Here is a 273,373-nt window from a genome sequence, read left to right as displayed (position 1 = left end):
GAGGTCCTCAAGGGCAAGTGACTGTGTGGCATTTATTATAATGAGTCTCTTTATAGTGTATGTGCAAATAAATGTATGGGGGCTGATTTTGTAGTCTCTGCAAATAATTTACTTTTTGTAATTTCCTAAAATAGGTAAAAGCAGCTAAAGTTTTCAAAAGCAGCCAAAACAATCTAGAAAAAAATACTCCTTCCTTCAATTGTTTGTGATGTTACTCTCTCATTCTTTCTTTATTATAAAGTAGGATTCAAATGACATGATGTCAAACCAAACCATAGCCAGGTGTGACAAGCTGGTGTTTTTCTCTCCCCACTCTCTTCTCAGGCAGGTGACACATATTAACTCTACCCCTTCCCTGCTTCGCCCCTCCCCTCTGGCAACCACCAGTTTGTTCTCTGTATTTGTGAGTCTGTTTTGATTTGTTTTGTTTTTTAGGTTCCACATATAAGTGAAATATTATGGTACTTGTCCTTCTCTGTCTGATTTATGAAATATCTCTTTACTTGGATTCCAGGAAAAAAAAAAAGTACTTTTTTGCAATCTTTCTATGTCATCAGCTATTCTTTCTCAGTTTGTACTGCCAGAACTTCTACTAGCTTTTCCCCAGCTCTGAACATTGGTGTGCCCCAGGACTCAATCCTCAGATCTCTCCTCTTCTCCACTTACACTCATACCCTACATCATCATATCCAGTCCAGTATTTTCAATACTAACTGCTTGCTGACAATTTCTAAATGTATTAACTTTAGTTCTGACTTCCCCTTGGATCTTCAGTTGCATGCCTAAAATTTCTACTTGAAGGTCTAATAGACAACTTATATTAGCATTTCAAAACAGAATTCTTCATATTTCCTGAGTCTTCTACATCTAAAAAAGGGAAAAGGTCCTGGAGTCATCCTGGGTAGGAATATATTTGAAATGCTATCCTTTGTAATTTTCCTTATTGGGTTTCATGTAGAACTTACAATTGGATTAGGAAAGGTCTATCCTTATCTTTGGAAATGCCTGGGTACGTGGTTTTGACTCTTGGCTAAAATAAGGCCAAAGGATTTGTGTGAGATTTACATGAGGTTTAAAATCAGAAACTGTCCTTGCAGACTCTGAGCCAGTTTGTTTCCCAATCCAAGATCCTCTGGATCTTGGTGTTAACAGAGTTTGGTGGTTCGATCTGGAGACAAAATATATATGTATGTGTGAATAAGGACAGTGGGAGTTTACATCTGTATATTTTTTGGTCTTCCAATGCTTGCCTGTATTCTCTCAATGTGCTGTATCCTTTGCTTTTTTTTATGTAAGTATTCCCTATGGAATGTAAGTCTTATGCAAACTTTATGTAAGTGTTCCCTGTGGAATCTTATGCTTTCTTTCAACTATGTAAACTTGTGAAATCTTTTTGAAGTTTAATATTTAAAAGTGCAGCAGTGGTGTGCTGAAACTAGCTTGTACCAATGTATGAGTTTAATGTTAAAATTTCAGGAATTATGTTAGCCAGTTGTGAAACACACTGCAGTTGAAAATTAAGAGTACTAAATACCCAAAACTCATCATGTCCTAATTATGTTACTACATTTTACTAGTACTTTGGGTCTTGAGGTTATTTACATCTATGGTATCTGTATGTTAAAAATAAATATAATAGAGTGTTATTGTTCATCCCTTCCCAAATTCATGTTCAGTGATACAATGTGCGTAGTTCTAAATTGTCCATGTTGTCAGTATTTACACCATAGAAATTGACCAATGTCACAAATTAGTTCCAAACCCCTAACCCTGACACCTGGTTTAAATACTTACCAGGCATCACTGAATGCACCTATTCTTCATTTATGCTTTAAAAAAAACCACCAGATAATGCAACTGGAGCACAATTTCTATATCTTGACATTACAAACTGGGTTTTTGGTCATTGTGCCAGATGTTTTATTGAGTGCCTTAAGTGCTCATCACTGAGGTGAATGAGGCTTGATACTGGTTTTCATTTTTCATAATTTTAATGCAAAAGGAAGTTCTAGAAGAAGCTATCTTTGAAACATGTCATAATGATTTGTCAAGGACATTTCAGATTTGCAGTTTGTAGTGATTAAAGGATTCCAGAAAAGACAATTATTTATTATTACAATATGTTGTATCCTCTACAATTATTACATTTAATTATGGAAATAAAATAATCCTATCTTATTTTCTTATGTTGTTTCTTCAAAAAATTTAATTATCTTCACTTAAAATTTGTCACAGTTGACATGGCTGAGTAAAAAAATTTTATTTACACTAAATATAGGAGTACGTATTATGTGAGAATCCAATTAAATAACCATCTCTGGTTTTAAAAGCCTATGTTTATACTCTTTAAGTCACATTTATCTCTGAAAAAGTGATTCAGCAAGGGAGGAATTACTAGCCAGGGTAATGGGAGATTGTCCTCACATTTTCCTTCTAGCTCACTGATAAAAGAGAATTAGGAGGAATCAAACAAAACCACAATCAGAGGAAGGACAAAGTTTTAGTAATAGGGAGAATTAGTCTAGGAGTATCTCTTTCTCCTCCTTAATTAACATCCTACTCCACCCTAACCTCAACACCCTCAGAGAATAAAACCTAAACTCTGTATTATGACTTGTGAATCCATAAAAGCCTTGACTCACTCTTCCTATTCTTCATTCAAGACACAGTTCAGGTGTTACTTTACCTGGAAGCTTTTCCTGACATCCCCCAGCTGGTGCTCCGGATTGCCCCAGGCGTACATCTGGTCCTCATGCTTTCCACAAGATGCAAAACTTTTATTTATGCATCTGAATATCCTACTAGACCATGAGCTTCTCAAGGGCTCTTTTTCATCTCTGTGTTCCTGGACCTGTGGCTGGTTCAATGGAGGTAGTCATTGTGTCCAAAGGAATGATGCCAAAATGTACTGTTGGGATCTGGCTGTTACATATATTTCTGTTTTATCACCCATTGGGCCCTTGCATTTAACCTGTTCTCCAATCTCCTGTTACTGGAGATTTCTGAAATGTGCTATCCCAGGCCTTTCCAAATGATGTACTCCTTGTCTAGAATGTCTTTCCCTGATTTTTTTTTCTGGTAAACCCCTTCCATCCTTTAAAAATTATCTGACACCTTTGGGAGATTTTTATCCTTTGTGCTCTCATGGATTTTGTGCTTATTGTCATCAAGCCATCATCTCACCCTGGAAAGTCCTACAAAGCCAACAGATACGATTTATTTTTAGTCAGTATTAACTTGACCTGACTCCCTGGGAGCTTGTCTTTTATTGCCAATTTCACTTTTTTCCTCTACTCAGATCATATTAAGGACAAAGTTTTATTTCATTTCAATAAGCATATTTGAAAAAAATAATATTTCATAAATTAATACATCAATTTAAGTACACATATTAGCATCCATTTAAATGTGAAGTATTATTTACTCTTCCTTTGAAGTATTAATGATACATTGAATTATCATTCTGTATTTTCTTTTTTTTAAGTTTATTTATTTAGTTTGGGAGAGAAGAGAGAGCACATGCATGCAAGTGGCAGAGAGAAGGGAGGAAGAGAGAATCCCAAACGGGCTCCACACTGTCTGCATGGAGACATGTTTGAACCCACAAACTGTGAGATCATGACCTTAGCTGAAATCAAGTGTCGGACATTTAACCAATGAGCCACCCAGGTGCGCCTCTGCATTTCATATTTTCACTCAATACTTTTTCTTGAAGTCTTTCTATATTGATCTACAATTGTATCAGTCATAGTTCAGAGCAGAAAAGGCTTGTTAAACAGAAAGGAGTTTGAAGCAGAAAACCATGTTGTCAAAAATTGTCATAACAGCTGGGGATGAAGGCTCTAGGCTAAGCCTCAAGGGTAATTCATAGAATAATGGAAAACTGATGCCAGGGGAAGGGATAGAAACTGGCATTTCTGACTTTAATAGTTAAGATCCAAAGAACAGAAAGCATCGGCAACACTTTGTTTTGTTAATAGTACCCTTCACTGTGCAAAAGCATTTTATTTTGGTGTGGTCTCAGTTTAATGTTGCTTTTGTGTCCCTTGCCTGAGGAGACATATCTAGAAAAATATTTCTATGGCTGATTTCAAAGAAATTACTGCAACATTTTCTTCTAGGAGTTTTATGGTTTCCTGTCGTATATTTAGGTCTATAATCTATTTTGAATTTATTTTGTGTATGGTGTAAGAAAGTGGTCTAGTTTCAATCTTTTGCATGTAGCTTTCCAGTTTTCCCAGCACCACTTGTTGAAGAGAAAACCACTTGTTTTCCCCATTGTATATTCTTACCTCCTTTGTTGTAGATTAATTGATCATATAATCATGGGTTTATTTCTGGGCTCTTTATTCTGTCCTATTGATCTATGTGTCTACTTCTGTATCAGTACCACACTGTCTTGATTGCCACAGCTTTGTAGCATATCTTGAAATATGGGATTGTGGTAACTCCAGCCCCATTCTTTTTTCTCAAGACTGCTTTGGCTATTCAGGGTCTTCTGCACAGCAAAAGAAACCATCAACAGAACTGAAAGGCAACTTCTTCAATGGGAGAAGATATTTGCAAATGATATATCTGACAAGGGTTTAATATACAAAATATATAAAGGGCTTATACAACTCAACACCAAAATAAAATGACCCAATTAAAAATGGGCAGAGGACCCGAACAGACATTTTTCCAAAGAAGACATACAGATGGTCAACAGACATACTAATCATTAGGAAAATGTAAATAAAAACCATAATGAGACATTACCTTACAACTGTCAGAATGGCTAGAATGAAAAACGTAAGAAATAACAAATGTTGATGAGAATGTGGAAAGAAATGAACACTCATGCACTGCTGGTGGGAATGCAAATTGGTGCAGCCATTGTGGAATATCACATGAAAGTTCCTCAAAAAATTAAAAATAGAATTACCATATGACCCAGTAATTCTACTACTGGGCATTTACCCAAAGAATACAAAAACAATAATTCAAAAAGATACATAAACCCTTGTATTTATTGCAGCATTATTTATAATAGACAAGATATGGAAGCAACCCAGTGTCTACCCATAGATGAATGGATAAAGAAGATGTGATGGAGAAGATACATTGGGATATTACTCAACCACAAAAAAGAATGTGCCATTTAAATGTTGCCATTTAAAACAACATGGATGGAGCTAGAGGGTATTATGCTAAGCAAAATACATCAGAGAAAGACATATACTATATACTTTCACTCATATGTAAAATGTAAGGAACAAAACAAATGAACAAAAAAGAGACCAACAAAAAAATACTTCTAAAAAAAGGTTTATTTATTTAATTTAGGGAGGAAGGGAAGAGAGAGAGGGAGAGAGAGAATCCCAAGCAGTCTCTGCACTGATAGCTTGATCCCACAAACTGTGAGATATGATCTGGGCTGAAATCAAGAGTCCGAAGCTTAACCAGCTGAACCACCTGGGTGTCCCCCCAAAAGATTCTTAAATACAGAGAACAACCTAGTGGCTGCCAGAGGGGAAATGGTGGGGTGAGGGGTGAATCAGATAAATGAGATCAATAGCACACTTATTTTTTTTTAAGTTTAATTATTTATTTTGAGAGAGAGAGAGAGCGCACATGAGAATGCGCAGAAGGGTTAGAGAGGGGAAGAGAGAGAATCCTAAGCAGGTTCCATAATGTCAGCACAGAGCCTGATGTGGGGCTCAATCTTAGGAATCATGAAATCATGACTTGAGCCAAAATCAAGAGTTGAATTCTTAACCAACTGAGCCACTCAGATGCCCCAAGAGCACACTTATCTTGATGAGCACTGAGTAATGGATAGAATTGTTGAGTCACTATTTTTGTACACCTGAAACTAATATAACACTGTATGTTAATTATACTTCAAAAGAAAAACAGGATAGAGGTTACTTTTGGGGGAGGGTGAGAGGCTAAGGCTGTGATAGGGTACTGGGGAGCGGTTGAGGTGGCAAAGTTCCTTTTAAGAAAAAATTATTTTGAGAGAGAGAGAGAGAGAGTGAGAGCGAATGGGGAAGAGGGGCAGAGGGGGAGAGAGAGAGAGAATCCCAAGCAGGCTCCACACTTGGTGCAGAGCCCGACTTGGGGCTCATGACCTGAGCCAAAATAGAGATTTGGTGCTTAACCAACTGAGCCACCCAAGTGCCCCCAAAATTCCATTTCTTAACTGTGACAGTGGATACGTGGATATTTTCCTTACACCAACTAACTCATTAAACTTATTAAGTAATACTGAAAGAAAGAAAGAAAGAAAGAAAGAAAGAAAGAAAGAAAGAAAAGAAAGGAAGAGAGAGAACAACAGGGAGGGAGGCAGGGAAAAGAAAAAAGAAAAGAAAAGAAAAGAGAAAAAAGAAAGCACCAGCACTGATGGTATTATCACTGCAGCCTCCTGATACTCACAAGCTGGTCTGGTCTTTTGTCTCTAAAATTATTTCTTGGCCCCCAGAAAGCTGAAGAACAGACAGTGAAATGCTGCTACAGAACACATCATATATCCATGAGCTTTTACCAGCATAAATCCACAAGTGACCTCATTTCTGCCTTAGAAGGCATCTGACATGCTTCTCCCTTTCAAGTTTCATGTGAGTGGATCTAGCTGGCAAAACCCAAATTGTAGCCAGAATCCTAAATGCAAAGGAGTCTGGGAGATGTCATGTTTAGCTTTCCAATCTCTGCAGCAGAAAAAGGGATCTTAGAATGAGGATGAGCACATCAACCCACTATATTTTACTATAACCTCTTTCCTTTTAACACCTAATAACATTCCAGAATATTGATACACCATTGTATGTTTGTTTAATTTTTTTTTTGAGAGAGCGAGACAGAGAGACAGACAGACAGTGGGGAGGGGCAGAGGGAGAGGGAGAGGAAGAGGGGGATGGAGAGAGGGGGAGAGAGAGAGAGAGAGAGAGAGAGAATCTTAAGCAAGCTCCATGCTCAGCACGGAGCCCGACTTGGAGCTCAATCCCATGGTCCTGGGATCATGACCTGAGCTGAAATCAAGAAGCAGAGGCTTAACCGACTGAGCCACCGAGGTGTCTCGATATGTCATAGTTTATTTAACCGTTTTTCTTCCAATTAATAATTAGTTTCCTTTTTTTTTTGCTATTGCAAACTTTTTAATAAATATTTTCATATAATCCTGTTTGATTACCTATGCCAGGATAGAAATCTAGGTGGATACCTAAAAGTGAAACTGCCCGGTTATAGGGGATAAAGGTATAAAATTAAATAGGTTCTCCCTCTAAGGTTGCTGCTTTGATTCTCCTACCGTCAACATATGGGGGCCCATTTCCCCACATGCTTACCAAATCTTAAAATAAAATGTTTGATCTGGGTAGTGCTGTATTATTGTGCTGATGTATATTTACATAATTATTAATGGATGATATTAAGCATTTTTTATATTGTCCATACACATTTCTTCTGTGAATATTCTTTTAAAACCCTATCTACACTTAATGCTGAGTTTTTAAAATATTTTATTAGCTTTTAGGAGATCTACATATATTTTGGTTGTTAATCAGTATTTTAAACATATAGTTTATTTACTGAACATATACTGGATACCAAGCACTCTGATGATCATTATTAAAAATAGAAATACAAGATATAGTCTTTGCCTTTAAGTTCAAGCAGGTTACACTTTCACTGGGGTCATAGGACCATCCACAGGACATACTTAAGTAGAAATCAATACAACATAGATGATTAAATCTAAAATGAGCACTAATGACAGTAAATATTAGAAGCCAGAAAAAAAGAGATCAAAGAGAATAATACTTTACAGGAAAAGCTTCATGAAGGAAGTGGCAATTAGGCTGGACCATGACGCATGAATAAACATTGAATGGGTAGAAATGACAATCCTGAGAGTATTAAACAGCATGAATAAATGCATGGATGTAGGAAAACACTTGCCATTCAAGGAATGGAACTGTCAGAAATGGCTAAAGTCAAGTCAAGTTTTGGGCAAAGTCATTATTAAGGTAATACAATGTCCTGGATATTGTGCCAAGCACTTGGTCTCAGCTGATATAACAAACTTACAGGTATGATATTGTTAGACTGCATTTTTACCTATAAGAAAGCTGAAGCTCGAAAAGATTTATACCAATAGCTAGTTACCAATAGACCTGGCATTGGGATAGAGGTCATGTCCTTTGTTTCACCAAACTACTTTGGAACAACATAAATAAAAAGAAATGATGTTCTAGAGAGCCTTGAATATTAACCAGAGAAATTTATATTTTATCCTGAAAGCAGTTGAAAGTTTTGAAGATTTTAAATAGATAAGTGTCATGAATATGTGTTTTAGGAAGATGATTCATGTTAATATCATCATTCAGGTCTCTGTTCAAAAGCCTCCTCTTCAGAGATGCCTTTCCTGACCACCCTAAAGATAGCTGCTACCCTCCACCCTCCCAACACACACAGCACTCTCTATCCAATTGCCCTGCTTCATTTTCTTTATAACATATATAAATATATTAAATTATGCATTTACTATTTTGAGTGTTTATCTGTTTTTTCTCATTAAAGTGTAAGCTCCATGAAGACAGGGGCTTTATCATATTCCTTGTTGTATTTCCACTACTAGGAACGATATGTAAACCTCAGGAAGTTTTCAACAAGTATTTATTAAATGAATGAATGAAGTGAATAAATGGTGAAATATATGAAAGATAGTGCCAATAGTCTATATATTTATATCCAAAATATCTTAATGACCTCCTGATTTTTTTGTTTTCATAAGAAGTTGGTGTCACCCAAAAGCCTAATCCATATTCATTTAGTAAAACAACTCTTGACTAGATTAGTTCTATTTCCTATAAACAATTACCAAAATAGGACTGATATTTCTTACACCAAAACCTATCTCCACCTGCAAATCCATTTCTACAAAAGTATGTACACAGTTCCAGAGAGAATTTTTAGATTAAGCATGTTTCAAATAGTAATGTTGTAGTAGAATTTTCATATCAAAAAAAAAAACACAACAAAATAATGTATATTTGTCATTTGTCAGAGACTGCTCTGGTGGATACAGCTGGTTTCACTGAGGAGGAGTTTTCCATGAAAGGAATGGATGGGGTTTGAGTCAGAACACTGATTCATCAAACTGTGGTAGTATTTCCTGGGTGGATCTCTCAGAGACCAATCCAAGTTATGTCTATTCTTTTTCTAAGTATCCAACTCAAAGATAATTTTCACGTCTTCCTTTAAACCACAGATCCATAGCTGTCATCAACACTTGCTAAACGAGTTTCCTTTTAATTGCTTTCTGCTATTGCACCCAACCCTTAAAACCCCAAGTATCATTGTGGTTAGCACAGTTACTGAGAACCACCGACCAGGACAAAGGAAGTGCAGAAGTTTCCTTTATCTTCATTAACACCAACAGCCATTATATCAGCACATTATGTACAGGTAAGTAGAGATTTGCTTTCCCAGAATTCTGACATAATTAGAATTAACTGTTTCGCCAATGACTCCCACCCAAGGGTTGCAGTAAAAATAACTCACTTTAGAGGGGGTTTGTAATATTTTTCTACAGCATTTTGGATTTTCTGCATGGAGACACTCCTGTCGCATACGTGCATTTGTGTCTGGAATCTGTAGTTTTATGTCATGTTTTGGAGAATGCTTCAGAAGGGTGACAGGTAGCTTAACATCCTATGAATGAAAAATGACGGTGTGGGGGCGCCTGGGTGGCGCAGTTGGTTAAGCGTCCGACTTCAGCCAGGTCACGATCTCGCAGTCCGTGAGTTCGAGCCCCGCGTCAGGCTCTGGGCTGATGGCTCAGAGCCTGGAGCCTGTTTCCGATTCTGTGTCTCCCTCTCTCTCTGCCCCTCCCCCGTTCATGCTCTGTCTCTCTCTGTCCCAAAAATAAATAAACGTTGAAAAAAAAAAAAAAAAAGAAAAATGACGGTGTGACTGTTGTAGAGAGGAGGAAGCAGAGAGAAAAATTTCACTTATAAACCAAATATTAAATTGTTATTAATGATGATTATGACTCCTCTGATTTGTTTAATATCTTGTGTTTTCTAAACTGCTTTCATAAATATTGCCTTGATACTCACAGTACCATTTCTTTATAGGTACACTCTGTAGAATTGCATATAAACCATGTATTTTTATCTGTAAAATGTTCATGAACTAGAATAGAATCATTATGCATAGACACGTGCTATTTATTTTCAAAGTATATAACTAGATAGTTATTATGTTAAGTGAACAGTGATCATCAATGCCATTTTGAAAATACACTTTTAGCTTACAAGACGTTTTCATCAAAATATATGCAAATAGCAAAATGAAGTGGAACTAATTATAAAATATTTAATGTTCAGATAAGTGTAAAATATAAATGCAGTCCTCACACAAATATTTCTCTTAAAATTTGCATCTTGAGTCAAATTTTTAGCCCTTTAAGTACACATACGCACACACAAACACACACAATTTACAGTATCAGTATTCATGTAAAAATGTGATTAGAAAGAGCATACTCACAGAGACAGAATATACTAAGAACATTTTTTGAACTAAAGTAAATAATTTACTTTTGTGCAATTTCTTTATTAAAAATATCATATTATTCATAACCCTGATGTTTTCTTTTAGCCACATCTCTGATTTATCAGTATAGGAAAGCGTGATCATACACATTTAATAAGTGGAAAGTAAACAGCATAATTATTAAAAAACATAACTTTTATGCTGGATAGATGTGGATTTTTTTTTTTTTTTTGGTTTTGGTTAGGTTTGGTTTTGTGTTTATAGTGTCCCTTCTTCTTTTTGTACACCTTAACACTTTTGTGAAGCCTTCACCTGAAAGATTTCAAAGGATTATTAATGCATTGTTTACAAGCACTCCTAGTTACTTAGAAAAGTTTCAAACCTTAATTTAGTGGTTAGTTTCAGGCTGAGGCATTAATCTGCCCAGAAGAACTTAAAGGGATTTGGAAACATGGTTGTTTCTGCAGGTGCTTTTGAGGAGATCTTAGTCAATTTTGTGGTTGCATTTGGGTGCCTAAATAATGAATAGCCAAGAGGAAGAAAAGAAACACTAGACATGGAAATAAAAACTTCAATGCCATATTATATCAATTTCAATTGTTTTCTTAGGGTTAGTTCTCTAGGACAGAACGGAAAAGGTCTCAGAAGAAAGTGATGTTTTAGATCCTTGCCAAGGTAGCATTGAGAATTCATGGCCAAGAGTTTGTTATTTTTGTATTTTTTAATGGCAAGATATAATTGATATTCTGTATCCTCTTATGTATCCTCTATTCAGTAATTCCCCTTATGTGATTTTTCAGAAGAATTTATAGTATGCAGTACCAGAAATATTGGCTAAATAGCTGAGTGGTTTTTCTGTGTGGGAAGTATTTCATTTTTAAGCGGATATTTAATCTGCATCATGGTTTGTAAGATCTTTAGGTTATCAGTTAAAGGTAGCTACAACTGGGAGAAGCATCTGAGCTCGTGACAAGCAATAATCAAAATGGAAAAAGGGGATAGGCAACATAAATATGAAATTCTACAGCATTTTCAATGAAGGGCAACTGGAAATTAGGAAGTGATTTCAGTCCTCCACTTTCAAGCCATAGCATCTGGATGAATTCTAACATAGCTTATTTGATCACATTTTAATAGATTTATTTATGTTCTTATAAAAATACCAGTTCTAAAACAGATTGCAAAGATAAAAGAGAAAAAAATTGCCCAAATATATATGAAGTCGTGTCCAGAGGTAAAGATCTAAAAACAAAACTAGACAAAACAAGAAATGTACCAGTATATCCCCAGTTAAGACACTCCTAAGAAAAGTAATTCGTGAGACTTTATGGGAGACAGAAAAGTAAGGAAAGGGTGTGGAGCAAAGATTAGAGAATCAAGCAGTGAGCAAAGTAGTCTTGGTGGAGCCAAATGCCTAGGAGATGAGGTAAGTACTTACCCATCTCTGAAAGGTGGACAAGATTTTGAATTGGACAGTTAAGAAACATATGCTGACAATTTAAAGTCTTTTGAGTGATTTCAAACAATGAGACTGTGAAATTAAGGAAAGCCACAAAACATGGAGATAAATTAGTTGTAGTCAGAATGGAAACAAATGTTTGCCTTGGAAAGAGAAGTGTTGATTCTGTACTATGTTTTATATAACAAGCACTGTAATTTACTAATTCAGTTTCACAGCTTTGTTTGTTCCCTGTTTTCAGATGAGTCCTAAATTAACCCCAACTATGGTTCCTCAGTTAACTACTGGTGTGACATCTCCATTTGTGTACTAGAAATTTAAATGTCTCTTAAATTCCAGATACATATCTCTTAGGCTTCATCTGACTCTCTTTTACCTATTCTTTACAAACATAGTTAACTAATTACCAAATTCTGACAAAGATTCCACTGTAAATGTTCTCAAATTCATCACTTTGTTTCTTTTCTTACTACCACAATCCAGAATGCTATCATTCCATTCCCATTGATTATATTAGCCTCTTTGCTCATTGGTCCTCCCCTTTCATTTTTCTCCCTCCTTTAAACTACAGTTATCCAGACTGAAGATTCATCTTCCTAAGCACTGCATGTCCTCATGTTAGTCATTTCTACCAGATAAAATCAAAATCTCTTCTGATTAGCACTGAAGGCCTTCCATAATTTGTAACCCTCTGATCTATTTATCCTTCAGAGTCTCATTGTCCTTGATATCCCTTGGCTTCATTTATATACTATTTCAACAAATATTATCAATAATGTGCTAGACACCACAATATGGCCTGGGTATAAAACAATAACATCATGAATAACAAATAATGACATGGGCCAGATGATAACAAGACCTCGACCAGAGGTGAAAAGACTGCCATGTAAAAATAAAAAATACTCTCAGTGTAGATCCATATTAGGGTGAGCCATGGAAGGCCTCAAGAAAGAGGAGATGACAGAGTTGAGGATAAAGTTTGAGTGGGGGCTCACTGGGTAGGCTTGAGGCAGACATTTTAGGCAGAAGGACCAGAGCGTGCAAGGCCATGGAGGTGTGGAAAAGTCTGGTTGTCTGTGGAACTCTGAGTAGTTTGAAATGGCTGAAACATAGATTAGAAACAGGTTGGGAATGAGATGAGATGGTGGAGGGCTTGTCTTAAGTCAGGGGCACAATTTATATGTGGAAACACGAGGAAAAAGAAGGATGTGGGATACAGATGAAGAGAAGTTCACAAATGTGATGATGGAGTTGTAAAGATTCTCTTCTGATGCTTTTCATTTTCTTAGTGGACTAGGAAGTAAGGTTACCAGCTAAGCTTGAGAATGGGGCAAATGGTGCTGGAGGTTTGAGGTAAAAAGGAGAAGTATGAAGTCATTTTTAAAGAGAGTGGAAAAAACTCCGTAGAGGATGTATTTAAAACAACAACAACAACAACAAACTTGTTCTCCTGGAAGTATCAACCCAATTTATTTTTATCTGAGACCTAATACATCATACATACTCCTCTCCAATGCTGCTTCTAATCTGAAAACTCTAACAATATGTCCAGCTATATTAAAGTTTTCCAGTTTTGCCATGAAGATAGCATACAGTTTAGTAAGAATCTGTATCACTAACAGTGTTAAACTGAAGATTCTCAGACTCTTTTGGGAATTTGAGTTAATTAGATCTGGGGTAGGATACCATAATCTGCATATGTAACAACCACTCTCAGGTGATTTTGATAAAGGCCATCCTCCAACCATACTTGGAGGAGCCCCAATATTTAAGACAAAATCTCAAAATCTTTGTGTGGCAACAAAGTCCTTGTTGTTGCCTCCTTATCAGGATTTTCCAGAGAAACAGAAACAAGAGGATATCTCTTTCTGTCTCTATTTCCTCCTCCTCCTCTCTCTCTTTCTCTCCTTTTCTCTATCAATAGATGATAGATAATAGATCTATACAAATATATAGATACACAAACATAAGATATATCCATGTATCTAAAGTAGCTTCACACAGTTGTAAAGTTAGCAAGGCTGGAAACTCAGGCAGGATTTCTATGTCATACTTCCAAGGCAGACTGTTTTTTTCTTCTGATGAAAACCTCAGTTTTAGCTCTTATGGCCTTCACCTGATTGAACGAGGCCCACCCACTTGCAGAAGTTAATCTCCTTACAGTCAACTGATTATAAATGTTTACTACAGCGACAGAATACTTTCATGGCAACATGTAGCCTCATGTTTGACCAGACAACCTGGCACCATAGCCTAGCTAAAATTGACATTTAAAATTAGACATTATACTGTCCAGCTTTATCTTTGGTCAATCCATGACAGTTTGCAGCAAGAAAATTGAATTCCTGGCTAGTAAGCTAGCAAGAAAGATGGACACTGCTCTCACCCAATATAGCACTTCATATTTGCATGTGTTCTCTGGATATAACAAGGACATAATAAAATAGAATTTTGATCATAATTCAAAAATTATGATAAGATTTGGCATAAAGAACTTATAAGACATTTCTATTTTCCTCTCTTCTTCCTCCCCAACCTGGCAAGGTCTTCACTAGTTGATACTAACTCTGTCACTACTCCATTGGTCATGGGAGACAACTAGATGCTAAGTATAGATAACTTGACATTATCGTATTCCTGAAAAATAATTTCATAGCACAGATCCAAAGAGGTTTAATTGTAAATTTCTTTCCTTCTTTCTCTTCCTCCCTTTCCTCGTTTTTCTTTCTTTCTTTCTTACTTTTGCCCTTCCCTTTCCTTACCTTACCTTTCCTGTCCTTTCTTCATACATCTTTTGCTACCCCTATGCCTAAATTGAGCTAATAAGGGTGAGCAAGAGTAAAGATTTGGAGTGTCTGTGACTTTTTTTTTTTTGATATACATTTTTATATTCATATCCTTTACTTGCAGACCAGTCACAGCTTCCCGTCCATCTTTGCCACTATGGATGATTGCACTGATTGTGTTCGGAGTGTTGGCAATCCTGGGAATAACCATTGGTCTCCTGGTTCATTTTCTGGCAGTAGGTTGGTAAAGAACACATTTTTATTTATTTCAGTTTGTTGTAAACTTTATTTCCATTTCTACCAAAGACAAAGAGATAATTGCAAATAATAAATTATCTGTCTTCCTTTATTTTTTAAAAGTTTATTTTATTTATTTTGAGAGAGAGAACATAAGCAGGGGAAGGGTAGAGAGAGAGAGAGAGAGACAGAATCCCAAGCAGGCTCTGGGCTGTCAGCACAGAGCCCCAAGCCGGGCTCTATCTCACGAGCCATGAGATCATGACCAAGCCAAATTCAAGAGTCAGACACTTAACCAACTGAGCCATCCAGGCACCCCTCTATCTTCCTTTAAAATGGCCATCAGTGACCCAAGATCCCAGAAAGAAGCATTTGCCAAGCTCCCTATTGCAGACATCTTTTGTATATACACAAGTAAAAGAATATATATGATACAGAGACATGAATGCACAGATAGACAATTGATAGGCAGAAAAAGTAATCTACCAAGTTGGTATTAATATGTGTTACCTTATAATTAAAGTACTAAGACAAGAAAGACAAGAAAATCAGCATATGCTTACACTGCTCATTTTTCTCCCAACTTCCCAGTAGTTTGTTAGCAATGTTATTCTTTTTATATTCTCAACCTTTATAATACTTCATTTGCAATTATAATTACTAGATGTTTTCTAAAGAATACTATGGGAAGTGATTCTAGGGGTGGGACATAGGGAGTTTGCAGCTTATATTTTGATTCATCATCTCAAACATTCTCTTATGCAGTCTGTTATTTTAACTCCATGGAACACTTGTCTTCAGTTTTTAACACAAGAATCTGGGGTAGCCTTGAGGAAAGCTCCTTAATATACAGACTCTCTGAACTATAATATAGTGATCCTGACGTCTCTCCTTTGTTCATCCCAACTCACCTCCAAAGGTTGCCTTAACCAGGAGATTAGAGCACATATAATAAAAATGGCACATTAGTATGGATTTGCATTTATTTTCACTGCTGTCATTCTGCAGGGTCAAAATAGGACCTTTGGAAATATTCCTTGTCTTTTTTCCAGGCCCTGAAGTCGCATTACACTAATAATAGAGTCACTGAGAATTTAGAAAAATCCTCAATGAACTCAGCTTGTGAGGAGATGTATCTCTGATATGTATCATTTTTCAGCCTAGTTTATATTTCACATTTGGGGGAATATTTGCTTCATAGTTTTTAGCCTGGAGTTGTGTCTTTCTTTTGTTTCCTTGGAAATGAGCCCTTTACTCTTGTCTTTGGGTGTTTTTATAAGTTAGAGGAAGGAGAACATAAAAGAAATGCCTTAACTCTGTCAGATTTAAATAGAAGTGTTCTCATAATTTATGCTTAAAATATTATCGCACTTCAGAACACTGCACAAAACCAAAACCAAAAATGTGTGTGTGTTTGTATGTGTGTGTTACATGTAAGTTGTAAGTTTTCTTTATAGAAATAAGTTCTAAGTAATCAAGTCATGAAAAAGTCATAAAACAATTTCTTTCTGTCCCTTATCCATCTCAATTCATATTGGCATTTGAACCACTTATAGAAATGGGAATATTAATCACAAGGTGCAGATGTGCCTTATGGATATCTCATCCCTAAGGGTTGTTTTCATTTCACCAGGTACCAACAGATCTCAGTGACTGATTTCACAGTGACCTCAGCATAGTGAGCCATCTCTGTGGCTGAATGCTGTGTGGAATTAAATTAATACTCAATTCCTTGTTTTAGGGTATGGTTTCTTAGTCTTAATGTCTTAGACATTAAATGTTTAGTTTATCCACTGGCTCTTGGAAAAGTGCTCCATGCAGTTGTAATAAAAAGTTTGTATCTTGTCACTTTATTAGTCTACATTGAGGAATATTCATGGCAGCCTAATTATCATAGTAGGTAGAAATATTTAGGAATCTAAATAAAGAACTGAAAGATACACTGTGAACACTGAATTATAAAAAAAGAAAGTTGAATAGTTTAAAGATCTATGTTTTACTACTTATGTCAAAATCTAATAAGCTACCATTGCAAAGTTCGGTCTCTATAGTAAAAGATCCATGATCCCCAGACAAACTAACTATAATTAGCAATGTTGGTTCACAAATTATTATTCATAAACAACCCATTTTCAGCATTTTGTTTAGACATTTCTGACTTCTTTTTTTTCACACTTTTCACTGTAAAATATTTTCACCACTTATAATAGAAAGTCATATTTCATTTTAATTATGGTGCTTTCCTTCTCTGCATTTGTATAGAACCTGCAATTAGATGATTAATGTTTTTAATTATATCCTTATTAGTACCTTGTGTAATGATTTCAACCATATTGAGCCTGTCACTTCCATCACATAGTCTTCAAAAGCAATGATCATATTGCACAATAGTATTAATATTTATTCAGTGCTTACTATATGCTAGGTGTTGTTATATAGCATCTAGAATATTTCTAAGTGCTTAGTATCTATCACATATTAGAGGTAAGATATATCACATGTCTTACCTCTAATAGGTATCTTAGTATCTATGAGAATTTAAGAAGGAAATAAAATGGATTAGGTGTAGTCTTTGTACTCAAATCGAATTTTTGTTGATTCTTGGCTTTTAGCATCCATATGATATTAGTCAAGTTACTGAATATCTCAACACCACATTTTTCCAGAAAAAAAAGGGATATACTTCATATGTTCTTTTATAAAGTATCTTCTCATGGTACATACTTAATAAATGGTAACTATTTTTACTCATAGTTTAATAATTATATGACAGAAATCTCACTTACAGTATATAGTTCTATCTGTCTCAATCAAGATATTACTCTTCTTGCTGACTTTTGTCTATATCTATATATGCTGCATTATTGGTCCCGTAAACACTTTTCACAATGCCCAGGTATCTAACCGGCTGTGCCAGAAAGATTCACAGGCTTTATCAATGTCTAATATGAGCACAATATTTACTAGTTGATATTACTATGTAATCTGTATCTGCATTTGAAATCCATTTCACCTAAATAATTCTTGGATGATGTTTTTATCTCACAGAAAACACGACTTACTATTATCAAGGTAGCTTTGAAGTGCTGGATATCCCATACAACAGAAATTATCAAAGAGAGACATCACCAGAAAATAACTATCTTAGCAAAATTCTTGAGACTAAGGTAAACTGGTATTTTCCTATATTTATTTCATTGTTAGTTCTCTGAAATATAAATATATTATTGGAATATGACGTTTGATTCTGTTCTCTTTAACAGATGGTTGATGCATTTCAAAGTTCTAGCATTTACAGACAATATATCAATTCTCAAGTCATCACACTGGTGTAAGTAACTAATAATAGCAGTTAGAAAAGAGATCAACTCATTCATACATACATATTTCAAGCACCTCTGTGAAATGTCACAGTCATTCGCCAATAAGTTACTAATACAGTATTATCGTAAGTTAAATGCCAGACTAATTGTTCAATATAAAACCAAAGCAAAGATGGGGCTATCTAGTTTTATCCACTAGATCTATTGAGAATGTGTTATTCATATAATGCATTAAATTGTAGTTGCCTCATCACTCAAGCTTCTTAAGTTTTTATGTCTAGCAAATAGTAGGTGATCCCTTAGACCAATGTTTGATAGTCTAAAATTTTTATTTAGTAGTTGTGTAAATACAGACCCTGTTTTCTCATGTCTTTCTTTTTCGTTTTTTGGTCTTATGTAAATCTATTTAATGACTCATTTTCTTCTACTTGCAAATCAGCCAGACACCTTGTGGAACTACCCTAGAGTTCTTACAGGGTAGAAAAGAGCATATCTACATCAGGCTTTGATGTCAAGGAAGTCCTTGTAGTCACCATAACAAGAAGTAAAATAGCTACCGTATGTGGGTTTAGAGTAGCACGGAATAGCAGAGGGAGGCCTAGAACAGAAGTTAGGCAACTTGATCCCAGTCTTTACCACTTAGTAATCCCAGAGTCATTAAATCACTTTGACTCTATTTACCTCTCTGTGAAATACTGTCATAGCACCTTCGCTGCCTCTCTCATGTAAATGCACTTAGGGTCAAAGAAGGTAATGTGTATGGAAAGATATGTAAATAAACACATTTCCAGTGAAGGCAATTACTGCTTTTACCTTCATCAGTGTCACCAGCTATGCCTGCTCCTGGAATTCATGGGACTCCTGGAATTGCAGAACACATCAAGATCTCCACTACAATTAACCTTGAGAGATGATTTTAGTATTGGAAAGAGATGGGAGCTAAAATTGAAGGGCCCAGGTATCTTTCAGAGAAGTCTGCAACCACTGCAATCTCTTCCAAAGGAAGCGATGGAGAGGCTACAGGACAGACGTTTTCATTTTGACACCCCTTTCTATGATAATCAAACCTGCATGAGCTGAGTGCTTCCTAGCACTGATTATTGATTTATATGCCAAAAGGTTAATCATCTGTCAGGGAGAGCCAAAGCATAAAAATGCCACTTTGGACACTATCCTCAAAGCTGTTTGACAATTCCTACATGTCCACCCGTCACCTTCTTGGGTTGCTTACCCCTATCTGAATTCCAAACAAATCTTCCCTGAATGCCATGGTCAGGTTCATCTTCCTCAAGCACAGTTTTATTCAACAACTTCTCTTTACTTCTATCTCTTGGCTCACATTAAAAGTCCTCCTCCATCTGAGCCCAATCTTAGACACTGCTGTCTCTGTGACTTGGCACAGGGAGACAAAACAGTGTAAAGACTCTGGGTTATAGAGTCAGTTGTACTGAATCTGATTTGAGTTTAGTAGCTGTATAATCTTGAGCCTATTAGGTAACCTGTCAGAGCTTCTGTTTTTCCTTGTCTACAAAATGAAGACAATGATACCCATGCTGCAGGCTTGTTGTGAAGTCTAAGTGTGACAATAAATGTGAAAATAAGTACCTAGAACACAGCAGATCCCCAGTAAATGCAAATTAATTATCGCTATCCAGTTATTCTCGAGTGTTACTCTTCTTCTCTACCTGATGAAATTGTCTGCTTGATGTTGAAGTAGTGATAAAAACACTTTAAAGCCCAGTGTGTATGCCACCTCTTTCATGAAAATTTCTCTAATTCTTTAAATAAAAAATAACTTATCCTTCCTCTATTTGCAGATAAGACAAAATAAATATTATCCCTTCTGCCTCATTTATTGTAGTCATTTGTATAGATGTCTAATTTCCTAGAAATCTGGAAATTCTTGGAGGGTAGGAGCCATGTCTTAGTCACGCTTGCATCACCGACTAGCACCCATTCCAGTCACTTGTCTATAGCAGTTGCCCAATAAATGATTGATGAATACATGAATAAGCAGGCCCAGTTCTCACATGATATTTCCACCCTGTGCCGCAGGCCTTTCCTACTTTTCAGATTTGTAGAACTACTTGTCCTCTAAGATGAATGCTGTAGCTGCTTGCATACTGTCACCAGGTAAATGTAGGCAGATGGATGATCCTGTGATTAACCAAAAGTGAAGGTACTGCACAAACCCATAAAAAGACAGAAGATATAAAAATATGAAAGATCAGGGAATGAGGAAGGAAATGCTATTTTCTTAGCAACATAAGAAATATACTTATCTTGTTGAAACATACTTATCTTGCTTCCAGTCCTCATAACAACAGTCTAACTGCACATATATGGCTGATATTCAAGGCTCCCAGATCAATGAAGGAAAACACCAGAAGAAGAATTGAAAGTGTCTTACATCAGATGCTGAGAAACCACGCAGGCTCTCTGACTACAGATCCTAATTCTCTTAGGCTCAAGGGTAAGCTTATGAATTAAATAGGAGCAGTGTTATTTCATCTTTTTATTTCTAACATATATCACAAGTACCAGGAACAAAGCTGATCCTGAATTTTTTAAATGAATAGGCCATTATTTTATTTCAGAGCAATAATTTGTATTCTTCGTTACTAAAAACATTATAATCAAATCATAATAATACCACACTTTAAAGCACTTCTGGGAGAAAAGCTGCTTCTGATTATAAAGCAAATAGTAAGACTTTGAACAGTCCTTATAAGTAACAGTGTGTCTTGTATATATTTTTCATGATCTCCTATAAACTTCAAAAATATCAAACAATCTGCCATTATAAGACAGGTCAGTTTTTAAGTTATTTTTGTCTACTGACAGGAATCAGTTTCACTTGTGGGTCTTTTTGATCTTCTAAGAAAAGATACTGACCGTTTTCCACCTTAGGTGATAAAGATTATATTCCAATTAAATAAAAATGAAGTCTCTCATTTGGAGCTATGGAGGTGGTATTTCCATATCATACATTTGCATATAGTAAAAGAACAATTCAAATAAACCAATATTCTCTCCTTTCTACTAACATTTTCTCCTGAGATTCAAAATTATTTCTGACCTCCTCTCTGCTGAACCTAGCTAGCATCTTACTCCATTGGCTCCAAGGTCAATGGCTTATGCTAGGTATTATATTTACCATGAGCTTTTTGTTCTATTTCAGAAATCAGTAAGGTTGATGCTGAAAAGATTATCAACAACCGTAAGTTCAGATACTTCTTAATTAAATGTGTGAGATGATCTAAGACATAACAGTCAAGATTTGTTACTGTTGGCTAGTTACAATTCTAACTAGGTACCTTACATACAACTCATTTAATCCTCACAACAATCCTAAAGATAGATATTATTTATTATCATTCCATGTTAGAGTTGGGGAAACTGAAGCACAAAGAAGTGAAATAATTTGCCTAAATTCAACCAGCTTGTGAATGGTGTGGTCAGAATTCAAACCAGGGAGTCTGGTAGCAGAGCCCATGGACTTAACTGTGACTTTATCTGCCTCCCAGAGCTCTCATATTCTCCAGGTGCTGAGGTATCTTGGAGATACTGTGCTGGGTATGGAGGTGATCTAGGGGTTGCTAGTGATTCCTTTGCAGATTACATCCTGTTCTCTTCAGTGCAAGATATTGTCAGATAGAACCATACAAGAATAACTCAGCTCAGTTTCTGCTTTATAATCAAACAAGTGTCTTCGTACTCTCAATGGAACAAAACTGACTCTGACAGGCTGTGGGACACGAGCAAGGATGTCAGCTACGTATGATAGAATCAAAGGAGGTTCCAATGCTCAGAAGGGAGAATGGCCTTGGCAAGCAACTCTCAAAAAGAATGGCCGACACTACTGCGGGGCATCTTTGATCAGTGAAAGACACCTGGTGACTGCAGCTCACTGCTTTCAAAAGTAAGTTCATCATGTTGCTCAAGGATAGGGAGACCAAAGACTGGAACTGGGCCAGTTCACACTTGTTATCTCAGTTAATTATCAATAGCTCTCTTCTCAGGTGTCCTGGTTTGGAAAACAAATTATATGGGAAGCCAATCTAAGATTTTCCTGCGTTACCTGTAAGAATGGGAAGAGTCATTCATTCTTGATACGGCATTTTTTTCTCACATGATTCTTATCTCTCATCACTTTATACTGCAGACATCCTTAACTACTCGTAGTTGCTAAAACACATCATCCTGTTTCATAGCTTCCTCGCCTTCTGCACATACCATCCCCTTCTCATTTTTTAGGCAACTCTGACCCAGCTCTATGGTCTCACCCAAAATGCTACTTTCCTTAAGAAATATCTGAATACTACTTGGCAATGAGAAAGAATGACATATGGCCTTTTGTGGCAACACGGATGGAACTGGAGAGTGTTATGCTAAGTGAAATAAGTCATACAGAGAAAGAGAGATACCATATGTTTTCACTCTTATGTGGATCCTGAGAAACTTAACAGTAGACCATGGGGGAGGGGAAGGGGAAAAAAAGATAGGGAGGGAGCCAAACCGTAAGAGACTCTTAAAAACTGAGAATAAACAAGGGTTGATGGGGGGTGGGAGGGAGGGGAAAATGGGTGATGGGCATTGAGGAGGGCACCTGTTGGGATGAGCACTGGGTGTTGTATGGAAACCAATTTGACAATAATTTTCATATAAAAAAAAGAAATATCTGTTCCCTAGAGCATGCAGATTTAAGTCCACCTGTTTTCTTGTCCCACTAATTATACACAAATCACTTAAGCAATTAGAACTGTCTGTGTTTATGCCCATCCTTCATTATATTTAAGTTTCTGGAAGGTATGGCTATTAATTTTTATTTCTATATCCCCACTGCTTTACACAGTATATGGTATAGGGAGGGACTCAAACAGTTTTTTAATTTATGAAGAAAATCAGATTGTATCACTGCTAATGAGCTATGGCACAAGGGAATATTAATGTCATTAAAAAGTACAGTAGATGAAGGCCATGTTTCTACTATTTTGAAATAAATACAAAATATATAATTTTTGCTCTTTCAGGACAAACAATCCAAAAAACTATACTGTCAGCTTTGGCACCAGAGTAAATCCCCCCTATATGCAACATCATATTCAACAAATTATAGTTCATGAAGACTACATCCCGGGTGAACATCATGATGATATTGCAATTATACAGCTCACCGAAAAAGTCTTATTCAAGAATGATGTACATCGAGTTTGTCTTCCTGAAGCCACACAGGTTTTTCCACCAGGTGAAGGAGTTGTTGTTACAGGATGGGGAGCACTTTCATATAATGGTAAGTCCAGTGAAAATTTAACAGTGTGTCAGTACAAAAGCACGAAAAATGGTGGGCTAGGCACAGAGTCAAAGGCATCATTTACTTCAGGATGCCTACTTCTCCCAGGCAATATCTCAGGAAATGATGCGTATGGACTTATGGCTTTGCAAATTGCCTTGGTGTGGAATGTTCTGTGGAGACCAATTGATTGTAGAAATTCCCTAACCTGGAGAAACTAACTGAGAAAGTTCTGGTTCAAAGATATAAGAAGAGAGATAAGGACATAGAAAGGCAGTATTTAAAAGATTTCAAATGATTCTTTGAAGATGTCCTTTTCATTGGTTCGGGTGAGGGAAATGAGTAGGCAAGAGTCAAATACAGGTTTTATGCACAGAGGACAAAGCAAGTTTTCCATCCTGCTCTGTTTTAGAACAGCTCTTTTACTAATTTGTATACTTCCTTTAGGTAAATACCCAGAGGTACTTCAGAAAGCATCTGTGAAGATTATTGACACAAATACCTGTAATGCTCAGGAAGGATATTATGGTATGGTATTAGACACAATGCTATGCGCTGGGTACTTGGAAGGAAATATCGATGCCTGCCAGGTAAGTCTGGACACTAGTCACATTGACCATCAGTTACAAATAACTGCTATTATTTTATGAAAGTCATCAATACAAAGACAATTTCTATGCTTCAGTTAATTTGCATTTTGACAATCCTGTTAAACTCTTCCAGCTAAAGTAATTCTCCACTACATGCAATATATGTTTATAAGTGTTTAACAAACACTTAAGTTGGACTTACTCTGAGCCCAGCACTGATTGCAGTTTTTTACAAATAATTCATTTAATCCTCATACAACATTGTGATGTGGGTACTATCATTATCATTTTATAGATGAGAAAACCGAGGCAGAGGAAGGTAAAGTGATTGGCACAAGATCACACAGGTAGTAACTGGGAGAGCTGGCATATAAACCAAAGTAGTCTAGGATCACAGTCCATAATCTTAATCACATTTCAATAAAAGATCAGTCTCAGAAAATTTTAATCTACTTCCAGCCTATTTCTCTTTCCTTCTTAGCCTCCTCATGGCTAGGGTTCTGGCTACTTTTCTCAGATCTAAAGCCCTGTTTTCCAAGTACATCTATAATATTTGCTTCCCAAAAGCTTTCTCTTAGAACTAGCTAACTAGTTTCTCATAGAACTAGATAACTTATCAGTTCATGCCTGCAAGGTTCAGGTCAACACCAAAGAGTCCCAGAGAATATAATCTGGCCAAAAGTGAGGTTAAGGGTGATGCAGGGATTTACACCATACATTTTCCTATGGTCTGTATGAAGGATGAGTCACAAACTTTATCTGGGCTTATCACTTAGTGTAAGTAAAGTATCTGGAAGTTAATTCTCATAATGATAAATATTATTTGTCTTATTTAGGGTGATTCTGGAGGACCACTAGTTCATCCTAATTCTCGAAATATTTGGTACCTTGTTGGAATAGTGAGCTGGGGAGAAGAATGTGGTAAAATCAATAAGCCAGGTGTCTACATGCGAGTGACTGCCTACCGCAACTGGATCGCCTCCAAGACTGGTATCTAAGAGAAAAGCATCTTGTAGCAACTATCTGAAGTCATTTTCACCTAAGGTTACTCCCAACCTTAGCTAACATGCATTTTAAATTAGTGTGTACAGTGGCTGTTTTGAAAGAACTGTGGTCCTGAGGGAGTATTTATGAACTTTAATTTTAAGCAACTTACAAAACAACAAATCTAATGTTTAGTCCAGAAAGGCCTAAGCAAAGAAAATGCTCCTATCAAAAAAAGGACTATTCCTATTTTACTATTTCATGAACCCACATCATGGCTATCTCACCATAGAATAAAGCTCTTGGTTTTAGTCATTCAGACTTTTTTTCAATTATGAATGTATATCCTCCCAACTCAGTGGCAGCACTGTGAGAAAGTGGAACCAACCCTTTCTGAGGGCTGGGTTGGAACATGCTCTATCTGCGTTCACGTCATAGCTTTTGAGGAAAGGGTATGGTTGTGAATTGACTCAGGTCAGAATTTAGGCACTGACTTAGAGTCTCTCATTTGAACGGGGGTCTTGATCAGCTTTTAAAATCACTGGGAAATAATTTCACTGTCAGTAAAACTAGGCAAAATACATTTTAGACCTATAGAGACCATGTACACTAATTCTTCAGTGTTGATACAGGTTTTTGTGGAAATTCCTCATTTGCAACACATATAAAAATAAGTAGCTATGAACCATGAAATGTACAATGTATTTTAATAAAAACAAATTTAAAAGCAGACTATCTTTGCTCAATGACAAATTTCTTTCTTTCTTTCTTTCTTTCTTTCTTTCTTTCTTTCTCTCTTTCTTTCCTTCTTTCTTTCTCTCTTTCTTTCCTTCTTTCTTTCTTTCTCTCTTTTTCTTTCTTTCTTTCTTTCTTTCTTTCTTTCTTTCTTTCTTTCTTTCTTTCTTTCTTTCTTTCTTTCTTTCTTTTGTGTGTGTGGTTTTCTTTGTTTGGTTTGGTTTTATTCTTTAAAAAATTTTTTTCTTAAGTTTATTTATTGTTGACAGAGACAGAGTGTGAGCACGAGCTGGGGAGGGGCAGAGAGAGAGGGAGACACAGAATCTGAAGTAGGATCCAGGCTCCAAGCTGTCAGCACAGAGCCTGATGTGGGGCTCAAACTCACGAACTGTGAGATCATGACCTGGGCTGAAGTCAGATGCTTAACTGACTGAGCCACCCAGATGCCTCTTGTTTGGTTTTATTCTTAAAAAGGTCTTTTGTAGGTGGCTTTTCTTCTTTCTCTGTTATTATTTTCACTTGGTCCTTGGCTTGGGAAAAAGCTATACAGTAGTTAAAAAGCTACCTCCAGGCTGCAGGGAGAGGCTCAGGCAGGCCAGAGGGGATGCAACAGGTGGGTCCCTCATTACTAGATGCAAGAGGCTCTCAGTCATGCCTGTGGATGAGGCCGGCCAACCCAGGGTTGAGGCCTGCCCGCCTGAGAATTTTGGTCAGGTGGTTGCTCATCTTCTGGGTGAGCTTCAGTTAACTGCCTAGGAAATGGTTCTCTAGGAAGCCACTGAGTTGGGAGTATGTGTAGGAGAGCTCAGGGCTTGCAAATCCACTGGGGACTAGGCCAGACTCTTCTCCAGGTCCAAGACAGGTTCCATGGCCTGCAGGCTGTCCCCTCACCCCCCACTTATCTCTGGATGGCTTCTGGACCTCCAGGAAGAAAGCTTTGTTGCCTCCCTGTTTTTGCATCTTTAAGAGATACTAGGCACCCTCCAACTTCTCTGCCAACTCTTAGAAAAAATGGCACAGTCACCAGGGGCCACGGGCCATGAGAATAGAGGTCCAGAGAGAGGCAGGTGGGTGAGGCTCACAGATGCAGGTTGACCAGGCAGCTGATGGCAGCTCCCACCTTAGAAGAATAATTCTGGATGACCTGGCGGCTCATGGTTCCTCAAGATCAGGAGTCAACCACACACAAAGTATGGTGTTAGTGCATCTCAGAAATGGATGATGGAATGGCCAAGAAGATGGTTCTAGAAGCTGTTGCTGGGGGCTGAGGAGGAAGCTGAGGGTGGCTGAGGCTGGAGTGGCATGGAGACAAAAACAGTTCTGTTCCAGCAAGAGACATACCTACATGCTGTGCCTGTGCCTCTAACAACTGCTCCTGGAAGCTGTCCCAGAAAGAGGAAAAATAGCAAAAGCAATAAATCCACCCTTTGTCCAGAAGGATTAATAAGGATTCAAGTAGAGATTGGATAACTACCTGTCCAGAGGGTAGAGAATGGATTCAAAGATTTGGTTTTCAAAGTGGAGGTAGGATTAGAAATGGAAAAGAGTGATACTAATGACCACTAAGATTTTTGTCTGTCTTTTAATTATATGTTTTTGAGCCTTCCGATGCAGTTTCCATTATAGCTGAACTCATAATGTGAACTCTTGCCAGTACTTCCTCTTGGGCTTAGAATCCTCTTGGCTCTCACCTGCCTATGAGAGCCAGAGTTTATTAATGTGGGGCAGTAAACTTCATATTCTGTTAAAAAAATCAATTTATTACAAATAAATGTGCACCTACCTTTTTATTTATTTTTTTTTAATTTTTTTTTCAACGTTTACTTATTTTTTGGGACAGAGAGAAACAGAGCATGAACGGGGGAGGGGCAGAGAGAGAGGGAGACACAGAATCGGAAACAGGCTCCAGGCTCTGAGCCATCAGCCCAGAGCCTGACGCGGGGCTCGAACTCACGGACCGTGAGATCGTGACCTGAGCTGAAGTCGGACGCTTAACCGACTGCGCCACCCAGGCGCCCCAACACCTACCTTTTTAAAGTCAAAATGTAAAGAGCTTTATTGAGCTTAGTTGGTAAACTGTTTCAACTTTTAAGTATTACTTATATGCTATTCTCTTTTCTATTGAATATGTTTGTTAATCACAAACTTTGCAGTGAGAAGTAGCAATGCAGAAGCAGCTAGTTTATATATAAAATTTTATTGCTTAAAAAAAATCAAGTACTGCCAATTAGCATCATATCCATTCATACGCTATTTAAAACAGATGGAAAATTTTGTGGATTTTTTTTAATGATAGAGTATACCATAAAAAAAAGTTAGTACTTAGAGTGTACTCTGTCCTCTGCTTAAGTATGTAAACCGGTAATTTTAGATAAAGAACTAATTTGGTTCTTTTACTCATAATATGAAAATTTTAAATTTGTTATCTGATAGTCTTGATATTATCATTATGTTAAGAATAGTGCAAAATTTGGCACAGACAGAAACATATTTTTATTAGAAACATATTTATCTTTTTAAAAAAAGTTTATTTTGAGACAGCATTTGCACGTGCATGCACAAATGGGGGAGGGGCAGAGAGAAGGAGAGAGAATTCCAAGCAGGCTCTGGGGCTTGAACTCACAAACTGTGAGATTATGACCTGGACTGAGATCAAGAGTCAGATGCTTAACTGACTGGGCCATGCAGGCACCCCAGAAACATATTTACCTTAAATACTCTACATAAAGTAATTAAATCTGCATAACAACATGCATGCAGTCAATGCACAATAAAACAGATGTTTCAAATATAAATGTTGAACGTTTATGGCAATGAAGATGACGCATTACGAATGTTAAAGTTCTATACTTTAAAATCCCAAGATTAGGAAAAGAAAAACAATGATTAATTGCAAGGGTTATTCTAGATATGCATTCACTTGTATCAGAAGAAATCAAACCTCAGAGAGATCAGTGTCTGTCAAATCTAGCAATTCAATGTCCAGTCAATAATCTTAACATTCCTTTTTTTTTTTCCCTTGGTGTTGGGAAATGCACTGCAGAGTGATATGGGATTATCCCTGGCTTGACGATTTTCTCTTTTGTGATTGGCTTAACCATTTTATATTTGTTCCTCACTCCTTGTTTGTCCTTATACATTCATCAGGTCTTTGACAACGTCCTCAGATGGTGGTAGCAGATGTTGCAGCTGATTTTTCTATGAAACCAGCATCTAGATCCCATTACTTTTCTACTGGACCTTTTATGGAACCTTGTCTTTTCAGGTTTTAGCTATTTTTTGTTTAAAAATCATTCATTCTCAGCCACAGGCTTTCCACATGTCTTCTTAGATCTGCTAGTATGTTGCTGGATTTGTTAGTTTATTCATATATGATCCTTGATACCTTTTGGGTCCTATCGAAAACAAAACTCAGCACCACCCACAAAACAACTTGAATTTGTGGCATGTGTTCCTTTCAGGAAAGGCTATTCTTCTGGGAAAGAAGGAGACTTGGGCTCTCAGTAGCCTCTGAAAAGGGTGTTTATGAAGGATGAACCTGGGTTCCTCCATTCTCATCCATGTTCTGCTGGGCTTCCTTCCTTCCTTCCCTACTTCCTTTCCCTCCTCCCTTCCTTCCCTCTTTCCTTCCTTCCTTCCCTCCTTCTTTCCCTCTTTCATTCCCTCCTACCTTTATCCCTCCCTTCCCTTTCTTTCCTTCCTCCCTTCCTTTCTTCCCTTCCTTCTCTGCTTCATTCTCTCCTTCCTTCCTTTTTTCCTTCCTTTCCTTCTCTTCCCTTCTCTTTCTTCCTTCCCTCCCTTCCTTCCCTTCCTTCCCTCCTTCCTCTCTCCCTTCTTTCCTTTCCCTTCCTTCCTTCCTTTCTCCCTCCCTCCTTTCCTTCTTTTCTTTTCTTTCTTTTTTTTTTTTTTTTTTGCTTTCCTTTCCCCAACTCTCCTACATGAGTAATGAATAGTACCTATTTCATGAGGCTATATAATTTCTGTTATAAATGAGCCTGTTCAGACTGTTAGCTTCACAGTTTCCAAAAGACAGTTGATTTTCACTATGTTAACTAACTGGGGAATTTACAATTTTTTTTTTTTTAGTGTTTATTTTTTAGACAGAGAGGGAAAGACAGAGTGCAAATGGGGAAGGAGCAGAGACAGAGGGAGACACAGAATCTAAAGCAGGCTCCAGGCTCTGAGCTGTCAGCACAGAGCCCGACCGGGGAGGGAGGGGCTCAAACTCACTAACTGTGAGATCATGACCTGAGCCGAAGTCAGCGGCTTAACTGACTGAGCCACCCACTAACTGGGGAATTTAAATAAAAGCTTAAAAAAAAAGAGGGGTGCCTGGGTGGCTCAGTCGGTTAAACGTCCTACTGCGGCTCAGGTCATGAACTCATGGTCTGTGGGTTCGAGCCCCATGTCAGGCTCTGTGCTGACAACTCGGAGCTTGGAGCCTGCTTCAGATTCTGTGTCTCCCTCTCTCTCTGCCCTTACCCTACTCATGCTCTGTCTCTCTCTGTCTCTCAAAAATAAATAAACATTAAAAAAAATAATAAAAAAAGAAACTACACTGTGAAAACAACAACGACAACAACAACCCGAAGATAGTTCTTTTTACAGCACTAAGTAGCCTTTTAATATTTCTCTTCAACTGAAAACTCTATATGCTTTTCTACTCAATTGATGAAACAGGTGGAGGGGTCCTATAGTTTGTGGGGTGGGTATCAGTGTAGGAGCAGAGGGTGGCAGTGGCCTAGCCCAGGGGCTGTGGGCTTAGGAGAGTTCAGTCAGGCTGTTGTGAGGAACTCTTCTGCACCTCGGTTGGAGAATGGTGAGAATGGTGCTGCCAATTTCCCTGGAGGCAGCTTTTATTCTGAAATGAGATCGAAGGATTTATTACAAATGTGTTGTATGAGGCCTGTGAACTTGACGGTACTCGGCACTGCTTTGAACTCTTTCCCTGCACTCACGTAGCTAGCCTACTATGATGGCTTTGCCAAATCCATAGCCTGGATCCCAGATTATAGCAGTGCTTCTCAAACTCTGAGCTCTTAGGGTCCCTTACCTTCTTCAAAATTACTGAGAACCCTAAAGAGCTTCTGTTTTTAAAGGCTTTTTGTTTATATTGGGATTCTCTCTCTCTGCCCCTTTTCTCCCTCAAAATAAATAAACTTAAAAAAATAATCATACTCATTAACATCAGAACTGATCCCATCATAAAGTCATTAAGTATCAAGAGGCACATATAAATTCATCAAAATTTACTTTTCATGCTAGATCTCAAATTTTATCATTAGCAACAAATACTGTCAGTTGTATTCCTTAGCACAAATTTCCTTTATTTATTTTCAAGATAATGTTTGCCAAATACTGATTCTAAATAACCAGAATTTGTCAGTCATTCTTTTCAAATACAATGCTGTTCCATAACAAAAGTGGTGAGTTCACCATGTGAGTCATACAATGGTTCAAGACCTTTATTTAGGACAGCCATTTTAATTCAATATGCAGCAAAAATGCTTATGTATACTTCTCATTTGGTTATTCAGAATATTACAAAGACATACTCAGCCTCAAGATTTTATAGTTTATAATTCTTACTGTTTCATCCAGGGAATTCTTTTTTTAAAAATTTTTTAATGATTATTTATTTTTGAGAGAGAGAGACAGAGTGCGAGTGGGTGAGGGGCAGAGAGAGAGAGAGACAGAACCTGAAGCAGGCTCCAGGTTCTGAGCTGTCAGCACAGGGTCTGATGTGGGACTTGAAATCACAAACTGCCGGATCATGACCTGAGCTGAAATCAAGAATCAGACGCTCAACCGAATGAGCCACCCAGGCACCCCTCATCCAGGGAATTCTTAAATGAAATTAGATTTTTTCCCCTGTGAATGTGTGGCAATGAGGAATACAATGATACAATGACTCTTGGTAGAGTCAGATGCCACTACCTTGATTTACTAAGGTGCCAGCAGTTTTAACGACTATTGCTTTTTCACTACTGGTTGATTTCACAGACCTCTTGAAAGGGTCTCAGAGACCCTCAGGGGTATGCAAACCAAACTTGTAAAACCACTGATCTATTCTGATTTTTCTAAAAGGAAGTGCATATAACAAATAACTACAAAATAATTCTGTCAATGCATAAAATACCAAGAGTCATTCTTCCATATACATGCACAAAGGGAGCATGTTGAAGAGGTAACTAACCCAGGAGGGGGATGGGGGCAATCAAAGCTGAGATAAGCCATTAAGGGGAACAAGAGGAAATCAAGAAAGTCTTCTTGATGAAGGGGTGGACGTGCTTGGGAAGGGCATCCAAAGCAGAGAAAATACATTGTCAAACACCATGACTGAATACAGCCTCATTTATTAGGATAGGCTAGATTATCTTGTTGTAGCACATACCTAAATCTGCACAGCTTAATGCATCACAATTTATTTCTCACTCATAGACTATTGCCAGTAAGATGACTCTTCAAGGCAGCTGGATCAGCAATTTGGGTTGCTTTTATCTGTGGCTATGGAATGTGAACATGTAGCCTCCACAATCTCCATGGCAAAGAGAGAGCTGCTAATAGATCTGCTAACAGAACTGAAAATATATCCACTAATGGTCCTAGACTATTAGAACTCCTCAAATAGCCCCTTAAAATTTAAGGGGGGTGAGAAATGTGAGAGAGTACTTGCATGTTTGGAGAGTCATGAATTTAATTGGCCGACCTTAGGTCCTTAAAACAGACCTCTGGCACTAATTTCTACTAATGCAAAGAATAGATAGTTTCTAGAGATAAACAGTAAAGTGCTCTGTTAGTCAACCAGAATGATGATGAGTAGGCAGATTCACACTGAAGTTTCAGAACAAAAAGGATTAAAAGTAGAGCTGGAGGGCTTAGATAATTGGCAAGAGATTCTTCATGGTATAATGATAAAAAGCTCAGTATTGAAGAGCTAATTTTTTTCCTTAAGTGGGTAGAAGAGGGAAAAGAAAACAGGTATATATGTATTTGTTTTCCATGGATGTGTTAATAAAATTTGTGTTAATCTAATTTTTATAAATTGAATTATACTTTAATTCCCTAAAATAGCCTTGTATTTAAATAAATATATTACTTTGAATTATTTTCTATATAGGATATCTATACATACACACATATATTTGCTTAAAGGATAATAGGCTTTTAATTTTTACCTCTGAAATCTGGGCTTATTATTTTTTGTTTGCGAACAGAAGAAAACACCTATGTTTTGTCATTTCTTCCAGCAGAGGGCACTACAACCCAAGTATCAAGTTTCACATAGTTTTCATAACTCAACATAGTTACTTGACAACTCATAAATGTGCCAAGTATAGCCCCATGAGGAGGCAGGGGAAGACAAAGTAAAGACTTCCCTTCCAGACCTTTTTTCTGGTAAACAAAGAATATAAACCAAGGTGATTTGCGCATGTTCTTATCAATTTGTACCAAGTGTCAAATAAATGGAGACAGCTAACAGCCCAGAGGGCACAGTTATAAAGGTGCCATCACATCTAGGAGGGGTTAAAAATGGTTTTGGGAAGAGCATAGATGAAGTTCCATTTTAAAGGAAAGTATCAAGAACATTCTTGTAAAGGACAATATCAAGTTTTGTGATAAATAAGGACATACATATTGACTAATGGATTGTGCCCTAAAAACCACATGATCTAGTGGAGGGAACATATAAATACACAACAAACTCAGATGCATGACAACAGCAATAACTGCCAAGTTTAGACCTCAAAACTGTTTCAAATTTCCAGTTGCGTCCTTGACCACACCAAACAATTCAAGTTCCCATAAACTTAACATCACCACAACATTTCATCATCTGACTCACATGTGGTCCTCTTTCTCTGTCCATTCATTATTTAATGTCATTACTGATCTTGTACATTACACCATATTCACCAAATTTAAAGCCAAACAGTACATTGAGCATGGTGTAATTAATATACTGAATCAAATGGAACACTGGTAGTACAAGTTAGGGTATCTTTATACTTGTATCCTTGTTCATTTGTGCTATCCATTGCTTATATTCACTTCCTTATGGGAGCTGCACCAGAAAAGTATAAATTTATATTTAAAATTTAAAGATCTGTATAAATCTTGTGATTGTCCAGTGAAGGGCTATAGAGAGGGTAGTGTTTTTTTTTTTAATTTTTTTTAACGCTTTTATTTATTTTTGAGACAGAGAGAGACAGAGCATGAATGGGGGAGGGGCAGAGAGAGAAGGAGACACAGAATGGGAAGCAGGCTCCAGGCTCTGAGCCATCAGCCCAGAGCCCAACGCGGGGCTCGAACTCATGGACTGTGAGATCGTGACCTGAGCCGAAGTCGGATGCTTAACCGACTGAGCCACCCAGGCGCCCCAAAAGGGTAGTGTTTTTAACAGTACTTTCAATCAAGGTTTGAACAGTAACACACCTGAAGGAGTAAATTTAGTAAACTGTAGTAAAAAGCACTTTTCAAAGTTTGCATAGTTTCTTTACAGAGGTTTTCTGGATTTTTCAAAATAGGATTTTCAGATTAGCCCTTGTAAAAGAGCAAAATTAAAAGAAAAAAACAACCCTGCCTCTCCAAAAGTAGCTTTTTCTATTTGGTTCTGCTGTATTTTCTTTGACTAAATATTGGCTATGAACTAGCATAGTGTTTCTCTGAGTCACCTTCTATGAAAAGCTGCCAAGCATTGGCAGCTTTTCACAAAGGAGCAGGTGGGGGCCAACCAAAACTTCTGGTACATCAAGAAATCCTTCTGAGAGGAGATTACTTTAGCTGAATTTTAAAGCTAAAGCTTTTCAGGGTGTCAAAAATATTTTCTACCCTAAATGGGTATAGGGCATACCAAGCAAAGGGAAAAATATTCACAAAGAATCAGAAGTACACCTGAGCATACAGCCTGTTTGCAGGTCTGCAGGTAGTTAGGCCTTTAAAAAAATGCTTATTCATTTTTGAGAGAGAGAGAGAGAGAGAGAGAGAGAGAGTCCTTATGAGTACATGCATGCACGAGCAGGGGAGGGGCAGAGACAGAAGAGGGATAGAGGATCCAAAGAAGCGGCCTCTGCTGATAGCAGAAAGCCCCATGCAGAGTTTGAGGTCAGGAACCATGAGATTATGACCTGAGCTAAAGTTGTGCACTTGACCAACTGAGCCACCCAGGCGCCCCTAATTAGGCCTTTCTTAAGCAGAGAACGTTGAAGAAGTTGTGGACAATGAGGCAGAAAAGTTAGATGAGGCCTTTGTCAAACTTACTGAGAAAAGAAATCCTGAGCAGAGAAAAATATAATACAATTAGATGTGTATTTAGCAGTTAATCACCAAATATTTTCGAATTTACACATGTCTAGAACAGTAAACATTGTTATGGAGTCTGGTCAAGAAATACAAAATATTGTCCTTACCTACCAACTTGTGAATTATAAGCTAAAATATGTGAAATACTAGGGGATGAAGCAAGGTAGGACCAAGATGGGAAGTGTACTTATATCAAGATGCAATAGTTGTCCTGGAATGGTCTGGGAAGGCACACTAGAGTAGTGGTTTAAAGCATGGACATTGGAATCATTAGACCTGTACTGGAATTCTGTCCCTGCCGTCCCTGCCGTCATCCAGTATGAACTTAGGCGAGTGTCTTAAATCTCCCAAGCCCCCCGTGTCTTTGTCTACAAAGTATAAATGATAACAGTACCAAGGCTTGTACATAATGTAACAAACATAAAGCATTTAACACAGTGCCTAGTGCATAGTAAACCACTCTCCCCCCACAAAGAATGGTGACCTATCATTACAGAAGCGAGGCCTTGACAGGAGGGGAGAATTTGGACAGGTACAGAGTGTGGGAAAAGGCTGGCATTTCAGGTGAGGGGGATATTGAACCTGAGCAAAGCAATGAACATGGCACATTTGAGGACGCTAGGAAAGAAATGAACATTAAAGGGAAGAGGAATAAGTCTGGGCATATGGGATTGATATGGAGGGTGGTTCCCATATTTAGAGCCCTAAGTGAAAGAGTAAGATGTGTAGTTATCATATGGAGTCCTCAAATCTGTTGGTGCTCCAAATAGTGTTCTTAAACTAACTTTGTATTGCTTACCACTTTTAAATATGTATGGATGCTGTCGAAATTTATAAAGCACAAATTAGTTTAAAGGGGCCCCTGAATTAATAAATATTTAAAAATTTATCCAAGCATACCATTCTTCAGGTCTCAACTTAAATCTTATATCCTCAGACAAACTTTTCCTTATTCAAATACTTAAAGTAGTGCCCATGCCTTCTTTCCTTTATAGTCTTTATTCTGCTTTAATTTGCTTCATAGCACCAAAAGCTAAGCTTGGAATTATATTATGCATTTATTTGACTATAAGCTTCCATAAAGGAGCTCACTCTTTGACTGTAAGCTCCCATGGAGGCAAGAACTGTTGTATTCACTGCGATCACTCCAGCATCTAGAACAGTGTCTCTACACGGTGGGCCTTAGGTATATATTTGCTGAATAAATAAACCTACAAAGCAGTAGTTTCAAGTGCATACTACAAGGCAAATTAATTGATTATGTTATACGTAGTCAGTCATTTTCAGTGAATAATTCCAATTAAAATTGCTTCAGAAGACTCTTTGCTTCCTCTTAATAGTTATCATTGGCTCTTTGCCTGAAAGAGAATTTATTAATATAAGAGGTGACACAGAAGAATTGTCCCAATTATGAAACACATAAGAGGGAAATAAGTCTTTGTTCTACAGGGATGCAGCTTAAACATGTGAAAGAACACTGCTTCTGAGATTAGGTATATGGGATAGCCATTTATTTCAGTGCTCAAATGATAAAGACATTAATCAGAGCCTCCTATAACCCAAGACAGGTTAAACCTCTAACATGTTATTTAAAATTGGGTAATGTGTGTTGTCACTTGGATGACAAAGCATCCAGGTGATAATAAATTTTGAACTCCTGCAACCTCAGTCATCATAAGACAATGAACCTGTGTCATAAGATTGCTTAAAGTATAATAGAAACAAGATCCGTGTTTATGTATTAAGCAAGCATGTCATCAGAGGATATACTGACCATTTGATGAGAAATTTGGTATGACCCAAAGTACTTATGTCAGGAGACATCTGATATTCTAACATAAATGTTACATTATTTGATCCCTTGTCATGTTTTTTGGATTCCCTGACCTTTATTCTGACATATACAGACACATATCATTTAGATCGCCACTAATTATAGGGCAAAAGTTAATAGCTTCACTAAAAGTATTTTATGTGTCTGAACTTCCCTCTCCTAAGAGTTTGATAGGGTTCACTTCATTTTCTTCCTATAACAGGAATGGAAATAGTGGTCGTGTGATGCTCCTTTCTTCTCTCAAGACTGGCTGTTATTCTTTAAACTGTATATTAGCAAATTTGCTCTGGATATTTGACCGTGAATGAATAGTATGTTTTAATAGAAATCACAATAGTAAGCAAACAATTACATGTGCGATAACCTGTTTATCCATATACTCCCCTATTGCTACATCAGAATTATTTCTGACATGTCTGTCCCTAAAAAATCCTAAACTCCACCTCTTGCAAATCAAGTAAGATATTTTCAGTGATAATGACTTGGATATTTGCATGTGTAACTCCCTTCCACCCACCATACCTGTGAGGCACAGAGTTAGAATCGGGAAATTTGTCCTGGTTCTCCTAGTGGCAACCTCCTTTACTTTTTTGGAGCCCAGTAAATATGATTCTCTTTTCTGAACAGAAAAGTTCTGAACAGAACTATAAGCAAGTCCATAAAGACTCTGTTTTTACAGTTTAAAGTTGTTGATGATCTTTTTAAATAAGATGCTTAATTTAACTCCAGGAAAAGAGGCTAATGGTAGGGGATGTTAGGATCACCATTCAGTGAGAAAAACATTATTCCAATCCCAGTTCTATTAGTCATATTGTGGCTTGAGAAATTTACTCAACCTTCCTGATCTTAGTTTGCTTTCCAGAATAATGGGAATAATAGTGTACACTTCACAGCATTGTTGGGATTAAGGAAACAAAGTACTGAAAATACTCAGTGCAGCAATAGGAAATCAACAAATCTTGGTGAAATCAGAAAACTGCTCCAGAACTATATTTTGTCACCTCCTTTTGTCCTTAAATATTTGTTTCATATGCAAATGTGCATGCCACTATATTTTATTAGTTACATAACTCAAATTAACTGGATCTTTGTTTTTTAAATTTTTGTTTTAATTTCAGTTAGTTAATGGACAGTATTATATTAGTTTCAGATGTATAGTATAGTGATTCAACAATTCCATACATTACTTGGTGCTTATTACAAGTGTACTTCTTAATCCCCATCACTCCCAACTCCTCTCTGGTAACCATCAGTTCTGTATAATTAAGAGTTTGTTTCTTGATTTGTCTCTATCATATTTCCCTCTATCTCATTTGTTTCTTAAATTCCACATATGAGTGATATCATATGGTATTTGTCTTTTCCTGACTGACTTATTTCACTTAGTATTATATTCTCCAGCTTCATCCATGTCATTGCAAATAGCAAGACTTCATTCTTTTCTATGGCTGAATAATATTCCATTGTATATATACCACATGTTTTTTTTTTTTTTTAATTTAAATTTTAGTTAACATACAGTGCAATATTGGTTCCAGGAGTAGAATTTAGTGATTCATCACCTACATACAACACCCAATGTTCATCACAATAACTGCCCTCCCTAATACCAATCACCTATCTAGCCCATTTCCCACCCACCTCCCTCCATCAGTCCTCAGTTTGTTCTCTATAGTTAAGAGTCTCTTCTGGCTTATTTCCCTCTCTCCTCTTCCTCCCTCCCTTATGTTCATATGTTTTGTTTCTTAAATTCCACATTTGAGTGAAATCATATGGTATTTGTCTCTGATTGACTTATTTTGCTTAGCATAATACATTCTAGCTCCACCCACATTATTACAAATGGCAAGATTTCATTCTTTTTGATGACTGAGTAATATTCCATCATGTATGTACATACCACATCTTCTTTATCAGTTCATCAGTCAATGGACATTTGGGCTTTCTCCATAGTTTGGCTATTGTTGATAATGCTGATATATACCTTGGGGTGCATGTACCCCTTCAGATCTGTATTTTTGTATCCCTTAGGTAAATACCTAATAGTACAATTACTGGATTACAGGGTAGTTCCAGTTTTAATTTTTCAAAGAACCTCCATACTGCTTCAGAGTGGCCTCCAGAGCAGCTGCACCAGTTCGCATTCCCACCAACAGTGCAAGAGTGTTCCCCTTTCTACACATCCTCCCCAATACCTGTTGTTTCTTGTATTGTTCATTTTAGCCATTCTGACAAATGTGAGGTGGTATCTTATCATGGTTTTGATTTGTATTTCCATGTTGATGAGTGATGATGAAAATCTTTTCATGTGTCTGTTAGCCATCCAGATGTCTTCTTTGGAAGTGTCTATTATATCTTCTGCCCATTTCTTAACTGGGTTGTTTGTTTTCTGGGTGTTGAGTTTGATAAGTTCTTTATAGATTTTGGATACTAACCCTTTATCAGATATTCCATTTAATACAGAAGCTTGGCTTGTAGTAGGTACAATGGATCTTCAATAACGATCAATGGGCCATGTACATAATGTTTGCTTTGTGAGTGCCAGCAGAAGGTGGTAAGCAAGAATTAAAATAACTTTTTAAAAAATAATGTTTCATTGTGTGGGTTTTTTGACAATTGCTTCACCTGTTTTTCATTCTTATTAAAAACAACTCTTAAAAATAATTTGTTAATCAATTATCAATAAGAAAATTGTTAGATATTCAACATGAAAATTTCAACTTCTAGCAATTTCATTCTTTTATCTGCTGAATATTAGTTAGATGTAGTATAGTTTATTTAACCACTCCTATATTGATGGACACTTTAGTTCTTTCTGGTTTCCTATAATTAAGAGAATCCTGCAAAGAACATACTTGTATTTGTTAGGTAACACAAAACTGTTATAACATGCCAGAGCAAGAATGCATAATGGGGATTCTCTGTGCCTTTTGGTTCTGGATATGTGTTTCCTTCCCTAGACTGGGGAAGTTTTCAGCTATTATCTCTTCAAATAAATTTTCTCCTCACTTTTCTCTCTCTTCCTCTTCTGGTACTCCTATGATAGGAATGCTATTACATTTGATAGAGTCACTGAGTTCCCTATTTTAATTTTGCATAATTCTTTTTCTCTGTTTTGTTCAGCTTGATTACTTTCCATTGCTCTGTCTTCTAGGTCATTAATTCATTCCTCTGCTTCTTCCAGCTGGCTGTCATTCCATCAAGCATGTTTCTCATTTTGTTTATTGATCCATTTTTCTCTGCTATATTATTACTTTTCGCTGTGTTAAGGGTCTCACTCATGTCTTCTCTTTTATTAAATCTAGTGAGTATCCTTATAATCATTACTTTAAATTCTCAGTTAGGTATGTTACTTATGTCTGTTTCACTTAGATTTCTCTCCATGGGCTTTTCCTGCTCTTTCATTTGGGATACATTTCTCTGGTTTCTCATTTTGTCTAAGTTTCTATACTTGTTTCTGTGTGTTAGGAAAGTCAGTTACATCTCCTGTTCTTGAGGGTAATGGTCTTATGAAGAAGCCCTATATTTCCCTGCCAGGTGTGTCCCCTGTTCCCTAGGGCCTGGCACTTCTAGGAGAGTCTCTAATGTGTGCTGCATCTGCTCTGCTATTTTGTTCTGGCTACTTTATCCTTTAGGTCAGTTGACTGTGGAAGCTATCTTTGCCCATTGTGGGCAGAGGCTGGTCCCTGGCCTGAATGTGGTGCACTTTAACTAGGTGAGCGCTGGTGTGCTTGTGAAATGAGATCTGTCACCACTGCTGCCAGAACCAAGGCTCTGCAAAACTCCTGAGTTGAGAGACAAAGTGTGTGCAGGGATTTGGCTGGGGGAGGGGGCCTGCTGTGCTGGGACTGAGGCAAGCAAGACTGGGAATGGACCTGTGAGAGTGTGAGAGCATGGGGTTTGATGAAAACAAGTTAGGTAGCAAGTGTGGGCACTGTGTTGGTTCTCCCACGTGTCCCTGTGTTTATGTTAAGGGGCAGGGGAGGGGAATGGCACCTGACAGTTCCTTTGTTCTTAGAGGGGTCTCTCCATGAAAGCTGCTTCTCTAGGACACATTCTGAGATGAGCAAATAGCGTCCCCCCTGTGTGTGCCAGACACTATTCAGATCACTGTTTGGGGGCTAATGTCCATGGACTGTTTGCCTGCCTTTGCTCCAAGAGCAGCACAATGCTCTCCAGGATCTATCTCAGCCAAACTCACTGACCTTTAAAGGTTTAGGCTTTAAGCTCCACTTGTTGCCCGAAGTCACAAAATTCAGCCACTCTTGCTTTCCAAGCTGATTGCTATGGGGAATTATTTCTTCCATGGGCTCCCCTGCATGCTAGTCTGTCCCTTGTCCTTCCCTAAGACCTTGGCTCCCTCTCCACCATGGTGGCCTTGATCTTTTTCTCTCCCAAACAGTGTGTGCCTGTACTTCCTACTTTCAAAATGTGACCTCTTCTCTACCTTTAGTTGTGGGGTTTGTGTGCCAGTCTTTAGTTGATTTCTGGAATACTTAGGATGATTTGATAGTTATCTAGTTGTGTTCATGGGACGAAGCAAGCCTAGGGTGCTCCTACTCCTCCATCATCTTCCCTCTCCTCTCCTCTTATATAGGATTTTTAAATATATTTAGAAAAGGCACACTTAATATCTGTTTTAGTAAAATTATCAAGCATTTTAGAATCTGTTCTACATGTCATAGAATGTAAATTACTAAACATACACAGTAAAACATTAATCTAAGAAGAGGTAAGCAATACTAAAATAAGATTTTCAGACTTGCAGCTACAAGTTCTAGAAATCTGATACAGTTACATAATTCAATGATAAAATAGGTATTTATCTGTAGGTTTTAGCATGAGTTATTCAAGAATATTTATTGAGCCAACTGCTATTGAGAGTTAATTTAAAAAGATACAATTTCTATAAACCCAGCCAAATGGATGGGTAAAACCACCAAAACCTGCAAGTTAGTATAAATGCATTATTACCTCCCAATGCAAAGACCCCAGTCAAGTTTCAGTAGTTATCCCCACCACATGTGTTACAGCAAGGGACTCAGAATCACTTGATGCATTTGGTTGTTTAGACTCCTTCAATCTGGAAGAGTACTTCAGTCTTTCTTTGACTTTGATGACATTGACATTTTTTAAAAGTATAGGACATCTATTTTGCAGGCTTTCTTCCATTGGAATTTTTGTGTTTTTTTGCAGAAACTTCATAGGAATGGTGCTGCAGTGTGCTTGTTATATCCTATCAAGTAGAACACAATTTTGATTTGCCCCATTCCTGGTCATATTAATTTTGATACTTAATTAAGCAGTTGTCTGCCAGTTTTCTCTACTGTAATATGTTTTTAATTAGGAATTTTTAAAATATTTATTCATTTTTCAGAGAGCAAGAGTCAGAGCAGGAACAGGGGAGGGACAGAGAGAGAGGGAGACACAGAATCCGAAGCAGGCTGCAGGCTCTGAACTGTCAGCACAACACAGGGCTTGAACTCACGAACCAGGAGATCACGACCTGAGCCAAAGGTGGATGCTTAACTCACTGAGCCACCCAGCCACCCCTTCACTGTAGTATTTTTTGTAACTAATAAGCAATTTGTGGAAGATGTATTGACTCTATGCAAATATTTTGTTCTTCATCAGCCTTTCCCTTACTAAATTTAACATCCACTGATTTTTTGGCTTAATCAATCATTGTTATGATGTTTGCTAAGAGGTAATGTTCCCAATTCCATCATTCTACTTACATTCGTTGATGGGCATTCCATTGTAAAGAAAGACTATTTCTTTTCTCTGCTTCTTTATTCATTTAATTATTTATAAAAATATTGCTTTGTAACCTCCTATTTTATTCAGATTATAATGCTACTATTAGTATTTATTTTGATTCCAAAATTGTCTTGGATTTGGCCTGTATGAACCCCTTCATGCTGGCTTCCGTGCCTTTTTGGCATGTTCCTATAATTCTTTGAATACTTCCATACGTTCTGGCTTTGTGTGAGTCAGCCTTGAAATCAATCATTTCTCCAAATCCCTGTTTAATAAAGAATGGTATTTAGAAGCCAAGACCTGACTGCTAGGTGTGATCATTACTATTGGGGTATTGCTTCTCCCAAGCCCTCTTGGTGGACAGAACTAAAGAATATATGCATACGTATATCCACATCTATATACAGTTATTGAACTATAACTATATATATGTATGTACATATTTGCATCTATATTTCTTTATCAATGTATTGAAAACTATGGATTCATACCAATATGCCCAATGTCAAAGAAAAATCACAAGGTTCACTCAACCTTTATCCCTTTTAATATTTGTAATTTCCTTCTATTGTGAGAAGCTTGGCTCTTACTATCCTCAAAATATTTACTTATTTACTCAAGTTACCACTGAGTAATCTGACTCCTTGACAGGCTGCTGCTTCTGCCTTCTACTTCCCAATCCTGGGCCCCCACATGAACACACTCTGTGAGGTCCCACCCTGAGTTAGGCTGCTCCCACTGCCACCTCCTTTTTAAAAATTTCATTCATTCATTCATTCATTCATTCATTCATTTTTTTTTAATTTAAACCTAAGTTAGTTAACATATGGTATAATAATTATTTCAGGAATAGAATTTAGTGACTCATCACTTACATATAACACCCAGTGCTCGTCCCAACAAGTGTCCTCCTTAATGCCCTTTGCCCCATAAGCCCATTCCCCCACCCAACACCCCTTCAGTAACCCTCAGTTTGTTCTCTGTATTTAAGAATCTCTTATGGTTTGTCTCCCTCTCTGTTTTTATATTATTTTTGCTTCCCTTCCCTTTTGCTTATTTGTTTTCTATCTTAAGTTCCACATATGAGTGAAATCACATGAGATTTGTCTTTCTCTGACTGACTTACTTCGCTTAGCATAATATACTCTAGTTCCACCCATGTTGTTGCAAATGGCAAGATTTCATTCTTTTGATTGCTGAATAATATTACATTGTGTATATATAATATATAGATGTACCACATCTTCTTTATCCATTCATCTGTCAATGGACATTTGGGTTCTTTTCATACTTTCCCACTGCCACTTCCTTGGATGGATATGTGTCATTCCACTTAGGCTCTCTTTAAGCTGCAACATTTGAACACCTATTTCACTCACCCCTGTTTAATGGATTTTCAAGTGAATTATGAAAGAAGGGAGGAAACAATTAAGGAAAGAAGGAGGAATACAGGGAAGCAAGTAAGGAAGAGGCTTAATTGATTTTTATATCAAGATCATGTTAACATTTAGAAAGACTTTAGGAAAAGTTTATGCTTCCCTCAGCAGTATATGAGACCGCCTTTTTCTCCATGGCCTGTGTTAAGGTCTAGTATTACAAAATATTTAAATGCTTATTTAATGGGTGCAAATGATACATCTCTATTTAGAGTTCCTTGATTCCTACTGAGATTGCATATTTTCTCCCATGTTTATTTGATCATTTGTTTCCTTTTTTGGTATTATTTATTTGATAGGAAGTAATAGTTGCTTAGAGAAATTTTGCTGTAAAGCAAAATAGAGAAATGACAATGGCTTAACCTATCAAGGATTTTCTTTCTTTCTTAAAAATGGGTGTATTCACCTTTTGGTATACTAAAAGGAACAATCCAGTACAAAGTAGAAAAATTATTGATGCAGGAGAGAAAGGCTATCAGTTGCTAGAATGACATCTTAATAGACTAGTGGAGGTCAGCATTAGGGCCCAAAAGGAAGAGTCTCAGATAAGAACGATTGATGCATGCATCCATGGGTCAGAGAAAGAAAATGTGTGGATTCAGATGAAGGCAGGCCACTAGATGAGTGTGGGACTTGACTCCTATTTCTTCAAGAAATAAGTAATAAGACCATCAGTTGGGTGAGAATGAGGAGGAATTATTTGAAAAGAACAGAAGTTCTGAAATAATTGTCTAGGAGAGTGTAAGAATTGAATGGAGATGTATAGTAGGATTATTAAATAGCATTTGGGGGCTACTTGAGGTTAGCATCATGAATGTAAAGACAGAAGAGAGTTGAAAGCTTATTCAGGAAATTGCTTATAGAGAAGGACCATGTAATCTAAACTGGTGCCTGGGTAGCTCAGTTGGTTAAACATCTCACTCTAGATTTCTGCTCAGGTCATGACCTCATGGTTCATGAGTTTAAGCCCTGCATCAGGCTCTGCACTGGCAGTGTGGAGCCTGCTTGGGATTCTCTCTCTCTCTCTCTCTCTCTCTCTCAAAGTAAATAAATAAACTTAAAAAAATAAACTGCATAAGCAAAAGAAATCAGATTTGATTTGGATGAAAGACCATGTAAAGGGGTTCAGTGGACTGAAGGTCTGAGTGGGGTCCAAGAATTGTTGGAGTCAGGTTACTAGAGGAAGTGAACTGGAGAGATAGGCAGTGAATGCATGACAATATCTTAATTTCTTCCTCCCCTTAAATAATTATGTATCTGAAAAATGGAGTTCTAGCTTATACATTATTTTCTTATATTTTTAAAATTATTGCTCTTTTTTCTTCTTTTTGCATCCTGTGTTTGTAAAAGAGTAAGCTGTATTTTTATATGTTTGATTTCATTTTTTTCCTGGTTATTGATATTCTTAAATTTTATTGAAATATTTTATAGATGAGAACTTTTAAAAGCACTTTATCCTACTTTCAAATTGTTAGGTTCTCTATTATTAAGATTTATGTTTTTAGTTCTTAGAAATTCTTGGCTATTATTTCTTATAATGTTGTCTCACTCTATAATATCCTTATGAGATCCTATGGAATATGTTTTCATCTTATTTTTACCTTTATAGGTATTTTAGGTAATCCTCTTTGCCATTTTTAAATAAGAAATTCTTGGGCTCAGCATTTTAACTACCATTGCTAAATGAACCTTATTTGTTCTAGATGTTTATCAACAGCAATACTTAGAGGTGTTCTTTATAGACTTTTAGAACATGATGCAAATATTAAATGAGACTATTTAAAAATGTTATTATAAAATATTTTAAAAATACATAATGAATTATATGTAGCTTATTAAAAGTTACCTGGTTATAGGCTGAATATACAAATAGGCAATAGGCAGATTATATATAAAAATGTAAAACTCTGACCCATTACCTTCAGCAATCAGCCCAGAAAACCAACTCACTATCTGTGACAATCAATCCAAGAGGCTCAACAAGAAATTGGTCCCAGATGACTAGAATTTGATTAGTAATTTAATTAATAGCTGACAACTTCCTTAATATTTTCCTCTGCTTCCAACTTAGGACCAATCACAGGAAGCTAAATATGCACCTTTATCCAATCAAGTAGGATGCCTTACTTTTATTTAACCCTTCTACAGTTTTCCTCTGCTCTGCCTATCTTTGAGTCTGCCAGACACAAATGACAATGGCTGACTCCCTTCCTACAGAAACTCTGAATAAATGCACTTTACCTGTTCTCATTTGGTTAGTCTTTGTTTATTACTGTGTGTGTGTGTGTGTGTGTGTGTGTGTGTGTGTGTGTGTGTGTGTGTGGAGAGAGAGAGAGAAAGAGAAGAGAGAGAGAGAGAGGGAATTTATAATGTATTATGTAGTGTGGTTCCAACATTAATTTCTAGCACTTTATTATTAAAGAATTGGCCATTAGGTATAGCTAGTGAAGATATCTCAAAAATTAGATATTATGGGGGCACCTGGGTGGCTCAGTTGGTTAAGCATCTGACTTTCAGCTTCGGCTCAGGTCATGATCTCACAGTTTGGTGACTTTGACCACTGCATTGGTCTCTGTGCTGACAGTGCAGAGCCTGCTTGGGATTCTTTCATTCTCTCCCTCTCTCTGCCCCTTCCCTTCTCACAGTGTCTCTGTATTTCTCAAAATAAATTAATTAATTTAAAAAATTAAAAATAAAAAATAGATATGTATACTGTTTATGTACAAAGTCCTTATGCATGTGTACTTGATTAATTTGTTACTTCAATAATATTTACAACTATGTGCCAATTACTGTTGTAAGCACTAAAGAGGCAACAATCCCTGTTTTCAATCTACTAATAAATTGATGAATTAATATATGCATATAGGTATATATATATATATATACATATATATGTATACAGAGACAGAGATAACAAGCTATAAATGCTAAGACAAACAAGTAAGCAAAGGTTGAGGATGGAGAGTGAAGGATTCACTATTTTAGAGAACATGGTCAGAGAACTACCTTTGATGAGGTGACATTTGAGCAGAGATGTGAAAGAAATAAAGGATCAAGACTTGTAAGTATCTCTAGGAAGAGTTTCAAAGGAGAGAGAGAACATAAATTACAAACCCGGGGGGCCCCTGGGTGGCTCAGTGGTTAAGCGGTCGACTTCCGCTCAGGTCATGATCTCACCGGTTGGGAGTTCGAGCCCCGCATCGGCCTCTGTGCTGACAGCTCAGAGCCTGGAGCCTGCTTCGGATTCTGTGTCTCTCTCTCTGCGCCTCCCCTGCTCATGCTCTCTCTTTCTCCCTCTCTCTCTCAATAATAAATAAATGCTAAAAAAAAAATTAAAAAAAAAAAAAAGAAATTACAAACCCGGAGGACAACATGGCTGGAACTGAGTGAAAATGAAGTTAGAAAGAACAGAGAATTAGTAGGGCAAGATTATATATGGCTTTGTATGCTAAGATAAAACAGTAGTATTCTAACTGTGCTGAAAAGGCATTTGAGCAATATAATCTAATATTTCAATGAGATCACTCTAATTGTTGTATACAGGATAGATTAGATGGAGCCAATTATGGAAGCAGTGATGTCAGTTAGGAGGTCATACAGTATTTCAGACGACTGATGATGAAGTTATTGATTAGGGTGGTATTGGTGAAGATGGTGACAAGCAGTCAGATCTGAATATATAGTTTGAAGGTTGAAACTCTAGGATTTTCTAACGGATTGGATGTGGAGAGCAGTCTAGGATCACTTCAAGGTTTTGTCACAACCAACTGGGTGAGTAATGGTGCAATTTACTGAGATTGAGATTGAGTGGGAAGAAGCAGTCAGGAGGTTTAGGGAGAACTAACTGTTAAGGTTGGGACATGTTACGTATAAGATGCCTGCAATTTACTGAGATTGAGATTGAGTGGGAAGAAGCAGTCAGGAGGTTTAGGGAGAACTAACTGTTAAGGTTGGGACATGTTACGTATAAGATGCCTGCATGAAATACAAGTGAGTATGTTCAGCAGAGATTTAGAGATGCAAGTTTGGGGTTCAGAGAATGTATAAGAACTGGAAATATAAGTTTGGGAATCATGAACAGAGAGTATATTTGAAACAAAAAAAGACCATAAAAGTCAGAGAGTAAATGTGATAGAGAAGATATTTGAAGGCTGAGCCCTGAGAATGTGCAAGATTTACAGTTTGAACAGAATGGAGGATTTTGCAAGAAGTTTCTCAGTCATTGCCCTGTAATTAGCCGTTGTTGAGAAGTCATCTCTTAGCTGATTCATGTTTCAAGTATTAGATACAATCTACTACTGCCACAGGTGCACTTAAGAGCATGGCGTGTGGTAGTTTGAACACATTTTCATTATTAATTAGCAACAATTTAAAGCCAAAAGGTATCTACAAATTATTTTCTTGCGTAATTGTTCAATAACCTTTCGAATTAGATGTTTCAATCAAACACTGAAAGTACTGTAATTTAATTTATGTAATAATAATGTCTGCCAAACCACTCAAATCTTTAGTGCCTAAAAGCATGCCTTATAGTAGTAGGAGCCAAATAAATATTAGTTTCATACTGTAATGTTTTGTTGGCAGATATTTAATAGTCACAAAACCATTTTATGTACTAGCAAAGAACACTCTAAAAATTATTACTGTAGAGGATATTTCCTATTCATTTGCTTTGGCAGCAAAAAGGGAATATGAATAAGAAATGTATTCCTTGAAATAAAGATCCCATATCCAAGTTATTTCATCAATATTTTCACTTCTGACTTACTGTGAGGCTTAGGTCAAACTGCGTAACTCTTATATAGAGTGAGCATAATTTTTTCTTGCTACATGTTGGAAGCTATAAGTCTTGCTAGGATGGTGTGCTGTCCTCAGAAGTCTCTGGTACAGAGTCAGCGTTAATGATAGTGGTGATTATATAGATGTGTTAGAATGATGTCTCAATTAACCAGCTGTTGTTTTTAGCATGGCCCTATGATTGGCTGAAGAAAGATGGCATGTGACTAGCTTCAAATTGGCAAGAACCCTTTTGAAATTGGGCCCATGTCTGACTCAGATTTAAAGGGTTAAGTCCTGGGAGAAGGAGGTTAACTCTGCATTGTCTTTAATATATTTCGGATGTCAGAGAAAAGATTCCAGATTGTATCCTAGGACCATTTCCAACAGCTGCCAGCCAAAGAAGTAGAAACTCTCTAATGATGAAACCAGTTCAGACTATAAACTACAAGGTATGGAAGCAATGGTTAAAAGGATTAAACACATATGTAAAAATCCATTTGCTTTCTTCCTTATGCCCTATTATAGTTTCCTATGACATGCTTTTTTTTTTAATTTACTCCTTATGCTTATATTTTAAATCTATCTTGTTCAAATTTTATTCTCTGTACTTGAACCTTGAATACGCATTTCAATTTATTGTGTAAAAATGTACTTATAGTCGTTTAAAAATATCTTGGGAGGTTTAAAATGGCATTTATTTTGTTTGAAAACTTTAATTCAGTATGTACTGAAGACTTCTGGGAATTCCTGAAACTTTCATGGACTGCTAATATCAAAATTAAAGTACTACTAGTTTTGCTGTGTTGACATTTGTACTGATTGAAGCAAAAGCAATGGCGTTTAAAACTGCTGGCACCTTAGTGTGAATCAAGACAATGGCACCAAACTGCCATCATATTTTTGCTTTCAAGAATTCCAGAAAAAAAGAATTCCATTTTCACTTAAGAATGTTATTGATGAAGCAATAAAAAGTATTAATTTTATTAAGTCTTGACCATTGGGTACAGAGCTTTATTAATATGCTGGGTGACAAAATGAAAACCATGCATAAACACTTCTGGTGCAATACTGAAGTGCAGTTATCTTGAGAAGAGTTCTTGGATATTTGAAAAAAACTGAAAAAGCTACTATTTAACATATTGTACCATTTTTACTTTAAAGAGCGACTGATGACAAATCAGCGTTACTTAGACTTAGTTTTTTGGCAGGTGAAATTAATAAAGTAAGCCTGCCACTTCAAAGAAAACACTAATTTGTTGTTTGTGATAAAATTCAGACTCACAAGTGTTAATTAGAATTTTAAAAAACTTGTATAATCCTCTAAATTTTACAGCTTTCCAATATACTTACTTTTTATAATGAGGTTGGCGTTATATTAAGAAATATGGCTTTTTTGATATTACATAATGAAATGTGTCAACACTTGAGAGATGTGCATGATTATGTGAATTAAGTGAATCAGAACTTTATAAATAGCAAGTTATTACAAAATCATACACATTAAGAGATCCACTCAAGTGTGACAGAGACTGATGGATTTTAACATAACAAAGTATAAAAATTTCATTGATGTGGTCTCAGATTCTACACGGCAACAACTAATCTCTAAAAAGCGACCATTTTTCAAGTTTTATCATAAAATCAGAATATCCACAATTATTCAAAAGGCTATCAAAATGTTCCTTCTTTCTAATTACATCTCTGTGTGAGATAGACTTTTCCTAAAATACTTCAATCAGAACAACACATGGCAATACAGTGAGCTTACAAGCAAATAAACATTAAAAAATTCACATTTTTTGAAAATATAGTTTTTTAAAAAATAAAAATGTCATTTAAATGGCTTATTATTTTTATTTTAAACAATGTTTCAAGTTTCTTAGTTTTAATATATAATACATTAAATATTGATAGATAGTCCACATAAGCCATAGTGCTTAAGGTCCTCAGTAATTTTTAAGGGTATGGGGTGGTCCTGAGACCAAAATGTCTGAGTACCACTGATTTAATTTCTTGCAAGGGAGAAGCCAGCCATAACAGATTTATGTAATGGTAGGGTGCTAATTCATTAGCCTTGAAGCTAGATTTTAAAAATATATAAGCCCACAAAAAAATGTTATCTCTTCTTTTTTCATTCAGTGACTCAGTCCATGACATATTTAACGTAGTGATTATACATATGCAGATCAGAAGCTGTGCAGATCAGAAGCTTTAAAATGTATAATTCTAGTGCTCTGGGTGATATATATATATATTTTTTTTGCTTGTTTAATTAATACTTATCTCCTGGCTCCCAGCATTTAACATAATCATTTCCACAGTCACACTGAGGCTCTTTAACAAGATATATTTTTGATGATCAGAGCTTTGTGTGACCCTACTATAAATAGTCTTAGGTTTGTTATAGGACACGTGATTAAAATCATGGAGATATAATTATTTTAGAATAGAAAAAGACATGGGATGAGGTAGTCCAAACGTTCTTTTGGCAGAAACAGAAACAGAGGCCCAGACAAGGATAAATAACATACAAGGTCAGCATGTGACTAATTCTGGAACTGGAATCTGGTTTCCCAGTTGAATATTCTTTTCACTGTACTGCTATTTATTCCCTACTTTCTGATATGTGAAATATTTGATCTTGAGTGCAAAATATTGAATTATGATGTTACCATAATTCCATAAATTGCTGATCTTTGAAACTTTCACCCACTCCTTCAGTCCACTAAAAGGGCCCAATTTTACTAAGTTAATGTTTTGAGGTATTAAATTAGAGGTGGAAAAATCCAATGATGAAAATCAAATTTGGAACTTTAGCTTAACTTTCCAGGTAGTATTACTCTAGTTGTTACCATACCTGCTTTGTAAAAAACATGTATTTTTTACTATAATTATTTGGGTAACATAACTAAACTGAAGCCTCTGAGAAACTATAGATAAAAAGCATTTGAAGAGCCACAAGCTGAAAACATTCCGAAGTTTATACCTATAGGAATATTTGAGCATTAAAATCTACTAATTTTCTGTTTTTTTCTCTCATTTTCATTATTTTTTTATTGTTTTCTGCCCATTCTCTTCTTTCTCTTCTCTACTTCTCTCCTTCCTCATCATCAAATCTAATATGAATTTTCACATTAAAAAATATTCCATTTATTCAATAATTGGGTGCTATCAGTTTTCACATATAAAATCATCCATTGAGGGGTGCCTGGGTGACTCTGTCAGTTAAGCATCTGAATTCAGCTCAGGTCACCATCTCATGGTTTGTGAATTCAAGCTTCGCATCGGGTTCTGACAACTCAGAGCCTGGAGCCTGTTTCAGATTCTATGTCTCCCTTTCTCTCTGCCCCTCTCCCACTCAGGCTGTCTCTCTCTCTCAAAAATAAATAATAAACACTAAAAAAAATTTAAAAAATCATCCATTTAGCTTTTCTTTTGTAGTATTTTTCTGTATATCTTTGTAGTATTTTTTTTCTTTAAAATGTGTATAGCTTTCTTTATGTGGGTATTGCACATTTCTTAAGGCTATTACTAGTTACATTTAATTCGTTTTGCTTTTGTGAAAAGATTTTATTATTTACAACTGGCTAATACTGATAAAGTTATTGTTTGCTATATTTACTTTTCAAATCAAGTCACTTTGAAAGCTTTTATTAGATTAGCTAATTAATCCTTAACTAACTTCGATATTCTATCTAGAAAATAACATTGTATGCAAATATTAATTTACCTAGCAACCTTTTAATAGTTAAATGTCATTCTATAATTGTGGTCATATCATATTATCATGAGCATTACAGAAAACTGTTAAATAGCATTTAAATCCCTCATTTTAACAATGGGAAAAACCATGGCTCAGAAGAAATGGTAACCTATATTTATACTAGCTAGAAAAAAGTATGCATATTAATCTGTAATCAATCCCTACAATCCCTACTGAAACAGATTTAAAATCATTTTCTCACATGGTGTAAAATAACTGAATGGTTATTTATGTAGAACTCAGAATAAATCATCCCCTTTAAAATCTTTATCTAAATATATTTCATAAATTTTAGCTGTTTAGAATACATTTTTGAAAATTTTATACTAATGATTAAATCCCTGTTTATCATAAACCAAAGAGTATATAAGGGAGAATAATTTGTAATATTTGAAATGTATCATTAAATATAAACTTCTCATCTTGCTGTTAATTAGGCATCTAACCATAGTTTTCATGAAGTAATCCTGGCCAGCCAACATTGCATCATGACTGGTTTCATTAATGAATTATGGGCATATAACAACTCCTCCGGTGAGAAGTACTTGAATTATGCATAGATAATGATAGAGATACCTAAGGAATTAGTACACTCACTGGAGATGAATAAAACAGGACACATGGTATAAAGAGGGATGGAGATTAATGAACTTCAGTGTTATGTGAATTTGGAATGGAACTAGAAACTGGCCAGAGTTCAATGAGAATAAGTATGTTTTGAGATGGGGAATAGGGTTGAGGAAGAGATTGAGAGAAGTTACTCAGGTCAGGGCCAGATTTAGAAATGGAAACTCCAAAGAACAAGGGTGTGTGTGTGGGGGGGTGGATTTTGGGGTGACACCCACCTCCCAGCCTGGACCTATGGTGGGGCTCGAACTTACAAACCGTGAGATCATGACCTGAGCCGATGTTGGACGCTTAACCAACTAAGCCACCCAGAAGCCACAGGAATTGCACTTTAAACTGCTACCCTAAACTGTCAGAGATTTCGTTAAGGAGGTGGTAATTGGGTTGAGCTTTTACAAAGTGTCATACTTAAGTGACAGAAAATAACGAATATTACACATTTTAAGAATGACAAAGCTTAATTAGGCTTAAAATTCATGATGCAATGTAGCATGGGAATTAAAGGTGGGATGAATTTGATTCTTGGAGGATTTAGAATTTCATTGAGCATATTTTTGATGAGGTAGAAAATAAGGAAGCTATTAAAAGGTTTTTTTAATAGTGACATGATGAAAGTCATGTTTATAAACAATTAGTTTTTAATGAGCATGAAGGTGAAATGAAAGAAGAAAAGAGTAAAAGTCATAAAATTCAGCTGGAAAGCTATTATAATAGTCATGAGAAAGGAATATATGGACCAAAGAAATAATTTGAGGGAATAATTACCAAAATCATTGGCTTGACACAGAGAATTAAAGTGAGCACTGAGTCAAAGATACCTTTCAAATTTTGAGTGTAGCTGATTGAGACATTTGGTGGTGCCATTGACAATGACAGAGAAATTTGGAGGCACAAAGATTTGAGTTGGAGATAACTGACTAGACTGTAAAATTATCTGAGAGCAGGGTGGTATCATATTTACCATTTTAGCCTTAGCAAGTTGACAGGCTCAATGCCTGGCACATAGTAGTTGCTAAAGAAAATATTTCTTAAAATATATGATTGAATATAGTTATGGTAAGACAATGAAACAAAACATCAATAGGCATCTATAGGACTACAACTTTAATGAGGGAGTAATTGGGGATACAGATTAAGGAATGGTCTGAATAGAGGAGAGTCCTATAGAGTCATGAGAATTAATTAATTCATGAAAGAAATTGTTTTGAAAAAAAAAATCTAGAGGACCTGGTATAGAAACCTCCTACTTGAGGTCTTAAGGGAATTCTTTCAATTTAGAAATTATGAAGAAAAATAAATGCTTATTTAGTGCATGTGTCACTAAACAGTCTTTTCGCATGTAACCCTACTGGGGGATCTTATGGTGTGTTGATTAGTTTGACGTATTTTTTCATTCAGTCAAAGACACTGACATGTAACTAATACACAAGAATGTAAAAAATACATTAGTCTGTCTTACTCAGATCCAGTATCATTTGATGACAGTGGGAATATCTCAGTCTGCTTAATTACAAATGAGAAACATGTAATGATTTTTAATTTTTTAAATTTTATTTAAATCCAAGCTAGTTAACATATAGTGTAGTAATAGTTAACATATAGTGTAGTAATGGTTGCAGGAGTGGAATTCAGTGATTCATCACTTACATATCACACCCAGTGCTCATCCTAATGAGTGCACTCCTTAGGGCCTGTCACCTATTTAGCCCATCCCCCCACCCAACACCCTGTCAGCTATCCTCAGTTTGTTCTCCGTATTTAAGAGTCTCTTATGGTTTGTCTCCCTCTCTGTTTTTTACTTTATCTTTGCTTCCTTTCCCCTATGTTTATCTGTTTTGTTGCTTAAAATCCCCATGTGACTGAAATCATATGGTATTTGTCTTTCTTTGACATATCACTTAGCATGGAACATTCTAGTTCCATGCACATTGTTGCAAATGGCAATATTTCATTCTCTTTGATCGCTGAGTAACACTCCATTGTGTATATACACCACTTTTTTATCCATTCATCAGTTGACGGACGTTTGGGCTCTTTCCATACTTTGGCTACTGTCGATAGTGCTGCTATAAACATTGGAGTACTTGTGCCCCGTTGAATCAGCATTTTTGTATTCTTTGGATAAATACCTAGTAGTGAAATTGTTGGGCTGTAGGGTAGTTCTATTTTTAATTTTCTGAGGAACCTCCATTCTGTTTTGCAGAGTGTCTGCACCAGTTTGCATTCCCACCAGCAGTGCAAAAGGGTTCCTCTTTCTTCACATCCTTGCCAACATCTGTTGTTGCCTGAGTTGTTAATTTTAGTGATTCTGACAAGTGTGAGGTGATATCTCATTGTGGTTTTGATTTGTATTTCCCTGATGATGAGTGATGTTGAGCATTTTTTCATGTGTCTGTTAGCCATCTGGATGTCTTCTTTGGAAAATTGTCTATTCATGTCTTTTGCCCATTTCTTCTCTGGATTATTTGTTTTTTGGGTGTTGAGTTTGGTAAGTTCTTTATAGCTTTTGGATACAAACCGTTTATCTGATATGTCATTTGTAAATATCTTCTCCCATTCTGTTGGTTGACTTTTATTTTTGCTGATTGTTTCCTTCACTGTACAGAAGTTTTTATATTGATGAGGTCCCAATAGTTCATTTTTTCTTTCGTTTTCCTTGCTGTTGGAGACATGGCCAGTAAGAAGCTGCTGCGGCTAAGGTCAAAGAGATTGTTGCCTGTTTTCTCCTCTATAATTTGATGACTTCCTGTCTTAATGCTTAGGTCTTTCATCCATTTTGAGTTTACTTTTGTGTATGATGTAAGAAAGTGGTCCAGGTTCATTTTTCTGCATGTCGCTGTCCAGTTTTCCCAACACCATTTGCTGAAGAGACTGTCTTTTTTCCATTGGATAGTCTATCCTGCCTTGTCAAAGATTAGTTGACCATACATTTGTAGGTCCATTTCTGGGTTCTCTATTCTGTTCTATTGATCTATGTGTCTGTTTTGGTGTCAGTACTATACTGTCTTGATTACAGCTTTGTAATACAGCTTGAAGTCTGGGATTGTGATGCCTTCAGGTTTGGTTTTCTTTTTCAACATTACTTTGGCTATTAGGGGGTCATTTCTGATTCCATACAAATTTTAGAATAGTTTGTTCTAGCTCTCTGAAGAATGCTGGTGTTATTTTGATAGGGATTGCATTGAATATGTAGATTGATTTGGGTAGTATCAACTTTTTAACAATACTTGTTCTTCCAATCCATGAGCATGGAACCTTTTTCCATTTTTTTGTGTCTTCTTCAGTTTCTTTCTTAAGTTTTATATAGTTTTCAGTGTATAGATTTTTCACCTCTTTGGTTATGTTTATTCCTAGGTATTTTATGGTTTTTGGTGCAACTGTAAATGGGATCAATTCTTCGATTTCTCTTTCTGCTGCTTCATTGTTGGTATATAGAAATGCAACAGATTTTTGTACATTAATTTTATATCCTGTGACTTTGCTAAATTCATGTATCAGTTCTAGCAGTTTTCTGGTGAAGTCTTTCAGATTTCCCATGTATAGTATCATGTTGCCTGTGAAGGGTGAAAGTTTGAATTCCTCCTTGTCTATTTGGATGATTTTTATTTCTTTTTGTTGTGTTATTGCTTAGGGTAGGACTTCCAACACTACATTGAACAACAGTGGTGGGAGTGGACATCCCAGTCATGCTCCTGAACTTAGTGTTTTCCCCACTGAGGATGATATTAGCTGTGGGTCTTTTGTATATGGCCTTTATGATCTTGAGATACGTTCCTACTATTCCTACTTTCTTGATGGTTTTGATAAAAAAGGATGCTATATTTTATCAAATGCTTTTTCTGCATCTATGAAGTTCATGTGGTTCTTATGCTCTTTTATTCATGTGATGTGTCACATTGATTGATTTGTGGATATTGAACCATCCCTGTGCACACCTTGCACTTCTGGTCTGACACTGTGCCATCGGGCACCTCGTCCTCGTGACTGGGCTTTTTCTCCTACTGGTTCTCCTCCCCAGCCCTGTTCTGCTTGGACACCAGCTGCGGCTCCTTCAGCTTGTGCATGATGAAGAGGTGCTTGGACAGCGACGGGTGCGATGTGTAGCTGGCACTGGTAGGAGGAGTCATCTGACTTGTGCTGAGGGTGAATACTTGTTCATGGTGAATAATTCTCTTTTTTTCTACCTTGTCTCTTTCTTCTTTCTTTCTTTCTTTCTTTCTTTCTTTCTTTCTTTCTTTCTTTCTCCTTCCTTCCTTCCTTCCTTCCTTTAAGACAGGCAGGGAGGGGAAGAGAGGGAGGGAGGGAGAGATAGAGAGAGAGAGAGAGAGAGAGAGAGAGAGAGAGAGAGAGAATCCCAAGCAGGCTCCTCACTGGCAGTGCAGAGCCTGACAGGGGCTCAAACCCATGAACCGTGAGATCATGACCTGAGCTGAAATCAAGAACTGGAAGCTTAACTGAATGATTCACTCAGGTACCCATGAATAGATCTTTTAATGTATTGTTGGATCCAATTTGTTGGAATCTTTTTGAGAATTTTTGCATCCATGTTAAATAGGGAAATTGGTGTGTAGTTCTCCTTTATAGTGGAGTCTTTGGTTTTGGAATCAAGGTAATGCTGGCCTCATAGAGTGAGTTTGGAAGTTTTCCTTCCATTTCTATTTTTTGGAAGAGCTTCAAAAGAATAGGTGTTAACTCTTAAATGTTTGGTAGAATTCCCCTGAAAAGCCATCTGGCCCTGGACTCTTGTTTCCTGGGAGACTTTTGGTTACTGAATCACTTTCTTTTTTGGTTATGGGTCTGTTCAAATTTACTGTTTCTTCCTATTTCAGTTTTGGTAGTGATATGTTTCTAGGAATTTTTTCATTTCTTTCAATTGCCCAATTTATTGGCATATAATTTCTCATAAAATTCTCTTATTATTGTTTGTATTTCTGTGGTATTGGTTGTGATCTCTCCTCTTTCATTCTTGATTTTACTTATTTGGGTCCTTTCCTGTTTGTTTTGTTTTGTTTTGTTTTATTTTGTTTTATCAGTCTGGCTAGGGGTTTATCGATTTTGTTAATTCTTTCAAAGAATTCAAAGAACCAGCTCCTGGTTTTTTTGATCTGGTGTTTTGTTTTTTTGTTTTTTATTTTTTGTTTTTTTTTTATAGTATTGATTTCTGCTCTAACCTTTATCATTCCCTTCTGCTGGTTTTGGGCTTTATTTGCTGTTCTTTTTCCAGCTCCTTTAGGTGTAAGTTTAGGTTGCATATTTGGGACCTTTCTTCCTTCTTTAGGAAGGCCTGGATTGCTATATACTTCCCTCTTATGACTGCCTTTGCTGCATCTCAGAGGTTTTGGCTACCATGTTTTCATTTTCATTGGCTTCCATGTACTTTCCAATTTCCTCTTTAATTTCTTGGTTAACCCATTCATTCTTTAGTAGGATGTTCTTTAATCTCCTAGTATTCATGGTCTTTCCAAATTTTTTCTTGTGATTGATCTCAAATTTCATGGCATTGTGGTCTGAAATATGCATGGTATGTTATTGATCTTTTTGTACTTGATGAGAGCTGATTTGTGACCCAGTATGTGATCTATTCTGGAGAATGGTCCACTGTATTCTACTGCTTTAGGATGAAATATTCTGAATACATCTGTTAAGTCCATCCAGTCCAGTGTGTCATTCAAAGCGATTGTTTTCTTGCTGATATTCTGTTTAGATGACATGTCCATTGGTGTAAGGGGGGTGGGTATTAAAGTCCCCTGCTATTATGGTATTATTATCAATGAGTTTCTTTATGTTTGTGATTAGTTGATTTACATATTTGGGTGCTTTCGAGTTGGGGGCATAAATATTTAAATTGTTAGCTCCTCTTGGTGGTTAGACCCCTTAATTATTATATAGTGCCCTTCTTTATCTCTTAGTACATTCTTTGTTTTAAAGTCTAGTTTGTCTGATATAAGTATGTCTACTGAGGCTTTCTTTTGACATCCATTAGTATGATAGATGGTTTTCCATCCTCTTACTTTCAATCTGCAAGTGTCTTTAGGTCTAAAATGAGTCTGTTGTAGGCAGAATATATATATGGGTCTTTTTTTTTTAAATCCATTCTGTTACCCTATGTCTTTTGATTGGAGCATTTAGTCCATTGACTTTAGAGTGGTTATTGAAAGATATGAATTTAGTATCATTGTGTTGCCTGTAGAGTTAGTTGGTGTTCCTCATGATGTTCTCTGGTTCTTTCTAGTCTTTGTTTCTTTTGGTCTTTTTTGTTTTGTTTTGCTTTTTCAACATTCAAAGAGTCCCCCTTAAAATTTCAGGGCTGGTTTAGTGGTCACAATCTCCTTTAGTTTTTGTTTGGGAAACTCTTTATCTCTCTAATGAATTTTTGGAAGTGTATACTGGGGGATGCCTGGATGGCTCAGTCAATTAAGCATCCAACTCTTGATTCAGCTCAGGTCATGATTTCATGGTTCATGAGACTGAACCCCAAGAAAGACTGTGCTGACAGTGTGGAGCTTGTTTGGGATTCTCTCTCTTCCTCTCTCTCTGCCCCTCCCTTCCTCTCTCTCTCAAAATAAATAAATAAACTTAAAAAAAGTGGCATATACTGTAAAATGTTAGATCATATTCTAAGCTCATGTTTTATCATCTGAGAATGGTATACATCAAAACAATGGCAGTGGTTAACTCTGAGTGGTATGAGGAGATAAAAGAGACTAGAAGAGTAGGTATTAATCCAAAGAGACTTTAGTCATATCTTTAATATTTAAGAGGCTGGATATATTATTTAAAAGTATTAGAAACAAGAGCATGACTTCCTCCCATGCTTCTCTGAAAGAGTTAACTTTCCCAATAGGTCAAACTTCATACTTCTTTATTATTTATACTCAACCTTTCCCATTTTTTGAGGAATGTTTATAAAACCAGATATATTTACTCATAAAAAGTTCACCTAATCAAATACATGAAATTTCAATACATCAAAATATGATAAAAGCCAAACAACAAATACCAGTGTCACTGTTAACTGAACCCTTGGCCTAGGATGCCATCTAATGACCTGACATCCAAGGCTGAGTGAAGATGCCAATCTCAATCAAGGAATTAAACACGAGTAATGTGTTGCTTCTTTCTTAATATTCTGTAGATTTAAAAATACATGTAAAATAAGTTCTAGCAGTTTCCTTCCATACCTCTTCTAATGACCTTGTGCCTCACCCACCTTATAGAGTGTGAGCCCTTCTCTTTGAAGACTAAACTATATCAGACTAGCCTATATATACTCTACATGTCAATAACTCAATAACACAATGGGTGTAACTGCTTAAAAACAACTATGAGAATGCCAGAGAAGGCAAGGAGAACTATGAGAATGCAAAAAAGAAGAAAAAAAGACAAGAAATAAACAACAACTGCCCCCTACCACTCATCTGTCTATGTAATCTTTCCAGGATAAGGAATAGAAAAAAAAAAAAACTTGATCAGGAAGCTAAGTGTCCTGATGACAGAACTGACTGCCATCTCAGAGTTATGTGTCTGAACAATGCAGATAACATCTCTAGATCTCATTTGATATATACTTGATGGATAAATGTATAGGTAGGCAGGTAAATGATAGATGACAGATGATAGATAGATAGATAGATAGATAGATAGATAGATAGATAATTTCAGTGTTTGGACTAGGTCCAAGGCCCATAGATATATATTTTTTTTAATGTTTTTTAATGTTGGGAAATCCATGGAAGAAATGCAATCTCACCCATAGCCACAAGCTATACTCTTCATAGCATTGCATGATGACATCAAACATATCATCCAGAAAGCTTTTCAACATGGCTTTGTTCTTGTTGTTGCTGTTTTTTGTTTTGTTTTGTTTTGTTTTGTTTTTCTGTTTTCAAGAGTTTGGTCATTCCTTGTTCTTTGGCCATTCCAATGACCCAGGGCACTAATTATCTGATCATTTGATGACAGAGAAGCATACACACTCCCTGTTGGGACACATGGAAATCCTTCCTTGTATAGCTTTGGCATCATATTATTGGCCATTTGGCTATTTGACTTTAATGCTATACCTATGCCCAAAGAATTTTTAAAGAAAGACTCTTTTGGTGGAAAGATCTTTGGCTTTAAGAAGTTCATATTTTTTCAATTTTTCTATTATAGACTACCCTTTCATCTAGCATTCAAACTCCTTATATCAGGTTGGAGATCAAGGTCAAGTTTTTTTTTCTTTCTAAAGATCACAGGTTTTAGTTAATCAGTAGTTACGGACTATTACCACACCACCCCAGGAACATACATTTTTAGACTTCCTATCATGTGAAAAAGTTCATATAGATGTTATTAAGCCATTTATGTACATAGAAGACCTATTCAGTTTAGAAAGCCAGAGTTAAAAGTATCATGAAAGAAGATATGTGTGAACTATAGATATACTGAAAGTGTAACAAAAGAATTTCCAAAATTTGAGTTGAAGTTGGTGAAGTGTTCTATCTCAACAGAACCTATTAATTTTTTCCCAAGAGTTAAACAGCTTGTACATAAACTATTTTCCAGTAATGTCACCCAAAGAATGAAAATAAATTACTTTTTGATTATTAGAAACAATCGCAGTGCTATTGATATTAGACAATTCCCCTTCCATATAAACACTTAAATATCTTCTATTCCCCAACATTTATCTAAATGATAAATGGATCACAAAGCACAAAAAAGTGAACTCTATATAAAAGAACTCTATATAAAATGCAGAAATATATCTTATAATTACTTGTAAAATAATTTGAATAGCAGTATTTTTAAATATAGAGACTAATAAATTATTTTAGATTTATAGATTTAGATAAATACAAATATTTAAATAAATACAGCAGGAAATAATTTAATATTTTATATTTGAATGAAGATAGAATATTCTACAACTTTGAAGATGGTTATAATGAAGTAATTAAGTTATTTGTATTGAAATAAAATAATTTCTCTTATATGTAAAATATATATTTTGCCTACAAATAAACGTTTTCTAGGGGCGTCTGGGTAGCTTAGTCTGTTGAATGTCCGACTGTTGATTTCAGCTCAGGTCAGGATCCCAGGGTTGTGGGATCAAGTCCCAGACAGGGATCTGCACTGAGCATGGAGCTTCCATGAGATTCTCTCTCTCTCTCTCTCTCTCTCTCTCTCTCTCTCGCTCGCTGTCTCTCACTCTCTCTCTGTCCCTTTCCCCAACTCACGTGCTCTCTCTCTCCAAAATAGAGAAGAAAAAAACTATTGACTTGAACATTGGCTCAAAAACTCCAAGACCTATTCTTTGAGATGAAAAAAAAAAAAAAAAGCTCATATATTATCCTTTGATCTCAGTTCCATGATTTAATGAACACATGGAAGTGATACATGGAAATGAGTTGATCTTAGAGTGAGTGTCTCCAATTTTTGTCACCCCAGTTGTCTGGGCAAATGATATCTGTTAGTTTTTATATATATTAAAGAGGGGCCATTCAATTTGGTGTTCTTTTCCTTAGGTCAGTGATACATTCATTCTAGTCCAAAGAACTCATTGTCTCCTTTGAGGGTGGCCTCTTCCGTGTTATCACCCTTTGGCAGTGCTCATACATTAACTCCCTTACGTTCTTTCTTCAGTGGTAAAATTGAATTAAAATTGTCTTAATAAGTGTAAGATAAAACTTAAGGCCACTTCTCAAACCTTAAGCTGTTAGCAAGTATGAGGCTAATTTATTTGTATGTGATAATTCTATTAAGTTCATAAATTTAATTTATTACAAAATCTGCAACTACAGGGAAATGTATAAAAACCTTTTATAGATTCTACTCCAAAAGTTCTCTTTTTTCTATTCCTTTCTTTTATTTTGGACACTGAAGAAACATGATCAGTTTGGGAGTATCTTAACTTTCCCCTTGATGTCATGATGTAATGTCATCTTATTGCTGACTTTCCCCATTGACATTTTGCAACATACACTCATTGTGTTTTGACCAATAATAAATCAATCAACAATGCAGTAATAGAAACCAGTATTGTGCCTGCACACATGTAGCAAGGTGTGCTGAGGGTGCTGAGAACCAATTAAATAAAACTCACATGTAGTAATTTCACTTCTACAGTACAAACTGTTAATGCCTGCCAATCTTCAGAATTAGCTGATAGTTATTCAGCCTTATAAGGAACATTTATTTAAAAAAATGCATATGTGGGGTGCATGGATGGTTCATTCCATTAAGCATCTGACTTTGGCTCAGGTCATGATCTCATGTGAGTTCAAGCCCTGTCTTGGGCTCTCTGCTGTCAGCGCAGAGCCCACTTCAGATCCTCTGTCTGTCTGTCTGTCTGTCTCTTTCTCTCTGCACCTCCTGAACTTACGCTGTCTCTCAAAAATAAATTTAAAAACTCTGCATATGCTACATTAATTAGAATCCAATACATCAATATCTTTAATTATGCATTACAATTAAAACTAATTTAATTAAAATTAAAAAAATTGTGTAGACACAATATATATTGCTGAGAAGAGAACCATATAAACAGAAGAGTTTGGAAATAGCACTTTTGAAGTCCGTTGAAAACAATTAGCAATATAGGACTAATCTTAGAAAAAAATGAGAGTTGGAGAGAAGAGTGTACCTAATATTTTTGTGAGCTTTATTATGAACCAGGCATTACTTTAAGTCCTTTACATTTATTATTTCATTTAAACTATGTACAAGTATTATCCTCACTCCACAGAGGGAGAAACTGGGATGTAGAAAGTTTAAGACTTTTCCTAAAGTTTATACAGTTAGTTGATGACAGCAGCAGGAAATGAACCCAGCCATCTTACTTGGAAGCTTAGGGTACTGCAACCGCACCATGGCAAAGACATTACCTCAGAGAGTAAATGGAGTTATTTTACCTACTCACTGAAAGTAGAAGGAGGGGGAAAAAACGAAAACAATTAAAGAAATAGAACATTTAAAATCAGAAGATAATTTGAGAGATTGGAATAGGAAGAAAGATTCCTGAGCGTAACAATTGAACCTCTAGTTTTGCATATATATGAATGTAAGAAATACATGCTTACCACATGTCTCATTCCAGAAACCTCAAAGCGGATTCTTGTACTTACAAGGTTCTTGTATAGAAAAATTTCCTCCATTTAAGCCAGACTTTGTGTTCTCTGTATTATCTACTAACATAAAGAACTGAGGGGAGCCTGGGTGACTCAGTCGGTTGAGCATCTGACTGCGGCTCAGGTCATGATCTCACAGTCTGTGAGTTCGAGCTCCTCATCAGGCTCTGTGCTGACAGCTCGGAGCCTGGAGCCTGCTTTAGATTCTGTGTCTCTCTCTCTCTCTCTCTCTCTCTCTCTCTGTCCCTTGCCTGCTCATTCTCTGTCTCTCTCTGCCTCAAAAATAAACACATTAAGAAAAAAATTTTAAAAAGAACTGAGAATATTTTAATATTATAATATTAATTTATGCAAATATATTAATTTATTAATGAGAACTATTTTAATGTAAACATTAAAACAATTTTAAAAGCATATGTGTATGATGTTAATTTCAAGTTAAAACTATTTTTTAAATGTTTATTTATTCTTGAGAGAGAGAGACAGACAGAGCATAAGCAGGAGAGGGGCAGAGAGAGAAGAAGACACAGATCTGGAGCAGGCTCCAGGCTCTGAGCTGTCAGCACAGAGCCCAAAGCGGGGCTCAAACTCATGATCCATGAGACCATAACCCAAACCAAAGTCGGACACTTAACTGACCGAGCCACTCAGATGCCCCACTAATTTCAAGTTAGCATGGTACTATAATACAGAAACAATAATGGGTCTTTATTGTATATTAAAATTAGTATAATTTTTCTAGTACTTTTTTTGGTTATAATTTTATGATTTTTTTCACTCTTGAAAAAAGTCAAATCTCCAAAGAACAAAATTACTTTCTGCCAAGTTAAGTTATAATTTTCAAAATAGGTAAAGTGATTCAGTAACTTTTCTGAATTATTTATTCAGAAATTTTTATTCCTTTTCAAAATTCTATTGTCACATGTCTTTTTTTTGTTGATAATTGATTACACAAACTGACAATTTGGCCAGTTTTTCCATTCATAATATGTCTTGAGAAATATATTTCATATTCATGACTATGTGGATATTATAATAAAAACGTTGGAATTAGATTGATATTGTTTGTAGCATTTTAGATAAAGGTATTCTGTATGAACAACAAAAATGCATGTTTAATTTTTTTTCCTTTAATATTTCCTGGCTCTAAGCCTTTAAAAGCAGCTCTTAAAATTGTCATATCCATTCTGAAACTTTACTGATCTTCATTAGAAGTTCATATATTGAGACCAGAATCTCTGTGAATGAATGCAATTATCTAAAGTGACAATAGGGGTGCCTGGGTGGCTCAACTGGTTACGTGTCTGACTCTTGATTTCAGTTCAGGTCATGATCTCATGGTTTGTGAGTTCAAGCCCCGCATCAGGCTCTGTGTTGATAGCGTGGAGCCGGCCTGGGATTCTCTCTCTCCCTCTCTCTCTGCCCTTCCCCTGCTTGTACTCTCTCTCTTTCAAAATAAATAAATAAAAATTAAAAAAATAAAGTGAGTATAAACACTGAGGAATTCATACCCAGTTAAGATGAACTAAGCTGTTCTTAATGATGAGAAAGAAGAAAAAAGTTTTGTTTTGTTGGGTTTTTTTTTTTAATGTTCCTCTTTTGCCTTTTGGGGGCTAATTAAATTCTTTCGATAAAATATATAATCTTTAGAGCTAAAATGCACAAAAAAGCTAACACAAGTATTGCCAGTTTACTTATGATCAAAATAGTTCCAATGAGTTAAGTACCATGCCTATGGTCATACTACCAAGGTGGTGGAGATAAGCACCCTGGCCCATAGCCCAGGTCCTCACCACAACACCATAAAGTTTCTCTTAAAGGGAAGAGACACAACAATTCTCATGAAGAAGGAAAAAGTACCATTGAGGTGCTCTAATGTTTTGTTGTTGTTGTTGTTTAAACAAATTGGAACCACACCTCAATCCTGATCATACCTCCCCAACCGGAAAAGTATGGTCTTCTGAATCATCAGCAGTTGCACGTTGTGCTGTCCACTGCTTGGAGCTTCTCTATGCTATGAAGTATTAATAATTACTTCACTGTGTTGAACTGGCTGGCACAAAATTGATCATGTTCTTATCAGGCTACATCAGGACAGCAGATCTCAGTCAGTAAACCTGTAGGACTCGTTTCCTTTCTTGTTGCCAGTGACTCTTATTATTTTCCAGCCTCCCAGCCTTGACCTGGCTGATAGAGATCAGATGGTGACTGAATAGAAGCTGCCCCAGTCCTGGGTCCATGATGTACGCGTAAGTACGCAGCTTTTCTCAGTCAGAGTTATCAACAGGGACAGAGGTTCACAACTCCTGAGATGGGCAGGACAAACGGCTAGTGGATGGTGCTTTAAAACTAAGAGGTTTTTTAAAAAAAATGTGTTACTATATTTTCTGTTAAAGTTTTATTTTGTTGCTATGTTTAAATATAAGATTTTTTTAAAACAAAAGGAGCCAATATGATCCTTTCTTTCTAAATAACAGAAATAGAAATGATATGCAGTAATATATTAACTATATTATATTTAAACATTTAGAAAAACCTATGCTTCAAAAAGTAATCTATAATACAGTTTAGTTAATTTCTTTGGTATGATCAGTAGCTTGGAATAAATTTTTGTCTTATGTTGCTTTGTGAAGTATATTCTGGGAAGATTTGAAATATAAGAGGAGAGTTTATTGGAATTTCAATTTTTAATTCTAAATAATAGAAAGTATGGTAGCAGTAAGATTTATATATATATGTGTATATATATATATATATATGAAGGATGAAAATTAAAATTCATATATAAATAATTATTGAATTAACAAAATCTAGACTATGTGACATTTGTCATGATATATATATATATACATATATATATATGTATGTATATATATACACATTTAGGTAATTTCAGGCTATTGTTTAACAGACTCAGAAATAAATAACCAATATTTTATGTGAGTGATTTCATTCAAACACCTGTTTAGTCTAACCTTGCTTCTCAAAGAGATTCTTGACCCCTCTACAGACACCAATTTCCCACAAGGTTTGCATTGACTGATGTTTCAGACTTAATCATGATTCTTTGATAATTATAATTGTGCAGTCATTTGATTTTGTCTTCAATGAAACATAGTACTTTAAGCCTGTAGGCTCTGGTGCTCTTAGATAATGAGTGTTCTTGCCCTTCCTAAATTACTCTGAAATAAAAGCCTTAGCCTGAGGAAGACTGTCTATTTCATGCATAAAGCTTCTCCCCACAGGCCTTTTAAGGACAGCCTGATACAGCATATTATCTGTACTTTTTATTAAATATGAGAGGTGAACTTCTTATTAAATATGAGAAAGTATTATTTCTAATTCACCACGATAAGGACAGAGTAAGACAAAATGTGCAGTAGGAAAAATTAGTTTTGTATTTAATAAACATTCACAAATACATGCTATGCTCACAATTTCAGTTGTAAACAATTAACAAAGAACTTGAAGTTCTCCCGTTCTCATTTTGCTCAGAATTCTGTAGTATGGCTTTTCTGTCAGCCTGGTTCCTCTCTTCCCAACTTCTGGTATCATCTCTGTCCACTCCTTTTCCCACTCTAAAAGTATCATTACGGACACATCAAATTTCTATATTGAAACCTCATCAACTCTGACCCAGAGATTATAATTCTGAGGATTTTAAGTATCTTTTCTAATTGGATTCTATATCAGTATTATTTTTAACATGGATATTCTTTCAACAATGTGGGCTGTGCCACAAAAGTAAGAAGGGTAGGTAGCAGGCTTATTGACTTCCTTAGTACAGGTATTTTGCCCATGGGCAAAGAGTCTGTCTCAAAGAATGAATGACTTAGATGCTATAGCTTCTTCACAGCAGCTCCGTCTTTCTCACTGTGGTGTAGTGGAAAGAACACTAGCCTGACATTTAGACGTGTCCTAGATCCAGCTTTGGACTCATTGTCTGGACAAGTCACTTATCTCTCAAGACTTCACTCCCTTTATGTGTAAAATGTGAGGAGAGTTTACACTAACAGAAATGGGGGAGTAGTTGTCACTATTAATGGGACTAGAAATCATTCTTTGGTGGGTAAGCACAAAGCTATTTTATTTATTATTTGGCTTATTTTGATATTATTTATCTTGGGTTTTTTTCTTGGTTAAATTAAATAATTGTGAAGTATTATCTGATATTGGGGTTTTTGTTATATTTTTACCATATCATACTTAGTAAGTCTAGATATTGAATTGTGGAACTGTTGTTTTAGATACATGATTATGTGTGTGTTCCATGCTATGATGCAGAACATTTCTTACTGTGGGTCATGGCAAAAAATATTTTAAAAAACTGCATTAGTCTTAAAGTCTTTTGATTCCATGATTTCAAAAGTGTTAATAGCTAGTTAATATGGAGGACATTAACTTTCTTAAGGCACTAGAGAACCACTTAAATTACCCCAGAGTAGAGCTTTTCTTTCACTAGTCCCTATATCTGGTGCCTCCCACAGGTGAGGCAGCGATGAGATATGGCTACCTGCAATATAGGTACTTTAGTGGCAGGATGCCACACCCTGAGGGCACAATCTGACAAGTGTGGAAAAAAAAGTATAAACAGAATGCTATAGGGATACCCACTCTATCTCATAAAGGCCTCTCTGAACATATAATGATTGAGTTTAGTCTAAAAAAAACCTTCAGAATCAGCTGGAGGAGAAGGAAGTCAGGATTCTGGAGTGGTCGAACACAGCTCTTGCAAAGGTCATGAGACTTGACATACACTGGTGAATGGATGTTGGAAATTATCAGATGAAATGAGCAATTGGTCAGACGATGAAGGACATTTTGTACCAGATGAAAATCACTGAGCTGTATTATGAGAGTTGAGTAAAACTTTAGGCATAAGGAAGGAATGACAAAACTTGCTATTGAGAACCATTCAGGTAGACAGAGCAGTCTAGGGGGGCTCTACTGGTGCAGTTGCAGAACTGCACATATACACATATACACATGCACATAGACACATATATACATGTGCATGAAGGGAACGGCAGGGAGACTGCCATGTACAGGTTGTTTCTTCTGTCTAAGAATGTTCCTTCTCACAGTTGATGAGATTCCATATCTTCCTTGAAGATTCTAATCAAAATCGCTGTGAATTTTTTCTTACTTTACATTTTATGTGTTAATTATTCCTGAAGCACAGCCATCCTATTAAAAACTCGCATAAACATTGTATATGCTACTGTTGTCACTTCTCTGTATGGTCAAGTATTTTACAATTATGGCCCCCAGTCAAACAGACAGCTCTCCATATTCCCAATGCCAAACACATTGCCTGGCCCACTGGAGACCCTCAACATTAGTCTGGTGACCTATGATAATGTATGCCTAAAGCCAAAGAACAGAGACTGAGAAAGGAGGAACGGTTGGAGTCAATGAAAATTTCAAGTTTACTTTTCATTACATATCTATTCAAGAAGGCCTAGGAGATATTTGAGGTAGAGTAATTCAGAAGGTAAACAAAAAGCCAAACAGTGGAGAGAAGAAAACTTGTGTTGTGGTGCTGATGGGGATTTATTATAAAAGAGATGAAAGCATCACATAATGCCTACAGACTAGATTTTAAAGTTTCATTTATTCATTAATTCAACAAATGCCTATTATTCTAGCTTATACTGTACCAGTAGCACATTATATACACACATAATATAGACACATATATACATGTACTATATATGCATTGTGAGTATATATCATGTTTGCATATATACACGTATCATATGCACATAAACGTACACATAGACACATACAGGAATATAAAAACATTCTCTACTTTTCTGGTGTTTATAACCTGAGGAGACACCATATTAAACTAAACAAACAAATGGTTATGAAAGACAAATACAATAAGTATGAGCTAATTTTTTTCCAAAAGTTTTTTATACTTCACTTTATTTCTTTCAATTATTTCTGGAATCAGTGATAATGTTGGCAGTGATAACTGCTGGCTTTTTTAAAAAATAGACTTTCAGTTTATATGATAACACTCTACAGCCTACTTTTATCTGCAAATAAATGAAAGCTAAATTTGTGAAATGCATTTGAAAATATTAAATATTTTCCTATATACTTAAAAAAGCCTTGTGAAGATCTAAATAGGGCCTCTTAACATTCTTCAACAAGTATAGAAAGACAGCATGGAAACCAGTATCTTGACCAAGAAGATAGTGCTGTGTGCAGTTGTTTGCAGTAGTCTTTAAAAAGGGTATTGTAGGTATTTACCCAAAGGATACAAAAATACAGATTTGAAAGGGTATATGTACCCCAGTGACTATGGAGAGAGGCCAACTGTCCATCAACTGATGAATGGATAAAGAAAATGTGGTGTGTATGTGTGTGTGTGTGTGTGTGTGTGTGTATTGGAATATTAGTCCGTCATCAAAAAGAATGAAATTTTGCCATTTACAATGATGTGGGTGGAACTAGAATGTATTATACTAAGTGAAATCAGTCAATCAGAGAAAGACAAACACCATATGATTTAACTCAAATGTGGAATTTAAGAAACAAAACATATGAACATATGGGAATGGGGGGAAATAGAGAAGAGAGGAAAACAAACCACAAGAGACTCTTAGTGATAGAGAACAAACAATGAGTTGATGGAGGGAGGAGGGTGGGGGATAGACTAGATGGGTGATGGATACTAAGGGGCGAATTTGTTATGATGAGTACTGGGTGTTGTATGTAAGTGATGAATCACTGACTTCTATTCTTGAAATCAATATTGCACTGTATGTTAACTGAAACTTAAATTTAAAAACAGGATGAAAAGGAAAATAAATAAAATTAACAAAAGGATGGAGTTTAAAAAAAAGGATATTGTGTCTTTGGAGTACTGTGGGGTTAGATGTAGTAGGGTAATGGATGGATTTTTGGGAAAAATAGCAAGATGGTTTTCATGCTATTGAATCATATATTCATTATATGGTTTCATTATTTATGAAGCATTCGAACCCTTAGCATTTCAAGAATATTCACATCAAAATCCAAGTTGAGATGTCAATTCAAAGAGATATGAGAGAAGTTTTCATTTGCTGTTTTAGACTCTGTACATTAAATTTTCTTCCAATAATGTATACAACTAAACTTTGACTTTTAACTGATTCCTTGTAGTTGCCAGTATTAAAATGTATTTGTCTTTGAATTATTTTACAAAGTTTTTAAGATTTTATAATTAATTGTTTATTACTGCTCACTATTTGAAAACAGACTACTTTGAGGCATTTAGTAATTTACGTAACATTATCATTGGGTGAAAAGAGCAGCCCACAACTTTGGCATTTTATATAAAATGAAAATGAATTAATCTAAAATATAACTGTAGAACATATACAGTAGTGTGATCTTTTAGTGGGAACCATATGAAGTTGTCCTTTTATAGGTTAAAAATGACTGAGCCAGAAATTTCACATGGTTCAAACTACTCAAATCTCTTCCAAGTCTTATTTTGTTTATAAATACACACATATAAACACACATATAGAATGACTGACACAACTTTAAAATTCCATGATTTTAAAAAACTATGAAGACAACATTTGAAAAATCCTCCATACTATCTAAAAACCACAGACTTGGATACTAGAATGTAAAACAAACTTGAATACACATCCCAAAAGGTGAAATAAGGTAGAGCGAGCTGACAAAAATTAACTCCTGGAAAAAAAAAATCCAGTGCAAAACAGAGTGTAGGGTGTATCTATACACTATTGTAAGCAAACGGGGGGGGGGGGGAATCCAGTTATTTATTTAATCTACAAGGTGTCAACAACTCTTGCATGTCCCCCTTTTACACCTGTTGACAGATTTTTGCATATGCTCTGCACTGCTTCTTTTCATAATCAACCAGATAAACCGAAATAAATAAAAGGACCTGAAATGAATGAGACGTTTAGTACAACCTGGCAGTGTCAAGTCATAAGAGAAGCTATATAAAGCAAGAATCTACAGCTTTATCTTGATAAAAGTTTTTAAAGATAGATTAAAAATCAGGTCAGTTATGTTACTCCCATCTTACACACTCAACTCCTGATTTTGGTCATACGTGCAGACGTGAACAAGTTGTCTGTTAAAGATAGTGTTGGGCATATTAGCCCAGACACCGCCTCGAAACTACGTCAGTGTTTTCGTTTTATCTCTCCTCTCTACTATGTCAATGAGGCATTTCCTGCCCAATTATGTCCTAACTTCTCCTCCCTCTTATCATTCATCCTTCCATAATCATTTTTCTCCTTGACGGTTACTTGCCTCTGATTATACCTTTACTTTCAATCTCAAACTTCAGTTGCTTTGGTGGTACTGGCCACCATTTCTGCTACTGGCAAGAGAGAGGAAAGATCAATGTATTATTCTATTCCGTATATATCATGTCACTTTTAAGAACATATTAACTCACGGGATATTGTGATTGGGTACTTGGGTTATCATCAGGTAAAATGGTTCAGACAAGTACCATCACCTGTTCACATTTTTGATAAGGTTAAGTGAAGAAATATGCCCTCTTTAGAGGAAAACATAAACTTAGAATCCTCGCTTTTCATGATTCATCTTTTTTGGACCAACTACTTCTTGTTTAGGACCGCTCCTGTGTCCTTCACCCTTTGGTCCAACAAGAGCAGGAAAAATTTAGTCAGTATTTACTACTTCTTTAAAATTGGTAAAACCATTCATTTTGCTTTGTTGCTATTTATTTAACTGGTCAGCTGCCATCTTTCTCTTGCTGACAACAGCTTTTAAAAGAATATTAAACATTGCTTATAACAACCCTGTGGCAACAGGGAAGGATATAGCTTATTAGCTGAGAAAGACTTCGTTCACAAACTTCTGGATTTTGAATCAAATTTTTAGTAGTGTTGTGTACATCTATTTGTATTGTGTGATTTGTCCTGAGTCTTTCAAGGCTCTCTATTAGTTGGAAATTTGCGTGGCTGAGGTAGAGTTGCAGTTTATTATCAAGGAACATAGCAAAGGCAACTGACTGTATTCTTACTACACAATTCTAATAAGCTAAGCTATGTACCCCTTTTATTAGTAAACTGGAATTCAGGTTCAAGGATCAACCTACATTCCCTCAGAAAAAAGTTTTTTAAGTGGATCAGGCACTCAGGGAGCACACTGCATATCTCTAAACTAATGAGGATAAAGGGTGCTAGATTCATGATTGTCTTTCTGGAAATGATTTAATGTATTTTAAATAAAATGTAGTTTGATTCAAGACTGATGTATTAGTTGTTCTAGGTGCCTGAAATGGGATTTTCTGCTTCAATTATGTGTTACATATTCATTAGAGTAAATGAAATAAGCATTATTTAGAGTGGAATCTACCTACCAGAATTGCATTTTCTTTGATTCATAAATTAATGTTGTATTTATAATAATTGTTTAATAGCATAGGAGAAGATATACAGAAGCTGAATTCCAAATTCTGCAATATTTATAATGAAATATGGCTATTATTATTCACATAGCTATGAAATAAGCTTTTTTTCTGACTCTAATTCCTTTTCAGAGTTTTATCTGTGGCCAGATGTAATACCATGATAAGTCAATTAATGGACTTTCATGGAAATATAGAAGTAAATTCCTGTTGATTCATTTATAAAAATAGAAGTAGAATCTATCAGAATATGAAATTCAATAATGGAGTCCTACAAAAATGGAGTCCAAACAAAATTTAATATTTACACTGTTTAAACTTTATACATAGTTTGTAGGATCTCTCTAAAAGTTCAGAAGTTCAAGTCCAATTATTTTCTGTGATTCCATAGCTACATAGTGTTTCTTTAAACCACTGGGACTTAGATTATTTTACTATAGCAATTAGTTCATTATCAGTGGAGGCACCTGGGTGGCTCATTTGGTTAGGCCTCCTCTGACTCTTGATTTCAGCTCAGATCATGATCTCATGGTTTGTGAGTTCAAGCCCTGCTTGAGATTCTCTGTCTCCCTCTCTCTCTGTCTCCCCCTCTCAAAATAAATAAATATTTTAAAAATTTATCAATGAGCCATTTAATGTATACTCAGACCTTCAAAAAATAAAAAATAGCTGTTTGAAAAAAATACAAATCTAATGAAATAGCATTTGGGTTGTATGGCATTTTAGTAAATTCATCAATGATAAGGCAATTGAGCATTTGAGGGGAAAATTCTAAGAATGAGAAGCTCTTAAACTCTGTATCCAGTCTAGCACTCTTAACTACTCATTACCTCTTTCACACATGACACCTCAGAAATGTGACAGAAAGATTCTGGGACATGTTAATTTTGTTTATTTAATATGCAGATTATATTAATTGCAAATGAGAACACTGTTGATGTCCTTTATCTAGGACATTTATATCTTAATCATACATCCTCCCACTGAACTGGATTGCAAAATACCATTGAAATACAAACCTTTATATCAATCATACAGGAAGCTAAGCAAAGAACATTGGCTGCTTACTGAAAGTAACTGCATTTTAAAAGTACATATACATGCATATATGCATTTATTTATTTTGCCAAAAACTGCAAATCAATAGCACATTCTGTTTGGTATCTGTGATATATATATATATATATATATATATATATATATATATATATATATATAACATTGCAAGTCCAAATTTATTGTAACTAACAGCACTCTGTAACTATTTAGTCTTTGAATGGTAGACAACAGGGGCACCTGGGTGGCTCGGTCGGTTAAGCGTCTGACTTCGGCTCAGGTCATGATCTCAAGGTCCGTGAGTTTGAGCCCCGCGTCAGGCTCTGTGCTGACAGCTCAGAGCCTGGAGCCTGTTTCAGATTCTGTGTCTCCCTCTCTCTCTGCCCCTCCCCTGTTCATGCTCTGTCTCTCTCTGTCTCAAAAATAAATAAACGTTAAAAAAAAATTTTTTTTGAATGGTAGACAACATACTGAAGGCTTTTTAAGGTTGGCATCCAAAAATGTTTCACATCAACAAATACACAAAATATTTGTCAGGAGAGTGTATGCTTAGCAGTTTATTAAATTATTCAGTCACTATGACCATTTTAATTCTGTCCTCTGAGATATTCTCTCCCAAATTCAGTCACAAGTAGCAGAATGTGATTTCAATGGAAGCATATTATGCTGTGTTAAGTGAAGATGAGTAAAATTATTTTCGTTGAAACAAATGGAATTGAGTTAAAAAGAAAATTTGTTGAGAGTTCATAGGGCTATTTCGTAAAACTTAAAAAGGAATTGACACAGGAGGTATGGCTCCAGTATGGATCCAGTCAGCTGGATGTGCTATATAGAAGGGGAGGTGAGGGGCGCCTGGGTGGCGCAGTCCGTTAAGCGTCCGACTTCAGCCAGGTCACGATCTCACGGTCCGTGAGTTCGAGCCCCGCATCGGGCTCTGGGCTGACGGCTCAGAGCCTGGAGCCTGTTTCTGATTCTGTGTCTCCCTCTCTCTCTGCCCCTCCCCCGTTCATGCTCTGTCTCTCTCTGTCCCAAAAATAAATAAAAAACGTTGAAAAAAAAATTAAAAAAAAAAAAAAAAGAAGGGGAGGTGAGGCTGATATGCACTTTCTTATAATTTTTTTCACTTTCTTGTAATTTAGGAATTTTCTTTTCAATTTCTCGTATGTCATATTTTAAAAGAGAATTCCAGGATCATACCTGAGGAAAAAAGTAAACACCTTGCCTATTACCTGACCTGAAGTTCAAAACCTTAATGGAAAACCTTGTTGTTCTTACTATTAGATAACATGTGTTATTATTTTTCTGAAGCTTCAGGGGAGAAAATAAAAACCTCAGACCAGGGATTCTTGATTTGATTCTGGGAAGTTATTATGGTTGTTCTCAATTGTTTTGTGTCAAATATTGATTTATGTCTTCCTTGTCTTCAGGAAATACTGGCAAGTTTGTGGATTGGGTTCCTTGTGACTTATTCATATTTGAAATTTTTCAAGTCAACCAGACTTCCTAAATAATTGCCATGCAGGGGCCTTTTGGAAATATGAAAGCAGAAGACAAACATTGATGCTTTAGGAGTTTATAATCTTAGAGAAGTAAACTTTATACACATAAGCAAAAAATAAATCAGCATGTAACTGGTGGCTGAATAGAGCAGTACACTGTAAAATATAGGTAGAAAAAAACAGAAGAATGTTAATATACTAGGATGTTTATATTAATGATCACAGGTAGTATTTCTGTAATTCGTTTACCTTTTGCCTATAAGGTATCCATGTTAATACTGGTTTTCTAACATTTTTACATGACTAAATTTTACAAATATTCAGAGTACTATGATGAGCTCTGTATATTTTTATTTTTATTCATTAATGAACTTTTTATGATAAAAATATTGTCCAGATTTGTGGAACTAATTTTGTTCACTCATACACAAAAACATCTGTGGAATTATTTTGTTTATCTTTTGCAGTGACTTTAGGCTGTTCTCTTTCACACTCACTGTGTTTCATCCACACTGGTCTTATTTTAGTATTTGAATTTGCCAAACTTCAACTCACCCACGTGTGTTGCTTCCTCTGCCTGTGCTGCTCTTCCTTCTAAGCTTCACTTAATTAGATAATGCTTCAGGTTTTAGTTTAAATGTTCTTGGGGGGATCTTCCCTGATCCCCTACACTAGATCAAATTTTTGTATTATACACATAGATGAGCACCTTGCATTTCTCTTAGCTTTTTCATTATGGTAATTATATACATATTCTTATAATATTTTTTAAGTCTGCATTTCCCCCTGGGCTATAAACTCTATGAAAATGTCTGCTTAACCATTCTACCCCAAACAGTAAAAATTTTCAAGAACTATTTTTTCAATGAATATATAAATATCAGAACTCCTTACCAAGGAAAATCCTGAAGACCCGATTTCAAAGAATTGCTAGAAATATTTGTAATTAGTATACCAAGGATTCGTAATTGGGTGCTTCCAAATTGCATAAAATACAGACAAAGCAGTGGGTTAAAAAGAATTTTCTTTTTAAATATTTCTGTAGGCATGTAATACGAGAGCCCGTGTCTGAACTATCCAAAATAGAGTTACAATAGAGCCTGAATCAAATCTTTAAGCTTGGGAAAAAACAAAACAAAAAACAAAAAACATCTTTTCCATATTCTTGGAAGATACTGAGGCTGAAGAATTAACATTTAAATATGTGTATTAGTTTCGATGTTTTCAATTGCAATCAATTAAAAACCCAGCCTCTGGGGATATCTGGGTGTCTCAGTAGGTTAAGCATCCAACTTAGGCTCAGGTCACTGTTCGTGAGTTCAAGTCCTGCCTTGGGCTCTATGTTGACAGAGCAGAGCCTGCTTCAGATCCTCTGTTTCCTTCTCTCTCTCTGCCCCTCTCCGGTTTGTACTCTCTCTCTCTCTCTCAAAAAGTAAGTAAACATTAATAAAATAAAATAAAATAAAATAAAATAAAATAAAATAAAATAAAATAAAATAAAATAATAAAGTAAAATAAAACAAAATAAAATAAATAAAAATCCAGCCTCAAACTGGCTTACACAATAAGAAAAATTACTTAACATAACAGGATTTCTAAAAGCAGAGGTGGTCTTAGTCCTTCCTGTTTGATATAGCAGCTCAAATGTGTTAGGTAAGATCCAGATTCCTTCTGTCTCCCCTAGGCTGTTTTTAGTGACTCAACTTTGCCCTCAGGTTGGCTTCTCTCAGAGTTGCAATATGGCTATAGCAGTCCCATGTGTCAGATTGATACAGGATGTGCAGAGGAAAAGAAAAGAAATGATCTCTTAGTTTGACTTATTTTATTTATTTATTTTTAAAATTTTGTTAGCATTTATCTATTTTTGAGACAGAGAGAGACAGAGCACTAGTGGGGGAGGGACAGAGAGAGAGGGAGACACAGAATCCAAAGCAGGCTTCAGGCTCTGAGCTGTTAGCACAGAGCCTGATATGGGGCTCGAATTCAAAGACTGTGAGATCATGACCTGAGCCAAAGTCAGACGCCCAACTGACTGAGCCACTCAGGCACCCCTAGTTTGACTTATCTTAAAAGAAAGGAAGCCTTTGCTAGCAGTCCTCCAGCCAACTTCCCCTCCCATATACTTGGCCAGAACTGAATTGACATGTCCACTCTTGAACAACCATTGGTCAGGGGGGTAGAACCATCTAGTTTAGCTAACACTAATTACATGGGAGTGAAATAAATGTAGGGATGTTCTTTAAGAGAACTTTTGCCCAAGGATCAATGGTAATTAGTAGTTCTTTTTATAGTTCAGTGAATTGAATATTGAGAATTCTAAGAGGCAAAAACATGAACTAGAAAGGTTTTTCAGTGAGGATGCCCAACTTTCTACTCAAGATAACATTAAATAATCATTGGATATTACTTGTATTAGTACTCAGATTCCTTTTTTGGTGAGACATTTATCCTTTATTATGACAAATATTTGTTCAAAATTTCAAGAAGTCACCTTTCTTTACCAACATGTTAACAGAATAACACGAAGATTCTACTGTTCAGTCTGTGAACGTTATGTGAATACTGCTTCTTTCCTCTTGAGAGTAATGTCAAGGGATCTTCAAGGGACACCCTTTGATACTCAAGATAATTGAAAAATAAAAATTCCTAAGTACAAAATTCCATTCTCCATTTGGGAAAGTGATAGGTTTCCTCTACTCTCTAAAATAGACATTTCAAAGTAATAAACACTGAAAAGTTCTTAGGTCATAGTGTAAGATTTAAGTGAAGTGATTTTTTTTATGATTTCTCTCTCTCCCCTTGTTATAGTTTAGCATGTGGATGTGGAATGGCCTAAGCCTTGCTGAACCTTTCACCCAGTGATAATCTTACTAAGAAGGGGAGTCCTAGTTGAAGAGAGTCTTAACAGAAACAAATAGCAAGCAAAATATTCCAAGAATACGTGCCACAGTAACATGGACCCCACCAAGATATTTGTTACAGAAAAAATTAACTCTTATTCTTTTCTTACATTTAAATAAATAATTTTTGTTGAAGGTTTGTCTGGCCATGAAATTCACTCAGAGGAGCCCATCCAGCCTAGTAATATGTTGCCAATCCAACCTCAGGAAGTGTAACATGTAATAATCTGCACTGCCTTTCTGTTATCAACACTAAAGATGAAATATACTGCAACTTTTAGTTGCCATTATCATTTCAGTATTTATAAACATGTACAAATTCTCTTTTTCTCCACCATGTTTCCTATCAGCACAACCTCTTGGAATAAGTTTCATAAATTTATTATCTATTTTCAGACATCCCAGTTTCCATTTGGCTTAATTCTAGTTTAAAAGGATGCTCACTCTTTTTAACACTTTGGGATTTGTTAAATGAGTTTTTGATAATGACACTGCTCACTCTTACTCTTTCCAGATTAGAGTTTAATATTTCTACTCTAGGATCATATGGCAACTCTAGGAACCCCTTGGTCATTTTAGTTTCCTTTCTTTGGGCCTGTTCTGTGTCCATTAGCATTTTCCTTCAGTGCAGTCACTGTAATTATTATACATGGTGTTACAGAAGATTGATTAGCCTTTTATATTCATGAGATTTTCCTTCCTAACTTTCCTTTACAGTAAATTTACTCTTTTAGTTTTGCAGTTCTATGAGTTTTGAGAAATGTATACAATCAAGACTATATCTATTACCTTAAAAAGTTACCTGTGCTCATCGATAGTCAATCTTCTATTCCTGCTCCAGTCTCCGATAGTCACTGGGCTGTTTTTTGTTCCTATAATTTTATCTTTTTCAAATGTCATATAAATGGAATCAAATAGTACTTAGTCTTTTGTACCCAGCTTCTTTCTTAGTTGTGTGTGTGTGTGTGTGTGTGTGTGTGTGTGTGTGTGAAATCATTGGGAGATTTATCTATGTTATTGCATATATAAGTGTGTTCATTTTTATTGCTGAGAAAGAATACATTGCATGGCTATATCACGATTTCTTTATCCATTTAGTAGCTGATGGATATTTGGAATGTTTCAAGTTTTTGGTGATTTATTTTTTTTCTACTGGTTTTCTATTTTGCTCTTTGCTATTCCTTTCTTTGACTTTTTCTTGGTTTACTTTGCTTTTCTTTTTTCTAGTGTCTTAAGGTAGAGGCTAAATTATTGTCTTATTTTCTAATAAAAGAACTTAAAGCTATAAAATTTTCTTTTAAGCACTGTGTTAAGAGTATCCCACAAATTTTTATATGGTAGATATTTTTTCTTTCAATGCAAAGTATTTCTAATTGTGAATTCTTTTTAATATGTAAGTCATTAGAAGGTGGTTATTTAATTTCTCAATACTTGGTGGATTTTCTAGACATCCTCCTGTTATCAATTTGTAGGTTAATCCTCCTGTTAAGATTTATTTTTAATTTGTTGAGGTGTAACCAGATTGTGGTTTTTCTTGGTAAATGTTCCATATGCAGTGGAAAAGAATATATATTGTGCTGTTTTTGGGTGGAGTGTTCTAGAAATGTCAACTAAGGCAAGATGGTTGATAATGTTCCTAAGGTATTTTCCTTCCTTACTGATTTTCAGTCTACCTATTCTATAAATAGGATATACTACTAAGGAGTATATAAGTATACTACTAAGGATATACTACTAAGGAATGTTGATGTTTCAAACTATAAATGTGGATTTCTCCTCTGATTTTAATAGTATCTGCTTCAGGTATTTTGAAGCTCTGTTATTAGTTGCAATGATTGTTAAATCATAGTTATGTTGGTGAAATGACCTCTTTATTATTATTCATTATCTTCTTTAGTTCTTGATAAATTCCTTAAATTTGTAGTCTAATTTTGTCAAATGTTACTAGAGTCACTACAGCTTTCTTTTGATTGGTGTTTGCATAATAGAAAGTTTTTCTATCCTTTTACTTGTAGCTTATGTCTTTATATGTATAATAGGTTTTTTATAGACAGAATATAGTTGGGTTTTGTTTCTATAACCAATCTGATAATCTCTGCCTTTTAATTTGGGTTTTTAAAATAATTTACATTTAATGTCATTTTGATATGGTTGTATGTATGCATGCATGCATGCATGTATTTTCAAGTTTTTATTTGAATTCTAGTTAGTTAACATATGGTGTAATACTAGTTTAGAAGTAGAATTTAGTGATTCATCATCTACACACAACATGCAATGTTCATCACAATGTATTCAAATCTAACCATTTTGCTAATTGTTCTATTTTTGTTTCATCTGTTCTTTTTCCCCTTTTACTCTTTCCTGCCTTCTTTTGGATTAATCAATTATTTATTTTTTCCCACTTTATCTCTACTATTGGATTTTATTTATAACCCTTTCTTAAAAGTTTTAAGTATCTTTCTATGATTTACATCTTTAAATTATTATAATTTACTTTCAAATAATATTATACCACTTCATATAGTATAAGACGTTAATGCTGTATTCTTCCAGTTTCTTTCTCCCATCCTTTGAGCTATTCCTGGAAAACATTTCACTTTTTGTATGTTATAAATCCCATAATGTATAAAAATCCCACAATATGTGGTTACTAATTTTGCTTTATACAATTATCTTTTGAAGCAATTAAAAATAATGAAGTTGTCTTATATCTACCACTCACTACTTCTTAAACACATGGGGCATTTTCCTGATTTAGACTCATTGCACAAGATGTTGCCTCTACCTAAGGTTATCTTTCCCTGCCATGTGTATGTATCATTTTTTTTTTTTTTTACTTATTATGGTCTTGCTTCACAGTGAGAGTTTCCTTGGCTACTCTATTAAATGTTTTACTCCTGCAACCTAGTTCACTGTTATGCTTAAACTGCTTTATTTTCCTCCTATAAGAATTAGTACCATCCAATATGCTATATATTTTTTACTCATTTTTCTGTCTGACTCTTCTAGAACATTCATTGTAAGCTTCATGAGGATAGGGTTATCTGTTTTGATGACTGACATATTGTTAGGCCTATAGCACACAGTAGGTGACTACTCAATAAAAAAGATGGTGAATGATACTAATGGAACATTATTTGCATGACTCTGTTTTTAATAATGAAATGGAGGCATATCTAAAAAGACCAAAATGACATTACTTTAATTGTTATTACAAGTCTATGGGATAGATTTTGAAAGAATAAATTTCCAATGTTAATATTACCATGACTAACCTATTTCCATCTGTAGTTCCATCAAGTGAAACTGAAACTATTATTTTATAACAAAAATTTTACTAAAATGCTCATTGATGGAATGAATAGTTTTATTACTAATCTTTTCTACCCTTTATGCTAGATTTTAAGATATTTAAATACAAATTAATGGTGATAAAACTATGTTGGGAAATTCTCTCTGTGAAGAAAAGTCTTTTATGTGTCATGACTATCTCTCCTTGGGATTGTTCTAATACCAGCTAAAGGCTGTGATGCAGATAATCCATAAGCTGCTTCCATGTAAATTTTTAAAATTAGAATCTATCTGTCTGGGTGAATTTATAAGGGCTTTTATTTCCCTAGATGCTGATTCACTGAAGTGAATAAGAAAAAAATGGAATGTTATGTTAAATCAATATGAGACCTGATTTCTTCCCTTGAGAAATGTACACTATGTGGGTGTGTCTCTTGTTTAGCTGTGTGCATATTTGAAAAATAATGAAAACAGCTGAATACACCTTTGACACAAGCTTGTAGTTCAACTTGATAGAGGTTTCTGTTATTAAATACCAAAAGAGCAATAACAGTAATAATGATCATTTATGGGAAGATGACTGTTAAGTTAAATGTTAAGCTCATTTATTCATCAAGTGGTTAATTGATAGCTACCATGTGTCAGGAATTAAGTTAAAATATTCTACCGGAAGAGGTAGAAAATAAGTAAATATATAACATAATTTGGATAGTTATAAGTACAACAAAAATAACAAAACAAAGCAGAATAAAAGGGTTGCTTGGAAAGTGATATGGGCTATTTTAAGTTAATCAGAGAAGTCCTCTCTGAAATGGTTTTTGAGCGGTCACCTGAATGAAATAAAGGCATGAGACATACAGATGTCTGGTGGAGTAATATTTTAAGCAAAAGGACTTTTCAATGCAAAGATGCAGACTTAATTTTTTTAATGACTCAGAGTAAAATATTACTCTGAATAACTGGCAAGAATAACTGGGAGATATGACAGATTGAATTATAAAATATTTGAAAATGTAATTATACACATATCATTTTCTATCCCTTTGTTCTTGATTCAGTAGACAGTAGGCATCTGGAGATGTTTAAGCAGAAGAAACACTATCAGAAAAGTACCTTATAAATATCTCTATTCACAGGGTGTTAGATAGATTATCAGGAAGAAAAAGTGAAAACAAAGAGAACAGCTTAGACTCTATTATGATTGTTCAGTAAGGACATAGGGACGCAGAACTTAACCCAAATCTTTGGGTTTAATTGTTTGTGGGTTCAATTATCAAAAGTAGGTGTGTAAAATACAGAAACAATTTGAAATTTGGAATCATAGTCCTGAATTCAAATCCTAATCCCAAATTTTGCCAATTTTACTTTGCCCAAATTAATCTAAATCTTAGCTAATTCATCGTTAAATGAGGCTATTAGTAACTACATGGTAAATTGCTGGAAAATTTGAGATAAGATGTATCAACTGCCCAACACCATGACTGACAGAGAGGAGATGTCGCAAAGTAGAAAATACACAAATCTGCCTCCCTCAAGATGACATCTGGGGGATACCATCCTTTCATTGACTACTCATTATATGTCAGACACTGTGCCTCAGCATTTAATTTATATTATCTTTTAATATAGTCCATAAAATTAAAGCCATTATCCCCATTTTATCAAAAAGTTATCTGCCAGCTGGAAGTATTAGGCAATCTGTTTCATGTTCTCTTAATATAGCAGGCAAGAATGTCTCAGCTGTCATAAGAATATTCCTAAAATTTTTGGAAGGAGAATGGGTTTATTAGAGATTCAAAGTGACAGAATAATTTCAGAAATATTAAAATTGTGATAGATGTGTAAACTTCAACTGTAAAATGTGGACTTAGGCAATGAAGGTAAAGAAAGGGAAAATAGCTGTGTTCTGGAATTACAGTGCTGAGGTTTAGTTATATTATAGTATCACACCTAATATAACACAGAATTCATATAGAAACCTCCTCTACTTGTTGACCTTTAACCTAAATGAGGCATAAAAGAAACATGGCATGGGATCAAAATGCATGATGGTCTTAGTTTTTTTTTTTTTGAGGTGACTTAATAGTCTCTTTGAAAAATGATTGAAGAATTATTACTCTTCATTCCTGTCCTTGGACCCCTACTAGAGCTATTTTTCTTTTTTGAGGCAAGAAAGTCTGACAAGAATACAGAAAAATATTCTACTGGAGTGAGAACCAAAATTAAATTAACATACTGTAAGGGAGGAAAGACATTGGATTCAATTATACCTGACAAAACACTGTGTTCTTTTTTAAATAAAAATTAGCAAGCTAATGGCAGTTTAATAATAGCAAGCTCATTTATAGCATTCACGGCACTTTACATATAGAATTTCATTTTATTTCCATAAAACTTATGAAGTAGATACTCTCACATCCATTTTGCTAATAAAAACAAAACAAAACAAAACCGAAGCACAAAAAAGTTAAGTATCTTCTGTAACGTCACACAGCTGATAAGCATTAATGTGGGATATAAAGCAAATAGCTGGACTCCAGAGGGTGCTTCTGAACACTATACTATATCTCAACTCAAATCACTCAAAACAAACTTTATGCCTTTTAAGTAACCATAGAGCAGACCATAATGAAAGCCCATTGTTGGGGATTTAATTTCACTGTACCTTATATCCATGGCTAAACACTAGAGAGAAAGGGTCTAAGTCTATGGATATTTGTTTCACAGGTATCTTTGTGCATTCAAAACTGCATTTATTTATTTATTTATTTTTGTGTGTGTAAAGTAATTCTATCTATTTATTTAGATTGTATTTTTTTAAGTATTGTATTTTTTTATTTTTTGTCATCTCCTTAACATAACCACTTCCGTTATTGCTTTTAGTGTTTTTAATATAATTTATTGTCAAGTTGGCTAACATACAGTGTATAAAGTGTGCTCTTGGTTTTGGGGGTAGATTCCTATGGTTCATCACTTACGTACCACACCCATTGCTCATCCCAACAAGTTCCTTCCTCAATGCCCATCACCTATTTCCCATCTCTCCCGTGCTCCCATCAACCCTAAGTTTGTTCTCTGTATTTAAGAGTTTCTTATGGTTTGCCTCCCTCTCTCTTTGTTTGTAACTTTTTTTTCCCCTTCCCTTCCCCCAATGGTCTTCTGTTAAGTTTCTCAACTTCCACATATGAGTGAAAACATATGATATCTATCTTTCTCTGACTGATTGATTTCACTCAGCATAATACCTTCCAGTTCTATCCATGTTGCTGCAAATGGCAGGATTTCATTCTTTCTCATTGCCAAGTAGTATTCCATTGTATATATAAACCACATCTTCTTTATCCATTCATCAGTTGATGGATATTTAGGCTCTTTCCATAATTTGGCTATCGTTGAAAGCGCTGCTATAAATATTGGTGTCCATGTACTCCTATGATTCACTCCTGTATCCCTTGGATAAATTCCTAGCACTGCTATTGCTGGGTCATAAGGTAATTCTATTTTTAAGTTTTTGAGGAACCTCCACACTGTTTTCCAGAGTGGCTGCACCAGTTTGTATTCCCACCAACAGTGCAAGAGTGTTCCCGTTTCTCCACATCCTCGCCAGCATCTGTTGTTTCCTGAGCTATTAATTTTAGCAACTCTGACTGGTGTGAGGTGGTACCTCACTGTGGTTTTGATTTGTATTTCCCTGATGATGAGTGATGTTGAGTATCTTTTCATGTGTCTGTTGGCCATCTGGATGTGGATGGAATGCAGACTTGAAATGCATTTAAAATGAATATTGTGTCAAGTAAAAATTGCTGCGGCTGAGGTAAGAGAGAGGTTTTTTCTTGCTTTCTCCTCTAGGGTTTTGATGGTTTCCTGTCCAAAGGCAAGGGAATTAAAAGCAAAAATGAACTATTGGGACCTCATGAAGATAAAAAGCTTCTGCACTGCAAAGGAAACAATCAACAAAACTAAAAGGCAACCAACGGAATGGGAAAAGATATTTGCAAATGACATGTCAGACAAAGGGCTAGTATCCAAAATCTATAAATAACTCACCAAACTCCACACCAAAAAACAAATAACCCAGTGAAGAAGTGGGCAGAAGACATGAATAGACACTTTCCCAAAGGAGACATCCAGATGGCCAATAGGCACATGAAAAGATGCTCAATGTCACTCCTCATCAGGGAAATACAGATCAAAATCACACTCAGATACCACCTCACGCCAGTCAGAGTGGCTAAAATGAACAAATCAGGAGACTATAGATGGTGGAGAGGATGTGGAGAAATGGGAACCCTCTTGCACTGTTGGTGGGAATGCAAACTGGTGCAGCCGCTCTGCAAAACAGTGTGGAGGTTCCTCAAAAGATTAAAAATAGATCTACCCTATGACCCAGCAATAGCACTGCTAGGAATTTACCCAAGGGATACAGGAGTGCTGATGCATAGGGGCACTTGTACCCCAATGTTTATAGCAGTGCTTTCAATGATAGCCAAATTATGGAAAGAGCCTAAATGTCCATCAACTGATGAATGGATAAAGAACTTGTGGTCTATATACACAACAGAATACTACTTGGCAATGAGAATGACATCTGGCCTTTTGTAGCAACGTGGATGGAACTGGAGAGTGTTATGCTAAGTGAAATAAGTCATACAGAGAAAGACAGATGCCATATATTTTCACTCTTATGTGGATCCTGAGAAACTTAATAGAAGACCATGGGGGAGGGGAAGGAAAAAAAATTAGAGAGGGAGGGAGCCAAATCATAAGAGACTTAAAAACTGAGAATAAACTGAGGGTTGATGGGAGATGGGAGGGAGGGGAAAGTGGGTGATGGGCATTGAGGAGGGCACCTGTTGGGATGAGCACTGGGTGTTGTATGGAAACCAATTGGACAATAAATTTCATAAAAAAAACTTGACCCCCCCAAAAAAATGAATATTGTATTTGTTTTCTGTTGCTGTTTCTCTCCATTAACATGTGTGCATCACTACGTGTGTGTTTTAGGGGAGGTTGTTAACCTCAGTTAACCCATGTTATTAAAGAGGTATTACTAATCACAGGCATTACCAGAAATGAAGGCTTTTTGGCAAGAAGTAGAGAGAATTGTTTCCAAACAGAATATCTAATGTGTATCTGTGCTTCAGGTTGAATACAAATACGTTAAGACATGTGTAAGACATAAAAAGAATTTTCCCTTGGGGCTGCTGCTGTGAGAACACCTGATTAGCAAATAAATTATGCTGCACATTGAGGAGTGTACATCATTTATCTTAAGCTGGTTTATTCACATTTTTTTAGTACCAAGGATAATCAGATATTTAAATTCTCATTCTGATGGCACCGGCTATCTGATGGATTCACTTCATCCGCTTCAAATTAATTGTACAGAGTCTCTTTATAACATCTTAATGGCATTAAGAACAAACACAGAAATATGCCCAATGAGGAAGTTATGTGAGAGTGATCAAAAAGTTTTGAATAATATTGGTCATACTCTGTTAAAGGATGTTTATATAATCATTACAAAGTAACTTCTCTTTTGTGCATAAACCCTTAGCCAACTCATTCTCATTCCCTTGTGTTACTAAGTCAAACTAACCTTATTCAACATAAACTCTTGGCTCTCTTTCTAATTTTGAAAGGCATCATTTAGTTGGTTGATTTGAAATCAAAGGCAAAGCCTTAAATTCTTAATGAAAAAAAAAAGCATACTTACAAAGTTCTCTGGGACCTGTGCTTTCATCATTTATATTCACCTAATATATAGTTCCTGTTGATATTTTTATAATTCTTTTTTTTAATGTTTATTTATTTATTTTTTTTTTTTTTAAATTTTTTTTTTCAACGTTTATTTATTTTTGGGACAGAGAGAGACAGAGCATGAACGGGGGAGGGGCAGAGAGAGAGGGAGACACAGAATCGGAAACAGGCTCCAGGCTCTGAGCCATCAGCCCAGAGCCCGACGCGGGGCTCGAACTCACGGACCGTGAGATCGTGACCTGGCTGAAGTCGGACGCTTAACCGACTGCGCCACCCAGGCGCCCCGATGTTTATTTATTTTTGAGAGAGAGACAGAGACAGAGTGCAGGCAAGGGAGAGACAGAGAGAAATGGAGACACAGATTCTGAAGCAGGCTCCAGGCTCTGAGCTGTTAGCACACAGCCTGATGCGAGGCTTGAACCCATGAGCTGTGAGATCAGGACCTGAGCTGAAGTGGGCAGACGCTTAACTGACTGAGCCACCCAGGCACCCCAATATTTTCTTTAATTCTTTCAACATTTATTTATTTTTGGGACAGAGAGAGACAGAGCATGAACGGGGGAGGGGCAGAGAGAGAGGGAGACACAGAATCGGAAACAGACTCCAGGCTCTGAGCCATCAGCCCAGAGCCCGACGCGGGGCTCGAACTCCCGGACCGCGAGATCGTGACCTGGCTGAAGTCGGACGCTTAACCGACTGCGCCACCCAGGCGCCCCTATTTTCTTTAATTCTTGAAAGTTGTTTGGGAAATGTTTTCTCAACATGTCTTTCCCAGGCAGTAAAGAGCTTTAACCCTTTGGTTTGGCCCACAGGTGGAAGAAATTGACATGCTCACCTGATTTTAATTTATGTGACACTATGGGGATAGGTTTGTTAGTCAGCAAATACCCAGTGCTTATAATGGTGCTGGACAAACAGTAGGTGCTCAATAAGAAACTGTTGAATAAATTACATGTGGCAGAAGGATTAGATCCATTTTATATGAACCTAAGGAAAGATAACTAGTGTAATAGATGTAAACTTTAGGAATGCATTCCTTAAAACCATTGTAAGGTTATTTAAAGGTAAAAGGAGCTTCCTCAAAGAATTAGGAAGGAAGGGTTTTAAGAATGGGTTGGAAAACATTATAGTGGTGACATAATAAAAGAGAGTTTAGCATTGGTGATTCAAGTGGATTAATAATGTTATATTTAACCATGAATTTTGAGAAACTATATGTGTTCTTTGGTAAAATCAAGAAAGAGGTCTTCATATCCCTACCCCCATACTTGCAGATACATTTGTATCTGCAACCAGTTTCATAGGAAGCAGTTCCCTTTATCAAGACTCTCTCTCGAGATCCCAGCTTTTCCTACCTCTTCTGAGGCCCTACGACATAGAGGGAATAAAGGACTCACGTCTGTGTCTACCACCTGCCTGCTGATTGCTTGAAGGTCAAAGCCGGCTCCAGTTCAGGAGTTTCCTATGATGAAAAGACTTTATAGAGGTGCCCCTTGAAAAGGTTCTCCTTGGGTGTACAACAGGCAAAGGCTGCGAATTGAATGTGAGGAAGGTGATTAGGGGCTGTGTGACAGATCAGGCTACAGTGGGCTCCATCTTGGGGCATCTTCAGGATTATGCTAAAGAGTTTGTACATCAGTGTGAAAGTCAGCAGTTCATTCTTGTGAATGTGTCTCTCAGTGAGGAGATTACATACTAGTAGAGTTCTATATATCCTCTCCGTTCCAGAACAGCTCTGTTTTAAATCAGTGTTCTACGGTAGAGTTCCATGTAAGCATTAAATTTGAGAAAAGCGTTCTCACCCCCTTGGACATGTTTCTTTTCCCTGCTTAGGGTAAATACCTTGGAATCCTCCTTAACTCTTTCTCTCACATTCTGCATCAATTCATCAACAAAGTCTGTCAGCAAGGCCTGCAAAATATATTCTGAATCCAATAATATATTCTGATCTTCTCACTGCTCACATTCTAGTCCAAGCCACCATCGTCTCCAGCCTGAACTTCTGCAGTGGTCCCCTAACCAGTTTTCCTGCTTTTACCCTTCACGCTACCCCCTCCCTCCACCACAATGTGTTCTCTACAGAGTGATCCTTTTGAAAAGACCCTTACATTCCACCAATCAAAACTCCATAATGCTTTCCTTTCTCACTCAGAATAACATATAGGAGTCCTTATGGTGGCTTGCTAGGTTATGATCTGCTGTGTGACTCTCTCTGACCTCGTCTTCTCTTCTGCTTGCTCACTGCACACTGGCCACATTGACCTTCTCGCTCTTCGGCCAACACACCACATCTGCCCCCACTTCAGGACACTCATACTTCTCTGTTCCCTTTGCTTGTAGTACTTTCCCCTCAGACAGCTGCACGACTCCATCCTTCACTTTGTTCATGTCTGCTTGGATGTCATCTTTGCAGAGAAGTCTCCTCTGATCGCCTTAATCCCACCCACCTCCATTCATTCTCTATTCTCTTACCTGACATTTTATATATAGATTATGTGTTGTTCACTGCCTTTCTTCCTCACCAGGAGACATGAGGGCAAAGAATATACCTTCAGTCCTACTATATCCCTACTACTAAAATAGTGCCTGAAACAAGTGGACAATGAACATATGTTGACAGGATGAAGTCAAAGCATATTAATGGTATGCTTGGCAATCATAATAACCGTAAGATCTTTTCCATGCAGGAATTGTGATCATTCTAATGCAAATTTTGTAGTTATCCAGAAAATAAAAGATTTTGAAGAGCCTGATATATTTTTGAGGGACACATGAAAACTATAGCTATGTTACCCATATGTGTAAGAATTAAATTAAATTACTAAATATTGTTGTTCTTGTAGCTGCTTTCACAGAGATGGAGCTGATCTTGATAATATTATAGCAAGGGAGAAGGTGGCCTTTGAGTGCTTAGAAGATGGCAATCATGATTTTGAAAATAAGCTATAAGGGGGACAGATCTCATGTTGGATCTAAAAATCATAGGTCTAAAAGAATTTTTTTAAAAGCATTTTTGGAAAGCACATGAAATTCTTATCAGCAATATCCTAGGATGTCCTATATGCTTTTATGTTACATTGCATTATGTAAATAGGATTTAATAGGATTAACATACCTGTCTCCCTGCAATGTACAGAACTATTCCACACTACAATAAAGGAACAGTTTGCTATCCATTTTCTGCCCAGTCTGCAACTTTGCCCTTTTCCATTACCTGCCAAACCAGTCAATTTTATGACTAACTCATACTTGAAATCCCCCCAGGTTCTCATCACTTTGCTAGCTCTTTATGCTACTGTAGTCACTTATTATCATCACATTTTTAGAATATGCTTTCATGTGCCTTTTGAAAAAAACCAGGGGCATTTCTTGCTAGAGTCCCTTGATTTGTGTTCCTAGTCTTTAAAATTCTTATCAAGTCTGAAGCAAATTTTGCCTCATCATGAATATATCAGTGTCGTTACTACTTAGATGACTGAATTTATTTATCTATTTATTTATTTATTGTAATTTTTTTACTCAAGTATAATTGACATACGATGTTACAGTAATTTAAGGTGTGTAATACAGTGATTCAACTTCTCTATACATCATGCTATGCTCACCACAAGTGTAGCTACCATCTGTCACATACAGCACTATTACAACAGTATAATTGACTGTATTCCCTATATTCCTTTTATTCCCATGACTTTTTCATTCCATAACTGGAAGACTGTATTTCCCACTCCCCTCACCCATTTTGCCCCCACCCTTCTCCCCTGTGGTAACCATCAGCTTATTCTCTGTATTTATAGGCCTGATTCTGCTTGTAGTTTCTTTGTTTATTCATTTGTTTTGTTCTTTAGATTCTACATATGAGTGAAATAATATGGTATTTGTCTTCCTCAGTCTGATGTATTCCATTCAGCATAATACCCATTAGTTCCATTCATGCTGTCACAAATGGCACGACCTCATTCTTTTTTATGGCTGCATAATATTCCATTTTACACACATACACACACACACACACACACCCCGTATCTTCCTTATCTACTAATTATATATTTTATAAGAGTTTAATATGCAAGATAGACAAAGAATTTCTACAACTCAACACCACAAAACCCAAAATTTGATTAAAAAATGGGCAGAGAACCTGAATAGACATTCTTCCAAAGACATACAGATTGCCAAAGACACACGAAAGATGCTAAACATCACTAATTATCAGGGAAATGCAAATCAAAACTACAATGAAATATCACCTTATGTCTGTTTTCTTTTGTTGATTTTATCAATTTTCATTTGAGTGATATCATTTATTGGTGAGTTTTCTTTGACTTCCAAATAAAGTCTGTAGTCATATTCCTGTTTAAAAAGGTGCTTTTATAATAATGAGAAGTTGTTCTGCTTGCAAGCAAGGAGTAAACAGGAGCAGGATGTATTTAACCCATATCACATGCTGGAGAGCTCCTTTGATCCATCAAGGTCCTGCTCAATTGTCATGTCTGAGATGTCTTTCCTGTATGCCTCTCTATCCCTTTCCCAAACACCTTTATTATTCAATCTTCCATGTTTACTTATCACTGTACTTGGTAAATCTATTATTTTTCCTATGACACTATATTCATTTTATTATTTTATATCTTTCTACTCTACCATAAGCCTCTTGAATATATGCTGGAATATATTAGGCACATAATAAGTTTCTTAAATAGAATTGAATTAAGTATAACAAAAGGACATATAGCAGTTCCACTGGCCAGATCATGAATCATATATCTGGGTTCCAAATTCAGTAGTAGCAGAACTTTGTCTAGAGATAAACACTTGACATATTTCACATCAATAAACTAATTGTCATATTATTATGGTAATGTGATAATATAGTGTTGGGATCTTTTACCATGAACTCAATAATCGCATAGTAAGACTATAGGAGAAAAAAAAAGTATTGAAAAAACTTCTAGTCTATGTGGAGTTCAGAGAAAGTAGATAATACCCACATTTACAAAGCACAAACCAAGCTTTGCCTCAGCATCTACAAATAAAATACTATAGTATAAATAATACAGATATTTTAATTATATCTCTATTAGTTATTATTAAATGCTTATTATTTATATATGACCTGAAAAGATTATAATTAGTAATTAGTTCAGAGAAGCTGAGAATTAGTCTATCAATGCTAACACTAATACCAACACCAATGCTAAACCAAGAAATAATTATTCAATAATAGCATAAATGTTTTCCAGTGATATAAACTTAGAAAATCAAACACACACACACACACACACACACGCACATACACGCGCACACACGCACACACACACAACTATAATAGGAAGTCTAGAAATGGGAAAAGCAATGCCAGTATATTTCAGTAATGAAATATGGTGAATTAACTAAAATCCCAATTTTATAACTGAATTAACTAAAACAGATTAAAGTTTAAAAAGAGGCAGGGTACTGTACCAAAACACATGCTATTGAGGGTCTCAAATTAGTGGTTTAAGTCCTATCAAGCAAAATGACAGGCAGAAGATAAATCCTAGATATGAATTTAAAAATTAACCTTTTTGCCACCCGACTATTCCATCTAGATAATATCTAGTAGTTATGTTTGCTGAGTAAGAAAGTTTTACTCTAGCTTGGGAATGTCTATCATGTGAGTATCCTCTGTGACTGGTATAATCCCCCTGAACCATATAGGCTTACATATATTTCAATTAACTCTTTATTTTTCTTTTTATTTATTTATTTATTTATTTATTTATTTATTTATTTATTTAATTTTTTTTGAGATAGAGAGAGTGTGTGTGAGTGGGGGGAGGCAGAGGAAGAAAGAGAGAGAGAGAGAGAGAGAGAGAGAGAATGAGAGAGAGAGAGAGACAGAGACAGAGAGAGAATCTTAAGTAGGCTCCATGCCAGTGTGGAGCCTTATACGGGACCCAATCTCATGACTGTGAGATCATGACCTGAGCCAAAATCAAGAATCAGACCAACTCTGAACCGACTGAGCCACCCAGCTGCCCCTAACTCTGTAAAAGGGTACAAATGTATTAACTTTGAGAATTCTGGAATAAGAGTAATTTAGGCACTAATAGGCTATTTTCATTTTCATGACTTATTTCTAATTCATTATTCCTGAATCTGGTAAAAAATACTATAATTTTTCCATATTTCATGGATTTTGAACAGCTTTGTTCCAATGATTCTCATATTAAGATCTATAACCTAAAGATATATGGGACTGAGATCTGAAGGACTGAGAGATATCTTAATCATACAATAATCTCCCCCATTGTGCCTAACATAGAAGAAAAATACACATGCTATTTAATGCACAAAGATATGCTTCTTTCTGCATACTTCTACTTACACTACACTAGTTAGAATCTGAATTATTTTGCTATAAATGCCTCCATTTTAAGAAAAGTTCTGTAAAAGAAACTGGGGAAAAGCAACTCAATTTCAATTGCTTAAATAAATTTTCTAAAAGTGCATGACTGAACTCTGGTAAGCATCATATGTCCAACAGTCAGCCATCTTTGATACAGTAATCATAGAGCTTATTACAACTAGTTTTTGAGAGAGGCAAGCTTTCTCATTTATTTAGGTATGATTACAGCACTTGTCACCAAAGAACCTGCCTCTAAAAAAGGACATAACTCTGAACTTAATTGCTAATCTAAACAAATGGCATTTTGAGGAGAGGTTATGTTTGCTCTTTTCATCAGAGCATTTGTGAGGCTGTCTGCAGAGAAAGGCATAGACTGAACTTTCTTACAGACATCTTTTGGGTCTGGGATACTGTAGTTAGTCAGCTATATCTACCTGAGTTAAATCATAAGAATGAAATAGCTAGGCGCTGGGGCAGGTGAGTTCCTGGGAACCTTTAAGAGCTATTCTCAGTTTGCTACAAATCTGTGAGTCTGGTGGAGGCGAACCTTGCTGGTTTTCAAAGCTTGATCTTTTTGTACTGTTTTCAATCCTAGCAAAGCCATAAAATGCTTCCTCATTTTACAGGTGAGAAGACTGAGCTTCAGAATTTAACTAACTTGCTATTATGAGCAAAACCAGGATTAAATCCAGTTTATCTGGGTTTATGTCCATCATAAAAAAAGTAGTTACCCCTTTGGAGCATGTACCAACATTTTCCATTTAACTTTAAAAAATTTGCTTCAATGGAGGAATATATTTGAGTTGTATTTTCCTTCTCCACTTAGGTATTTCCCAATTTTAATTTTAATTTTATTTTAACATGAAGAAAATAAAACAAGGCAAAACAAACAACCCTCCTCCTCAAAAATGAAGGGAACAAAGGCTTAATTCTCTTTGAAATAAATACAATACAAAGTCCCATAAAAAGGTTAAAAGGTTCCATTTAGCATCAGACTCATATTCCGATTTAAAGAAATAATTGTCATGTACAAATCAGAATAAACATATAGGAAAATACAAAGGGATTTGAAATGTCATCAAAATAAAACAATCTTTTTCAAAGTTTGAACCTGTTACATATTTTAAAATATCTTTCTAACTTTTCATAGCCAAATTCTAGTTATTGCATACTTAAGACTTGAATGTGTTTTGTTTTGCTTATTATGCCCAGCACAAACGTTTTACAACAGACTAGCCAACAAATTTACAATTTTTTTTAATGCTTTGTTGGGTTTTATAACCTTATTTTCCCAATTAGGCTAAAGACCACTTCCTTTGTACGTAGCTGATATCTGCATAATGTTTCTGCCAGCTCTACCTCAAAACATGGAAATGAGTATTTGGTAAAACTTACTTCAACTTCTGTGAGACAAAAGTCAACATCTCAGTTACATCAGACTGAGAATAACTGATCAATAGACTAAATTCGTTTTAAAATTAAATACGGCCATGATTCAAAAAATCTTCTTTACCATGATGCAATGTTATCATGGCTTAGTATATGGCTATAATCCCCACAAATTTGACAGAATTTGTTTTTGGCCATTTCTTGCATCTTGAAGGGGTCAGGTACAACAAAGCAAATTGATAAAACTTAGGAAAAAAGAAAGTGAGAAAAACCGCAGCAACCAAAATATCCACAAAATAAATAATCAAGAATTTTTAATGTCAAAGATCTTGTATATGGAAACTTCAATTATGGGTGAGGAAGAAGGTATTGCACATGGGGATATTAATCATTTTTTTTTCTGGGTCTGTGGTGCCAACTTTAACATTGGCTTTTATTAGAGGCATGCAAACAGGTATCAGTGACACAACTAAAATAAAATGAGTCAAAGAGAAAAGGGCATAAAATAAGGACTTTCCATTTGGCTCAGAACCAAGTGTAAGGACAGCACATTGTTCGTTACTAACAACATTGATGTCTCAATTGAAATCGCTGTCTCTTCCTTTAATCTTTCTCATCTTGCCAGGAGACACGGTCATTTACCTAAACACTAAAACAAGAGAGCCATTAATTAATGGCTTATCCCACAGCTAAGCAATCAGTCAGCAAAAGTCAAGAATTGACTAAATCCATCTCCTCCTCTCCATCCCACTGCTCCAGCCTTGGCTCAGGTCCTCACCATCTTTCTCTGGGACCTTCAAAATAACCTTTAAACTAGTCTTTCTCTCTGCACTCTTGCTCTAATCCCCATCCTGTGATTATCTTAAATTCTCAGTCTGATTAAAACTTTTTTTGGCTCCCCATCTTCAGCAGAGTCAATTTCAAACTTTTTACTTTGGGTTACGGGACTCCTCATGAGCTGATCAGCCCACCAGCCTTAGCATATCCTCTTTCTAGTACAGCAGTGCTGAGAAAACATGCAACCATGAACATACTTTGGAGACCATAATAAGTTCTTTGAGGACAAAAGCACGTATATATTTTCAATCCCAGTACTAATTACATCAGTACCATCACTCCCCACCCCTTGCTTATTTGAGACTTCACTTTCTGTGATTTCAGTTACCTGTGGTCAACCTAAAGCAGATAATCCTCCTTCTGACTTGTTAGAAAGTCAGTAGCCTAATGCTAGTCCCAATGCTTATGTCATTCATCTCACATCATCACAAGAAGGGTGAGCACAGTACAGTAAGATACTTTGAAAGAGAGACCACATTTGCATAACTTTTATTACAACAGCTTGTTACAATCACTCTATTTTATTATCAGAGATTGCTGTCAATCTCCTACTATGCCTTATTTATAAATTAAACTTTATCATACTTATGTATGTATAGGGAAAAACATAGGGTTTGATACTATTTACAATTCCAGTCATCCACTGGGCGTTTCAGAACATATCCCTATTCACACTCAAGATTTAATCGTGTCACCTTCTTGATAAAATCTCCTGACACAGTCCTCCAAAAAGTTAATTGTTTTCTCTTCTTGCACAAAGTTTTATTTTGGTACATTTCATGCTATATATTAATTACTTGTTTCCACATTGGTATCCTCTTTTAAAGAGTGAACGTCCTAAAGGCAAAGAGTGTATCTTAAAATCTTCATATCTCTAGGGATCTAGAACTGTTTCTGAAACATTTTTGTAATGTAGTAGGTACTATTCTAAGAACTTTCTATATCTCATTTAATGAATAAAGTTTGTAATAAATATTGTTAAAGTTAAAAATATAAAAACTTGGGGCACCTGGGTGCCTCAGCTGGTTAAGTGTCTGACTTCAGCTCAGGTCATGATATCAGGGTCTGTGGTTTTGAGCCCCACGTCAGGCTCTGTGCTGACAGCACTCTCAAAAACAAACATTAAAAAAATTTAAAAATACATAAAAACTTATAAAAATATCTCACTTGCAAGATATTAAACTTTGAATGCTATTCAGGGATTTGGAAAATAAATAAATGCCAACTTTCAAGTTAGAGAAAGATAATTTCAATGGCTTAAGATATTTTGAGTGGGGAAATAGTGCATGAGTAGAGACAGGTAAAAGTCAAGTGGAAATAAACATTCTTCCTGGGAACTGGAGTCTTATCAAGAAGAAGTCACAATTGGTGATTTCATTGGGAGGTGCTAATGATATTCAAAGAACCATGATCAGGTCTTTTAAAGCAGTGTTGCCACTTTTAAAACAAATCATTAAAAAGTATTAATATTATTTTTTTACTTTTAATCAAGCAGAACTGATGAGATTATTATATAACTTGCTAGAAACTTCTTATTAAAATGTTGAAATGTTATTTATAAATTATCTTTTTATTAAGTGAGTCTTTGCACTTCCCCATTCAAATTTCAAATTGCCAATATGTCAGACAAAATGCAGTGAGAAAATATTCTCACTTGAATGACAACATTGGTAGAACTTTAACCAAAATTTATGCTGTGATTCGGGTGTTGGGAGAGGGTATGCAAATTAAAGCCTTGTGTTCTTTTCAAGATCCAAGCATCCTATTATTTAGCAGAATAAAGGATTTTCTTAGAGGAATATAACAAATGGACATAAAGTAGAACCATAATGACTTTTTAAATTGTTTTACTGTTTCTTTCTGTTTTCACAGACCAGTTGAGCTTTCAGAAGTTGATTACCCACAAGTTGAATATCAAAGAAGACAACAATTTTGGGATCCTATACGTCTAGCTCTTTTCACATTGGCAATTGTAGCAATCATAGGAATTGCAATTGGTATCGTTACTCATTTTGTTGTTGAGGGTAAGTATCCAGGTCACATTTTTATTGCCTAAGTGCTCTATGACTTAATATCTTGAAATTATCTGTTGTATAAAAAATGCTATTTGCATGATATTAAAATTTTAATTACTAATTTCTTATTGATGTTAAGTTATTGTTTGTTCCATTATTGAGTTCAGGGTTACATATTTCCAGCCAGTGAAGCTTGCAATATACCTTATCACATGGATAGACATCTAAAAGCAATAGTTTTAAAATGAGAAAGAAGAATGAAAGCTTAATCTTTAGAATAGATACAAATCACATCATGTGCTGAGTTTAATATGTTTTTGCTTTTCAAAAACAATATATTAATGAGTTCCCCAAGCAAAGATGATAAGAGAAAAGTTACCTAAAAAAGAATCTTTAATGGGCTAAAAATCAAACATTATCTTTGAAGGAAAAAGAGATTGTTTCATGACTGGAGGAAGAAAGGAAAACTCAATTTTGCATGATGTGCAAAAATGGATAATACTAATTAAACCAGATGACAGTCAACCAATATTCATTTACCTTTACTTTGGCATGTGTATTTATAAACTCATATGACTGAGTCACTGACTAAAATTCTCCAGAATCATATGACTCACAACAATAAAGTCACACTTGAAAGATCAGGAAGCGATGAAATATTGTCAAACATGCTAAGTTTACCTTCCTACCCACTTTATTGGGGGATTGAAAATATCCATTTTTTTTACTTTCATGAAATAAAAAGGATAAACAAAATTGTCCTCTGTAATTATGTCTTTCTTGTTAATATATCCCCAGGTCAAAAAGGAGTAAAGTAGTTCTGTGTGTAAAATGTCCTCCATCCCCAATACTGCAGGTGTTCAAAAAAGAAAAAAAAATGAAGGGATAATAAAAATAATGGCATGATAGTGTTTTTAAAATGTCATAGAGGTTGTGCTAGGCTGAATAATGCCTCCCTTCCCACTTTGGTTACCCATGTCTTAATTTTTGGAACCTGGGATGTTATCTTATACGGCAAAAAATACTTTACAGATGTGATTAAGTTAAGGTTTCTGAGAAAGGAAAGTTATGCTGGATTTTCTAGATGGGTCCTAAATGTAACTCCAAGGTTTTTATAAAAGGGAGGCAAGCAAGTCAAAGAAGGAAGAAGGCTATGTGATGACAGAAGCAGGGGCAAAAAGGAATAATGTGATATGGAACCATAAGCCAAGGAATGAGGATAGCCTCTGGAAGCTGAAAAAGGCAGCTGAAAAAGATTCTCCCCTTACAGCCTCCAGAAGGAACCAGCCCTGAAAACAGGACTTGACTGTAGTCCTATAAAACTCACTTCAGACTTTTAACCTCCAGAACAGTAAAATAATAAATTTGTGTTGTTTTAAGCCTCCGAATTTGTGGTTATTTGTGACAGCAGCAACAGGAAACTAATACAGGGGTTAATACTCAAGAATTTCAGAAATCTATTACATGGAACTTCCCTGCAGTTAATTGAAAGCTGCATCATTATAGATGGAAATTTAGTAAAACAAAAGAGAAGATAGTCTGTGACAAAGGATTAATGAATCCAAGGAATAAGATAGAGGTAATAACGTATACATTTCAAAAGATAAGATGATAGACACATTTCAAAAAAGTAATATACATATTTTTATAGCATAGAGAAACGAAAATGAAATGAAATCACAGTATAGTGACCAGGATAACACCAAGAAGAAAAAGTATCTAAAAAATAATAATTTTAAAGAGTGAAAACAAATGGATCTAAAAGGCAGGAAAATAAAAATGAAATATATGAAGTAATCAAAACAGAAGTAAGGATTTTAGTATACTTGATAAAATTTACATCACTAGGATAGAAGTATATTTGAGGAAGCTATTTTTATCCTAGCGATCTCAATAATAATGAATTATTAGCTTTCACTGTATTATCATTCTGATGAATTATCTACTCCCTAACATATGGGAAATTTTCAAATAAGGATTATAAAATAATCCAGTGACTTGTAGAATATGAATGGTTTGTCAGTGCCCTCCAACTAAATATCGCCAAAATTACAGGTGCATTTGAACAAGGTGGGTTTATTCTTGTAGCAGAGGAGAACATACACCATGGGGGACCATGAGGCGGTCAGAGATTGTTGGAAAAGGTGTATTATATGATTTGGGGAGGGTTCAAGGAAGTAGGATGCATCCTTCATTGGATGCTGTCAGAGAGCTGGAATAATGCTGTGATTTGGTATCTTAATAAATCTTACCTGAACGACAACAGCAATGAAGTGGGGCTAACGCTGTTAACTGTTGGAGAAAGAGCACTCATTTATAATAGCCAGAATAAGGGAATGTTCTGCCTTGTTTGATTATTTGTTTGAACAGTGTTTTTGTCTGAGCTCAGATATATCTATAGATGATCTCATTTTTGTCATCACCTATATTGTCACAGAGTGGCCTTGTCTAATGTTGATGTTCTACAAAATTGTAACAGAATACCAGGGCCTAGGCGATAGTATCAGGCCAGTTCATAGATGTCAGGAGCCATTTTTTCTCTTTCTCAGGTTTTATATTTACAACTCCATAAATTCTTGGGTATCCCTCTAAAAGAAAATTTCTGTGTTATTAATTAAATATTAAGTGCCTAACAGAATTAATGTAGCTAACTCTTTGTTACTCATCATGATAAAAAGACTGATGAAGTGTTGGATTCTTATTTTTCCTTGAGATTTCCATTTAGATCCTCCCTTTTTATTTAAATGAAGGTAAATTAAATATTTAAAAGTGAAGTCATAATTGAATAGTAAATTATACATACTTTTGAGCCTTGTTGCTACTCAATATTGTTATGTGTCATCCACTTTGTAGTTAGCTTTAGTCTATTTATTTTCAATATTGACTAATATTCTGTTGCCTTACACATGCCATACTCATCTATTCTAATGTTCATGGACATTTGGGTAGTTCCAGGTTTTAGACATTAAAACAATACAGCTATGAACCTTCTTATGCATATGTATTGGTACACATATGTGAAGTTTATCTAGGGAGCATAAACAGATGTAGAGTTGCTGCATCACTGGGCATATGCTTTTTGAACTTTATGGATAAAACCAAGCTGTTTTCTATCAGTCCTGTATGGGAGTTCCCACTGCATTCCATATTTTCACCAGCATTTGCTATTGCCATACTTTATATATTTGCTAATTTGGTATAGATTGTAGTGTTATTGTAATTTAAATTTTTTTAAATTTTATACATTTATTTATTTTTGATCGAGAGAGACAGAGCACAAGTGGGGGAGGGGCAGAGAGAGAAGGAGACACAGAATCCAAAGCAGGCTCCAGGCTCCGAGCTGTCAGCACAGAGCCTGACGCAGGGCTCAAACTCACAAACCTCGAGATCATGACCTGAGCCAAAGTCGGATGCTTAACTGACTGAGCCACCCAGGTGCCTCCGTAATTTTAATTTGTATCTGACTTATTACATACTGCAATTTTAATTTGTATCTGCCTGATGACTGCCAATAACACCGGGCACTTATCCATGTATTAACTTATAATTTAGATTTCTGTTTTTGTAAAATGCCTGTTCAAATCTTTTTCCCATTTTTTATTGAAGTCCTTAATTGATTTGTGTAGTTCTTTCTATATTCTGGGTATATATATCCATGATCTGTTGAATATGTTGCAAATATCTTCAACCAATGAAAAACATCAAATATCAATGAAAAATACCAAAAATATAATGATAGCTTCATAATTGTGTGAGGATAATTTAATATTAATAAATAAAATCATCACCACCACCATTCACATGAAATATTAACAAGAAAAATTCAAACACTGAGTTTTCAAGTTGTCTTTTTTTTAGGTACCTAGAATTATATAGTAAATTATATTTTTCAACAAATAGTTTCATTATCCAGATTAATTTTTTCAGAATTATTTAGAATTACTTATATCTTTTCTTATAGGGTAAAAACATATCTTTTATAAAGAATCCATGAAATATTTTGAAGAATTGCCTTTAGAATTATATTTTCACAAAATCCGAAACTCAATTTTCTAAAGTTTTTTTGTTTGTTTTTAAGAGAGAGGGGGGAAAGAGAGACTGCTTGCATGTGCACATGCACAAGCAGGGGAGGGGCAGAGAGAAAGGGAGGTTCCACATCCAGTGAGGAGCCTGATATAGGGCTCAATCTTACAACCGTGAGATCATGACCTGAACCCAAATCAAGAGTCAGATGTTTAATGGACTGAACTACGCAGGCACTCCTCTAAAGCTACTTTTGACTTCTTGAAAACCTAAGTGTTCTTAGTTAAGTCTGGATTGAAACAGCATCATTTGTCTTCCCATTCTACAAGACTGGCTCCAGTTCCAGGAATGTGGGGAGTATATGCTCCCATGGGATTTAAAGTCAAATTAAAACCCTGGTTTTAATCTCAGGCCCATCATATACTAGCTGGGTCATTTTGGCAGGGTACTTTCCTAATTCACTGAGTTGCAGTCAATGAAAACAATATTTTTAGAAAAAGAAACATGAGTCAAAATAATAATATTAGTTCCTTCTAGATGTTAGGGTTATAGATTACTTTTATTCTTTTTTATATATTTCTGTTCATTTCAGAGTTTCTAATATAGCACTTATAGTCTGAAAATTTAAAAAAATAAATTAAATTAAAAGTTAGAATGCTTAGCACAGAGTCTGATCTATTATATACTTAAGAAATATTGACTATTGAAATAATTATTTTTCCTTGACTTGTAAAAAGCTTAAGGTATTGTTCTTTTTACTCATATTACCTAAAATGGTACTTCCTCTTCAAATGCAAAAATGGTACAATACTTTGCTCAAAGACTTGACATTACAGTGGACTAAAATCTATAGGTTATTATGATATTGTGGCAAGTACCAAATAGAACTCTTCACAGGATGGTTATAGTGGCACAATTGTGAAGTCCTTATCTAACTAAGGCTGAATGTTCCAGATATTTTCCCCATTTGGAAGTAATGTCATGAGTAGAATTTATGCATGGAAATGCCTTTGGAATGGCATTTCAAGCAAAGGGTTTACAGAAGCAAAATCTTAGGGGGAAACAAATACCCAGCATGGTGAATGTAGACAAATGCAAACAGTTTGCTGTAGTCTCAACATAAATCCTAAGGGGAATGTTGCAAAGAATATGCTCAAAGGCACAGGTAGGATCCAGGTCAAGGAAAACTTTTGGAGATCATAGTAGAGTTAAGACACCTTACCATAAGAAACGGAGAAAAGTGGAAACATTTTAATTGGGGAAGTCATCTTGTCAAATTTGCAATTTTAAGATTACTATGTGGGGAATAGATTTGAGAAAAACAGGACTTGAGGCAGGGTATTAGTTAGTATGCTATTACATTTTATTTATTTTTCTTTTTTTTTTTACATTTTTATTCATTTTTTGAGAGACAGAGGGAAACAGAGCATGAGCAGGGGAGGGGCAGAGAGAGAGAGGGAGTCACAGAATCCAAAGCAGGCTCCAGGCTCTGAGCTGTCAGCACAGAGCCTGACATGGGGCTCAAACCCACAAACCAGGAGATCATGATCTGAACCAAAGTCAGAAGCTTAACTGACCAAGCCACCCAGGTGTCCCAGCTGTTACATTTTCTAGACAATAAATAATAAGGGAATAAACTACAGCACTAGTAGCAGTACAACATGTGAATAGAAGATAGATTTTTAAAATTTAGATAACATAGTCAGAACTTGCTGATTAATTAGAAAGAGATCAAGATTTCTAATGTCTAAGATTTCTAGTCTGGTTGTAATGATATCATTGTAATGATAGCATTTAAGATAGAGAATCTAGATGGGCAACTTCTTTTTTAATAAAAAAGTCATTTTGTTTTGGATAGATACTAGCTAGGTGGTTGATGAGGACCTGAATTAAGGATGTAGCTTCTCTGGGTGGGAGAAAAGATTTGAGATATATTAATAGATTCAATAAATAAAACTTAAAGATGGAAAGGCTGGATGTTGGAAATGAGGATGAAGCTAAGTTTGGGGTGACTGTGGATGATGGAGCTGTTAATGAAGATAGAAAATGTAGGAGGTGGGGCAGGCTTGGGTACAGGAAGAAGTAAATGATTATTTCCATTTGGAAATATTATTTTTAAGGTGCCTATTTGATGTCCAACAAATAGTCTCCTTATTTGATACAGAATTGAAATTCATGACAAAGATCTAGCCTGAAGATAAAATTTAGGGGTCATCAATTGTTAAAATAATTAAACAGGGAAGTCATTGTACTAAGGTGGCTCTAGTGCCTTGGTAGCCTACGTAAGGAAACCTAAACCTAAACCAGAGTAAGTGCACTCAAATCTCAGAAAATGAAACTTAAGAACAACTATCACAAACAGCTCAGTAGGCTTTCCTTTATAAGGCAACTGCTTAAGCTACAGGCAATCAAATGATTTCCTTGCTTTTCTTTTACATCCTGTCTATACAAATTTCCCTTCACTTCTGTCAGTGGAGGGATCTTAATCACTTGGTTTGATGCTGCCCAATTGGAATCGCCCTTTGCTCAAAAAAACCCTTGCAAATGTAAATGTGCCCCAGTTGATCTTTCAACATCAACAAATACTTAATGTTTGAGGCCATCACCATTAGGATCACCCAGAAGGAGTTAACATTAACATGACCGGGACAAGATAAAATGCTAAGTGGCTAAGGATAGAAGTAAAAATAAAGAGCTCTCCAAGGTAACTGAGAAGGAGTGGCCAGGTAGAAAGAAAGTTAGAAGATGTCTCCATAAAGTCTAGGATGGGGTTTCAAGGAATATTATTAAGGCGGCAAAGAAATCAAGATTAAAAAGAAGAAAGACCCCCAAAAAGGTGGCTCTTAGATATTATGACTGTTGTCCTTGACAATGGCAGTTACACTGGTGTGTCAAGGGTAGAGTACAGAGAATTGAGAGTTAAATGGGCAAAAAGAAAGTGAAAACAATAAATACTAGTTCCTATTAGTAGCATGGAAAAAACTGATAGCCTGTTCAATGTATCTTCATAATACAGCTCAGCTAAGATATACTTATATTACAATTCTTTGAGGAAATTGATAATTTTTACATGACTTTTAGCAGTCACTTTCAATATTTACTTTCCATGTTACATGTCCAATTGTATGAAAATTTTGATATGCATAAACACTGTAAATGAGGTATTCTGAAAGTATACTTGGAGGCCTGAATTTTCTATTTTAGATGGGTACAATGATAAAATTATAAAATATTTGAAAAATGTCCACAATAATTTTTGCACCAAGAAGAAATAAACTGCACTATGGTAAATCTATTTCCTGGGGTTGGGGAACACAAAACTGATTATATTTAAGCATGGACCTTTTATTTATTTTTACCTTTCAGATGATAAGTCATTCTATTACCTTGCCTCTTTTAAAGTAACAAATATAAAATACAAAGAAAATTATGGAATGAAAAGCTCAAGAGAGTTTATAGAAAGGAGTCATCAGATTGAGAGAATGGTAAGTTCAATAGAAGTTCCAAAAGTTTATGTATTTTCTGTTTCACTTTCAATATGGTTGCTATAAGAACTTAGCTTCTTCCTGCCTTAACTTCTTCTGTGCACTGTAGATAATATATAGATCATATAGTTGTGAGGATTAAACAACTTAATATATGTAAAATATTTAGAATAATGTTATGTACCATTAAACGTATGTAGATTACAGTAGGCCACCAATTAGCAACAACAAAAAAACCTGATGAGTCAAATAGATGTTCTTCCTATTTTTAACTCTTGATTTTCTTTCCTGGTTCATTTTCCATAATCTTTTTCAACATAAGAATATAGGATTGCCATTTTGCCTTATCATTTTGTTTATTTTGCTTTTAAAATTATGTAAAGCATGGGGCGCCTGGGTGGCGCAGTCGGTTAAGCGTCCGACTTCAGCCAGGTCACGATCTCGCGGTCCGTGAGTTCGAGCCCCACTTCAGGCTCTGGGCTGATGGCTCAGAGCCTGGAGCCTGTTTCCGATTCTGTGTCTCCCTCTCTCTCTGCCCCTCCCCCATTCATGCTCTGTCTCTCTCTGTCCCAAAAATAAATGTTGAAAAAAAAAAATTAAAAAAAAAATTATGTAAAGCATCACATACGAGGATGTATGTTGGCAATTTTTGATGCCAATCTCAAATCTAGTTCTGCCCCTCAAATATTTTGGTTTCCCTTGAAAATGTACACATTTATCAAGGCATGTCTAATTTTGAAAGTATATAAGACAAGCTAGATCTTTACCTATCCTAGTAGAAAGTCAAATAGAATAGTCTTCTATTTTTTGTCCCATGAGAAGCTTGTCCACGGAGACCACAGATTTGTTTAGCAAAACCCAGTATATTAGCTTAAAGTGTACTCCTTAATGCTTAGGAGAGTTATTCTGGAACAACAGAGCAATAGCTCTGTAGAAAGGAGATTGAATTACTATGATTATTTATGATTACCCGTAAATACTAGCTCAATTAAAAGATGACCTTAGCACTCCAACCCTTCACTCATTGTACTTTCCTTTCTCTGAATTATTAACAATGTGGGAAAGTATTTGCATTTTATTTAGTTATGTATCTATATGTAGGTTGATTCTAACTATTGAAAACCAATGAAAGTATTTTTCATTTCCATAGTTGTTTAAATAGTGTTTGTCATTTAACAAGTGTTTATAATAATCATGTTGCAGCAATTCTTATGCTATTCAAAGAAGAATGCTCCCAGAAGCAATTTTAAATACAACTCACTTATTTTTTTAAAGTTCTCCACCATTTTGCTATATCTTCAGATATGTCCAAAGTCTCAATATTTCTTTATTTCTTTCATTCTTCTCAAAACTTTGTGCTTTCTGCTTCAATTTGAACTGGTTGCTTTCTAGGTCCACTTCAGAGAGGTAACCTGGGTCAAAACAGGACTGCTCTAGCATGTGAGATCCATTGCTTCTTGAATCCCATATTTTCCTTGATATGGTGGGTTATGTCCTCAAGCACCTTCCTTAAGAAAAAAGTGCATGGGAGGTAACATTTATGAATTACTTTATGTTGGAAAAAAGTCCTATGTTCCACTCAAGCAACAGTTCGAATATAAAACTTTAAATTGAAAATCACTTCTCTTCAGACCATCTGAAACCTTGCTTCATTTTTTTTACTCTATCACATGCAGCTGATGAGAGATGGTGTTTCTTTTAAGGAAATGTCTTCTTTCTCTAGAAGATTTTGTACTCTATTTTTTGTTTTCTAAAATTTCATAATGATGTGTCTTGGTATTTGATATTTGATATTTCATTCATTTTTGTTGGGATATCATCATACTTTAAAAAGTGTGTAAAACATTTCAAAGAATATCCAAGAACCCACCACCAATTTTCAGAACTTTACCAGTACTTCTGAAACCTCTATATGTTCTTCTCTCTCTCTCTTCTTCATAGTTAAACATTTCTATTTTGAATTTGGATTTAATCATTCTGTGGTTTTATCACCTATTTATGCATACTCAAATAGCATAGTATGCAATTTTACCTCTCTTGAACTTTATGTAAATGTAATTATATTATATCCTTCTGTGATTTCATTCTTTCACTCAACATTATATTTTTGAGATTTTTCCCATTTTGATGCATGTAGCTATAGCTCATTTATTTTCACTTCAGTGTAGAATGCCCTAAAAAGAATATACTACTAATTATTAATTCATTCTGCAATTGACAAACATTTGAGCTACTTTGTAATTCTGAATAATGCAGCTAATTAACATCCTTTCAGTTTAGCGCACGTACTCCTAGTGCATGTGCAAGAGCCTCCCGTAGGTCATGAACCAAGCAGATGGTTTGCTGGGTTACAGGTTATGCTAATACTTAGCTTTAGCAGATTTTTATCAATGGTTTTCCAGGGGGTTTGTAGACATTTACACCACCACCAGCAGGGCATGAGAGTTCATCTTGCCCTTCCTACTCACCAAAATTTTCTACAAAATTGACTTTTGCCAAACTGGTATCTGTATAAAATGGTAACTCATTGTGGATTCAATTTGCATTTTCCTGATTATTAATAAGGTTCACCAGTGGTTAGCAACCATTTGTATTTTGTCCTTTATAAATATCTACTCATGATTTTTTTCCCATTACTTTTCTTTTTCTTTCTTTTTTCTTTAGTTAACATACAGTGTAATATGACCATGTCTTCTTGTATTTTTGGTTTTTAATTTTTTCTAGAAACATTTTTGGAAAATGAATACTTTGTTCATTATATTATTGAAAAATTCTTTCAATTCAATCCTTTTTTCCATTTTGTGGCTTGCCTTTTCATTTTCTTTATAACATATTTTAATGAACAGTATTCTCAGTTTTAATATAGTTACGTACATCATTCTTTTGTTATTAGTGCCCTTTGTGTTTGTAAAAGAAATCCTTTCTGATACTGATGTCACTGTCAAAAAAATCCTTTTTCCTTTTTGCATTTAAGCATTCATTCTACATGGAGTTGATATTTGCATATGTGTTTGATTTAGAGATTTAATTTCATTTTTTGCCCCCCCCCCCATATGAGTAAGCAGTTCTCTTAGCACCACTGATTGAGCAGTCTTTTCTTTTTGGCTGATATGCCATGCCATTTCTGCCACAAATCAAGTTTCCATATGTGAATCTGGATGTTGCTGGGCTCTCTAATCTGTTCCATTGATCAGCTTGTTTTGCATTGTGTCAGTACCACAATGTTTTAACCTCTGCGGTTTGACAGTAAGTGTTGATACTGGTTATATTAGTTTCTTAGTGTTGCTGTACCAAATTACCAAAAACTAGTGGATTAAAATAACAGAAATTTATTCTCTCACAGTTATGGAGGCTAGAAATCTGAAATCAAGGTATTAACAGGGCTGGGCTCCTTGAAATGTTCTAGGGAAGAATCTTTATTTGCCTCTTTCAGCTTCTGGTAGGTTCAGTCATTCCCTGACATAGCTACATAACTGCAATCTGTGTTTCCATCTTCACCTGACCTTTTGCTCTGTGCTTCTCCACTCCAATAAAGGCATTGGATTATTAAATTAAAATCATTAGATTCAGGATTTTCCTGGATAAAACCACATTGGTTTTATCTTGAAATCCTTAACATAGGATCTGCAAAGATTCTACCAAATAAGATCACATTCACATGTTCCCAGACTTAGACATATCTTTTTAGGGGGCCATCATTCAACCCAGTACACCTGAATTTATCACCATCTTCTTCAGGTATGTCTTAGTTATTCTTAACCCTTTTCTTTTCATATCAAATAATACACACATATGCACACATACAAACATTTATATTGGGATTTTTATTCAGATTGCTTCAAATAGAGAGATTTAGAGAAATAATTGATATCTTCATTTATTTACCCATATTTACTATATTTCAATAAAGCTTTAATGTGTTTTTCTTAAAGGTCTTATTCATCTTTGGTTAGATTTAATAGTAAAAGCTCTTTTTTTGTCATTGCTTATAGTTTGGATATTAACCGTTTATCGACTATATGATTTGCAAATATTTTCTCTCATCCCATAGGTTGCTTTTTCATTTTGTTGATGGTTTCCTTTGCCATGCAGAAGCTATTAATTTAATGTAATCCCACTTGTTTATTTTTGGCTTGCTTATTTATTTATTTATTTATTTATCTGATTTTGTTGTCATATACAAAAAATCATTGCCAGGACCAGTGTCAAGGGCCTTTTTCTCCATGTTTTTTTTCTAGGAGTTTCATGGCTTCAGGTCTTAAATGTAAGACTTTAATCCATTTTGTATATGGAGTAGGATAAGGATCTAATTTCATTCTTCTGCATGTGAAAAACCAATTTTCCTAAGACCATTTATTGAAGAGATTATACTTTCCCCATTTTGTATTCTAGGTGACCTTGCCAAGGATTAGTTGACCATATATGCATGGTTTTATTTTTGGGTAGTCTATTCTTTTCTATTAGCCTACATATTGGGTTTTGTGCCAGTATCACACTGTTTTGATTACTATAATTTTGTAATATAATTTGAATTCAAGAAGTGTGATGCCCTCAGCTTTGTTCTTATTCAAGATTGCTTTGGCTATTCAGGGTCTTTTGTGGTTCAATATGAATTTTATGATTGTTTTTCTATCTGTGGAAAATTGCCATTGTAATTTTGATAGGTATTATATTGAATCTGTAGATTGCTTTGGGTAGAATGGACATTTTAACAATACTAATTTTTCTAATCCATGAACACAAGATATCTTTCCATTTATTTGTGTCTTCTTCAATTTCTTTTATCAATGTTTTATCATTTTCAGTGTACAAATCTTTCACCTCCTTGGTTAAGTTTACTAGTTTACTAGTACATATTTTACTGTTTTTGATGCTATTGAAAATTATATTATTTTCTTAATTTCTTTTTTAGATACTTCATTATTAGTGTATAGAAATGTGACTGACTTTTGTATTTTGATTGTGTATCTTCCAACTTCAATGAATTCATTGATTAGTTCTAACAGGTTTGTGAGGTGTGTGGGGAGGAAACATGTGTAATCTTTAGGGTTTTCTACTGTAAGATCATGTCATTTGTTAAGAGAATTTTACTTCTTCAATTCTGATTTGGATGGCTTTTATTTGTTTCTCTTACCTGGGATTTTTGTTTTCTTCAATAGCTGGGATTTTCAGCACTGGGTTGAACAGAAGTGGTGAGAATGGACATCCTTGTCTTGTGTCTGATTAAAGGAAAAGCTTTCAGCTTTTCAGCACTGAATATGATGTTAGCCATGGGCTTGTCATATATGACCTTTACTATGTTAAGGTACATGCCTAATTTGTTAAGAGTTTTTACTCATGAAAGGATGTTGAATTTTATCAAATGCTTCTTCTGTCTCCATTAAGATGATCATATGATTTTTATTTTTCATTCCGTTAATGTGGTGTGTTACATTTATCAATGTACTTACGTTGAACCATTCTTGTATTTCAGGGATAAATCCTACTTGATCATGGTGTATGATCCTTTTATGTGTTGTTGAATTTGGTTTGCTAGCATTTTGTTTAGGGTTTTTGCATCTATGTTTCATCAGGAATATTAGCCTGTACTTTTCCTATAGTCTTCTCTGGTTCTGGTATCAGGTAATGCTGGCCTCATAGAATTAGTTTAGAAGTATTTCTTCCTGTTCAATTTTTTGGAAGAGTTTGAGGTGATTGGTATTCTTTAAATGTTTGGTAGAGTTCACCAGTAAAGTCATCTAGTCCTGTACTTTTCTTTGTTGCAAGATTATTGTTTACTGATTCAGTCTCCTTTCTGTTATTGGTCTTTAAAGATTTCCTGTATCTTCATGACTTAGTTTTGATAGGTTGCATGTTTCCAGGAATATACCTATTTCTTCCATGTTATCCAATTTTTGGCTTGTAATTGTTCATAGCAGTCTCCTACTATCCTTTTTATTTCTGTGTATCAGTTGTAATGTCTCCTCTTCCATTCTTGATTTTATTTATTTGAGTCTTCTCTCTTTTTTTCTTAGTTTAACTAAAGGTTTGTCAATTTTGTTTAACTTCTCCAAAAGCCAATTCTTGGTTTCATTAATCTTCTCTATTATTTTTATGGTCTCTATTTCACTTATTTCTGCTCTGATCTATTTCCTTCCTTCTGCTAACTTTGGGCTTAGTTTTTATTTGTTTATTTTTTCTAGTTCCTTGAGGTATAAAGTTAGGTTTTTTATTGTAGATTCTTCTTTCTTGATGTAGGTGTTTATCACTATAAACTTCCCTCTTATAATTGCTTTTTATGTATCACTTAAGTTTTGGTATGTTGTGTATCAATATTGAATTTGTCTCAAGATTTTTTTTTTGCTTTTTTAAAGATGTTTTTGCTTTTGATTTCTTCTTTGATTTATTGCTTACTCAGGAATGTGTTGTTTTATCTCCACATATTTGTGAATTTTCTTATTTTCCTATTGTTATTGATTTCTAGTTGTATACCATTGTGATCAGAAAAGATAACTGATATTTCAATCTTCTTAAATTTATTGAAATTTGATTATAGCCTAACATATGATCTATCCTAGAGAATGTTCCATGCATACTTGAGAAAAATGTGTATTCTGCTGTTATTGGAGGGCATGTTCTGTATATGTCTTTTAGTCATTTAATTTATTGTGTTCAACTCTACTGTTTCTGCATTGATTTTCTGACTGAATGATCTAGTCAGTGTGTCAAGTGGGTTATTGAAATTCTCTATTATTGTATTGCTGCTAATTTCTCCCTACATTTCTGTTAATATTTATTTTATATATTTAGGTGCTCCAATATTAGGTTCAGCAAAAAAAAATTTAAGATAGTTATTTTCTCTAGTGTCATTCTCTGCCCCAAGGCCCATCTGAAATGCCAGAGCGAGATGTGTGGTAGGGTTTGCCACAAAACTGTTTTGTTTAGAAAACAGATTTATATTTTGACGTGTGCTCCATTGTTTTTGGCAGAGTTTAAAAAATAACTAATATAGTAATTAAAACAAGATAATAATTGTTTTCATTCTAAGAATTGCTAGTTTAATTATGTTAAAAAGTCACTGAAGAGTGACTATTTAATTCAATGCAATGCAGCAAGGAATTACTGTGTACCTTTTCTAAGACTAGCACTCAGCTAGATATTCTAACACAGACTGATCTTCACTTTCCCCTTGGAGATGTTAGGTAATTAATCAGTGCACTCTTGGAAAGATTCCACACCTTAGGGCCAGTGCTCTGAAAACTTTTTTTTTTAATTGAAAAATAAATATAAATAGAAGTTCTAATATTTTTCACATCCTCTATGAATCATTAGCTTCACTTTGAAAATCAATGCTCAGAATAATCCAAAAGATTATTACTAAATTACTTCACAGGTGATTGCACCCAGAGGTAAGAGGGTTGGGCTATTTATGTTATACCAATTAGAGCTGTCCAGGTAAGGTGGAGCATAAGCTCCCAGACATCAATAAGTGAGGTGCTCAGGCTAGACAAGGCAGGCCTCCGGAGAAGTACAGGTGTAAGCTGTTACCAATCAATATTTCTAGAAGCTGGATTATGAGTACACCTTCCCAGTAAATGCAGTTTAGATAGGGAACAAGTATGCTACATTTCATCTTTTACCATATTTCATCATCTGTAAGTGATTTCAGCTTCTTAAGAAACTCCTTAAGAAAGAGAAAAAAAAATATTTGCTTGTAAGTGATTATAGACATATAATTCCCATTGGCTAGGCCTCCAGATCATCTGAGACATGATCCTGACTTTGCTTCTTCTTCTTCTGTTGCTCTGTTGCTCTGTAAATTCCTATTCCCATAATAAATGGAACACTTTGGGTAGAAAGTACCAGAAACCCAATTAACAAGTCAAACAGAAGGAAGGAAGGAAGGAAGGAAGGAAGGAAGGAAGGAAGAAGGAAGGAAGGAAAGGAGGGAGGGAGGGAGGGAGGGAGGGAGAGAAGACTGTGGGAAAACCTAGAGATTCATTTGACTTCAGATATGGTGGGATTCAGAGGCTCAAACAATGTCTTCAAGCTATTATTATTATTCTCCATGTGGCACACAAAATAGCTTACATTAATTCTATATTCACATGTTACCAGGTTATTAACTGAAGCAAGAAAAGAAATTTTTCCGTAATAGTCCTTGAAGGAAATTTTGAAGAATCAATATAGTTGGCTAAAGTTGGAATACCTCCTCAACCCTTCACTAATCACTGTGACCAAGAGAGTAAACCTGTGCTACCTTGTGTTAGGTGGGAGAAGGGGCAAGTTTAATTTCAACTGGATCATATGGAATGATTTCTCTGTAGGCAAGCAGGGATCTCTTAGCAGAAAAAAAAGGGGAAGTACCAATGGGTATACAATAACTCTAATTCTAAAAATTTTTATCTCTAACCCAGATATCTCTGAACCCTAGACTTGTACGTTCAATGGTCTACTTGACATTTCCACATGGATTTCTCACAGGCATCTTGAAGTTATAACTAAATCCAGTTTTTGAAAGTTGTTGCCTTCTCACTCTCTCTTTCCTACATTTTTCCACTCAACAAATGGCATCACTGTCCATCTAGTTGCTAGAATACTATTTTTCCTTATCCTCATGTCTAATCCATTCACATTTGATGTTTCTACTTCTAATTCACTATCTCTATCCTGGACCTAGATAATCATTCATATAGCCAGCTCACCATAATCATTGCTTCCACTCAGGCTCCCTCTAATATCTGTCTACATAGCAACCTCTAATATCTGTCTACATAGCAACCAGATGTTAGGAGCACCTGGGTGGCTCAGTTGGTTAAGTGTTCGACTCTTGGTTTAGGGTCAGGTCATGATCTCATGGTTTCATGAGTTTGAGCCCCCCATCAGGCTCTGTGCTGACAGTGCGGAGCCTGCAGAGGATGTCTCCCTCTCTCTCTGCCTCTCCCCCACTCACACTGTCTCTGTCTCTCTCAAAATAAATAAAATTAAAAAACTAAAAACCCCATACAATAGGTTTTATTTTGGTTAAAATTTCGTAAGTGGCTTAGAATAAGTCATTTTATGTACTTATAATAAAATCCAAGCTTTTTACAAAGTCGTCTAAGGAGCTTAATGCTCTGCCCCTGACTATTCCTCCAATTTCTACACTCCTCCTTTCTCACTGTTCTCTATCATATTGACTTTTTTTTTTTTTTGAGGGGTGGGGGATGCTCTGCACATTCTATTTCTTCTACCTGGAAGATTGTCCCATGATCTTGCTCTTGCTTACTCTTTCTGATTTTTTAGATTTCACTTAAATGTCCCTCCTTGGAAAACCCTTACATATTATAGACCCTCCAACCATAAAACTATCTTATTTAACTATATGAGTTGCCTCTTGTAATTAATTTATTTTTGCTTATTGCTGTCCCTCTATTCTATGAGTTCAGGGACCACAACTTTTTATTTACTAATTTTTAATGTTTATTTATTGTGAGAGAGAGAGAGCGAGCACAAGGGGGAGGTGCAGAGAGAGAGGGAGAGAAACAATCCCAAGCAGGCTCCGCATTGTCAGCACAGAGCCTGATGCGGGGTTTGAACTCATGAACTGTGAGATCATGACCTGAGCCAAAAACAAGAGTTGAACCCTAGTCAACTGAACCACCCAGGTACCTCATTTACTAATTTTTATCCAGTGTTGTCACAGTGCCTTAAACATAGAAAACTCTTGATCCATTGTGTTGAATGAATAAGTAAATGAGAAAAAAAAGGAAGGGGACAGAATATAGTGAAAAAGACATGAAGAGATGCAAAAGCCAGCATTTTTTTTTTCTTCACACTGTTGTTTATGATTAACCACAGCTGGAGAATCAGTTAATGAAAATGTTATTGTGTACCTATTTTGTGTAAGACTATGAAGAATGCCAAGATTTGAATAGCACAGTCTCTTGCTTATTGTAGTTTATAATATAGTTTATGTATAAAATTCTGTGCGTGTAAAAGAATACAAACTGAAAAATTAGACAAGAAGATGATTTGGTAATATGAAAGCTTCCACAGTACAGAATGTAATTGTCAAATATATATGATGTGAATGAAAGGTATTCTAGGAGTTCAGAGGAAGGAAAAATTCTTTTGAGCTAAGAGGAAGTTTTCTTGGAGAGGAAAGGGACAAAGGATTTGTTTTATTGGTGTATTCACCCTCTGTTATTATATATTCCCCTGACAGTAGCAGAAAATCTTTAAACTTGCCTGACTTATTTTCGTGGGTGGACCTGGAAAGGGATTCCCTAGGTGGCATCCAGTAACTACTGATCTTTATGAGGACTTAATCTGAATGCAGTTCCCAGCCAGAGGGAAGGTGCAAGCTCAAGCTTGTGAAAGATAGTAACTGGATGTCCTATTAGTCAGAGTCACACGTATTGTTTCAAACACGTCATTTTGTTTTTTGATGCTGGAGTTCAAGCCAAGGACTACAAGTGGGATCTGATTTTAAGGTGAACTTTCCCTCCATTTTAGCTTAACCTCTATCTTGTTTTAAACAGAATAATCTCTAAAAAACAACGACAACAACAACAACTATTCTTTGATTTGGACATGAAAAGGGAAAGATACAATTTGTTTTTGTAATTTGGACTAAATGTAGTATTACTGAGTTCTCAGTAGAAAAATATAAACATAAGTTAATTTTCTCTAGAATTTGCTTACAATAATGATTAGGTGTCTGAAAAGGAACCATTTTTCAGAAGCAGAAAAAAAAAGCAACCTCCCAAGAGATGATCTTTTATAAGGTTTAGATTCAGGACATAAAAGATGTATTTGAGGTCTTCTTTAAAAGTTTCTTGCCCCAGGACCTCTCTACTTCCACCAACCTGAACATCTGTCATCAGCTATATAAATTGCTCAGAGTTGTCAGTGTTACTTAATATACTTGAGAACACCAGATCTAGGGCCAGATTCCCTGAGTTCAAATGCCAGAATCAGCATTTCCTATGCCACCTCAGATCAGTGTACTTAAGTGTCCTCATCCAGTTTTTTTTTTTATCTTCAAAATGAGGGTGATGAGAATTTTAAAAATACTTTACTCCTAAGATGGTGTGAGGTTTAAACAAAGGAATTGGGTCAATGTATACTGTGTAGTATGGACTTTAGTACATGTAAACTATTATTTGTGGTCACATCAATCCTGTACTGTACCCATTTTTAAACAGAGGTCAACTCCTCAGGAGATGATAGGCTTGTTAACAATAACATTCTAGTTTGAACAGATTCTTAGTACTTTCTTATATCTGTCTGATATGACAGAATCCCGATCCTTTCCCCTACTGCCATTATGTGCACAGGTCAAAATTTCAGGGGACATTTATGTAAATTGTTGCAGACCTTAAAATCATATTTTTCTCCAGGTTACTTGATATAGGAAAATAAAATGAATTCAGAGAAGCTTAGTGAAATCATAAGTGACATACCTCAAAACTGATCCAAACCCTTAGAATGACAATACAAAAGGGGGGTCACCACTAGAGTCTCCTGCCTCCCACCTTGCTTTATATTCCCATAGATTTCTACTTTTTGGAAAAAATTTTAATTTTTTTAATGTTCATTTATTCTTGAGAGCGATAGACAGAGTTGAGTGGTGGAGGGGCAGAGAGCTAGAGACACAGACTCCAAAGCAGGCTCCAGGCTCTGAGCTGTCAGCACAGAGCCCGACATGGGGTTCCAACTCACGGGTCACAAGATCATGACCTGAGCCAAAGTCGGACATTTAACCAACTGAGCCACCAAGGTGCCTCAAAGGATTTCTACTTCTACTTTGCAATAAGATTTGCAGATAAAACAAAACAATGTGCTATTCTCTTCTTCTCTTTACCATATTGCTGATTTTTAATTCATTTATTCATTCATGGATTTTCACCATAATTCATCAAACATGCATTGAGTGTTTACTGTGGGCCAGGCAGTGTCCCAAACACTGGAAATACAAAGATGAATCAGACACACTCCCTACCATCATATAGCTCACAGTCTACAGTGAGAAAGCCACAATTGTAAACGGGTGTGATAATTGCTATAACAGCCTCATGTGCAAGTTGCTGGGGTGGCCCAAATAATGGAGTATTAAACTTTGAGGAGGGCAAGTCAAAGATAACTTATTTGTCACTGGAGAGTCTGAATAGTATCAGAACTGTAATTAAAGGAATTGCAGAGGGAAAAAGTGCATTGTAGAAAGAGGGAAATGAAATGTGCAAAGCCATAGAGGTGTGAATCAGTCTAGTGGGATTAGGACAGAGCAGGTAACTCAGTAGATGAAAAAATAGGCTTTGAAGGTAGGGATGGCTCAAGGGCCACTGAAGGGATAAGATTGCAGAGCTCATGCTGAGGGAGACAGAGGGCTTGAAGTGGGAGGATCACATCCTCAAATTTGTACTTTGGGGATATCACTCCGGTTGGTACTATTGTGGGGGAACAACTGAGGGGAGAAAAGACAGAGTAGAACCACATAAACGTGCCAGTGAGGGGATGCTGCAGAGACCCAGGCACAAGTTTCAAAGGAGCTGATTTTAGACTACAGCCGTGGAGTTGGAGGAAAGGAGAGAGATTCAATATTGAGTAGGTAAAATCTATTGAGCATTGTTATTAGTTTAAAGGCGTCAAGGAGAGGGAGAAATCTTGTGGAGAGGGAGACAATATCCCCTCTTCCCAGTGGATGTAGTATTTGAGGGGAAAGATTTACCATGGTGGTGGGCCTTCTGTAAACTTATGTGGACCTGGAATTTCTGATTTCTGACGCTCAGTCCAGTGCTTTTTACTGTGAGGCAGTGCCTCAACAGTCTTTTGGGAATTAGGTCCCAGGAAATCAGCTCACTGAACATTCAAATCCTTCAATGGCTCAGGCTGGAGAAGCTGAGTAATAAAATGCTGATGGTATGGAGTGTGGTGAAACTGCCTGCCACGGAAAGATGACTAACAAGTGAGGGTGTCAGAGTCAAATGACACGTCCTTACTTATTATGTCAAATGCTTTAGTAATGGGATAATTATTTAAGAAAGCAAAGAGTTGAGGGGTGCCTGGGTGGCTCAGTCGGTTGGGCATCCAACTTGGGCTGAGGTCATGATCTCATGGTCCATGGGTTAGAGCCCCGCGTCGGGCCCTGTACTGTCATAACAGCTTGGAACCTAGATTCTGCTTTGGATTCTGTGTCTCCCTCTCTCTCTGCCCCTCCCCAGCTCAGGCTCTGTCTCTTTCTCTCTCTCTCAAAAAGTAAATAAACATTAAAAAAAATCTTAAGAGAAAGCAAAGAGTTGAAACAAACAATGGACTGGATGCCATATTTGGAAATACCACAAACTTAGGATGGGCTTTCTTAAAAGTGAGGATGCTTCCTTTAAAAATAGCACAGGTACTTAAATTCATTTGACAATGATCAAATGAACATTATCAATAGTTTGCTATATGACGGGCAAGGTGTGAAATGTGTGAAACATTATTTCATTTAATCTTCAAAACAACTCTGAGGTAGATATTGTTGTTATCCTGTTTTACAGAAGCTGAACAAAAGTATACAGTTTTGTTAAAGTTATTCAGTTCTGCAAAAATTAGAACCTCTTTTAGTCTTACCACTGTGATAAACCAGTTCCCGTCTGGGAAAAAAACAAAATTCTTATTTTTGCCTCAACTCTCTAGAAAAGACAAAGGAGTAACATTTTTCTTATGACTAATACTTCTATTGTTTAATTATTCTAATCAGATGTCTAGGATATTTCGACGTTCTTCTGGAGGAGGTCGGTTTATCAAATCTCATGTTATCAGACTGAGGTATGTATACGTAGTTTGCAACTTCAAGCCAGTATCCTTAAGAAGTACTTGATCAACATGACTGCCCAGCTCCCTTGGGAAAATCTTTACAGGAACACAAAGATTTCATAAACCCTGAGTAGTCAGCTTATGGTGCACAGACATTTCCCAGTCATGACAGGAATATGTCTGGAGGCAATGCCAGTCATTAGACGCTGGAAGGGGAAGAATGGCACTGGTACTGGGCTAAGTAGAATTTAGATGAGCTCTTTTTGGTTATCCTCTTTGTAGGGCTATCCAATAATCAGACTATGACTCTCTCTGCAGTAAGATTTTTCTTTAACGCCATTGCATTTTTATTATTATCTCTAATACCTTTTCATTTTTATTTTTGGATGAGAGGCAGTATGCATAAATTAAACATACATATGTTATGAGTCTCAAACAAATTATTAGAATCCATCTAATAATTAGTATATACTTTTTTATATGACGTCCAAAAGGCTTAGCATTTACTGAAATAATGTATCTTGTTTTCTACCCATTTTGGTGAAAAATTTTAAAATTTTTCGGTGGCTATAAATCAATATACAAATATAAATACACGTAATACTTAGTAGTCTGCTTCATTTCTTGACGATAAAAATACCTGTGGTTAAGGAGAACCTGCCTTTTCTTCTCCTCTCTTCCACTTTTGTTCCTTTCTTACTTTACTTTCTCTCTCCTTCCTTCCTACTTTGATTCTTTATATGTTTCAAGGTGAAATTCATTCTCAAAAGGTAACTAGAGGCTTTCTAGACCTATACATGGTATAAATGCATATCTTTGAACCTCTTATCAAAACATTTATTTTAATAAGTGCTTTCTCTAATTATCCACTTACCAAACATACGTAAACTATCAAATTCCAAAACATAAATAACTTAACACAATAAAGGTTTACTTCATTTCCATGACATAGTCCAAAGAGTCAGAAGTGGCCACAGGGGACATGGGTACTGGGAGGGACTGCAGAATGGAATTGCCCACTAGATCTTTGGTATCTGGTTGGCAAATCCAGGAAGAGTGAAAGCAGGGAGGGTGGTATGGGAAGTTTTCAGGGGCCAGGCTGGAAGTGGGATACATCATTTCTGCCCACAGAATTCACTAGAGTTACAATAAACTGCAAAGGAGGCTAGGGAATGAAATTTAGCCCTGTGGTCAGGAGGCAAAGGTAACTGGGTTTCGTGGGCACAAAGCATTGTCTCTGCCACACCACTACTGAAAAATGGTGTTGGTTACCGTGGCTTATAATGTCTTCAAAAGCAAATTCTTTAAGTGCATATAAAGCATGATTTCATGAACATGTCTTCCTTTCACTACCGCCTGCAGACTGTGACCTAATTAAGGAGAAAGAACAATTTTTTCCAGCTCTGTATCCTACTCAGCGTTTCTGGAGATAATTTAGAAATCTGATACACACATATTTCATCCATTTTTAAAAATTTAGTGGGAATCTTAATAGGTAAAAATAGTTAATAATTAGAGAGGTGGCTTTGTTGTTATTATTTCTATTTATCTGCTTTTTTCTCTTTAGTCCAGATGAACAAGGTATGAACATCCTTATGGTGCTTATGTTTCGATACCCATCTACTGATAGTGCTGAGCAAATCAAGAAAAAAATTGAGAGGATTTTATATCAAAGTCTGAAGACAAAACAGTTGCCTCTGACTATAAACAAATCATCATTCACGCTCACATGTAAGTCCTTTTATCATCTTTGTGGTTCCTTGGCAATCCTCTTTATTTTTCATAAGGATTTAGATCAATGTCTTCTCCCATTTTAAGACTTCACCACTGATATAGCAATGTAAATCTAAAATATAAATTCACTATAAGGCAAATTTTAATTTTGGAAATTATTTTCATATTTGATTAGGTGTTTTGCTAAGGTTTCTAAAATTTTTCCCATGTATCATGTTGGATCTTTGCAAAAGCATGAGAGGGAAAGTATTATTTTCACCACTGTAAGGAATCTGAGCCTCAAGGAAGATATAAGACAGGGCATTAGCAAGCCTTGGGGGCCAAAATTAAAGCACAGGTGTTCTGACTCCCAGAGATCTTTACAGGTCAGTTCTGGGGATGAGCACCTATAGTATCAAGAAAACCAACATCTTTAGAAAGGTTTACCACTGTAGGAAGAACCATTGCCATGATCTATGAAGAAGTTCTCTGGATCATTTCCAACTTAAAACAATGTTTTGTTCATTTCCTCCTTTATTCCTCACAAAATAAAATCAAAAAAGTTATTTTGTTTTCCCCCAAAAGTAGACAAAAATAAAGATGTTAAGAAATTAAAACTACCTTTAGCTAGTTGGAATCTAAACTGAGATGCATAACCATGGGGTTCCAATGATAAGTTTCATGGTCGAGTACTGTGGCTTTTTAGTTCCTTACCCCTTCCCCACAAACACTAGCAGATGTCTCACATGCGGTAGGTGCTCTGGTTCTGTTCATTGTTTTGATTAAGTACACCAAGGGCAGAGATTCCTGATTTGCCCTTTGGACCAGAAAGTCTGTTCCCGTCAAAGTATCCATGAATTTAAGAAAAAGATTATTTAAAGTTAATTTCTCTGTTTTTAGAAATCAGGAAACCCCCTTAAAATCCATTTTGAGATAGAATCCTCACACACAGTAATGACAACTTTCATGAATTAGAAATAATGAAGAGTGTACTATCTACCTTAAGTGTTAATCAATTATATTCCAAAGTAAAAGATGATATTTTTCAGCATTCCATAAAGGGCAATCTCAAATTAAATTTCAATTCCTGATAATATAATTTCTCCTAATGCATGATCATGTATGCTAAAATAAAATATCCATCATAAAAGACATGTCAAAGGGATTTTTTTTTACAATTAAAAAATAATTTTTCCAATATTTTTAAAAATAATTTTTCAGACTTCTTGGTCATGCACACTGACTTTTTACCCTACAGGTTATTGTTTTAATATCAAATAATTATATTCTATAACCATACTCCATAACCAAAATTCTGCTACAAACATTTTCTTCTGCCACATATATATCTCCTGTTACATAAAGAGAAGTGAAACGCCCAGGAAACCTCTAGCACAGTTTGGGGTTCATATCCCTTCTTGTGGAGAAGTCAGTGTTCCTGAGGAAATCGTTATATACCTCTCAATTTTCTCTGACAAATAAACAAAACAAACAAACATCAAACCAAAAAAAATGCAATGAAATTGAACTTAAAAGAACGTGAAGAAAAGTTTGAAGGGAAAAAGATGTCACAGAAGGGAGGCATAAAGTGGTATGGGGAGAGTGTCCCTGGACAGGCTGTATATCAGAGCTTCTTCATGCCTCTAGTTCCTGCTGCCTGAGCAGGAACCTTCTACAATATTCACCAGGAGGAAGAATCCCCAGTGAGAGAAGACCATCAACTCATATTGACTGAATTCCTATTGTTTATAGACCAGGGCCGGAAATGGGGCTGTGAAGAGTCTGTGATGCCCTTGGCTCCCTGGAGCTGCCCCTTTACACTGGCCACCAGGCATGTGCCTGACACGCATGGTCTGGTGCACCTAATACAGAGAGCACCAGCTGCATGGGAATCAGAGATTGCCTCTTCCAGTTATGCTAGGGCTCTCAAAGAAGGCAATTAGGGATATTTATCCTTACCATTCTTTCCCAATGTCCTTTGCAGATTTCATAGCAAAAATCAGAAAATAACAAAAATGCTCTCTTTTCATTTCTAAGTAAAATTATACATTTTGGACCAAATCAGATCTGAGTTATGTATATATTCCTTGACTGAAAAATCTAATGCCCTCTTGAAAGATGGATAATAAGCATTTCTTCTAGTGATAATTTGAACAAAATCACATATAAACAAGAACATATTCTTTGACCAACTAATTCAATTTTTGGTTATTGCAGCTATCGACAGCAAAAGGATGAGGAATCTTCTCAACAGCCGTAAGTTCCAAAACCCACCACTGTCTATTTCATAACAAAGATAATGAATCAAAGTCACAGAAAAGTTAGAAGAAGAATTCATCAAGTCTTTTTTGCTCATCTTACGTTTTTGTAAACCACCTAGTGTTTTATTAATGGTTATTATTTTTTAATGCTTATTTATTTTTGAGAGAGAAAGAGAAAGACAGAGCGTGAGTGTGGGAGGGACAGAGAGAGAGAGGGAGACACAGAATCCAAAGCAGGCTCTAGACACTGAGCTGTCAGCACAGAGCCTGATGTGGGGCTTAAACTCATGGACTGCAAGATCATGACCTGAGCTGAAGTTGGACGTTTAACTGACTGAGCAGCCCAAGCACCCTTATTGCTGGTTATTTTTAATATTTAAAACATTTAAGTTTATAAATTTACACCAAATACAGTTTTAAGTTTTATGACTTGCAGAATGTAGTAAAAGAAAATTCATAGCTTCTTGATATTATGCTTTTTGTGACTATATTTCTAACATTGTATTTTGAACATTTTAAGGTGTATTTCTTTATTTTGAGAGAAAGTGTGCATGCAGGGGAGGGGCGGAGAGAGAAAGAGGAAAGAGAATCCCAAGCGGACTCCACGCCATCAGTGCAGAGCCCCATGTGGGCATCTAACCCACAAACTGTGAGATCAGGACCTGAGCTGAGACCTAGTTGGACACGTAACCAACTGAGCCACCCAGACGCCACCTAACATTGTATTTTCATATTCTCTTTAAATATTTCTATTTTAATATTCTCTCAAATTCAAGAGAATGTTTTAAAGTGGTAACTAGTTAGGGTTTTTCCTGTTAAATTTCTGTTTTCTTTCATTTTTGTTAAAATATCTGCTGTGTATACTTTCTGCCTTCTCTCAATTTCCTTTATCTCAATTTCTTATAGGATTATTGGGTCATACACTTTCCCCTATAAATTCTATACACATTATTCCGTTTTCTTCTAGTGTTTTGTTGTAGAGGAAGAGTCTAAGGCTGCTGCATTTTTTATTTTTACATAGGTTAACTTTTTTGTTCTTGGATGAATGTAGGAAATCTTTATCCTAAATTTTTTGTCAAGAAATCTAGACAATTATATTTTGCACTGAATTTTGACTAGGACATTATGAATGTTTTCAATCTGTACACTGTTTTTTTTTTCTTATTCTGGAAAAATGTTCCATTGTACATTTGATGATTGATTTCCATTCCAATTTTTCTTTTTCTTCTCCCTCAGGAACACCAATGATTTATTTGAATTCCATTTTCTGCTCCCCATATCCATCATTAGTTCTAGTTACAGTTCAGGTCACTTTCCTCCACATTCCGAAAGATCTTATCAATTCTGTACTCCCCCAAACCACTTATCTCAGTTGTCTGGTGTTACTTTTCCTCTTCCATGTGGATTTCATATCTGCTATGATATGCCTGTGATATCTAGAATTTTATTTGATTACCGACAGCTCTTTTGTTATGTGTACTCTTCTCACAGCATATTTTTCCTCTTATGTTTGGCTGCTTTTGTTACATTAAGATCATGTTTACTTGCACAACTTGGCTGGTAACAAACATGTTTCCTAAAATTTTTTGTGGAAGATAACTTTCAGAAATATGTCTGTCTTCTGAGTTTTTATATCATCTGATTTGGGGGTCCCTAACCATACTATACAGTAAGATGCAGGGTTAAGGTTTGATCTTACAAGCAGAGTTTATGAAAACTACATCAGTCTCCCCCTTTGCACCACCAAATGTAGCATTCGCTGATGCCAGTGCTCTTCCTTTCACTGCTTAAATACTTTTTATGAGGCATCTCAGCCCGTTCTTGGTGCTGTAACTAAATATCATAGACTGGATAGTTAATAAACAGCAGAAATTTGTTGCTCACAATTCTGGAGGCTAGAAGTGTGAGACCAGGGTACCAGAGTGGTCCAGTGGGGATCCTCTTCCAACTCATAGATTTAAAGAATCATCATGCCATGAATAGAGGGGCTAGAGATCTCTCTGGAGACTTCCAAAGCACTAATCCCATTCATGAGGGCTCTGCCCTCCTGACTTAGCACCTTCCAAAGGCCCTACCTTGTAATACCATCACCTCTAAGAGTTAGGATTTTGACATAAATTTGACAGGTTCACATTCAGACCACTGCATGAGGTTAACTACATTTTCATAGAATTTCTCATCTTTCCTATATCTCTCTACAGGACGGTGTGCCAGAAATGTGGCTTCTGCATACATACATACATAGGAAGAAAAGAGTTTATGAGTCACAGTGGGATGGCTTAACCTATAGTATCTGCTTGGCTGGGAACAAGTGCAGTGTAGCTTAATTTCCTGGACTGGGGAATCCCCATAGCAGTAAGACAATGGCTTTGTCATCTTACCAGGATTCTCCACACCATTCTGGTTCACAAGCTAGAGCTTATATAGTCCAAGAAGTTGCTCTCAAACCCCACTGGCTATTGGAGTTTCTACCAGAATTTATATATTTTTTTTTCTTATTTTTCCTTATGTTGTGGTGATTTTGCTCTGTTGCCTTTGAAAAAATACCAGACTCAGATTTTTCATCTGCAATATGAGGATGACACCTAGCATAGGAATTGAGAAAATTAGAGAAAATATATGTAACAGTACATAAAGGGCCTGGCTCACAACTACTACATAGTATTTATATTAGCATTACTTTCATGCATATTTTAAGAGGAATTTGGGAGAGGAAGTATCTATTAGGTACTACCAATATATTAGCCTAGAAATCCCATCTGTTTAATTTCATGGTCACCTTAAACTGGAGCTATTTAACTCAGAGGGAATTATGATGAATCTATAAACATGATTACAGGTGTCTATTTTTAACCTGTTTCTGAAAAAATATTCCTTTTTGAAAAAAACCTAGTATTTTTAATAAAAATATAAATAATTGAAAAGTACATTCATTAATAGTGGTACCTGGCTGCCTAAGTTGGTAAAGCATGTGACTCTTGGAGCCATGAGTTTGTGCCCCAACTTGGGTGAAAACTTATTAAAATTAAAAAAGAAAGACACATTAATAAAATATATCAATATGCTTTCTAGTCTTATTTAAAGTTGATTTGAACTCTAACAAATTGAGGGTTTCTTGTCAGGGAATCTGATTTAAAAAAATTTTTTTAATGTTTATTTATTTTTGAGAGAGAGAGAGAGAGAGAGAGAGTGAGACGGCACAAGTGAGGAAGGGGCAGAGAAAGAGGGAGACACAGAGTCAGAAGCAGGCTCCAGGCTCTGAGCTATCAGCACAGAGCCCAGCATGGGGCTCAAATTCACGAACGTGAGATCGTGACCTGAGCCAAACTTGGATGCTCAACCGACTGAGCCACCTAGGCATTCCTGTATTTTTTTTAAAACTAGCCTTTCAAATTTTAGAAAACCAAAAAAGGTCATTATTGTTTAAGACTGTTTAAATTCAGGACTTGCAAAGACTGTGTATAAATTCATGTCAAGGGAGAATCATGACCTGCATTTGGTACTAGGCTCTCTCTCAGGAGCAAGAACACAAGCTTTGATGTAGATCCTCCTAATTTTATGTCCAACTCGTTCACTTACCAGCTGGATGACCTCTAGCACTTTATGATCTGTTTCCAAGGCTCAGTTTCCTCATCTGAAAAGTGGCTTGCTATAAATAAATCTAAAACACTTAGCAGAGGATCTCTCTCTATATATATTTTTTCATGGTGTAAAATCCTTTTTATTTTTTATTTTTTTAAATATATGAAATTTATTGTCAACTTGGTTTCCATACAACACCCAGTGCTCAACCCAAAAGATGCCCTCTTCAATACCCATCAGCCCTCAGTTTGTTCTCAGTTTTTAAGAGTCTCTTATGCTTTGGCTCTCTCCCACTCTAACCTCTCTCTCTTTTTTTCTTTTTTTTGATGCTCAATAAAATTTTTATCTACCTCTCTATGTATCCATCCATATATGCTTAATATAGAGAGACAGAAGTTAATTCCTAGACTGGATGCCTCGACATGTTAGTAAATACTTCTTCTGAACCTCAACAGGATCAGGAAGATCCCTATAGATTAACCTCAGACACTGAGTACTGGGAAAGGGTTAAAGAACAGCAGGCACATGCACCCAATGTTTATAGCAGCACTATTGACAATAGCCAACCAAAGTATGGAAAGAGCCCAAATGTCCATCAACTGATGAATGGATAAAGAAGATGTAGTATATGGAATATGGAATATGGAATATTACTTGGTGATCAAAAAGAATCAAATCTTGCCATTTGCAACAACGTGGATGGAACTAGAGTGTATTACACTAAGTGAAATAAGTCAGTCAGAGAAAGACAAATCTCATGATTTCACTCATATGTGGAATTTAAGATACAAAACAGATGAACATAAGGGAAGGGAAGTAAAACTAATATAAAAACAGAGAGGGACACAAACCATAAGAGACTGTTAAATACAGAGAACGAAATGAGGGTTACTGAAGGGGTGTTGGGTGGAGGGATGGGCTAAATGGGCAAAGGGCATTAAGTAGGGCACTTGTTGGGATGAGCACTGGGTATTATATGTAAGTGATGAATCACTAAATTCTGTTTCTGAAATCATTATTATACCATATGTTAACTAACTAACTTGGATTTAAATTAAAGAAAAAAAAGAGCAGGCACAATGGACTACCAAAGCATCTGCACCCTATGCAAATCAGGGTATGCTTCTTTTCTCTCCCTTTTCATGAAAACAAGCTAACATACATTTCTGTGACAGGCTGCGGAATAAGGATGACATCTTCAAACATGCCTTTACCAGCATCCTCCTCTACTGAGAGGATTGTCCAAGGGAGGGAAACAGCCATGGAAGGCGAGTGGCCATGGCAGGCCAGCCTCCAGCTCATAGGTTCTGGCCATCAGTGCGGAGCCACCCTCATCAGTAACACGTGGCTGCTCACAGCAGCTCACTGCTTCCGCAAGTAAGTTCTCGAGGCTGCTGGGAGTCTTTCCCTAGTGCAATTTCATGTAATTGCACAATGCCTTATATTGTTGTGAACAAAAAATACAGTGTACTTTGAAGACGATATTACAATTATCCAAATAGCTTTTAAAATTTTATAAGTGTATTTTTTCTACAGAAATAATGTAATCTTAAAAATTGTGTTTAAGACAAATCTTTGTACTTTGGTGTTCATGAAAAACTATCCCAACCTTTGTGAACCAGTGTGGATGTCCTTGACATCATGAAAATGTTCTTGACAGCATGTCAGGAGCCCCAGGCCATCTCTCTCTGACACTAACCAGCTGGATCTATCACATACCTGGGCAAGCCATTTAACTTCTGAGTTTCAGTGTCCTTATCCATAAAGTATGGATTGAGCTGGGCCTTTTAAATGAGGTCTCCTTTCTGGCACATAATGCATGGAGTGATAGGGTATTCCTATAATTTATTTTTTTAATGTTCATTAATTTATTTTGAGAGAAGGAGATAGAGATATCAGGTGGGAAAGGGACAGAGAGAGAAAGAGAGAGAGAATCCCAAGCAGGTTCTGTGAAGGCAGCATGGAGCCCAACGTGGGGTTCGAACTCACAAACCATGGGATGATGATCTGAGCTGAAATCAAGAATCAGTCACTTAACCAACTGAGCCACTCAGGCCTCCCGGGATAGGGTATCTCTATTTGATCTACTCAATTGGTTTATGAGTTCCTTAAGGACTGAAATCACATATGTCTTCTTATCTACCAGAATTCTAGTTTTCAAAAGAAATCTTCAGCCCTAAGATTTCTGCATCAAATAAAATATTCCTTTAAAGTATAAATAAGTAAAACAGCCTTCCCCATCTCCAGCTCCCCACCATGTCCCTTTCCTCCCCCTCCCCACTCCCACACCCACCAGTCCTGCTCATCCTGAAGCAGTGCAGAGTACTTTGAAAATCACTGATCTTTCTGGTTTTTCACTAAGAAGTTTATGATTCACCAGCATTGTAATCCTGTATGAATGAGAAAATCCCCTTTATGAATTCTCCTCTGTGTGATTTCCTTCTACATAGTTTCCTTTACATAGAGAATTTCAAGTTTATATGTACAGTATTTCTAGTCATTCCTCACAGGAATAATTAGAAAAAGAGGGAACTGGACTTTGAGGACAAATAGGGAGGTAAAGAGATAATAGGACTAGACAGAATTTCCTTGTAATACAAGCTCGTGAGAGAGAAAAACTTCTGTGTGAAGGGAGAGCCTGAAAAATACTAAGAGGGACTGAGAAAGCCAGATCAAAGGGATTGGGGGGTAGGAAAGAACCTCTAACAGCCTGACATGGAGTTAAATCTGCTTAGCCCTTGAATATTGGGGTTGTGTATGGGCAGAGGGCAAAAAAAACAAACCTGTATACACATGAGGGTTTGTGAAGCAGGCCAGATTATACTTTGTCCCAAAGATCATGGTAAGACCCAGAAACAAGAACCAACAAGTGAGTCATAAAGTTAGAATGGATGAAGTATCTGATACACAGGGAAAATGCCTCCTACTATCCATATTACCCAAAACAAAATGATTTTCTACACATTTCATTGAAATTATAGAAGAAGAAAGAGAATCTGAAGAGTTTTTAATGAACAAGGAATTAGAAGATTGACAATTAATTATAAAATACCCATTACTATTATTAATCTAAACAAAGCATGGAAATTCCAAAATATCTTTAAGAGCTTTTGTACTCGCATTTGTCTCATTAATATTTTAAACTCTCTGCCTTAAGGCCAACTGCAAATTCTCTCACCAGAGAGATTTTTCAGGAGCATAATCCCAATAGTTGCGAGAAATACAGTCTCAATCTTTTTTAGATGACACAGGTAAGCATCACAAATCTTACCCTGTGATTTTCTTTGCAGAAATAAAGACCCAAGTCAATGGATTGCTACTTTTGGTACAACTATTACACCACCTGCAGTGCAACGAAGCCTGGGGAAAATTATCCTTCATGAAAATTACCATAGGGAAACAAATGAAAATGACATTGCCTTGGCTCAGCTTACCAACCGAGTTGAGTTTTCAAATATAGTCCAGAGAGTTTGCCTCCCAGATTCATCTATAAAGTTGCCACCTAAAACAAGTGTATTTGTCACAGGTTTTGGATCCATTGTAGATGATGGTGAGTGGTTCAACCTAATATACTTAGTACACAATTGTCTTGAGCTCTAACAAGCTGTCCTAGAGAATCTCTCTTTAGACTTTTCATAAAAATAATGATGGTTCCAATGTGTACAGCCCAGAGCAGAACAGGAATTTGTAGGTTAAAAAGGAATCAAGTCCCATTCCTTGAGTTCACAATTAATTGGAGCAATGATGAAAAAGGGGTGAGGCTAACTGAGAACAGCATATCAGACTACTTTAGGTGCTACAAGAAGGGACAAAATACTATGGGACTATAAGGGAGTAAATGATTCTGAATTGTATATTTCCCAATGTAGAAGCTCCTAGTTAGCATATACTTCAGATCACAGTCTTACTGATAACTTTTTCTTTCCCTTTTCTTTCTTTCTTTCTTTCTTTCTTTCTTTCTTTCTTTCTTTCTTTCTTTCTTCCTTCCTTCCTTCCTTCCTTCCTTCCTTCCTTAAGTACTTCCTCATTTAATGGGGATTTATGATGACCATAAACATAAAAGTGTTTTGTGAATGTTTTGAGAATTTTCATTTTGATTGTTTAATTTAACATACATTTCTTTTCACCTGTCACCTCCTGGTTGGTTCAAAGACATCAGTTCTAAAATTTTATAAATTGAAGACCAGAATTTAATATTTATAGGTACCAGTTCATTTCACTCTAAATAGAGAGATTAATTGAATATTTTAAAATGGGAAATAAGGGGTGCCCGGGTGGCTCAGTCAGCTGAGTGTCCAACCCCTGATTTTAGCTCAGGTCATGATGTCCTGGTTACTGGGTTTGAGCCCTGTGTTGAGCTCTGTGCTGACAACATGGAGCCTGCTCAGGATTCTCTCTCCCTCTCTCTTTCCCTACTCACATACTCTCTCTCTCAAAATAAACTTAAAAAAAAAAACCAGATAAAATAAAATGGGAAATAAATGTTTAAGGTTCTGTCAAAGATATCCTGAAAAAAGTAAGAGACAAATGTTAATATATATTTACATTTTTTATAATGTTTATTTATTTTGAGAGAGAGAGAGACAGAGCATGAGTGGGGAAGGGGCAGAGAAAGAGGGAGACACAGAATCTGAAGCAGGCTCCAGGCTCTGAGCTGTCAGCACAGAGCCCGATGCAGGGTTCAAACACATGAACTGTGAAATCATGACCTGAGCCGAAGTCGGACACTCAACCGACTAAGCCACCCAGGCACCCCTGCTAATATTTAAATCTGGATTTTTTTTCTTGACAGAACTCTATTATATGTGAAATTTCCCAAATGCCCCATGCATCTCTAGCGTGACTTTGTGAGATGTTGTTATAAGTCTCTTTTTGTGTTCTCTTCTCTTATCACTAGTCTAAGACTATTCACCAGCAGCTTCAATCTGGAACCATATGCTATTTACCTTCTTCTAAAATCCAGTCTTGCTTTGTACTGGCATCACATTTATGGCATATTGTGGGCATTGGTTCTTTTTCCCATGCTTCAAGGCACCTCTAAATAATTTGCCACAGCACAGAGTAGGGAACATAGCTCTGTGCAGCTCATGTACTGGTTTTTACTTGAATATCTTTCAGAAAATCAATGTACTTCCCTAAGCGTTGATTTCCTTATACATAAAAGGCTACTGGTTAGTCAAGATCAATGTGATGAACCCTCTCCTCAGGAAAAAAAAAGTGTAGACACACACACACACACACACACACACACACACACACTATTACATGTAGTTGTAAGGATTTCTCCTTTTTTTTATGTTTATTTATTTCTGAGACACAGACAGAGTATGAGTGGGGGAGGGGCAGAGAGAGATAGAGGGACACAGAATCCGAAGCAGGCTCCTGGCTCTGAGCTGTCAACATAGAGCCTGACGAGGGGCTCAAACTCACAGACCGCAAGATCATGACCTGAACTGAAGCTGGACGCTCAACCAACTGAGCCACCCAGGCGCCCCAGTTGTAAGGATTTCTAATGGCTTGAAGATTCACAGATATGATATAATATTGGGGTATGCATATGCATGGTTCCTTGAATTTAGACATTTATGATACAGAACATAAATAAGGCAATAATTAATTATAATTAATGTTAATAAAATAATCTTTTGATTTTGTGCTTTTGTTCCTAGAAATATACAACACATACTTATTCCATGTCTTAGATACAGTTATATTCAAAGAACATATTTTTTGCTTGTGTGTGTGTGTGTTTGTATGTGTGTGTTTATATAATAGGACCCACGCAAAACAAACTTCGGCAAGCCAGGGTGGAAACCATAAGCACGGATGTGTGTAACAGAAAGGATGTGTATGATGGCCTGATAACTTCAGGAATGCTATGTGCTGGATTCATGGAAGGAAAAGTAGATGCGTGTAAGGTAAGTCCAAAGTCAAGTTCAAAACTTTGAAAAGAAAATTCCCATTAGCTATTTATAAATTTGGCATACATTTCCCCTAGCAGAAAAAAGTCATCTATTTCACCAAGAATTCAGCTTATTTAATAATCATAATTTAAAAAGTTCTTGTATTAAGTATTTACTGTATGTCAAGCCAAGTGCTTATTTCATTTAAAATAGTGAAATCAAAGAGGTACGATTTTTACAAATTGGGAGATTAAAGTCTATTGCTCCCTATTTTTGGTTCAAACAATTACTCTTCTGTTCTATTGTTATTTTCTTAAACAGAACTGGAAACAAAAGACAGAGAAACCTCTCCTCTGAAGATCACCTTATTCAGCTCTGGCATCATATCTCATGTATCTTACTTTCATCTCCTGGCCTCCAAGTGTCTGTGTCCCTCCCACTATTAATGACGTTAACACCTGAAACAGGTTTCTTGTCCATCCCAAGCCTGCATTATTAACACTGGCTCATTTAAATGCTGGATTCTTAGTTCCTAGACCTCCTACTCCCATTGATCTCCACTTCTGAGCCACATTTCTAGGGCCACATTTTGAGCCTTTCATCTCCAAGAACACTGATTCCCCAATCTTCCTATTTAACTTCCTGCCTGCATGTCAAGCTATTCCTGCTCCCTTGGCCATACCCTTTATATTATACCCCTGTCTACCCATCCTCACTCCCCAACTTACACAGTCTACAGAAATGTACATTATGTCCCTTCTTTGTTTTATCTTTACCTTCACCTTCTATTGCCATCCAACAGACAATTTATTTAGATGGTTTATTGTCTGTCTCTCCCACTAAACTAGAATATAAACTTCAAGAAGGCATGGATTTGGGGGGGGGGTCTATTTAATTCACTATTGTATTAACAACACCTAAATCAGTGCCTGGCACAGATATTTGTTGGCCAAATAAAATACCACTTTTCTTCAACTTCATAAAGACCTATAGACCATCGCTTCTCTGCTTTATCACATTCCATTAATCCTTTCTTCCATTGTCCACTTGTCCAATTTAGATTTCACTATTAATAATTTTTTGAACACTTTTGCTAATATCCTAAGTTCTCTTGTTGATCTGTCTTTTCAGTGTTTCTATCTGACAAAGTCCCAAAACCAGAAGAACTTCACAATCTACTCTCTCTCTCTGCCTGCACCAAGGATATCAAATGCTCCTGGAAAAAATACAACACAACACATTGGTTCCACTTTAGGTTTCAGATAACAAAAGTGACAATCCTACTATTTTTTTTCCAAATCTACCTTTCTCTGAACTTACTCAACATTTTCCACTTTCCTTAACTTCTGGTTTTTTTCAACCTCTTTATTTTCAACTGATAATTTTGCTTCCCAGTTTTCAAAGAAAAGTAGAAATCGTAAGTGAAGAATTGCCTCATCTTCCAACACCATGAATGCAGACGTGCCTTCATCTGAACCCATAGTTAACATAGTTAACATTTCTCTTATACCTAGCTCCTTCTCTACTCATATCTCTCAAGTTAGGGGGGAAAAACCTCTAACTTTTTCTTGACTTATAATGCCTCCAGCTAGCACTGCATCTTATCTCTTTACCGTGAAATATTTGGGAAAATGTCTATATCCATTGTCTCAATTTTCTCACCTCTCACTAACTCTTCAAACCATTTCAGTATGATTTCTGCCCTTTCACTTCAAAATAACTCTTCCTGAGGTTTTCACTAACCCACCAATGCCCTTCAGTAAATGTATTTTTGTCCTATTCCTTTTTTTTCCCCTCCTAGCACCATTTAATAATGCCTACCACTCCCTCTTTCTTGTCTTCCTTGGCTTATAATGATTTTCAACTTACACCTCTGTCTACTTCTTCTCTGTTTCCTTTTCAGGTTCATTCTCTTAATCTCAGCCATTAAATTTTGATCTATTCTATGTCTGCTCCTCTTTTTACTCTATACTTTCTCCCTAGAGGATCTGATTTTCCTCTTTAGCTTCAAATGCCATCCTTTGACAGATGATTCATGAATTTATACGTTTAGCCCCAACCTCCCCTTTTATCTCCAGATTTATATATTCAACTCCTACTTGACAGCTCCCCTTGGATATTTCAAAGATATCTCAAATTCAAAATGTTGCACCTGATTCTGTTCTTTTTCCCTCCCCACTGACCCTCTTCCTTTATTTTGTCTCTGTGAATGGCATCCCTTTTCACTCTGTTAAAGCAGAAAACTAGAAGACATTCTAGCTTTCTTTCCCTCCCCCATACCCAACAGATTACCTAATCCCATGGATGTTACCTCCTTTTCCCTACTTTTTCCTCACACTCCCCGATCTAAAGGAATTATTCATCTAGCTCATTTCCTTATATTCACACTTATGCTCCTATAGTCCATTAGTCAAATGAAAGCCAGGATGATTTACAAGATGTTAATCTGATCTTGTAAGCCTCCTTCTTAAAACACTCCAGTGGTTTACCTTCAGTCTTAAGATAGAAAATATAACTTCTAAGCAAGACCCTCAGGGTTTCTCCAGGACTAGTTTCTTGACCTTTACAGACTCCACGCTGCCCCAGGCTTTTGCATATGCCAGGTTTCTTCATGTCACAGAGCATTTGCAGTACTGTTCCCTTTGCCTAGAACATGTTATATAGCCACCTCCCTTTTCATAAAGGTTAAATTCTTTAGATATCAGCTCAATTACATCTCATCAAGGAAAACTTTCCTGACCTCCCTGACCAGTCCTATTCCCCTATGTATGTTTCCATAGCATTTACCATAGTAGTCACCTTGCATTTATTTGTGGGCTTGTTTAATTTAATTTGAGAGACAGAGACAGAACATGAGTGGGGAGGGGCAGAGAGCAAGAGAGACACAGAATCTGAAGCAGGTTCCAGGCCTGAGCCTGGGACACATAGCTGGAACTTATTAAGTACTTCACAAAAGAATAAATGAATGAGGTAGAACAGGCACAGAGAGCTTACATATTTTACCCTAAGTCACATAGACAGTAATCGATAGAGCTAATCCTAAAACATAAGCGGTTCAAATACCAAGACCACACTTTTAAACTCTACATGTATATCTGTTTATGTACTTAACTGTCCTTATTCCAAAACAGATTTAGGAGTGTTTATATAAAATTCAGCAAGCAAGCATAATTATAATTAGGTGCATGAAAGCCAAGGAGACCAAGAATCAGTCTATAACATTGAGTCTAGCTAAGAATATTTGGAGATCATCAAAACTTTCCACCTATTCCCATATATACTAACTTCATATTTAATATTTTGTATATATACTTACTAACCCATGAAAAAGCGTCTAATGAAACTAGCAAGGGGGCACCTGGGTGGCTTAGTTGGTTAAGCGTACAACTCTTGATTTCAGCTCAGGTCATGATCTCATGGTTCCTGAATTTGAGCCCTGCATCAGACTCCATGCTGACGGTGTGGAGCCTGCTTGGGATTGTCTCTCTCCCTCTCTCTCTGCCCCTCCCCAACTTGTGCTAGCGCCCTCTCTCTTTCTCTTTCTCTCTCTCTTTCTCTCAAAATAAATAAACTTAAAAAAAAAAACTAGGACTTAAAAAAAAACAACGATGCTGAACCAGAAATAATGTAACCATTGCACTTTAAAGTTTAGAATAAAATTTTAACTCAATTCAGAGAAACATTATATAATCTATCTCTAGTCTGGCTGCATGTTCTGCATGCCAGTTTCCTTTTTGTCTGTGGAAGGGAGATGATTGCAGTGACCTACCTCCCGAGTAAGAGTTTATAATTCTAAATATATTTTTGTTTTTTCTCAAGGGCGATTCTGGTGGTCCTCTGGTTTATGATAATCATGACATCTGGTACTTAGTTGGTATAGTAAGTTGGGGACAATCATGTGCTCTTCCCAAGAAACCTGGGGTCTATACAAGAGTGACTCAGTATCGAGGATGGATTGCCTCAAAGACTGGTATCTAGTGTGAATTGTCTATGAATTATATGCATGGCATATGAAGCTGAAATTCCTGCATATTGTATATTATTTATATTCATGCGGTTTGGATCAGTGCTTTTTCTGGATGTCAAGAAATCCTCTGACTCAGACCTATGTAATATCATGAAGTAGTCTTTGCACGCAAGTGACCGAACTCTTTCTCTACCCTGTGGGAGGAAGACAGAGCAAATGGCAATAGCACCAGCTCCTCACAAGGGAAACTGTGGTACTTATAATAAGAGGACTATTTATAATGGTTTCCCCCAGTGGAAGACAAGGAACATCATTTTTCACAGGATATGATGAGCTGCCAGGGCTGCCAAAAACTTACTCAGAGTATATCCTGGAGCACCTGTGACTCTTGTATCAAACAGCTGTCTTCCTGAGAATTCAGAGCTTCAACATTCAAAGACTGATGGCTGGACGTTCACTGGCTAGAATGGAGAAGCATGGAATTACAATATAACTTGAACTCTAACATGTGTTTCTAAATAATAATACAAAGCATTATCATTAATAAGACTTGTGATTTAGAAGATGTTTGGGTGTACCTGAACTTGCTGTTAACACTTACATACACAAAGACTAGCTTCAGGATAAAAGCTGTATTGTGAAGGAGTGTTTCTGATTTATTCTTTAACAGCATCTTGCCATCCATATATCAATTGAAGTCAGGCCAGAAAGAAGAAAAAAAAGAATCTTGGGAGCATTTTTCCATGTGTACGAGGAGGATAAAAAGAACTGATGGGACATAGGCTAGTTGAGTTGCTTTCAAATGATTAAGAGCAAGAAAAACACACCTTAGATTTTTGGTGGAATGAGCTATCCAATTATCTATTTAGAAATATGTACAGCAGCATACAGTAACTGGTGCTTTTGTAAGCATAGAATTGTAAAGTCTTCGGCTCTCTGCCAGGTCAGATATCTATCAGGTTGGGAGAATTGATTTGCGTAAGCACTTCGGACAGTGCCTCACATATATTAGGCACTATGTGGATATTTCCTGTATGTGGAGGAAAGGAATGCCTACATGAGTTTTAAGATAAATTAACTTTGTCAAATGAGTGAATGGCTTTGGGACTTAAATACAGCTCAGAGTCTAATGGCAGAGAGCACAGCCTTTGGAACCAGACTGCCCAGGCTAAATGTTGGCTTTGCCACGTATGAACTGTGTGTCCTGATGCAGGTTTCTTGACATCTCTGTGCATTAGCACTTTTATCTCTACAATTAGAATAAAAATAATACCTACCTCACATGGTTGTTATGAGGATTAAATGCATTAGTAAAAGTAAAGCACTTGGAACAGTGTCTGCACACAGTAGTCTCTCAATATGAACTAGCTACTGTCAATTATTATTAATGTGCTTTGGACTCAATAAAACAGTATATTTTTTAAAAGCAGTCCCTTCTTTAAAATCATGTAATTGATTTAAGAATGCTTAAATTACACTGTAAAAAAAAACCCTAAGTGATCTACTGGATTTTCAAAATCATGTTTTGATATCTCAATATGTTTAGGACTATGTCTGGTTATAGACATAGTTGTAGGGTGTGTGGCCATCAGTCACCGGGGTTGTGACTACAGAGATGCAGCAGTATTCATCTTCAGGGTTCACATGTACGACCAAAGTGCTTGATTTCTTGTTCTGATGTATCAGAGAAAAATCTAGCCTTTCTATTTCTTTAATGACAAAGTTTTGTTAATTTACATGTATGTATGTTTATCTGTAATATATGTAAACAAGATAAATATAACTTAAAAACTTTCCTAGTTATCATTTACATCTTAATATTGAGATACAATAAACACAAAAGGGTCATCCACTCACACTCTCCTTTAAAAGGAAAATGTCACCACATTTCTGAGTTGATGACTGCTAATAACTAAATATCAATAGAAGCAGAGTAAAAACTTGAATGTTTATACTTCCTTCTATGCAGAGAAACAAAAGCTTCCTAGAGAATATTTAGCATATTTAAGATGTATTTGATTCATAATAGACCTTTTTATATTAAAGCTAAACATAGTCTTTTGTAGAAAGAGGAAAACAAATCTGTCTACAAAATCAATAAATTTCTACTGTGTAAGTTCTCTAACAATGAATATATGCTTTTGTGTAACTATATTTACATTTCATAAGACTGATAGCTTTTTTGCATAGAAGTGCCTGTGAAACTGCACACTGATTTAAATGATTCAATGCTCAGTTCAAATTCAGTTCAGTGACATTTTAACACAAATGAGAGCAATAAATACAAAAGGCCATAAGTAAATCTGAGAAATGGAAAAGTGGATTTTTAAAACAGGATTCATATGTCCTATTTTTAGTTTGATACCTGATCTGTTGAGTGGTATTATAGGAGTCATGCAATGTATTTTACCTCATGTTTTCCATCTACCAAATGGGACATTAACTATCTACCTCATGGGATTGTTGTGAGGCTTTCCTGTTGAATAATAAGTTGAAAAGTCAAAGAATGTTTAAAGCCTGCTAAACAAATGTGAAGTGTGTTATTGTAAACTGATATCAGTACAGATGATGGTGCAAATACATTAAGATTGTAAAAAAAGGTTGTATTTTTTAAAATAGTGTTCACATTTTTACTGATAAATAGTATTGCCTTGTGAATTTTGCAAAAATATTGTGGTTAAAAAAAAACAAATAACAAACAAACCTGGGTTTTGCCTCCTGTGTTGTAAATGTTATAGTAATACTCTCATCTTAAAAAAACAAACAAACAAAAACCACTAAAATTTGCTTGACATATTGTTTTGAAAGACAGGTCAAATCCATTAAACTGACAGTAAACAATACAGCACATAATCCCTGTGGAATCCTGATGGCATTTGGGGTGCCATGAGAACTAAAGGGTTCGTTTTTTTTTTTTTTTTTTTTTCAACGTTTATTTATTTTTGGGACAGAGAGAGACAGAGCATGGACGGGGGAGGGGCAGAGAGAGAGGGAGACACAGAATCGGAAACAGGCTCCAGGCTCCGAGCCATCAGCCCAGAGCCTGACGCGGGGCTCGAACTCACGGACCGCAAGATCGTGACCTGGCTGAAGTCGGACGCTTAACCGACTGCGCCACCCAGGCGCCCCAAAGGGTTCGTTTTTAATGCTAGAACAACAATGGACCAAAATTTTTGCAATGTTTAACCATCTCTCAATGAAATTCACAATTCAACAGTAAGAGTAAAAGTACATCAATGGGAATCTACCCTCTTCAACTGAATAAATCTGTCACTTTGTTAATATGTTTGTTTGAGGGTGAGGGGATGTATTTAAGGCATTCCTTCATGCGCTCATGAGAGTGAAAAATAACCTTGTTACAAATGACTGGAACCCTTGTGGCCAGTCTAGTCTTCCCCCACTACTCTCATCTGTTATGTGGCTGTCACTAGCCAGGAACATTACAGTTCTAGAAGTCGCAGGAATTAGATTGTTGCCAGCTAATGTTTCTCTGTGCAAAAAAAAAAAAAAAAAAAAAAAAAAAAAAAAAGTGAGGAAAATTAAATTCACTTAGTATTCAGCAAAGTTTCATTGGACCAAAACAGTTTTACTGTTAAGACAAACAACAAAAGTATATCCAACTATACCTAAGGAAAGGAGGATAAATTTAATGAGGCAAAGCTGCAGAGCTAGGTAAATTGACAGCAAATTTAAAACCTTAATATGGTATAAATTAAAAATCTAGATTATATTTTTAAATAACGAGCAGCAAAAGATTTTGAACTCTACTAAAACAACCAATGTCTTTCTCTTTGCTCTTTTCACTGCCTCATTAGAAAATCTGTTTTATGAATAGATAAAACACAGAAAGCCCACTAAAATTCAGCAAATTAAAATTTTTGATTGAGTTGGGTTTTTTTTAATGTTTATTAATTTACTTTTGAGAGAGAGAGAGGGAGCGCATGAGCAGAGGAGGGGCAGAGAGAGGAGAGAGAGAATCCCAAGCAGGCTCCACACTCAGCACAGAGACAAACCACCGACTGAGCCACTCAGGTGCCCTAAGCTGTTTCTGTAAATACTTCCAATAAACATTCTTCTACAGATTTCAATATTTTCCTTGCCTTAAAGTTTTAACATGGCTAATAAGAAATGCAATCATGTCATAAAATTAAAAATCATGTCATAAAAATTAAAAACTTTGCTTCCAACTGCTTCAATCTGTGAAATGCAACATTAATCTACCTACCTCATGATGTTTATGAAACTTTCCTGTTGAATAATACCATCTAAAAATCAGAGAATATTTAAAACCTGTTTGAAAAGTGCAAAGTTTATTGCTGGACACCAATACCAGCATGGTTGATGCCAAACTTGCACTAAGATTGTCATAAATTTTTATACAGTGTTACCATTTTCATTTATCAATACTAGTTGCTTTGTGTATTTTGCAAATGCCAGTGTTTTGTTGAATTATATTTAGTATTTTTTTTTGTTAATGTTTTATTTATTTTTGAGAGAGAAAGAGACAGAATGTGAGTGAGAGAGAGGCAGAGAGAGAGAGAGGGAGAAACAGAATCTGAAGCAGGCTCCAGGCTCTGAGCTATCAGCACAGAGCCCAAGGCAGGGCTCAAACTCCAAACTCAGAGATCATGACCTGAGCCAAAGTCAGATGCTTAATCAACTGAGCCACCCAGATGCCCCTTTAGCGTTTTCTTGAAAAGAAATAATATATAATCCAACTCATGTGTATTATTATTGTTAATTTATTGCAAAAAGAAAAATAGGCAAATTAAATTGTTGTTCACTTGATAGCTTTAAGAATGATTATAATCCAAATTCATTTCATTTAAAGCATATTTTACTATAACATGTTAGAGAACTCTATAATCAATCTAGTGGCAACATTTTATTTTATTTTGATTTTAAATGTTTATTTATTTTATTTTTGAGAGAGAGAGAGAGAAAGAGCAGGGGAGGGGAAGAGGGGCAGAGAGGCAGAGAGAATCCCAAGCAAGCTCTGCGCTGTCAGCTTGGAGCCTGAAAGGGGCTCAGACTCACAAACCTCAAGATCATGACTTGAGCCAAAATCAAGAGTCGGACACTTGACCAACTGAGTCACCCAGGCACCCCTCTGCTGGGAACATTTTAAAAGCTATTGTGTAGTTGACAGTGGAAAATATCAAAGGCACTCCAAAATTAGAATTTAACAAAGTATACTTTAAAGAGTCTGCTTTGTAATATGTTAGTCTATATTTGGATTATTAAAAATTCTTTAACAAAGGTATGCAATAAAGAGTAAGCTAACCAGTTGTCATAGCTTTCCTTGAAGTTCTATTTTTATATATTTTGGTCCATTGTCAGAATCTATATCCCTACTTTTATTTAAAAAATGTAGTTTCATAAATAAGGAGATCATCCCATTGGATCTTTCTTCTCTTTCTACCCCAAACCTAGGTATTGTCTGTAAGAGATGCTCAGATGTCCCCCTTTTAAATATTTCCAGGAAGAGAAATTTCATAAATGCATGGGATTGCCTTCCTAATGGTTTTAATAACCCCCTTCGTCTCTATCGTCAACCAAGGAAAAGCGGCTGTAAAGCAACCAGAAGTGTTGACTTGGGGTCTTAAGGATTGCAATCCAGGAGACAGAGTGGACAGAAATTAAAAAGTGTGCTCTGGAGATGCAAGCGGGGAGTGCAGAGTTACCAAGGCAAAAACCACAAGGTGACACAACTTGTTTCAATGGAATTATGATTGGTGCTGACAGAGTTAAACTATCTAACACACTTATTGGCTACTTAGCTAATAGATGGGACCTTATCTCTATTTTAGTCCGAAGTATACAGGATGTGTTCCAGAAGGCGGTCCACGTGTAATGGACAAGTTGCCGCTGACAAAAGTAAAAAATCCGTGGCGCTCCAAAAATGGAAAGAGGCATGCATAAACTGCTTCCTCAGGGTCTTCCCAACCCTATTTTGAATGACTCTCTTAGCAATGCTTACTTTACCTTTGAAATCTTTCACAGTATTCAAAACAAGCACTTTTTGCCGAACCTCAAACCTGTATCCTCTTGTTTAGATGTAAGTGGAGATTACTGAACTCCTGGGATTCACTCCACTAGTGTTTGTCCTACAAGTGATAATCCTCAGGGAAAGAGAATTAGAAAACCAAATGAACTTAGGCTGAAGTGCACTACGGAGAAAAGAATTTAAAAATGGAGAGGAGAGATCAAAAGAATCTGAAAGTAAAAAGGAAGCCATTGGAAAGACAAATATTAAGTACCAGCTACTTAATAAAAGTTTCAGAGAAAATAAAATAGTTGGACTACTGAATAAAATATTTTTTTAAAGTAAAGGGATGATTGATTTATCTCTTGAAAAAATACTATAGGAACATTATAACTATACTTTTTGAGAGAGTGCACACAATTGTATTGGCTTACCTATTTCTGTTTTTATCTTCTAATCCTTATGTATATTTTACAAAGTTGACGTTAAAGCATATATAAAATTATGGGTTTTTTTCTGAGATCACATTATATATTTTTCAATGACTACGTGTTTGGTATAATTATTTTTTCAGGGCTACCTTTGAGTTGCTACATCAAATTGTTACATTACACAGACCTTGCCCAGAATGACAGGTTAGTCTACTGTCAACCAAATTTTATACTAGGGTCATGAGCTATAACCTAGGCATCCTTCTCTTCCTCACTCCATGAATCCCCTAGCCCTGCACCAAATGAAGAGCCCTGTAATCACCTACCCTTTCCACCTTTGCTTCTTTCCCATTATGCTTATGGTTTCTTTTCCTCCTCATACTGTTCTTTTTCTTCCCTCCTTGGTTTAAAACCTCTTTACTACCCTCTTTCTCAGCTGATTCCACTGAGTCTTCCTTGCTTCTTTTTATTAAAATATTCCTAGACCCTCAACCTTTTCACAGAATGCTCCCCCACCAGCTTACCAAAATCTGGATGCCCCTATCTAACATATCCCTTCATTTTAGGCTTCCCAAGTGATTGTCCTTTTTCTCTGGCTGTAGTATTCAGTCAGAATTCCTCCAACTCTTAATTACAAGCTTCTAAATACTTGTGTAGTCTTCCAACAATTACTGCCACACACTAGTATAAAACATGTAGTATTTTTAACGTTTATTTATTTTTGGGACAGAGAGAGACAGAGCATGAACGGGGGAGGGGCAGAGAGAGAGGGAGACACAGAATCGGAAACAGGCTCCAGGCTCTGAGCCATCAGCCCAGAGCCCGAGGCGGGGCTCGAACTCTCGGACCGCGAGATCGTGACCTGGCTGAAGTCGGACGCTTAACCGACTGCGCCACCCAGGTGCCCCAAACATGTAGTATTTTTAGTATATAGGCTCATACCTCTATCTATTCCACACATTGTGCCTCCTAATTACTGCCAACCTCTTGATCACTCCTCACAATTATTGACTTAATAGGTGTCTGCTCAAAATAGATCTCTCTCCCTAACTTCTGTCTTCATTGTAGTCAATTTCAACAGCCAAGTGGATAATCCACACTTAGTTTCAATTCTTTGAACTCATAAATCCAAATGACTCTAACTTCCAAATGACCCCGCCTCCATAATCCCCTGCCTAGATTTTTGGAAGAACTCCAAAATGATCTTCCTTCTCCAACTTCATGTCCTCTAGTCCATTCTCCTGCACTTCTGTTTCAATTACCTCTAATTTCTCCATCTCCTACAGAAGAGATACTTACTTAATTTAGAGCCCAACAACTTGGATAGAAAAAAAAATCTTAACTTTATTTTCACTAACTTTTAACAGAAATTTGCTATTTATTTCTTTCTATTATAAAATAGGCATAAAAAACCCAAAAAAACAAAAATAAAAATAGTAACATAAGTTATATCAGTGACTTTGTCACCAAGAGAGATTATAGATATTTTTACTACATTTAACGTTGTTACATACTTATCAAAATATGTTATGCTCATCACAGCTTTGAAACTATGTTATTCAACATTGCTAAATCCTGTGATTTAATATGTTAATGGAAAAACATATTTATTACTCTGTCACAAATTTAAAAATTTTCCCATAACTATACTACTGTATATTGGTTTCCCTCTAATTCTGTGTATTCTATTTTATGCATCTAAAAAAAACACACATTTTTAGGAGAAGGGATCCACAGCCAAAGATAGACATGGAATTAAAATAAATTAAGAGACCTTCACCTATAGAGTAAAAAACAAAATCCATTTTCTTGATGTTAAAAAATTTCATGATTATACTCTTCCTATTTTCCATTTTAATCTCCCATCTTGGCTTCTTCCTTTTGCCATTCTTCACTTCAGTTTTTAAAAATGTACCGCTAGTCCTTTAAATACACTGTAATGTTGCATCGCAAATGAACCCTTTTGCATAGAAGCTTCCCCACCCCCATCATTTTTAGCAAGTGTGCTTTCTGAAACTGTTATACCAACTGACCATATTCCCAGAGTATATGATGTTAAATTTTCACTAAAATCTACTAACATTATTAAACATATAGGTTAAAGGATAGAAAATAATATTTTCTTTTAATGTTGTGGTAGGTAGGCAGAATTCTGAAATGGTCCTCCAAGATCTTCTGTCCTAATCTCATTGTAAATAAAATGAGATACACATGTCCATGATAATGTTACATTACATGGCAAAAGGAACTTTGTAGATATGATTAAGATTACTGATCAGTTGACTTTGAATTAATAAAAAAGGAGGTTTTCCAGGTAGGTTTAATCTAATCTTTTAGAAGTAGAGAATTTCTCTTTCTGGTAGAAGAAAAGTCAGAGATTCTAAGTATGAGAAGACACACTATTTCTTGCTTGAAGATGGAAAGAACTGTGTATCAATTGCAGATAGCATTTAGGAGCAGAGCAGTCTTAGCTGACAGGCAGCAAAGGAACAGGGAACTTAGCCTTTCTGCAAGGAACTTAATTCTGCCAATGACTGGAATGAGCCGGAACATGATTTACCTCCATAGCTTCCACAAAAGAACCTAGCTGAGCTCATACCTTGCTTTCCACCCATGAGACAGAAAGCAGAGAACAAAGTTGAACTTGCCCAGACTTCTGATCAGCAGAATAAAAACAGATAACAAATGGCTGTTGTTTTAAGTGGTTAAGTTTATAGGAATTTGTTACTCATTAATATAAAAATTGGCAAAGATATAGAATTTTTATTTATTAGCTAATTTGAACATTTTGTCCATATATCACTTATCAATTGTAATTATTGTGTGTTCCTGTCTTGCCAAAAACTTTTTTTCAAAACAAAAGAGGGATGGAAATGTGAGTGAATGTGGATTGTCAAATCAATGTTATAAAAGAAAGACAGTACCACATGTCCAAGTGTTTGCAGAGGTGCTGATAAGTGCATTTTCATTCAAAGACATCAAAGTTTCTAGCCTCAAATGTTTCACTCTTTAACAGGAGAGATGGATCCATAGACCTGAAAATAAGAAAAAGTAAAACTAGATGCCAGCTTGAAGGGAAAGCATGGGTGAGGGGTTGCTCAGATAGTGTGAGAACCAGGGAAATCTGGAGGAGTCATCCGAGAATGTAGGCTTTCAAAGTCTCGGGACTCTGTGTAGACGGATTCTAATTAAATTACTTGAATCTTACAGTGAGGTGGATTTTGAATTGAGAGCAAGAAAGAAGGGAAAGGATATTTTAGGCACGTGGGCAAAGACACAATAGGAAAAAAAAAAAGGACTTGATAAACAGAAACGAAAACTCAAAGTCAAAGAAGGCAGATGCAGCCGTAGCTACAAAGAGCATATGAAAGAGAGTATGATCAGCTGGTGAAGCCTTTTAAAATGGCAGTCGGCACAAATATATTTTCATTTTTCTACCTTGAAGCTGGATTCCCCTTTAGAATACACACAAATGAACCACTGGGCCAGGCATAATGAGTACAGGTACCATTGCACTGAGAAAAAAAAAAGTCAAGGGCTATCAAATGTTTTACAAAAACCTTTGGTCTTGTTTCACGATTGCTTCTGAAAGAGAGGAAGAGCAGGGCCTGAGGACTAGACCTGTAGTGACTCAGAAGGAAGAGTGACACCTCTTGAAAGACAAATACAAAACTTCTCCAAGTTTTCAAGGGTGTTGCTTAGGTTTTGTAGGCGATACTGTTTCTCATTTATTTTCATTAGCCAAAGCCAGGAAATTCTTACTTCCTGCAACAAAGACTTATCAAGTGATTCTTCACTTCAAACCCTACTATTGGCTAAAATGTACCCATCCCAACTTGTTAAACTAGTTTATTCTAAATCCTTAAGCATTCTTTCTTTAGTTAGCTTACAAGTCTGAAAGAATGCCCAGGATGCTACTCATTTGACAAGAAATCTTAAACACGGAGGTGGAGAAGTTTGCGTTCTCAGCAGAGTATGATGTATCAGTAAGTTTAACTTTATTTCATGTTTGACAGATTTGTTTCAGGTTGTGGTTTCTACTTCTGAAAATTATCGCGAACTGGAAATTGAATAGGTTTTTCTTTTCCTTGGCTGTTGTTGAAGACAATACGGTCGTGTTAGTGTTTTTCATTTCAGGAAACCATGCTAACAATTTCATATTTAGGATTTGAAAGGTTTAACAAGTTGGATTTTTATTGGAAATTTTAATGTGAAAATGAGATAGTCACAGAGACAGGAAGGAGAAACAGAGTCTGGGGTAACATTGTGTAAATTTGTATGAGTGAAAGGATGGGGCAATTCTTGCATGTATCCAGATTCTAGAATATCTAATGCTGTTTGTGATCTTTCCAAATCATGCATTCAGTTGACACATTGAAGATACAGGAAATATACAAGTTGTAGAGCAAGTATTGTATTTTACCCCCATTCTGAAATTGATCAACATCATTGAAACTCAAAAAAAAAAAAAGGGAACAATGTCCTTTGAGACTTTTTTTTTGCTTTTTAAAATAAAAAGTTAAAGAACAATATAAGAATAATGTATACACAAGAATATAAAATAAGAGCAAAAAAATAATCCTAATATTTTTGTATTTAATAGATTTGAAAGGAAGTCTATGGAAAATAAATCTTAGACGTTTTTTAGTTCCCACTCCCCTGTCTAATCCATTCGGCATTTTTCTATATTTTTAACATTAATTATTTATTTGCAAATATGAGTCAATTAGTACAAATTACTCAAAATAATGAGGGAATTACAAATATCTTTCCTAATACTGTTTTTCTAGAGTTGCACTATTTCCTTTGTTGGTGATAATTGAATATTGTGTATAAAACTCAATTAAGCACACATGGACTTCTGGATCACAGTCTCCCAACAGATTTAATTCTCAATAGTCATTCAAAATGTTCATCTTTCTGCCTGCTCCCCATAGAGCTACACATTAATAACTTTAGGTTGTTAAAAGACAACATGAAATTAACAAAAACAACTTTTCACACTTAATTGATCTTATTTCTAGAACTGGCACACATTAGGATTCACTTTTTAAATGGAATGTAATAGAAGTGGGATGATGATCATTATTAATATTATTTTTATTTTTACTTAAAATTTTCTCCATTCTGTAGGGGGAAAAGTGGTGACTCCATATGATAAAGATAATCCAATTAATTAATTAATTTATTATTATTATTATTATTTGCTCTTCAATATGCTATTCAATTAACAGTCCTCAATTTATTCAAGAATTACTATGTACTAGTCACCATTTGGGACATCAGAGGCATAGGGATGAATAAACACACAGTTTTATTGCTTCTTTTAAGGGTTATGTAAATGTCAATTGTGTATTATGGCTGGTTAAAGAAACCTACCATAAAGAAATGAAAGTGACATAAAGGGATAGAGACAGGAACAACAAACTGAAGTAAAAATCTAGGAAAAGCAGAAGACCTACCTCTGATCAACTGACCAGGAAACCATTTAGACCTCTCCATTCCTATTATTTTATATTCTTAAGATTTTCAAAATTTTCCCCTCCAAGTCCAAAATCCTTACAAATTCTATTGCCCCTATCCATATTCAGATAACTGATTATATCTACTGTATAGATTTTTGCCATATTTGTTTTGGTTTTTCTTAGTTTTGTGGCTCCCAGAAGTAATAAGGGGTACGGGTGTTTGGATGGGTGGGGGAGGTATTGAAAAACTATCTCTGTTCTTCCCTTTGGAAATCCATGCCTCAGTGTAGTTAAATCTCAGAAGATTTTCTCCATTTGAAATATACAGGTAAATGTTTATTAGTTTTTGTCACCTGTGGGTAATGTGAAGAAAATATATCTATTCTTTGTTGTACATGTTAGCACCTAGTAGAATTCTTGGCATGTAATATGTTAATTGAGCTGTTTGATTGTTCTTCAAATTTATATGGGACTAACAACTTATCAGGTTTGGTTATTTGGAACTTCTCCATTTGACTTAGCTGGATTTCATGTCACTTTCAAAGACTCTTTCACACAGAAAATTTTGTTTACTTTTCTAGTAAGCCACTCTGTATTTAGATATAGTGGCATAAACAGGTGTAAATAGATTTATAATTTTTAGTCCTTATTTTCTTTCCTAAAACTGAGTAACTATGAAATAGATTCCTTGGATTATCACATTCCTACAATGAGGTTCTGAATAATTTTACATTTCTCTTTGCCTCACAGACATATAAGAGTCTCTTTTCTTTTTTTTAAATTAAGACATAATTAACATACAATATTACATTAGTTTCAGGTGTATAACATAATGATTTGATATTTGTCTATATTGTGAAATGATCACAATAAGTCTAGTAAACATCCATCACCATACAGTTACAATTTTTTTTCTTGTGATAAGAACTTTTAAGATCTACTCTCTTAGCACCTTCCAAATAGGCAGTATAGTCTCCTTGCTATACATTACATCTCCATGACTTATTTATTTTATAACTGGAAGTCTGACCACTTTTGACCAACTTCATTCATTTCTTCTGCCCTCCCTTACTGCCTCTGGCAACCACCTAGAGTCTCTTTTCATGTAGTAACACCCACCAATGGATTTTAAGTTCTCTCCCACATTGATTGTAAAAATCAAGTTTGGGTTTTATAACAATAGGCATAAAAAGACTCTGTCAAGGTTTGTTGTTGTTTTTTAAATATTTTTCAGAGACAGAGACAGATAGACAGACAGACAGAGACAGAGTGTAAGCAGGGGACGAGCAGAGAGAGAGGGAGACACAGAATCCGAAGCAGGCTCCAGGCTCTGAGCTGTCAGCACAGAGCCCAATGCAGGGCTTGAATTCACAAACTGCGAGATCATGACCTGAGCTGAAGTCTGATGCTTAACCAACTGAGCCACCCAGGCTCCCCTCAGGTGATTTTTAATTTGGAAACCAAGCTTGTCATTTAAACAACATATTTCCCTTATCTTCTGTAATTTCCCTCATCTTTTGGGCTCTAGGAATTCAGGACTGTCAATGTAGGGCTAGGACAAGATACCAAAAAAAAAAAAAAAAAAAAGAGAGAGAGAGAGAGAGAGAGAGAGAGAAGACAGATGGCCCCTAAACTGAGTAAGAGTAATTAGTATATCTGAAGTAGCAAAATTCCAAGTTTAAATTAGGTTTACCAGAACACACTCACATTATACATCGATATACATTTGTATTTTCTTTTTTATCAACACTTTTAAAAAATAAGACTTAATGAGATACAAACATCTGTTTTTCTATAGCTAAGTATTTTTACAGGATGATGTCATGATACATTATCTCTAATTTAAACCTCTATTTGTTTTTGTTTTTTAATTTTTCAATCATAGTAAAATGGATACACATATCGTAAACAACACTGTAATAATGAACATCCTTCTGGATAATTTTTGCACAATTTGAAATTATTTCCTTAGGATAAGTTATCTTGTGCATTTTCACAATTTTTGGAATGCCATCCCTTCATTAACAAACTGCTCTACATCCTAACCTTCTTTTTTCTCTGCGTATTCTCTATATCCCTATAAAACTGAAATATAATTCTTTCCTCAAGACACGTTATTTTTTTACAACCATCTCAACTAAGGGTTTATTACTGAAGATTTAGTCTTGGTCCTCCTCACTCTTTACTGCCACCTCAGACCATAGTTCTCCACACCCTTGTAAACACCCTTGAAAACTGCCTTTTTCCTCTGAGGCTCACACAGTTTGCTCTCTGCCCTCTTTCTTTTCTCATCATGGTCCTTATGGACCCATGAGTACGCCCCCTCTTTACTGAAGACTGGCACTTGCTTCCCCCTTTTTTTTTTTTTGTAAAGTGTATTTATTTTGAGAGAGAGAAAGAGACAGCACAAGCAGGGGAGGCGCAGAGAGAGGGGAGAGAGAATCCCAAGCAGGCTCTGTGCTGTCAGCATGGAGCCTGACGCTGGGTTTGAACCCACAAACCATGAGATTATGACCAGAGCTGAAATCAAGAGTCAGGCACTTAACTGACTGAGCCACCCAGGCTCCCCGGCACTTGCTTCCCCATCTCTTCCTCTACTTCAAGTCCTACATTTACTCTAGGTAACATCACTACCTTTGTGCTTCATCTGCAACATCCTGGTCATTTATTTCCTCGATCTTCTCATCTCTAGAATATTGTCTTCAAATACTACTCTCATGTCCACACCCTAGACTTGGTCATGACTTGGAATTACCTTTCTGAATCATAACTTTGGACAACTATTTGTATTCTAACCTTCCTTCTTAAAGTCTTAGTTATTTCTAGTGCATAAGGGTTTTTTTTTATTCATTGGCTCTTCTAATCTGTGAATTCTTCATACCTATTAGTTGCCATCCCCAACACACACACATGCGTGCGCACACACACACAGGTTTTTGTTTTGCTTGTGATCCTTGTATTCATCATTTCAATAAATTTTTAAAATTTTTTTTTTCAACGTTTATTTATTTTTGGGACAGAGAGAGACACAGCATGAACGGGGGAGGGGCAGAGAGAGAGGGAGACACAGAATCGGAAACAGGCTCCAGGCTCTGAGCCATCAGCCCAGAGCCTGACGCGGGGCTCGAACTCCCGGACCGCGAGATCGTGACCTGGCTGAAGTCGGACGCTTAACCGACTGCGCCACCCAGGCGCCCCAATAAATTTTTTAATGATGGCAAACTCCACTAAATTCTATTGTCCTTTTTTTCTTTCATCATTCACACCTGGATAAATTCTAGAGAGAATATAATTGTCTGAACAGTGGCTCACCCCTGCCCACACCAGAAAATTCACAAATGTACAAGAGGTGCCAATTCATCTAGGATTCAGCTCTCTCCAGCACTCCTACTACATCCCCTTAGTCTGTACTCCCATTTTCCACTGCTATTTCTACCTCCTCCAGCCTCTCCAAATTTCCAATTCTCACCACCTGTCCTTTCATGTGTCTACTACTTCAAACAGAGAATGTGATTTATCAATTAGAAAAGAATTCCTTCAACTTCCTGACATTGAACCAACAAACCTACCTACATCCATTCATACTCTAACTGGATGCCTACAGTGTGTCCAAATTCTTCATTCTAGGTTAAGCCATATGAAAACGTCAATACATGAACACTTTTGGCCTCCACAAATAGCAATTTTATATGTAGGAACCTAAGAGTTTAGAATCCAGGATCCTTCAAATATCCACCCAACCTCAGGATCTCTGCTGGCTTGTTAACACCATTGTAAGCATAGTCAAAACTGTCCCATTCACAAGGGGGAAAAAATCCTCCATCAACCCATATGCCTTGATGACTTACTATCTCCCCATCCATAGTCAAATTCATGGGGGGAAAACGTTTACATCTGCCTTTCTGTCTCCTCACTCCCAATTTATCCTCAAGTCCACTGACATTTTGTTTATAATGCCACTACTCTGTTCCTTTTCCTGTCATAGTCACCAGTGATTCACTACTGCTTAACCCAATGGGTTTCTACATTTTTATCATATTTGATTTCTCAACAGTGTATTGCACTGTGGATCAATCCTTCCTTGAATATCCTCTTTCATCATCATATCACACTTTACTTTCCTCTTTATTTTCCTCTGTGGTTTTCAGACTTCATTCTTTGCCCATATATTAAATGTTAGTCAGTCTTTGTTAAGATTCCTCTTTGAGTCTTCCTTTCTTCCTATTATTTCAATTAAGAAAATTATTGACCACCTACCATATTCCATGTGCTAAAAGTACAGTAATGAATTTGACACAGTACGTGGATTGTTCACTGCCATAATCTCAGTTACCAGAAGTACCTGGTATAAGTATAAACTTAATAATCATTTTTTTGTTTGTTTTTTTTGTTTTGTTTTTTCAATATATGAAATTTATTGTCAAATTGTTTTCCATACAATTTCCATACAACACCCAGTGCTCATCCCAAAAGCCCTCCTCAATACCCATCACCCACCCTCCCCTCCCTCCCACCCCCCATCAACCCTCAGTTTGTTCTCAGTTTTTAAGAGTCTCTTATGCTTTGGCTCTCTCCCACTCTAACCTCTTTTTTTTTTTTTTCTTTCCCCTCCCCCATGGGTTTCTGTCAAGTTTCTCAAGATCCACATAAGAGTGAAACCATATGGTATCTGTCTTTCTCTGTATGGCTTATTTCACTTAGCATCACACTCTCCAGTTCCATCCACGTTGCTACAAAAGGCCATATTTCATTTTTTCTCATTGCCATGTAGTATTCCATTGTGTATATAAATCACAATTTCTTTATCCATTCATCAGTTGATGGACATTTAGGCTCTTTCCACAATTTGGAATAATCATTTTTAAATGGTAAAGTAAAACTGCTAATGCATATTGAATGTTTTAAATTCATGTTTGTAAGCCAACCTACCTATTCCTTTCATATTTGGAACATATAACTTAAAATTTGCCATTTGACTTTCCTTTTATTTATGAAAAATTGATAAATAGAAGATTTGATCTATTATTTTTCACTTTCCTCTCCTTTAAAAAAAAGTAGTCAAATTATTTAGTGTTTCCTGTGATGATGTCTACATGCCATTTTTAGGAAGTGAATATCTCATGCAAAAATGCAAAAGCAAAACATGAAAATAAACTAAGATCATGTGATACTGATTTATCTAATCTGTTAGCTCCAAGAACTTTGCAAGCAAAGGTATCAGCTTTTTATCAATGCTTGGTATCAAATAACTTAAAACAGTGAAAAAGACACAATTTATACAAACAAGGCAGTTTTTAAAAGAAGAGTTCTCCTCCTGGTGTGCAATTTAAGTAAAACACAAAGTGGGTTTTTTTTATTTTGGGGGGTTTTTATTTATTATTTTTTACAGTGTTGGCATAGTACAATATTTTAAATGTCCCTATAGGAATAAGTAGTGTGCAATAATTATTTTATTTTATAGACTTATGGAAGGGAAGTTTGTAGTCTGAAAGTACTATTGCCCAGTCCATCCGCAATTAATCTTATTTCACAGATTCACGGCAAAGTTTTTCTGTCTCCCAGTTCACTAGCCATCTAAGAAAAAACTCCTTCCAATTTTCCTAGATATTGGCATATTACTGAGTTAAAATGCAAACTTAATCCTCAGTTCTGGTAAATAAACCACATAGAATTTCAGACTCATACACAGGGGTTATAGTAAGTGGATACTGAGAAAATTTCTTATGCAAACAAAAGATCTAAGTAATAATAAGATGAGCTCAATGTTAGTTTATTTCAACAATAACAATGAACGTATTCAATTCCTACCAAGGACAAGACTTGTAACTGGGTACATGGTAGGGGAATAAAGGAAACCTGATTTCTGGTAAGGGGATGATTGGAAGAACAATAAGTAGTAATGAATATAATACAATTTAAAATTGAATAAATGTTAAGTACAAGTATAATCAATGCACTTCAGCAAAATTACCTGAAAGACCAGTACCCATACTGCTGGTGACAAATGAAATGACTTTAGGTAGGATTTATTTTAATGTATGATAGAGAAGATAAAGCTACTATGTCATACTCAGCATTTGGTGGATATTATTGCTTAGGGATTGGCTATATTAAAAATGAGTTCATTTAGGGGCGCCTGGGTGGCGCAGTCGGTTAAGCGTCCGACTTCAGCCAGGTCACGATCTCGCGGTCCGGGAGTTCGAGCCCCGCGTCGGGCTCTGGGCTGATGGCTCAGAGCCTGGAGCCTGTTTCCGGTTCTGTGTCTCCCTCTCTCTCTGCCCCTCCCCCATTCGTGCTCCGTCTCTCTCTGTCCCAAAAATAAATAAAAGTTGAAAAAAAAAATGAAAAAAAAATGAGTTCATTTAAAAATGTAAGGAAATTACCTTGAGATATTAGTGCTTATGGCAAAAAAAAAATTGTGATGATTGCAACTAAAATTTGAAAATCATTCGAAAAAAGAACAATGAATTTTAAGCAGGACAGAATATGAACACTTCAAACACAGCACTTGAGTGAGTTCTTGAAGATGAGTACATTTTATGTACATAGGGAAGTGGCAATTGTAGACTGGGGTCGTTAGAGTCACAATACAGAAAGCCTCCTTATTTAGTTAATGTAATAGGTGTTAAGTTTTAGCTTTGACCACATTGAAATCCTCAAGAAAATGCAAATTAGAAGCCCTACTTTTTAAAACACATGCTCATTATGGGTTTATTATAGAGGGTACTTACATACTTCAGCATACATAAAAATAAAATCATAAACACAGCAGGGGAAATTTTGATTTTTAAGTTTCATGGTTGATGCTTTTTTATAATTACTAGGGCTAAATATTGCTTTGATTGTAACTACCTGAATTTTCCAGTCCTTTCAAGTTTATCAAATGGAATCTTCTATAATTTTTGCAATTCAAGCTCAAATATCAACTCTCTGGCAAAATATTCTTATGCCCTCTAAATAATCTCTATTTTATGAAGAACTAATAAATTAAAATCCAGATTACTGAAATGTTCCCCTTACAAAATAAATAGCAGCTTAGAGCAAATAGCAGGGAAGAAACACTGGGTTTGGAGTCAGAACACCTAAATGAAAATTCCTCTAGTTAATAGCAATGTGTCCTTGGACCATACACAAGACCTGTTTTTATTGCTGTACCAATATTTCAGATAAACACCATGAAAACTACAAAAGATTACAAATGTGAAAGGTTATCATTGCTAATGGACCCCAGTGAAGGTGCCAATTAGAAGACAGTTTAGTGTGTTAGGATTTATTTGATCATGACCCTTATGCCAGACACACACGTGTAACAAATGACTAGGTGATTTTCTAGGGGGTTGTTATACTTCTTTGACTTAGATTCTTACTTAGGTTTCTGAGAATAGACTCCATAGAATGGCTTATAAATGTCCCACTTATAAGCGAATTAAGTCTCTTCCACAAAGGATTTTAGTTCCCTCCAACAGGAAAAATCATTTTCTGTCCTCTACTGCTTTTTTGGGTTCCCTGAAGGTCATAGCCCAGATAGTCGGTGACCTCACTGTCGTAAGACATGTGACTAAGGCATGCCTCTCCCACATGGTCTGCTGAACAGCTCCACTGTAAGGCTTTGGTTGCCCTGGTTACTACGCAAAATACTAGAAGCTCTTAAGTGCTGCCATGTACTATTTTTCTGAGTCTTGGTGTTCTTCCAGATCCTTGGATTTGGGCTGAAAATGAAATTGCTTTTTTTTTTCATACAGTTCTGCTCAACAAAATTTCCCTTCCTTTTCCCAGGTTTCTATTTTTCTCACATACCCCACTGGTCATTGCTGTCGTAATTTTGGATTAGAACCTGTGTTCCACAGAGAAAAATGTTCATAGGTAGAAGACGAGGAACCTAGGTGGGCTCCAATAGTTAGTACTTTTATGTTCTTGGGTAAATCTTTATAGCCTCAATTGAAAAATAGGCAAATCATACCATGTGAACTTTACAAAGTTATGGGATGGGGGTGCAGATCAAGTGTTACGGGGTATGATAAAGCTTTTTAAAAACTATAAAGTGCTATATAAATTAAAGCTATTATCATTATTATTATTGTTAGGGTGACCTGTGCTTCACCCTTCCACCCTCTACCTCACCCTCCGCTCTCCCAAACCTGTTTGAAATAAGGTGGGGCATCCTTGACTAAAGGACCACTCCCTATCTTCTCAGGGGCCCTAAGACTCTCTAGAACCACCTCCACGAGGCTCTGATTACACTGTGCAAATTTATCAAACACAGACAGAAAGAACTCCCAACAATTAAGATAGCTTATCATATATATACAAATGCCATTTATATTTAACTGAAGTAATACAGTCACCCTGTGGCAGGTATTTTGCCACTGAAATGTGAGGATGAGTCATAGGAAACTGGGGACAAGAGAACTGTCTGTACACTCAGTTATCACATAGACAGGAATCTCCCAAATGAGTGTGATTTCTATGCAGTGGCTGGACTGCCTTGGTCAGAACAGAGTGTTTATATTTTTCTCTTCTTTCATTCTTTCTTTTTTCTTTTCTTTTCTTTTCTTTTCTTTTCTTTTCTTTTCTTTTCTTTTCTTTTTTTATACTTTTTAAGCCATCCCATTTTGTTCAGCAGGGTCAACCAGTCTTCCTCATCCAAGTCTGATAGCAAGAGCTAATATCAAGTGAGAATTTACTAGCTCTTCATTCTTATATCTCTGTAGGGGTCATCTGCATTTTCCAGATTAATAAACTCAGGCTGTAATAAATGAGGCAAGGTCATGTGACTAGTGAGAGCAAAGGCATTTTGTCTGAAAACGACCTGGGCTCTTTCCACCCCATACATGCAACCTCTCTTCAGAAAGCTGGTAAGGCTGCTGTGACCAAAGCAATCTCTTTAAAAAAAAAAAAAAAAAGTAATGTGAGAAATATTGCTTGTTTTCTGTTGAAGACTGTGTGATACATGCAGAATTATCTAGAAGAGATGGAATATCATGTAAAAATGTGTAAAATATTGTAACACGGTATTGTCTTCAAACATCTTATTAAAAGCCTGACCCATAATAGTGCACAATACATGCATTAAGATACAATCCAATAAATACGCTACTGTCAGCTTCTTTCTTCCTCATGAGGCCACAGCAACCCAGAGAACTTTCAAATATGTGACAGATCACATCCAGACCAGATTATACAGCTGAGTGGGATATTGAGAAAACTCTCTGGGCAATTAGGAGAAATTATCTAGACAATTGTCTTAATTCCTGACTTCATCTTTTCAAAGTGATTCTCTCAGATTGTAGGGGGATAAGACTAGAACCCAATGTTTTCACTCCTTATCCCATATGCCCTTCAGTTAAATTTCATTGTCTCTGCAGAAAACAGAACAATGTTTTGAACAGAACAGTTCAATGAATAAACCAGAATTTATTGCCCACTTTGGGCCAAACACTGTGTTAAACAGTATTGTTATAACAAGAAGAAAGGCAGAGAACACAGATGGGCACAGAAATAAGAGATAAAAAAGCACAATAGGGGTGGCAGATGTGTTGGTGGATGCTTTCTTCTGATTATTTCTATTTCCTCAGTGAAATTGTTTTAAGGCCACTAGCTGAGGGTGAGGATGAAGGAGGAGGTATTGAAGATTTGAAAAGACAAGGTATGAATAACTATCTATTTCTCACACTGGGAGAAAGAAAGAATAACTAAATGAGTATTATGGCAAGGAAGCACTGAGGCCAACTTGAGGTTAGTGCTCCTGCATTTACAATGAGACTCATCAGCAAAATTGGGTATTTTTTTCCCAGCCATATTTGTATAAACACAGAGTAGGTATAAAGTTGTATTTAAACAGGGTTGGAGTTTTGTTAGATGATTATGACAGAGAGAAGATTACAGGATGAAAGATGTATGCCAGGAATGAGTATAATTAGAGACCATGGGATTTATGCCAAGTAAGAGAGCAATGTCACCATGAGGGTGATGGGAGACAGTGAAAAGATAGTAGGATCCATGTATTGTCAGTACCAGTGGGGGTGAAGTCAGGGTACTAAGGTAATGAGCTGGAAAAAAAAGAGTGGTGGTAGTTGCAGAGCTGGTTGATTAAAATTTAGATTGTGGAGAAATTGAAGTTATTGGTAATAACAAGATATAGAACATAACCTTGCTGGACAGCTGAGGTAGGGTGAAGGACAAAGTGACACAAACAACCAGAACATGAAATAGAACACAACCAACCCAACAAAATAGCAACAACGCAGTAGAGGAAACTTCAAGGTGGCTGCTAACTGGAGTAGGATCGCAGTGAAAGGAACTGGCCCTTAGAGGAGGGAGAAGGCATTGGAGTAGCACATCGAAAGGTTTCCAGAAATGGAAATACCAGCAGCTGTGAAAAGAGGAGGTTAGAAATACAGGGGAAGAGAGGATATTTTAGGCAGAGGAAGTGTTGTGAGCAAAACAGGAATGGGTGAATGTAAGAAACAGAATAACACATATGAAGAGAAGTACTATCCACTAAAAACCCAGAATTAAGCTAGACACACCAAATGAAAGACTCTTAAAAATCTAAATTATATCATGTTCTTCCTATATTTAAAGTTGTCCAGTGGGTTTCTATGACACTTTGAATTATCAGTGTTTGGCATTGCCTTCAAGGGGTCCCATGACTTGATACTTGTTTGTCCCTCTGGCTGAACCTCTTCTACTCTTTCTGGGACCGATCATGATCCAGCACCCTGGCCTGATTTCTTTAAAGAACTCAACAAGCTCACACTCTTTTTCTAGCTTTAGGAACTTGCTGGCACCTAGTTGTTCTTTACTCAGAAGTAAAGTTTCTAGAAGCTGTTTCTTCACAATTCACCTCTCAGCTGAAATGGCATCTCTGCAGGGACAACTCCTTACTACTCAGTTAGGCATCCACTCTCTATTCATTAATATGCTTTATTTTCATGAGATGAAACTTATTCTTTGGCTTATTTTCAGCCTCTTTCCACTAGCTTGTGAGCTCCATAAAAGGAGATAACTTATCGGTCTTTGCCACAGTTTTTCCAGCAGCAGAATCAGTTTTAGCACATAGTGGGATCTCTATAAATATATCCTCAATGAATGATTGAACGAATGAATGAATACTAACCCAAAGAGCTTACAGCATACACAATGAGAAATATTCAAGGGTTTTTGAATGACAGAATCACATTATTACAAGTGTATAATTGGAAGACAATTCTGGCAGCAACACTGTAGAATGTATTTGAGGGGAAATTATCTGGGCATGAAGAGATCTATTAATAGCTACTGTGTTTGTCCAGGTGAGACACATTGAATGCCTGAAGTATGATGATGTTAAGGACATGCAAAGAATGGGACAAATGGGAAGGAAAATTCAGAGGTAGACTGACTATGTGAAGCAGTTGTGCAGAGGGAGATGTCCTATGATTTCAAGGTTCACAGAGTGGGTAATCTAGAAAACTGTGAATAATCTTATTAACACATATATTTGTCTTTTAAAAATGTTATTTAAAAAAGTAAAGGGAAGTAAAGGAAGAGTGTAATAATAAATGTACAGACTTAGCTAAAAAGAGGGTGGTGATACAATAAGAACAAAGCAAAAGAAATGAGTAGAAGGAAGAAAACGGAAAGAAAAACCACTATGGAGAAGCAAAAGGAAAAAGAAAAGATTAGTGAAGGTGTGAAGAAATTATAACATTTTTACACTGTTGATAGGAATGTAAAATGGTGTGGGCACTTTGGGGAAGTTTAGCAGTTCCTCTAAATGTTAAGCATAGAGTTATCATAAGACCAAGAAATTCCACTCTTAGCTATGCATGCAAAAGAGATGAAAACACATTTCCAGACAAAAATGTGAACATGAATGCTCAGAGAAGCATGATTCATAATAGCCAAAAAGTAGGGACAATCCAAATGTCCATCACCTGATGAATATACAAATAAAATATAGCATACCCATAAAATAGAATATTATTTGGCAAAAGAAAACAAATGAAGTCTTACCTCCCACTATGGAAAACAGTATGGAAATGATACATACCATCACATTGATAGCTTTTGAAAATATTATGCTAAGCAAAAGAAGACAAATACAAAAGACATTTGTTATATGATTGATTCTGTTTATATGAAATGTCCGGGATAAACAAAACAATAGAGACAGAAAGTAGATTAGTCATTGCCTAAAGTCAGGGAGTTAGGAAAAAATAGAGAGGGACTGCTAATGGGTACAGAGTCTCTGTTTGGGGTAATACAAGGTTTGAAAATTGTGGTGATAGTTAATTTTGTGAATATAATGAAAACCATTGAATTCTACACTTTACATGAGTAAACTGTATGGTATGTGAATTATATCTCAATAAAGTTGTTAAAGAAATAAAGGAAGGAAGGAAGACATCAAAAGGCTCTGGCAGCTCAAAGTGTGTTTTGATTAAATGTAAAAACTCCTGACAGTTATTCACTAAGGCTGTCAAAGTTACCTACCTATCATTACTCTCCCCTTTTGGCACTCATGTGACTTCTCTAGCAGTAACAAACCTTTCTTTCAATAGTTCTTTCTGACTCAAGAAAGGCTTTGCCTCATTTTCTTTTCACATTTCAAATTTAATTTTTAGAAATAAATATTTCCCTGTGGTTAGATACAGTGACAGTAGAACTTGTTCATTAGAAAATATTTGTAGCTAATACATCTGTGCATGCTTCAATGTTCAAAACAATCCCTGCCTTCTTGTGGAGGTCAAAATTTGTCATTAAACAGCAGTAGGAAGAGAGATGATTAAGGATAAATGATGCTTACTTGAAAATATTAATAAGAGCAAGAAAATGTACCAACAAAACTGAACCAGTGTTGGCCAAAGTAGTGTGGTACTTCTCTGGCCGATCACCTTCTCTTCAATAACGCAATAAGCCAATGGCCTATGCAACTTTTTGGTCCTCATCAGGTTTTAATTGCCTCAATACTCTAAATTTTCTTTCAAGGGGTACACCTGGGTGTCTCAGCCTGATAAGCATCTTACTCTTGATTTCAGCTCAGGTCATGGTCTCATGGTTTGTGAGTTTGTCTTCCACGTTGGGCTCTGCACTCTGTCAGTGTGGAGCCTGCTTGGAAGTGTCTCTCCCTGCCTCTCTGCCCCTACCCGACTCGCGCGTGTATGCACACATGTACACACACACTCACTTTTACACACACACTCTCTCAATTCAAATAAACTTAAAAAAATTAAAATTTCCTTCAAGAAACAGCTTCTTATAGAACTTCATGCAAATTTGCATTCATGAACAGAACTTAATTATCCCCTTCTGAACTCTTATCAGCTAAAATACCAGTTAATTATGACATTAGTCAACTTTTCACTTATGAGACATTATGTCTACCTTATTTGCATAATGTGGAGTTATAGAAACAAGACACACAGCTTGTCAGAACACGAAAGATAAAAGAAAGCTCAAATCTTTCCATTTAATCTTTTTCACAACTTGTAGTATTTCTACTCACATCACAGATTTTATGCAAGTCTCATCATATCTGGTGGTACAATTAAAATCATCATCATCACTGCTAAGCCACTGTTACTATGATAATAACACCATCACCTCCTGATACTTACACAACAACAACTTTCTTCCAGAACTGTTCTGTCTTCCCTAGGCAATGGGTTAAAACCCCAGCCAGGTGATTCAATTATCTTGTCTGAAATTTTCTCATATCCATTATTGTAATTCTTCCCCTTATGGATTCTCCAAAATGTGTTCATTTGATAATGCCCACTTCTGAAACTAGGGATTACTCTTGAAGGCTCTGGTAGCCCCCCTTATCTCAAGCTTAGACTCTTATCTGCTGGAACTCTCCCTGGAGATCATCAGGGCTTTTCTAGGCTCCTAAGGGGCTTCCCAGTCTCTGCATAGTTTCTGGCCAGTGTTGTCACTCAGATTGCAAGGTCCTGGGCACCAATTCTCACCTCTTTCCTTCATGAGGGGCACATCTACCATCCAGCACATATTTTCTACCAGTTCACCCCATCTCATCTATGTACAAGGATATCTGCTTGATATCCTTTGTCTGCTGCTTTTGATAATAAAAATAATAAAATAATCAAAACTCCTAAGTCTTCACTAGGTTTTAGTTACTATCCTAAGTGCTTTAGGTATATTAACTCACTTAATCCTTGCAATAATCTCACAAGATAGGTATCATTACCCGCATTTGGTAAAGGGAACCTGAGGCACAAAGAGGTTGAAGGACTGCCCAAGGTCCCACAGAGGAGGAGCCAGGATAAGAAATCAGGTAGGCCGGCTGCAGAGCCCACATCCTTAACTACAATGAATAACCTCTTTCAGAGACCATGAACCCTTCAAGTCATGTGGCCATGGCTGTGGCAGAAAGAAAACCCTTTATCTCTCATCTTTGAATCACTGAGCGACAATATTATGGTTATATAAAATGTTTAAAAGCTCCAGGAAAACAGTAGATGGTAGGAGAGCTATATAAAGGGAAGGACCTGAATATGTACCTTGGTAAAAAATTGTTACATTGAAAGAAAATGGCTGACACTGATAAGAGCAAGGAGAGTTCATTCCCTTCTGCTGAGCTTTGGTTAAGAAATACCTCCCCATGAGACAGTCTGGATAATGAGCCACTCAGAATGTAACCAAAGGGAGGGGAGGGATCAAAAATGCTTTGACTTTTTGTGATTGACCTGTTGAATGAGTAACTTTTGTCACTGCTCATCTTTGCTTTGGCATAAACATTTCAAAGGTGAGGTCACTTTAAGTGTTTTTGTTTGTTTGAATGTCAAAGGTTTCTCTAAGGCTGGATTTTCCTACACTACACTGAATCTGTTTAGTCATCTGGCTAGGATAGTCTGACCAAAATTCAATTCTTTGAATTGGAAGGATTAGGGGGAAGGAGAAGCCAGGAAAGCAAGAGAAGGAAAGCATTGTCCTTTAGAGATTTTTAAGTGCAAAATTTATAATTGTATCTCTATCCCACATAAATGCTTAAGATCATTTCTCCTCCTACCATATTTGAAGAAATTAATCTCTTGCAAGACTTTGCTGAAAAGTGTTTTCTTGTTTTTTGGGGTTTTTTTGGTCACAAATAGTTTAGGGCTGCCTGCTTTTTTATGACACATAATTTTGTTTAGTAGACGAATATTTGCCAAGTACCTATGAGATACAAACTCCACCAATCTAGAACAGCCAGTGATATTTCATCAATTTTTAAGTTAAAATTAGATTAGTGCTGAAAAAAATCAGGAAGAAAAATTATTTTATTTTTTAAAAAAACATTTAAGAATACATTTTAGGGCATGTCTGCATAATTAACAAAATGTACTCAGAGTGCCTGAGTGGCTCAGTCAGTTAAGCGTCTGACTTCCACTCAGATCATGATCTCACAGTTTATTGGTTCAAGCCCTGTGTCGGGCTCTGTGCTGACAGCTTGGAGCCTGCTTTGGATTCTGTGTCTCCTTCTCTCTGCACCCACCCCCCCACTCCACTCATGCTCTGTCTCTGTCTCTCAAAAATGAATAAATGTTAAAAAAAATTCTAAATAAAAAAACAAAGAAAATGTACTCACACAATTTTTCAATATGACCCGTATGTAAGACTATAATTCATTCTTAGTGATGTTTCTGGTGTTAGAAGTAAAACAGTTCAAGGAGAATTTTGTTTTGAAACTAAATTGCCTCCTTATGAATATGGTTTTCCATATCTGACTCAGGGGAGAGGAAAGATGGGTCCAGCATTTTCAAGCTTTAAAAAATTATCATGGTTAAAATAAATAAATAAATAAAAATTATTATTTTTCAACCACTGTTTCCTCCAAAGAGAAATCATTAGTCCTTCTCTGAAATTGTCTTAGAAATACTCTACAGCTCTAGGAGCAATTTGGTACAATGCCATCCTTCTCTATAAGACTATAAGTTCCTTGAGAGGAAGATCTATTGAATATTCTTCATTATATTCCCCTGTTTTGTACATAGCAATGCTCAATAAATATTCACTGAGTTAACTAATGAATACATGCATTAATACATGCATTAATTAGGTATATCTATATTCTCATTCATAAATTCTACTTTCTCATGTATATCCTTGAGAAATCCTTGTCTTTGTTTATGTTGTTCCCTCTGCCTGTGGTAGACATCATTCTCACCAGTTCCTCCTCCTCAGCCTCCAAGACCCTGTTCAAAGGATAAGTTCTCTAAGGCAAAACCATTTGTATACACTCATCTCTCATTGCTTATTGGACATAATTCCATTATGGTATTTATCTCTTGTATTTTAGTAGTTACTTAATGTGTTGCTATAAGATGAGACCATGTCTTATTCACTTTTGAATCCCAAGCAGAAAGTGGCACACAAAGAAACTTGGTAAATGTTAACTGAATGAGTTCATGATTGCCCATGGTCTTCTATTAATAAAGGCAGTGAATATTTTCATCAGCTCTTTCCTTGCCCAGCTCTTCTAAAGATACCTCAGATGTTTGTAGATTTTAATACTCTTGTCTTGCTACCAACCAAAGTAAGAGTGGCAAGCCAGAGTAACTTTAGCTCCTTCCAGAAACACAACAACACTCAGAACCAGTGCTACCTGAGATACTTATTAGAGCTCAAGTTGATGGTTCTTGGGTGAGGAAACTGCCTCTAACTTCTTTGTGAAGATACAAGGATACAGAAATATCCCCACTTTTTCCAGATTGTTGATGCCAAAAGGTACCCCAAGGTGATATCTTCAATTATTTAGTGCTGATCTACTTTCCACTTTACCACAACCATCCACCGATCCAGGGAAGGTAATTCTTTCTTCTGCTTTTACATGTGTAATTTTAACAGAACAAGAACCGGTACCTTTAACTTTCAGAGACATATTCCTGCCTAGTTCTCCCATGAATCAGATGCTCCTGGACAAGCCATGCCAGTTTTATTCTAGACTGTCTCAATTCTGTAATTATCCAGATTTAGCCTTTAGATTTTGGGCCCTGACTCTGGAATAGGGACAGAACTTTGTCACATCCCCCTGCCTCCACACTGTTTTTCCGAAATATCAGTCATTTACATACCACTTTCATGCTTTTTGCCATATTTGCATACTACTGGTACTATTATTGTCTTAACATTTTTGTTTAAATTGATTATTTACTCAGGTAAATATGGCCTGTTTTATCTAATATCATCTATTAAAAATCACAGGTCTGAAATCTTATAGCCCTATGAAATAGATATTCATCAAACCAGTGGTTCTCACACCACGAAGTTCCTGGGTCCAAAGTCCTGAGCTATAATTATTTATTTGTTCATTATATTGATGATCTCTTTTTGATCTACCTATTATTTCTTCCTTATAGCTCTATTGTTTTTCTTCAACCTGTCCTATTCTAGATATTCTTCATATGCATTACGGGTTACTTGTCATATAAATCAGGATTATGGGATTAAGTACAGAGGTCTGAAAAAAGCCCCAAAAGCCAAAGTCCTAATTCCAGTTCCCCTAACACCCAACTTTAAGGTTTTATTATTATTATTATTATTATTATTATTTATTTGAGTATTATTGACACACAGTGCTATATTAGTTTCAGGTATATGACTTAGTAATTTGACAAGTTTATGCATTTTGCTATGTTCACCACAAGTATAGCTACCATCTGTCCCATTACATTGCTATTACCATATCATTTATTGTATCCAACTTTGAGCCTTTAGTAATCACTTTGAGCCTCTGTTGGGTTTATGCTAGAATGAGAAGAGTGACCCAGATGCTCTCATTATTTGAGGCTTTTTGGATGTGAACCACATGAGTAAAATATGTTTTTAGTTCATGTAACAAAGAAAAACATATTTCAGAAAATCTAGCGTGATGGGCCAGGAAGTATATGAAACAGTAGTCAATTGCAGTAAAATTCTGACTTTCTAAAATCAAAATACAAAGTCAAATGTCAATCAGTTATATTTTTAGTATTTTTTTAGTATTTTAGTATTTTAGTATTTTAGTATTTTTTAGTATTCAGTATTTTAGTATTTTTTTCGATTTTTTTATAGAACAATATATTTAATGTACTAAATGTAATATGAGCAAACCATGAATTCTAGAGAAAAAAAATTCTATATCAAAACTATGAAAAACTAAGATTTTAGTACTTAAGTTCTATTTGACTTTAATATACAACTCTCTCTCAAAAGGCCAGCAACACTGGGTAGAAGGACAAGTTCACTGAAACCATGGATGACTGCCCTTATTGTCACAGCTGTTGTGTTGGTTCTATCAATAATCATCGGTCTCCTTGTGTATTTTTTGGCATTTGGTAAGAATATACCTCATTGTATTATTTTGAAAATTTCAAGAGCCACTCAATTTATTTCAAAGCCTAATATTTTCTAATATTATAGAGTGCAATTTTAATTGCAACAATAATTTTCATAAATCTATGCATACTTCATATGAAGCAGTATTAATTTGCATAAACTTATCTACATTTGGGAAATGATTATCCTTTATGTATAAAAATTATTTCTAGCATTTAAAATTTGAACTGGTTCATATAATATTATCTCTTGAACAATGCAATACATATTATTATATTGCTTAATATTTAATGTACTGAGGGTAAAATTTATTTTAGTAGCAATTCTGACTTCAAGGTTAACTTATGAGGATATATTATATTCTGTCATTATCTAATTAACAGCTTAAATGTATGAATTATTGTTAACAGGTAATAATTTTATTATGAAACAACTGACAACCACATAACTCTGAGAACGTGTGATCTTAAAAATAGGTTAGAAATACTTGCAACTCATATGTACAATAAGGGGTAATATCCAAAATATATAAAGAACTCAAATAACTCGAAAACAGAAACCCAAACAATCCAATTTAAGAAAGGGCAGAAGACCTGAATAGACATTTTTCCAAAGAAGATATACACATAGCTAACAGGCACATGAAAAGGTACTCAACATCACTAATCATCAGGGAAATGCAATCAAAACCATGATATCACCTCACACCTCTAGCATGACTATTATAAAAATGACAAAAAATAGGGATAACCAGGGGGCTCAGTCAGTTAAGCATCTGACTCTTGATTCTGGCTCAGGTCATGATCTCACGGTCGTGAGATGAGCCCTGTGTCTGGCTCCGTGCTGGGCACTGAACCTGCTTAAGATTCTCTCTCCCTCTCCTTCTGCCCCTCCCTGTTTGCACCCTCTCTCAAAAATTAATAAAATAAATTAAAAAAAATAAAAAGACATAAAATAACAAGTATTGGCAAAGATGTGGAAAAAGGGAAACCACATACACTGATAGAGTATAAATCGGTATAGCCACTATGGAAGACAGTATGAAAGTTCCTCAAAAAATTAAGAATAGATTTACCATATGAATCAGCTAATCTGCTTCTGGGAATTTATCTGAAAAAAAACAAAAACATTAATTCAAAAAGACATATGCACCCCCAAGTTCACTGCTGAATTATTTACAGTAGCCAAAATCCACAAAAAACTTTAGTGTCTATTTATGGATGAATAAAGAAGATGTGATTATATAGATACAGATACACACACACACACACACACACACACACACACACACACACACACACACTATGGATTACTACTCAGCCATAAAAAAGGAGGAATTCTTGCTATTTGAGACAATATGGATGGACCTTGAGGGCATTATACTAAGTGAAATAAGTCAAACAAAGAAAGATAAATACTATATGATTTCACTTTTATGGGCAGTCTATAAAAGCAAGCCAAATACACAAAACAAACTCATAAATACATAATACAGATTAGTGGTTACTAGAGAGGAAGAAGTTATCAGAGGGGAAGTTGGGGATGGGCCAAAAGGGTGAAGGGGGTCAATTTTATGGTGACAGACAATAACAAGACATTGTGGTGATCACTTTGGAGTTTATACAAATATCAAATTATCATCTTGTACACCTGAAACTAATATAATATTATATGCCAATTTTACTTCAAAAAAAAAAAAGAAAGAAAAGAAAAGGTTAGAGAGAGGTTTTGGCCACAGCTATTGAATTTTTAATTCCCAATAGTTCATCAATTATAGGATTTTTTTCTATGTTATCCCCCCTACTTCTGATATTTATACAACTCAATGAACTAAAGCAAAAATGTCCATTTTTGTTCTCCCTTCCAGATCAGAAATATTACTATTACCAAACCTCCTTCCAGATCCCCAGTATTGAATATAATCCTGAATTTTCACTTGAGCACTCAAAAATTAGAACAGACCTGAAACAAAAAGTCAATAATGAGGTAAGTCTGGCATCATTTCTACCAATAATACTATTGTGAAAAGGTTAAAATAAAGTTAAGAGATGATTGAACCTATACTGGGATTGCCAGATAAAATACAGAATGCTCAGTTAAATTTTAATTTCATATCCTCCTGAAAATATATTTCATTCAATATTTTAAACATGCCTATTCCTTAAATTGAAATGTAACCACATTTTAGTTTGCTGACTCTGGCAACTCTAACCGACATTTTCACAGGAAAATTGGAAAAATACCCTGGACAAAGAATAATTGCATCAAAGACTAAATAATAGAAGCCCAACAGAAAAATTAAATAGCTCAAACATAAAAAATGAAATTATTAGAGTTATCTGGAAACATAACTCAATCATTCAGACACAAACATTACCATGTATCAATTTTTAACCACCTAATGTATTTATGAGCCTCGTACATTTCCCACCAGGCAAGTTATACTAAACATTTATTCCTGAAAATACACCACAGAAACATACAGACCAGTTCTTCCACTGAAGACTTCAGTTGTGTACACAGCTTCTATTGTGCCTAGCATTGACCAAAGATGATAGATCATTTTGCCAGCTTTAGACATATTTCTTTCTTCATTTCCTCAACCAAAAGTAAAAACTGATGAAATGAGTTGAAGGTTACAACTGAGTGGGATTGACATGTCTTTCCAAAAACACATCATAAGGAAATTTTGATTAAGAAAAAATAATCAGGGCAGGGTATATTTTGTTATAGGAAGCAAAATATTAAATTACAGTCTAAGCATTGAAGTCAGGACATCCATATTCATATCCAAATTTTAATTTTTGACAGCCTATCAGCTTTGATAAAGCTCCTTGACCCGTCAAAGTTTTAACTACAAAACAGGTATAATTTCACCTACCTCCCTCAGTTATTCTGAAGACTGGTTTATGTTGTGAATAAAAAGTATGAAAAGTTATGTCCAAATAAATGTTAGCATCTGTTTCCTGTGCTCTCACAGAACTTTTTATACACCTCTGCTAAAGCGCTTACCACCTTGTTACAACCTTATTATTTTGTATGGCTTTGTCCTTCTGAATTTGTGAGGGGCTAAGTCTACTAATTCTTATATTTCTGGTGCCTAGAACAGTGCCTGTCATGTGGTAGGACTATAAAAATACACTTCAAGGAGATGACTAGTAAATAACGCACTAGAATTGGCCCTCTCCTCTAGAATATGAATGGAGACAACATAATTAAGGGAAGTACAGTAATTTAGACCAGAAGTTGGCAATTTTTTTCTGTAAGTTACCAGATAGTAAATATTTTCAATTTTGCAGGCTACGTGGTCTCTTGGCAACTATTCAAATCTGTCACTGGAGTGCAAAAGCAGCCATAAGATAATACAACAAATAAGTATGGCTATGGTCCAGTAATACTTCTTTATGGACACTTAAAGTGGAATTTTGTTAAATTGTTAGATGTCACAAAATATTCTTCTTCTGATTTTTTTCAACTATTCAAAAAATGGGAAGACCATTCTTAGATGGTTGTCTAGATTTTTCCTACAGGCTGTAATTTGCTGACCCCTGATTTAGACTATGAGTTACAGTTCTAGGAAATATTTTCCTAAAAGAAATTATTAAAAACAGTGCCTAAAATGAATTTTAGAAACTTTTTGTGGAGTTCAATAATCTAAATTGTTTATATGTTCAATTACCATGGGTAATACATGGTTCACAAAGCAGTGATTTCAAAAGAAACAAGAAAAAATAATGAAATTGGAAAGAGAATGGAAGGAGGCAAGCAGAAAATTTATGATTATATATAAGATATGTAAGTATCATATATAAAGACATATTAATGTATGTAGAAAATCTGGAAGTACATAACCAAAAATATGAATAGCAGGTTCTCTATATGGTGACTTAGAAATTATTTTAATGCTTTTTGCTGTATTGCTTGCTTTTTATAACTTTTTACAATGAATATGTATTTGTTTTCTCAAATAATGTATGTATGCTATAAAGATATTTCCTTAAAATCCAAATGTATGTATGCTATAAATGTATGTATGCTATAAAAATATTTCCTTAAAAACCAATTTTCCCTTTATAATCAGTTAGAAGGAAGACACATGGTCATTCATTTTTTTGCTATTGATTTCTCAATAAACATGCTCACTAAATCATCCAATATGATATGGCATGGCACTTCGCCAGAAAAGAACTGATAAATCAAATTAACTGCATGAAAAGCATTTGTTCAACACAGACCCAGTTTCAATATTTGCAGCTCTTCACCTTTGATTTGGGAAACTGATTATTGAGACTCAAGTTCACTTAAGGTTTGGCATATGATCAGTCTTTTTTTCAAGAAGCCAACTTGACAAGTTAATGATAATAAACAGGTTTGTAAAAGCATAGATTCTTTAACAAGCTGTGGTTTTAGTAAGAAATAATTTATTCTAGGAATTTATAGTACAGAGAAATTATCCCACAGAGAAAAGTCTAAAATGACATACAAATGGCATATATAGTCTTGTCTTTTCTAAGTAATTATTTCATGCATTTTTTCTTGATGAATATATTTTTTTAGGAAGTACCTGATAAATACACATCCTGCACCTCTCCTCCATTTGCCACAGGATCAAAACATGGCCTAAAAATTTCACCAAAGCCTACAAAACTGATTCTTCAATCAATGATGATAGCTGAGCTTTAATGATAATGACTATACACATCAAATTTTCAAAGAAATTCAGTCTCAGCACCTCCATCCCTATGTATATTTTATATTGGCTACTGAAATATCTAGCTTAATTCAACTCTTTATATCAGCCATCCTGGATCATGTGACAAATTGTTCAAAAATCAGCATCCACTTATAAGGATGACCTTTATGACACCAGGATTGTGCCCAAATGAGCTTTCTGAGGATAGTTGCAAACTTAGAAGTAAATGCTATAACTGCAGATTTTACACAGGCATTTTTGTGATATATTGAAATGTGTGAATTCATATTTTAAAAGTTCTTTACTGTTGTTTTTTTTTTCTTTTTTCAGATAGATCAGATATTTCGAAGATCCAGTTTAAATCATTATTACATCAAGTCTCATGTTGTCACTCTCAGGTAATCACAACTAATTAATTTTTATAATGAAAAGACAATTTGTATTATTTAGTTATTTTTCAATTGTTCCATTTGTGGACAGGATCTAAAAATCTCAGATTTAACAAGAGCACAAATTTTTTAATATTATTACATTTAATTGTTATTCTTTCTGTATAGAGTACCTATAGGGAGAGAATTTCTTAGTTTGGGTATTGATACAATATATTCTACTGGTTGTCCTCTTAAAGACTTGCATTTTAGTTAAAGATTCTTATAATCCTTAAATACTCTTCTCAGTTTTGCTTGCTTTATTTTTTAACAATAAATAGATATTGTGAATTTTTAAAAATCAAGAAAACATACACAAAGTTGATGGATTTAACAAGTGTTTTTTGATGTATTTTTCCAGAAAAAAAAAATGTAGAACTCTCAGATACTCAGCTTTCTCTGAATATGATCAAGTTACACAAGGAGGGAATAATTCAGGTATTAACACCTATATGACACAGGAAGGAGGAAAAATCCATGACAATAAAATACATAAAATATTTATGTTGATTTTCTTGAAGATGTAACTAATATTTAAATACTAAGGTATAAAATAATCACAACTATGGCTATGACTTTACTCATTGTGGTGTTTTTCTTTTTCAGGTCAAGTAATGATGGTTTGAAAACAGATGTATTGCTTAAATTTCAGTTTGTTTCTAACAATGCAGACACAATAAAAAGGCAAGCTGACAACATTTTGCATCAGAAGCTGATATTAAATGACAGCTTCTTGAAGACCGATACTTCATTACCTCATCTTAGAGGCAAGAAATATCATTTTCCTTCCCTTGTTAGAGTTTATCATTTTAGCAATATTCTCAACTACAGAGAAAAGTTTATTTCACCATAAAATGAAACCACTTTTCATTTTTAAATCTCTCCTTTACTTAATAATAAACAAATCCCCACACAATCGACACCAAATATTATCTTCCTTTGGTTAGTATAGAAATAATTATGAAACAAATTATACTTTAACCCAAATATAATTTTTTTAAAGTTCTTGGTGGAATTGTTTGAATTAATTAAGCATGTATGAGATAAAAACCTGCATTCTGCTACTGATACAGTAATCTATAGTGCCTGGCTCTTTCTGTTGTAATATTTTCTTCAATCTGAATCCAGAATGTAAGAGTGGTATGAAGACAGAAATCATGATATGTGGAACACAAACATAATTTGGGCTCCTGTGAAAGGAGACCTGGCTCTTTTTCTGACACTACAATAAGCCTTCCTACAGCATGCAGGATAGGACTGGTCTAGGGCCATAGAGGAAACAGAATAAGAAAAATGTCAGACCCTGATGATACCTGCCTCTGGCATAAAGGCACCGTATCATTTGCAACACAGGCATAAGGAACTAGGTGATAAATGTTTGGGGTATGAGACTAAACAAAGCTCATTATAATTCCAAGGCTATTGTTAGCCTCATATATATTAACTTTGAAGTTGTCATATTTACAAGAACTTATGTAAGCTATGATATGAGACTCTAAGGCTGACAGATAATTAAGTTACTAATAAGTATTCCCTTGGTTACCCCCCCCCCCAAACTCTGGACCAAACTGTCCAGAGCACTAGAGCAGATACATTGTAATAAACTAACAGAAGAGAAACTTGCATTTGGTTTCCCAAAAGCCAGAAAGAAAAAAAATAGCTTGAAGAACTCTGAGTCTCTGTGAGTAATGGCCAACATTCAGTTCTGTGTATCTATCATGCACATAGAACAGAGTAGACTGAATCCAATGTGCTGGGCTTTAGACAGCAGAGACAAGACTTCCTGCAGAAAACATTTTATTAAGGATATAGGTACATGTGAAATTTTGACTTTTTAAAAAATGTGATTTAATCTTGAGCTCCCATGAAGCCAAATGTTAGAAATTTAAATTCCATCATTTCTGGATCTATCTGCCCACCCCGACTCCCACTTTGTGGTGTTAGGGCACTTAGGCCCTTCACAGTGTTGCTGGATCAGGATGGGGATTGGTCTATTCAGGGATCTCCTGGTGAACCATCCATCACCAGATCTTCAGTTGCCTATCAAAGCAAGTTACTTTTAAGACAATCTTCATTCCCATGCAAAACTCTTCTCAGATTCATCATTCATCCTGAGACTTCTGTGTTTACCGAGGGTGCTTAGAAATTAATTTGCACATATTTTATTTCATCTATCTTTGCAAAAGACTGACATTCTTGAATATTAGAAATGTGTCTTCTGTAGTTACAACCACATACCCAAGATTAGCACAGAACTCAGCACAGGGCAGGACGTTGGGATTTGTAAAATGTTCTATCTTTAACTGTGTAAACGAACTCAATCTCCTGAAAGTGAGCATGAAACATAAGCAGTCTTAAAATCAACAATCACCACAGAACACTGAGGAAACTGGAATCATTCCTTGTTCCATATAGACTTTTAGCACTGCATGAAAATACAGAAAAATTTTAAAAACAAAAGCTGAGTTTCATAGGGTGAGAGAAATCATTTCAGTATATATAGTAAAAAGAAAAATGCATGGAATGTATTCTAGGAGACACTGCAGGTGGTAGTGGGAAGAACCTTAGACTAGAAGTCAGGAGACCTGTGTCCCAGCGATAACCATGGTAGTGCAGCCTTGGGTAAGTTGCTAAAATGGTCTCAGTTCCTATTTTGCAAAATGAAAATAGTAGCAACTGTGAAATTTATCCTTTGGAAAAACTTTAAAATGCTTTGAAAAGTATAAACATATTAATGTAATGTATTATTTTATGGACTTTCTCAGGTATCTTTAGCAACACTGATCCTAGGAAGTTGGGGAATTAACTTATCTCTTGAAAAGGGTACCTGGAAAGCTAAAACACACACATAGGCCCCAAACACAAATATTAGAAGAGTTAGTTGGCTAATATCTTGAGTCCAACAAAGAAAAAACAATGCAGAAATATATTAGGTTTAATTTTATAAAAGTAATTTATACAGGATCACAATAAAGCTCAAGGGGAAGCTTTGAGTGTAGCTTTCAGAGTTAATAAAGTACAAGTTTGATAAATAGTTATCTATGTATATCTCATTTTTAAAAATTGCAGAATTTAAAGTGTTCATGCATAATTTGGTGAATTTTTTTCTAAAATTTATAGCTTTATGAAAATTTCTTCTCATTTTATACAAGTCAGAATACTCTCCAGTGATTCTAGTGACTAGATTTTGGGGGAAAAAGGAAAGAAGAAAGAAAAGGAAAGGAAAGAAACGGAAAGGAAAGGAAAGGAAAGGAAAGGAAAGGAAAGGAAAGGAAAGGAAAGGAAGGGAAAGGAAGGGAAGAAAGGAAGAAAGGAAGGAAGGAATGAAGGGAGGGAGGGAGGAAGGGGAAAACAATTAGTTGGAAGACAGAATTAGCTAATATTGCCAGTGTCTCAAGAAAGTGTACTTTTAGTCACTGATTTTACTCTAAACCTTTCATGAAATTATTAGTTCTTTTATGATCCCTAATTATGCCTCTATTTCTGTTTCTTTTCATCATATAAATATATACAATATAAAGAAAAATTCATGGAATTTACTTGTAGGGAGGAAAAATAATTTTCCGTTCATACTTCTGAGTTCTTGATTATAATAAAAGACTACTGTAATAAAAGATGATTAACAAGAAAAAAGAAACAAAAGTTTATTAGCATGATGTATACATGGAAGATAAGTAGGGGAAAATGAGTAACTCAAAGAGGTGGCTTAGAATTTGGCTTTTATAGCATCTTCATCAAGGAACAAATTTGTGAAGAAATGAGAGAACAAAGGAGAGTAGTTTTAGGCTTTCAAGGACAGAGATAAGGGCTAGTTAGTAAAAGTGTTATAAAGATTCTTCTGGTGCCTTCTCCAGGCTGATAGGGTCTAAAATTATCTCTAGGAATTAACCTTTCTCCTTCCTGGTAGAGAGAAGAAGAGGGACATCTTTGTAAATTTACGTCCTGCCTTTAGGCAAATAGAGGAAGGGCAAGAGGAATTTCTTGTATCTGCTTTTTCTCACTTACCTTTGATTCAAAATTACTCATATACCAAAGTGACATATTTTGGACTAGCATAATCTGATGCTCCTCACACTCTAGGAGAGGATGTAAGTGGTAGTCTTTTTTTTTTTTTTTTTTTAATCATTTAGGTCAGTTATGGGTTTTTTTTGCTTGCTTTTAAAATGCATAAACTTTGCCTCTGTGAATTATCTCAGATCAAAGCCAAATAGCATGTGATATCACTTTTATTCATTCATACTAGTGTAATTTAAAATTTTTTAACATTTTAAAATCGTTTTCTGGTCTTAGTTTTTTCAGCCAGTAGGGCTTTTCCCTTCTAAATTTAGTATTTATTTCATAGCAGTTTTATTTAGCATAATAATAAGTTAACCAGAAGATTTATCAGTAATATTTCATTTAACCCCTTTCATGCCTTGTTTCTAATCAAACACTATATTATTTTTTTTAACCAGATCCAATATCTCACCCACTATTGAAATAAATTTTATTTTAGGTAGGAAAGTGAATATTTAGTTAGAATAAGAAAGAAATCAGGGGCGCCTGGGTGGCGCAGTCAGTTAAGCGTCCGACTTCAGCCAGGTCACGATCTCGCAGTCCGTGAGTTCGAGCCCCGCGTCGGGCTCTGGGCTGATGGCTCAGAGCCTGGAGCCTGTTTCCCATTCTGTGTCTCCCTCTCTCTCTGGCCCTCCCCTGTTCATGCTCTGTCTCTCTCTGTCCCAAAAATAAATAAACGTTGAAAAAAAAATTAAAAAAAAAAAAGAAATCACAAATCACAAGTTTTAAAAAGCTAATATACTACATATAGAATCCAGAAAAAAAGGACATTATTTTTATTAATTAGTTTCTTGGTATGCCTCTGTAATACCTCACTGTTATCCCTTTACATTTTTTTGACTGCATATTTATTCTCTGATTACTTCTTCAAATGACAATGTTTTTAATATTCTATAAGAAGAATAGAAAAGTAATTCAGACTTTCCACTGGGATGCTTGACTTTTAAAAATATTTTGAAATAAGTATAGATTCACAGGAGGTTGCAAAGCAATTTATAGGGAAATCTCATGCTCTTGTGCCCTTCCCCCAGCCTTTGGTAAAGTTAACATCTTATACAACTATAGCACAACATCAAAGGCAAGAAATTGGCATAGATAAAACCCATAGAGCTTATTCAGGTATCATAGTTATATATGGACTCATTTGTGTGTGTATGTGTGTGTGTGTGTATGTGTAGGTGCAGCTCTATGCCATTTTATCACATATGTAGCCTTGCATAACCACTACCACCATCAATATATTCAACTGTACCTTATTGCGTTGTCCTTGTGTTATCTGGACACAGATATAACTATACCCATCTCTTCCACCCATCCCTAGCCTCTGGCAACCACTAATCTATTCTCCATCTCTATAATTATTTCATGAATGTCACATAAACCATACATTTTGTATCATTTTGAACCTGACCTTTTCTACTCAGTGTAATTTTCTTGAGGTTCATCCATGTTGATGTGTGTATCAATCATTTGTTCCTTCATTGTTGAGTAGTATTCCATTGTATTCCACAGTTTGTTTAACCACTCATCCATTGACTAACATTCGGGTAGTTTCAAGATTTTGGCTATTACAATGAAACTGCTATGAACATTGGTATATATGTTCCTATAAGAATAAGTCTCCATTTTTCTGGGATACATCCAAGAGTATATTTTTTTGGTTTATAAAAACATTTTGAGTTTTGAAAGGAACTACAAAACTACTTTCCAGAGTGGCTGTACATTTTGCATTCCCATTGGCAATGTATAAGTGACCCAGTTTCTCTGAATCTTTGCCAGAATTTGGTGTTATCACTATTTTTCATGTTGGCCTTTCTGATAGGTGTATAGTGATATCTTATTATGGCTTTAATTTTATTTTCTCCAATAGCTAATAATAGCAAAAATCCTTTTAATTGCTTGTCATCTATACATCCTCTTTGGCAAAATGTGCAAGTTTTTTCTAATTGAGTTGATTTGTATTTTTTAAATATCAAATTTTGCAAGGTTTTAATGTATTCTAGATGCAAGGTCTTTGCCAGATATGTAATTTGTAAATAATTCCTACTACTCTGACATTTGCTTTTTCATCCCATAAACAGATAGGAAATGTTTTACATTTGATGAGATTCAACCAACCAAACTTTCATTTTATGGATTATGTTGTTGGTAAGAAATCTTCCCCTAGTCCTGGGTCTCTGACAATTATTTCCTATGTTCTTTTCTATAAATTTTGTAATTTTACACTTATACTTTTTAACATTTTATACATATCTCTATAAAATTTGAAGGCTTCACATTACATTATATCTTATATTAAAGTCTATGATCCATTTTGAGCTCATTTTTGTGTAAGCTGTGAGGTTTTTTTTGCTGCCCACCTTTCACTGAATTACATTGACTCCTTTATCAAAAATTAATTGGGCATTTTTGTGGGGATCTATTTTTGGGTTCTCGTTCTATTCCATTGATTTATCCTTCCACTAGGATCATACTCTCTTGAATGCTGCAGCTCTATAGCAAGCTTAGCATTGGGAAGGATGATTCTCCCACTTTATTATTCTTTATCAATATTATTTTAAATACTTTAGGTCTTAAGTAAATTTTAGAATAATCTTATATATATCTACAAAAAAAAAAAAAAACCCTAACAGATTTTGATAGAAATTTTGCTAGACCTATAGATCTATTAGGGGCAAATCGACCTCTTTTACTATGTTGAGTATCAGCATTTTCTTTTTAAATTTTTTTTTTCAACGTTTATTTATTTTTGGGACAGAGAGAGACAGAGCATGAACGGGGGAGGGGCAGAGAGAGAGGGAGACACAGAATCAGAAACAGGCTCCAGGCTCTGAGCCATCAGCCCAGAGCCTGACGCGGGGCTCGAACTCCCGGACCGCGAGATCGTGACCTGGCTGAAGTCGGACGCTTAACCGACTGCGCCACCCAGGCGCCCCGAGTATCAGCATTTTCTAACTTTCAGCATACAAATCCTGTACATTTTTGTTACATTTATAACTGAATATTTCATTTTCTTTGGAGAAACTGTAAACATGTTTTTATATTTTGATTTCTACTTGCTTATTGTCAGCATATAAAAATACAATTGATTTTTGAGTATTGATATTGTACTTTGCAACATTACTAAATTCACTTGTTAATTCTAGGCTGTTGTGGGTGTTTTTTTTTTTTTTTTTTTGGTAGATTCCTTGGAGTCTTCTATGTACACAATTATGTCATCTTTAAATAGAGTTTTCTTTTTTTCTATCCAATGCGTATGCCTTTTATTTGTTTTTCTTATCTTATTCAGTGGCTAGACCTTCCAGTACTATGTTACATAAGAGTGATGATAGTGGCTATTCTTGCCTTATTTCCTATCATAGAGGGAAAATATTCAATCTTTCACCTTTAAGTATGATGTTAGAAATAGGTTTTTTGTAAATGTTCATCAAAGAAGTTGAGAAAATACCTCTTAATGGACCAAGAGTTTTTATCATAAATGGGTGTGGTTTTTTGAGATAAAATTTATGTAACATAAAATTAACCATTAGCCATTTTAAAGTGTACAATTTAGTAGCATTAAGTTGATAATATCGTGCAACCATTATCTCTACCTAGTTTCAAGACATTTTCCTGACCTCAAAGGAAATCCTAAACCAATTAAGCACTCATTTTCCCTTCCCCCAGCCCCTGACAACCACTAGTTAATTTTCTGTATTTATGGATTTACTTATTCAGGATTTTTCATATAGATGAGTCCATATAATATGTTACTTTTGTGTCTGGCTTATTTCACTTAGCATAATATTTTCAGAGTTCATCCATGTTTTAGGATGTATCAATACTTCATTTCTTTTTATGGCTGAATAATATTTTACTTTATAGATATATTATATTTTGTTTACCTATTCATCAGTTGATGGACATTTGTGCTGTTTCCATTGTTTGGCTATTGTGAATAGTACTGCTATAAATATTGGTGTATAGTATTTGAATATCAGTTTTCAATACTGTTGGATATATACCTAGGAGTGGAATTTCTGGGCAATATGGTAACTCTATGTTTGACTTGTTAGGGAACTGTAAACTGTTTTCCACAGTGGCTGCATCATTTTACATTCTCACCACAATGTATAAAGGTTCTAATATTTCCCAATCTTCATCAACACTTGTTATTTTCAAATGTTTTTATTGTGACTATGATAGATGGGTGTGGTGGTGTGACAGGTGCCAAATTTTGTTGAATATATCTTCTAGATCAATTGACATAATCATATAATTTTGTTCTGTAGTCTGTTGGTATGGAAGATTGCATTAATTGATTTACAAATATTGAACTATCCTTACGTACCTGGAATAAACCCACTTCATCACTCCATATTATTCTTTACATACATTGCTGGATTCAATTGGTTAAAATTTTGCTGAGAATTTTGCATCTAAATTCATGACAGATATTAGTGTGCTTTCTTTTCTTATCTAGTTCCAGTATTAGGATAATACTGGCTATATCAAATAAATTAGGAAATGTTCTCATTTCTTATAGTTTCTAGAAGGAATTGTGTAAAAGTGGTGTTAATTCTTTGAATGTTTTGCCAAAATCTCCAGTGAAGCCATCTGGGCCTAAGGATTCTTTTCTAATCTTTTATTACAAATTCAGTTTCTTTAACAGTAGGACTGTTCAGGTTATCCATACCATCTTTGATGAATTTTAGTAGTTTATGGTTTTCAAGGAATTCATCCTTTTCTTTTAAATTATCAAACTTATGAATGTAAGGTTGTTCAAAGTATTCCTTAATTAACTTATAAGGGCTGCAGGCTCTTTTGTGATATCCCCTCATTTAATTGCTGATATTGGTGATTTTTGTCTTCTTTATTTTTATCTTTATCAATCTTCTAGAAGCTTATCAATTCGATTGATTTTTTTTCTTACAACCAGTGTTTTCTGTTTCAATGATTTTTTTATATTATTCTTCTGTTTTAACTCTTGATTGAAATTCTGATCTTGATTGATTTTTTTTCTTCACTATTTCCTTCTTCTACCTTACTTTAGGCCTACTTTGCTCTTCTTTTTCTATTTTTTTTGAGTTAGGAACTCAGAGTGTTGATTTGAGATTATTTCTCTTTTCTAACATAAGCATTTAGTACTATAACTTTCCTCTCTGTAATGCTTTATCTGCATCCCACGATACTTGGTATGTTGTATTTTCATATTCCCTCAGTTCTATGTAATGTTTTTATTTTCTTTGGGACTTCTTGGACCATATTACTTAGTAGTCTGCTGTTTAATCCCGTGTTTGGAGATTTTCTCATTGCCTTTCTGTTATTGGTTTCTAATTTGACCCCACCATGAACAGAGAACATAATCTGATCTCAATTCTTTTAATATGCAGAAGATTATGATACTGGATATGGTCCAGTTTAATGAACATCCCATGGCTGCTTGCAAGGAATGTGCCTTCTGTTATTGCTGAATGGAGTTTTTTATAAATGTCAATTAGGTCTTGTTGTTGATGTTGTTTAATTCCATACCCTTGCTGATTTTCTGGCTAGTAATCCTGTCAATTGTTGATATTAGAGGATGGTGAAGTCCCAACTATAATTGTGAATTTGTCTATTCCTTCTTCCAGCTCTTTCGGTTATTGCTTGATGTATTTTGAAGCTCTGCTATTTGTAAACACACAAAGTTGCTACATATTCTTCGTAAACTGATCCTTTTATCATTATGTAATGTCCCTCTATGTTCCCAGTAATTTTTCTCTTCTCTGAAGTCCACTTTATCTGAAATTAATAAAGCCACTACTGTTTTTTTTGGATTCATATTTGTGTGATATATCTTTTTCAACCTTTTATTTTCAATTTAGATATTTCAGTGTAAAAAGAAAATAGTTGAGCCATTTCTTAATTATACTCTGCCATTCTCTTTTAATTGATGTATTTAAACTATTTACACATTAAAGTAATTATTGATATGTTAGAGCTTAAGTCTCTCATTTTATTACAAATGCTTTCTATTTGTGCTGTGCCTTATGTCTCTGTTGCTTGTTTTCTCCCTCCCTGTGGGTAACATCAATATTTTTTTAGAGTTCCATTTTGATTATTTGTAATGTTTTTAAGTTTATCACTATGTATAATTGTCCTAGTGGTTGCTTTATGTATTAATATGCACACATGTAACTAGCCACAACCTACTGATGTCAACATTTCAAATGAAGTATAAAAACTTTACCTCCATGTGGCCTGTGCCCTCCCCATTTTTTAGATATATTTTTCTTAAGTATTTCTTCTGTATACATTCAGCACATGAGATGGTGTCACATCTTTTCCTTTGGCCATAAAATATGTTTAAAGAAACTCATGAAGTGAAAAATAGTGTATTATGTTTATTTCTGTGTTTACACATTCTGTCTCTTCCTTTCCTTTCTGAAGGTGCTAGCCTTCTATTATCAGTTGCTTTTTGTTTGGAAAGCTTCCTTTAGCCCTTTTCCAAGAGTAGGTCTGTTAGAAACAAATTCTTTTAATTTCTCTTCATCCTAGAATACTCATCTCCTCTTCATTTCTAAATACAGTTTCAGCGGATATAGGATTCGTGGTTAATAGTTTTTTCTTTCAGAGCTTGAAAAATGCTATGCCACTTTCTTTTGTCTTCCACGGTTTCAAATGAGAAAACTGCTGTTATTTGAATTGGTGTTACTTTATAGGTAATATATCATTTTTCCATTTTTAAGAATTTTTCATTGTCTTTAGTTTTTATTAACTTAATTATAATGGATCTTGGTGTGGACTTGAGTCTTTCCTATTTGAGATTTTCTCACCTTCTTGAATCTGCGGATCTCTGTCTTTAGCCAAATTTGAGAAGTCTTCAACCATTGTTTCCTTCAATCCTTTTTCAGTCTCACACTCTTTTTCTTCTCCTTCTGGAACTCTGATAATATGAATGTTAAATCTTTTGTTATCATCCCACAGATCTCAGATGTTTTCTTAATTTTTTTTCAGTCTCTTTTCTCTCTGTTCTTCTGAGTAAACACTATTTAATTTAATTCAAGTTTACTGACTCTATCCCCCATGTCCACTCTCCATTATTAAGACCACCCAGCAGGGTTAATAACAATAATAATTAATAATAAATATAATAATATGAATATTATTGTAAATAATATTTACATATTATATAATATTATATATAAATATAATAGTATAAATATAATAATAATTATTACTTATACTTTTCAGTCCTATAATTTTGCAATTGGTTTTTGTAATTTCTATTTCTTCGCTCAGATTTTCCATTTCTTCACTTGTTTCAAAAGAATTTGTAATTGACTGCTGAATTACTTTTCTGGCATCTGCTTTAAAATCCGTATCAGATACTTCCAACTTCTTATTCATCTCAGTATTAGTATTTGTTGATATTCTTTTCTCATGCAGAGTGTGGTTTTCCTGGGTTTCAGTATGGCAAGTAACTTGTTTGTATTCTGAACATTTCAGTTTATGTTAGGAGACTCTTGATCCTATTTAATTCTTTTATTTTGGCAGATAGCCAACTTGTTTAGGTTTGGAGTATAGATTCTCACCAACTTTTGTGGTTTCAATAACAACTTAGTTTGCAGAGTCCTTGCAGTGTTTATTCTAGTCTTCTGGAACATCCTCTCAATTCCTGCTGCCAGCAACATATATGGGAATAAAACAGGCTTCTCTCAGCTGCCTTGTATCCCTTGGCCATCCTCTCCGTGTAGGGGTGTGGTGGGCTTGAACCTACTTATGTCACAGGGGAGATAAAGGTTGATGCTGTCCCTGTGGGTGTCAGTCTGCAAGCTGGTGCCCTGATTGGGAAGTGGGGTTTGGGATGGTCAAGGGCTTATTACTGTCACTGCTGCTAGTAAAATAGATAGCCAGCCCTGTGTTGTGAAACAGGAGATTTGGGCTCCTCACTAGGCCTCTGTTGTGCTTCTTCTTTCCCAGTATTTGGACGGAGAGAGCAGACTTTTCTTAGGATTTTTTTGTCTATGCCTATGGATGGTTTCAGATTGCAGGCCTTTCTTGGTCCCCAGTCCAAATGTAGGTGAGATGAAAACAAAACTAGGAAGCTCATCACACTGTCCTTCAAATACTGTAGTCTCTAGCCATTTTGCCTTCCTCCTTCCAGCTTTAAGAGTTATTTTACTGTTATCTGCTAGGTGATTTTCAGGATATTTAGTTGTATTTAGTTATAGGAGAAGGGCTGAGAAAAGGGAGTCTACAGTCTTGTTCCAAAATTGGAGCTATTCAACTTTTGTCCTGCAGGTGGAGCACATCTGCTGGGTAACGTTCACCTAGGAGATTTCATGTCTTCTCTGAAGTCCCTCAGTAGTTGCCGCAGATAGAAATAAGCCCAGACTAGTTACTCATGAATTGACCATAATTCCACTCCTCTCATTGTTCCATTCCTACAGAAGGTGACACTAGACTATAATTGACCTTACAGTGAAATGGTTGTAGAACAAGCTTTATACCTGAAGAAGTATTTAAATTATATCCTTAATACTTTTGCCTCGTACTGCTATTGGGAGGATATAAGCAATGTTTGTCATACTCCCTAGTAGATAGGACTCAGTAAATTACTAGTTATCATAACTGCTCATTATTCATTTAGCAAGTATTTATTAAGAACCTATTTGTGTCAGGAAATTACCTCTCCTCATAGAACATCGTAATTGGAATAAGAAAGACAATGGCCCACTAAAAAATAAGTAAACAAAAGTTATATCAAATAATTTGAATTTTCATATTCAATAAAGAGAATAGAGAATGGGAGGTTGCTTTGATTTGTCATGGAAAGCCTGTCTGAGGAGAAGACTTTAATTTCTGAATGACAATAGGGAACCAACCATAAAAATGGCCAAGGGAAGAGCATTTCTGGCAGGGGAAAACTAGAATAAAGACTGTATGAACACCTTGGCACAGCCAAGAAACAGAACGGCCAGGGTGACCACTGAGTCATGGCTAAAAGCAAGAACAGTTCAACATGACAACAAAGACGTAAATAGGGACCATGTCATGCAGATCCAGGTAGGAAGTTTCAGTTATAAAGATCAGGGAAGCCACTAGAGAATTATTAGCAAAACTAATTCAAAGGGATTCATTCTAATAAACAGTAATAAACATAAGCTTAGTTCCCTGCTGATGAACTCAATCTGAGTTTAGAGTCTGAAAGATGCATTAATTTTTCAGGCTTACCAGAACTCCACACTAGTTTTCAACTTAACAAAACTGTGGATCTGGATTATTCATTATATTATCTGGCATGAGGAACAATTCATATAATTTCGGGGAGCAGTCACTGATCATGATTTCTTCTATTTTACTTTATGATAAAATGACTAACATATTTTGAAGATTCATTAGTACACTGGTGGACCTTTATTCTACTGGGAGACTCTGTGGAGATGTCAGGCATCTAAGATGCTTTGAGTGCCTTTACCATATCACTAATGTGTGAATGAGGACAGAAGGAAATGGTGCCCACCATATAACAGTACACATGTAAAAGTAGTCCTAGACCCTCTTCTGTTTGACTTGCATTTTAATAAATTACTATGGCTAAATTAATTAGATGTAGCCTTCCTTCAAGAAAAATAATATCCTTCTCTATGCAGATGATTTTAAAATCATAACCCAGGATTTTCCCAGAGTCCATAAAGAGTTAGAAGAAGGGTTTAATTTATACCCAGGTCTCTTCTTCTGGTGGGATTTCATTTTATTGCCTTAAAATTAAAGAATGTCCTGACTAACTCAGCTCATCCCAACCAGAAATATTCATGTCATGTAGGCATAGTGTTTCCAAATTATAATTGTTCTACTGCTGAGAAATCATCTTGCTTTTTCCAGATATGAATGAAGCACAAGCAGAGCACATTCTGAACAGCTGTAAGTTCGAGACTACCCCTGTGATGTTTGTAAATCAAATGCTAAAATTCAAAATACCGCTAGAGTTTCTCTATCCCCAGGTTTACTATTTCCCAAAAGTATGAAATATCTCTGAATAGATACATGATTTAACACTCTGTAAGAGGAAAAATTATTATTAATAATAATTGGCCATGCCTATATGGGCTCCTTGGAAATAACTTACTATTCCTCACAGAATGTTTCCCTGATAACTTATTTTAACAATTCCCTATCATTTTATTGTATTTATTCTTATTTGGCTCACTTTGTTAAAGTAGAAAATTTTGCTTAGAATTAAATAACACCCATTAATTTTAATATGTGAATTTTGATACATTTGGGTAATGGCTATAATATTAGGTATTTTAAATGTACCAGAGGTACTTTTCTGCAATAAGTAGCATACATTGTGCACTCAAAATTGTCAACGATCATGAAGTAAACTGTTGCACATAAGAAAATGACCTAGTAAGATATGAAAAAACAAACTTTAAACTGAAATTGCTTTAAATGCACTAGGGAGGATATTAAATAGTTTATTTTTTAAGTTAATCCTTTTTCAATTTGAATGATCATTATTCTATTACATAATTTTGATTAATTTTTTGAAGGCAAGACAAACTTATAACTGTTTCCATCTTTATGTGCTAAACATGCCTTGACATGTTTAAAACACTGTTTATAAATAACCATCTTATAGCTACACTTGTTGCGAGCGCAGCATAATGATAGAGAAGTTGAATCTCTATAATGTACAGCTAATGCTAATGTAACATTGTGTGTCAACTAAAATGAAACAATAAAATAAAATAAAATAAAAATAAAACAAAACAAAACTATCTTATTTCCTTCTGACAGGTTGTGGTAGAGGGAGAGAGTTTCCATCCATGGAACGAATTGCTGAAGGTTATCCTGCAAAAAGAGCTGATTGGCCATGGCAAGCCAGCCTGCAAATGGACGGCATCCATTTCTGTGGCGCGTCTTTGATCAGTGAGGAGTGGCTCCTGACTGCTGCTCACTGCTTTGACATGTAAGTCCTCAGTCTATACCAGCAGGATGACCAATTTCACCTTCTTTTCTTACCTTCATCTCTCATAATTCTCAAAAATTTTTCATTCTTTTATGAGCACCTTAGGCCTCCCACGGGAACTCAACATTGTGAAGCAGGCTTAGGAAGAAATGACAGTAACTAAAGAATAGTAGAAAAATTAGAGAATCTTCAGCTGCAACTGGAAATATATTCCCCAGCAATCCTAATGTAACTAAGAACAAGACAACACTTCAAAAGTTAAGCACACTCACCAGTTTTCCTAAGATATATTGTGGATTTTTTAACTCTGCTAATAGTACCCTGATGCACAAATTTACATCAGATTATCCTACATGAATGTGTTTAGTCCTGCACTTTAATTATATCTTTTTTGAAGATGTAACATATGGGATACATGGAGATAATAATGAGATACAGTAAATCTAGTGAAATTCATATCAAGTGGGAAAATATTCTGAGTAAAATGTTAACTAAAAATAAAGGATGACAAAACAATCAACATATAAAGTGTGCCTCCAAGTTGACACCTCTCCCTCTCCTTCTCCCTCCCTTCTCCCTTTCTTTCTCTCTCAATAGCTATACATACATTTATATTACTGCATGCATATGGGGGTATATATGTGCATGGATGTGTACATATATGGGCACATAAGTCTAATTTTTTATTTATTTATAGGCTTTTCAACTACTTTGTATTTCTTTCATAATCAAAACTAGCAATAATATTTTGTTTCCTTTAGAAAATACAAACTCCCCCTCAAGGGGAGTAAGCCACCTTAGAATGGGGAGGCGGGGTGGATTTGTATCACCTAAATGAAGCAGAGCAATCCTGGGGGAGATACCTCAAGTAGAGTGGGAAGACCCCGATCAACTATCACCTTAAACAATTTTCTTTTCACTTTTTTCTTTTTTTTAATTTATTTTTTAAATTTGCATCCAAGTTAGTTAGTATATAGTGCAACAATGATTTCAGCAGTAGATTCCTTCACCTTAAACAATTTTCCCTTCTACCACCTCTATGTCCTATGCTTATTCGGAGTCCTGGGCAACTTTAGATCAGAAATGAACCAACTGTAATACTTTTAATCTGTGATCAGTTACAAAAACCCCAAACTCTGGATGGCTAGTTTTGGAACAACTCTCAGCCCTCCTCTGATGAGAAGAAAGATACAATCAATTATCATTCACAACAACTATGCTACCCATAAGCATGATGACGACATTGCTGTGGTGAAGCTTTCCACCCCCGTCCTCTTTTCCAATGATGTGGGCAGAGTCTGTCTCCCAGATGATACTTTTGAAGTCTTGCCTCAGAGTCCAGTGTTTGTCACTGGATGGGGAGCATTAAAAGCTAATGGTGAGTATCTCAGTAAAAAGAACTAAGCAAAAAATGCAAAGCTGTCTTCCATTTGAATGCAGATATAAAATAAGATACAATTTCAAAATATTGAATGTAAGAGATGAAATCAAGATGTCCCATGAAAAATATCACAAAACAACAAACAAAAAAACCAGATATGGTGACTTATGGCAACTTTGGCTATTACTATTAGACAGTATCTATGTTTAATGCTTTCTTTATGGGCTATTTTAGTTATAATTTTACAGCTAGTTATAACTTCCTTTTCAAAAATTATTAAGGCATATTTTTTCATATCATTTACTTCTTTGTTTCTGTCTCTTTTTTGTATTAAAAAAATTTTAATGTTTATTTATTTTCGAAAGAGAGAGACAGAGACAGAGAGATAGAGCATGAGCAGGGAAGGGCCAGAGAGAGAGGGAGATGCAGAATCCAAAGCAGACGCCAGGCTTGCAGCTGACAGCACAGAGCCCAACACAGGGCTTGAACCCACAAACTGTAAGATCATGGCCTGAACCAAAGTTAGACGCTTAACCAACTGAGCCACCCAGGAGCCCCGTGTTGCTGTCTTTTACATGTAGAGATTCTGCCATGGCTGCATGAATCTTAAAGTATGTGATTTGTGAGCAGTAATAACGATAAATTTCTGTAATGTGTCATACAACTAAACAAAAACAGACTTAAGCAATTTTTTTAAGTAAACAATTTAAATGTCATGCCTGATGCTAACTATTAAATGGGACCTTTCTGATCCATGTATCTATGGAGCAGGTTTTAAGCCTCAGGATTTATACAGTTCAAAAGTACAACATTTTACTACATTTAATAACACACAATACACTGCAAAGATAGATCTTCAGATCTTGATAGGAGTCTCTGTTTCTACCTTTCTTAGGTGAGCAATTTACATATAGTTTAAGCAGCCTTTGAATTTCTGATTCTTGTTCCAGTCTCTTGTTAAAAAGTTATAGTCTTATTTATGTACTTGCTCCAAAGATAGCTTTTATGTACTAAGTCTCTGTCACTTCATTTTTATAGAAATCTGCTTCCCTTCAATATGAACTCCAAAATTCTGATGTTGGGTCCAGGTTGTTATACTGTCATTATAATCTGAGAGTTCTTTTCCTCATCTTGGGGGATCTGCCTTGTTCTATAGGCAATGGTGATGAGAACAAAGAGGAATCAAATCCTTTGGGATTAGAAGGCCACTATACTGACTAGAGTAGAAATGGAAAGCATCTAGCACTAGGGCAATACCACTACACTTCCTCTAGACCCTAATTAAACTTAACACCACCCCCTCCCAGAGTAGTAGTTTGGGAGTGATTTGGGACTTCATCATGAATCGTTCAATGCCCAATAGTGTGTAGATTACTAAACTTTGATCTACTCTAACAAGTTGTATACTTTCCAGAAATAATGTTATAAATTTGTAAGACGTCAGTCTAAAGTTAAGCATTAAATATTTGATTATGGTTTTCTCTGTATTTTGAAACTGAGACAAGGACTAAGGTTTTCTTCTCTTACTTCCCCAAATTTTTCCAATTATATCTAATTAGAAATCTTGTTACCAGACAGCTTGTAAAATAGAAACTTTCTATTCTGGATGGTTTCTTCCTTGAATAGTTGATAATGTAAAATAGCTTGTTATATTGTTAAGCACTTGAATTGACTTTTTAAAAGTTGAGATTAAGGAATTATAAGCACTTGAAGTTTAAAACTAGGCATCCTAGGCCAATTAACATAACACATAAAAGTAGGCACACAGAAATTATAAATAGTTTAAATACAGTTGATTAAAACCTAGGAATACCTATAAATTTTAAATGTCAATTAGAGAGGACAAAAGAGATAGTATTGAATATTGCTGAAGCATCTACACAAATAGTTTAGCCTGTTCTAAAAATCTGTATAAAGAATAGATAGTGAGCAGATTCTTTCACTAGGACCATTTCAAAGAGAATCAGAAATGAAGAGAAAATGGTCATATAATGACCCTCCAGTGCTTAAAAATGGTGAAGAAATGCACCAGATCCTAGATAATCTTTAATGACTATAAAAGATTTAGGCTTAGTTTTTCAGCAAGATAGTTAACGCTAGGTAAGTGAATTTACTAGGCTTAATACAGAGAATTAGATTTATTTACAGTTAGTGACAAAATCCCTAGAAACCTATATCTTCTCTTATAAAAGCTCTAGCACTCACTAGCCATCTTTGACATTGAAGTGCAGCTTAGTACCATGAGGGTTTTAAATACATAATTTCATACTCTACAATCCACTCCAATAGCTTCCATTGGCTGAAATCTAAATGTGGGACAAAGCACTATCATAATTGGTTACATTAATTATTTTTTTAAGTTTACTTATTTATTTTAAGAGAGAGAGAGAGAGAGAGAGAGAGATGGAGCACAAGTGGGAGAGGGACAGATAGAGAAGAAGAGAGAGAATCCCAAGCAGGCTCCTCACTGACAGTGTTAGCCAGATGCAGGGTTCGAACTCATGAACCATGAGATCATGCCCTGAGCTGAGATCAAGAGTCAAACACTTAACCAACTGAGCAACCCAGCACCCTAACATTAATTATTTTTTAACCCTTACAACAGACATGTGAGATAGGTATCATTTACTCCTTTTAGCGAGTAAACTGATGCTTAGTGAGATTAAATAACTTGCCCAAGGCTAAATAGCACATAAATTGTGCAGTATTCAAACTCACACGTGCTACTGCTAAGCCTAGAGTCTTTAGCACAGAATTACCCTGATTCGTTGGTCAGATTGACAGCACTGCCCTCCTTCCTCCTTTTAATTGTCTTTGAACCTTTTGTAAACAGTGCATCCATCTTTATATGAAGGACTAATACAGTCTTTAAAATTAAAGCTGCTCAGGGGTAATGAGAAGAATACAATGACTAAAACGGTACAATACACAATTAAAAGCACTTTTCATATAACAACAAATCAATGAATGTGTGGATTATTAGTAAAACAAGATTTAAATCTTATCTTGGTATTGGTTACTTACCTTGGAATTAGTTGTGGACAGCCATTTGAGCTATTATCAAAGTAGATATGGTCTTTCTGATGAAGCAGTAGGGTTCCATTTATTCAGTATTAAAATTACTTTCTGATCATACAACCTCACTCTATACTGCTCTTCCTGAAGGATTTTCAATTCCCATTATAGCTGTGTTTTTTAAAGTGATGTGGCAGATTTCCAGGTAAGGTAAGGTAAACTATCACAGATTTTCCCAGGTGGTGAAAAATGCCCTGGGTTTAAATATGATGTTATCCTCCATTTAGCTATGTGATCAGAGAAAGACTCATAACCAGGTAAGCTTTGGTTTTCTCATCTGAAAAAGAGAATATTCATATCTACTTTTGTTGGTTGTTGCAAGGATTAAATAAGATAGTGGAAGTAAATGTGCCAAGAATGGTACCTAGCACCTAGAAGGCACGCAAGAAATAGAACTTGAACCTGAGCACTGTCATCGAGCTCAGAGTCCTACAACTTTAAGACATATATCTTATCACCAGTACATCCTTTATAAAACACAACAATTAACTATCATAAGCAACAATGTGAAAATTCTTCATCTATTAATTATTTTCTTCTTTAGGCCCTTTTCCCAATACTCTGCGACAAGTTGAAGTAGAGATCATAAGTAATGATGTATGTAATCAAGTTCATGTATATGGTGGTGCTGTATCATCAGGAATGATATGTGCTGGATTCTTGACAGGAAAGCGAGATGCCTGTGAGGTAAGAATAGACTCAAATCCACAAAAATGAGTGTGTTGAATGGAGGTGGCCTCACTGACTATAGACCGATGTCACTTCATACAACTATAAAATTAAGTTGACGAGGAGGGAAGAGAGTGTAAAAAGAGGGAATGGGAGAACCTTAAAAAATACTCCTCATTTAACACCCTCGTATTGTCCAGAACCATATGTAAAAAAGGACCATCAGTTGCAAATTAGTACTTTGATTAGAGAAAAAGACTGGAAGCAGATAGTAGAAACCAAGCCAGGGAGCCACACAATCATTGCTTCAAGTCTCAATGATAACCAATTAGGTATCTGACCCCTACTACTTGTAAGGCACTATGGAATGGAGTCTGAAGATCCCTCCATGGCCAGAGCCATCATCCCACCAGTGCTTAACCCTTTTGACCATTAGCAGTCCACATTCATATAGAATCACACCATTTAGGAAGAGAATACATTTATCAACACTTATTCATATGAAAGTGTTGCCTCACAAATTATATCTAAAAAGTAAATAAATAGCATTTCACTAAACCATACAAAATCTTAGGATTAAGCATTTAAGGAAAATATCAGTTTTAAAGTCAGGCTACTTAAAAGACTAAAAATAAGTAACTAAAATAATGAAGATTTTAACTTGGGTCCAATAGTTTAGCAATTCTTAAAAGATTAGGAAATGTTTTGAGAATTTGACACATATGAGTGCTTTACTTAAATGCAAAGGGCCCACTATTGATCTGCCACTACCTGGCTGTAATGTGATATAATAAATATTCATTCACTTATTCATTCCATTTGTTTTGTATATTGCAAGGTAATGTGGCAATTACTGAAGGAAACATAAACATTTAAAAAAAAAGCCTACACTGAACCCACAATGAATTTACAATCTAATAATATAGCAAACAAGTAACGAAAAGAACAAAAACCTAGGATTTGGCTACATATTCTGAATACAAGATCTCCTTCCACTCACTTTCCTTCCTGAGGAGAAGCAAAAACAAGGCTGTCCACAACACAACCGGATAACATGACTTTTGAGCAGAAACATAAATCTATGTAAAAGATGTTCTCTTTCCATTGGTCCATGTTCCCATGCTTCCTTCGCTAGCAGCAAAGTAAAATACTAAGGACCTAAATTAGGATGTGGTCTTACAGGAAAAGAGCTGAGAAGCATTGCTTTTAGTAACCAGAGTTTTCACACTCTGTCCACTGAGCCCTAAAGGCTACATGGGAAGAGAACGGAAGGGAGCTAAGAGCCAAAACTCTAGGATCCCAGGCCTGCTTCAAACAGGATCATTTGTCTTAATCAATAAGTCTATAATGGGCTTCCATATAGGTTTATTGCTAAAAGATAAATTTAAAAATCATCTGTCTAAACCTTCGGTTAAAGATATCAGGGAAGTCCTCAGGATTCACACACTTCAAACCAGTTCACTTGGGCTAGGGATTAAACATTAGTTTGGAAACAAAAGCCTGTCAGTGATAAATAGTGCATATTTGCCTGGAGTGCCCTTTGCATACCCTTCTCTTCACACACCTATTCCAGGACACCTTCCTATCAATTGGTATGAGTGGAACAAGGTGCAATTCAAATATGGGGTGCCTGGGTGGCTGCTCAGTCAGTTAAGCCTCTGACTTTGGCTCATATCATGATCTCACGGTTTGTGAGTTCGAGCCCTGCATCAGGCTCTGTGCTGACAGCTTAGAGCCTGGAGACTGCTTCAGATTCTGTGTCTTCTTCTTTCTCTGTCTTTCCACTGCTCGCTCTCTCTCTCTCTCTCTCAAAAAGAAATATTTTAAAAAGTAAAAAAAAAAAACACAAATTCATAGCAAGTGACTATATCTAGCTACCAGAAGAGGCTTCATGGAGGTGACATATAGTTGAGCCTTGAGTTCATCAGTTATGTAACTATTATTGTATGCCTGGACTCAGGTTCAGCTTGTGCTCCCTGTTTAGATAGAGCAAAACTAAAAACTATACAAGGGTAAAACTGAAATATTAGCTTTATTCACACTATTCCAGATGAAGATATTAACACAGGTAAGTAGAAGTAGTAAGATAAAAACAGGTAATAAGCAATAAATTCAATTGTATTAATAACAATGGTAAGTAAAAACAGAATTCATTTTATATGCTTTTGTTTATTTTATTTTTTTTATTTTTTAATGTTTTTATTTTATACGTGAGAGAGAGGGAGAGCATGAGCAGAGGAGGGGCAGAGAGAGAGGGAGACACGGAATCCAAAAGAAGCTCCAGGCTCTGAGCTGTCAGCACAGAGCCTGACATGGGGTTCGAACCCACAAACCATGAGATCATTACCTGAGCTGAAGCCAGACACTTAACCTACTGAGCCACCCAGGCACCCCTACATACTTTTATTTAAAATAGTAATTTAGTAGTCATTCACAGGCTCATAAACTTTCATTTTTTACTCCCCTTTATTTATTGCATTGACAATGTACATTTCTTCTTCTCCTACAGGGTGATTCTGGAGGACCTCTGGTTATAGCACATGATAGAAACTGGTATCTTATTGGGATAGTAAGCTGGGGAATAGACTGTGGAAAAGAAAACAAGCCTGGACTTTACACCAAAGTGACTTGTTATCGGGACTGGATTAAATCTAAAACCAACATCTAATGCAACAATCACCTGTACATCCAAAATGTTAATGTGGTCGCTAGCAAATTGCGTTGCTAGAATGTGTTGCTATGTATATTGTCATCGAGTTCAAGATGCAAATAAGCATGAACGGACAACATTCCCCTTAAACATGAGGAAAGCAGACTTTCTTTTACATCATCTGAAATGTTTTGCTAATCTGAATATACAAGATATCATCAACTCCACAATGATCTGCCATTGCTGCTAAGTGTCTCCCATGATCTCCTTGCTCATTTTTCTGTTCCTACTCATTTAAAATGAGAACAATCCAGTTTAATCAGACAAGTACCAATTGGCTAAGCATGCTTTATTTTTTCTTCCCCGACAGGGCACACTGCCCTTCCCTGACTCCACAGTTTTCATGTTCCTCACCAAATAATCTTCATTAAGAATCTGTAGGTTCACTGTACTCAACAAATCAAGGTAATTACTTCTGGCCAATGTGAACACAAATGATGGAGGGGCACTAGGAATGAAACTGGGACTTAAGAGATGGCCCTCCTATCAGCCCTTTCCCATTTGTCCTCACATGCACATTCACCTCTCTCTGAGACTTGAAAAACATTGACATGACAGTGTAGATTTTAAACTCTAAACAACTACCTAATATTTGCTTTGGAACAATAAATAAATCTGTGTACCAGACAGGAAAACTGAAAACACTGCCTAGCACAGATTCTGTGATACACTACCTAAAAATGCCTTTTTTTTTTTTTTTTTGTATTTAGAAAATAAAGAGAAAGTTTCTTGGTCTTTTTGTTAGATGGAAATGAGAAGATAAAAGGACTCTGTGAGAAGGATTTCCTTTCCATCTCTAAAAATGAGAGATGTTCCAAACCTGGTATAAATTAACTTTTCACTTATGTTTTATTATATCTTACTGCATTTTCTTTTCTAAATAGCTTTATTTTCAATCAACTTCAGAACAAGTAAAGGACCCACAGAATAAAAAGCCAATATAAATTAGATATTCATAAATCATTTACATGAGAAGACAATATAAAATTAGATATTCATAACCAATTTGATATAAGATTTTGGAAAAGATCTGATTGTCTAATATTAAATTTACTGTTAAAAATGGCTGGCATTCTTTATAGTATTTTTGGAGAATACTCAAATAATCCAGAAAGCATCTTTGGAGAGATTTAACTTCTATGACAAAATAGTCATTTTCATATGTATTTAAATGTATATTTCCTGACACTATATATGACTATGGACTAGTATTCAACAAAACTCAAACTTTTTCTGTGCTTCTAAACCTTTGCTCCCCCTGTTATGATTAATTTGGCTAATGAAATAACTGCTGTGCTAAGATTTTCTTCTGAGTTTTATATCAGCTGAGAGTCTTTCTTGGTCCACATACATAATGTTATATTGTATACATTAAAATATATTTATAATAATAAACTCAACCTCATTTCCTTTGAATCATCAGTATATTGCATTACACATCTCAACTTTTGCCCTGCTGACATTAGTCAGAGACAATTCTTTGTTGTGGGGGGAAGGTGGCAGCTATCCTGTGAACTGTAGAATGTTTGTAACATTTCCTACCTCTATACACTAGATGCCAGTGGTAACCCCCACCAAGTTATAATAACAGCAAATGTATCCAGATATTGCCAAACATTGTCTGTGGGGCTAAATCACCCCCATCTGAGAACCACTGCCATGGAATCAACAGTCAGAGGAAAAAAGTCACTTGTTAAAAATCTTACAACCACAATTTTCTTACATGGGTCTGAGCATATCTTTCTTCTCCCTTTTCTTACAATGCAAATGTGTTGAGAATGCTAAAAAGACCGTCTATGATGATTACTCTAATATCCAAAAAATCCTAACCAAATTAAGATCATTTGGAAAGTGAACCTGTTCGGGCAAAGGAGGCTGTTTATATAGATCTATTGAGATAGAAGTCTATCTATAGATAGATGTCAACTGGTCTATATAGATTAGAGAAATCTACATAAGTTTCTCTCTAGAAAGAGAGATATTTGTCATATACCTAAATCCTGCATAATCATACCACATATATATTCTATTTAATATTCTCTGAATGAATAAATAAATACTGCCTGAAAAAAGATTTACATATTCGGCTGAGGCAGAATGGCTCAGTCCATCATTCACTAGCATTGTAGAGTGGAGAATAGGAAGTTGCATAGAGCATCACTATGCACTAAAAGCTGCATTATCTGAAATAGTAGCCACTAGTCAGACGGGACTATTTAGATTTAAATTAATTAAAATTAAGTAAATTAAAGTTCATTTAATTGAACTTTATAATAGTATCAGTTATACTAATATCTTTTCTAATATAAAAGAGTCAAATAAGGCTAATGGTACCATATTGGGTAGCACAGATATACATCATTTCCAAAATCATGAAGTTTTATGGACATCACTGGCCTACAGCATTGTATGCAACTGCTTGCATAAATCACTTATTCATCTAACAAACATTTCTTGAAACACTATGTGTCAGACACTGGATATTCTAGATATTGGGTATATAATTGTATATAAAACCAAGTCCTGTTCTCAAGACAACATAGAGGTAAAAGTATTTTTGATAATTATTGTTAAAAGTAACAGAGCCTTTGGGTAGTGTGTTTGGCCTTGTATATCATGGTGACTTCCAGACTCTTCCTCTAGTGTCATTGGCCCACTAGTACAGAATGTTCTTTGTATAAGCTATATCAGGCCCAGAGACCCATAAGGAAATTGAAGTGGTCACAAGTGGAATTTTCAACCTTGGACAAAGATCCCAGAACTTCTTCAATAAATAGTATATTAAAGAATAAAAAAGTTTAAAATATATATTTTTATTATTTTATTTAAGAATAAAAATATTTCGGTAGCTTTTTAAATCAGATAATTTCTTATAACCCAGAAAGATATATTAATGGCAACAAAAGAGTAGCAAGTAATAGAGGAGCATCAGAGTGACTTAGTCACAAAATTTAAAAATATCAAGTAATATTTTAAGCAAGAAGCCAACCCAGGTATATAACAGGGACTGGATTGTGCAATATGTTAATATTGTTTTATTATAGATGAATCCAAGAAATGTAGAAACAACAGATCACTATAATCCAAACCTATGTTCATCAAAAACCCAGTAAGAAACAGACCAAATGTGTTACTATGCTGCCATCTCCTGGTCTATATAATTTATTTAAATATACTTTTATTGTAATTGCATTTCAAGCTCTAAAGTTGCATAAGCTATTTTCCAACACGATTAGTAGAAAGAAAAATCAGACAATCTCTCCCCAGTTATCTCCTGAGGTAATCAAAGTTTAAACCCGTATATCCTTAGGGCGCCTCGGTAGCTCAGTTGGTTGAACAATCGACTCTTGATTTCAGCTCAGGTCATGATCTCATGGTTCGTGGGGTCGAGCCCCACATCAGGCTTTGTTCTGAGAACCTGTGGAGTCTGCTTGGTATTCTCCATTTATCCCTCTCTCTCTATCCCTCACCCACTAGCACTCCCTCTCTTTCTCAAAATAAATAAACCTTTAAAAAATGCATATATCCTTTCAAATTGTTCTGTTTATACAAATATAAACAAATGTATTCATTCACTTATAAAGAGCTTACCCACTTTTTTAAAAAATAGCAACATTTTATATGCATTCATATATATGCAATGTGTGTGTGTGTGTGTGTGTGTGTAGTATCTGGGCTTTTGTTTCTGCTAAAATAATGTACTAGCGTAAGATATTCCCTCCAAATCAAAAAAAATCAGATAAACTATAGATGAAAGAAGCAAACACGGGTTCTAGGCCAGCAAATGAAAATAAAAATGAAAGGCTACGAGACTAGGCTCTCGTGAAGTGAATTATGTAGGGAGGGTAGGTGGCTGACACCCTGAGTGGAATAAAAGAACAGGTCAAAGAAACACTATTTATGTTTTACTCTTGCAGTCCCCAACACCCTGCCTGCCCTATATTGCCTTAACAATACATTCACCTGCCCTTCAGACCAGAAACTAATCACAGCAATCCAGACAACTACTTTTGGGAGTATCAGGGCAAACACCTACTAAGGGGAGGAGGCTCTAGAAAAAGTGACCACTAATCAGATGCTTTCAGGTATTCCTCACCCTCACTCCTCCAAACCCCAGGATGGATGCATTAAAACTTAAGTAGCTGGTTTCCTCCAGTACCGCTTCCCTCTGAGGCCAGCTCTATAGCTGCTCCTCGTGTGGTCAGCCTGCATATGCAGGGGTGAGCCACCACTGAACTTCTTAGCTGCGCAGGAGCCCCTCTCACCAGCTCATTTCTAGGGCTTTGGTAAATGGTGTGTCATCTTGGCCTTCCCATAAAGCACATCTCCCGCAGGGTCTTCTGGCTTCACATGGCAGATCCATTCCAGCATGGCCACTTCCCTCAGCTTCTTAATTTCTTCTGCCACTGCCTGCCAGGACAACTGGGACGTTTCTGTTTCCCTCAGCTTTGGCTATTTCTTTCCACAAGATGTTAAGAGCCACTCCAGAAGCAAGACTTCCCCAGTCTCCTTGGGTCCTTGGCAGGGTGTTAATTCTATATTTTGAGAACATCAATGAATTCTTTTCCAGTCTTCCATTCAGCCCTCCTTCATCAAGCACACTCAAAACCCAATGTCAGGAACAGGAGTACTCTTCTCACTAATTCTCATAATCCCTCAAGTGCACAGTCTCCTTCCTCCCTTATCAGACCCAGCACATTCTAGTGGAGTTACCGACAGGTTTTCAGTTGAGGAAGGGGAAAGGGCTTGTGGGGAAAGCGCTCGCCAGTATCTTGCTGCATGGGAGAAGGGCTGGCTTTTACTAAGGAGTGAGGGACTACTTCTGCAAATTCTCAGGATTCAGAGGATCTGTAGAACAATATCCTCAAGGACATCCATACACTTGACTCCAAATTGCATTTCAAGGTCCTAGGTATTCCAAACCAGGGACCTGACCTAAAGAAGCATATCAGATCTGCTTTGACCAAGCATTCAAATTCTGAGAAACTAACTATTAGGTCTTCATCCTGATGCTGAGCCACGTCTACTATTTCTCTGTAGAAGATTAGGGCCTCTTTGTAACCTATCTCACATAGCTTTTAACTGATACCAAAGGACTCTCAGCTTCTCCTTATCCTTCTGCAGGGCAACATGCAATTTAGCAGTAACCAGCCAACTCCACTATCTTTGTAGCACTCCTCCTTCTCAGCTTGCCTCACCAATTGCCTGAACCATAATGGCTGCAATCATGCCCCTACCAGGAAGTTTTCCCAGGTCATCACTGGTGATATCTTCAGTAATTCAGGTCTCACCTTATTCAAGGGATTATCTGTGCTCTGCATGTTTCTCAGGGTGGTGTTCTCTTTACCCAACAGGCAATGTAGTGAGTTAGTCAGTCCTAAATTTTCTCAGACTATTCAATCAAACCTCAAGGTGGGATTTGAGAGATTGGGGAAATTTCTGTGAAGAAAATGGAATAATTCCTGGAAGAGTCAAAGAGACCCTAGAGAATACAGTTCAGGTTGTCCCCTTATGCAGCAAAGAAGGAAGGAAGAAGAGTTAGATAGGAAGAATCTCGTCAGATGGCTGTGCAGTCCCAAGAAAATTTGACCAAGCCTATGGGGAGTCCTCAAATCAAAGCTGTCCATCAGAAAAGTTCCACATCTCTCAGGAGTGAGCTTGCCTTAACAACTCTGCTGTGCACGGTTACAGGCTGGGAGAGGCTTAAAGGAAGCATGGCCTCCATTAGTGCAATGGATGGTTCTGAGCACAGCATCTGTCAGTTCTATCCTGCAAATCAGGGGATCTGAGAGGCACATTTCGATTATCATCACCATCCTAGATCTTTGCCTGAAAATATGCACAGGGGCACTTGGGTGGCTCAGTCGGTTAAGCATCTGACTTTGGGTCAGGTCATGATCTTGCAGTTCGTGAGTTCAAGCCCCATGTCAGTCTCTGCACTGACAGTGCAGAGCCTACTTGGGATTCTCTCTTTACCTCTCTCTCTGCCCCTCCCCTGCTCTTTCTCTCTCTCTCTCTCTCTCTCTCTCTCTCTGCCCCTCCCCTGCTCTTTCTCTCTAAATAAATAAATAAATAAACTTTTAAATACATAAATAAGTAATAAATAAACTTAAAAAATATGCACAAAGGTTGACCCCCAAAATGGATTAGAGATGTAAGTGAGAAGGGAAAAAAATGATAATGTTAAGACAAAAAAGGAGATTGTCTTTGTGACCCAGGATAGGTAATAGATTATTAAAGCAAAGTATAGAGAGTATTAACTATAAGGCAAATAATAATAATACAATGGACTATTCACTGCTTTTTTTAAGTAAATGATACAACGGATAGAATGGGAAAAATATTTAAAATGCATAAACTGAAAAGATACTAGAATATACAAAATAGTCCTGCAAATCAACAAAAAAGAACAGTCTCAGAAGAAATATGAGGAAGGATATGAAAAAGCAATTTATAGAAAAGAAAACCAAAAAGTTAATAAGCATGTAAGACAAATGTTCAAATAACTAGTATTGAGAAAAACACAATTAAAATAAAAGTAAATCATTACTGTACACCACACAGACAAGTGAAATAATAGCAAGTATAGGCAAGGATGTGAACTTGGATTGCTGGTATTCACAGCCAATTTTAATTAAATTACACATACATGTCCGATGACTCCCAAATTCTGATATTTCACATCATGCATAAATTCACTTTTAAATTGTATCCCAGTACATTTTCTTCAGATTAGATCAGATGGAAAAGTTTTAATTTTTCATATAATTTCAAGTGCAAACCAAAAATCACGAACACAGAAATTTTTCATTTGACAAGAGTTTAGCTATGAGAATTATGGCAGAAGGAAAAGAAAATAAAAACATGTTATTAAGTAATTCTGCCAATCCCCACAGTCTGCAGAATCAATGACCCATCTCTATTTAATTGCCGAAGGGAGAAGAGTTTTTCTCCATTTGAATAAATTGCCAGAGGTTGTTAGATAAGCAGTCAAGGATTACTCTAGCATCTATGCAAAATAACCAACATAAATTTCATCTCTCAGAGTAATAGGCAATAGGAAGAGAAAGGTTTTATGTATTAATCTTCCAATTTAAACAGATTCTCATATTTATAACTAATACTTGCACCTAACTGCACTAACTGGTAACTTTGATTAAAATGTTAGCACATTCTGTTTGGTCTACTTAATTAATTGTGGACATTATTATAGCTATGCCTATAATATTCCTAGGTCACTATCCAATCCATGCCCTTTCTTTAGCATAGAGCAGGACAAATACTCTCCTCTTGAAACCTCTAGGACAAGAGATTTCCAAGGACTATCTCTCAGGAGATACAGAGATGCTGAGTAATTGGAGTTCAGGTATGCCCTGCTCACATCAACCAGAACTGCTCACTGTGATTTGTTTCTCGAATTAGCTTCAGCATAAAATTCAGTTAAAATAAATGGTTCTACTGCTTTATCTCCACCCACCCAAAATAACTGTTGGAATTCATTGTCATAGGAAGATATTTGTTAGATTTTGTGACCCAGTTCAATAGGAACAGAAAGAGAGGTGGGGTGTAGATTCTTGTGTGAGAGGAAGATTTCATAAAGAATAAGTACAGGTCATGACAATTCAATTGATGTGGGACACTCAGGAATGGATGCAGAGAAATCAGAGTACAATAAATTGTTTGGTTATATCGAGTTTGAGATTTCAGAAACAGATTCACACTATTCCAGGAGACAGAACTTTAATGCAGAAGAATAATAACAAATGTTTAGAGATTTGTGGGTCAAATGCATACAGGTGCTATTTGAATCTGTGGCAGTGGATTAAAAAAGATAGGTGACAAGCTTCATGATATTTAATTTGGCAATGATTTTTTAAATGTGACAGTAAAAAAATAAGCAACAAAAGAAAAAACCGACAAACTGGACATCACAATTTTAAACTTTTGTGCATCAGAAGATGCTATCAACAGAGTGAAAAGGCAACCAATGAAATGAAATATTTCTAATATTTGCAAAATATTTTCAAATCATATATCTGGTAAGGGATTAATAGCCAGAATATACACAGACCTTCTACAACTCAACAACTAAAAAATAACCAACCAAATTTTAAAAGGGGCAAAATACTTGAATAGATATTTCCCCAAAGAATATATACAAATGGTAATATGTATATGATAAAACTCTCAGCATCACTAATTATAGATAAATACAAATGAAAACCACAATTAGATACCACTTCACATGATAATGGGTATTAGGATACAAAAAAAAAGTGTTGGTAAAGATGTGCACTAATTGTGCGTTATTGGTACAAATGTAAAACAATACAACTGCTATGGAAAATGCTATGGCAATATCTTAGTCCATTCTGACTGCTATAACAAAAGTACCATGAACTAGTTGGCTTAAACAACAAACATGTATTTCTCACAGTTTCAGAGTCTGAGAAATCCAAAGTCAACGTGCTAGAAGATTCACGTCTGGTGAAAGCATGCTTCCTGGCTTAACTTTTCATTGTGTTCTCTCACCTGGTAGAAAAGGCAAGAGAGCTCTCTGGAGTCCCTTTTATTAGGGCATGAATCCCATCCATGAGGGTTCTATTCTAATGACCTAACCATCTCCCAAAGGCTCTATCTCCTAATACCATCACATTTAGGATTAGGATTTCAGCATAGAAATTTTAAGGAGACGCATTCAGTCTCCTTAAATCACTTATCGCTTAAATCACTCATCTAACAGGTGATTTCTCAAAAAATTAAACACAGAGTTACCATATGAAACAACAATTCTACCTCTGGGTATCTTTCCAAAAGAGTTGAAAGCAGAAACAAACAGATATTTGTACACCCATATTCATAGCAGCATTATTCTCAACAGCCAAAAGGTGGAAGTAACTCAAGAGTCCATTGACAGATGAATGGATAAACAAAATGTGGTATATACATACAATGGAATAATATTCTATGCTAAAACAAAGAAAATTCTGACACATGCTACAACAAAGATGAACTTTCAGGACGTTATGCTAAGTGAAATAATCCAGTCAGACAGAAAAAGGCATACTGAATGAGTACTCATATGAAGTTTATAAAGTACGTACAGTAGTCAAATTAATAGAAACAAAAAGTAGAATGGTGGTTGCCAGGGACTAGAGGAAGGGGGAAATCGGAAGTTAGTATGCAAGAGGTACAGTGTTTCAGTTTTAGAAGACGAAAAATTCTGAGGATGGGTAATGCTGGTTGTTGCAAACAATGTGAATGTACTTAATGCCAAAGAACTGAACACTTAAAAAATGGCTAAAATGACTTGTTTTAGTTTTGTGAAATATGCTGTTAATATTTTTATAGGGATTGACTTAAACCTGTAGATTGCTTTGTGTAGCATAGACATTTTAACAATATTTGTTCTTCCAATCCATGAGCATGGAATGTCTTTCCATTTCTTTGCATCATCTTCATCTTCAATTTCTTTCATCAATGTTTTAAAGCTTTCAGAATACAGGTCTTTTACCTCTTTAAGTTTATTCCTAGGTATGTTGTGATTTTTGTTTCAATTGTAAATGGGATTGATTTCTTAATTTCTCTTTCTGCTGCTTCATTAATAGTGTATAGAAATGCATCAGATTTCTGTACATTAATTTTGTATCCTACAACCTTACTGAATTCTTTTTCCAGTTCTAGCAGTTTTTTGTGGAGTCTTTAGGGTTTTCTATATATAATACCATGTCATCTACAAATAGTGAAAATTTTACTTCTTCCCTACTAATGTGGATGCATTTTATTCCTTTCTCTTATCTGATTGCTGTGGCTAGGACTTCCAGTACTATGTTGAATAAAAATGGGGAGAGTGGACATCTTTGTCTTGTTCCTGACCGTAAGGAAAAAGTTCTCAGTTTTTCCCCATTGAGGAAGGTGTTAGCTGTGGGTTTTTCATATAAGGACTTTATTATATTGAGGTAAGTTCCCTCTAAACCTACTTTGTTGAGAATTTTTATTACGGATAGATGTTTTGCTTTGTCAAATGCTTTTTCTTCATCTATTGAAATGATCCTACGGCTTTTATGCTTTCTCTTATTGATGTGATGTATCACGTTCATTGATTTAGGAATATTGAACCTACTCTTGCATCCCAGAAATAAATCCCACTTGATTACAATGAAGGAATTTTTTAAATGTATTGTTGGATTCAGTTTGCTAATATTTAGTTGAGGATTTTTGCATCTATGGTCATTCAGATATTCTGGCCTGTACTTCTCTTTTTTTATTGTGTCTTTATCTGGTTTTGGAATCTGGGTAATGCTAGCCTCATAGAATGAATTTGGAAGTTTTCCTTCCTCTTCTATTTTTTGTGATATGCATATTTTATCACAAAAAAGAACAGGAGAGAGACAGCAAAGGAGGGAACACAGAACAGAAAAGACAACATGTTGAGACTGAGGCAGAAACTGGAGTTTGCAGATACAAGTCAAGGAACTCCTGGAGCCACCAGAACTAGAAGAAACAAGGAATGATTATTCCTAGAGCCTTTGGAGGGAGTATAGTCATACTGACACCTTCATTTCTGACTTCTGGTCTCCGGAACTGTGAAAAAATAAATTTCTGTATTTTAAGCCACCAGGTTTGCGGTAATTCGTTACAGCAGCCTCAAGAACCCAATACAGTGATGCAGGGATCAAGGCCATCAGCTAAAATTGAGAATGGAAGAGTAAGTGAAGTGGTTTGAAGAAAAAAAAGAGAGGTGAGAGACTTCCCAGAAGTGTGGGGAAGTGAATGGCCTAGGGACATGTAAAATGACTACCTCCAGCATCAGGAGCACACTTTAGGATCATGCACAGGAATTTAACTATAGATCAGTTTGTGTTTTTCTACTTGGCCTGTTTATCTGCACAAGAGTACAGCTAAAGAATCATGGAAACGGGTTTATCCAAAATTATCTTTTCATTGAGACAGCACAAAGTGAAAACAAAGTGAAGGAGTTGATGATATATACAAAGAAGTGACTTTAATGATTATCTTTTTTTTTAACTTCCCTAATATCCAAGTACCTGAAATATATTCTGGTGCATCATAGGAACTGAGCGAAGATCTACTTAATGAGTTACTGAATGCCATGATTTTTAACATAGTAGGCTTCTCTGAAATAACCACAACACACAGAGGCGGAGCTCCTATGTGCAAACACTCCTAGACTAAGGGATGTTTAACACCTGTTCATTCTCAACATGACAACACTTATTTGTCATTTGGCATCAGTTAAATTTCCTCTTATCAGACAGAGGACAAAAATATCAGTTGAAGGAAAATATTCAATCACAGAAGTTATATTGCTATTGTCTCATGATATAATCCTTATGCACTATAAGAGTTTTTATCATTTAATAGCACAATAGGAGACAAAAGCAAAGCAGTAGCATGCCAATTTAAGTTACACTGACAAACCTTCTTTAGTACTTATTTTCTGTGAAAAATTCCAACTTAAAAATTTTTTAATGTTTATTTATTTATTTTGAGAGAGAGAGCACAAGTGGGGGAGGGGCAGAGAGAGAGGAGGGAGAGAATCCTAAGCAGACTCTGCACTGACAGCATAGAGCCCAATGTAGGGCTCGAATTCACGGAACTGTGAGATCATGACCCGACCTGAGGTCAAGAGTCAAACTCTTAATCAACTGAGCCAGCCAGGCACCCCTCCAACTTTAAAAGTATAGGTTTGGACATGACAACTATATACAATCTTTTGAAACAGTGAATTATTGAGATCTACTTATGCAGATGCCTAAAATGAAAATATATACAATTTTATCCATATAAAAATGTGATTATTGACCATCATAACTCTTTACATCTTTACATCTTACCTTGTCACATTAGGTTAATTAGGTTGGGACATAAAATATAGACCAGAATAGTGGCCAAGGACTGCTACCTCTTACTACAGCCTCTGTAATCAGCTAGTGATAAGAAAAAATAAAATTATTTTTAAGGGTCACCTTTGTATCAAGTGCCATTCATAAAGTAGATCTAAGTGATAAAGATAAGGGCCTTTTAGAGTCAGAGACACCTGAGGGGGAAAATGCCATCTTTACCACTTTCAGATGTGAGATTAGGCAAACTATTTAACATCTATGAGTTCCAGTTTCTATTTCTGTAAAATGGGGTTAATTTGTATCCCAAAGAGCTGTTGCAAAGTGTTGATTGTATTGCTTGGCCTTTGATAAGTACTGTTTACTTGCAATTTTTATAGTCTCATTAAACTGTTTTTCTATATTGATTATATATTTGTATTGAGGTGTAAATTACATTCAGTAAAATTCACCTTTTTTTAGTGACTAGTTCTATGAACTTTGACAAATAAGTTCTTTGAACTTACAACCATCACCACAAAATATAAAACATTTTCCCCCAACTCCTAAACTCCCTTCTTGTGAATGCTTGCCTGTCACCACCAGATGCTGGAAACTCTGATTTTTGTCCTTAGAAGCTGGGCATTTTCTAGAACAGCCTATTAATGGAATCACACAATGTGTTGTCTTTTGAGTCTGGATTCTTTTACTCAATACAATGCCTTTGAGGTAATCTCATTTAATTTGCACATATATTACTATTCTCAGAGAAGGAAAATTACATTCAGAAAGTTAAATAACTAACTCAAAGCTGTAGTTAGACAGAAATTTCGTCCTCACTTTATTTGTTTCAAGCTGTGTGCTTCTTGTTTACTACACCATATTGCCTTCTGTTAGCCTACAGCTTACTGAACTTCCACTACCAATTCTGGAATTTATCTTCGTATTCAGCCATTATTCCTCTACCTTCCCATAAACAGAGACCTGGAAAACTGAGGACCCAGAGGACATCAAGGCCAAAAGAGGAGTCCTGAGCAAATGGCTTGCCAGGTTCTGCTGTGCTGACATTCAGAGATGTCGCCATTTTATCTTAATACAGTTTACCATTCAGTTCTTGAATGTATACAACACACAGTATGGGGAGCATGTTACATGTACTCTCTCATTTAATTCCTACAATAGTCTGCAAAGCTATCGTTAATTCTGTGCACAGATGAGGAAGCTAAGAAAGGTCAAGCAGCAGCTATGTTAGGGGAGCCTGGATTTACAGGCAGGTTCATCTCCCTTCAACATCTGGGCTTTGTTTACCAGGCCTTCTGCCACACACTATGGAAGCTGCCGTTTATTACTAGACACTGTGCTGGGCAGTGTTATACACACCATGTCACTTAATTCTGACGAAAGCCCTGAACATAAATGGTATCAGCTCATTTCATATAGGAGGAAATTGATGCTCAAAGGGTTTAAGTGGTCTGTTCAAGGTCACATAACTACCAAGGAGTCAAAATCCCATTTTAGGGGTGCCTGGGTGGCTTCTTCATTCAAGTGTCCAACTTCAGCTCAGGTCTTGATCTCACCATTCATAAATTTGAGCCCCACATCAGGCTCTGCACTGATAGCTTCAGAACCTCTGTCTCCCTCTCTCTATGCCCCCCACTCAAAAATAAATAAACACTCATTTAAAAAGTTAAAAAAAAAAACTATTCCATTCTAAGTCCATGCCACTGTTGACTATTCCATGGAACCCTGTGTCAGAGAAACAGCAGGGAAAAGATGGAAAGGAAGAATGTAACTACGTGTGCTCCTTGTATAGCTCAACATAATGAGCTTCACTAAGTGTTTCTCTGTTAAATAGGAAGAAAATATATGCAAATAAACTAAGATCTTAATATTAAAAGTTAATAATATCGCTTCTTGGCCTTTTGGCTAAGATCAAGTGTAATATTGAGTTAATATTTCTGTAGTGCTTCCATTGCACAAGGTACTATTCTAAGTATTTTACATATATTGACACATTTACATTTCTAAAAACCTTAAAAGGTAGTCACTAGTATTATTCCTATTTTACAGATAGAAACTTCTAACATTTGAACCCCACATCTAATTCTAGAGTCTATGCACTTAAAGCATTCTACAGTACTAAGATTCTTTTGAATGGTACTTTCCCTAAGTGCTAGAAGCAATGAACATTAAATTTTCATTTAAAGTAGGGTTTCCTTTTAAATGGCTATCATTTGGTTGTGAGATTATAATCAAGGCTAAACACTAAGTATATTCATACTGCATGTAGCTGTTAAAAAAGATAAGGTAAATGCATTTCTCTCAACATAAAATAGAGTATCAAGGGAAGAAAAACCAAACTGCACAAGGAAGTATATAATACTGTTCAATCAATACTCATATATGTTTTTCTATGGGTATACATGCATGTGTCTGTTTGTGTGTAAATGCTTAGTATATTCTGTAAGAAAATGGACCTTAATAACATTAGTTGCTTCTAAGGAGAAGGAAAGGCACCATGACCACAACATGGTGAAACAGCTTCAGCCTCATTTCTAATGTTTCAGTATACACAAAAAGCAGGTATTCATGTCTGATTGAAAATTTATTGAAAATATTGTTTACTTATATTCTTTGTTTTCTTCACATTGATAAATGTCTCTCTCTTGCGCTCTCTCTATATATGTATGTATATATATATATATATACATGTATAGAAAATATATTTGTAATTCATATTACATAAATATAAATTATAGCATGTGTACGTATCACATTAAGCCATTTTAGGAAAAAATCTGGTTTGATATGAATTTATTTGCACATACTCTCAGAAGTATGTATTTTTTAAAGAAAAATAATTATACATTAATAAATTCACTCTACCCCTGTCATACATGGAGATAGCTGCTATTCAACTAAAAATTAAACACTATTTCTTGAATTATATTATGAATCTAGGTTTTAAGGATACTTGATTGTTTTTATTAAGAGCTTTTATATAAAGGTTTCTTTAAGGTATTTGTATACCTACCAATAATCTTCTTTAAATTCTTAATCCTAGTGCATTCCTAAGGTATTTCTCATTCAAATCCTCTCAACCAGTTTATCTCCCTTTAACAAAATTAGTCAATACCAAAAGAAACTATGTTGCTTTCTTATTGGGACTATGCTATCTCTGGCTGTTTTCTTCAAGCTATCCTGCGGGTTGAGGCTCTCTGTTCAGACTTGTCTAACTAGTTTCATTTCAACTATTTGTAATTTGTTTTAATTTCTTTCAGCCATAGACCTCTAATACATCTAGAGGTGACATGCAGTTGATTAGAAAGTCAAGTTCAGTAGGTGCAGACCTGCAAGACCAAATTCTTCCTCTTACAGATGATGTATCGGTAAGTTCAGTTTTGTTTAGCAAATGGCTTATTTGCTCTACCGTCTGTCAGTGTCTAGATTCCCTATTATGTCAGGGCACTGCCTGTAAGATGTCCTCAGTGCGTTCAATCTGTATGGATCTTGTGAGATTTCTGGAATTATTATAACAGCTGGATTAATTAATCTCTGTAATTGAAATCAATATCTTTGTATTAAAAATCATTCTTAGCATTATTTCATGTTGCCAGGTTCAATAGTTGGGATTTTAGAAGAAGTTAATGAAGAACTATATTATATTATGTTCTGATTGAGTCTGGTTTGGGGACCTGTGGAAGGTGTTCCTTTGTTTTACAGAAAGCCTTCTTTAAGTAACCTGACTAAATTTATCTTCTACAGCATTTTCTGTTTTGTTGCTTTTTCTTATACCTTATAGTCAGTCCTGGGAACTAATAGGATTGGGAGGTCCATAGCTACAGAGATACCTGCCTTCTCACAGAAATCCTAGGATTCCTGTGGGAAGAATGGAAACAAGAGACCCAAACCTGTCTATTCCCTAAAACTCTCCCATTAAATACTAAAGAAAAAAAACTGAATTCTTTCATTTTATTTCCCAAAAGGGCATTTGCCACATGCAAAGGAGAGGAAAAAATAAGATTCCTTGGAATAACTTTATATGGAATTAAAACCATGATTTTAAACATCCATGATGACAATAATACTTCACGATTGCTTTGATTTATGCCACTTTCAAAGTATTTTTACATATGCCATTCATTTAATAGGACACCCTTGTGAGATCAGAATAGGTATTGTTAACTCCCTTTTTGAAATGAGGAATTTGAGGGAAACAGAAATTAAGGGGCTTCTTTGGATCTATGGAGCTGTATGATGACAGAGTCCAAGAGCTGCCATCTACAACTTCCAAGTCCAGTATTCCCAGACTCCCGCAGCCTGTCTGGGTGGCAAGGATTCTACCTGGGAAATTTGAGAGAGATCAGCCACTAAGGAAATCAGGAAATTCAGAGATCAGCTGCTGAGTTAGTGAACTCCACTGGGCTTCCTTCCCCACTAAAAAAATACACATTTGGATCAGTCCTATAGTGAATTGCTAAAGGGTCTCTGAGATCCTTGGGCAGCGTCTACAAGGTTTCACACATAAGCAGCACTCCATAAATATTTGTTGAACAAATGAATGAGTACACAAATGGAAATGTCTAGCATAATATTTTGCTTATTCATTAAAATTCATTGACTTTGAAAATGCCTATTTCATGTTTATGGAAGTCATGATATTGTAAAGCAGTAAGTAGTTCCAACCTTTCATATTGCACATCCCCAAAATTATTCTCTTTAAAATATCACGATTATAGACACCAAAAGTCCTCTTTTCTAATGAATATTTGTGGGTTTACAGAAAGTTTTTGGCTTCAGGGAAAAAAATTAGGAGTAATATTGGGGGTCAGTGATATTGTTCGAGATAGCCATCACATTTGGTAAAGAAAGGAGAAGGTGGGAAACTGAATGTGTATGGTTTCTTTGAGATAACTTCATGGAACACTCATCCAGGATTTGGAAGATTTTCAGGAGATGGCAGGTCACATTAATAGGCAGGCTTAAGGATTAAAGAAAAGCAAATGCTTAATTACTACTATGACACCCTACATTCCACATATAGTACTTCTACAATATGTTTTATAGCCATGCTCACCATTCTTCTCTATTAACAAGAAATATAATGTGGACACCTTCTCAAAATATATTTGATCCATATCTTTGCTGTTTCTGCTACATTGAACTTTGGCTACTTCTCTATGTTTCATGACCATCTTCACTGTATTTCAGAGATAGTCCTTAGTGCTCAGCTTTGCTGTGAATACCCATCTTCATTTGCCTTTAGCAATATCCATACCCCTACTCCTTCCTATACATGTATTAATTGGGTGATTCATTCACTTAAAAATCTCAATTATTTTTCATATAAAAGATAAAATATCAAATGACTCATCATATCAACAAACAGGTTACTGTCTTGTTCCCAGAAGTCTGGCATCGTTCTCTTCTTACAGCTCATTATTTTCAATATTTCTTATTAATAAATGTAAAAAATAGGTTCTTTCTCTTCATTATCATCCTTAAAAATTTTTTTAATGTTTATTTAATTTTGAGAGAGAGAGAGAGAGAGAGGGAGAAAGAGACAGAGTGCAAGCAGGGGAGGTGCAGAGAGAGAGGGGGAGACACAGAATCTAAAGCAGGCTCCAGGCTCTGAGCTGTCAGCACAGAGCCCAACACGAGGCTCAAACTCTCATGAACCATAAGATTATGACCTGAGCTGAAGTCAGATGTTTAACTGACTGAGCCACCCAGGCGCCCCTTCATTATCATCTTTTAGATAAAAAGGTAGTTCTGGGCAAATCTTATAAATATTGATGATTTAAAGTTTAATTTCATTTTGAATACTCATGCCAATCAACTTGTTAATTTGCCAAATTCATTCTCTAATTTATTCAAAAACTATATCTTCAGGGTTAAAACCAAAATGACAAAACCTTCATGTTACTTACTGATTACTAAATTGTGTGTAAATTAGTAACTAAATTTTACTGTTTTGTTAGTTTTCAACAACTCATAGTGCCATATGCATGCTATATTATATTAGTTCATTCATTCTCACAATCCTACAATTAGATGCCATTATTATCTCCACTGTATAGATAAAAGTTAACTGGCCCTACATTACAGGCTAAGAGAGCCAGAATCTGAACTTAACTATTAGGATATCCTGCTTTTCTTTCTTTGATAACTTTCTTTTTTTATTTTTTTTTCAACGTTTTTTATTTATTTTTGGGACAGAGAGAGACAGAGCATGAACGGGGGAGGGGCAGAGAGAGAGGGAGACACAGAATCGGAAACAGGCTCCAGGCTCCGAGCCATCAGCCCAGAGCCTGACGCGGGGCTCGAACTCCCGGACCGCGAGATCGTGACCTGGCTGAAGTCGGACGCTTAACCGACTGCGCCACCCAGGCGCCTCGATAACTTTCAAGAGAAAACAACTTTTTGTTTTTTCATACAAAAACTGAGTAAGAGGGGTACCTGGGTGGCTCAGTTGGTTAAATGTCCGACTTCAGCTCAGGCCATGATCTCACAGTTCATGAGTTTGAGCCCCGCATTGGGCTCTGTGCTGACAGCTCAGAGTCTGGAGCCTGCTTCAATTTCCCTGTGTGTGTGTGTGTGTGTGTGTGTGTGTGTGTGTGTGTCTATCTCTGCCTCTCCCCCACTTGCTCTCTGTGTCTCTCTCAAAAAGAAACATTAAAAAAAATTTTTTTAAACTGAGTATGAAATTCATAGTGCTAAAAATGATTCACTGAGTTGGGTTTTTTCTGTAGTCAATAAATTGAAATATGTGTTCATATCATCAAGATTAAAGGCTAGTATCTTCTTTGTTTTGCTTTCCTACTTTTCCACTTGTGTGGCATATAGGGAATAATATACTTATGGATAAAAATAGGCATTCTGGCAGATATGTATATAAAGTACTTGGAAACGAAGATGTTAAGAATTTATGATCAGGTAAGTGTAGGAATCCTTACTGGGTGGTAGTTTATTTGTAATTATTATAATAACATCTGCCATTTATTATCTATTTACAAAATGTGAATCATTTTGCATACATTGTCTCATTCATTATTTACAGTCCTCATACAAGTTAGCCTATTTTAAAGATCAGAGTTAGTGACTTTAACTCAAGCTGTACATGCCATCCTATATTCCCAATTCATTAACAGCTGGGGCTGTGAAACATCTTGGGCAATGACAAGAAACTGACCTACTGGGGATATAGAAATAAGATAGGCAACATTTGAATAATATACTATGAAAGGCTTCACGTTCATTATCACAGTGGTCTGGTTACAAATGGGACAGACAGCCTTAAAGTCAGACAGTTAAGGACTTCCTTTCCCTTATCTCTGGTACCTGTGTTGTTTGCCTCTCTGATTCTTAGTTTCCTCACTAGTGAGTCAGTGATAAGGTAACAAGGCCTACTCCACAAAGCTGTGTCAACAATTACATGAGATAAGTCACATGAAAACTCCTGAGCCAGAGTAGGAATTTGATATGTGCTAGAGCCTTTCATTTACTCACTTTATTGCCTCACGTCTCTGGGTACTATTTATTACCACCACTTTACAAGTGCAAAAACTGAAATTCAGAGAGGTTTCAAAAACATCTCAAGATATATGTCAAAAATTAAATGCAAGGACTGAGGCCAAAGTCTTCTGATCCTAAAAGGCAGAGGATGCCTGGAGAGGATTTGTCTGGGCAGGTAAAGACTTAAAGGAAATTTTTTAAATATTTTTCTCAGAAAAACTCCCTGTGTTTTCCTTTACTAAACCACTAAACTCCTTTCCTATGTCACTACTCATACTTATGATACCAGCTGTGTCGGTTTTTGTCAAAGCAATTCTCCAACATCAGCTGGGTATCAATTCAATTTTGACATTAACTGGAGTTAGCACAGACCCCATAGGTTAAGGGCTTGGTCCATAAGACTTCCCCTGCCCCCATTTCAGACAGAAATCCCAAGTCCAGGTTGTTGTTACCTGTGTTCTTAATGACTGGCTATAAATTGGAGCTTCCCACAACTCCCTCCTTTATTTTAATATGCTAGGGTGGCTCACAGAATGCAAGAAAACAGTTTACCTAGTAGATTATCAATTTATTCCAAATGATATTAAAGGATATGAATGAACAGCCAAATGAAGAGATACATATGATGAGGTTCAGAAGGGTCCCCAGTACAGGAGATTTTGTCCTTGTAGAGTTGGTGGTATACCACCCTCCCAGGACAGAGATGCCCAGCACCAACTCAGAAGCTCTCCGAACCCCATACTATTGGGATTTTCATGGAGGCTTCATCGCATAGACATGATAAATTCTGAATGCAATCTTCAGCTTCTCTCCCATTCCCAGAGGTTTATATGGAGGGGTTGGTTGGGGGGAAGAAGGGGAATGAAGCTGAAATTCCAAGCTTGTAACTATAGCTTGGTCTTTCTGGTGACTAGTCCCTTTCCTGAAGCTATGTAGGAGCCCACCCAGAGTTACCCCATTGGAACAAAAGACATTGCTATCACCCAGGAAATTCCAAGGGATCTAAGAGCTTTGTGTCAGGAACCAAGGTTAAAGACCAAACAGAACAAATGATGTTCCTGGTGCTCTTATCACTTAGGAAATTATAAGGGATTTAGGAACTCTGTGCCAAGAACTGGGACCAGAGATCAATATATACTTTTTCTATTATATCAAAATTTTTAATGCTCATTTTTGTTACCTTAATGGAAATTTATTATTTGTGTAATTTTAAATATTTATAGAAAAGAAGTTTATAATACTTCATTATTTTCAATCACATGGCACAGACTGAGACAAAAACACTATGGGTTGGTTGTACCATGAATTACATAAGGGTAGAATCCATGTTTTATTCATCCACGCCTTTCTAAGCCTTGAATGATGCCTTAAAACAAAATAGAGGCTCAATAAAATATTGTGAAAAAAGAAAGATGGGTGGATAGGTGGACAGATGGACGGATAGTTGAATAGACAGACAAACAAAAGGACAAAGGAGGAATAACACTGTAATAGCTAATCAATTCTTAGAAGTAGTTTGTTAGGGCATATTTATGGTATACAAGGCTCTGACCAAGGCATTTGAATACAATTTATTTTTCACACATGCATAGCATCCCAGTGTGGACCTTTGCCTCTTATCTGATACACATTTTACAAACTTTAATAGGTGGGACTGCATCTTATGCCAAAACATGTCAGGACTATACCAAACACACACATATAACACACACAAACACACGTGCACATATACCACATAATGTTTGGTGCTATCTTTTCTATAAAGTATAACATTCCATAATAAGTTTCTGTTTTGTTACTCAATCCCTTATTCCCACATTAATATTGTACTTATAAAACAGCATCTGCATTTTATTGTCACTCTGGGCCAGCCACAGTGGAACATATTTTTTGTGGATTAATACTGCATTAAAAATATTTGGGGTATTTACTAATACCCCTCCTATATAAGCTCTTTCCTGTAGGGCCACTCCAAGATGATCCTAACATCTAAAATACTACTGGTCTCAATTACCTACCATAAAATTCTCATAGTAAAATGCCCATTGTCTCAGCATGGCTGATTTCTATCAAGTGTGTAATAATAATAACAAAAATCGTGATACTAATTCACATTTATATAGTATTTACTATGGGCTGGTCACTTTACATGAATTAATGTACTTAGTGCTTATATAAATCCAATGAGGTAGGTATTAATTTCATTTCCATTTTCCAAATGGGAAGACTAAAACACAAAAGGGCCAAATACCTTGCTTCATATTGCAGAGCCACCAAATGACAGAGCTAGGACTTGAGCTCAGGTAGTCCGGCTCCAGAGACTCGTTTCTTATCATTTAATGCTATACCACTCTCAATTAGAAGTTAGCTCCATGATGGTGCATTAATTTAAACTAACATGTGACTGTGCTCTACCCCTAATCCAAAGTCTAAGTTCAAAACTATTTAAGAAAGGCTTTGCAGCTATAAGCTAGCACCATGAACCTTCATTTTGCTGTGATCTGAAGATGGAAGAGAGTTAAATGCCTAACCTCTCAGAATACAGCCAAGAAATCCCTCTTACTAAATCAAGACAGAACGATCTAGAAGGGACAAGAATCTGAAATTGATTTCACTCATTAGGGTTGGGTAGTTGCTAAAGACAGAGCTACAAGGCTTTAGAGTAAATCCAGCTTAGCAAGCCAGACATGACTAAGCAGTGAGTAACTGTGCAGGGAAGTGGCAGGAGGTGGGAGTTTCCCTCCATGGGGATGAAGTATCCATGGGGAATCTAGGAAAGGTGTTCTCAATCCCTTTAGCTTATGCTTTCCTCTTACAGCCTTAAAATTCTCATTCATGCTCCTTTTTTGCCCGTGTGCCCAATTTCCATCCCTGGCACCAGAGTAAAGACATTTCCTTAGATAGGTGAAGAAATAGCCTTCTCTTCTCTGGGTCCTAATTTTCCTTCCCTGAGACCTCTGAATTCAGCTCAGCTTGAATAATTTCAACATTTTCCACAGAAACTTTTCTTTGCTCTGGACTCACAATGGTATTTTATTCAATTCTGCCCCTCGCCCCATTGTCCCTCCCATATCTGGGAGTTAAACACTGAAGGAATATAAAAAGTTTTCTTCGTTTCTTCTTTTGTAACCTCCTGACAAGCATTCCATGGAGCATCACAGTGGCATAAATATATCTAGAGCTATGTTTTCAAAGATGTGTTCTGTAGAACATCAGAATCCCACAGGATATGAGTAGATAGGGTGTTTTTTTAAAAAACGTATATTTGAGGGGCACCTGGGTGACTCAGTCAGTTGAGTGGCCGACTTCGACTCAGGTCATGATATCCTGGTTTGTGAGTTTGAGCTCCACAACAGGCTCACTGCTCTCAGCCTGTCAGCTCATAGCCTGCTTAGGATCCTCTGTCCTCCTCTCTCTGTCCCTCCCCCACTTGCACTCTCCCAAAAATAAATATTGAAAAGTAAAGAAAGAAAGAAAGAAAGAAAGAAAGAAAGAAAGAAAGAAAGGAAATGTAATTTAAAAAACCTTTATTTCAGTCCAATTCAATAAATAGTATTCAAGATTCTGCTAAGAATCAGATAATGTATGAGGCACTGGGGTTGTATCAGTGAAAAGAATATATACAAAACCAAGACAGAAATATTGTTCACATTTACTTCCACTTAAAACCAGATTCTGAGACTTCTAGAAGTGAGGGTCCTCTCTAATTTTATTTAACCCATTTTTTTCAAACCTGTTTGAATATGGAAAACCTCCTTTCCCCCACCACCTGGGAACATTTTTGGAGAAATGTCTCAATGCTATATATGATGTTTTCACTATCTTCAAGATCTTGCCCACTTTAGGGTAAAAGGATATTTATACACATTTCAAGAAATAAAATATATAGAGAACTTGTAGGAGTATGAAAAAAAGTGTCAAATTAGATAAAAGCCTTCAAAGTTTACAGACAACCCCCAATACGGTTATCATTCTATCAGCCCTACCTCCCCTCTGCCCACTCCAGGTGACCTCTGCCACTGTTATAGGAGATTCTACGGGGAGGGAGAGAAGGGAATCCTAACTTTTTCAGAGTTCATCAAAGTGTAAAGCCAATAGAAAGGAAGATGTGAAAGCAAAATAAATTTCAGACTTAACCACAATGAGGGTGGGTGGCCTCTCTGATCAAACAACCTCTACTTTCACTTCCTAAAACTCTTCACTTGCCTTTCATGCTGCTTGAAATACCACCCATTATTCATCTGAGTTCATAGGAAACCTGTTCTAAAAAAACGTAAAAATCACTCTCAGAAAGAAGTTTGATATCACAGAGAAAAATGGGCTTTTGAGTCACAGAAGCCCAAGTTAGGTTCTAGTTCTGCATACTGGCTTCATGAATGGAGCAAGTTAGTCACCTGTGAAGCAAAGATACATAATTCTACTGACAAGCATGTTTGGAGGATGAGATGCGATGATATACCAACAACTCCTACAAAGTCAGCATTTACTCCCTAGTAGCTCTTGTTGTCACTCTTAGTATTAAATGGTCACCCTAAAATAGCCACTGTGGAAGACAGTATGGAGGTTCCTTAAATACAAGCTTCCTATGATCCAATAATTCCACTATAGGATATTTACCCAAAACATACAAAAACACTAAATTCAAAGGGATACATGCACCTCTATGTTTACTGCAGCATTATTTACAATAGACAAATTATGTAAGTGGCCCAAGTGTCCTTTGATAAATGAAAAGATAAAGAAGAGGTGGGGGTGCCTGGGTGGCTCTGTCAGTTAAGTGTCCAACTATTGATTTTGGCTCAGGTCATGATCTCACAGTTGGTGAGATTGAGCTCCATTGTCAGGTTCCACACTGACAGCCTGGAGCCTGTTTGGGATTCTGTCTCCCTCTCTCTATACCCCTCCCTTGCTCTCTCTCTTTCTCTCTCTCTCTCTTTCTCTTTCTTTCAAAATAAATAAATAAACTTTAAAAATAAAAAAAAGAGGTGGTATACACACACACACACACACACACACACACACACACACACACACACATATACATACAATGGTATATTATTCCACTATAGTAAAGAATGAAAACTTGCCATTTGCAACAAGGATGGAGCTAGAAAGAATCACGCTAAGCAAAATAAGTCAGAGAAGGACAAATACCGTACAATTTCATTCATATGTGGAATTTAAGAAACAAAAGAGGAAAAAAAGAGAGACAGATAAACCAAGAAACAGACTTTTAACTATAGAGAACAAACTGCTGGTTACCAGAGAGGAGGTGGGTGGGGGATGGGTGAACAGGTGAAGGGGATTGAGCGCATTTACCATGATAAGCACTTAGTAATGTGGAAGTGCTGAATTACTATATTCTATGCCTGAAACTAATATACCACTATATGTTAATTATACTGGAACTATAATAAAACACTTAATTAAAAAATTAAATTAAATTAAATTAAATTAAATTAAATAATTAAACAAAATAGTCCCAGAGTACCCAAACAGATATTCACATGTCAGAGTATATTAGGTTACCACAAAATGTTGCTCTTCTGTAGCAAACATCTGACTTGAGTGACTCAAAGGAAATGACGATTTTCATTGGTAGAAAGAGAATTTGGCACTTTGGTTCTAAAACAACTTTCCTCCAGGGATGGGCACCATGCTAGGGAAAGAAGAGCAAAGTTTTTTGCACCAAATGCCTTCTAGGAATTTGATGCACTTAACACCTTTGTTCAGTTACATTAGAAGTTCAGTAAACTTGTAGGTGGCCTGGGAAGCTAACCAATAATTTATTTTTAAATAAGATTGCATGTTTTAAACTTCAAGAAACTATCTTTATGAAGATTTATGGGAACATAATCTGTCTGCAAATTGGCATTTGAATACTATTCACATGCATTTACATTTGTATAATGATAACATGCATCTACAAGAAAACAGAAGACTGATCCTGAAAATAGAAAAATTTAGAGTTTATAGATAAAACGATAATGGGCATGTGGTTGACTGTAGAGCAAGCCTAAGTTGCTGCCTTCAGGGAAGGCCTTTCTAGAAAAAGGAAAATCCATGTGGATAAAGAGGTCTATGATGTCTTTTGCTGACTCAAACCTCTTTGAACTCACACATATAAAAGTCCTCAGCTTAGAGTCTGGTTACTGAAGAATATCCCAACTCAGATCATTAACAGTTCAGACTGCCCTATATATTCCTCAAGATGTGTATTTTTCAGTCTGAAAAACTGCAGAAAGCAAAGTCACAAAATTATTCAAATTATCACCATGTTTTCATTGACATCTTTGGAAAAATGATGCCATGCATATGCCCTTTTAAACACTGAATACTCAAACTTAATGAAAGTAAATGAATATGATAAATTGGATTTCATACAGATTATAAATTGTGTTACTCTGAATTAAGTATCATCTGTACTTGCCCTTTCCTTTAAGGAATGCAGAATGCCAAATAGGTCTTAAACAGGGATTACTTTTATCTGCCTTCCCATTTCAAGTTCCAAGAGTTTATTTTGTATTCCCCCAAATTTTTAGTTGAATAAAATATACCTTAGTCTTCTTCTAATTGTACATTCAACATAGAAATTTCCTTTTAATGAAATAGTTTTCTACAACCCCCACAAAAATTAGAAATTTTAAATATCACATGCTTTCTCTGAAGGCTATAGAGATTTCTGTCCATTTTCTGTTTCATGAAAGTTATATTTCCAGCTATGATAAAAAAAATTTTAAATGACCTCTAAGATTCCCATCCCTCAGTGTACACACTCCTGGACACTCAAACACTAATTTAGGTGCTGCTGTGAGGGAATTTTGCAGATATAATTAAGGTCTCAAATCAGTTGGCTTTAAGATAGGGAAATTGTCCTTGGTGGACCTACTCTAATCAGGTGACACCTTTGAAAAGGACTAGGCTCTACCTGGCGAGATATTCAGGATGTAAGAGATTTGTTGGGAGGGTGATTCTCCATTGCTGGCTGTAGAGATGGAATGGGCCACATGCAAAGAATGTGGTGGAATCTATGAGCTGAGAGAGAGAGGCCTGTGACAGCCAGCAAGAGAACAGGGACCCCAGTTCAACTTCAAAGAACTGAGCTATGCCTAGAACCTAAGTGAGCTTAGAAAATGATCACAAATGTCAGATGAGATAGCTGTCTCAATCAACACCTTGATTTCAACCTTGTGAGATCCTGAGCAGAAAACTCAGCCATGACATGTACAGAACCGTGAGCTAATAAGTTGGTATTGCTTTAAGCTGCTAACTTTGTGGTAATTTGTTGCACAGCAATAGAAAATTAATAGATCAGTGTTTGTTTTCTGATGCAAGTAAAGCAGGAAAAAAAATGCATGGGCACAATGGTGCAGTGCATCTCTACTTACAATCAGGCTAGATTCCCAAGGCTTTACTGAGCCTATTTTTCTCCAAATCTGAAGTGATATTATGCAAATCACTAGCAGGACCTCTCCAGAATGGAAAGTCAATGATGCATATTGGCTTTCATGCATCTCTTCATATTATCATATTATTCATAAAAGTTGATACTGAGTTGACAGTTTATTCATACAGGATTAAATAGCTGCAGATTTAGACTATGGCTCCTGAAGCTTTTGTAATATGGCATTGTACACCTGTTATTCCCCAGAGGTTCTCACAAAAGGAGAACCTAACACACCTATTTGTTGGTCGTCATTCCCCCTGCCCAGATGTTCACAGCTCCTTGTATGGGATTTGTAGATATGACTGCCACGGCACTTGAAGCATGGGCTATTGGTTGTTGAACAACTCCTCTGCTAAGAGTCCTACCATTCAGTCTATACAGTGATGTGATCTTCCTGTCATCTGCTTTCTCCATTTGCCCTATTCAGAGAAACTCTGATGAGAAGACAGATTTGAAAGCCCTTAAGTCTCCTTATGTTCTAGCCTTCCTTCTTTGGTTCTCTTATTGATTTTGAATGTCTTGGAAACATACTAAGATTCTCTGAGAAAATGAATGGTCAAATAAATGAAGAATGAATGAATGAGTGAATAGATGAATATATAAATAATAAATCAATTTAAGAGAATGCACTCAATGGAGTGGAAGTGTGGCACTGCGGGAAAAACGATGGTGCCCTAGGAGTTAGAAGGGGTGAGTCTGAGATGACCACTAGTTCTGTTACATCAGAGGTCATTTAATCATCTCTGGGCGTCAGTTTTCTCACCTGGAAAATGTGTTACATTCTACCAAATAGTTTCCAAGTTATCCTTAACTTTTGAATTTAGGTTTTATTTAAAAAAAATTTTTTTTAATGTTTATTTGTTATTGAGAGACAGAGAGAAACGGAGCGTGAACAGGGGAAGGACAGAGAGAGAGGGAGACACAGAATCCAATGGAGGCTCCAGGCTCGGAGCTGTCAGCACAGAGCTTGAACACGGGGCTTGAACTCTCGAACCACGAGATCGTGACCTGAGCTGAAGTTGGTCGCCTAACCCACTGAGCCACTCAGGCACCCCTGAATTTAGGTTTTAAATCATTCAGGAGGCTAAATAATGTTACACTCCACAGAGCTTCTGTTTGTTGTTATATTCTGGCACCTTGATTCTTGTCCATTGGAAGACACACTGCCTCTCCACAGCCAGCTGTCTAGATTCTTTTTAATCAGCCAATGCATACATTGTCAATATTTTCTATACCCAACAGAATTCAAGCCTCTCAAGCTCCACTAGGTTTATTGGGTAAATGTATTGCTTATGCCAAAGCTATTATCTTCTTAATTATTTAGGTCCATATGACTTGTATCTTTTATGCTTTCATTTACATATAAAATATGTCTATATTCAAAAGAAAAATTTCTTGTAAATCAACCAATATTGATTAAAATTACACTCAGTGCAGGGGCGCCTGGGTGACTCTGTCAGTTAAGCATCTGACTTTTAATTTCAGTTCAGGCCATGACTCATTGTTTGTGAAATTGAGCTTCACATCAGGCTCTATGCTGATAGTGTGGAGCCTGCTTGGGATTTGCTCTTTCTCTCTCTCACTCACACTCTCTGTATATCTCAAAATAAATAAATGAACTTAAAAAAATTAATGAAATAAATAATATAAAAAATAAAATTACACTCAGTGCAAAGCATTGTACTAAATCTTGTAAAGGAAAAATACCTTCTGTCCCCAAAGAGGTTGGTTTAGCAACACACACCCACCCAAAGCTAACTTCTAATGAAAGAGGTAAATAAAGTTGATCTTAATGGCAAGTTGTAGAGAAGGAGACTACAAAACGAGTTAGAAGACCAGGACCTTTTTAAACCATTTGACTCTAATCAAGTGTCCTCTCTCTCAGCCTCTGTTATTTCATATATAAAGCTGGCATAATATCTTCCTCTTACGGATTTGTAAAATTCCTACTCTTTACCAGGCACCTTATTAAATCTTAATGATAAAAAGATGAACAATACCAGTCCAGCTCATTGAGGAGTTCACAATTAAATTTAGATTAATATACATGCAAACAAATACTTGACACAATGTCATTAGCACTATTGTTGATAAGAGATGTTAGGACTGACAGCACAGACAGCCAGTGCCTCTAGAAATAGAAACCACGAGTAATATTGTACATTCCCAGATCCTGATCTTCTTAATACATCCCTTCACCCCAAGATAACCTTGATGCATATCCAAGACAAATGTATTCTTGCTGGAAAAGGTAGACCAAAAAAACTTGCTGTTATCCAAAGGAGAACCAGAAAGCTTGTAACTGTTACAGTGTAAGAGTAACCTGCTGAGTTTTGCTTTTTACAGGACAGTAGGATTTGGCACCCAGAGCAGAAGTTTGAAACCATGGATGATTGCCCTTCTCATTGTGTTATTACTGACAGTGGTGGCAGTGACCATTGGTATTCTGGCCCACTTGTTAGTCTCTGGTAGGTAAAAATTGTGAATTTCACTCAGCTTGATTTCATTTTTCTGCAAACTTTCATTTGTATATATGTAAATGTAATTTTATCTAAAAGTATTTTTGTGCTTTTACCAGCATTTAGAATTTAATTTTTTTCAGTCATTTTATAAAAATAATGATTGAATGCCTATTGTATATGAGTACTTTTCTGGATGACTCAAGGTACAACATTATGTAAAGCAGACCAGTTTCCTATCTCCTTGGAGCTCACAAGCTAATATTCTTTTAAGACTACACAAAAGATCAAAAATGGTAACTGAAAGAGGTGTCTGGGTGGCTCAGTAGGTTGAGCAGCTGACTCCTGATTTCCCAGGGTCATGGGATCAAACCCCACGTTGAGCTCTGTGCTGAGCGTGGAGCATGCTTAAGATTCTCCCCTCTTGGGGCAGCTGGGTGACTCAGTCGGTTATGTGTCTGACTTTAGCTCAAGTCATGATCTCACAGTTCATGGATTAGAGCCCTGCATCAGGCTCTGTGCTGACAGCTCACAGAGCCTGGAGCCTGTTTTGGATTCTGTGTCTCCCTCTCTCTCTGCCACTCCCCTGTTTATGCTCCGTCTCTCTCTCTCTCTCTCTCTCAAAAACAAATACTTAAAAAAATTTTTAAAAAAGATTCTCCCTCTCTCTCTGCCCCATCCCCCACTCACACACTTTCTCTCACTCTAAAAAGATTTAAAAACTAAAAAAAAGTAGCAACTTAAATCTACTGGTAATCATAATAAACAACTCTAACCATTCAAGTGAAAAACTATGATAAATTAGTTATTATATTAGCTATTAAAACTGACTCATTTACTCATCATTATGTCCACCAACATTTCAAGGGCCAAAGAAAAACACATGTCCAACAAAATAATGAATTTTGAAATAATTGGTAAACTATAAATATGACAAATATTGTTACTTATTTTTAGAGAAAATTTTATCCTTTCCTAAATGATATTCACATATTTTTTAATTGCCTGATATATTTATAATCACACAAATAATGCATTTCAGAATTCTTTTAAATTACATCTTTCTCTGCACAGACTGCAAAGCATTAACATTTGTTGACAAATCTCCACAGGGTCACTCACACAGATGTGTTTGATAAAACAACTACCTCAGGCTTCTTACTTGAATGGCCTCACCTATTGTCATCTTCCTCAGACTTGGGGCGGGTGAAGACTCTATCATGATCATTAAAGGTTTTAAGAACACACTTCTGGGCTTTTTGTAACAACCCCGCCTGTAGTTTATGCTAATGGCAAAAGATTCTCAGGTCATTTCATTTGACTGCCTACGAGCCCCTTTACTAGGAGTATAATGTTTGATAATGATATGGATTGTGCAGATGAGTATCAGGGGGACCAAAAAAAAGCACTACAGAGCCCAGAAACGTACCACCTAGAAGATGTACCATTCTGAGATCCCTCTCTCTTTCCTAGGTCCATAGCTGGGAAACCCATTGTGCCCACTGTGTCCTTCCTAGGCCAGGCTCCCTAAGGAGAGATGCTATTCTGTGGCTGGTCTGTTTTTCTATTTTCAACTCTTTGTAGGGGCACCTGGGTGGCTTAGTCAGTTAAGCATCGACTTCAGCTCAGGTCGCAATCTCATGGTTCATGGGTTTGAGCCCTGCCTTGGGCTGTGTGCTAACAGCTCAGAGCCTGGAGCCTGCTTCAGATTCTGTCTCCTTCTCCCTCTGCCCCTCCCTTGCTCACGCTCAGTCTCTGTCTCTCAAAAATAAATAAATGTAAAAAAAAAAATTAACTCTTCGTAAATTTCTTGCCCCCCCCCCCCGGAAGGCCAGACTCCTAAGATTACTAGATTTCTTAGGAGCCCCACTGCTCTGTTTTCTTATCTTTCCCAGCAGCCAAGCAGAGATCTGACTGATTCACCCCACTTACACACTGTTCTTATCTCCCACCTCTGACAGTTTGTTCCCTTTCTTTTCCTGTCTTTCTTTGCCTGGCTCTCCCATTATAAATCAAAATTCACAAGGATATTGATATACATCTACTTCTAGCAGAGTATAAGGTGGTATACATTTTTACCTCAGCAAGACCTAATATAGGAATTAAATGTTTCAGCTTTAGAGCTAGTGTCTCTAGGTTTAAACTCAGGCCAACTCACTAGTTAGATCGCATAGAGCAAGTTACTTAACACCTCTGTGCCACACTTTCTTCACCTGTGAAATGGAGGTGACACCAATCTCAGGGAGCTAGAGTGAGAACCAAATGAATTAATACATGTAAAGTGCCCAGAGCAGTGTTTGGCAATATAGTAGACACTCAATAAATTCCAGTTATTATTAACATAAAAATTAATTATTATCTTCATTATATTTATTAAGAAACTAAATTAGAAAGAAGTCTCAATAATAATTCAAGACTCTATACTAACACCATTATATCTGTGCCTTAGATCCTGAAATCTAATGTAATTTCCTACTTTTCCTTTTTATCACAGGACAGAAAACGGAGTACTATCATGGAACATTTAAAATTTCAGATCTACAAGTCAATAGAAATTCTAGACAAAACAACACATACAACCTTAAGGACTTAAAGGAGATGAGTGAGAATTTGGTAAGTCAGATGTATTCTTTCTGTTTTAAAACAATGTTGAAGGAAGAGATTTGTGGATCATTTCCCTCAATATTTCTCAAAAGACTATTTTCAGACCACTTGCATTAAATCACTTTGAAAATTCCTAGGCCCCATTCCAGACCCACTGAATCAGTGTCTAATGGGATGGGTTGGCAGGGATGGGGGAACAAGGAAATCTCCATCCTAATAAACAGTGATTCTGATAAACCACCCTTTGTGACTCAACCACCTTATCTAAAGGTAAGAGAATTGGGGCATCTAGGTGGCTCAGTTGGTTAAGTGTCTAACTGTTGATTTCAGCTCAAGTCATGGTCCCAAGGTCATGGTATCAAGCTACATGTTGGGCTCTGCATCAAGCCTGGAGCCTACTTAAGATTTTCTCTCTTTTTCCCTCTGCCCCTCCCTCTTCCTTGCTCTAAATAAATAAATAAATAAATAAATAATAAAAATAAATAAAATAATAAAAATCCATAAATGGAAGTGAACAAATGCAGAGTGCATTTATGATAGTAATACTGTGTTTGAAAGTGGACTTTTGGGGCGCCTGGGTGGCGCAGTCGGTTAAGCGTCCGACTTCAGCCAGGTCACGATCTCGCGGTCCGTGAGTTCGAGCCCCGCGTCAGGCTCTGGGCTGATGGCTCGGAGCCTGGAGCCTGTTTCCGATTCTGTGTCTCCCTCTCTCTCTGCCCCTCCCCCGTTCATGCTCTGTCTCTCTCTGTCCCAAAAATAAAATAAACGTTGAAAAAAAAAATTAAAAAAAAAAAAGTGGACTTTTAAATTTCAATAAATCATGTATTTCTCAGAGTGAAGGAGCTTCACGTGCAAAGACTGAGTTAGGTAATGACAGATTACAATCATGAGCACATGCAAGGCCCTTCACTGGCTGTCATTATTTATTACTCTCATTTTTTCACAAAATGTACTCCCATTCACCTCCCTCAGCAGGCAACCCTTCTTTGTGCCACATGTATTCTTTTGTTTGTATTCATTCCTGTAAAAATGCATTTTGTTGTTTTGTGTGCACATGCTTTTAATTTATTCTTTGTGTTATAAATCATTCATCTTAGTCATTTTGGGCTACTACATCCAACTACCAGATACTGAGTGGCTTGTAATATCAGATATTGATTTCTCAAAGTTCTGGAGGCTGGAGGTCTGAGATCAGGGAACAGCCAGGTCAGATTCTGATAAGGACCCTCTCTCAGGTTGCAGACTGCAGACTTCTCAGTGTATACCCACATAGTGGAGAACAGACCTAAAAAGCTCTCTGGGTCTCATTATAAGGGCACCACCAACCCCACTCATGACCTAATCACCTCTCAAAGGCCCCACCTCTTAACACCATTACATTGAGGGTTAGCGTTTCAACATATGAATTTGGGGGCAGGAAACAAATATTCAGTCCATGGCATCACTTTTTGTTTCATGCCTTTTTACTCAGAACTTTTTTTAAAGCTCTGTCCATGTTGCTAAATGTACACATAATTCACTGCTATTGGCTACTACAAAATGGTTTATAGTGTGTTTTGCCATATTTTACCTCCTACCTATCATCCCAAGAAATGCTGCACTAAATAGCCTCCTACTTGTCCCCTATAGACCTGTGCAAGTTCTTCTGCGAGCAGAATTACTGGGTCACTGGGTGTGTACCCACTTAATTTAACTAATTAGTGTGGATTGCTCTTCAGAATGGCTGACCCAGTGTACACGCCCATCTGCAGTGCATAAGGATTCCTATGTCCCCACATCTTTGCCAACACTTGGTATTATTTGGCTTGCTGACTTCTGCCAGCCTAATAGGCAATAAGTTATGTCTTTTTGTGATTTAATTTACATTTTTCTAATTACTGAGTTTCTGCATTATTAAATATGCTTGTTAGCCTTTCAAGTTTTCATTTTTATAAATTGCTTGTACCTATCCTTTACCTGTTTTTCTGTTAGAGTCATTTTGTTTTATTAGTGTTATTTTCTAGAAGTTCCTTATATTTTCTAGATATGAACAGTTTGCTGGTTGAGGAAATTATAATCATCCATTCTATCTTCTATTAATTTGGACCATGTTGTCCTTCATGAAATAGAAATCCATAATTTTGAAATGATAATCTTCATCAATTTTGTCTTATGTTTGTGTTTTTAAAGTTTTTTTAAGAAGGTATTCCCTCTTTCAAGTCATAAAAATATTTTAATTTATTTTCTTCTATTAAGTTCAAAATTTTACCTTTTATATTAAGCCTTCAATGTATCTAAAGTCCACCTTTGTGTGTGATGTTAGGTAGGAACCCAGGTTGTATTCTCCAAATAAGTTTTCCCAATTTAACTAAACAATCTTTCCTCCCAATGGCATGGTTGTTCAGCTCTTTACATGTCTTCACACCTGAATCTTGCAGAAAAGGAAACATGATCTATCTCCTCAAATTGCTTCATATCTCTTTGGAGATATGAGAGTAATGAGCATGAAACTGAACACCATGACATAATTAAGGACTAAATTGTATGCTGAGGACCATAAGGGCAGAAGAACTTCAAAGAAAAGGAAATTCAGCTAGGTTTCCCATGGTCAGGAAAGGCTTTGTATTATTTAGCCTTGTTTAAATGAAACAAGTGTCCTTTTTCCTCCACTCACCACCCAGTTACCTTCAGAAGAAGTATGTGAATGGTTCATGCCTCATCCTGCCACTCCTGTTTATTGTTGCTGAATCCCAATGAATGAAACCAGATTCTTCTCTCTGCCCTATATGGGTGCTAATTAGACAGCCAAGAAAGACAGGTTGCAGGTCCTGCTCTTCCTCATAATTTGAGATTTACTGATTTGAATGCAAATGGAGATGCAAAAGTAAAATGAGCTCATGCTCAGATACTGCTAAAAAGACTTCAGTAACCAGACACCTGTAATTCATGACACTCCCAAATAGGTAGGTCACTTTCTTCATTATTATAAGTTCGGGTAGGATCACTATCTGATGTAGTACTTCATTTGAAGAAACACATTTCAGAAATATCAAGAAATACTTTTAAATTACAGGGTCATTACAGATGTGAAAGTCATAACCTTGTAATTCCATAACAATAGCTAGCATGTACTGAGTGCCAAGCACTACGCTAAAGCACCTTACATGTATTTTAGCTAATCCTCAAAAACAACTTTATGAGGTAACTACAATTACTATCACAATTTTACAGATGAGAAAATCAAGGTAGAGAAAAGTTAATTTACTCAAGATCATAGAGCTAGCAAATGTAGCTAGTAAATGATTACATATTCTTAATAAACTTCTGTCATCCATAAGAATAATCTGTGTGACTTTATTTCCCACCTACTATGCACAAAATTCCAGATATCAAGTAATTATCCCCGGTACATTAGTCTATTTCAATTACACTGTCAACATAGGCCAGTGACCATCGTCTCATTAAAAATGGGAACAGTTAGGGGCGCCTGGGTGGCGCAGTCGGTTAAGCGTCCGACTTCAGCCAGGTCACGATCTCGCGCTCCGTGAGTTCGAGCCCCGCGTCGGGCTCTGGGCTGGTGGCTCAGAGCCTGGAGCCTGTTTCCGATTCTGTGTCTCCCTCTCTCTCTGCCCCTCTCCCATTCATGCTCTGTCTCTCTCTGTCCCAAAAATAAATAAACGTTGAAAAAAAAATTAAAAAAAAAAATGGGAACAGTTGGGAATTTTCTTAGGGATGTCTCCCCATAAAAAAACACTCCCTCTGTGCCCAAGGAGCACTCAGGGACACCAGAAAAGGGCTTAAAATGATCTTCCAAATATCCTTAATGCTATGTCTCTAGAACTTTAGAAAAAAAGGAGCTTGGAAACAGAAAGAGATGCAGAGATAAACTAGTTAGAAACACTCTAAAGGAATTAGAAAACAAAAGTGAGAGATTGGGCTCTGATCAACACTGAAGCAGGAAGTGCTTCTACTGAGAAAAATTAGTCGAGATAAATTTAAACTTAGCAAAAGTATTAGTCCCAAAGTTTGGATTTGCAGAAGGTAAAAGAAGTAAAAGATGCTCCATACTTGGTGTAGGATTGTGGCCCTATGCCTGGAGAGAAGATATTGTATTTGGAAGATTTAAGAAAAAACTAAGCAGACATTATCAAGAAACTTCATGTTCAGAGGTTAGAAAAATTGAATGGAGAGTATGGCCAAGTCCTTTCCTGAGAACACAGACCTACATTTATTTTGAAATTAAAGATTAGGCATGTTTAAAAGAGGAAGATGTGTAACACCTCTACCTTAATTTGAATCCTGTAAGAAAAAGATAATTGTTGTATATTTCATGTCTAATCTGCAATGTAACACTGCAAAGGAGGCATTATTACCACACTTTAAGGATAAGGGAACTAAACCTCTGAAGTTAAGGTCCATAGCCAGTAAATGACAGAGGGGAGATTTGAAGCCATATAGGTAATTTGAATATGTGCTCTTTCCACTAAATTGTTCAACTTGTCAGGAAGAAACTCAGCTAATATAGGAAGCTCAACTCTGTGTCAATTCTTCTCCCATTTAATATTTAAATTATAAAGATTATAAATCCCATATGCTGTGCTAGGTAATTTAAGCAACACGTTGGGTTTACTTGTTATATAAGTGTGTCCTCCTCCATAGTATCCTCACTTTCCTGTTCAGTTTTTGGTCCAGCTTTATTGAAACACAATTTACAGATAACATTGTGTCAGTTTACAGTGTAAAGCATGTTGATTTGATGTATTGCAAAATTATTATCACTGTAACACTTCCATCATGTCACATAATTACTATTTTTTTGTGGTGAGAACATTTCAGATCTTATACTGTTAGCAACATTCAAGCAGCATTCAGTATTATTATCTATAATCACCGTGCTGTACATTACATCCCTAGAACGTATTCATCTTATAATTGGAAGTTTGTACCCTTTGATCAACATCTCCCTGCTTCTCCCACCCCTCCCCCTCAGCCTTGGTAACCACCATTCTATTCTGTTTCTATGAATTCATCTTTTTAGACTCCACATATAAGTGATATCATACAGTATTTGTCTTTGTCTGATTTATTTCACTTAGCATGATGCCCTCAAGGTCCATTCATGTTGTCCTAAATAGCAGGATTTCCTTCTTTCTCATGGTTGAATAATATTCCATATGTATATATACATATATATATGACATATTATTGTATTGTGTGATTGTGTGTGTATATATATATATACATACATACATACACACACACACACACACACAACATCACATCTTCTTTATCCATTTATCAATTGACAGGCACTTAGGTTGTTTACATATCTTAACTACTGTGAATAATGATGCAATGAACATGGGAGTACAAATATCTCTTCTGTATGCTTGCTTTCATTTCCTTTGGATATATACTCAGAAGTATGATTACTGGGGCATATTATAGTTCTACTTTTAATTTTTTGAGAAACCTCTATACTATTTATGATAGTGGTTGTACCAATTTACATTCTTCAAAAGAGTGCACATTCTTCAAAAGAGTTGCATCCTCTCCAACACTTGTTATCTCTTGTCTTTTTGATGATAGCCATTCCAAAAGGTGTGAGATGATATTTCATTGGGTTTTAATTTGCATTCCCTGATTATTAGTGATGTTAAGCCCCTATTCATGTACCTGTTGACTATTTTGCTATGTCTTCTGTGGAGAAATGTCTATACAGATCTTATACCCATTTTTAATCAGATTTTTTTTTGAGTTGTATAAGTTCTTTATATACTTTGGATATTAACCCTTTATCAGATGTATAATTTGCAAATATTTTCTCCCATTCCACAGGTTGCCTTTTCATTTTGTTGATGACTTCCTTTGATGTGCAGAAGCTTTATAGTTTGATGGAGTTCCACTTAGCAATTTTTGCTTTTGTTGCTTATGCTTTTGGAATCATATTCAAATAATTGTTGCCCCAACCAATGTCAAGAAACATTTTGCTCTATTTTCTTCTAGAAGTTTTATGGTTTCAGGCCTCATGTTTAAATCTTTAATCTTTAATTTTGAATGAATTTTTAATTTAATTATTTTCAGTTTAATCTTTAATTTTGAATTATTTTTGAGAAGGAGTAAAGGGGCCCTATTTCATTCTTCTGCATGTGGTTATCCAGTTTTCCAACACTATGTATTGAAGAGATTATCCTTTCTCCATTGAGTATTCTTGGCTGCCTTATTAAATATAAGCTGATCATATATGTGAGCATTTATTTCTGGGCTCTTGATTCCTTTCCATTGTTCCATGTGCCTTTTTATGGCAATACCATGCTGTTTTGATTATTATAACTTTGTATTAGACTTTGAAATCAGGAAGTGAAATCAAGAAGTGGCTTTGTTCTTCTTTCTCAAGACTATTTGGCTACTCAGGGTCTTTTGTGGCTCCATACAAATTTTAGGATTTTTTTCTATTTCTGTGAGAAATGCCACTAGAATTTTAATAGAGATTGCATTGTTCTATAGATGCTTTGGGTAGTATACGCATTTTAACAACATTAATTTTTCCAATCCATGAACATGGAATATCTTTCATTTATTTTTGTCTTCTTTGATTTCCTGCATCAAAGTGTTACAGTTTTCACTTCCTTGGTTAAATTTATTCCTAAGTATTTTATAATTTTTGATGCTACTGTGAATGGGATTATTTACTTTCTTTTTCTGTATGATTTTGTATCTTGCAACTTTACTGAATTCATTGATTACTTATCTGCTTTTTTTGTGGGAATCTTTAGGATTTTCTCTATATAAAATCATGTATCTGCAAATAAAGACAATTTATTCCTTTTTGATTTAGATACCTTTTATTTCTTTTTCCTGCTTGATTGCTTTGGCTAGAACTTCACTACCATGTTGAATAGGAGTGGTGAGAGTGGGCATCGTAGATATCTTGTTCCTGATCTTAGGAAGATTTCAACATTTCCCTGAGGTATATTGTATAATCTGTGGACTTGCCATAGATGGCCTTTATTATACTGAGGTATCTTCTTTCTATTTACAACTTGCTGAACGTTTTTATCATGAAAGGGTGTTTCATTTGTCAAATGATCTTTCTGCATCTATTGAGATAATCATGTGATCTTTATCATGTGATCATTCTATTAATGTGTGTATTACATTTATTGATTTGTGTATGTTGAAGCATCCTTACACATCAGGAATATATACTGCTTGATCATAGTGTGTGATCCTTTTAATATGTTGCTGAATTTGATTCACTAATTTTGTTGAGAATTTTTGCATCTATGTTCATCAGAGATTTTAGCCTATAGTTGTTTTTTTTTAATTTTTTTAATTTAATTTATTTTTTAAAATTTATATCCAAATTAGTTAGCATATAGTGCAACACTGATTTCAGGAGTAGATTCCTTAGTGCCCCTTACCCATTTAGCCTATCCCCTCTCCCACAACCCCTCCAGTAACCCTCAGTTTGTTCTCCATATTTATGAGTCTCTTCTGTTTTGTCCCCCTCCCTGTTTTTATATTATTTTTGTTTCCCTTCCCTCATGTTCATCTGTTTTGTCTCTTAAAGTCCTCATAGGAGTGAAGTCATATGATTTGTGTCTTTCTCTGACTAACTTCACTTAGCATAATACCCTCCAGTTCCATCCACGTAGTTACAAATGGTAAGATTTCATTCTTTTTGATTGCCGAGTAACACTCCATTGTGTGTGTGTGCGTGTGTGTGTGTGTGTGTGTGTGTATATATATATATATATATACACACCACATCTTCTTTATCCATTCATCCATCGATGGACATTTGGGCTCTTTCCATATTTTGGCTATTGTTGATAGTGCTGCTATAAACACTGGGGTGCATGTGTCCCTTCAAAACAGCACACCTATATCCCGTGGATAAATGCCTAGTAGTGCAATTGCTAGGTAGTAGGGTAGTTCTATTTTTAGTTTTTTGAGGAACCTCCATACTGTTTTCCAGAGGTAGCCTGTAGTTTTCTTATAGTGTCTTTATCTGGCTTTGGTATGAGGATAATGTTTACCTTGTAAAATGAATGTGGGAGTGGTCATTCCTCTTCAATTTTTTGGAAGATTTTGGGTAGAATTGGTGTTATTTCTTTTTTAAATGTTTGGTAGAATTCATTAGTGAAACCATATGATCCCAGGTTTTTCTGTATTGAAGGGTTTTGATTACTGATTCAACCTCCTTACTCCTTATTGATGTATTCACATTTTTAATTTCTACATGATTTAGTCTTGGTAGGTTGTATATTTCCAACAATTTATCCATTTATTCCAGGTTATCCAATTTGTTAGTATATAAATTTTCACAGTCATCCCTTATGATCTTCTGTATTTTTGTAGCATCAGTTGTAATATTCTTTCATTTTCTGATTTTATTTGAGTCTTCTCTTTTTTTTTCCTTAGTTTGCCAAAGGTTTTGTCAATTTTCTTTAACTTTTCAAAAAAACAACTCTTAGGTTTTTTTTAATCTTTTCTATTGTCTTTTAGTCTCTATCTCATTTATTTCCACTCTGATCTTTGTTATTTCCTTCCTTCTGCTAATGCTAGTTTTTTCTTCTACTTCTTTCTTTAAGTTTTAATTCCAGTTGAGTTAACATAGTGGTATATTAGTTTCAGGTGAACAATAGTTTTTCCTTCTTTTTCTAGTTGCTTGAGGTGTGCAGTTAGATTGTCTATTTAACATCTTTTTTTCTTAACGTAGGCATTCATCACTATGGACTTCTATCTTAGAGCTCTTTTGCAGCATCCCATAGTTTTGGTATGCGTTTGCATTTTCACTTGCTTCAAGATATTTTTTTTTTTATTTTTCTTTTGATTTCTCCTCTAACTCATTGGTTGTTGAGAAGTGCATTGCTTAATTTCCACATATTTGTGAATTTTCTAGCTTTCCTCAGTTCTTAACTTCTAGTTTCATACCACTGTGGTCACAGAAGATAGTATGATTTCAATCTTCTTAAATATTTGCTAAGACTTGTTTTGTATCCTATGATGATCTACCCTAAAGAATGTTCTGTGTGTGCTTGAGAAGAATGTGTATTCTCTTGTTGGGTGGATTGTTGTTTATATGTCTGTTAAGTCCATTTGATGTAAAAAATGGTTAGGTCCAAGGGTTACTTGTTGATTTTCTGTCTGGATGATCTATCCACTGCTAAAAATGGGATATTAAAGTCCTCTATTATTATTGTATTATTGTCTATTTCTCTCTTCAGATCTGTCAGTTTTTGCTTAATTTATTTAAGTACTCTGATGTTAGGTACGATATTTATAATGGTTCTATCTTCTTGATGAATTGACTCCTTTATCATTATATAATGACATTCTTTGTCTCTTGTTACTAGTTTTGGCTTATGGTTTCTTGTTTGTACCAGTTTTTGAGGAGGAAGACAACAGAAAAACAACTATAATATGGGAAGGAGGTGGGTGGAAATATCAGCATATATTTATTTAGCATAAATAATCTATGACTGGAGGGAAAATGTGGATGGTTGTTTTCTGAGAGAAGTTTTTTTGAGAAAGGAAGCAATATGAACCATCTCAAAACTTCCTGATAAAGTTATGAATATATCACAGTCTTCACTCTACTGGATAATCTATTTAGATGATGGCTCATCATTCCGGAACTGTACAAGAGTCTAAGAGTAATGATTCATACCCTCTCTTTCTCACAGATTAATCAAATTTAGAGATTTCAAAGACAACACACCTGGAGAGGACAGGAACCTTCTAAAGAAATGACCTTTCCTTGCCTCAGGCATCTGGTTTAACTATCTTTAGTGCAACTTTAAATACACACAAATTACATATTTTCCTCTTCTAAAATGGTAATTCAGAGATCTAAGCTTTTGTGGTATACTGAAAGTTAATAATTTATCCTTTATCACCCTTCACTGCAAACATTTTAATTTCTTGAATTTACTTTGCCTCTCAATCTCAGGAATACAAACCAATTTGGGATAAGGTTATCCAATATATTGCTACTTACTATGTGTGATTAAACAGTCAGAGATGTCCATCTGTTTCTTTCTGACATTCTACAAGGAAACACTGAGGAAGGACCAATATAGTCAAATAAATAACTTTGATAATATCCTATAATGTCACAATCCATTTGCTGATACTATTACCTCATGGTTTAGAGTAATCATACTTCCATAGTACTCCAGTCACACACCCTTATTACACAGGATCCAACTGCCATCTCTAATAGACACAGCACTGGGTTCACAGCTGTGGGAGGTTTTGTTTTTTTTTTAAAAGGATTTTTGTGAACACAAAGTGACGTGATACCCAGAAAGCCACCAAAGCTTCAGAATCCTGTAGATACCATCACTGCTCAGGTTGGCCATGCCATACATAGGTTTAGAAAAATTATTCATAGCTGACTTTTTGATTCTTGGGTTGTACCAAAGATCTAGAGTTTTAAATAGATAGAACTTCTAAAAATTGCAATAAGAACTATAAAGATTATAGTCCTAATTTTAAAGGACAAAGAAAACAGACTGCCTTTGGAGGGGGATATAACAGTTTCTTGATCTCTTACATGCTGCCTGCTACACATCAGTGAGTAGGAGTTTGTTTTATTTATTTATTTATTTATTTATTTATTTATTTATTTATTTATTTTAAGTTTACTTATTTAGTTTGAGAGAGACAAAGAGAGCATGTGCAAGTGGCGGGACAGCAGAGAGAGAGAAAGGGAGAGAGAGAATCCCAAGCAGGCTCCACATTGTTAGCACACACCCCAAAAAGGGGCTTCAACTCACGAACCACAAGATCATGACCTCAGCCAAAGTTAGATGCTTAATCGACTGAGCTGCCCAAATGCCCCAATAGAGGCTTTTACTAAAAACACACTTGTGTGCTCATCCCAAGGTCAACGGGCTCATTACTTTTTCACCTTGGGCAAGTCACTTCCTCATCTCTGTAATGCAGATAATAATAGTATTCACCTGAGAGGGTTGAGGAAAAAAGCAAAGGAGCTCATAAATACAGTGGACTTTGTGGTTGCTGCATAGGTGATCCACAACAGTGATGACTATTCCTACTATAATATCTATTGTAGTCTCACCTGGAAGGGGCTTTCCACAAGCAATGAAATTACCTGAAAATGTCCATAAGGCAAAAGACTTCCCATCAGTAATTCATAGTCAATTTGCTTTTTTCTCCAGAAGCATTGATCTAAATCTGATGAAAAGCTCATTAAAAACTCTTGCAAGTTTCCTGGTAATGGCAAGGCTTTCTGATAAATTCTCACTTTTTTTCATGCATTCATTCAACAAAAACATGCTACATTTCTACATAGTATGGAACGAGAAAAGATCAATCACCATACTTAACATAAAGGGTTTGCAGTTGAATAAAGGAGATAATATATTTGCATAAATAACTATATTAAGGGAATAGTAGTAAGTATAAGATGGATTAGAAAAATCACAACAGAAAGAGGAAAGATTAAGGAATAACCACAAAGAAGCTTCAAGGAATAACCACAAAGAAGGTATTATCTGAAATAGACATTGAAGGAGAGATATGATTCAGAAAAGCAGAGCCAGCAGAATGGGGGAGGGTGCTATAGTTTCAAGGAATAGCCTGAGAAGGGCAAGTATAAAGGAAACAAGGGCCAGGGCTGACAGGTACACATGGTTGAAGACTGGACAGGATGGAAAATGGGCAGAAGGGGAAGTCCTTGAATATCTGACTCTGTAACCAGAGGCCCAAATGAATTGTGCTTTACTCTTTGTACTTAGAGTTCAGCTCTTGTAGCAAGGCAATCTCAATTAGGACTTATTTAAGGCAAAACAAGTGTTGTTTTTCTAAAGCATCTCTTATACTGTTCTTTGTGTGCTAATCTTATTGTAATTAGGAGAAAGCAACAGGATCTGAAGTTTTCTTCATGGCCCATTGGTGAGTCCTTTAATTCTCAGGGCTCATCTGCTGTGACAGTGGAAGAAACTGCTTTTATATTCCATTGGCCAATCTTCAGTGGCATATCTATCTTAAGTTTACAGCGCCAACCCTGAAACACCTCCTACGTAACTACCAAGACTGCTGAGAGGAGCCCAGTTGGGGAGCATCTGACAGTGAAAGGCTGGCGACATGTGTAAACAGGGTTCTTTCCGGAATGAGAGCTGAATGGTTGGGCGAGGCTGTGTGTTGGAGTTAACAGCCTCTCCCTCACTCTTTTATTAAACACCCAACTAACCTTCAATTGCCCTTTTAGAACTTAATCTCAGTGCAACTTCCAGCATTACAAAATCATCAAGCATAACGAGGTACTAGCCTGAAAGGGGGAAGCTCTCTGTTAAATTAAGAGACTAATCCCAACTATCAGACTCTGCTAATGCCCCCAGAAAGGAGGTGGGATAAATTTATTAATCACTATCTCTATTAGCTTCTGTGAATAATAAATTTATAACAAACTGGCACGCAGTTAAAAAAAAGCGTCCTTTGAAACTTCTACAAATTTAGAATGCCAAATTATTGGCAGAATGTTTCTTATAAGGCAAGCCTTATCTTCTAGGAAAGATTAATCATTATTTTAGGGTCTAAGAAAGCTAGTTCATACGTAAAATCCACTCAGCAATAAAGTTTATGTTCATGTTTTCCCTGATTTTCCCTTGCTGAAAATCCCTTTTTGGTAGAAACCCATTTAGCCAATCCCTATGCCCTAGTATTTCTCAGAGTGTTTTCCTCAGGCTACCAGGATCACCTGAAGATCCTGGGGCTCACCCCAGGCTAATCAAAGAGGCTTTATAGGGGCAGGGTTTTGAATTTGTATTAGAAAGAAGAAAACTTCTTTATTTCTATGATTACTAAAGTCACTTAAACCAAAGATGGAATTGATGCTGGGTGCAGATATTCTTCTCAGCAGGCCTGTGGCCAGATGAATGATGTCATCTAAAGCCAAAAACTTAATCCAATATCTTCACCAGCAAGTTATGAACAGCCAGCAGAACAATTGTGGGTGGAATTTCAGAGGATAATTACAAATCAAACTTCGATAAATACGCAACTGCTATTTGCTTTTCTTCCTTTTACTACTTGACACTCCTCTCCCTGTTTTTGTTGTTGTTGTTTTGTTTTGTTTTTACCTTTTCTTTGCTTTTGGATCTCCCCCCAGATACTGAGTCAAAGACTAGCTATGTGTTGTGTAACAAAAAAAGAAATTAAATTTAAACAGTTCCATTTCTAGCATATGAACCGCACATTTCCTCAGTCCATTTAAGCTTTTCTTATGTAAATACAAATAAATGTATATTTTGGATACTGGCATTTTTTTTTAATTTTCTAAATACTACCTTTGATCTTCAGGTTTATAAATACATTACCAATTATAGCTTGATAAATGTTATACTTTCAATCAACCAACTGTTTATTTTATAACTTATTGTTATGGGTTCTGTGAAAGAACCTGAAGCAACATGTACATCATATTTATCAAGGAGGCTGTGTGATAAGAAGAGATGAAACCACAAGCAGAAGATCTAAACTTAAGTCCCAGTTTATTATCCACCTGATGCCAGGGAAATTTATATAATGTCTTCAAGTGTCAGCTTCCTCTTCAAATAAACTAAGAATCAAAATAATTTTTATTCCATACCGTTATTGTAAGGGTTAAATGCAATTAGGAGTATTTTGTTTCCCAGTTAAGCACTTGGGAATGCCTGATAGTGCTAAGGGAGTCATGACTTGTTCCTTGATCTCTGAAACAGCTTTCCATTTATTCCATTTATTTTTTCCATTTATTCCATTTATTTCCATTTATTTTTCCATTTATATTTGTGTTTTTCAAAATGAGAGTTGGTCTTCTTGCGCCTTAGGGATTTGGGACATTGTTTTTACACATTTGGCTCATCACATTCATCAAATGTGAAATGGAATGCTCAAATTTAGATGACACTGTTGCCACCAAGTGGTCACCAGGAGATATTGCAATCCAGTATCCAGGTGTGCTAAGCCACAGCCACATGATGTCAGATCAGGCAAATTAAAATTCTGTGCAATAAGGCTTATCTTCTTCTTCCTTCGTGATATGAAATGAGTGATAAAACTCTAATCTAAATCTTCAACACCATCTTACTCTTTATTCCTCTCTGATTTACCTAGGGCCCACAATCAAAAACAATGAAAAAATCGTTGGCTCTCCCATATCCCTAATGCCTCTTTATACTTTCCACCAAAGACCTACAAAGAAATCTGAGACCTGAAACACCAGGATGGGGGCTAGGGAACCACCAGAACTTCATTGCCAAAATATACTTAGCATTTTTTGTGTGTGTTTAATCTTTATAACCCTATGAGCAGTATATCAATATCTCAGTTTGGAAACTGAGGCTCAGGTTGGGTTCGGTCACTTACAAGGTTGCCCAGTTCATGAGCGGCAGGATAGGCTTCAAATCCAGTACTCAACCAAGGTTCTGTCCACCATCTCTCAAGGTTTCCCTGGATGTCCCACCTTGGCTCTATATCTTTTACTTTACCTTCTATATAATTTTAGGAAGATATCTTCTATTCTGGATATCTATGTCAGCACATTAGAATCACCTGGGGAGATTTTTAAAAATATGAATGCCTAGATTCCCTCCAGATCAATTATAACCAAGACTCTGAGATAAGGGCTCCAGCATTTATAATTTTAAGGGAAAAAAATGCCAATGATTCTGCTGCACTGTGAGAGTTAAGAACCACTGGTTTAAATAATATTACTCATGTTAAAACTTCTTTTTATTGTTTTAGCATTTAGTCAGGGGGATATCCTTACTATAAAATATTAACACAGAGTTTCTGTCTTGTAATAACAGGTGGATGAGATATTTATAGATTCGGCCTTGAACAAGCATTATATCAAGAACCAAGTAGTGAGACTGACGTATGTATATTTGGGCAAAGGTGGAGTCACAGCCTGGAGGGACATAGGGCAAAGGAGATAGGAATTCCTCACATATTGTTGCCTCTGTGAGCTTGGCTCTTGCCTAGGATTTCTCATGAATAGCATCTCTACAGTGGTTTGGAGATATACTGCTGGCCACCATTTTTAAAATGTAAAAACTAAGGTGCAGGGAGGTTAAGTGATACATTCAAAGTTCCCCAAGTGACAGAACAAGGATTTAAACCCCATCAGCTGATTATAAGGTCTGGGACTAACAGAACCTGTGGCCTTGGGAAAACCCAGCAGCATGTCACTGCATACACCAAGTTCTTTCTTTCAGTCATGTCATTTCAAAAATAAGAAGGCTAAGTTGGCTGTATAATGGGATCATAAGTTTTACTTGTAACAAAGTCCCAGTAACAGGAGGCATGCCCAAACAAAAAGATGTTCCTGTTTTAATAAGTTTTCTGTTTGTTATGGTAGAAGGGGGAAGTTCATATCAATTGCTGAAATAGCTCAGAGGTGTCAATTGTGTTATTTGGAAAGCATGTAGCAGAACACACACATAATAAATACAAATCTATGGACCTATATGACTCATCTTCTTAAAAATGTATATATTCAAAGAGGTTTATATTAAGAAATAATCACTTTTATCACCAATAGACTAATGCCTTATTGGAAGACATTCCACGTTCCTTATACCTTTACTAAATAGCCACTGAACTCCAGAAGAATTTTATAATATTAATTGTACAAATTGTATAATATTTAGGAGATAAAAAGCACATATTTGTTGAAATTTTCTAGAGTTCACATCCTCTATTTTCAAATTCTGATTTGCCATACCATTCTAGCAATATTATTACAGTCTTGTGAACAAACTCCTTTGAATTTATAGTCATTATCATTATGTAAGTTTTTGTGTGTGTCCAGAGAAACTCCACCTTGTAAACAAGGTCTTCCCTTTGATTCAAGAGGGAATACATTTGACAATTGGACATAAAATTCTGGTTATTATATCTTCACATTCTAGAACCTAAATGGACCACAATATATAAAAAGCCTCAAAATCAATATGATTTCCTCTTTTTTTAGTCAAAAGATTTCGGACAATAAGGCCTATAGTGCTTTTCAGAGCTTGGGTCTTTTTAGGTGTAAAAATAAGAGATATAACAGATCAATACACAGATTTCAATTTTTTAAAGACCTTTAATTGTTTGGCTTTCCTAATTTAAGAGGAAAAACTGAATACTACAGGTAAAGGGACTTGAACTTGTTCATATGAAGAAAGTTCAAATAACTGGACATGTGTAACCTAGGGAAGACTCAAAACCAAGAATGCTGTTGTCTTCAAATACTTTATGTGGAACAGAAAATTAAGGTTCTATATATGTCCCAAACTAGACCTAAGCTTAATGTAATGGAAGATATAGGAAGACATATTTCAACTCAAAATGAAGAACTCTCTTAAAATCAGAGCTGACCAAAGAGAAATAGCCTCTTAAGGGAAGTAAATTTCCCATCATTTTAATTACTGTACTGGGATTAGAGGGCCACTTATCACAAATGCTGCAGAGGTGGTTTAGGTATCAGATACATGAGCGATTGGCCAAAGAGACACCAAAGTTTCTTCCAATTCTCAGACTTCATGATTCTGAGAAAATATTTTCTGATATCTGAGTCTTACCCAACTGCTATAACAAACCTTCAAATTAATGGGGGAAATTTACAGAAAAAATAATGGAAACTCGAAGAGACAACATATGAAATGACCTTGGGTCAGAGAGTGACATACAGATGAATGTCAATGTGAGAGGATTAGTCCTTGACATTTGCAGCAATTAAGATATAATTTAGGAGCATTAAGTACAGGAAAGAGTATGATATCCAATGTATTCTTGGAATAAATACCTTTCTCTCGTATGTTGTAGGCCAGAGGAAGATGGTGTGAAAGTAGATATCATTATGATATTCCAGTTCCCCTCTCCTGAGCAAAGAGCCATGATAAAGGAGAAAATCCATAGCATCTTAAATCAGAAGATAAGGACCACAAGAGCCTTGTCAATAAATGCGTCCTCAGTTCAAGTTAATGGTAAGTAGGTGCACCTTCTGTGCTATGTGAAGTTTTCTATTAGGTCCATTTTATGTCTAATCTTAACCTTACTTGCCATTATTTCCTTTCCGAATAATAACTAGAATTTAGATGGAAAAAAATTTCAAGTTAAAAATATGACATTTAAGGTTTTATTTTCCTCTGTTTAAAACATGTCTGAAGTTAGTTGTCAAGTGGTTTATCCTATAAGTATTGACTGGTACTCATCATAAAATAAGGAAACCTTACCACTAACAGAGAATTAATCTGACTCAGCCACTGCCTTCATGACTAAGCAAGTGAAAATACCAAGCATTTAGCAACAACTACTTTTTTAAGTGGGACCTTCCTAAAACATGAGGTCATTTGTTGCCTTTTAAAAATATGGATAGTTTCTGTATATAGTCAAGTTATGAAGTTTCTGTTTTTTCCTATGGGCATTTGGGAATATGGTAAACCAACTTTGTAGCCACTAAAGCCATCTTTTAAGTGATGCTTTAAAAATCACTGAGCTAGAAAAAAATCATTAGAACCATTATACTATACCATTATCATTTCTCTGAACAGGAAAATCAGTCTTTATCAAGGCCTTCTCTGTGCCCTTCACGTGCAGCATCTAATTTCCATATTCTTATGAAATAGGCAAATTTATCTTTTATAGATATAAAAGAGAGATAAAAAAGTAAGGACTCTAATAATTAAAATGATATAAGATTCAAGTCTAGATCTCTAATTTCTTGAGAGACTCTATATAAAAAGGGTTCTGTGGTCAAACACATCTTAGAAATTCTGTCTATGATATTCATCTCTTACGTTAGCATATTAAAGGCTCTGAGGAGTCCAGCCAGAGAGAAACCTGTTCACCCTTGTACATTAAGCTGCTTCCACAAGCACCTACTTCTGGCAGACAAGTGCAAATTTCCCCTACAAATTCCAATGGACACCAGACTTAAGAGAAGCACAAAGGAAGTGATTAATATCAGAGGTGAAACAGGATGCCCTGCCCTTGTAAGGGTCTGGCTGACTCTTCAAGAGGAAACCTGACCAGGAAGTGAAAATCTGAGGGAATGGGATGGGCAGGAGTCTGCTGAAGTGACAAAGAGTCAGCTACTCCGGGAATAAAGCCTGGGACTTCTCCCAACCCAGGAGGGAAGGGCTTAATCCACCTTCTTTGTTAGGTGGGGAAACAAATGAATCAAGGTTGTGAAATAGTGGCAATTCTGATAAATTATATGATGTGTTACAATTATAATTTCCAATAACCAGTTAATTTGGCAGAAATTTAAAAGCCTGAGCTATCTGAAACCAGAAATGAAGCATGAAATGGTTATCAGTTGCCTACCTTTTGTTTTTTCACAGGGTCAGTTTGTGTGCTATAGTTTATTTTAATGACTAAGAAATTATTAAAAGGCAGGGTGTGCTGATTGAGAACCTATTTTGATCCCACTGAGTCACTGCAAGACCATCCAAGTAATTGGCCCATGACTTTACCTCCATTCTCTCAACAGTAAAATTGCACTAATAATGTTTGTTCTTCCTACAACCATAGAAATAGCATGAGGATATATAAGAAAGTAGAACATATGCAACAAATAGGCCATTACCACTTAGAAAGCTAGTAGGTTGTACATGTGCTTCGTACACAATGCATGTGATTAGTAGTAGAATAAGCCAGAACCTTCATGGTTTCAAAATTTCCAAATGTAAAAGGATCAGTGTTTACTAGCACGTCGGAAAACCCATTTAGTGAAAAGCTCAGTATTATCCTCAAGGCAATTTTTACAGGCAAAATCATTGCTCTCTAGGAACACTCAATCTGGGGGATTCCCAATGAATGGAAAACTGCCAAAATTCTAAACCAAGTCTAGAAATAACCCTGCAGCCCAAGATTATCTGTCATTTGTCAAGAATCTGTGTTTTGTTTTGTTTTGTTTTGTTTTCAGGAAAAAACAAAACTATGTGTTGTGGGTCCTTTATGGGATGCAATGTGTCAAAGCAAAGCTAAAATCAACTTCTTTGCATTGCAAACACCATAGTTATGAAAGAGCAGCTCACTGTTCACATTTGGTTCATGTGTGCTCCAGTTCCTCTGATGTTACTTACAGCGTGCAGAGCCCTAATTACTAAATTACTCTCAACTCAAAGTATGTTAGAGGGTCACTCTCATGTCTAAGGCGTTAGTTTATTTCTCTCCTACACATGAAAAGTAAAATTCTTTGGTAAAAATTAGTTATGTTCACTGGTTGAAATAAATACTTCATCCTCATTCTGCTCATAAGCCTTTTTACCTTGAAAATCATCACAGTTTTCATATAACCTTCCACTGATTTCAATTTAAATTCTCATGTTTCCTTTGTCAGAATCCTAACTGTTGGAAATTGACAGAATTTAACTTTATATTCTCTCCAATAATTGGTCTTTACTAATACTTAGCAGATGTTGGATAAGAATACACAAGTTTATTCTTCAGAAAAAAAATCATTTTGATACTTTAGAAACTGTGTTTTAGAAGTATTATTCAATATAGTTTATTTGGGTGCTTTATTTTTTCATTCCTAAACACTTTGACCAAAAAAATGCTTTATGCGAAAGCTTAAATAGAAGAAATAAAAGCAGAGTTGTTCTGACTGAGGCTGGATTTGAGCCTGGAGATCCTGTCTACTTGCTGCCTCTTTCCCCATTTCACTTCACCCCTGAAATGAAATCCAAAGAGGTTGTATCCTGCACAATTAGAAAACAACTGTTCTGTATTAACACAAACTATTTATGAATTTTAATCATCCACTGTTTGTGCCTTAATCACCCACTGCTTGAGGATTTATCCACCTAATTAGAGGTTGCCTACAAATCTCTATAAAAATTGTATACATATCCTGTTTTATTGGGTAGCCATTCTCCTGAATATTTGTTCAACTGTCTAGAATCCATACATAGTCAATATCCTCTGGTAATTTCTGGTTATTGAGACCAACTGAGAGAATATCATATTATCATTCTATGTTCTCTTTTGTTTTTCAGCAATGAGCTCATCAACAGGAAAGCTAACTGTCCAAGCATGTAAGTCTAGTTAGCTTATTAAGAAAAGTTCAATTTCCACATCAGAAGAGAAAATATCTTCAAATATTAGCTCATAATTTCCCATCCATGTCATACATTTTCTTTGGAAGAGAATAACAATTGGACAATAAACAAGTATTTTTTTCTAGCTCTGAAACCAATCTTTACATCATGTTCAAGAAAAACATTTTACATGGTAGGAATTTGGGGGCAATTTGAATAAACTATGTATTTCTGGCTTGGAATAAATGGGCTTGCTTTTCTAATTTTGAAAAATGCTATGAAATGTTCTTTCTGTTGAGAAAGGAAATAATGAGAAAGTGATAAATGGGGAGGAAATAGACTCCATTATTCGTGACTGAGCTATAAAATGTGCTTATTATGTTCATTTTCATGATTGACACCAGCTCCACTCACTCCCTTCATATCACTATGGCCTAAATTTTGAAAGATTTAATCAAAGTGGTGATGACTTTGAGCAAAAGCATTCATGCATTTGTTTCTGTGTCTTACAAACAAACTATATGTATCTATTCATTCATTCATTCATTTATTTGTTCAACAAATATCTTTTTCACATCTACCTAGTGCCAGAAAGTGAATACCACTATGAATAAGACAAGATCCCTCCTCTAAAATTAAGAGTTCAAAGGTAGGGGAAAATATAAATAAATCAGGAAATGTTAAAATAGGGTGATAAATGCTACAACAGAGAAAGTGCACAGTGCTATGAGAGCCAATCACAGAGTCAGCTTAACCTGGTCTCATAGAGTCAGAAAGTGATCCCTAAGACAGGAGAGACCATGAGTCAAGTGACAAGTGGGATGAGTGTCCTTGCCAGGGGGAGCAGTATGTAAAAATGTCATTAGAAAAGCAGGAACATGGTCATTTGTTGTAATTGAAAAATGTCAGTGTACCTGGAACATAGAATGGGGGGTGGGGAGCATGGGAAATGGATATGATTAATAGTGATCAAGGACCAGAATGATGCTGAAACATTTCAATTTCATTTGGAGGGCAGTGGGAAGTCACTCACTCAGATTTCAGTATAGATAATGGATTAGAAGAGCAGGACTAGAGGCAGGGTGATGAGCTGGGAAGCTGTTGCAACCCTCCAGATGAGAAAAATGGTTGTCTAAACTAGAGTAATGGCAGAATGGTGGAGATTTCTACAATGACTGGCCACAATGGAGTGTAGTCAGTATCAGTAAAATGAGTTTTCTTTTGTGATACCCAATTAGTTGGAACAAGAATTGAATCTACTATATTTTCCTTATTAGCACCATGTTCTAAACAGGCTTAATCCTTAGGAACTTAAGCAGCAAAGTAATCTCTGATCTGACGCACATAATAGAGTACATATTTAGTCCCACCAATAGTGAATGGGATGTTTGTGTGGAAACATGGAACTCTTCACCCTGAAGAGTAAGAAACTGGTCATTATATGTTAACTCATGCACACCTTAGGAACTAGTCATACAGAAAAATGTATGGGAGAAGGAGTTTCAGCAAATGGGCAATTACTTGTCTGGTGAGTTCTACGGATAAAAACTTGTACTTTTACGTGTAAAAATGTGTCAAAGTAACACGCTGGATCATCTGAAAGTGGGAAGCAAAAATTATAGTAGGAGCTCCCAGGATATCTAGATAATTGATACCATAAGTCTTCAGGAAACATAACTTTGTGATATATCAACCCTTTGTGGTTTAACATAACTTTAGTAGGCAATATATATACACACATCTATAAATGCAGGGATGAGCAAAACATCAGCATATCAGGAAACACAGAGGATAGGTGTTAATATTGTACATGTTTACATAATGATAGATGCAAATATTGCATTCTAGTACTCTATTAGGTACTCTGAATCAAAGACTATGGAGATATTTCTTATAACTTAGTGATTTTATCTCTTACAGGTTGTGGTAAACGAGTTGTTCCATTAATAGTCAACAGAATAATGTCTGGAGACATTGCAGCCAAGGCTGCCTGGCCATGGCAAGCTTCCCTTCAGCGAAATAACATACATCAGTGTGGGGCCACCTTGATTAGTAATACATGGCTCATCACCGCAGCACACTGCTTTAAGAAGTAAGTTATTGACTGTAAGTTGGCCCTCACTACTGCTAAAAAACTGAGTATTATGTTCTGATTAATAACCAACGTCCCCCAATATTACCGAGGTAAATGAGAAAATTTTCTTTCAGGCTTTTTTCTAATGTGTTATAGTTGCATACGTATTTGCAAAGTCAGTGAGGGTAGTAGTCCTTATCCTAGCATTCATTTGTCTTGTCCTCACAGGTTTTGGTGACTTTTTTTGGAGTATAGTTGACACAAATGTCACATTAATTTCAGGTGTATAACATGGTGATTCAACTTCTTTATGTTATGCTATGCTTACCACAAATGTAGCTACCATCTGGCACCATACAACGCTATTATAATACCATTGGCTATATTTCCTATGCTTGCTTTTATTCCTGTGACTTATTTATTCCATATTTTCTCCATCCCTCAATACCTCTCCCCTCTGGCAACCACCATGTATGCATATACATATATATATATATATATGTATATATATACACACACACACACACACATATATGTATATATGCATGCATACACACATACACACACATATATATAAACACACATATATGTACATATATGTATATATCAATATATATCAAATCTTTTTTATCTATTCATTTATCAGTGGACACTTAAGTTGCTTCCATATCCTGGCTATTGTAAATAATGTTGCAATAAAACATAGGGGTGTATATACCTTTTTTGTTTTAGTTTCTTCTTTTAAAGTTTTTATTTAAATTCCTGTTAGTTCACATACAGTGTAACATTAGTTTTAACTGTAGAATTTAATGATTCAGCACTTACATACCACATCCAGAGCTCATCACAACAAGTGTACTCCTTAATCTCCATCACCTTTTAAGCACATCCTTCCACCCACCTCCACTCTGGTAACCATCAGTTTGTTCTCTATAGTGAAGAGTCTGTTTCTTGGTTTGCCTCTCTCTTTTTCCCTTTGTTCATTTGTTTTGTTTCTTAAATCCTTCAGATGAGTGAAATCACATGGTATTTGTCCTTCTCTGACTTATTTCACTTAGCATAATACCATCCAGCTCTGGGATGACTGGTGGCTCAGTTGGTTAAGCGTTGGACTCTTGATCTCAGCTTAGGTCTTGAGATCATTGTCATGAATTCAAGCCCAGCACTGGGCTCTGCACTGGACTTGAAGCCTACTTAAAAAAAAATAGTCTTTAGCTCCATCCATGTTGTTGCAAATGGCAAGATTTGGCTTGAAATTAGCTTGGAAATTGGCAAGATTGGCTTGAAATTTCTTTGGCAAGAAATGGCTAAGTAATATCCCATTACATATATACTATATCTTCTTTGTCCATTCAACAGCCAATGGACATTTGGGCTGTTTCTATAATTTAGCTATTGTAGATAATGCTGCTATAAACATCAGGATACATGTGTCCCTTTGAATTCATATTTTTGTATCCTTTGGTAAATATCTAGTAGTATGATTGCTGGATCGTAAGGTAGTTCTATTTTTAACTTTTTGAGGAAACTCCATACTGTTTTCCAGAGTGGCTGCACCAGTTTGCATTCCCACCAACGATGCAAGAGGGTTCTCCTTTCTTGGCAAGCTCACCAACACCTGCTGGTGCTTATGTTGTTGATTTTAGCCATACTAACAGGTGTGAGGTGATATCTCATTGTAGTTTTCATTTGGAGTGCATAGATCTTTCTGAATTAGTGTTTTTGTTTTCTTTGGATAAATACCCAGTAGTGGAATTACAGGGTCATATATGGTAATTCTGTTTTTATTTATTTATTTTTTAAAAGTTTATTTATTTTGAAAGAGAGAGCCCACATATGGGAGCAGGGGAAGGGCAGAGAGAGAGGGAGAGACAGAATCCCAAGCAGACTCCCCACCATCAGCACTGAGCCTGCCACAGGGCTCAAACTCACAAATTGTGAGATCACGCCCTGAGCCCAAATCAAGAATAAGATACTTAACTGATTGAGCCACCCAGGCATCCCAGTAATTCTATTTTTAATTTTTTGAGGAACCACCATATAATTTTTCAAAGTGGCTGTACCAATTTACATTCTCACCAATAGTGCCTAAGGGTTCCTTTTTATCCACAACCTGGGCAACACTTGTTGTTTCTTATCTTTTTAATTTTAGTCATTTTGACATGTATAAAGTGATGTCTCATTTGGTTTTGATTTGCATTTCTCTGATTACCAGTGATGTTGAGAATTTTTTCATGTGTCTGTTGGCCATCTGTATGTCCCCTTTAGAAAAACGTCTATTTGGGCCTACTGCCCATTTTTCAATTAGATCACTTGTTTTTTTGGTGTTGAGTTGTATAAGTTCTTTATATATTTTGATTATTAACCCTTATCAGGTATATCATTTGTAAATATACTCTTCCGTTCAGTAGGCTGCCTTTTTGTTTTGTTTATGGTTTCCTTCACTGTGCAGAAGACTCCAAATAACCAAAGCCATCTTGAGAAAGAATGGGGCTGAAGGAACCACAATCCCAGATTTCAAGATACACTACAAAGTTGTGGTGATCAAGACAGTATGATATTGATACAAAAATAGACACATAAATCAATAGAACAGAATAAAGATCCCAGAAATAAACCAATAATTATATGGCCCATTAATCTACAACAAAGGAGGCAAGAATATACAATGGGACAAAAGACAGTCTCTTCAACAAATGGTGCTGGGAAAACTCGACAGCTACATGCGAAAGAATGAAACTGGACCACCATCTTACACCATACACAAAAATAAACTCAAAATGGATTAAAGACCTAAATGTGACACCTGAAACCACAAAATTCCTAGAAGAAAACACAGGCAGCAATGTCTTTGACATTAGCTGTAGACATTTTTCTAGACACGTCTCCTCAGGTAAGGGAAACAAAAGCAAAATTAAACTATACCAAAACTATACTACTATTCAAAAACTTTTTCACAGTGAAGGAAACCATCAACAAAATAAAACAAAAAGACAATCCACCAAATGGGAGAAGATATTTGCAAATAAAATTCCGACTTTTGAAACCATGGTAATTCTGTCTACCGGAGTCTAAATTTGAATATAGAGACTTAGATTCTTAAAGTTTGAAAGACATCAGAGCTCAACAGGCCAATATGTTAGAATGCAAAGAAATCTCTAGTTTCCTAGTTGGGAATCGAATATCTCAAAGTAAGGAGAACTTACTAGCTCCAAAGTCAGCCAATTTTGTGGTAGATGGATCCACTTTTGCAAATATCCTTATAACAATGAACATCAAATCTGCAACCTAATAACTTTTATCCACTGATATTTGTTTTTTTTTTATCTGGAACATCAGGGATCAAATTTATTTCCTTCTCCATAGAACCATGGAGAGAACTAATTCCTTATTTTCTCTTTTTCAGGCCAGATAATATAAAATAAATGAGAATCTCAAAACCATATGTGAAAATAAATATCACTACTTTATTTCACAACATCAGCTTCAGATATCCTACAATCTTACTTCTTCTCCTCTACATGTTCTTGATTTTGTCAGTGTCTTCCTTAAATCATGCTTCCAAGAACCAAAACACTCTTCAAAATAGATAGTATGATTGGGGTACCTGGGTGGCTCAGTCAGTTAAGTGTCCAACTCTTGATTTTGGCTCAGGTCATGATTTCACATTTCATGCAATTGAGCCCCACATCAGGGTCTGTGCTGACAGAGCAGAGCCTGCTTGGGATTCTCTCCTCTCCACCTCTATGCTGCCCCCTCCCAAGTAAATATAAATAAACATATTAAAAAATGAGATAGCATGACTAATGTCATAATGACAAAGTAAAATGCGAGGGCTTTTGAAAAAATAAAATAATATAAATTGAATGGAAGGTTATAGTTAGCTCAGTAACTGAACAACTCTATCTAAAGGATGATGATTAAGAATTGCTATTGAAAGACTGCAGATGTTTTTTATGGCCCACCAAAGATCTTTATTCTACACTGTGTCCTAGACAATGTATTTTCTAGGCTTGGTAGGTGATGTGGAAGTTATAATCAACAAAGTAGCTGATGATAGATGCTGGAAAGGATAACAAATGTGGGTAAGAAAAACAAATTTCAATAGGACTTTAATTATGTTAGAATCATAAGCAAGAACTAAATGATTAATTTTGGTAAATATAAATGTAAGGCTCTACATTGAGTCAAAAAAATCTAAGTATATCAGTACCAAAAGCATATTTGTGCTTTGTGCAAATTGCTTAAAATTTTTTTCAGCAAATAGCCTACTATGAGTTAGTTGTTCACAAAACTACATTATGATTTAAATTGAATTAAAAGAAATGCAGATTTCAAAATAAAGGAGACATTAGACTCTTTGTTGGTCAAATCCTGACTGGGATAGTGAGTTCTGTCCTGGACAACACACCCAAAGAAAAATTGAGAAAATGAAATGTTCTCAAACTATAGAGTGTTGGATGGTAAAGAAAGGTGATAATATAACTGTATGGTTTACTTTGCCATTCAAAGCCTATGTCTGAGACACTTTCCTGTGCAAGAGAATTAGGGAATCAAGGAAGAACTTTCAATAGTTAGAGCTGCTCAAACATGCAAGGGATTCCAAGGTGAAGAAAGAGATTCTAAGGGAAAGGCGATGTTCTCATCTGCAGAAGGGTTCAAGCATAGACAATGGCTACCTGAGACTGTGTTCTTACAACAACAACTATTAGCACTTATTAAGCTCCAATGTGGTACAAATTTTTGATTAGATGCTTAAGATTGGTTTTACATAGGGGCACCTGGGTGACTCAGTTAAGCCTCCGACTGTGGCTCAGGTCATGATCTTATCTTATGGTTGGTGAGTTCGAGCCCCACGTTGCATCAACTCTGTGCTGACAGCTCAGAGCCTGGAGCCTGCTTCAGATTCAGTGTCTCTATCCCTTTCTGCCCCTCCCTTGCTCATGCTGTCTCTTTCTCTCTCAAAAGTAAATAAACATTTAAAAAATTTTTTTAAAGGATTGATTTTAATAATTCTTACACTCACACTCACCTCATTAAGTAAACAATGCTCGATAAGCTTTTTTTTCACTGAGCAAAATAAGAAAAGTTAAGTAACTTGCCCAAGGTCACAATGTTAGGGGAGGGTGGAATTGAACACAAGCATGTATGTCTGCCTCATGCAAAGTTCCATCTTTCAAGCACTGGATCAGTGAGAGGACCAAATGACTTTTTATGGCCTTCCCTAGTTTGAGATTGTTTGATATCATTGCACTCTTATACTGACTGAACACTTTAAGAACTCTTATCACGTGGATCGATTTTCAAGCTAATAATCAACAAAATTCCCAGATCCTTTTTACAGGGATAGTTTCCAACCCAGGAATCACACTTTCAATTTTTACAATTTAGTCGGGTATCTGAATTACTGTTTTATACTCATTATCATTATCATTTTTTTTATTTGGGCCCAGTTTAAAATTTTTTTAAGTTTATTTGTAATCTTCACTTAGGATCTTTCATGTCAGGTGTTTCTTTCAGGTTTTCTGTCCACAATGTAACAAATACAAGTTGTGTTAAATAGTATCAGGGTTTTGTTTGAAAGTTCTGAAATGATCACTTCCATTTAAGTAAATGCAATTCAAGGTCTGTCCTTTGCACTTCCAAGTTCGAAATACTTGATTTATGTTAAGTTTATCTAGGTATGACTAAGGTGAGGGAGCAGATTTGCACAAATAAAATTCACAAGAGATTTATTTATAAACAAAAATGTTTATGCAAATGAACAATTGTGTTCACAAACCATTTTTATTTAGCTTTTCTCATTATTTTTGCACATCAAAACTGTGTATAAAAACACGATTTAAAATTTAAATTTAAGTTCCCGTAAAGATAAAAATAATAATCCCAACACAATTACAGCTGTCAAATTGGACTTAAACCCTATGATATGTTTATATGCTTCTTTCTATGACTAAAGCTACCTATTAGGAAATAATTAGGTTGAGGAACAAGTATCTATATGGGCAGTATCTGTTTCTGCTTATCCCTCATTGACGGTGTTAGTTAAGTACTTAGTTAAGAATACTAATCTTGCTACTAATAAATAGATTTTGATGGGAGACCATGTCCAATAAAGAGAAGAGCAGAGAGAGGCAAGCAGACATGATACGTGGCAAATAGTTTAACCTATCTAGGTTTTATTTTCCTTATGTATAAAACAAAGGCTTTACTAGATGATCTTTTATTACTAAATAACCTTTCCAATCTCCATATGTACCATGATCTGCCAGTTGTGCGAGCCCACAAGCTAAAAGTTGCTCACAAGCTAGAAGTCATCCATACTTGGTCATCTTTCACAAGACTTCTGACAAATTTTTTTCTTAAATGTTTATTTATTTTAGAGAAAGAGGATCCAAAGCAGGCTCTGTGCTTTCAGCACAGAGCCCAATGTGGGGCTCGATCCCAAGAACTGTGAGATCATGACCTGAGCTGAAGTGAGAAGGTTAACTGACTGAGGCATCCAGGCGCTCCTACTTCTGACAGCTTTTACCTCATTCACTCTTACCTTCCAACAATCTATTCTCCAGAAAGAACTTATGTGATTTTTTTTAATGTAAATGAGACTACATTACTCTTGTCTTAAAATTATCCAGTGAATTCCCATATCACTTGAATAAAATCTAAACACACTATTCATGACCTATAAGACACTCTAAAATCTGGTTCCTGCCTACCTCGCCAGCCTCATGCCCCACCACTCTTCCCTTGGGTCTCGAACTGCAGCCCATCTGATGTAAGCCTTGGGAAGTTTGTCTGGAAATTTGTCTCCCTGCCTTCTCACAGCTAATTCCCCATAAACCATGTCTCAGCCTAAACATCCTATTCTCAAAAGAGAATTATCTAACTACCCCCTGTACTCTATTCCACTACCCTTTTTTATTTTATTCATAGCCCTTATCACTGCTTGGATTTATTTATCTGTTAATTCATTTTGTTCTTTTTCCTTCACTGGAATTGAATACTGCCACCAGCAGGGACCTTTTCTGTCTGGTTCACCACTTCAATCCCAGCACTTCAAATAAGACTTAGCATACAGAATTTCAACAAATATTTGCTGAAGAGATAAATTAATGATAGCTTATATGCTTTACAGTTCTAGAATTCAATAATTCTTATTTGGATTTCAGCTCTAAGATGCTATTTGTATACAGTTTATCTTTCAAAATAGCAATAGTCTATATTTAAAGGTCAAAGGAAACTATCATACAACCAAATATTTTTAAGATGGAGTTTTTTATTAGCCTTCATGCAGTTATTATAGTGCTACAGTTTATATGTACAGTTTATATGCATTTCTAACCTTTTCCAGCAATGCAAATCCACATCAATGGACTGTTAGCTTTGGAACAACAATCAACCCTCCATTAATGAAAAGAAATATCAGAAGAATTATTGTCCATGAGAGATATCACTCCCCAGCAAGAGAGTACGACATTGCTGTTGTACAGTTCTCTCCCAAGGTCACCTTTACTAATGACATCCGCCGGGTTTGTTTGCCAGAAGCCTCTGCATCCTTCCAACCCAATTCAACTGTTTATATCACAGGATTTGGAGCACTTTTCTACGGTGGTAGGTATCTCAGAAAGGACACAGAGCTCTAAATCCAATTTAGGACAGTGTGATTTAATCTAATCTCCATTAATATATCCTGCCAGCCATTTCCACACAGCTTGATTGGATTAGTTAGAGCTCTTACTTTGTCAGTGACAGAAACTCAACTCAAACTAACTAAAGCAAAAACAATAATAAAATGGCAAATTCGGCCCTTGTGATTTGGAAATCAAGAGAGAGGAGATGAGTCTTGTTTTAGACATAGCTGGATTCAGGAGTTTGTATGTCATTAGATGCTGAATCTCTGAATCTTCCCATTTCTGGCTCTGTTTTCCCCTAGATTGCCTTCATATGGAGGGATTCTAGCTCCATATAGTGTCAAAGGTGGCCAACAACATCAAGGTTTACATCATGTTCCCTTAATAGATGCGGAGGGAAGAACACGTCCTGCTCTTTGCCACAATCTACATTAATCCCTGAAAAGGTTTCCTTTGGCCCCATTTGTGTCCAGGGCACTTGGGTTGACTCACTAACTCAGGTACTCACTCCTGTGCCTATACCAAGAAAGGAAGGTGTGTGATAGACAGCCTGGTCAGACTCACATAGAATAGGGAGAGGCAGCTCCAAAGGGGTAGGCTTCAAGGAAGACATAAAAGAAGTGAATGTTCCCTCAGCAACACTAGAGTCTATTTCTATGTGCTGTTGTCTATGCAATGCCAGGTGTGCATCAGATGCGTTGTCATCTTCATGCCCACTTTCCCTCCAACGCTCCCTCCCTTTATGCCTCATCTCTGTGAGCCCCCCTCTACCCTTTTAATCTATTCATCCCCTTGGTTTGCTCCACTACTCATTTTCACTTTCCTGGGTCACTTCACAAGTTTTTCTGTTTCTCAGGTACAATGTCCAATTACAGCCAAATCTGCTTCAGAATTACAGAGGCTAATTTAGAGATCGTCTCTGATAACAAAGCTTCCGTGGCTCTCTCTAAACTGATATAACTTGATATACTACCTTACACTTCTAATAAGTAAAAATGATTTTGTTTTTTTGGCATAGTCAGATACACTCTGGATTGTAAAATCTGGTCTAGGTACTTACATATAACAACAGCAAGGGAGTTTCCTTAACTCTGGGCATAAGAAGATAAAGAAAAGCCTTTCTGGGAATGACAAAATCCATTCACAGAGCTCTGTACAATTCCTTTATATATAAAAACCCTAAAGAATAAACCATTAATTCTTAGTCTCCACTAAGGAACTAGGAATATCTTTCACTAATGTACCCAAGAATAGTCTTGATGGTCTCTAGATTTTTTCCAGGTGTCTCATATGGTTTCATTACTATTATACAAGCTGAGATATGTATGGCTTTCTTTACAGCCATATTACCAATCACAGAAATTATTCATACCTTACTAATCCCAGGGCAGCTGAGTAGAGCTGTAAGCCTAACACCTCTATGTCTGCACTCTCTCTGATGGGTTTTCTTATAATATAGAATTTGCACTCCCTGCTTCATGATGATGGGAGGGGCACTTCATTTTCCCTTTGGTTTGGTGGGAAGAATCAGTTCTGGCCTGGAGTTTGAGGTTGACAGAAATATACCTGCTGTAATACTTTTTGAGTAGCAATGGAATCTAAATGGCATGTATAGAACCCAAAGCTGAACCCATTTTTTTCAAGCATCCATAAAATATTCACCAATACTGACCAAAAGTAGACCATATCTAGCTCCATAATACAATCTTCAACAACTTTAAAGAACTGAAATCATACACAGTATCTGTCTGATCATAATGAAAGCAAACTAGAAACCATTAGCAGAAAGAGAACAGAAAAATCTCTAACGGCTTAGAAATTAAACAATACCCTTCTAAATAATACATAGGTTAAAGAGGAAGTCTTAAAGAAAATTTTAAGTATACAAAAGACTGAAAATGAAAAAGAAAACAACATCAATATGCACAGGATGTAGCTAAAACAATGCAGAGAGGGAAATATATAGCAACTGAAGACATTAGAAAAGAAGAAAATTCTCAAATCAATAATCTAAGTTCTTACTTAAATCAGAAATAAAGAGCAAAATAAGCCTAAAACAAGCAAAAGGAAGGAAATAATAATAGGTATAAATGAATAAAGTCAAAATTAAGAAAAAATAGAGAAAATTAGTGAAATAAAAGGCTGACTCTTTTAAAAAACAATACTTTGTGAGAAACATCATTAAGCATTCCCACAATAGTTGAGAAATAGTTCAGGGATGCCTGGAATTTATGTGCTGTATTTTTTATAAATTTTGCCAACCAGTTTTCTGAAAAAGTTATAAATTTATATTGTCAGGTACAATATGTAGATTGTCAATTTCACTTTACCATTCCTGACACTGGATATGAATTTTTTTAACTGACAATGCCGTAGGAAAAAAAAAAAAGACAAAACACCAATTGATTCAAAGAACAGAATAACTTCAGCACTTTTTAAACACTTCAGTAATCACCTCTCCAGAAATAAATCCTGAACTGGTATTCTACTAAAATTGGTATGTCTATTAGTTTCCCATTGCTGTGTAACAAATTACCACAAATTTAACAGCTTCAAACAGCAAGCATTTATTATTTCACAGTTTCCATGGGTCAGAATTTCAGACCCAGCTTAGCTAGGTCCTCTTTTCAAGGTATCACAAAACAGCAAGCAAGGTGTCCACTGGAGTTGTGGTCTCCATCTGCAGCTCTGGGTTCTCTTTCAAGGTCACTGGTTGCTATGGAATACAGTTTCTTGCAGCTATAGAACTCATAGCAGCTTGCTTCTTCAAAACCATTAGGAAAAAGTCTCTGAACTCAGGGAAGGCCTAAACCCTTTTGAAAATGAGGTTCACCTCATTAGGTCAGGCCCACCTTGGATAACCTCCCTTTTGATGAACTCAATGTCAAACTGATTACATCCGGAGAATTCCCTTACCTGTGCCATGTAACATAACCTAATCATGAGAATGACATCCATTATATTCACAGATCCCATCCACACTTGGAGGCCAAAGCAGGGGAAGAGATCACATAGGAATCTTGGAAATCATTGTAGATTCTGTCTACCACATGTCAGTTTCCTGACCAGTATGTGGTTTGATATAAAGAATCCCCGAATGCTTGTGATATTCTTTGTTTCCACCAGAGGCAGTTATCTTCCTGTCATAACATTGGTTTCTACAACTCAGGATCTAGTTTATACTCTGGAGTCCCAAACTTGTAATACATTAGAAATTAAATCATTGACTTTATTATTTTTTTTAAACGTTTATTTTTGGGACAGAGAGAGACGGAGCATGAACGGGGGAGGGGCAGAGAGAGAGGGAGACACAGAATTGGAAACAGGCTCCAGGCTCTGAGCCATCAGCCCAGAGCCTGACGCGGGGCTCGAACTCAAGGACCGCGAGATCGTGACCTGGCTGAAGTCGGACGTTTAACCGACTGCGCCACCCAGGCGCCCCTAAATCATTGACTTTAAATGTCATTATATATGTAAAAGTTCTTCATAAAATGTAAAGGATAAAATAAACATACACAGTATTTTAGTTATTTTATCAAGCCAAGGGAGGAAGCTATCTAAACCTGACAAGTTTCTAGAAACAATCTGGAATCCACAAATACAAACTGTATTTTTAAAAATGAGTGCTTTCCTACCTATATATATATAAATGGATTGGTTTAAAGAAAAAGTACGATGCTAAGCCAAATAATTCTGTCAGAGAAAGACGAACACCATATGATTTCACTCATATGTGGGATTTAAGTAAGACACACACAAACAAAGGAGCAAAGGAAAAAAAGAAAGAAACAGACCAAGAAACAGACTCTTAACTGATGGTTACCAGAGAGAGGTGGGAGAGGGGATAGATAAAATAGGCAATGGGGATTAAGAAATGCACTTGTTGTGATGAGCACCGGGTGATGCATGGAAGAGGTGAATCACTAAATTGTGCACCTAAAACTAACATAACACTGTGTTAACTATACTAGAATTAAGATAAAATAAAATAGGGGCGCCTGGGTGGCTCAGTCAGTTAGGCGTCCGACTTCAGCTCAGGTCATGATCCTGCAGTTTGTGAGTTCAAGCCCCTCATCCGGCTCTGTGCTGACAGCTCAAAGCCTGGAGCCTGCTTTGGATTCTGTGTCTCCCTCTGTCTCTGCCCCTCTCTGCTCATGCTCTGTCTCTCTCTGTCTCTCAATAATAAATAAACAGTAAAAAAAGATGAAATAAAATAATAAAAATAAAGTAAATGTACAAAAGTTTTCCAGAAAAAAGGACACAAAATGTTTTTCTTACAAGTATAGGTATTTACAAAAATATGATAAGGGCAATAATTATCATTTAAATGTGCCAGATTTTAAAAACAGATTTATTCTCTAGAAACTGCTTATATTAACTTCATTTTGTATTGACAGTTTTAATATGAAATAGGTTCGATTAGGAAAAAAGTCCACTCACTTCTTTCTAGCTAAGGACGTTGATTGTAAACACTAAAATTACTTTGTTTTCCCTTAAGGGGAATCCCAAAATAATCTTCGAGAAGCCAGACTGAAAATCATAAGTGATGATGTGTGCAAACAACCACACATATATGGCCATGATATAAAATTTGGAATGTTTTGTGCTGGATATCTGGAAGGAATTTATGATGCCTGCAGGGTAGGTAGAAATTATTTTGATATCATTAACTCAAAATATTTTTTATCTCTTTCAAGAAATATTCAATGTTCTTTATGTTTGTACCAATATAGATATTTTGTCAGTTCAGTAATTTCTAAATGCATATTTCACAACACAAACATTTTTGGATGTTTTATTAAGCAAAATTATATAAGCAGAGTTTCTTTAAAGCTATCAAACAAACTAACTAACCAAATTAAATTTTCTTAATACCAGAAGTCCAAAGGTTCATACAGCAAAGTCCCTTTTCTTAAAGGGGTCTCATCTAGAAAGGAAATCATCATGAACAATGAGCTATGATGAGATGTTTTAAATGATATAATGGAGAGCAAATATCTTTAGTGTGAAGGGAACAATTTTACATCAAATATCAGAGAAATCACACTTAAATGAGGCCTGAAGCATAAATGGCACATAGCAGTTATACAACAAGAAAATACTATTATTTTTCTATACATAGAAAGAGCATAGCAAAAATAATGAAGGTATGAAATTATAATTCATATTTGAGGGAATTCTAAGTAATCTGTTGGCTCTCAGCATAAGGAGAATGAGGGGGCGAGAGGCAGTTAACACTGAGTGAGAAGGTGGATTAGGCCTGGTGCCCTTTCCAGTGCCTTCCTCTGCTGTCTAATAGCTATCCTGCATGTACGTTTTCTGATGAAGGTATAAAGTATGTTTCTTCCTGTAGGTACTTGCTTTATAACATGAGATTCTTGAAAACTTCAAGGAGATGATTGTACATGATGAAATAATGGAAGTTGTTTTGATGTCAGGTGGCAGAAAGCTCTGCCCTGAGTCCCACAAATTACACATGTAAACCTCTGTCAGAAAAGGAACAGGGAGTTTTGTAGCATATAGGCTGGGCAAGAGCAGAATCGGGTACATATCCAGCCTCAGTTACTGAGAAAGAGGAGAGAGGCAGCTAGAATTCAGAGAATGCACAGAGAGGTCCAAGCCATGATGGAGAAGGGGAAGGTGGTGACAGGAGTCCAGGAGCAGACAGGATATGAGAATCTAGGCAAGTGGTGAGATTCGTGATATGCCTCAGGAAGGAGGTGGTCATAAGGAGATTTCACTAGATTGGGAAGCAGAGGTAAAATTCCTGCTCCATGACTGCGCAAGTGAGTAGTAAAACAAAGCTCTAGACACAGAAAAACTGGGAAAGTTATTGAGAAAAGACTCAAGGACAGGGTCCAAGACATGAATACAGCAATTATAACTGAGGTGCGTGATGAGGGGATTAGTCTCTCTGATAAAACAGAGATCCAAGAACCCTGCTTCGAGCCAGGAGAAAACCAACACCAACTAGGCTTTCTGTGTTGTGTATTTGAAATTTGCCAGTAGACCCTAGGCATTCTACACACACACACACACACACACACACACACACACACACACACACAGTAACTATGTGAAATGATAGATGTGTTAATAAAACTGATTGTGGTAATCATTTCACAAATTATATATATATATATATGTATGCTAAATATCACATTGTACATTTTAACTATATACAATTATATTTGTCAATTATATGTCTATAAATCTGAGAAAATTAAAATGTGGAAACTGAACTTTAAAGCTTTTATAACTTTTGAAATCCATGTTTCAATTAATTGTTCTGTAATTGGTAATCAATAAATATGCTGTCTATAATAAAATATGTGCTTCATCAGAATATTTTAAGTAATAAGTTCTATATTGAGGTAATTTTATTTCTCTCTTTTATTTTCAGGGTGATTCTGGGGGACCCTTAGTTATAAAGGATTTTAAAGACACCTGGTATCTCATTGGAATCGTGAGCTGGGGAGATAACTGTGGTCAAAAGAACAAACCTGGAGTCTACACAAAAGTGGCTTATTACCGAAACTGGATCACTTCAAAAACAGGCCTCTAATTCTCTATAAAAGTTAAATATTGACAGCTTTAAGCAACCTATACATGTATGAGAATTTAAATGTTTAGTGAATACAGTACAACGAAGTGAAATTAAATGACATGATTTATTTTAAAATCACTTTAATCAACCCATAGTCAATTTATAAGGGATTTAAATTCTTATAAATTTGTAAAGTAGTGGGTCAATTTATCCTGGCTGGAAGAATACAGCAGAGATACTCAACTCTTTACATCATGCAAATTGGAATATAAAAAAGGTGTAATGAAAATTCTTGAAAATAATCTGGATTTTTGGAACATCTTTGTCAAGGGTGTCTCCTTACGTGAGAAACCTTTTAATCTCTTAAAGAATTCAGGGAAATGTTATATAATTTCTAATCATTTCTCCTGAGCTCACAAATACTTTTTTCTGTTTCTTTATTATTCCAAGTTTTCCAAAGAGATTTTTTATTTAATACATTTTCTACTTATAAACCCTTTAGAAGGATCCTTGAAAAAAAGTTATATCTAGGAAACAATATATGGTGATAAATCAGGCCAGAGATCTTCTAACCATTTTTACTATGAAACCTCCCTATTTTTGGTGATTTTTTTAACACACACCCACCCACACCCCCCCACACACACACAGAAAAAAAGAGAACTATCCCCACCCTTAGATATATCCAAAGAAAGCCTGATTAATAAATGAGTGCACATAATAATTAGCTAGTCACAAACGTATCTTTGTTACAAAACCTGGGGGAAAGGTGATGGTAACTTCATGAGTCATTCCAAAACAATGGCACAAAAATTTGACGTTTCATAGATGCATTTACATGTTTGAACCTCTAGGAGGTAGTTCTTTACATTATTGTAAGGTTAAATGCCTAGAAAAACGAGAATTCCCTAATATGTTGAAGAATCAATGAGTTTGTCTTTCTACATAGAAAGAAACATTTATATCTTTGAATTGATGCAGCCAATTATCTCCTAGGGCTTGTGGCGGTAGCCTAACTATTGCAACCATGAAACACTAGTTAAAAAAAAAAAAATGAAATGTAAATTTCAAGGACCTACTGCACAGAACACATAAACAAAGTAATCTGAAAAAAGCCCCTTAGTGTCTCATGAAGACATTAGGAGAGTCAGGCTTGGGTATTCCATGGTACAATTAAATGAAGGCTTTGTGGAAACTGACTCCCTGACAAGGTCAGCGGAATATCAGGTTTGTGGGCAGAGACTGTCATTTATTCATATAAATATAATTTATATTCTATAACTATAAGTCAAATATAAGTCCAAATATAAGCCAAACCATGGAAAAATTGAGTTACTTTATAATAATGTCTCCCCATGGGCTATTGATAAGGCATGAAACTAATCCTACAATAATCTAAAAGAGACTAACAATTTATTCACACACACACACACACACACACACACACACACACACAAATCCATAAACTAGACTCACAGAATTTTAAAGGTTGAAGAAGACTGTGAGTCATTCAGGCCAGCACACCTATGGTTCAGATAACTGAAGACAGGAAATGTCAATGACGTGGTAAACCTGTAGGTAGTTTGTACGCCCAGTGGGCCTAGAACTGAGGTACCAATTTCACATGCCCTTTTCCTTACAAAGTCTCTTTATGATCACATATATTTATTGGAATAATCAAATCTATAAGAATTTCAGTGACTTCTATTGAATCTATTTTAAATTAGAACTCTTATTTTTCACTTAATGTTACGCATTTATGTTCCTATGTGTCTTTTTGTGGCTTGATAGCTCATTATTGCTGAATGATATACCATTGTATGGATGTACCACACAATTTGTTTATCCATTCACCTATCGAAGGACATCTCTGTTGCTTTCAAGTTTTGGCAATTATGACTAAGCTGCTATAAACATTGTGTGCAGGTTTTTGGTAAAAGAATAGATAAATCAATTCAACAGAATAGAGAGCCCAAAAGTAGAGTCATATATATATAACACCAATTGGTCTTCGACAAAAGAGCAAAGGCAGTTCAGTGGAGAAAGAATAGTCTTTTCAACAAATGGTACTGGAACAACAAGACATCCACAAACCAAAAATGAATCTTGATGCAGACCTTACACCTTTCACAAAATTAACTCAAGATGGGTCATAGACCTAAATGTAAAAGTTTTAAATGATATGATTCACTTGGGCAGCTGACTGCCAATTCTCTGAACTCACTTCAAGATAAAGTTGCTTCTTCATATGTAAAAACATACATAGGCTTATACGTTAGTCAATATTATGGTAGTAGTATATAATTCTGACTTTCGATGTTAAGATTCAAGAAATGATATTAGAGTTACAAACTTTGTATTGCTAAACTGTTTTGGGCAGCATATCATTCTGGCTTACAAATAAGCAAATGTTGTTATATCATTTTAAATTTAATAATAAATAATGATCAGAGCATTCTACAAATAATATCACTGAATCTGTGTTAGGCCAAATCTTAGCATGAATCTTTCAACTGCTCTTACAAATTGCATTTCTTTTAAATAACTAGTTTGAGTGATTCTGAAGCAGAATTTCTCAACCTTGGCACTTTTGACGTTTTGGCCCAGTTCATTCTTTACTGTGAGGGGCTGTCCTGTGCACAGAATATTTAGCAGCTCCCCTGGCCTCTGTCAACTAGATGCCTACAACACACTCCTTCCTCCCAAATTGTGATAACCAAAAATGTCTCCACATGTTGACAAATGTCCCCAAAGGAGCAAAGTGTTCCCTGTTGAGAACTGCTGTTCTGAAGGCATTTGGTCACGTTAGAAACTAAGAGATACCTCAAAATTATGACATTGAGTATTCAAAAATTATGGTCTCCTGATCAAACTGAACATTCACTATCATGTTTCTAAAAGAAATAGAAGAATATGTCAGTGGCTATTTCAAATACAGACTGAGCTCCCTATACACAATGTGCTTGAAGGATTTCTCTCAAACCCCTGCCTAGACTATATTTGTGGAGCCCCATTAACCATTACCATAAAGACAGACTTTTATAAATACAGCCTCTTGTATAGTCTCTCTATCTTGACCACAATCCACAGTAGAAAATATATTTCACATCACAGCTCCATAAATACATAAATAAATACATATATATTAAAAATTGACACAGAAGTTTCATAAAATAGTAGTTGCCTTAGTGCAATAAAATCCAATATTTTCTACTCTATTTCAATTTTTTAAAGGGTATGAACATTTAACACTTATTTTATTTTTTAAAATATTTGTTTATTTTTGAGAGAGCTCAAGTGGGGAAGGGGCAGAGAGAGGGGGACAGAGGATCTGAAGCAGGCTCTACCCTGACAGGCTGACAGCAGCAAGCCCCATATGGGGTTCAAATTCACAAACTGTGAGATCATGACCTGAGCCAAAGTCAGATGCTCAACCAACTGAGCCACCCAAGTGCCCAACATTTTATTTTACTTTAGTTTAAAGTTTATTTATTTTGAGAGAGACAGAGACAGCACAAATGGGGGAGGGGTAGAGAGAGAGGAGACAGAGAATCCCAAGCAGTCTCCACACTGCCAGTGCAGAGCCCAGCGTGGGGCTTGAAGACATGAAACTGTGAGATCATGACCTGAACCAAAATTAAGAGTCGGACTTGCCTGACTGAGCAACCCAGGTGCCCCTCTATTTCAAATTTTTTAATATTTACCCCACAAAGTAAGTTAATTTTAAAACCTAGCAGGCCATGACCTGCAGGGCCTATAGCACTTTCTAGAATAATAATCCACAATTATTAACATCATATTATTATTATCTCACCTACCCCCACTGCTCTTCCCACCTTCAGTTTCTCCCTACTCTGTCCATTTAGCAAATTGCAGCTCAGTTATGATGCTATTCAGTAACATTATTCCCACTCACTCAAATCATCACTGATTTTCTCTTTCCCTGACAGAGTCTAAATCCATATCACCTTTTACAATCTGCTAACAACCAACAGACTTTTTGTTTTGCTTGTGTTCATTGTTCATAACTCTGAATGTTACACTTTATATCCTGAATACATTCTCCTCTCTGGTCATGCCATGTTCTCTTCGCTCTAGAAGGTCTAACCCAAATATCACCTCTACCAAGAATACTTTTATTATTCCAGATAAAATTACTCTCCATTCAAAAGCTTTTGGAGTTTTTTTTGTTCCCCCTCTAAAGCATTTCTCATACTTTACTCTGCATTGCACTTTTAATATACATGTATTATCGCTGAAGTATAGTGCTAGTAGTTCCATAAGACTAAAGACTGATCATTCATTTTTTTTTTTTCAACGTTTATTTATTTTTGGGACAGAGAGAGACAGAGCATGAACGGGGGAGGGGCAGAGAGAGAGGGAGACACAGAATTGGAAACAGGCTCCAGGCTCTGAGCCATCAGCCCAGAGCCCGACGCGGGGCTCGAACTCACGGACCGCGAGATCGTGACCTGGCTGAAGTCGGACGCTTAACTGACTGCGCCACCCAGGCGCCCCTGGTCATTCATTTTTGTATCACTCACAGTATTTAGGACATTATTCAGTATATATTATGTTTAGCGAAAGAATAAATTAACAGAGGCAAATTATGATTTCTATGAAGGTAAGAGACCTCAATTCTCAGTTGTTAACTGCTTCCCCCATGTCACTTTCCTGTACACGGCCTTCCAACCTGCGCTGGTCCTGCTTTTATATTCCTGAATGTTCCTAAAGGCTCCCCCCTCCCTGCCTACACCAGAAGTAATCAAAATACAATAAAGCATGCATAATTGTGGCCTTTCAGGAAGCCCTCTAAATCAAAACCTGTTCTCTATATTCCCTTAAATGAGTACATCCCAAACCCATAGGAATATTTGGAAGTGAGGCTAAAAATCTCCCATTCTCTTTCATCATTTTTATTTTACCTACCAGGGACTGTCCTTTCTTCCTCTTTCTGCCATGGGCCTCACAAATCTGGGTACTTCCCATGGCCCTGTTAGATATCCATGATTATATTCTTCTGATTGAGGTCCTTCTCTGTTGAATGCCTAATAGGAAAGAACAGAGATAAAACTAAAACATACATACTATATACTTTTTTAAAGTTCACAGAAATAAAGGAATTTGAATTTTAAAAAATGATATTTGGTTTATTGATTTTAATTATCCATATAAGATTGCCCTTTTCATGTCCATTAGCAATCAAGATTTAATTGATTAATTTTTTAAAACTGTTTTTTTGTTGTTTTCCAAGTTCAGAAGACTCCTCCACACCAGTAGTCACTAAATTAAATACAGGAAGGAAAACCCAAAATGCAACACTGAAATCCAAAAATATGCTTAATGGAAATGATTCTGGGGCTCATACGTTAATGAAGGACTGAGAAACTCCGCGCAGCGAGAGTGTTAAGACCTTTGCTATATAAGTATATGCCAGGAATATCCAAGCTGGAAGAAAAATACCACATTTTAGACTCAGTAACTGAAAAATCACTTGTCTGTAACTGTGGTATTCTGAGCTAAAGTCAGAATTGCTGAGGTACAACTTTAGAGAGAAAGCTGTGTCAAAACCATCTTACAAGATGTTTAACCTGAGGATTAAAGCCAGTGGAGAGGGCAATCTAGATACAAAGTCACTTAAATGGAAACAAGAGAAGTCTGAAAGAGTAAGTTCAAAGGAAAGTTTGAAAATTCAGAACCTAATTCTTAGAAGAACTAAAGGCAAAATGAGGCAGATCTTAATAGAGTAACAGTATTGTTATTTGTAAAACTAATGGTAGAGGAGTTAAAGGTATCATTTCAATTTTACTCATTGAAAGACGCAAATTGCTTGCTACATTTCTAAGGTGGGAGGTGGGTTACTACAGTAGCATCTTCAGCCTATACACTTCTCAGTAGACAAAAATAGGAGTTAGCTGGCAACCTCTTCATATACTTAGGTTTTCGGCTTCAGGTTAATATAATTGGGATATGTAGATATAAGCTAGAATGGGGTCTTAATTAATTGGCATAGGGGAGAGCTGAGGAAGAAGGGAGTGATGGGGACGAATGGGAAAATTAAAGCTGAAAGTTAGGAGATTAATATTAATAGTTACTATCACCTCAAAAGGGCCCATCAAACCTCTAGACCCTGGCACTGGCCAGTAACAACAGTCAAGAGAGTATATTCTACATAGTAGTCTTCCATATGGTTGGAAATTCAGCATTCTTAACGATGTCACACAGTTGACATACTGTTGGCACCTGATCTTGATACCCCAGAGACAATACTGGTGCTACTTTTGTATGTACACTTCCCAACTGCTAAAAAACTGCCAGAGGAATGCAGAATGGTACAACCACTTTGGAAGAAAGTTTGGCAGTTTTCTACAAAACTAAACACATTTTTATCACGTGATCTAGTAATGGTGCTCCTTGGTATTTTTACACAAGCAAATTGAAAACTTATGTCAATGCAAAAACATGCACGTGGATGTTTATGGCAACTTTATTCATAATCGCCAAAATTTGTAAGCAATCAAGGCATCCTTCAGTAGGTGAATGGGTAAATAACTGTGGTACATCCAGATCATGGAATATTACTCAATGATATAAAGAAATGAGCTATCAAGCCATGTAAAGACATGGAGGAAACTTCAATGCATATTACTAAGTGAAAGGAGACAATCTGAGAAGGCTGACTACCATATATTTCCAAGTATATGACCATTCTGAAAAGGTAAAACTATGGAAACAGTAAAAATACCAGCAGTTTCCAGGGATTAAAGGGAGGGATGGATGAACAGGTAGAGTATAGAGGATTTTTAGGGTAGTAAAACTATTCTGTATGATACTATAATGTTTGTCAAAACCCTCAGCATGTCAATGTTGAGAGTGAATCCAAATGTAAACTCTGGGCTTTGAGTGATAATGATGTTTTATAGTTGGCCCGCTGGTTGTAACAGATGTACTACTCTGGTTGATAAGAGTGGGGGTGGCTCTGCGTGTCAGGGGCAGTGGATGTATGGGAATTCTGTATTTTCTGCTCAATTTAGCTGTAAACCTAAAATTTCTCTACATGTAAAATCAATTTTTTTAAAAAAGCCATTGGAGCCTCAGAGGCCCTTGAGATGGGGTTGAATAGTATAGAGGCATACTGAGTTTTAACTCGCAACGTAGTTAGTATAAGGGAATTCTTCTTCTGGAGGTAAATTGTGTTGTTGGCAGAAAATATAAAACATATTCTTCTAACGATCAAGCTTAAACTCTTTTTGTCAGTAGAATTAAGCAGAGAACAAAAACTAAAAGTATTTTTCTTCAATGAATAACTGAATATCATGTACTCTAAAATTCCACAGAAACTGATGGTAACAGTGTGGAGTGAGGCCCCGCACAGGGACCGACAACCTCATGAGGGTACTGGAGACCTCCAGGGCAGTGTTACTACTGTTGGCTGGGAAAATCAAAGATAAAATGCAGGTTTCGGGAACGAGACAAAGAAACAAACAACCATTCCTCAGATCACCCTAATCTGTCCTCAGTCTTAAAATAGGTGTTACAGGTTTAGACATACTAGATGATGTTATGTGGTATGCAGTGTCACTGAAAATCCCTGCATAACCTGTTGAATATTTTGCATGGGCTATAATCATCAACTAGGGTAATATCATGGTACAGAAAAGGCACTAGGTTGAGCACCTCCCTGACCGAGTTATGCAGCCCTCATAAAGTGGACTACATCTGCACTCTGGGCCTCCCAGGGCCATCTCAGAAGGCTCTGGCATTCAGTTACACTCTTATCCACAGGAATTCTCCTGCTTTCCTTTGAGAGATCATCTGCTTTAGCTGGAAACTGACAGCTAGAGGACTTCAAAATTCTCAAAATCCTCTGTTTACTTCAGCGAACGTAACACATTCAAAGAAAACGGAGGCAGTAACTATGATAGTACAAGACGTGGAAGTCCAGGCACATGGCTCCATGACACTGGTTCCCATCAAAGGAATATTTATAAATCTTAAAACCATGCTTAATGTTGAGGAAACAATATTTCTTCAAGGTATTTGATCTTTGTGGGAATGTTTCCCTGGAGAATTGGATATGAATGGAGATCCCTGAGAAAAGACAGTTTCAGTTTCAGTGATTAAAGGTAGGGTTAGTGTATAAGAGATTGGAGGAATTTCTGTCATTATCTATATGACTATCTATAAACTACACAGCTACCCTGGGGTTCCAAACTAACCTCCTCCAACATGAAGATTTGTTTTACTTTGTTTAAGTAACTAAGACATTAAAGTATGAAATGAATCACTGGGGAAACTTACATGTTTGTTACTAACCTAAACGATTCTCACATACAAAACTGTTGTGTCATTTATCTTGCTGGGATTATGTCTAGATGAAGAGATCATTTGCAGTTCCTCTCAGTGCTCTTCTTGAAACTATACTCAAAGTGGTAACAGTCTGGCTTCATCACATATGCATGATGGTGGTCCAGCACAAGCCTCTGGCTGAGCCTCCAACTCTCAAAGCCCCTCATGCTTTCCCAGGAGTCTAGACAGGCATTGAGGAGCCCCTTCTAGGATAGGAGTCATGCTCACAGCCTAGAACAGCTCTGTCTCCTTTCTCCCACTGTGTCTGATGCAATGAATATTGCCTTTGGTGCAAAAGCACAAACATTACTCCTAGCTTTTCATGAAAACCATTCTAGACACAGTCTTTCCCTCATATTGCCTTTCACTGGGCCATTTTTAAAAAGAACTTCACAACATACTCTGATTATGCCATCTTCTATTTAATCCAAAATCCTTTTTAGATATCTCTAAAAAGATCAGATCAACAGATTAGACATAGGACAAAAAATACACAGACACAAAAATACAGACTAGATTCCAAAGTGAGCTGGATAGCTTCTCCCTGTTCCATAACTATAGACTATTCCTAATCCTAGACAACTATCATAGTATTAAAAGTATTAATCATGGTATTAAATGGCTAAAAGCCTTGGAAAACAAATAAGGATGAATCAGTGGAATTGCATCAGTATCACTGAAAACAAAAACAAAAAAGAAGAACTTGAGTACGTATTCTTCTGACAGTAATTGAGAATTGTTATCTTTGTGTCAGAAGGGTGTTATATTGTACTTTCATGGTTACAAATGACCTCAAGCTCTGTTTAAGTACCTCTCTACAGTCATGTATTTCATAGTTTGGTGAAAGAGTGAAACACCAATACAAAACCTGCCCATTGGTGCTCATTTGAATCAACTGGACTATTGAATAGAGGTTCAAATACTCTTA

General features: G+C 35.9%; 4 protein-coding genes across 4 annotated transcripts; all 4 read left to right on the top strand.

Moving 5' to 3' along the window:
• The first annotated feature begins 11,960 nt into the window (after positions 1-11,960).
• On the top strand, positions 11,961-25,228 carry LOC124521071 (transmembrane protease serine 11B-like protein). Its single transcript, XM_047092251.1, has 10 exons — positions 11,961-11,965; positions 14,912-15,027; positions 18,073-18,191; positions 18,288-18,355; positions 20,660-20,820; positions 21,529-21,567; positions 22,095-22,269; positions 23,381-23,640; positions 24,088-24,230; positions 25,067-25,228. The coding sequence occupies exons 1-10, from the start codon at positions 11,961-11,963 to the stop codon at positions 25,226-25,228; spliced, it is 1,248 nt and encodes a 415-aa protein (XP_046948207.1).
• A 41,578-nt stretch (positions 25,229-66,806) lies between these two features.
• LOC124521070 (transmembrane protease serine 11F) lies at positions 66,807-137,830 on the top strand. Its single transcript, XM_047092250.1, has 10 exons — positions 66,807-66,814; positions 98,982-99,133; positions 106,514-106,632; positions 120,338-120,405; positions 121,961-122,124; positions 124,324-124,362; positions 129,125-129,326; positions 131,240-131,499; positions 133,725-133,867; positions 137,672-137,830. Exons 1-10 carry the CDS (start codon positions 66,807-66,809, stop codon positions 137,828-137,830), a joined length of 1,314 nt encoding a protein of 437 aa, XP_046948206.1.
• Positions 137,831-143,644: 5,814 nt separating this feature from the next.
• Positions 143,645-195,907, top strand: LOC124521069 (transmembrane protease serine 11G-like). The gene is made up of 11 exons (XM_047092249.1): positions 143,645-143,696; positions 144,380-144,440; positions 167,879-168,000; positions 169,869-169,987; positions 173,025-173,092; positions 173,729-173,889; positions 187,025-187,063; positions 187,943-188,114; positions 189,233-189,492; positions 193,115-193,257; positions 195,749-195,907. The coding sequence occupies exons 1-11, from the start codon at positions 143,645-143,647 to the stop codon at positions 195,905-195,907; spliced, it is 1,356 nt and encodes a 451-aa protein (XP_046948205.1).
• Positions 195,908-211,103: 15,196 nt separating this feature from the next.
• On the top strand, positions 211,104-264,114 carry LOC124521068 (transmembrane protease serine 11A-like). Its single transcript, XM_047092247.1, has 11 exons — positions 211,104-211,181; positions 222,959-223,035; positions 225,101-225,222; positions 227,708-227,826; positions 242,622-242,689; positions 244,624-244,784; positions 247,803-247,841; positions 249,765-249,936; positions 257,270-257,529; positions 262,048-262,190; positions 263,953-264,114. Exons 1-11 carry the CDS (start codon positions 211,104-211,106, stop codon positions 264,112-264,114), a joined length of 1,401 nt encoding a protein of 466 aa, XP_046948203.1.
• The last annotated feature ends 9,259 nt before the right edge of the window (positions 264,115-273,373 follow it).

This window comes from Lynx rufus, unplaced genomic scaffold (assembly GCF_022079265.1).
Source record: "Lynx rufus isolate CCGP_SWC_20201006 ecotype Redwood Valley unplaced genomic scaffold, mLynRuf1.p SCAF_3, whole genome shotgun sequence".
Lineage (NCBI taxonomy): Eukaryota > Metazoa > Chordata > Mammalia > Carnivora > Felidae > Lynx > Lynx rufus.
This window is presented reverse-complemented; position numbering and strand designations above follow the sequence as displayed.

Coding starts and splice junctions, on each gene's coding strand:
- LOC124521071 (XM_047092251.1), top strand. Junction 18,192..18,287: donor GCAAAATTCTTGAGACTAAG/GTAAACTGGTAT, acceptor TCTCTTTAACAG/ATGGTTGATGCATTTCAAAG. Junction 21,568..22,094: donor TGAAAAGATTATCAACAACC/GTAAGTTCAGAT, acceptor TGACTCTGACAG/GCTGTGGGACACGAGCAAGG.
- LOC124521070 (XM_047092250.1), top strand. Junction 124,363..129,124: donor GAGGAATCTTCTCAACAGCC/GTAAGTTCCAAA, acceptor TTTCTGTGACAG/GCTGCGGAATAAGGATGACA. Junction 133,868..137,671: donor GAAAAGTAGATGCGTGTAAG/GTAAGTCCAAAG, acceptor TTTTTTCTCAAG/GGCGATTCTGGTGGTCCTCT.
- LOC124521069 (XM_047092249.1), top strand. CDS start 143,645: ATGTGTTCCAGAAGGCGGTCCACGTGTAATGGACAAGTTGCCGCTGAC. Junction 169,988..173,024: donor AACAAAAAGTCAATAATGAG/GTAAGTCTGGCA, acceptor TTCTTTTTTCAG/ATAGATCAGATATTTCGAAG. Junction 187,064..187,942: donor AGAGCACATTCTGAACAGCT/GTAAGTTCGAGA, acceptor TCCTTCTGACAG/GTTGTGGTAGAGGGAGAGAG.
- LOC124521068 (XM_047092247.1), top strand. CDS start 211,104: ATGCAGTTGATTAGAAAGTCAAGTTCAGTAGGTGCAGACCTGCAAGAC. Junction 211,182..222,958: donor CTCTTACAGATGATGTATCG/GTAAGTTCAGTT, acceptor GTTATTCCCCAG/AGGTTCTCACAAAAGGAGAA. Junction 262,191..263,952: donor GAATTTATGATGCCTGCAGG/GTAGGTAGAAAT, acceptor TTTTATTTTCAG/GGTGATTCTGGGGGACCCTT.